Raw genomic sequence first — 279,936 nt, forward strand, 5'->3', positions numbered from 1 at the left:
AGGCGCCCCTATTTTAATCTTATCTTAAGATGAGGGGAACTTGGGGCGCCTGGGTGGCTCAGTTGTTAAGCATCATTAAGTGTTGTTAAGGTCGTTAAGCTCGTTAAGCGTCTGCCTTGGGCTCAGGTCATGATCCTGGAGTCCTGGGATAGAGCCCAGCGTCAGGCTCCCTGCTCTGCGGAAGCCTGTTTCTCCCTCTCCCACCCCCTCTGGCTTGTGTTCCCTCTCTCGCTGTCTCTCTCTGTCAAATAAATAAATAAAATCTTTTAAAAAAAAAGATGAGGGGAACTTGAGCTTACATAAATACTGATGGAAAGAAGCAGTGGAGAGGCAGGATGATGGTATGGAAAGAGTATGATGGACAGAGGGGGAGGGGGACCTAGAGTAGGAGAAGGATTGGCACAGACGGGGACTCCTCTCTCACTAGAGATGGAAAAAGGAAAGAAGGGGTTTAGATGTGGGAACAATGAGCCTTTGGGTTCTAGGTGACTCCTTACTCTCATATCTTATGATTCTATGAAATTAAATTGCCACAAGGTCAATGGCTTCATGTGTCACCTCTCCTTGGCCAAACTTTATTTATTTACTTTTTTAAGATTTTATTTTTAAGTAATCTCTACACCAAATGGAGGGCTTGAACTCACAACCCCAAGATCAAGAGATGCACACTCTACTGATGGAGTCAGCCAGGCCCTCCAACCTCTCCTTGGCCAAGCTTTAACTCAAAGAAATGAATCTTTCATGAGAGACTCTCAGGCCATTGGAGGCCTGCCAGTGGGGCAGTGGGGCCTTCCGCGGGTCTGGAACACCTATTGTCCTGTCCCTAAGATGGAACTAGAAGAGCAGGGCAAATATGTCCAATGTGACAACATAAGGTCTAGATTAAGGTCACAGTGCTAAGTGCATGCTGGAACCAGATTTAGAACTCTCTTCCACCTGACCCCAGAAGCCATCTGGTCCACCCATCTACATTCATTCATTCTCTGACCACCTGTGATGGCAAGTGGGAGAAATATTTTTTTTTATTCTTATGTTAATCCCCATACATTACATCATTAGTTTTAGATGAAGTGTTCCATGATTCATTGTTTGTGCACAACACCCAGTGCTCCATGCAGAATGTGCCCTCCTCAATACCCACCACCAGGCTAACCCATCCTCCCACCCCCCTCCCCTCTAGAACCCTCAGTTTGTTTTTCAGAGTCTATCGTCTCTCATGGTTTGTCTACCCCTCCGATTAAGTGGGAGAAATATTAAGACAACTTTTCCTGGGGCGCCTGGGTGGCTCAGTCGTTAAGCGTCTGCCTTCGGCTAAAGTCATGATCCCAGGGTCCTGGGATCGAGCCCCGCGTCGGGCTCCCTGCTCTGCGGGAAGCCTGCTTCTCCCTCTCCTGCTTCTCCCTCTCCCACTCCCCCTGCTTGTGTTCCCTCTCTCACTGTGTCTCTCTCTGTCAAATAAATAAATAAAAATCTTAAAAAAAAAAAAGACAACTTTTCCTAGCCCTTAGCATGGAGACTTGGGATGCCATGCTCCATCCCAGATCTGCTCAGCCCCAGCCCACCTCTGGGAAACACCTATTGGTGAGAGGAGTAATATCAGCAATTATAACAAGTTAGCAAAGGCCTCCTCAACTAAATTAGCATGCCAACTGCCTGGTACATTGTAGGAAGAGGCCAATAAATGTAAGTTACCACCATCTTCCTCCTCCTTCCTCCTACTCACCACCACCACTGCCATCATCATCAACATCACTATGTGTCCAGGAACCATGCTATGGACTTACTATTTATTTATTTATTTTTAAAGTATGTTTTTCCTAATTACAAAAGTAATAGATGGACAGTGTTAAAAAGTTCTAACAAGAGACGCATAACATAAGAAGTGCAAATATGCTGTGCTGAGAAGAGGGGAAGCACTGGGCTCAGATTGCCTGTGTTTACATTAGGGCTGATGCTAGCTGTGTGGTCCCGGACATGTTGCTTAGCTCTTCTGTGTCTCAGTTTCTTGATTTGTTAAGTGAGGGCAATAATAGTTCTTATATCATAGAGTTCTTAGGAAGTTTTTTTAAAATTTATTTTAGAGAGAGAGAATGTGTTTGAGTGGTGGTGGGAGGGGCAGAGGGAGAGAGAGAGAATCCTCAAGCAGATTCCCTGCTGAGCACGGAGCCCAACACCGGGCTTGATCCCACAATCCTGAGATCATGACCTGAGCCAGAATCAAGAGTTGGACGCTTAGCCGACTGAGCCACCCAGGTGCCCCAGGAAATTTAAATGAGACAATATATACATAAAGCACTGAGCACCATGCTCGGCACATAGTAAGCAGTCAATATAAGGTGGTTGTTATTGATACTACTATTGTTGCTGTTCTGTAAATAAAGTTTCCCATAATTCATATCTCAGAAGAAGCCAATATTGATAGCTCTTTACATATTTTTTCAGGTTTCGTTTCTATCTCTATCTCTCTATCTCTCTATGATATGGGGTCCAAAATATGTATACTATTTCACATCTTTGTTCCCATGACAAATATTCTAGATGATTCTCAAAACAGTCCTACAAAGTACATATTGATAACACCATTATAAATGGATATTTGATATACCCTCTCTGAAAGTGGCATCTTCACATCCCAAATGTTCAAAGGAAACGTCTGGAGCCTGGAATGTAAGGTATAGTTCAGCAACCTTTTTCTGCAAAGGGCCAGATAGAAATAGTCTGAATTTTGCAGACCATATGGTTTCTATTGCAACTACTTAACTCCACAGTTACAGTATGAAAGCAACTGTAGACCATATGTGAAGGAATAAGGGTGACTGTGTTCCTATAAAACTTTATTTGTGGAGACCAAAATTTGAATTTCATATAATTTTCACATGCCATGAAATATTTTTCTTCTTTTGATTTTTTCCAACCATTATTTTATTTTATTTTATTTTATTTTATGTTAAAGATTTATTTATATATTTATTTTAGAGAGACAGAGGACATGAGCTGGGGGGGTGGGGGCAGGCAGAGGGAGAGGGAGAGAATCTCAAGTAGACTCTGCACTGAGTGTGGAGCCCGACACAGGGCTGGATCTCACAACCCTGAAGTCATGACCTGAGTCAGACGCTTAACTGACTGTGCCACCCAGGTGGCCCCAAGCATTATTTTAAAATGTAAAAACCATTCTTAGATTGCAAGCTATACCATACAAAAATGCAAAGGGTTGAATATGGCCCTTGCGTGGGTCATAGGGAGCACGCTAGCTTGCCATCCTGGAGTGTGTTTGAAAATTAGACAGCCAGTGAAGTGTAGAAGTAATACCTTAATGTGCCCTTCCTACCTTCTCAGTAGGAAGGACCTTTTCCTCTGATCAAAATGCATTATCCCACCAAATCTGTAAAATCCTACTCAAGGTTTAGATCACACACTGCATCCTCTGTGAAACCTGCCCAAAATTCCTCTGAAGAAATAAATGCTTGTTTCCTCCCCAGATTCTCTTCACACTTCTTTTATAGTACTACGTACTTACTTTTCACCTACCAGAATCCCTACTAGGCCTCAAACCCCTTGCGAGTTCAATTGATTTGATGTGCATCCGGAACAAGTTCACTGCTTGGCACCTAAGAGGGGTTGAACTAAATTGCTGAGCTTCACTCTCTCCACTGGGCCAAGAAAGAGAAACCCATTAGAGCTAGTCTAGTGGGGAGGGATTAAGAGGGGTAACTTAGAATCAGGAACATCTTAAGGAACTGAATTCAGGAAGCCTCCACCAGAGCAGCAGCCATGGTTTGGAAAGCAGACAACCAAGGACTCTCTCTCTCTTCTCTCTCTCTCAGGCCATGTGGACTCTCATCTCTACCTCTCCAAGGAGGTTGATTTCATTACTTTTTTTTTTTTTTTTTTTTTTTACCTCAGGAGTTCTCTCAGTTCAAGGGCTAAGAGAGATCAACTCCTTCTGTTAAGTCCTAATTAAATTTCGGGGAGACACAATGTCATTGGCCAGGGGCGTTGGTTGCATAGTATAAACACAGGTGTTAGAGCTTCTCTGAGCAGGTAGCTGAGGGCTTCTTCTCCGTGAATGGAACGAATGTGTTGGGCAGGTACCTCAAATGCATACACTACCTGGGTGCCTGCCTAGCCCGTTCGGTAGAGCGCACGACTCTTGATCTCAGGGTCATGAGTTCAAGCCCCACGCTGGGCCTACTTAAAAAAAAAATTGCCTGTGATCCCCGCTGGCTTCCTTTATCTCAGGATGGCTGGTGTTGTGGTTACTCGTAAGCGTCTGTCTCTTTTCCTCTATCTAGACGGTGCACTCCTTTAGAAGGGAGACAGTCACACTCGTTTTGGTGGCGCCAGTCCAAGTGCAGTGTTTTGCACACAACAGGTAATAGCAAATGCTTATTGAATTGAACTGAAAATACCACCTTCTATTCGGTCTTTACTGCATCTTTCATCTTTATGAAAGGTACACATTCCATTGCTAAGCGAAAGACATGTGGCATAAAAGATAAATTTCCTTTTCCTGGCTTCAGTATTTTTTATTAAATTGTCTTTAGCTCAGATAATTGCATTATTTCCATTCCAGGTTTTCAGAGGTCAAACAACCTCAGGTCCAGATGTACTATGAATGCAACTATAATAGTTGCAGTGCAATTATCTCCTTCCAGCTCTGCAGGGCGGAACAACTCAAACTCTGGAGCCAGGCTAGTAAGAAATCCTTTTATATGTCCCCGTCTCAGAGTCAGCCCGAAGGGAACTCACGGCCACTTGGAGCAGAGCATTACGCAGCTGTGGCTGGTGGCCCAGGTAGCTGCTGCCCGGGCTGGCTTCTAAGCAGGCCCCGGAGCAGCTGAGTGCCTCAGATCATACCTGAGTCCCTCTGCCATGAACCAAGGCCAGTGAAGCCCAGCTTCCAGGGTCGGTCAGCGGAGGCAGTCCTTTCCTGTCTGTCTGTGTAACTGCTGGAGAGTTTCTCTCCAGCGTGATTACAGCCCCTCTGATCTGCCCCCTCGGGGAAGAAGTTGGCTCATTGTTTACCAAAACCCGTTGCTCCCACTGCTAGATCTGCTGCCTCTTTCTGTTCTGATGAGCTGCAAGCTTCATAGAGGAGCAGACCTCAGGGCAGGGGCACTATAGATAAAGCCCTCGGCAAATGCACCCTGTTCCATTTGCGCCTTCCTTGCCTGGGCTAACATTGATTCCTCAGGCCTTTCTCAGGCCCTTCTAAGCTCCCGTCCAACGGGACAAAGTGGCTCATCTGTCTCACAGACATGCCAGTTGTATTATGACACATACACTTTGTTCCTGACAGACACTCTACGACCTGCAGAGTTGGGGTGCTTACTAATGCCGATCCGGGCCCATCTTTCCCCCAGAGGACTGTGAGTGAGGGCACGCACATGGGTGCCGCATCTCCCCGCGACAAGCACACGACTTCCAGTTATCATCAGTTAACCCACTTAAAAGACAGTTATAAACAAGAATCAAACACAATATGAACTGAAGCAAATCTCTGACTATCCTTCATCATTTAATTAGGGTCCGCTAAAAGCATGCACAGGTCCTTTGCAACAGTTAGAGCGTTTTCAGAAAGTTGCCTGGGAAAAAAATAAGATGAAATCACTGTGCTTTAAAAATGGCGTGTTAAAAAATAAGTGGTGTGGGGGCACCTGGGTGGCTCAGTCGTTAAGCGTCTGCCTTCAGCTCGGGTCATGGTCCCAGGGTCCTGGGATCGAGCCCCGCATCGGGCTCCCTGCTCAGCGGGAAGCCTGCTTCCCCCTCTCCCACTGCCCCTGCTTGTGTTTCCTCTCTCTCTGTGTCTCTCTCTGTCAAATAAATAAAATCTTTAAAAAAAAAAAAAATAAGTGGTGTGTTAGGACCGTGGGGCATTGACTCTGGTGGCCACTTCCGGAATGGTTATCCTCGGAACCTCCCCACTTGGAGCCCATTCTTCTGATTTATTGTCATTTAGATTGAAGGAAGAAGCTGTATTCACTCATTCCCTAGGAGAGAGATCTCTGTTCCTCACTACGTGATGATCTGTTTCTACCTGCCGTCCGTCTCTCACTGGAGCTCAGTAATGTGAATCTCTTGTTAATATATATTTTCAAACTTAAGTTGTGCTCCCTGAAATATTTTTTGCCTGTAAAATGGAAGTTCTCGATTTTCTGCACGCCTCTTAAAGTTTAGGGGGAAGCATCGTCCCGCCTGTGGATTTCCTGCATGCTTTGCTCTTTCTCCCATACTGTACCTGTTGGCCACTTAATGTCTTCTTTGACCTGAAGCTCAGCTGAGAAGAGAAGATGAAATTTAGACTAATAGTTTTTAAGTTCTAAAACACAAGTCTGCTATACTGCTTTTCTGAGATGCTTGTACTCTACTCCGGATTACTTTGAGGGATCTTTTCAAGTAGTGTTTTTAAATAATAACATCATCTCTCTAAGATGTCCTGTATGGAAAATATTTTCTTTGAGTGTTTATGTTTACAGACTAACAGTTCACGTTGGGAAGCTAATAAAGGTAAAGTAAATGATGATGCAATTAGTACGTCCTTTCAATTACCTGCGGTTCAGAAAAATCAATGGCAAGATAGACAATATAAAAGAACAGTAAAGAGCAGGGGTTCTGGGTCAAACAGAACCGCATTCAGACACCTTATATTTATGAGCTCTGTGACCTTGGGCAAAGCACTTAATCTCACCAAGTCTGTGAAATTAGAACAAATATCACATCTAATGTTTGTTGATTACATTTCATGTGCTGGGCACTGCGCTAATCATGTCACATGCATTCATTACCTCATTTCATCCTCAAAATAATCCCATGAGGAAGACACTATTAATATCCTCATTTTGCAAATGAAGAAACTGAGACTCAGAAAGGTGGAGTAATTTGTCCAAAATCACGGAGTGATTGTAACTCACTGTAACTCAATACCATGCCTTTCTGGCTCTAGAGACCAAGTACATAAGCACACCGCATTATGTTGCCATAGCGGTAACTCTTCTTATAGGGTGAGTTGTGACAATTAAATGAGATACTACATGTAAAGAACATGCCCGACACAGAGCAGCGCTCTTATCATCACAACTTTTTACCTATTATCGGCTAAAATTTGTATAGTGCTTTACTCTTTATAAAGCCCGTTGTCACAGGAACTCATTACTTCATGATACCGTGTGAAGTATCATCCCTTTATGTCACGACCTTCTCCGGCACACATACGCATGCACGTACCCAAACACACATTTCATCAGCTCCCTTGGCTTTTAGTCTTTTCCTCATCAACTGGACACTTACCAGGATGATAGCATTTTAGGGTTGGAGAGGGTGCTAGATCTAATGGCTTCAGCTCATTTTATAAATGAGGAAACAAAGCTTGGCCAGAAGAGCCTGGTTCGCATCCCTGTGAGTGGTAGAATAGCACTGGAATCCGGGTCTACCCGACAATTCAGGACATTTTCTTCCATACGCCACACTTAGCATTCAGAATCTCGTACCATAAACTGAGAAACACTCAGGCAATAATCCTGTTCACTCATCTACTTGGATTTTCTTTTCTTCGCTCTTTGGACTTGGCAGGCGGAAGCCATCAGTACCAGAGGCAAGAGAGTCTGACCTGGTGCTCCCACCAACATGTTCTGACCCGGAGGCTGGGGATGTGCTGTCCTCTGCCAGGTGGGACTGTGGAGGGATTAGAGAATTGGGGCTGTTTGGGGGCCTGGCACAGGCTTTCTTCTTCATTAGCCCCTCCCGGAGATGCCATGTGAAGACACTAGCTTTATTGTTGCCCCTCTCTTTTCTCTCTCACTGAGCATTTCGCTTTTCACTCTAAGGATCCGAAGGGCGTCTCACTCCCTTCTGCTACTGCACAGCGCGCACCGCCAAGGGGTGGGGGGCATGGGCTCTGGAGAGGCAGGCTGCCTGGGGCCACATCTCAGTCAGCACTTCCTGCCTGAGTGAGCTTGGCACTTTACCAAACCTCTGTGTCTTAGCTTCTTCATCCAGAAAATGGGAGCAATAACAGTTTATACCTTACGGGGTTGATTAGCAGATGGAGGAGCTTCATAAATGTCACCTGCTGTCATCACCATCATTATCATCCACACCTTGTGGGGGGTTTTAGTGTGTGCTTTTATTATTTTTTTAGGAAGGGAAGTCTTCCTGGCCTCAGCCACCTTTCTCCATTGCCCAGCAATCTGCAAATCATGTGGTCATTAAAGGTTAAGTTGACCCTTCATGCAATTTTTGCCTAAAAGGCCTCATTGTGTATAGTGAGTCACCATCACTTAGAACTGGACGGTGAGTCAGTAGTCTATTAAGGGGAGGTCAGAGGTCCCTTGGCTCAAAGTGAGAGAGCCAAACCCAACCTTGGGTACAGAAAAAAACAATGTGTTTGTATGGCTGAGTGGGGTGCTATGGAGAACCCGAGCTAGGCGGGCCAGAGGACGTAAGGTGGTGGGGTAAATGCTGGGGCTTTGGAATCACACAGATCTGAGTCTGATTTGAGCTCCACCCCTACCTTGCTGTGGGTCCTCAGGGAAGTTATTTAACCTCTCTGTGCCTTATTTTTTAGCATCTGTAAATGGAGACGGTCTTAATAGAAATGACTTCATGGCATAAATGCTTGGGAATGTGCTAAAAATTAAGTAAGTACGCAATCAAGAGTTGTTAATATTCTCACGATCAGCATGAATGAGAGTCGGGACAGACAGTTATAGGGATCAGCCGTAATGGAGAAGCAAACTAAGGGGTAGAGGCAGCAGGGGCAAGGATGTGTCTGTGATGTGGTGACTTTTAGGTAGTGACAAGCCAGTTAGCTAGTATTAAGTGTAAAAGTCATAATTTATTCCTTACTGCACCCCTACGAAGGAGTGAGTGATGTGTGTTCACATAATTTGCATTTTGTAGAAGATTCTGAGAAACAGACTATAAGCCACCTTCCTGCAAGAATACAGATCTGGTTTAGCTCCAGTTAGGAGCTCAGCTTACCTTCAGCTCCTGCGGGTAGAGGGGCAACTTCCTGGCCTAGGCAGGGGAGACCTTGTGAGGTCTGTGACTCCACAACATGCTAAAAATATGAATGTCACATCATCATCCTGTCGTTCTTCTTGATCTCAATTGGCCCTCCTGATTCCATGCCATCTGCAAATTTGCACATCCTTTGTGCTCCTTTTCGCTCACATTTTATGCCTGCCTTTGCTATCTCATTTTCCCCCCGCATGTTTCAATCTCTGGGCTTCCATTTTTCTTCTTCCTTTTTAAATGCAGTGTGGTTTTTTTTTTCCCCCTCTCTCTCTCTCTTCCCTCCTTTACACCCCCACCTTCCTCCTCCCTCCACACCAATCAAATTCCTGCTTGCTTCATGCCATATTCATTGTCCTACCTCATTCCCCCTCATTCCTAGAAAACAGCTCACCCACCCTCCCCCCTGCGATTCACAGTGCCCACCCTCCATAAATTCCAGCCGCCTGGCAATCAGTAACTTTACATCACACTTCACAGCTCCCAGAGTTTACACTACTTGTTACTACTCTCTTTGCTACTGCTCTCTAGGGTTTCTGGAGAAAAAAAATCCACTTTAAAAATATCCTGGGTACAAGTTGAACCCACAGTTAAAGTTTACTCGCACATTTACACATTTCATGGTTTTATTTTAACTAGTAGCTCAGGTCTATGTTCAATTATGCAGGGAAGCAAGACTGGATCCTTCGGGAACCAGTTTTTCTCTACTATAGAGAAGAAAGGCACCTCACCATTCAACAGAAACCCCCGGGCTGGGTCCACCTACGCTCTTCTCTCCCCACTCCCCCAACCTCAAGCTGATGGGACCTTGCTGTTTCGTTTGTGGCCATTTATTTCACTCTCCCTGGAGCTCAGGCTGCCTCCCAGTGTGTGTCTGTGTGCACACGTGTGTGGCCACTGCTGTTTTTCCAAAGGGCTCACCTCTCTTCTGCCATTTTACCAGGACACGGGAGGCTCTCCCGCTCTCCCGCTCCCTCTCTCTTTCTCTCCCTGCCCCCAACTCAGCCTAGGCTTTTTCCTGTCTCTTAACTCCACCAGTGCAGCAACTAGCTGAGCTGCTTGCGTGAGAGAGAGAGAGAGGAGAGACAGAGAGAGAGAGAGAGAGGAGAGAGAGAGAGAGAGTGTGCTCGCGTGTGTGTGTGTGTGTGTGTGTGTCTGCGTGCGCAGCTAGGCCAAGCCTGCAAGCCTGCCTGTCACTGGAGAGTTTTAGTTTGCATTCAGAAGAAAGGAGGAGGGGAGACAAGGGGGGAGGAGGAAAAGGTGGAGGGGGAGGAGTGGGGGGGGGCACCGAGAAGGGAGGGAGAATGTCTTGTTTGTGGCTTGTCAGCAATTGCTTGAGACAAGCTTCCATGTGTGAAAGCTACTTGGCATGAATGCCTGGGCCGTACCAAGTGTCACCGCAGCAAGAGGGGGAGTCAGAAGAAAAACAGATCAGACCAGAGCAGACAATAGGCCCCTAAAGTGTTCCCCCTAAGTTGCTTTGATGTTGTCCTAGTGTCTTGATACCAGGAGGCCAGGGATTGCAGGAAAAGGGTCTTTTTTGTCTTCATTCACTTTCCCCCCTCAGTTTCTGAAATGATTCTCCAGAATTTCTCCTCATAAAAAAGGTAAGAGCCCTAACAATTCCTTCTTCTGTGGCAGGCTCGTTCGCCCGTGCCTGGAAGTGGGGGTCTCATTCCTGCGCTGCTCAGGAGGAGCGCTGGGGTCCTGCCGTTGGAGCTCTCGCCTTGCCCCTGCAAGTCTTGCAAGGCGCGCGGGGCTGGGGATGGCCCCTCTTTCTAGGGAACCCCAGTAACACGATCTGTGCCTCTGGGTTGGTGGGGGAGAAGGGGTGGATGGAGAGGGCTGGGAGGAGGGTCTGAGGGTGGAGGTGTGAGGGGAAAAAGAGAGAGAGAGAGGGAGAGAGGAAAAGAGAGGGAAGCCTGAAAGAGGGAGAGAAGGGCAGAGCCCTCGTTCAGAGCAGCCCAGCCTGGAGCCCAAGGAGGCCTTGCAAGCTTGGAGCGGTGGTTCTCAGGCTGAGCAAGGGCCGGCTGGGGCTCTGCTGAGTGCTTGCAGAGACTGCATCGAGCTCCGTGTGTGCGAGGGTGTGTGTGCGTGTGCGTGTGCGTGTGTGTGTGTGTGTGTGTGTGTGTGTGTGGACTTCCCCCACACTGCCCTGGCGCGCCTCGTGAAGGGGAGGAACCCCAGTCCTTATCACCCGAGCCCAGACTCCCGAGGCAGAGCAGCAAGGCAGGCGAGGTGGGAGAGCAAGAGAACTCTGCCGCAAGACAATCCAGAAACTTTTCCAGTCTCAGGGATTTCTCTGGTGGTAGATACTGTAAAGGAGCTGTGGGAGAGGGGTTGGGAGGGGGGTGCCTCAGTTTCCCTGTCTGTACAATCCAAAGAGCTGAGAGGGGATGCTGCATGTCTCTGCCTGGGATTTGGTGAAACAGAACAGATCGTCAGGTCTAAAAGGCATGGAGAAATCTTGAAGCTAGAAACACTGTGGAATCACCAAGTAGAAGTGTTATCATTATTCTTGGTCATCATCATCATCATCATCAAACCATCATTAAAGACACCCTGAGACAAAAAAAAAAAAAAACAACCCAAAACCGGGGAACACAGATCAAGTGTCTGAGCATTTCTAAGGAAACAAAAAGCCTTTTTCCACCTGTTGGCTTCTGTCCTTTTCTCTTGTGTCTTTTCGTTAGATTTATTGGCCGATTTGTACAGAGAATGGGGTGGGAGGGGTTGGGTTTTCCCCTTTCCTCCTCCCTTGTACATATTTTGTTTAAAAGAAGGTCAATGTAAGATGCTTGAGAGAGAAAATGTGCCTCCTGTTATAGTAGTTTATTCAAGACCTTGTGTTTCCTGGTGCTAGCAGGGCTTCTAGACACATCTGTAAACTCTACCTCGGAGGTTAAAGATTTTTATTGTGGCTTTTAGAGATTAAATGAGATTTATTTACAATTGCTGTTTATCAGAGAGTAAATATCTTACTGTGTGTGTGAGGGTAAGAATGTGAAGGCTGTTTACTCACTGGCGGTTTTGTGGATAAAACCTTTTGCTTTTTAAAGTGACATCTTGAGAGGTGGGAATAGAAGGCTAAAATCAGTGCTTAATACTCATCTTTAAATTTTTTTTAAAGAAAAAAAATGTCTGCTTATTTTCTTGAACTGTGGATTTCCTTTCTTCTCTTCTTACACGGCGATTGCTTCAAGGCTTTCAGTTGTAGCTCTCTTTGAATTCTCTGGGGGAATTTCGCTTTCTTACCTAATTCGAGGCTTTCTGTGACTCTGCTAGGTGTCCAAAAAAATCTGCAAAAGTCTAGGAGGCTGTGTCTCCTTCCATTCTACCTGCAAATGTTTATCATACTGACTCCCTGTGAAGCTAGAGATTGAAGCAAGGGGCCAGCCCTGGTGGAGAATATTTATGTTCTTCCCTTCGAGGCCTGGAGAACCTGACTTCTGGGTGTGAGAAAGGATGAAGGAAAGATACTAATTGGCCTGGATCTGGCAAGAATCACCCTCCACACACACACACATATAATGTTTTGTGGGAATAGAACTGAACTTCGTATTTTAAAACTTAATTTTTTCCCCTACTTTTAGGCAGATCTTACCATGGTTTGTCTTTGGCAAGATTTCAGGTTCCAGATATCTTCCTAAAATGTTAGAATTTCAGAACTGCAAGGGACAAGAAAGGTTATTCATCAAGTTCTAAATGAGGACACTGAAGCCCTGGAAAGATCAGCAGTGACCTGAGGGGCTCAGTGAAGCATCTGGACCACACCCTGGGGTTCGGAGTGCCCTGAGGGCTGTCACGCCAGCAACCTTACCTGGCCGCCACACTTGATCTTGTACAGCCCAGCACTTGGGCCTGCCAGAAGGACAGGCAGCTTTTGGAACCTGCTTGCTGTGCCGGACGATAGCAGTACATTCAGCCCTGCTCATGGCACGTGGAGCAAACAGGGCCACTGCGCGTCACAGCGTGAGTGCGCGTGAATTCATTCCTGTGTTCACTTGTTGATTCAAGTAATACTGCGGGGGCATTAACTAGGCACCAGGCACCGTGCTGGGCGCTGAGGACACAGGAAAAACTAAGGCAGACGCGCCCTTGCTCTCAGGGAGCGTGTAGTCTTGGTGGTGTAATCAACATTAACCACATGGTTAAATTGGCAATTATGATAACGATAACTTATACTGAACAGCATGCAGACACTATAATAGGTCAGAGCATAAAGTTGTACAAGTAATTGCCCTAAATTTGTAACTGGACATAAGCTAGCTGTCCTTTTCCCTTGCCTGAGTTCTCCCCCCAGCCAACTCCCATTCCAGTGGAGGCATTCCTATTCCTAGAGCGGCCCAGTGTTTCCAAAGACAGTAAAAAGCACCCCCCTTCTTCACACAATGCAACAGAAACACAAGTAGTATCTATTAACGCTTGTACTCTTAACTAACTCCCCACTCCTTGTGAGTTGGTCCCTGGAGCAGTCATCTCCGTGGTTCACATCAGCTCTAGCCTCTGCACACTGTGAAACTCTACTGGGCGTTGCAAAAGACATGTGGTTAGTGAGGCTCTTGTCTCATTTCACTTACTCCTTAGTTTCCCCAGTTGATATGAAACACTCAGCTGCAGGAAACTCCACCGTTATCACAGTCATCTTGAAATTCCAAAGACAATAGTGTAATGAAATGGCTTTTTCCAATTCCTCCTAACAAGGGCACATGTTTATAAAGGAAACAAAATTTTACAGCCTCTTCATCTTACCATAGTCCCATCTTGGTTGGGTTGTTAAAATCTTACCGGTTTGATCTCCCAAAGTAGGAGCATCCGCCATCCCCATTTTGGTCTTGGGTGGAAAGAACGTATGGTGGAAATGCCTGTCGTTTCCATGCAAGCAGACTGTGTTCACACTTGTATCACCATTTTCTACATTGTGTGTTTCTCTAGTACTCAGAGGAGGGTTGTCTTCAGTGGTGTCAATCTATCTTTTTTTTTTTAGACTAATTTAGTAGTTTAAAAGGAAGACAGACATGCCCACCCACACATAAATCATTGGTTGGGTGCCTATACTTTGGGAACCTACACAAGTCGTGTGATGAGCAAAATACGAGTCATTTCTATGCACCCAACGTTGTTACGCAGTGAAGTACCAGCTGGCCTACGTTGTAGCGACAGCCCTACCCAGAGCTTGCCATCGTCATCTGCATTTGGCACCTGTGGCCACTGCCTTCTCCTGTGAGCCGTATGACTTCATTTGCAAGTATTTGATCACTTCCGACACACTCTGCCCGCCCCGCAATGTGTTACTCACTGGGGCGCTGCCTCTGGGGGAGGTAATCTGAGTCGGCTCCAGCTTCCGAAGAGTAATCTAAAGAGAGGAGTGAGCCAAGTGGGGAGCTAAGATGTGGATAAAACAAGGATCTGGTTGAGGAAGAAATTTAACAGAACTGGGGAGCTAGACAGCGGTGATCAGGTCATCCCTAACTCTAGGGGAGTAAAAATGAAGATTGATCACATTTTAAAAGGTGCATGATGTGGGTTCTGCGTGTAAATAAGAGTGTGAGAGCCCCTAGTCCTGCCGAAGGTTAAAACCAACACAACATGTGGGACATTCTCCAGACTTCTTTATTACAAATACTGCTTTTGCCTGCAGCTCTAGTGAAGGGAATTTGTGTGTGTGTGTGTGTGTGTCCCAAGAGACATAAATATAAGATGTAAAATGGAAATCTTCTCCATTTCTTTTAAGCCTTGACATTTTAATGCACTTTAAAATATCTGCTCAGTCCTCTCTTATAATAGCCCTGTGAATTAAGTAATACCGTTATCCTTCTGTTATATTTGAGTAAGGTTATGTGACTCACCCAAGGACTCACAAGAAAATAAGGGGCAGGATGGCTTGCTGATTAAATCTCCCTGTTAGGCCAATCTCTTCAAGAGATGAGAAGCAAAGAAGTGAGGCAGTCACCATTGATATTCCAGCCAAATTTACTTCCTTTCTTTAAAGACTTCAGATTTAGAATGTTGATTTAAAAAGAAGAGTCCCCAATTCTAATTGAATCATTACGTGTTTTATACAAGTGCATTGGACCAGCTTCTGGTTTTGGTTTTGCCATTCTGTGACCTAGGACTCCCCATTCTGCTCCTCTGTACCCCTGTAAGAATGAGGGGCTGGGCTACCTCACTTCTGTTTCCTTCCTGTTATTCTGTCTTTCTCTAATTCTGTGAATAGAATGTTCCATGGATCTGGTCTTTTGATCCCCTTATACAAAGCCCAATTCGAGAACTGTGGTTCCCAAAGGGGAGATGTTGTGAGTTTTGTGGATATAATGGCATTCATTCCTATATATCCCAACTATGTTGACATTTTGAAGTGAAAAGCACAATAGGCAAAAGTGGGGTTTTAATTTATGGATTTGAAGAGAATTGGCCAGTCAGCATGCAGGCACATGTGCAAGGGGACTAAAGAACCATTTTCAAAAGAATAGGCTGTTTTGAATGCACATCTTCATGTATAATAAGTATGAATTCAAAATGGATGGGCCCTGGGTACATCTCTTAGCTTCACTGTTCTTACTGCTTTCTCATAGAAATTGTGCTATTCCTTTTTGTACTGTGGGCTTACATATTGTTTTGAGGGTGCAAGGGACCAGTTTAAGCAACTGTAGTGCTGATGATACATGCTATGTGTTAAACACTATGCTTTGGGGGATGACAGGGCTATGACGATCTTTATGATATGCAACTCCTGAAGGATATTGCCGAAGACTTGCTGATATGATGTGTGATATATATATATGTAATATACCTTCAGGATGTGAGTGATAAACTGCTTCTGAAACGTGGCCAGGAGTGAGACAGACAGGTTGGAGAGTGAATGATGTTTTTATTAAGCATGTTTTGTATGAGTAATTCCAAGCACTATTCACTTGAAACTGGTTAAATCTTTGAAAAGATACCATTTTAAAATTGCACGTGGTAGCTCTTAATGTAATTTTCAGAATCCAGAGTAAGATCTTCTACCATGTTTTACTAATATCATCTGGCTTATAGCAAGGGAGACAAATTGAAGGCTGCTTTGAGATTAGCAAACCACTGACTTTCTTTGAATTGGTCTTATTTCTGTCTGCAAAAAAAAAGTATGTAAGATATAATTACTTTATAACTGGAGGAGGGAATTTGGAAGACCATATATAATAATTTTTTGACTTATACTATTCCTTTATTCTTGGTTGCTTAAAATTCCTGTCATTGGATATCTTGCTTAACTTCATAAAATCCTAAGAAGTAACTACACAAGAGCAATATATTGACTTTATAGATGGGAAAACATGAACAGGTTTGTGAAATGATATACCAGCAAGTTTTTTTGAACATAAGAATATATTCTATAGAAATATGTGAAATGTGATTATTGGTGAGTGCCAAACTTACAGGAAAAGGAAATCATGTTCTATATATGCTATATATTGTTGCTAATCTAACTTTTAATGATCTAAGTAATTATCAAAAGTATTTTTATGTTGTGTGTTAACTATACTAGAATTAAAATAAAAAACTTTTAAAAAAAGTATTTTTATGTTATTCACTTAAAGATTCAAAATGCCTCTAATCAAAAGCTTTGGACAATTCACAGTGCTCACCATAGCACTGTGAATTGTGCAAGACTGTTGAATCACAGATCTGTACCTCTGAAACAAATAATGCAATATATGTTAAGAAAAAAAAAAAGAAGATAGCAGGAGGGGAAGAATGAAGGGGGGGAATCGGAGAGGGAGACAAACCAGGAGAGACAATGGACTCTGAAAAACAAACTGAGGGTTCTAGAGGGGATGGGGGTGGGAGAATGGGTTAGCCTGGTGATGGGTATTAAAGAGGGCACGTTCTGCATGGAGCACTGGGTGTTATGCGCAAACAATGAATCATGGAACACTTCATCTAAAACTAATGATGTAATGTATGGGGATTAACATAATAAAAAAATTCTCAGGAAAAAAAAAAGCTTTGAGAACTTTAGTAATTTCCATGAAAACCATAATCATTCTTTTCCTTGAAAAATAAATACACAAACTCAAAATTAACAGTAATGGCAGCTGAAAGAAGCCAAGCCATCATTTGCTCGGAGGAGAAACTTGGGAACCTTGAGGTCGCTTTATCTTGTCTAATACTAGATACACTGGACTTTCTGTTATCATTGGGGCTTGTGTAGTTAGTGTATGGTTGAGGAGAAAAATTTTGCTTAAGGTGTGTGAATAAGGAACTTTTTGAATGTGGGTCAAGGGCATACTTGCCTTTTCTAAAGATGCCTGGATTGGTAGTTTATTGTATAGAAGTCCATGATATACTGGGGTGTTAAAGTCAACCATAGTCTTTTTTTAAAGATTTTATTTTTATTTCTTTATTTGACACACACACACACACACACACACAGAGGGATCACAAGTAGGCAGAGCGGCAGGCAGAGGGAGAGGGAGAAGCAGGCTTCCCGCAGAGCAGGGAGCCCGATGCGGGGCTCGATCCCAGGACCCTGGGATCATGACCTGAGCTGAAGGCAGACGCTTAACCGACTGAGCCTCCCAGGCGCCCCTAAGTCAACCATAGTCTAAAGAATGCAGGGTTTTAGCATCTGTGCTAATGCCCGGGCTTCTACCTTTGCTTGGACATCCTTCTGTCTCATCTTTTCCAAGCCATCTCCTGCTGCTCCTTCAAGACTTATCCTGGGTATTTCTTCTGGGAAGCTTCTTAGACCCTATCTCTGTTCCTCCACCTCCTGGGCTGGGTGAATGCTTATGTGGCCCTTACCACACGGTGCTGCAATTGGCTGCCTCCTGCTCTGGGCTGTAGCTCCTTCAAGGTTTGGGACCGTCTTTAGTTTTTGTACCCCCACGGCCTAGCACAGGGTGAAACAGAGCAGGTGGTTAATAATTGCTGTCAAGTGAATAAACAGCTCACAATGAAATGTAGCTTATTAAGAAATTTAACTAAATACAAAAAGAATGACAGGTAAAAATCTCAAATTACACAACCTTATGTCCCACGTTAAAAAAGGAAATTTCTTCTGTTAAGATATTCACCCTTCTCCCCCTTGGCAAAGAGTAAATCCTACATACAAAGTATTTTGAATATCCCTGAGTCTTTCCTTCTCGTATGCTCGGATTTTCTCCCCTAAAACTTCTAAGTCCTCTTTCTCATTCTTGGGCCTTGTGGTTCCTGTATCTAAGAGTGTATTTTTTATGTCAGAGGATCATGGGTGATAAATGAGTGGTGAAGTTTGCGTTGATATTTAGGTAGTGGCTGAATAAGAGAAGTTTCTTCTACCTCAGAAACAGGGAAAATAAAGACATCTTTGAGAGAGTCTGGACTATCAGAGGGTAGGATGGTGAATGCCTGTCTTCAGGAGTCTGCAGCTGTGACCCACCTGAAACAAAGAAGGGGACAATACAATTGAATCTTCATTTTCTAAAAAAGGTTTTAAGTGCTGACCCCTCTAGAAAAGGCCTTCTGGTTGCAAAGAACTGACTCACTGTGGTTTCCTCCAGGAAAGCGGCATTCACTGTGAGGATGCTCACAGATGGAACCTGAAATTAGAACTGGAAGTCTTTCAGGTCCCGAGGTAGCTCTAGGAGCAACCTCTTCTGCTATATCAAACTTGTTCTCTCACTGTGTGTTGCTTTACTTGGGCTCCTTTGGCTACGTGCTGGTTTGGTCTTCTAGCTGGGCTCTGAGTAACCTCTCTCAATCTCAGAGCTTTTGCTTACACCTGGTGTTGCTTCTTTGACTTGCCAAGACTGCCATGTCCAGAACCCTACCCTCTCCACCCTCCTCCCTTTGTTTCCTCTTCATGTCTTCTTTCCTTACATCCTTTCATTTGTAATTTCCCCTGATAATTCCTTCATTCTCTCAGATTTTCCTAATTCAGATACCCAAGAAAGAATCCAATAACCCAACTCCTCTTTTCATTGCCATTCTTCTAGGTCCCTAACCAGCCTTGCCCAAGGGTCAGACATACACCTCGAGCCCAGGGGGTTGTGGGCGGTGGTGGAGGGGTTGTTACTTGGTATAAAACTGGGTTGCCTTTTAGTAGGAACTATGGAAGGGCATCTTCCCTTTCATGTAGGTGGCAACAAATGTATTTGACATATCTAATATAAGTCCATTATGGAAATATAAGAAATTAAGGATAACCAGATTATTAAAAATTAAAATGTTTCATGTTTGACACTTATATAACGGAGATATGAAGACTGTGGGAACAAATAGCAAATTTATAACCAGCAAAGAAATTAGGGGAGGGAAATGTGTTAGATTTAGTTCTTAGATGAGTGACATCATTTCATGCATTTATGAAAAAGCAGGAGTGTATGAATAGTGAAAGTGAGAGTATATTTTCTCAGGTCCCCGGAGGCTGGTTTAAAAAGCAAGCATAATCCCCAAACTGGGGACCAGGATGGGGATAAATAGGAATACTAAGCTTCTTAGGGAGTCTCTGCTTATTCTTCCCGCCTGTATTTTCTTTCTCTGCTTCCTATTCTGTTCTTGATCCCTGTTTAGCTTCTGGAACAGTCTGTCATGAACTAGTGATGTGACCTTGGGCTGGTTATTTATTCTCTCTGAAACTCAATTTACTCATCTGTAAAATAGGGATAATGATTATTATTTCAATAGCTTATTATAAGAATTAAATTAGATGGCATAATATATTTAAAGTGACTGGTACACATTACCTAGGACGTAAGAGGTGCTCAGTCAATTGTAGCAATTATTCTAGCACACAGGAAGGAAGGAAACATTGACTGAACAATGTGTGGGGTAAAATTTTGCTTGCTATATCATGTATTTCATGTAAGAATCCTGCAGGACTTGTATTATTATTTCCACTTTATGAACAAGGCTACAATGTTAGTACTTACTTGAGTATGTGCTAAGTGCAGAACACTGAGTTGAACCCTTTCAGGTGTTGTCTTATTTAAACCAAGCTATGTGCTACTTATGTTTTCATCTCATAGTTAAGGAAACTGAGGTCTAGAGAGTTTAACTTGCCCAAAGCCATACAACTAGTAAGTGACAATCAGAAGTTGTGTGTAAGCCTGTGGGAACTTAGGTCTGGCTCACTCCAAAGTTTTCCCAAGTCACGTAGTGGATGAATGAGAATGTGACTGTATCAAGATCCGGGTCTTGTGCTGGACAGTGCTTTTGTAGTTCACTACCACAGGTCCACGCTGACTGAACGACAGATAGCGGTAGGCACACGTGTGCTCATGCTGCATCTGAATCTGAATGCCATGACTAGACAGACAAGGGCAAATTTTGGAAAGGGTACAAAGAAAAAAATTTTAATAATTACAATACATAAAAAATAGGGGCTCTTAGACCTGATGAAATGATTTAACAAGACATGTTGAATGTCTACTCTGTGTCAGGCAATGAAAAATGAACTTGGCATTGTGGGAATGCAAGGCAAGTAAGGCTGAATTCCTACCTTTAAGGTTCTTTCCTTCTGGTGGAAAGAGATAGATGTTCACACAACTAATAAAGCTCAGAGCAATGGAGCAAAGAACTGGGGTAGTCAAGAGAGAGAACAGTTAATTTGCTGGCAAAGGGAATGGTGGTAGAAGGCACTGGGGAAAGCTTCATGCAGGAGACAACATTTGCAATGGTCTTTGAGGGGACAAACACAGAAGAACAAGAAGCCTTCTGTAGTTTCCTTCTTCTTCATACCAATGGTTTTATTAAGGGGGTTATGAAGTAGCTAGTTATTGTGGTAATAGATAGACAGTTAATAGTATTTTCAAAGATTGGGTTCTTTGACCAAATGTGGAGAAATATCTACCCTTATTAATCATAAGCATATATTTGCATTTTCCTGGCCTGCACTTACATGTGTCTGTATTGAAGGAGCCACAAAATGGAATCCTGTTTTCTATGCATTCTAGGTTGAGGATCTATAATTGCCCAGCAATCCAACAAGAACCTACAAGTCCTTCAAGTGGCCCAATGGTACACCAGCATCAGCTTTTGGTTGTACTGCGTGGTGTTAAGTAGTACTAAGGTACTGGCAAGTGGGTCATTTATCCATTTAAAATCTGGATTGGAGATTTTAGTCTGTGACTGGGGGTTCCCAGTTTTTCTTACATACAATACCAGGTCTTCTGAAAAAAAAATTGCTTTGTTTTGAGCAGTCCCAATTTAAAACATTCCGCCTTGTCTTCATAAGTATATTCATGATTGGTAATCTATGTGTTCGATTGTTATTTAAGTTGTGAATTAAACTGAGTTTCCATGAGAGGTTACTCATCCTGTTTCAGGAGGCCTGTAGACATCTGCTCACAGATTTTGTCCACTTGAATGATAACGCACAAACTCATCTTTGCGGTGTTAAGTAGAAATCTAGCCAAGATCCCTTGTTTTGGTTTGGTTCTTTGCTTACGTCCCCTTTTTTCCAAACTGTGTTGATGGACATTATGCTCAACCTCCCTTCAACGCCTGGCTCAAATGTCACTTTCCTCACAAAGTCTTTCTCAATTCCTAGAGCCTGAGGAATCTCTCCATCCCCATGGTGTCTGTCCGTGTTAACTAGTTCTTTTCTTGGCATGATCATAATAGCTATACATGTTCACTATCACAAATCCCTTAATAGGTGGTGAACAAGAAGGCGGGGCTTTAGGTTCAGTTCACCTGTGGATCCCTCTAAACACCCAACATGGCCCCTTTCCTACAAGTAGTTGGTGCTCAGAGATGTTCACTGAACTAAACTGAATTGAATTCTGGGTTTCATTGGACTGGCTTTGCATATGGTAACATTGATGTCTGAGCTCTGCTTCCTTTTTGGAAAAGAAAGGTTGCTTTAAAAACAAAAGGCTTTTAGCTGATTTAAGGATGAAAGAAACCATGTAATATAAACAGTAATTGTAATTATTATTAATAAACATATTAAAATATCATGAACTGATAGAATTACTTCCATGCTTGCTTTTGCTGGCAGGGTGGGCAGGCCCGCTAAACTAACTGGTCTTTTCCATCTGTAATATCTATGATTCTTTGAAATTTTATGTAGACAAGTGCAAGCTAATGTACACTGGAAGGAACAATTGAAACAGCTCATACTCACTGATGGGCTCTGAATTACTCTACTTGTAAGTGCTCAGGAAAAAGATCTCGGATTCATTGTGGATTGCTCAATGGAGACATCTGCTTGCTGTGCCGAGGCAGGCAGAAGAATGAATGAGATATAATAGGCTGTATTAACTTTGAGAATGGGATAAAGAATGATGCAGAAAATAATATAGTGCACATAATTTGGCATTGACTATTTCTGTAATTACAATAAAACATTTTAATGATATACATTGATGTTACGACTTCACCTTAAAATCAGAATTCGGCATTGGGTCCTTTCATTTCAAAGAAAACAAAGCAGAAATACAAAGGATCTAGAGAAAAACAACAGACTGTCTCTAAGACATGCAAGGGATATAATGAGAAACTGAAAAGACAAGGACATTTTAATTTGGATGGGGGGAATGACATTGTATAAATTTATTTAAAATTAATGAAAGTTTCAGAAAATTGCTAAAGCTAGCTTCAGATTATCCTTGGTAATGGAGGTCAGAGATAGGCAGGATAATTGAAATCCCTGATAATCTCCAACCCTCATTTCAGCTATTAGTGGCAGCATCCTGTCCTATGAAAAGTTTTAACAAATGAACAAACGCAAGACATTGCAGCTCAGGATTTGTGAACTAAATGACCCATGAGAAAGGCAGCCAGGGGTGTTGGGAAGCTCACAGAGTTTGGAATTAGTTGACCAGAGTTCTAGCCCCCATTCTCTGTCCAACCTTGAGTGATAAGCTTGACTTCTATGAGACCCAGTTCCTTCATCTGTAAGATGGAGATAGTAGTGATATTTATTTTATGGGTTTGTTGAGAGGACAAAATGAACTCATTGGAAGTGGTGGGTGAGCCGCGACGTTTGATACTGAGCACTGGTTTCCCATTTGGCTTGTTGGTCTCAAGGGCAGACATGGCTCCTGGCACCTGGGAGCTTATATCACACCTTCCCTTCTCTTGAACTTTCTACGTTTTATGTTCATGGCAGGAGATTTTAAAAGAGGCATGCTACACTTCATCTCCAGGATCATCCACAGACCGTCCATCCTACCCCCTTGCTCCCAGAAAGACTTAAGATAATTTTGACATGTTTTTATCAATGCATGATCATTTAAAGGTCATCTCCTGTAATTTTCACAACAGCCCTGTGAGGTGTAGATGGCAGTTGTCTTCATTTTCTAGAAGAGGACACTGAGGCACAGACAACTTGCTTAAGGACACATAGTAATGGCTGAATAGAGTCAGACCTGCATTTTCTTGCCTCTGGGTTGATTGACAAAGTCTAGAAAACTGAATTATGTGACTATACTGATCCCTTCCCTGGGGAGTGACTGGCCTTTTCTTAATTCTCTCGAAACTCTTACTCTACCCTTTGGCAAACAATTCAGGACTCACCTCCTCCATGGAGCCTGTCTTAAGCCCTCTCTTCCCCTGAAAGGAGTCATTTTGTCTGCCTTAGTACCCTGTATAGTAGCTTTTAACATACTTTATGTTAACAGTAGAAATCCTTATACCCTATGCAATTAATAGTTGGTGATTTAGTTGAACAAGTTAGCTAAAGCAGGAATCATACAAAACGATGGAATCATTCCTTAAGCTTTTATTTCAACTTAAAACATACCTCAAGTTTTTGATGTAAGGCCAAGGCCTTGCTTGTCTTTTGAGTTTCAAGCCTCCCATTAGAGCTCTGCGTCCTATTTCTCATATAAGCCACACCTCCGAGGTTTTGCAATCATTTTGTCTTTGTTTCTTTAAAATGGAGCAAGATCTTAAAGACATTCTGTGAGGCAATTGGATTTTTCCAGATTTTTTATGATGTTTTACAGGTGGCTCTCCTACACATATATCAATAGCATGTGTTTTTAGTAACTCACCTTAATGTGCCTTTCCCAAACACTCACCTTAGATCTTTGTAGACACAACTTCTCTCTTCTTTATTCACCTTCCTTACTTTAAGTAAGCTTAATTAAATTGTGTAATAACAATGATTATTGTTTTGGGGAACAAACAGTGAATTTGGGGAACAAACACTCTGACTTCCGGTGAGCAGACAACTCCACTGTGGGAATAGCAGAGTGCAGGCATCCTAGAGGAGCCTCCCACTGGCTATGATCACCCTGCATCATGGGCCTTATGTCTTTACATTTACAGGGAGAAGGGAGGCCACAGATTAATCAGTTAAGTGTCGGTCACTTAAGAGAGCTTCTGCTCGGTATGGCTTCTGTTCCATGTCTGGCCTAGAAGACGAATGCCTTGAAGGTCTAGCATTTATCTTTCTAGTTATAGTCCCAGAATCCAGCACAGTGATGGGTATATAGTGATCCCTCAATAAATGTCAACTAATTGGCCGACTAGCCATACCAACAGAAATAAAACTCAACTTTGCCACTGAACATCTGCTGCTGGGAGTACGAAGCAGCAATCAACTGTCCAGAAGTTAGTTTAGGGAGAGAGAGAGGAAGAGCTAGCAAGTGAATTTCTAATATTAATATAAGGTAAAATAATGTGTACCAAACTAATGATGTAGTGAATGGTGATTAACATAACAATAAAAAATAAAAAAATAATGCATACCATTAATATTTAAATGTAGGGCAGCTATAAAGAATTGGATTTTGTGTATACGTAATTAACCTGGGTAACTCAATAACACAAAATAACATTGAGACAAACATGCTTGATGACATTTTATAAAAGACAAGATATGTCCTTAGGAAAAATCCACACTTACACCACAGTATCTGACTACAAAAACCTCTCTGGTGATTAGGTGCAGGGCCAGCCAGGTCATGAAAAAATTTCCCTTACTGACATATCATTGGAGCATAGGGTTTATTAAATGATTCTTGGGACAAAGTAAAGCATCTTGAATTGAGCACCAGAAGAGGAAAGAAGGCAGATCCGAAGGATATTAAAGTTGACGAAGACATTCTGTGGTAGGTGATTGGTTTGGAAGATGGTGGTAGACTGCTGGTGATGGCAGGGTTGTTCTCTTTCCTAAGATAAAGTAAGCAAAACATTTAGCCTTGTGCTCAATAAATGTTGGAACCAAAATAGACTCAGTAAGCAAAGTTGGAAAATTATAGAAAGTTGGGGCGCCTGGGTGGCTCAGTCGTTAAGCGCCTGCCTTCGGCTCAGGTCATGATCCCGGGGTCCTGGGATCGAGCCCCGCATCGGGTTCCCTGCTCGGCGGGAAGCCTGCTTCTCCCTCTCCCGCTCCCCCTGCTTGTGTTCCCTCTCTCACTGTCTCTCTCTCTCTGTCAAATAAATAAATAAAATATTAAAAAAAAATTATAGAAAGTTCACATGACCACAGGAAATGGGATGATAAAGAATATATATCGGGGCGCCTGGGTGGCTCAGTTGGTTAAGCGACTGCCTTCGGCTCAGGTCATGATCCTGGAGTCCCGGGATCGAGTCCCGCATCAGGCTCTCTGCTCGGCAGGGAGTCTGCTTCTCCCTCTGACCCTCCCCCTCTCATGCTCTCTCTCTCTCAAATAAATAAATAAAATCTTTAAAAAAAAAAAAAAAGAATATATATCTTTATACAAATATGTAACTATTTGTATAAAGTATAGAGAGAGAATGTGTGTGTGTGTGTAGAATAGAAATAATGCTCCATAGGATGTAGAACCTTCTCATTAATTTTCCATTGTGAGAATCTGTAGACCAGTTCCAATTATTAATTCTTGAGGACCTCCCTGTTTCTTGAGAGGTTATGAAGCTGTTGTCTAGCAAAGGAAGAAGGGAATTAACATGACATTGAGCACTCCTTGTGTGCCAGTCATTATGCTAAGTATTTAATATATGTTATCATATTCCTTTGAATATAAGTTGCCATTGATTTTTGTAAGACCTGTATTACTTTATGTGCCACTATGAAAGAAAAAAATAACACTCCTAATTAAATTTTACCAACGGTAAAAGGCATCTTGATTTGCGAAATGTGAAAAAATACCCATCTTATCAATGCGATATGGTATCTCATTTAATCCTCCCAACAACCCTTGAAGTAAGTATTATTAATACTGCCAGATGAAGAAAGTGAAGCCAAATAGCTGGTAAGTGTCAGAGCTGGAATTTGACCCAAATTGGTGTCTCCAAATCCAGTCCCCATCTCATATTCTTGTGCCACTGATTAAAGTCAGTGCTTGCCCCAAAACCCAGATTTTTTAAAATATTTTTTCCAATATTTTATTTATTCATTTGAGAGAGAGAGAGCATGAGCAGGGGGAGAGGCAGGGGGAGGGAGAAGCAGACTCCCTGCTGAGCTGGCTTGATCCCAGGACCTGGAGATCACTACCTGAGCCACCCAGGTGCCCTGTGATTTTTTAAAATAAAAAATAAAAACATTATATTCTAAAAGCCTTTACCTTTGGACCTATCTCCCAAAGATGTTTCCTCAGGGGAAACTGTGAGCGACACTGGGGTCAATGATGGCCATGGATTTCTAAGGGTAGAAGGAAAATTTGAGTTCCTCCAGCCAGTCTTCCATCTGGTCCTTGAACCCTTGATGATAAAACTCCCCCAAAGAGCCACGCGGCCTCTGAGAATCACCAGCGGGAGGATCACTTGATCACTCGGGCAGTTGGGTGCACCTGTTGTGAGCACCTAGTCCAGAACCTAGTCCTGGTTCTGTCTGTGGAAATATAGAGTTGGTCTCACTGTCTTAACCCCTTGTGGCCTTTCCCATATCTGAAACAGCTATGAGGGTCCCTCTAAGTCTTCTTTTCTCCAAGTTGAACATTCTGAGTTCTTTATAGGACACGGTCTAGAAATTTTTCTCTCTGGCCACTATACTGAATGCACCTCTGTTTCTCTGCGTTCCTTTTCAGAGAGGCATTCAGAATTGATCATTTTGCTCCACAGGAATAGAGAACGATCACCTCCCTTGCTTTAGGTACTATACTTCTCTTGGTACTACCTGCAAGTACATCTGATTTTTCCAGCACTTCATCAGAGAAATGTAGCCTCTCCTCCCCACTGCGATTTCTCCTTCCTTAGTCTCCTCTCTTCCTCCTTTTTTTTTTTTTTTTAAACACATGCTGCTATGTAGGCAACCTGGACTCTTGTGATTTATATGTTGAACTTAAGTTGTCCTGCTTTGGTCACTTTTAAAGTTCATTTTGTTAGAATTGACATTTTGAGCATTTTTTTACTTTGGCTTTTTGTTTGTTTGCATTTGGTGGTCATGACTCCTAATTTTGTAACACCCATAAACGAAAACATTTAAAAATGTTTTCTATAGCTTTCACTAAATCACCATTTGACAAATTGAGCAGGACAGGGCCAAGGACAGAGCCCTTTGGGAAGTCATAGGAAATCATTTTAGTTGTTGAGGTACCAATCCATCACATTTTTCCATTGTGCCCCCCATATGTCTCTATCTTGTCTGGAAGAATATCAGGTGCTTCACATACACCATCCCACATAACCTGGATGGATAATACTGCTCCTCTTTTATAGCTGGGTAAACTGAGCCTCACTGGGGAGGTAACTTGCCTGGGATTGCCTGTTTGCTAGGAGTGGAACTGAGATTTGCACACAGGTTTTCCCATTCCATCCGCTCTGTGTGGCTGTACCCATTGTGAATTACTTTGCTGGGATCCAGAGATGCAAATATTACCTGATTTTCATGAGTTACAGGAGAGCACTTCTGACCTCAAAGAGACAAATATAATAGAAATGCATTCTCTCCCTCCTTCTGGAGAACCACAGGCAAGAGCATGGATACCTCACTCCCTCTCTAGGGATAGGACTTACACCCTCACCTTCCCATGGACCTCTCTTAGAAAAGATATAAAAGTAGTGTTTGAAAAAGATTTCCTGGACCTTCTGGGCAATTTGAGTAATTGGGTCCTGCAGGTGAGGAACTAGGTGCAAAGAAAACAGATTTTAAGATGCTGGTAAAAAACTGTTTACCTAAACTCTTGGTAATAAAGTCACACACACAGACACACACACACACGAAACCAGAGTTAGAAAGGCTTGCTTTCACTCCCTTCCTTAGGACATGCTACCAGGACTTCATATTTCAGAATAAATTACTACTGTGAAGTTTAAAAAGGAAAGAAAAACAACATAAATGATACAGGGAATTACCCCTGCTGCTCAAACCACAACTGGTATCCAGCTTGTTGGTAGGCGAGAAGGTGTGTTGGCATGGATGGGATCCACTAGGGGCAGCAGACCAGGGTGAGGTAAGCCATCTGAGGAAGTATCAACTGCCACGTTTCTTTTTCACTGAGAGACAGATCTTTGGTGTATCCCTTAATCTTCCAGGAGGAGTCTTGTTAACTAGTAAGAAGTAATGAAAACAGGTACCATTGTTTCATGAGAGCTTCACAATTCTCAGCCATAATTAATAACAGATGGTTTGCAATGAAACAATGTACTAACAATATGTATAGCTTAAAAAACAACAAGGATGGGGCACCTGAGTGGCTCAGTTGGTTAAGCATCTGCCTTCGGCTCAGCTCATGATCCCAGGGTCCTGGGATCGAGCCCCGCATTGGGCTCCCTGCTCAGCGGAGAGTCTGCTTCTCCCTTTCTCTCTCCCCCTGCTTGCACACAAGCGCTTTCTCTCTCAAATAAATAAATAAAATCTTAAAAAAAAAATAAAAAACAAGAACATCCAGTTATCACCTTTCATAAAGACAGTCAAAGTCAGTGCATGAGACGAAAGATAGTAGTGAGGAAAGATTGCCTTCTTGCTTCCCCAGCAAATATACCCATTTTCTACATAGAGGTCTTTTCTCCATGAAGTTCATTCAGTACCTCTCGTCCAAAGCAGAGTCACTTAAGTAAATGAACTCACAATTGATTGAGGTAAACCCCAACACACTAATTCAGTCTTTCTGGAATGCTAACACTGCAGTGAAGAATTAGGGAATTAAATGAAACTTTTATCTTTTTTTCTGCAAAGGAACTGCTCAACTCAAAATTAATTGCTAAGGGAAATGGTTCTACATTATTTCCTATAAACCTACCTTGGGGACTGAAGGACTGTGGGTAGTGGGGAGCCCCAGACATGGAATCTATGTCCTAGGGCACTGTTAACACAGTGCATAATTTTCAGCAACTCCCAAGTGACTTTTTCTGACATCCATTCCATGTAAAACAATGGAAGCCTATTTCCATGCTTATTTGTGTTTCCCGGGAGCCCTTAGATGCCATAGTGAAGACGAAAGGGCTAGACCCTTTTTCTTATTCCCTCTTACGATTATTCATAATTTTCTAAAATCATCTCACGGAGCAATGCTGCCTAAAGAGGAATTTTAGGTCTATTTGTCTATTTATTCATTTGTTCATTCATTCATTCAACAAATATTTATTAACCATGTCCTACATGCTATGTTCTCTGCTCGGGACTAACAAGCATAAAAAATGAGTAAGCTTCAGTCATCATCCTCAAGGAACTAATCATTTAGTAGAGGAGTAAGACACATATGCAGATAGCTGTATATAAGAACAGCATAATACATCCTTTAAAAAGGTTCAGAAAATCCTGTGGGAGGTTCACATCTAGTCAGAAAGAACAGGGAAATCATCATGGAGATGATATCATTCGACTCCAGGGATAGAGCAATATAGATCTCAACAGATGCAACTGGAGGAAACATCCGTTCAGACCCAGGAAACCACATAAATAAAAGCAAGGCATGTTCTGAGAAGAGCAAGTAGACCAGTTTGGCCAAAGCATAAGAGGGAAGTATAGAGAGAGGCGCAGTTCAGGATACATGCTGGAGGATCTCGAACACTGGGTTTGAGAACTGCAATTTCGTTTCGTGGGCAGTGGGGAATCATTGAAAGTTCTCGAGCAGAGAATGATGTAAGCAAATCTTTAGTTTGGGAAGATTTATTTGCTGTGGTATGTGGGGTGGGTTGCAGAAAGGACAGATGAGAGTCCGGAAGACCAGTGAGAGTGCTGCTAAGGTATTTCTGGAGCAAAGGGCTAAGGACTGGAATTGGGGTGATGGCAGTGGAAATGCAAAGAGAGGTTGAGCTTCAGAAACACTAGAGGCAGATTGGCAACAGATTGAACTGGGGTGGGGAGAGAGTCACACATGACAGAGAGCTGGAAAATGGTAACGCTCCTAAGAGAAACTGGGTGCGTGCGCTTGAGCACTTGCACTGATGTGTTTGGGCAAGGGGATGGCAGGATTAGGAGTAATCTTTTTAAAAGGCAAATCAGATCTCATTGTTCCCCTGCTGAAAAATATCCAAATGGCCTTCCACTGCATTTAGAATAAAATCCAGCCTCCTTACCATGGCCCAGTGTAAGCTCCACATGAGCTGGCTCCTGATCTGCTCTAACCTTATCTCTTAGCACTCTCCTCTGCTTCAGTTTTAGTCCTATTGACCACCCTGCTGTCCCTCAGATGCACCACGTTCATTTCTGCCTCAGGGCCTTTGCATTTACTGTACCCTCTGCCCACAACACTGGCCCTTTCTTGGTGGTCAGGTCTCAGCTTAAATGTCATTTCCTCAGAGAAGCCTTTCCTATCCAATCAATTACCATGCCCTTTGCCCACAGCCACTCTTTATTACATCATCCTGCTTTTTATTCTTCACAGCATTTACCATAATCTGAGATGATCTTATTTATTTGTTCCTTTTGTGTATGTCTGTTCCCCTCTACCAAAACCAAGCTCTAAGAGTGTGTCTTGCTCACAGCTGTGGTCTGACTGTTAGAACCATGCCCGGCACGTATGAGGTGTTTCATGAGTCGTTGTCAAGTGAATGAATAAATGAATGTGAATCCATTTTGTGGGGGAGTGTTGGCTTTTTATGCAGGTGTTACATTCAGGTAGAGATGGGCAGCAAGGACTTGGGTATGTGGGGTTAGAGTTCAAGAGAGGGCCATGTGTGACATTTGTCTTATAGGAGATGAAAAGTCAGGACAGGTCAGCTCCTGGGCCATTTTGAGCAAAGGCATCTCTTCACTGCTTCTGCCTCAATCACTGATCCCAAATCTACAGTCTCCAATTTAACCTACAGTGTTTGAGTGAGTGTCTTTTGTCCTCCAGAGATTGTCTACTTGGTAGACTTTAGCAAAAAATGCTACCTTGTCTGAAGTGGTTTTTGAAATTCCTGTCTCAGAATTGCTCAGAGTCTACAGCACCTTAATAATCTTGTAAAATATTAACAACTACCATTCACTGAGCACTTATGCCAGGCACTATACTGGGTATTTTCAGAAACTATCTCACTAAATCCCACTTCAAAACCTTGTAAAGCAGGTAAAAAATTCCGCAGTTTGTGTTGAGGAAACTGAGACCCAGAAACATTAAATCCCATGAGCAATGTTAGATCTGAGGTTCAAATGGAGTCTGAGTGACTCCAAAGCCTGCATGCTTAACTGCTGGTCAGTGTCCTCTGTGATGAGGTACGTGTGGAGGGAGAGGGTTCTGGGAGCATGGGAAGGGGGTGGGAATCTTTCTTTCTTGAATGTGACTGTGTCTTTTTGAAACCAGCCAGGAGCTGTAGAACAGAATCCTGGTTATACCACTCGATAGGTGGGTGAACTCATGGGGAACTTTCTCAGTAATAAAAGCTGCTGAGAATGCTCCTCATAGAATTGTTCTGTCAACTATAATCTATAAAATGCCTGGCACATAGTGGGACTTCATTTCGCACTCCTTTCTTTCTCTTATAAGAGACACAACTAACTCTTGATTCTTTCAGGGTTTGATTATCTAGTCGGCAGAAGATCGAGTCCCTTGCTTTTCCTCAACTTTCTTATTCTTATCCTGTTTATGTAATTTGTTTCCACGTCTGTGGTGAGGTTAGGCAAGAGGTATGATTGGAGGTTGTACTGTCTGAGAAAGGAACTGGAGGAAATGCAGTCTGAAGTGATCTTGGCAAGCATCCGGTCTCAATTTCCTCATCTGTAAAATGAGATAATATTACTTGACTTCTACATCCCAGGGTTCTTGTGAGGATCAAATTACAGCCTGAAAGAACTCTGGAGAGCATAAAACTGTATAGAATTGTAAGATACTGTTATCATTGCCATCATTACAAAATGAGACTCCATCCTTCTTTTTAGAAGGTCTAAAAAAATAATAGCGCTCTGTTTATAAATTGCCTAAATTAAACTCAAGCCTTTCCTTATTCTTCAATTGAAATAATTCCCAAACTACTCCCTTCATCTTTTATCTTTATACTTAAAGTTCTAGCTTCAAATGAAGTTGGTATCTGCCCTATCCAATACGGTAGCTAATATCCACCTGTAGTCATTCACATTTAAATTAATTAAAATGAAATGAAATTTAAAATTCAGTTCTTCAGGGGGTACCTGGGTGGCTCAGTTGGTTAAGTGTCTGCCTTCAGCTCAGGTCATGATCCCAGGTCTGCTTCTCTCTCTCTGCCCCTGCCCCTCCACCTACTCATGCTCTCTTGCATGCTCTCACTCTCTCAAATAAATAAATAAAATAAAATTCAGTTTTTCAATTACACTGGCCTCATTTCAAGTACTCAGCAGCTTCGTGTAGCTAATGGCCACCATATTGGACAGCGCAAATAAAGAACATTTCCATCTTTCCAGGAAGTTCTATTGCACAGCACCATTGCTGATTTTCCTGAGTTCCATTTTTCCATGCTTTCTCTTCACTCTATAGCCACGATAAAATCAAGCTAGTTGTTCTTCAGATGAGGATATTGAAACCTAATATACTTGCCAATACCTATATGCTAGAATATCAAGAATCATAAGAATGTTTGCCATCATCTGTTCCAACTTCCTAATTTTACACATTTTAAGCCCAAAGAGGTGAGATCACTTGCTTGAGCCCATACAACTCTTCAGTGGGTTTCCACTGCTCTTTTTACAGTGTAACTGTGGACACATGAGTAATAGAGGAGGCTGATATTCCTTTTGCAAGGCTGCTAATACCATCCATCTCAGAAGAAAATATGCCTGAGACAGAATTTACAAGTAGCTTGCTGTTGCCATTTGGCATCCTTCTCCTGCCTGGTCAAGTGCTGCTGGTGAGCCCCACTCTGGCATGGGGAGGGTGTGCTGAAAGCTGGAGAACACGCCCTTCCATGCCGCCTCCAAATTGCAAGTGTCCTAGAAAATGGCTGCTTTGAGAACCAGAGTATTCCATGATTCATAATTTGAATAAATTCCCCAGACCAGCTCAGATTCCCTGAGATTGGCTTCACTTCATCTTTGCACTTATTTAAATCACGAAATATTGATCTTTAAGCAAACTGCTAGGGAATTTAGAATGGGGGTTGTTATTCCCCAGGTTATATGCAATATGGATGTAAAATGCTAACTAGTGCTTGGTACATAGTAGGTGACCAATAGATGTTTAATTCCATCCCTCCAGCTCCCCCCATTTCCACCCCCATCCTCTCACCAGCCGTCAGCCCTTTCCTTGGTAACCAACACAACACTTGTAGTTCCCAAATTGCTAGAACCCAAAACTACTGTGTTTTTAATCTTCAGTTAGAGCCTACAATCAAGGACCCAATGTATTAACAGTTTGTAAAGGTCTGGGGAGGGAGCACATATTTTTAAAATTTATCATCAAGACAAAGGATCTTGGTTTCAAGATTTGATTGCAGAACAAATGGTTGATTTCAAGCATTTCTAGAGACAACAGGGTACATTTGAAGTAGGTAGTGTGCCAGAAATTTTGCACTGTGTGGTTGCTCTGTCCCTCCATATATGTATGTGGATTAAGCAATATTGTCAGTAAGTTTAGGAGAATTCTACGCTAGCCTGCTTTTCACAATCATAGATAGCTTATTTCCAAATATTCTAATTGAGTTGACATTTCACACATACTTGGTATATACCTCTGGAAATTTAGGAGGAAAAAAACAAAATGGAACCCATTCATTTATTTTCGAGTCAAGTAAAAGCAAAGAGAAAATACTTCATTTTAAAAAAACAGATATGCTCAACAATTAATGGTACAAAAATCAATATTTTCTTAAAGCATCAAACCTGGAGTGTATTCCCCACCCTCAGTGGGGAATAAAGCCTAACTGTTAGAGGAAAATATGGGTGGAAATAATGAGACCATAATAAGTGAAAGCAAGTAGTGTTCTTGCATAATGAAGCCTAAATCCATTCTTGTCCTAGGACCCCCACCCCCACCCCAATCTCAGGAACCAATCTCTCCTTCCTCCTAATGCAGAGATCCCTTTATCTATTTTGAGGGTCGCATTGCTAGTGACCCAGCAGGTCTGACTGCCTTTCTACTAAGCTACTGGCAATCTATTTCAAATTGTGTTACATTTCAGCTCCAAGAATTGCACTTTCAAATTGCTCTGCAACTCACTTGCACACACAAACACTAGCAAACCCCTTCTGTGCTCCTTGACAAAGCAAGCTGCATCCTCTTAAGAATGGGAGCCCTTGCATATCAAGGGTTATTTTTTATATGCTAACGATCCCACCTACCTCTGTGGCCAATGCCTTATCTTTTTAGATGTCCAAGCTACCCTCTCATCCCAAGAAAGTTCTAGTCACGTTGCTTTTCCCCAACTGGGCTTTGTCAGAACTGAAGTGTTTTAGGGCAAAACTGTAGTCGAACGATCTCATAAGAGATGTAATTCCACAGCCTTCAGAGGCTTTAAAACCTGACAGAGCAAATTCTTCGTAATAAATGCCCTGTTGACCCACACAACACAGAATCCTGGACTTTGTGGCATTGCAAAGTTTCAGAGTCGTGAGGATCCACAAGATGCCATTTGGTTCAACTCTAACAATGCTTAAATCCCTTGTCTCATTAAATTTCATACTTGGGCAATGCTGAACCAGAAAGATTGTTGGGGAGAAAAAAGCAATACCAAACAAGTTTTTTTTCTTTTCTTTTCTTTTTTTTTTTAAGATTTTATTTATTTATTTGACAGAGAGAGACACAGCGAGAGAGGGAGCACAAGCAGGGGGAGTGGGAGAGGGAGAAGCAGGCTTCCCGCGGAGCAGGGAGCCCAATGCAGGGCTCGATCCTAGGACCCTGGGATCATGACCTGAGCCAAAGGCAGACGCTTAACAACTGAGCCACCCAGGCGCCCCCCAAACAAGTTTCTTAGTCATTTCACGTGGATCCAAACAGAACAAATATTAATAGTTTGTGATTTCTTATACCCCTACCTGAGGGGGAGGTTTGTACTTCTTTTTCAAATGTAGGAAAGGATCAGATGAAAAAGGAGGGCAATGTCAGGCGAGTAGTTAGCAATCTTCTCTTACCTGATCCCCTCTTTCCCATAGATCTTCCTAAAAGACATGGTAAATGAAATTATTAGACTTGAGGACATCTTTGGAGAAAGGCCTCCTTCTGTCTAAGCCCAGAGCAGAGGGCAGTCCAAGAGAAAAGGCATTTCTTTATCTGTATTGTTGTGCACGCGCTTACATTTTCCCCATGGCTTTCTTTTTTTTATTCTTAGTCTTTCTTTCCTTCTTTCTTTCTTCCTTTCCTTTTTTTTTTTTAAGATTTTATTTATTCATTTGATAGAGAGAGAACACATAAGCAGGGGGAGCAGCAGAGGGAGAGGGAGAAGCAGGCTCCCCGCTGAGCAGGGACCCTGACGCGGGGCTCGATCCCAGGACCCTGGGATCATGACCTGGGCCGAAGGCAGACACTTAACCTGGGTGACCCCTCTTTATTTATTTTTAGGTAATCTCTACACCCTTCGTGGGGCTTGAACTCAAACCCCAAGATGAAAAGTTCCATGCTCTACCAACTGAGCCAGCCAGGCGCCCTACCTACCCCGTGGCTTTCTTCTCCAACTGTCCTGCCTCCCTCACCATTCTCATCATTCATTTATTTATTCAGCCATTCCCTGAGTACCCACCACTGTGTTAGGTGCTAAGGATCCCTCCCTAGAAATCATAAAATAAATGCCTTCCCTATAGTGATGAATAAACAGTCCGATAGAAAGTGGCAAAAATTATTAATAGGAGCCTGGAGGAGGTGACCACTGGGAAGCTGGGGGAAGCAAGGGAAGGAGAAAATTCTTAGATGGAGCTTTATAGGTCTAAAGGAGTCTTCTGGGCGAACAATTGGGGAAGAGAGGCAAGCTGAGGAAGGGCACCTGGTAGGAGGGAACAGAAAGTGCAAAGTCATGGAGTCTTTTGAGAACCAAGTCTTCTTAGTGAATAATTATTTTCTTGAAAAGGATTTTTTTGGAGAAAGTAGAAGGACATGAGCAAGTGTTTAGTGGAGGAAAGTTCTATCCCATGACAAGGAATTTGAACTTTATCCTATAAGATCATTCTGACAGTACTTTGGAATAGGGCAAGACTGGGGGCAGAGATATTAAGTAGTAGACTGTTGCAGGGAAGCAGGAAAGAGGTGGTGAGGGCTCCTGGCAGGGAGAATGAAGAGAAAGGGGCATATTTAAAACATATTGGAGATAGAGTCTACAAGATAGTGTGGGAGTGAGGAGTGGAAAGAGTCTAGGATGACTCTGGTTTCCAGTTTAGGCACTTGGGTATTAAAGGTGCCACTTTCTTTTTTTTTTTTTTAAGATTTTATTTATTTATTTGAGAGAGAGAGAATGAGAGAGAGCACATGAGAGGGGGGAGGGTCAGAGGGAGAAGCAGACTCCCTGCGAGCAGGGAGCCTGACGCAGGACTCGATCCAGGGACTCTGGGATCATGACCTGAGCCGAACGCAGTCGCTTAACCAACTGAGCCACCCAGGCGCCCTAAAGGTGCCACTTTCTGAACAAAAAGAAAAAATAGAAGTTAAAAAAGGAGGATCAGCCACAGGAGATTAGTTCTGTTTCTGTTGAATCTGAAGACTATGGGACATCCTGATAGCAATACCTAGTGGAGCTTGTGATGGGAAAAACCCGGCTAGAGCTCAGCTCATTTCAGCAAACGTTTATTGTGTGCTTTCTGTGTGCCAACTGTTGTGTTCCTCAGGATGCCTGGGCTAGAGATATTGGTCTGAGAGCCATCTGTTTGTTAAGTGGCAATTGAAGTTACAGACAATCACCTAGGAGGAGCACATTGAATAAAAATATAGGTCTTGGGCTGGAACTCTGGGGATCCCCGATCCTTAAGGAAAAGGAAGAGGAAAGCTGAGAAAAAGTAGTGAGTGAGAGAAGTAGAGATGTGGTATCACGGATGCCACGGTCAAGGAGAGAACCAGAAGAGCCACTGAGGGGTACGCTGGGCAAATCCCACAGAGTCAGGCCAGGTGTAGGCTGGCAAGTGCTTTCTGCACTTGACAATCTGAAGCCATTTGTGACCTAGGTGGAAGCGGTTTCTCCGAAGTGGGGCAGGTGGGAGATTGGCATCATCATCTTCTTTGGGGCAGGGGTTGTGTTTTCAAGTTCGTACATATTTATACTCTCCACCTTTTGCTCCTCTTCTTCATCCTAACCCTTGGCTCATCCCTGCTCCTTCCTTTAACATTATTGGCTGATTTCTGTCCTGAATTTATTTTCAACTACCCATAGACACCCCAACCTTGATCTTCCACCTTGAGCCAAACAAAACACATTCACTTTCATCTAAAAAGCCTGAATCTCCTCCCGTATTCCCTTTCCCAGTTTAATAATACCACCTTTGATCCAGTGCCTTAAGCTAGAAACCTTGGACTCATTGAATTCTTTCTCTCCATCACATTCTACATCCAAATGGTCATTCATGAGGGTCTATTGACTCCACCTCAAAAATGTCTCCAAATTCAGCATTTTCTTTCTCTACTTGGCACCGTGTATGTACTTCTTTTAGGACTTATTTCATTCCATCATAATTTTGTGTATGTGCATGTTCCTCCTTTAAAACCTGAGATCCTTGAGAATAAGGTTGTTCCCTTATTTAATCTTATGACCCCACCCCTAGTATAGTGCCTGGCACCTGGCTGATGCTCAACACATATGAGCATCACTGAATGAATGAATGAACAAGATCTTTCCATATGTGACATTTGCCTTCCTGTCTAGAAGCTTATGGAACCTTTTCTGTGCCTGTGGTTCTGACCTTTCTGCTCTCTGGTCTGCCCACCAACCTACCTCCTTCACTTTAGCTCTAGTTGGGTGACATGTGACCTTTGTCTGAGGAGGATCAGATGCATTAAACCAACCAGTTATGAATTTGCCCCTTTCCACTCCTCCAATAGAGGGAAACATTTCTCAGATAAAAATGATAGATAATCTAATCTTCACGGGTGGAGATGTGGGTAATTACCAGAGTAATTACTCTTTCATTGCAGGGCTACTAACTTCTCAAAACTATCCTCATGTCTGGCTCAGAATAGGAACCAGTAAGTGCCTGTTGAACAAAGGAATAAATGAATGAGCAAAAGCTTGAATGCAGAGGAGAAATGTGAATCAGACCTCCAACTTTAAATTTTGTTTTAAAGATTGATTGATTGATTTTTAGAGAGAGAGAATAATGGAGAAGGGCAGAGGAAGAGGGAGAGAGAGAATCTCAAGCAGACAGAGCAGGGAGCCCAACACAGGGCTTGCTCTCACAATCCTCAGATCATGACCTGAGCTGAAATCAAGAGTCAGACACTTAACCAACTGAGCCACCCAGGTGGCCCAGACCTCCAACTTTAAAGAACAGCTTTCATACCTCCAGGAAAGATTAGCTTTAAGGAAGACCCATTTTAAGTTTGAGCATTATGGTGAGGTTCTTGCTAGGGATATTCTAGCCCTTTGGCTCCCCAAATGGGCCATCATATTCTTTTTTATTATTTTATTTTATTTTTATTTTTTTAATTTTTTTTGAAGACTTTATTTATTATTTGTCAGAGAGAGGGCACAAGCAGGGGGAGCGCCAAGCAGAGGGAGAAGGAGAAGCAGGCTTCCCACTGAGCAAGGAGCCGGATGTGGAACTTGATCCCAGGACCCTGGGATCATGACCTGAGCTGAAGACAGATGCTTAACCGACTGAGCCACCCAGGCATCCCCATCATATTCTTTTTTTAACTGATACTTGACACGATGGTGGATAATAGTTTCAGGACAGGCATATTCCTTAAAGGGTCCTGGGTGGACATACACAGTCCTGAAGAAATTGGCCCCATCCTGGGCTTATCCTGGCCAGATGGGGTACAAGAACAGACAGGACGTGGCCTCCCTGACAACTGCCTCAGGTGACTTCCTGGTACTTATGTCCTTTGCAGGAGTCAGTCTTGGATTTCTCAGAGTCTCATATTCACTGGGCCACTTCTGATGCCTATAAATGGGAGGCCTTGTTTTCTGGCAACTTCATTGACTTTTTCCCCCTAAAGCAACAAATGTAAAACGTTTTTGTTTCTCTTTGGCCTCAGAGGAGGAAAGCTGGTATGTTTTCTCAGGCAAATATCCCAACGTGCTATCTTCAGAGGAGCATAGTTGTGTGGACTTGGGCACATCGTGTAACCTTTCTGGGCCACAGTTTTCTCATCTGTCACATGAAGGGGTTGGTTGGCTTACCCACATTCTTCCTTAGACCTGCTATGCTGTGATTTTGGGGGTTCAGAATATTTCCCTCACCACCCTCACCTATCTGTCTGGCATGGCTTAGTAGCCCAGGAAGCTGGGTTATTTCAGCTGTATTAAGGAAACAAAACTGATATATTGAAACTCTGTATTAACACAAAAGACAAAATGAGAATCAGGAGAATGGCACGATGATCCTTCTTATAAAAGGTTTCTTCATTTTGTGAAAAGATTTATTTATTCATTAATATATACATTCATTTTTCATCCTCTTAATCACTTGTTAGGGTTTTTTTTTTTTTTATTGTTGTTTTTCTTTTTTATGTAAGCTCCACACCCAACATGAGGCTCGAACTCACGACCCTGAGATCAATAGTCACATGCTCTATCCACTCCGCCAGCCAGGTGTCCCATTCACCTGTTAGTTTTTAAGGCCTGTGCTAAGAGGCAGGTTCCTGCTCTGTTTCAGGGTTCCTCAGAAGTGTGAGCTTGTCATATGTCACACGGAGTTCCCTGGGACCAAGGGCCTTTCCCTGAGTCCCTCATTTGTCAGGTCTGCCCATGCTCTTAGCCATGGTAAGGAACCAATTCTGTGACCCATAGCAAATGAGGAAAGAATCCTTACCTCCTCTAGGTATTCATCCATGTAAATCCATCTCCAGCAAAGTACGGGATGGAGGCCAGGAATACCACATGTGTGTGATCTGCTGCTTAGGTCCAAAGCTCTCAGGCCATCCTGCCCGGTGAGCAGCCAGAACCAAGCCCTTGCAGAGACAGACTGGTACTCGGTCTCAGGGAAGCTGCCTGTGCATCTCCCATCCACCACGCTGTACACACGGGGCCAACCCAGGGGCCCCTGGGTCGCAGACATTCCAAAGCATATCCCACCACCATTAGAGACAATTAGTGGGTGAGACTAGTAACTCACTGTTATATGACATCTGCAGGGTGCAATCAGTTGTCACGCTCATTCTCTGTTTTGGTCCTTACCACTCCGAGGTGAGCAGGATTGCTCTTATTATCCCCACTTTACGTAGGAAGAAAGTGAGGCTGCTGGTCCGAGACCTGACTTTCCTGATTCCAAATCCACTATTCCTTCTTTTTCCTTGTGTTTTCTGATCAGCCATCACTGACGTGCCCACCCTGCAGGCAAGGGGCCAACTTGACTCCATCCCTGGGCAGAGTATTTCAGGCAGGCAAGGGTGGTCCAGGATTTGTCGGTCTCCTAAGAGTTAGCTACAGACAGAGACCCTCTTTTCCATCAAATCCAGGCCTCCTGGTTGGGAGGACCTCAGTGATCTGGGCACTGGGGTAGGGTTTACCACCAGCCCCCCTGCCCCGGGTGACATTGAGTTCCCTGGCTCCTCCTCAACAGGCAAAAAAGCACCCTCTTCTCTGCATCCCACTCCCTTTTTCCAACACAGAGAGACCCCAGAGTGATGGGAATCAGACCCAGGGACTGCCGTGCCCACAGGATAACACTGTGGGAACCCTCTAGACAGAGGAGTCAAAGAACAGCCCAAACTGCTGCAGGTTACCTCCTGAGGACATGCCACAGAAAGAATGCTCCAAGGGCAAGAGACCTTGACATGTCCGAAGAGGCATATAAGCTTCCTAGGTTTTGCCCCCAAGCACCTGTAACGGAACCCAGTACTCTATTCATTGGCTTCACATACATTTGTTAAACATCTACTCTATGTTAGAGTAGATCCCTGTTCTGAGGACTAGAGATGAAACCATGCAGGACAACTCTGTCCTCCTAGAGTTTACATTCCAATGGGGTATAGGTCAGAGGCCAGGTTGAGACCAGACTTTTGCTGCAAAGGCTCCTAAGGGGCAGGTGACTGATGTGTTTCCATCCCAGCTTTTTCTAGCATCGATAGAAATCACTTCCAGGATAGGCTGCAGCTCAGGTGGCTCAGGAAATTCTTGACTTGAGCTGACCATAGGTGACCACTCCGTATTGCATTTTGATCCCATTAACCCCTCTCTAGGAAGAAAGGTCCACACGTTGAAGCTTTCACTGCTCTGAAATACTCAAGAACAGAGGTTTGAGCTTTGTTTATTGGTTTTTGTTTTCCCCAATAGAGCATTCCAGCAAAGAACATCTGTGTGTGTATGTGTACCCACATATTTGTGGAGTCTTTTATTAGACTCTGAAGATAAGAGAGAACCAGAGAATCCCTAGAATTTTTTTCTCAGAAGAAAGAAAAATAATAAAACCCAAGTGCTAGAGCCCAGAGATGATAGTGTAAGGATTTTCCACAAATAGGTGGAAGTTAGTTCCATTGTTGTGGAAAGAGTTAAAATATGTAATTCTGATAGGGACAAATATTTGTCACAATATAGGAATTCTAAGGCAGGTAGTCCAACGAATATAAGTTCGTCAGGATGTTTGTGTTAGGGGGGCATCTTATTTTCCCTAGGACGGAGCATGGATTAGACATGCAATAGGGGGCGCCTGACTGGCTCATTTGGCAGAACATGCAACTCTTGATCTCCGGGTCATGAGTTCAAGCCCCACCTTGGGCGTGGGGCCTACTTAAAAAAAAAAAAAAAAGAAAAGAAGATTCACTCTTTGTAGGGGTGCCTGGCTGGCTCAATCAGGAAAGCATGCGACTCTTGATCCCAGGGTTGTAAGTTCCAGCCCCACTTTGGGTGTGGAGATTACTTAAAAAATAAAATCTTAAAAAAAAAGAGAGACTTCTTAGTTGAGGGTTGCTGGCTAAGAACGAGTTTGAGAGGCTCACCCCATGGGACAGAACCAGAGATTCTTAGCCAGAAGGGACGTTGGAGATGTCAAATGGGAAGGGAGAATAAGGCAATTCAGTGTAAAATACATTAAGAGGGTAGGCTATGGAATGAGTCCTGGGTTCAATTCCTGACCTTGTCCTTTAATAGCAGTGAGGGTTTTGTTGTTTTGTCGTTTGTTTCTGTTTTTGAATATTATTTATTTAGGTCTCAGTTTCCTCATCTCTAAAATGGGGGCGTATAGCTTAAAGGTTAAGTCCGAAAATTCATGTATTCTGGCTCAGTACATCCAGTGAATGTCATTTTCCAGGAAGGAGAAGTGACTTGCTCAAGTCACACACCTAGTTAGAGACAAACTGGAAAATGACTAGGATCCCTAACTTCCTGTCATGTGGGAAAAACCCACTACCACCACACTAGGCCAGAAAAAGAGAAGCAGGACAGGTAAAATGTTGGCTTAGTTCAGAAGTGAGTATTATGGTGCTTGTGAAGAAAAAAAAAAAAAATCCCTGTTACTCATTGAGGGCAGCTGTGTGCCAGGTACTATCCTGCATTCCAGATGTGTTATCTTACTAATCTTCACAGAGACACGACATGGCATTATTATTATCCCTGTGCTGGTGATGCAGAACTGAAGCTTAGGTGGAATAAATAATCTACCCAAACCCAGATCTGTCTGACTGACCTCAAAACCGGGGACGTACTCTGAGCTGTGAAGACGGTGGTAAGAATTCTGAGGTCCGTGAAACATAAAGTCAAGGCGAGCGGGCTCTGCAAGGCTGCTCATGGATCCCCCTTTGCTGCTGTCACTGCTTTTGGTGGCCGCCCTTCGTGAGACTGTGATTGTCATTGGTGGAAGGACACAGTGGGTTTGAGTGGACGCTGTTTTTATATTGTTCATTCGACTGTGTAGGAGAATCTGGGTAGAACAAATGAAGATCCTACTGCCATCTGGGACCGGAATTCCAGGGGAACAAGTTAACTGTGCACCTCGATGGCAGGGGATGGCGTTTTATTTCCAGTGTGAAATGCCAAATAGTCCAGGAATGATAAAATCACCCTCGTTTTTCTCATGAACTCCTAGAAGTCATCTTTGTTGGTATAAATGAGATCATTTAGCCTAATTAGTTCCAAGCTTAATTAGCAGTAATTATCCCAACATGGGAGTAATATCCAAGCAGGAAGTGCCGAGTCCTCGATTAGATAGATCTCTAATTGGTGTTACAATATTGTAATTAAAGCGTGTTTGTACGCCTCTGCCGCAGCACGCGATTTGTTTCATGTCTGATTAAACAGGGAGACCCAGCAGCCTTTGAGGGGGCCGGGACTTTAGATCTAACTCAGAGAACATGTTAACCCTGTGACAAAAAATATGGGGGCGGGGGGCTGCCCTCATGGTCATGGTGACTGTAGGGCCCTGAGGCTTCCTGTCCAGAGGCTGTGTCCTAGACTACGAAGTGAGCTGATTCACTGTTGATCGGGTCATGAGTTCAAGCCCCACCTTGGGCTTGCCAGGCAGTGTGTGCGGGAGCCCAAGAGCATCTAGCTGAAGGCCGTTGTGTCAGTTTTGTACTTTTGAGGGCTGCCTCGTCTGCAACCAGAGGAGACTGTCCAAACAATAATAGCTATCATTTACTGAGCATTTACTATGTGCTAGATATGGCGCTAAATGCTTTAAATATCAAAACGTATTAAATCTTCAGTGAAAACCTCTGAGATAACCACTCTGATCCGTGCTTTACATACAAAAACCTGAAGGGGAGGGAGCTGCTTCAGCAAGCTGTAACTCCAAGGCCACCCCCTCAGGTCTCACCTCGAACCATCAATCACCCCTCCAGAAGGCCACCTCTGACCCCAGACCAGGTTCACTCCTCCACAGAGCTCCTCATAGTTTTTCCTCATTCACTGTGTTATAGTTTTATGCTCCATCTGCCCCTGCTCGGTGCCCAGTGCTCAAAACCGAGCAAAGAGCCAGGAGTGGATAGGTGTGTAACAAACAGGAGCTAAATACATTGTCAGAATAGTAAGTTGGGTGATTCGAACTCAGCTCTGTGTGCTACCGTAGTCTGTGTGTTTTCCACTTCATCACGCTTCTTTTTTTCGTGTTTAAAATTCCGAAGTTAAGTTTCTAGGTAGTACACATACAAAGAATATGTATTTTGGTGAGAGATTGGAGAATAGATTTTTTTTTTTTTTAAGATTTTATTTATTTGAGAGAGAGCGAGCACAAGTGAGGGGGGTGGCAGAGGGAGAGGGAGAAGCAAGCTCCCTGCTGAGCGGGGAGGTGGTCGTGGGGCTTGATCTCAGGACCCCAAGATTATGACCTGAGCTGAAGTCAGACACTTAACTGACTGAGCCACCCAGGTGCCCTGGGAATAGATTTTCTTTCCTCTCATTTCAAAATGCTGTATTACAGTTTTGCAATAGATCCCTTAACCATTCACCATATTTATTTAATGCTTCAACTTATGTTACAATGTAGAGACTTTGTCATACTCAAATAATTGATAATTGGATCTAGTAAGTGCAAGAGAATTTGAGTAAACCAGATAGAATTTATGTGCATTTATATATCATTAGATTCTGCAAATTTTTTAAAATGTGACTAGCATTCTCAGAATCTGTATTTCAGTGATTCCCAGCCATGGTTTTGGCACACCCCAAGAATGTCTAGTTATTTCAAAGAGTGACACAAAATTCTCAGAAATTATTTTTTAATTCCAGTATAATTAACATACAACGTTATGCTAGTTTCAGGAGTACAATATAGTGATTCAACAGTTCTGTACATTACTCAGTGCTCATCACGACAAATCCACTTCTTAATCCCCATCATCTCTTTCACCCATCCCCCACCCATATCGCCTCTGGTAACCATCAGTTTGTTCTCTGTAATTAAGTCTGTTTTTTTTATGTGTCTCTTTTTTCTTTGTTCATTTGTTTTGGTTCTTAAATTCCACATATGAGTAAATCATATGATAATTATCTTTCTCTGACTGACTTATTTCACTTAGCATAATACTCTCTAGTTCCATCCACGTCATTGCAAATGGCAAGATTTCATTCTTTTTTATGACTGGGTAATATTCCATTGTATATATACACTACATCCTCTTTATCCATTCATCTATCGATGGACACCTGGGTTGCTTCCATATCTTGGCTATTGTAAGTAATACTGCAATAAACATATATTTTTTGAATTAGTGTTTTCATATTCTTTGGGTGAATACCCAGGAGTGGAATTACTGGACCATATGGTAATGCTATTTTTTTTTTATTTCTGAAGAATCTCCATACTGTTTTCCACAGTGGCTGCACCAGTTTGCATTCCCACCAACAGTGCATGAGGGTTCCTTTTTCTCCACATCCTTGTCAGCACTTGTTATTTCTTGTGTGTGTTTTTTAATTTTAGCCATTCTGACAGGTATGAGGGGATACCTCATTGTGGTTTTGATTTGCATTTCTCAAAATTCTCAGGAATTAAAAAAAAATAACTTTGCTGCTGGGGTGCCTGGCTGGCTCAGTTGTGACAGTATGCAACTATTGATCTCAGGGTCATGAGCTCAAACCCCATGTTGTGGACATAAAGTTTACTAAAAATAAATAAAGAAAATAAATAGACCCTATTGTGCAACCTTTGAAAAAATGAACTCTGCCGGATGTTTAAAAGAAAATACGAAAAAAATAAAAATATGAAAATATGAAAAAAAAGAAAATATGACACCTGATGCATTGTGGTGGAATAAGAAGCAGGTTAGATCAGAATGGAGCCAACACCTTTAAAACTTTGGAAATCAACTGCTATTTAATCTTGGTCACTGCTGAAGCATATTTAGGGATTAAGAAGCTCAACAAGAATATTTGTTTATTTTTTAAACTTTTGGCTTCTTTTTTTTTAGAGAGAGAGTAGGAGCAGGGCATGGGGAGTGGGGGGAGGGGCAGAGGGAGAAGGAGAGAATCTCATACAGACTCCCCGCTGAGTGTGCAGCCCTCTGCAGGGCTCAATCCCAGAACCCTGAGATCACGACCTGTGCTGAAATCAAGAGTCGGTTGCTTAACGATCTGAGCCACCAAGACGCCCCAAGAATATCTGTTTATTCATTAAAAAAAATTTTAAACATATTTTTTTGCAAATGAGTAGATGATACACAAAGTATAAAATTCACCAAGTGTGTAAATCCCATCCCTCGGCAACTTCAGAGGCAACCAGTTAGTTCTGCATATACCTTTCTGGAGATACTCTATGCATATGCAAATATATACATTTTGAAAGGCATTATTTCTTGACCAAACACCATAGCACACACTGAATCATAACAGTGAATCAGCTCACTTCATAGTCTAGGCAAAGACAGGAAGTGAGAATGAGAAATTCAATACATAGAAACCCAAAGTGCAAAGCTCTATGAGTCTATTTTTTAACAAAACCATTACTAAACATTGTGGTGATACACTGAAATTTGAATGGTACTAACGGTACTGGAACTAATGGATGAGAAATGCTGCTTGCTTTCTGACAGTAATGACATCATCAAGCGTGAGTCCTGAATCTTCCTGGGTTTTTCTGTTCTGACTAACTCTTAGGATGATGTTTCCACAGGGCTGTTTATTTAGTACCAGCATAACGAGGCAGAGGTGATGGGTTCCAGTCACTGGTAGCAACTTAACCTACTGCTGGTCTCTGTCACGAAAGGAGTTGGGCGAGAAAGTGAGAATGAGTTCCTGCAAATCTAGTACCACCAAAAGAGAAAAGTCTCTTTATATAAAGGACATCATCATTACATTATTTTGTGTGGACAGGGCTTGGTGTATATCTTGGATGACGATTTTAGTACCAGAATAATCCACAAAGCTTCCTGCAGTATTGCACTAATATTTGGGAATTTTTTTTGGCTCTTGAATAACCAGAAATGATCTAACCATGATATTAAAATAATTGGATTTGCATTTATACAAGTAACAGATAAACCAGGTTAAAATTATTGCAGTATGAGTATCTTAACGATACCCAAGGAGTGCACTAGCCAAGGTCATCATCAGCTTACTATAGCTTGTATTTAGAATTTATTGAGCCATACACATGCTAGGCTTTGAGGAAACCTGATGCCCTGGGAACTGATGGTCTTAGGTTATTTATCATCTCATTTTGTTTATCAGAGTCTTGCCTAGAGTCCCCGTGGCTTTTCTTTTCACCAAGGGCTCACCTTGGATGGAGATCGATTCTGACGCTTCTTTTATGGCTGTGGAAGTCTCTCTTGACTCTGAGTAAACTACGTTCTCTTCTGAAACGTGCCTTTGGCAAACAAAAGGACCAATGTGGTGGAATGTTCTGGAAGCATCATCTAGGACCACAGTAAACTTTTGTCTTTATTTTAAATATTCTTCTCCATTATGCCTATAAATGCACTTGTATTTTGTGTACCAATTTTTGGCTTAGAAAATATATCCACTAGAGCTGGAACAAAGTGGCTCTAGTTTGGGGCCTGACCTTTTTTGTGTTCCTTAGTGGAAAGGTAAGTTTTTGCTTTGTTTCTCTGGACCTTGATCTTTTCATTTGAATGAGATGTTGGACCCGTCTCTATGGCACCTTTTGTCTTTGGGATTTGACCATTATGAGCTTTGGAATAGTGCTTCCAAAGTTTTTCGTGTGTGTGTGTGTGTGTGTGTGTGTGTGTGTTTAATGTTTTCATGATATCAAGCTCTGAGTGAATCTGGCTGTAAACAATATGACAAATTAAGACATTATATCTATAAGGACAAACTCCAAATATTTTGGGGGTATGAGTTGATTGTTTCCCTCTTACCCAGCTTAAATCTAGAAAACCTTCCTCCTCTGTGACACTTCAATGCATTTTGAGTTCTCGCTCTCAAAGTGTATCCCCTCCTGGTTCCTGGCCAGTTTTTCTCTGCCTTCACAATATTTCCAGGAGTCTGCCTTTCTCCTCCTGCTGGCTGGTCACTGTGTGACTTACTTCAGTTATTCCTCTTTTGCCATTAATAAACTTCGTAGTACTGCTGCTTGCTGTGCAGGGCACGGACCACGTGATATTCATCTTATTGGGCTTCCTCCTCTCTGCCATCAAGTGCTTTGTACATATTAGGCATTCAGAAACGGTTGTGGAGGGAACTGAATTTCTGACAATTCCTACCCAGTCACATCCTTCAGAACTTCCTCCAAAGAAACCTTTCTGGACTAATTCAATTCAGACTTTGCATTCCCCTGATTTGCATGCCATAACACTTTTCTGTACATGTGGCTTGTGTCATATTAACTTGAGCGGTCATTTGTTCTAGCTCTTCCTTGTGAGCTGTAAGTGAAGTATGAGAGAAAGGTCTTGGAGTTAGAAAAGCTGGGTTCTGTCTCTGCGAATTTTCTAGTTGCCTGACCAAGGACAGTCACTCAAGCCTCCCCAGGTCTCAGTGTTGTTGTTGTTGTTGTTGTTTAATCTAAAAGAGGGAGGGTGGGAAAGGGTGAGGATGGATCGAATGATTCTCACCTTAGAATCCTGATTTTTGGCATACTGGTTCCCTAACAAGATGATAAACTTCTCGGGCTGCCTGGGTCTCAGCATCCCTGGGTGGCTCAGTTGGTTAAGCGACTACCTTTGGCTCAGGACATGGTCCTGGAGTCCCAGGATCTAGTCCCGCATCGGGCTCCCTGCTCAGCAGGAAGTCTGCTTCTCTCTCTGGCCCTCCCCCCTCTCATGCTCTCTCTCTCTCATTTTCTCTCTCAAATAAATAAAATCTTTGGGGGAAAAAAGATGATAAACTTCTCAAGGGCAAAGAATTTCCTTTTTCTACAATTTGGAACAGCTACCAGTGCTTGACATGGGTGGTACTTAGTAAATTCTTCCTTAGAAAATAACTGTTATTCTACCCCTTGGGGCAAGAAAGTTAAACCCAAGAGTGCCCCTCTCGCATCACAGCCCGTGACCTGGAGCGGCTCTTGGATCCACTCTAGGAAATGCAATTCTGGACTCGGACCTCAGCAGCTAAGACCAGCACACCGTGTTAGTCTTGAAGTTGAGGGGTATACCTAACAGCCCTGCCTTTTTCAGTAAATGTGTTTGGGCTGCTTTCCTCAGCAAGATCATTTCCTTACAAGTAATGAGAGCTGTGTGTGATATGGTTGAAATCCTGTCCCTCGGCTGAGATGGAGAACGCACGTGATGCTGAGTGGGGCCCATTATCCCAACGGCACTCACAGGAATGCTAAGTCTGGCAAATATTAACTCGGGAACCACTGCGGCAGTGAGGAGACAGCTGTCTGCCCACCTTCCTGAACCTACCACTTTGGGAGGATTTTCTGATTTTCCTTTCCTTGGCTTGAGCATTGCATTTGTTTCTCCTTTCATTCATTCTTCTTTCTCCTCTCAAAAAAAAAAAAAAAAAAAAAGCTAAACTAAAACAAGAACATCATATTTCCTTCATTTGTCTCCAACTGGAAACACTGATGTTCTCACACATTTCGGAGCAGGAAGCTTTTCCTCCTTTGCCTAAGTGATGTACAGTATACTTACTCGTCTTCTCTGCCTCCAAGCCACAAGCCTGGGCATTGGAAGATCTCTGGAGTCTTCCAAAGGTCTCGGGGAACACACTCCCATGCAGGGAGCTATAGAATGGATGGGTTGTGAGAGCAGCTCAAAACCAGTGCTGTGTGCTGGAGACACTTTCCTTGGAGGAAGAGAAGCATATAATCTTTGTCCATATGGCAGAGAAGGGAGTGACATATTAGGTGGGAGAAAGCGAACACACATCTGAATGGATGTAAAGAAACGACTTATCGCTAGAAGGGAGGAGTTGTGGTTTAGGTTAAAACCACAAAGGAAGTGAAGGACGTTACCACCTTCCTCTTTGTGGGTAGAAGATTCTCCTCTGGCTCATCTCATGGGCTCTGTGAGACTGAGTCTTCCTACAGGAATATGTTTATTGCTCCTGCTCTTCTAGAAAAGCACCATGGCCAGTGGTTTGTGGTCTTAGAGAGTTTAGATGTGATTTTTGAAGCATACACATGCCATCAAGTACCCCCATTTCCAAACCTGTTGTCCCAAACATGCTTCCCTTATCTGAAATGGAAAAGCAAAGAATTAAAGATCTCTGGGAAATGAAGGGAAGAAAAGATACATATGTAGTTGTGTTCTCTTACTAGCAACCATTTATTGAGGACTAACCATGTGTTAGGTATTTTCCTTATATTATCTCTGAACTTCCAAAAGTTCTGAGAGATACGTTTTATTATTCTCATTTTTATAGGTGAAAAAACTGAGGCCAAGAAAAAAATCAACTCATGCTATGATCTTGAACCCTGAACTCTGGTATGTTTGATGGTAACACCTGTGCTCTACCCGGCCTCTTCTTAAAATCCGGTTTTAGTATTTCAGCCACTGATACCGAAAACTTGGACATAAGATTTGAAATCTGCCTCTGCCCTTTATTACCTCGATGACCCTGGGCAAATTATTTGATCCCTCCAGGCCTTGTCTGGTATGTCTTGACTGGTATGACAATTGCTTCATGTTGGGAAAAGTCCTCCTTATTGGTTTCTTAGAATTAACTGAAGCAACCAATATAAAGGTGTAGCATAGAAACTAGCATACAGTAAACTCCGCAGAGGATAGCCATACACTAATTGTCTATGGGTCAGGTTCTAGACCAAACTGTGAAACGGTTAAAGTGTGCTTGAGGGAACCTTCCATCTCTTTAAACTGCCCTAACTCCAGTCTCTCTCTAGCAAAAAGATGCATCCAGGTGCAAATGGCTACGTAACACTTGGAAGGGAGAAGCCATACTTCTTCCACACTAAAACAAAAGGAGCAAGCCTTGGTTGTAGAATTCTCACTCTGTCCTTCTAAAGCTTGAGGCAAGAGCTGTTTTGTGGTTTATTGTTTGGGGGAAGGTGGGGGTATTGGGGGGAAGAGCAGGAAGCCATCTGTGCCCCCCCCCTCCCAGTCCCACTGCACACAAGGACTCAAGGCTGCATTTTCATCTGCTTCTTTTTCTGGATATGTTCAGTGTAGGGGCAGTCGTGGATTCCAGGTCTCAGCTGCTTTTGATCAGAACTTTTTTTCCCCCTCCTGTGGTGATTTTGCATGAATTTTAGACCCCGGCGACTTTCAGTTGCCTGGGTCTGGTTTTCATTGCAGATTTTGTCAAGATTTTACATTTAGGTTGCATTTGAAAGGCTTTCCTTTTTTTCTTCTCTCACTATTCTGTGTGAACTTAAGGTTCTGAACTTCTCCCCCAGTTTATTTTATTTTAAATATAATATTAGTGTACTTTCTTTTTCTAAAGATTTTATGTTTAAATAATCTCTATACCCAATACGGAGCTCGAACTCACAACCCTTACATCAAGAGTCGTGTGCTCCCCGGACGGAGCCAGCCAGGTGCTCCAGTGTATTTTCTTAATTACAAAAGTAATAATGATTCACTGTAGAGAATTAGAACAAAAGAATAAAGAAAAATGTAATCACCCACAAACCCAGCATCCACAACTCTATTCACATTTTAATTCATTTCCTTCATTCTTTCTTCTATGTGTATACATGTTTCTATGTAAATTGTATGACATATGTTTTGCAAAATTAGGATATATCCATTTGTATCCTGGTTTTTTTCACATAACTTTATATCGTGAGCATTTTTTTGCATGTCATACATGTTTTTTTCAAAAGATTTATGGCTGCATAATATTTCACGGTATGAAAGTACTATGATGTATTTAACCATCCCCATTCTGCTCGATGCTGACATGCTTCTTTGTCTGAATTTCTGAGTTTCCATATTTCCTTTTTCCTTATAATCTGGGAATTATTTAGGCAATCAGGGAAAAGAGTATATACTTTTGCTTTATTTTAAAAGGTATTTGTACCTGATTATTGTAATACTGACCGATCTGTGTAAGGCCTTTTCAAAACCTGTTGATATAGAGTATCAAATTGATTTCCAGAAATGTCGCTCTAGGACAGGGCAAATCCGTCCCATGACCTGTGTTTGTACAGCTCATGAGCTAACAATGATTTTTACACATTTAAGTGGCTGGGAAAAATCAAAAGAAGAACAATATTTTATGACACGTTAAAATTATATGGAATTCACATTTATGTTTGCGCAAAGAACGCATTTTGGGGACACAGTCATGTTCTTTCAGCTATACATTGTCTGTGGCTGCTTTCCCCCTACAGTTGCAGAGCTGAATAGTTGCAACAGAGATTGCATGGCTCACAAACCCCAAAATATTTACTGTCTGCCCTTTACGGAAATAATTTGCGGAAACAGTTTGCCGACCCCTGCCTTCCTATGTAATCCTACAAATTGCAGATGGGATTTTCTTACTCTTTGTTAATCTGAACAAGTCAACAAATATTTACAAAGTGTTTACCATGAGCCAGGCCATCACAGAAAATACAATTGACTTACTGTTTCTTCAACTACTAGTTAGAATGAATGTTTTCATGAATTCAAGTGACTTTTTTCCCTATTAATTTTCTGTGCGTGTGTTAAATGGTAAATTTTGAAATGTTAAAAATAGCAATGTCAAATTTCAACTCAGGTATTTTTTTCATACTGCTTTGTATGAGCTCGTTCTATACTAAAAAGATTAATTTCTTTTCAGTCATATTTGTTAAAATCCTATTTGTTGGAAATACTTTGCTTCCGTTAGGTTGCTGGCCTTCTAGTTTATGATTTTTTTTTTTTTACATACAGAACTTTACATTTTTATGTAGTCAAATCTACCAAACTATTTATTTATTTTTCCTTTGATTTTATTCTAAGAACATCTTTCCCTGTCCCCAAGGTCAGATAAATATTCATCTATATTTTCTTTTAGTTTTTTTTTAACTGATTCATTTTTATATTTATCTCCTTAATCCCTCTGGAATTTATTATGCGATGTGAGATGAGGATCTTTTTTTTTTTTAAAGATTTTATTTATTTATTTGACAGAGAGAGAGACAGCGAGAGCAAGAACACAAGCAGGGGGAGTGGGAGAGGGAGAAGCAGGCTTCCCGCTGAGCAGGGAGCCCGATGTGGGACTCGATCCCAGGACCCCGGGATCATGACCTGAGCCGAAGGCAGACGCTTAACGACTGAGCCACCCCGGCGCCCCGTGAGATGAGGATCTTAAATTTTTTCCAAACAGTAGAACAATTATGCCAACGGTATTTCTTGAGTAATCCTCCCTATCCCTACTTAACTGTGATGTCACCTTTACTAAATTCTTATGTCTCCTGGGATTTGTTCCTGGCCCACATTCCAGTTCTCCCTGTGTGTGTGTGTGTCTGTGTGTGTTTCATTGATTTCTCATGGATGTCCACTTTGTTGTTCCTAATTAGGTCTGTACAGTACACAGATCCTAGTTGGATTTTGGCATTACATTTTCTTCTTCCTCCGGTGTATTACTCCTCTACGATGGTAAATTTCAGTAGCATCACCCCTTCTCATGGTCAATTTGTCAGGAACGCAGCATAAGCTTATCTCCTAAAAGTACACAAATGGTAAGGAACCTTGCTACCAAACAAGAGGTAAAGGCCAGAGCCAGCCCTCACACATATGTGACCCGTGAACCATAGCATTCAGTCATAACCACTTCAGGTGACAAAGGCTTTAGCTTTTATAACCTAGGAGGTTGGAGGTTTTCTGGCTGAATAGTATCAACTGGCATAAAAGGAGCAAATCTCTGGAAGGGGTTCCCAGAAGAGCTGTTACATGATGCACAGCCCCTAACCTTCTGTTAACGGCTCACCCCAACCCGACCTTGGTTCACAGTGGAGTTATTTCATTTACCAGGTGTGAAAATTGGATTTTACCACAGAGGAGGGGAGTTATTACCTATCGGGTCTGCTCTTTAGGGGAGCAGAGATTGGTGTGGGATTTATTAAGAGATGTGCTATGCATGGAACATACCATTAGAGAGGTGTTCCTTTAAAATGGATTTGCAATCTTTGTCATTTTAGGAGTGCTATTTTTTTTTCTCTTACTTTTTCTGTCTGACAGCCTTCTTCCCCTTGTAGATTGCACACATCCTACCTAGGATCTGAATATTTTATATGGCACCATTCTGCCAAGAGAGGGACCTCAGGGGTGTGACAAAGAGTGCAGCTTAGGGGGATGGTGGGGACTGCCTGCAGTTTGGATGCTGATATTAGTCCCACATTGATACTTAGAATGGGAGGTGGGATGATAAAATAATTTTCGTGTTGATTAACCGCAGTCTGGCCCAGGCCCTCCGTTTGATGGAGGTATTAGGGTCGCTCAGACTCTCTAATGAGGGAATTCTTGCAAATCAAGAGTTCAGATCTAATTACCTCTTGTTCGAAGCTATAGACAGCCTCAAAGTTAGTATCTGGTTAGCCACATCTGTTTCCTAAAAAAAGACACCGTGTTTACTATCACGGCGGAGGAGGTGGCTGAATTTATTATTGTTTATCGTTTCTAGCACACTTTGTTCTTGCTGAGTGCCTTAAACTTCTTTATGTATGTATATTGGTTGCTCTCCAGCACTCCCATGAGATGAGTGGGTGATAAGTTTTGTTATCACCTGCTTTTCCAAACAGGAAACGGGAGCTCCTGAGAAGAGAAGGGACTGGCCTAGGTTTACAGCTCAGGGCTCCTGTCACACCCTGTTAGGGGGCCCTCAACAAAACGGTGATAAAGGCGGGCCCTGCAGCCTTCCTCGGCCCTCTCCCAGTCCCGGTTAGGCCACCTGTGTCTCCTCCTGTATCCCACTAACCACAGTGTGCCCTCCCTCAAAATAAATATCAACCGTATTCTCAGCCTCTGTGCCGGCGCTTTACGTCTACACACACAGCCTTCCTCACAAAGGCGCCTCCCTCCCTCCCCTGCTTTTCTTGTGAAGGGCCTGCTGGTTTCCTCCTTGCCCAGCGCCAATCCCTGGAGTCATGTGTGACTCAGCCCCTCCGCCCACTTCAGTTGCCCAGTGAGCCAAGTAGATTCTGTCACCAAACGTCTTTGCGTTTGTCCCTCTCCTCCTCTCCCCTCTGCCACTGTGATGATTCAGGCCCTCATGACTCCCTACCTGGACCCCTGTAATAGCCCCTTCCTGGGTCCCCACACTTTCCACCCTAAGCTCTTCTGTCCCCTAAATCTTCCTTGAGCACCCAGGGCTCGACAAATACCATTCTCCCTCCGGGTCCATTCTCAGCAACTCCCCGTGGCCTTCCAATTGAAGGGCAGTTTCTTAGCCCGCACTCAAAGCCCACTTTCCTTTTTGGTCTTTCCTCCTACTCAGCCCCTAAACGATTTTCTGGAGCCTCAAGATCACTTGGGGCCTTTGGTAAACAGGCTCCAGTCCCAGAGGTTCTGACCTGGAGGGTCGGCTCGGGGCGACGAACCTGCGCGGTAACCACGCCGCCCTGCTTTCCGCCCCCCCCCCCCCGCCACCACCACCACGCCACCCCCCTGCAGCCAGGTGTGCGCCGGTCCGGCCCCCGCCCCCAGGTGCGCGGCTCACCCTCTCCCCGGTCCCGGTACCGACGCCCCGCGGTGCTCACCAAGCCACGCGCTTTCAGCCCCTGCTGGCCCTGCTCTTCCTGCAGCCTGAAACACTTCCCGCCCGCCCCATCTCCACCTGTTGAAATTTTTCTAATGCTTTAATGGCCCAGCTCAAATAGGAAGGCCTTCCTTCATGAAGACTTTCCTGATTGTTCCAAAGGGATGGGGTACAAATTCCTCCGCATTAAATGTAAGATCCTTTCTCAGTACAACTCAGTTTTACAATTCCAGTCCCATCTACTGCTTGGCTCCTCCACTATCCCTAAACTCTCACTTTAAATGCATCCTCAGAACAGGACCTTTAGGCGTACCTCTGCCAGGAATGCGGTGCCCCTCCCCCCTCCCTTCCCCCATCCTCTCTCTTTTTAAAAAACTTATCCTCCTAGACTCAGCTCATGTGTCACTTCCTCTGTGCCACATTCATCACGACCAACAGTCTTTCTAGACTCTCCCCTGCCCCCACCCCCACCAAGTCACTCCCTCCCCTGTGCTTCGCAGGCCCTTTATACCGAACAGAGCACTCAGCGCCCGTAGCTGACTTCGTGCTCTACCTATTTAACGCAATCCTGGGCAGTGAACTTGGCCAACGTTGTATTCCGAGGTGCATACTCAGTCAATCCGGAATGCGGGCTTGAAGGAGTCTCTTTCCTCGGAGCGGGCCCTTCCCCAGGACGCGCTTTGCTCCTTGCATTTCTCCCTGCCATTTCTCTTCTGTCTTTTCTGCACTTGTTTTATTCCTTCTACTAGATCGCAGGCACCCTTGAGAGGAGAAACCTTGGAGGATTTCGCTCTCTATCCCCAAGCCTGGTTCCTTACCCGTGGCAGGAGCTCAATAAATGTTTGTTTAATTGAATTGTAGGGTGTTGTGCTCAGCTAGCTGCTAAACAACCCCATTTAAGGGGTTAACAAATAACACTCGGAGAAGTTCTTCTCCTTTGGGGGCATTTGCATTTTAATGGGAATCTTAAAAACCCGAAGGAAATGTTCTCTAATGGTGGGTTTGCCTGCTTTGTAGGGAGGCTCTTTTTGGTGGTGCTGGATAGGGACTGGGATAAGTTTTTCCAGTCCTGGAATTCTTCAACTTTTTTGTGACATGGACCCGCCTTGGGCCGCCTGGTGAAACCCATGGATGGAATTATGACTTTAAACACATAGAATAAAATACATAGCGTTACAAAAAGAGTTATAATGAAATACGATCAAAATATCGAAAGCCTCAAATCTGTGGTATACTAATATACGTGCTTGTTTATTAGAACATTAATAAAAAGGTCTAGTGGCAGATTTAATAACTACCATAATTGCATCATCGGTGATGAATATAAGCGATATTTGGGATATCTGCCACAACCGTAAGGTGATATAAAAATATCTGTGATTCTGTCAGTGAAAAAGTCATGGATGGCTCATACCGCCCATGTTTGTATTTGAAGGCAATGATAAATCTGAGTTAGAAGTTAGTGAAAGTAAATGTATATTTTTTCCTCCATCCAAAATCCAGCCTTAGTCTCCAGATGAACCTGGGATTAAGAGACCCTGCTCAGCTGTCCCTCACCATATGGTGTGGGTGGTGGGTGGTCCTGAAGCCAGGATCAGGGTTTCCCACCCTGGGCTGCTTCTTCCATACGCTGCTGCCCCTATCCTGAGCTCCCAGATTCTTCCCCACCGCCACCACCTTTATTTCACAACCAAGGACAGTAGTCTAAATCTGTTTCATTTTCACTGGAGATGTGAAAGAAGAAACAAAAAAGGTTGTCAGGCCTTGGGGGAAGGAAGGGATCTTTAGTCCCTAGCCTGGGAGGATGCGCTCCCCAGAGTTCTAAGCCTGGGGTGGGGGCTGGAACAAGAGGGGTCGTTGCCTTCTGAGGTGGGAAAGCAGTTGCGGAGTGTATGGGAGAATCTCTGCTGGCTCCTTCTAAATTCAGAAGTCTATGTGGAGGCCAAAGAGCCTGATTCCAGGGGTGGCCCAGCCTAACATCCACCCTCCTTGGTTGTCAGTGACTAAGTGAAATATCATTGTTCTTGAAACACCGCACTCCCTAATGCTGATGTTATTTCTAATTTGGGTGAACGTGTTTATGCAGTTCTTTTTTTAGCATCAAAATACAGGGAATACATTCAGTCCATTCCCACTTATCCTTGCGTATTTTAGTCACTTAGAGGCAATTTTCCCCCACGTAGACTGACTCTGCTGGTTGCCGAGCCATGGGGCACATACTTCTGCGCTCAGTGGGTGCGAGCTTAGAGAATATAAGCACATTTTAATATTAGTGGGACTTGTTGCTACCAGGGCGAACACCATGTTAGCCAAGGCAGACCGCTGTCCCTACCCCTTGATGGTGGTGACACCAAAGATTTTGTCCTTGACATCGTCCTCTTCTCGTGTGCCTTTTTATTGGGTGAACCCATTCGTTTGTATTGCCCTCTCCCCTGGCAGGACATCTCCAGTGGTCACCTATGATCCTAAAACCATTCCTTGTTCCTTCACAAGCCAGCTTTACTTATCTTTAAAAAAAAAAAAAGCTTTATTGAGATATAACTTACATACTATAAGCTCACCTGTTTTAAGTGCAAGATTCAATGATTTTTTTGCAAATTTAGTGTTGTACAACCACCACCAAAATCCAGTTTTCAAACATTTGCTTTACTCCAAAAAGATACCCATTTGCTGTTTCTCCCCATTCCCGACCCCACTAATCTTTCTGTCTCTGTGGATTTATCTCTTCTGGACATTGCGTGTACATGAAATGATGCACTATGCAGCCTTGTGCATCTGGCCTCTTTCACTTCGCATAGTGATTTTGAGGTGCATCCATGTTACAGCGTGTATCAGTCCTTCATTCCTATTGCTCAGGAACACACCACATTTCATCTGTCCATTCATCGGTTTGATAGACATTTGGCTTATTTTCACTTGTTGGCCTTTAGGAATAACGCTGCGATGGAACGTTCACATACAAGTCTGGGTGGGCCTGTTTTTATTTCTCTTAGGTAGACACCCAGGAGTGGAATTGCTGGGTCACATGGCAAACTTATGCTTAACTTTTTAGGAAACTACTAAACTCTTCTCGAAGGTGGCTGTACCATTTTACGTTTCCACCAGCGACACTCGATGTCATCTGTCTTCTCTATCCCAGCCGTCCCTAGACGGCATGTGGTATGACTCCCTGGGGACCAGTGTCGTTTTTGAACCACTCTTGGTTCTGACCACAATGCCCCACCACTACTTCCACCCATTTTAGGCTAGAAACCAAACTGGAGCTTTTCTTCCTTCCTCTTATGTTCACATGCTTCAGACGTGAGCTACTATAGCTTTCCTCAAATGGCGCCTAGATGCGCCACCCCTTCAGTCTCCCTCATGTTACTCCGTCCAGGGCTGCCTCACCTCACCCCTGAATTTCTGCAGCCTTCCAGCTTCTCTCCTTGCCTGCTGTAGTTCTTTCTTCAAATCTTCCTTCCTGGAGCTGCAGATCGATTGTTCAAAGAGTCACATAAAAAGGGCATGCATGAATGTGGAACCAGGGGAGCTGTGCTCTCGTCCAGGGATCGCACTCACTGTCACATGACCTTGAATGACTTCTTGCAACTTATTTGAGTCCAGCCTCCTTCATTAAGTTATTTTACCTCTGTGAGCCACAGTGTCTTCATGTGCAAGGTAAGAATGATAACAGAACCTATCTCATAGGGTTGCTGTAAGTCAACCATACAATCCGTGTAAAGCCCGCAGCACAGAGCCAGGTGTATGGGGAACACTCGGGGCTGCCTAATATTATTATTTTAATGATTATTACGACCATTATTATTATTCATCATGATGGATGAGGGAGGTTATCTTCAAACCTATCACATGGTTATCATAAGGATCAGATGCGGCTGTGAATCTGAAAACGCCTTGAAGAATGCCGCAAATTGCCACAGCATTATTTTTACCCAGTTTTTCCCTTGCTCAAGGGGAGAGGCAGTGCTGAATAGCAGCAAGAGCACAGGCTTTGCTCTTTGGTTTTGTTTTTTTTAACCTCACAGTATATCATTCTTGCATGCTTTCTTTAAATTATATTCTGTGTAATGAATTCCTACCCTATTTATTCAATTGTATTTGCCACTGCATCCCAACACCTGCACTAAGAGAGGCTGTACTACGGAGGGCTAAGAGCTTTCACCTCAGAATGAGTTGGACTTTAATCTTAGCTCCCACTTAGCTACATGATTTTAGGACAGTGACTTATCTCTCAAAGTATCTAGCCCCTCAACTGTAAAATGGAAACCATAGTTCATACTTTGTGGGGTCATTGTGTGTACTAAATGAGATGATATGAATATAGTCCTTAGAATATTGCTTGGCACATGAATATACCAAATACTCAGTAAAGGGCAGTTGTCTTTGATGGCTTGTTTTCATCATTACTGTTATCATTTTCTGTCGACACATGCCGTTCTCCTTTCAGTCTCTTGCTTGGCTTCTTGCCTTTCCCTCCTGGGTCACTGTCCCCTCCTGGAACTGCTCAAATCCTATCCTTCAAGACCCAGTTCAACTTCGGATGCTGCAAATGATCACTCCGGACTCTACTCATTGCTTTTTTTTTTTCCTGGAAGTCCAGGGTTTGTTTCATGTCTGTCATACCTGTAATACAAGTTAGGAATTAATTGTTATTATATTTTTGTGTTTTCTCAATTGGACTGTAAGACTCGTGACAAGGACTATTTTTTTCACCTTTTTTTTTAAGAGTTATTTGTTTTAGGGGTGCCTGGGTGGCTCAGTCGTTAAGCATCTCCCTTCGGCTCAGGTCGTGATCCCAGGGTCCTGGGTTCGAGCCCCACATCAGGCTCCCTGCTCAGCGGGAAGTCTGCTTCTCCCTCTCCCATTCCCCCTGCTTCTGTTCCCTCTCTCACTATGTCTCTCTCTGTGAAATAAATAAATAAAATCTTTTTTAAAAATGCTTTAAAAAAAGAGTTATTTGTTTTAGAGAGAGGGGGAGAGAGCACGCGCGCATGTGCACACAAGTTGGGGGAGAGGCAGAGGGAAAGAAAGAGAGGGAGAGAGTCTCAAGCAGACTCCCCGCTGTACATGGAGCCTGGAGCCCCAGACATGGCGCTTATCTTAGGACCCTGAGATCATGACTTGAGCCTAAATCAAGAGTTGGATGCTTAACTGACTGAGCCACTCAGGCACCCCTATCTCTTCACCTTCAAATGAAATTCTCACTTTACTTAATTTGGCACTAAGACACATATTAAGTGCTTATTAATTTTTGATTGATAAACAATAACTAAGAAAGTAAACATGTAAAAGTCATTATGAAATCTTAAAACCAGGGGTTTCTTGATCACCTGCATAGTCTCCTTCATTGATATGATTCAACATTTATCCTGAGTGCAATTATTTATTCTGAAACACAGCACGGAGTAGAGAAAGGGGCAGTGGATGGAGAGTCCCCAAATCAAGATCAGCAGTGTTTGTTAAGTTAGTAAAACTTGTCTTTACTGACACAAATGACCTTGTTTTTGTATTTCTCATTACTTCTTGGCATCTCTCTCCAATCCAACCCTTCTTCCAATCCCAGAGGACCTACTGCCTTCAGAAAACCCTCTGAGCATCTCCTGGCTTCAGTTTCTGGGGAAGGATCTATGCTTCAGAATTAGCCTTTTCTTTTTTTCCCCCACAACATTCCCTCAGTACAGTTAACAGTTAAGGAGGATAGAGGTCTGGCCAGATAAATTATTAAAATAAAACAGGGCTGACTCTTTGTTGTGTTACCCTTCCCAAAGTCTTTTGGGGAAATGACATCTTAAATCCAAAGGTATGAATTTCTAATGGCAGGAATGTGTTAGGAGAGTGGAAGAGATACCAGTGAGTGAGATTTAAGTGTGGGAGTAAGTGAAGTATTGAGGAGGTAACCTTCTCCGTGCTCCTAAAATCTCCCCCTAAGGCCAATCCCATTGTGCATAATCCAGAGATGGGGAAATATATTAATAACGAACATTTATTGGGCACTTCCTATGTGCCAGGCACTATTCCTACATGTCTGCATGCAGTCACTCATTTATTCCTCACACTACCCTGTGAAGAGAATATTATCATTGCTCCATTTTAATGAAAGAAAAGACTAAACTCCAGAGAGGTTAAGTAATTTTCCTAAGATCACATAGCCATCTGATGGCAGAGCTGGGATTCAAAGCCAGACGACCTTATTGAGGGCCCCTCCACCGAGAAATGGCTCTGTTGAATCTTGAGTCTCCTCTTACAAGCATTCTAGGAAATTAGAAGAGCCAACTTCATGAGAAGAGCCTAGATGTCATCATCATCATGGTGGCAGGCAAGGTGTTGTGCCATTGTGTGCAGAACGTTGGGAAGACAAAGAGGCATCTGACCCCACTGCGGGTCTGAATCATCCTGACCCCTGTGATGCCTTCACGGGGCCTCAACTGCCTCTACTTTCATGAAGCAGTTTCTGCTCATCTCACCCACCCCCCCTGTATAATGTGTCTCCTCTGATTGCCATTTTACTTTTTGCCTCTGCTCTGCCACTTATTTATTACCTTCTATCTTGCGTGGTGGTTATTTATATACATTGTCACACTGCTGAGCCTTTGCACATTGCTGAGTCCTTTGCTGACTGACTCCTACGCATCTTTTGAGATTCGGCTCAGGTCTTGTTGCATTCCCTGACTCTCCTGTCTGGATTAGATGCCTCTCTTCTGTGTGCCCCAAATACCTGGTATTTATCCATTTCATGGCATTTATTATAATTGATTATAAGTGTTCACTTGTCAGTATTCTTAACTAGATTGATCCCAGGTCCCAGCACGAGGGGACTTGTCTTACACTTACTTGAAACTTTGGTACCTTGCATGATGCCTGACACTTATTGAACTCCCTCCCCCACCAATGCTTTTTTTTTTTTTTTTTAATGAATGAATCCTCCCTATAAGTCTGATTAGACTTTGAGGACAAAATTAAACACATTGGATACCTGATTCATTTTTTGTACCTCCCCCAAGATGCCTTGCACTTAGTAGATGCTCAATAAATATAGCAATTACTGAATGACTGCAAAACACAGAGAAGTGTACGATTTTGTTCTCAAGATATAGGGCAAGACTAGGAACTACCTTAGCAGGTAGAAGATATTAAATGTTTGCGTATCCAGGCTGTGTTCTAAAATGGGTGATCTAAACACCTTCTGTAATGAATGTGAAAGAAAAGAACATTTTTTTTTTCTTCTTTTTGAAGTTACTTGGCTAGTAAATTCAATCAAACCCAGGTCCAGGGTATTCTAAAGCTGATATTGTTCCTGTTAAACCACACTGTTGATCTTAAGGTCGAGGGGCCCTATAATATATTATAAACAGGTCTTTTAGGAAGATCTATCTGGAAGGAGCATGGAGAATTGGCTGACAAGGGGAGAGGCTGGAGGCAGGAAATGACTACTTGGAGGCTTTTACAACAGTCCCAGGTTGGGACTAGAAAGCAAGAAATTGATTTAAGGGGAAATTTGCGGACACTGGTGACTAAGAAGAGATAGACAGATGGAGATTTTGAGTCAGGATTATGCCAAAGTTTTTGAACCTAAGTTAAAGACAATGAATTCAGAGGTGAGACTTAATTTTGAAAGATGGTGAGTTTGTTGTGAAGTTTATTCTAGATGAGCAAGCTGAGTAGATAGAAATGCAGGATTTAAGTTCAAGAGACCTAGGATGTGTTGGTCATCTGCAAAGGGGCAATGGCTGAAGTTAGAAGAGTGAGAGAGACGTTGTAGGGAGACTTGAAGAGAGGAAAGATGAAGGAAATGAAGGCTTTAAGGAATATTCACAATTAGAAAACAAAAAGGAATTTAAATCAATGAAGAGGACAGACCTCTAGGTATCTATCTGAAGGAAATGAAATCACTATCTCAAGAGACACCTGCACCCCCTTGTTCATTGCAGCATTATTTACAGTAGCCAAGACATGGAAACAATCTAAGTGTCTGTCCATCACAGATGAATGGATTGAAAAAAATGTGGTATATATGTACAGAGGCATATTATTCGGCTGTAAAAGAGAAGGAAATCCCGCCATTTGCAATAACAGCACCCCAGTTGTTTCTGGTTCAGCCATAATGGGCTGTGGTGAAAATGGAAACCCAGGGAAGAGGATCAGCACTGATGTATCGATCATTTAGGGCTCAGGAAAAAGCAGGCTGAAAGTCACAAAGCTTGACTTTGAGAAGGCAACAATGAGGGCAGGAGACACAACCATACAGGTTTGAGTGTGAAAATAAAAGGGAAACACTGATGGTACCTTTTTAAGGAATCTGAGTGTCACATCACAGATCTGTCCAAGTGTTCACAGAGAGGGTGCCTCTAATTCCCAGACTGTGGACAGCAGATTTGTGGTGACACAGAACAAGACCCACACTCACATCAAAGTGCCAATGGCCCCAGGAGGAGCTGCTGTGAAGGAAGAAGGTGGGAATATTGATTTCTTCCTCACAAAAGAGACACTTAGCCCTAAATTTTCCCAGTAGGGATGAAGTTCTAAGACTCCTCATTGACTTAAATGGACTGGTGAAAGCTGGGATAGGGAGATTTGTTTCTTCTTCATGGGCAACCTAACGAAGACATTGTTTCCTGGCTATTTTCTCACAACATTGGGCAGGAGCACTGTGAAGGTCAAGACACCATTCCATCCTAACCCTTCATTTTCAGTCACGAATGACTCTCTTCGTGGTATTCCTTTGGGGTTGAAACTTGCCTGTTTTAGTTTGGACAATGAGGTAGATGAATTGGTAAGAAACAGTATAAACAGCAGGAAATTGTGGACACACCGAGGGCTTTGACCAAGGCAAGAACTCCATAGGGCCTCTTCCAGCCCTAGCACCAGCTGGCTGAGTGGGTTTAACCTTTCTGAGTCTTACTTTCATCATCCCGAGGGTAGAACTTCATGTTCTCTTCTACAATGATAAATAATAGTGGGAATGAACAACCTGCAGGAGTTAGAACAGTGCTGAAGAGTGTTGGACTTAAATTCTACTCCCTTAAAAATGGGCATAATCTCAGCAAGTCATTAAACTTCTGTGTCTTAGAATTCTCCTCCGTAAAATAGGAGGGGGTTCCTTCTAACCCTAAAATTCCGGGATAAGTTTATCAAGAGCTGAGGGAACAGAAATATTTTGAAAGCAGAATTTACAGGTAAAGAAGATTGGAGGCAAACTTAAATAAAAGATACTGTGATTAGTTGAAGAACTAAGAAGCCAAATTTGTGCCATCCATGTTTGCATCACAGTGAGTGCTTCTTATCAGTATGAGAAGCAAATTTCAAAAAGGAAAAAAATCAAACCCAAGTCTCTTTAGCGTCAAAACCCTTTATTTTTAACAATGTTACCATTTGGATTAAAAATGATTTCTCTTAGAACTTCTAGAGTAGCAGAAACAGTTTGAAGCATTTATTTATAGGTTGCTTTTAAAAATGATTTCATCATTATCCATTAGTATTTATGTATAGACAGCATGCTAGATCTCTATACAGCAAAATAGAATTCTTTCTCGAGTGAGATGGAAATGAATGGAAGTTAGAAAATTCAGAAGACAAAAATTGTAGCAAAATAAACTGTTTGATAGAATAAATATTTTAAAATGCAGCTCTATCCCATGTGCAAATGTAGCTAAATTAACATTACTATGGAGACTCTAACCTTTAGATTTCTTGACTTCTAGCACACGTTATTCTTAATATTATTGCTCCTTTACCCCAGTGTTGCACGTTTAGTATTCATTTACATTTTTCTTCTGGTTCAGTAAATAATTTTGAATTTTGACACATATAGTGGAGGGTGTAATGGCTAGTAAAATGGTTAAGACTTTTTTGTATGTGTATTGTTATAGAGAGCTTGTCTTTGAGCTTTGTAAGTAGAAGTGATCTGGTCTGGAACACTCCACTCAGGAGCTTATTTTACTAGTGGTTTTCTCTTATAGGTACACTCTGTAAATCCCTTCTTTCCACCTACATCTGCAATCCCAAATGTTTCTTGCATATTCCTGGGTTTAGCTGTCTTTCCCTACGTGCATACCTTACTTTTTCCTCCTACTTTCTTTTACAGAGTTCTCACCTATTGCCAAAACTTGACAAAAAAGCATTTTTTAAAATTTTTTAAATCTTTTTTTTTAAAGATTTTATTTATTTATTTGACAGAGAGAGAGAGCACAAGCAGGGGGAGTGGTGGACAGAGGAAGAGAGAGAAACAGACCAGTGACTGAGCAGGGATCCCTCCTGCCGGTGGGGGCTCCATCCCAGGACCCCGGGATCATGACCTGAGGCGAATGCAGATGCTTAACCGACTAAGTCACCCAGGCATCCCCAACAGAAAAGCATTTTAATTATTTCCCATTTGGAATCCTTCAATCGATCTTAGATTTATATTGTTTATATGTACTATCATGTTTTTTCTTTATTTATATCCTCAGTCATAATAGGAGACAAAGAGAAAACATCTTGCTATGAAAAAACAGCTTTTCATAGGATCCAGGCTGGGAAGACATGGTATAGAAACTTACATGGTCACTCAAGAATTTTAAATGGTTTGGGAAGCTTTATCATTCAGGGTTCTCCTGCACCATCCTTTACAACCAGCACCATTAGTTAAAAGATTGCCCCAAGGAAGGTTTCCTATTTTATAGACAGGGAAACTGACACAGAATTAAGTATCCTGGTTAAAGCTATGGGTGGTAGAAGCAAAAGCAGAAGAAAATTTATCTACTTCTCTTGGCCATGTTGCTTCTATCTTCAGGGAGAATACGCAGTCCATTATAACATAGGCAGTCTTCACTTAACTGATTCAGAAAGGCTGTGGGGCCAGGGCTAGTTGCAGAAACATCTAAGATCAAGACTCTACAAAGCAGAAATACAGAGATGTAACGACAGTGTGTTCTGGGGAGGACTGTGAGTAGACAGGTCTGTAATAACAGTTGGTCACGGCAGCAACAAGGGCCACAAAGATAAAACAGGAGTAGCCGGAACCTGAGCTTTATTCAGCAATGTGCGCTCACCAGGATGCCGTCATTTTCCCTTCTGAGAAAAAGTACAGTCTAATGGGTTACCTTCTCACTTCACTGGGGACGGTGCCGGGATGCCTGGGCTTCGAGCTATCCAAAGCACGGGCCTCCCGAAAAATCAGGGGAGCGATACTTAGATTAAAAAGCGGTCGTGAAGCCATTCGAGGATCTGGGCAGAAGGTCCTCTAGGGCACTAGGTAGCAATGCGTGAGCGGGGCTGGGCTGGGCCCGACGTGGAAGGAGAGACCCTGCAACAGCCACCGCGTCCGCAGGACCCTGGCGAGAATCGGCTTTGGGGAGGGTGGAGAAGAGTGCAACCCCGAGAGGGGCCTGCTCCCTCGGGAAGGGAGAAAGCCGGCAACCGCAAGCGCGGTGCACAGATTGACGGGTGAAGACGGGGGACCGGAGAGGGGATGGGGCAGGGTGGTGGCATCCTGGAGGCGTGAGGGGTTCGCCTTGAAGACTGAGGACTAGGCCGGGACCAGGGCAGCAGAGAAGAGTGAGGGAGAGACCCCTTCCTTTGGCAGCTTCCAATTCGTTTCTGTCAAAGATGGCCAAATTCCACGCTGCCCTGCCCCCCTCCGCGCTTTCTACTGGTCCCCTCGGGTTGCTCCCCAGTGCTGCTGCAGGCGGTGGGGAGGTCCGGGTGAGTGTGCGCGCCGGGAGGAAGGTGTGGAAAAGAGGAGACCCTCCCTGGCCGCGCCTCCCACCCCGCCGGCCCTTTGGGAGGTTCTTTTAGTTGAGAAAGAGGGCTCTGCCGCTTTAAGGTGGGGAGTAGGCGTCACCTCTGGCCGGGTGACGAACTGGGGCGGGGACCGTGTGGGCGTGCCCATGCAAAGCAGGAGGTGGTGCTGGCGGTGGGCGGCCCCATAGTAAAATATTCGAGGGAGGGGCGGGGTCGAGGAGGCGAGGCTACTTGGTGGGCGGGGAGATGGGGGCGGGGCGATGGGGGCTCTCCGGGAAGGCCGGGGAGGGGGAGGAGGAAGCGGCCGGGTTGGTACCATTGCGCGCGTTCAGGGAGGGGGACGAATGACATTCCCTTGGAGGGGGGCGGGCCCTTCCCCGCGGCGGGCCCCGCGCCGAGGTGGGGAGGGGCAGTCCCCATTCCCCCGCCGGGCGGGACGCCGGGGCCGGGGGAGGGGGCACCTCTCTGCTCGCGTCCAAGGCGGGGCCGGCGGTACCTTTCGTGGCGCGGTGCGGCTGGGGGAGGGCCGAGGGGAGGGGGAAGGGGCGGGACCGGGAGGGGGGAGCCGGAAAGGGGGAGGCGCCGGCGGACAATGGAGCCTATGTGTGCCTGCGGGAGTGGGACGGCGCCGCCGCCGCCGCTGCCGCCGCCGGGGGGAGACGCTGCGCCGCCGCTGCCGCTGGCCCCGGCCCCGGCCCCCCGGGGCTGAGAGCCGCCCCGGACCGAAGCCCCCTCCCCTACTCCGCTCCTCCTCTCCCCTCCCCCACTCCCGCCTCAGGGGTAAGTGGCACCTCGGGGGGGAGGGGGAGGGGAAGGGGAAGGACCAGAGCCGGGGGGGGGGGGGGGGCCGGGGGCCCGCGTGCGCGTGTTTTGAGCCGGTTGGGGGGCGGGGGTAGCCACGGCCGGGGGGGGCGGGGGGGGGGGGGGGGGAGGGGAGAAAGGGGCGGGGGTCGAGGTTGCGGATGTAGTGAGTTGAGTCTGGAGAAACCTGTGGGGGAGGAGGGGGGCGTCCTTTGCCCACCGCTCTGTGAGCGGTGGGAAGAGACCGCGGCATCTCTCGATTTTTTAGGGGTTGTGTCCCAGGCACTGCTTGGAGAAGCTAAATGAGGAGATGGGACGGTCCCAGGGTCCTGGGATGAAGGGGCTTTGGAGGGGCGAGATGGAGAGCTAAATGAGGGAATTCGGGTCGAGTTTGGTGGGGTCTGTAAGACCCTGGCGGTGGTAAAGGGGACTTTGCAGGCCAGTGACTTGTTGAAGGGTGAGGGGAAGTGAAAGCTAAGAAGCGTGTAGGAGTAGTAAAGGGCTCCAGTAGGTGAGGTGCTGATGTCTAGGTCACTGAGTCATTGTGGGGGTCGTGGACACACCAGGGATTTCCAAAGTGGAACCCTGGTCATTGACCTTTGAAAATTGCAGACTATTAAGATGTCACTGGTTAGTGTTGGGTGAGCCTGGTGAAATGGAGATATCCTAAGGAAAACAACAGCAGGGTTGGTTATGTTCAGAAGGAAGGGCCAGAGGCCTGTAATATTGTCGCTGGGGGCCTTACCTGAAGGCTCCCAAGCCTGAAGGAGGAGGCCTCAAATCTGTCCTCCAGGGGCCCTGGTCTCTGCTAGAGAGGAGGGACTTAGAGCCTAAGTTGCAGTCCAGTTGGGGACTGATAAAGTTAGTGGACAAGGCATCTCTTGCTGGAGAGCCTCTAGGATGGGATGAAATTGGTGCAAAGTTAGGCTTTGGTTAAGGCAAACATGGATAGATCCCTGGCGGTGACTTTAGTGGGAAAGTGATTTAGTGGCTGTGTAAAGAGATTCATTTGGGTCAGTGATATGTGGTGGGTTACTAGCATTTGAAATATACAGGAATTAAGTGTTCATTCTTAGACCAGAGATTTGGACTCTTGTGCACAGAGCACAAAATGATGAATTGGAAGTAGCAGGTAGGAAGGATGAATAGTAAAATAGTTGGGAGGGCAAAGGGATATGGGTGGGTCACAGTCATGTGTGGGTTAAGAACCTTTGACTCTTTGTGGAGATTCAGCAGTGTGATCGCCCTGTTAATTTTGTTTATTGTCTTGATACTAGTGATCTGGGAAATTTTAGCAAGGAATTAATGTTACTGTGAATAATGTTTTGGTCACAAGTACAAATTTAAGAAAGATATCCTTACTAACTATTGAAAAAAGACTCAAGCTATTGAAGATAGAGATGAGTTAATAAAAGGAGAAGTTAGTTAGACGATGTAAGGATGTTTTGAAGGATGAGGATTCCACTAACTGGTGGTCTGAATAAGAAGAGAAAATTTAAGGCAAAGTTGGGGCATGGGTAACATTTCATAGTTTTAGGACTGAGGATCTAATGGTATTGAACCATTATAATATTATTTTGTAATAACAGTGTTGCAAGTAAGGTGATAATAGTTCCACAAGATATGGTAGGTAGGTAAGGAGGTCATTGACTAAAAGATGAAGGAACAATTCCACACTGTTCTCTTCTTAGGAGGCAACTTGTATGTAATGTGGCTTTTGAGCTCAGGATCCCTGACCTGGATTTTTAGATGACTAGCATAGGTGAAAAAGTACTTATGTACATTGGAATTTATTCTGTGGAATATTTGCCCCATCGCCCCCAGGAGTGTCTGCTTTTGTAAATCAAAAGAAAATGCTCTCTGGCTTATAGGGGATAGAAAATACAGAGGTTTCACAAGTATTATAATCAACTAAATATTTGATCATAGTGACTTGGTATAGTGGTTAGAGTCCTTGAACTTGGAATCAGGAAACTGATTCTCCCATTGACTTATGGGACTTTGAACCAATCTTTCATATTTATTGTCCAGTTTCCCCGTTTATGAAGTCGTGGTACCACTGCCCTGACCACTCATAACCCATTGCAGCGCTTAACAAATGAATGCCTATCTGCAAAGTGCTTTGAACACTTCTGAGAATGAGAGATGATGTAGCCAAACTTTTTTCTCGCTTTTAAAAGATTACTCTCTCTCAGGAACAGAACAAATTCAGCCTTTGTAACAATTATGGCAGCATAGTTGATCAAGAAACAAAAAGGAGTACCTTATACATCTGTCTTGTTCGATCGTCTGAGTATTGGTTTTCTACTAATTTTGAAAGGTGATACCTTGTCCCCATTTAGTAGTGATGACAATTGTGGAATGTAAGAAAAGGTCCCCATGGAAGAGTAGGAAATTCACAGCACATGCTGTGAATGCTCACCTAGGCTGATGCCCACCCTAAATTTGAGTGACCTTGGACGTGTTACGTGGCTTCATGGTGGCTTAAATTTCTTCCAACTATGAAGTAATGTTGGTGGCATAACTTAACTTGTCTGTCTGCCTTGGTGACTATGATGTTAGAATCTATAGGAACTTTATTTGTTCGAGAACAACTTTATTTGTTCTTAACCTCCTATGTCCTACATACCCCTTTGGCCAACTAATGAAGCGTAGGACCTCTTTCAAGAATTGTGTTTTTGAAATGCATAAAATAGAACATATAGACTTAGAAGTGACAGGGAAACAGCAAAATGTTAAACAATTATGATACAGTAATTTATATGCTTCTTTCTAACATATTAAATAATAAAGTGTAGCTGCAGATCTCACCTTACTGTGATTTTGAAGTAGGGATGGGTGTAAATATTGTGTTGGGATATCTGCAACAAGTGTAATGCCACGGGAAAGTGTCCTGTGGTTCGTCTTGGTGACAGTCACGGGATTGCTAATACTACCTACCGCTGGTTGTTCCCTCCCTTCACAATTGACGGCAGTGCTAACTTTTGCTAGAGGTGAGTGAGTACGAATGAAGATGGAAGTTTTCCCCCGGAAGTTCGCAGCTGCCACTAAGTCTGTCCACAGACCCCATGTGAGCCAGTGGGTCCCACATCAAGAACTCCTGCTCTAGACCAACTGATTTTTGAAAGTTAAATTTTCTTATGGCCACTTGCATTTTAGGCTTTGCAATATTTTTTCAGCATCTCCATCATGCTGAACACAAGGGCATAAAGAAGATATGAAATAAAAGTCCATTTTGCAACCTGTTGGTGACTGTTCTTGGTTGTGGAGAAAGTTAAAAACAATGATTAGCTTGAGGCTTTTGTGTCTGGTGGTTTTGCTTTTCTAATAAACAACCCCAGCTTCAATGGGATGGATTTGGGCTGCACTGCTCCATCTTCTTGCATTTTGAGTTTTAGTGGTTTTGCCTTCCTTCCCCATTTTTGACCTAATTATTTTCTCACTGCTCCTTCTAAATACTGTTTTGGCCTCAGAGCATTGGGGAATGGGTGGTTTTCTTTGCAATCAGTGTGAATTGGGGTATGAACTTCTCTATCCTTCTCACCCCTGTAGGACTGAATGTGGGGCTAGCTGGTGTCACTCCACTTTGACCTAAAAATCCCCTTCTGTTTGGGAGGCAGAGATCATTCTTGGAAAGTTCTTCTGTGTCCCAATGTAGAAGAGAGAGCAGAGTGGACATCTCGAAAGGTAAAGACACTGATGATGAACATACGACTTCTGTGATTCAATCTGAGTATTTTGGATTTTTGTTCGTTTCTGTAGGGTCTCTTGTAAGTTAAAACTACATTTGTTTCCCAAGGCAAAGGTCATCAAGTTAAATGCAAGTCAAAAGTGTAAGCGTAGTTACCTTCTGTTTTTCTGTGAGCAGGGACTTCCCGCAATAGCTCACTCGTGGGAAAGGCAGGTGGTAGGAAGTTAAACAGGTATTTAGCATGTCTTCATTGGTTTGTGTAAATTCGAGGCAAGGGTAGCAAAACTTAAGCTCCAAGCTCATTATAATCCCTGGATCACCTAGCATTTCTTGAGTTTCTCCTGGGTGTTGGGTGCTGTGATGATGACCCTTTCCTCAGGGGGCTATCTGTCTACACATAACAGGGATACAGTTTTTTAAGTGTTATAATAGGATTGTGACCATAATGCTATAAGGGACCCAGAGGACTTTCCTAAGGACAGTTGGGAATCAAGGAGAATTTCACAAAGAAGGGACATTTGTGCTGAAATTTTACTTTGGGTGACCATTATTCTAAATGATAGAAATTCATTTTTGAAGGCTTAACTTTTATCAAGACTCTTTAGTTTGATATAAGTTACTTGCTTGCTTAAGATTCGTCACCTTAAAGGATAATAGAGGCATTCTGACCCTTCAAGTATGAAAACATACATTAGTATTTTGTATGGACCAAGGTTTTCTGTGCATGTGCATATGCATCGTATAGTTTTCTTTTCTCCGCATGTTGGGGAAAGATTGGTTCTTCCTACTGTGTACTTTTGCTGAGAGGAAGCTGTTAGGAATTGGCATGCCAGAAGTTAAGAATGAGCTTGGAATGGAATCTTGCGGCCTTTTAGTGCCACATTCTAAGTTTGATACTCTGCCTTTTATGGAGTAGTGGTCATAGCATAGAAATGAACTTTGTTAAACTTGACATCGTTGTAATAAACTTGACTTCTTAGAGCAGAAAAGTGGGAAAGGATCATTGGAGGAATTGAAATTGGAATTGTAGAGGTGATTCTAAGCTTGGTCAGATTATTTTGTGAATTTATTTACAACTTTGTGACAACCTTATAGAGTCTCCTTTGAAAGATTCCAAAATAATTTGGCCTTAGGACAATCTGGAACTTGCTTCTTCCTTGCAATTTCAAAACTATAAAATCTGGGCAAAGGGGGAGGCTCGGGGTTATAATTCTGTTTTACGAGGACTAATGTTAGAAATTGTCCTGCTTGACCAGTAGCTTGTTTTCTTGACTTATCTAGCCCCGTTCATTTTAGCGTTTTGCACACAGTAGGCACTCAGTCATGGAAATCATCTGGCCAGGTTGTTCAGCCCCACGATCTCCCAAAAGCATGTGAAAATACCCTTCCTTGCTGAGTGCTTGCCGTGTAGAGTGAGGGTTCAGAGTAGGGAGGACTGCAACCGAGTTCACTCCGTGAATTCAGCAGTGCGTCTGCAGTTTTGTCTCTTTCTCCTTCCCAGTCAGCTCCAGTTCTCTGTACGAATGAGGAATGGGCAGCAGCAAAAATGTGAGGGTTTTTTTTTTCCTACGAAATGCCCAGAAATTTAGAAAGTAGAAACATTGATTTTATTTGCCCTTAGTATTTCCCAGTCTCTGAAAATAAAATGTGCAGCTGGGGAGGAGGGAAAGTCACAGGGGCCTTGAGATGTCTACCGATTGGATAATATACTCTTTAAAAATTGGAAGTTGATTCCCTTTACATGGGAGATGACAACTGCCTCTTAATCGAGCATTCTAGAATACATAGGAAATCTGCTCTTAAGATATGCAGTAACAAGATATGTAGTTTGTTTTTTTTTTTTTTTTTAATCCATTTAGAAATTTTTCTTCTTTATCCTCATCCAGGTGAGGGCACCTTTGAGAACGGGGTTCCGGGACTCCTCCAACTCCTCACCTCCAGAATGAGCACTGCAGTATCGTGACCCTTGGGGTTTGGGTGAGTAGCCTGATGGATCGTAGTAGCACTAGAGAGCCTGGCTGGCTTAGAAAGATGATCCTGGGGAAAAGCTTCAACTTTTGTTCAAGAGATATTTTTTGAGCAAATACCACATGCCAGGTACTAGAGTAAGTGCTGGGAATACAGGGATGGACAGGTCACTCTTGGTCCCTGCCTGTCCTTTCTGGAGAAGAAATTCTGAAGCCAGGATTTCATGCCTTCAGCGAAAATATTCAAACTCAATATGGAGGGTTGAGGTGAGGGAGAGGCTTGTCGGGAATGATGCCTGTGTTTGTGGCATGAGCAGCTGGGTGCCATCTACTGCAGGGTGGAAGACAGCAGGACAAATACTTTGGGGAGGGGGGCCATCTGGAGATGAAGAATTCCTCTCCTGTCTTGTTGAGTTTGAGACATCAAGGGAGATATCAAGGTGGCATTTGTGGGTGCTGGTCCGCAGGGCAGAAGCTGAGCTGGGAATGGGAAACTGGGAGTTGTTGGCATGGAGAGAGCTTACCGAATGAGAAGAGAAGGGGCCCCAGGGTAGAGTCCCGAGGACCTCTGAGTTGTAGAGATTGAATAGAGAATGGGCCGGCACAGGGGGCAGACAGAGTGACCAGAGAGGTGGGAGGAAATTTAGGGAAGTGGGGCACCATGGAAAGCGAAAGAGGAGAGTTTCAAGAAGGAAGCAGTCAGCTGGCAGACTAAGAGATGGAGTAAGATGAGGTTAGAACAGTGGCCAGTGGTGACCTTAACCAAAATAGTGGTTTCTGTGATCCGGGTGGGGGTGGCAGGTGGAAGTTGGTTTAAACTGGTGAAAGGGTGAATGGCAAGTAAGGAAGTGAAGACTGTGTGTGTCTTGTCAACTCTGGAGAAACTTGGCTCTGAAAGGGAATAATAACATGCTAGAGCTGGGCTTTGTTTTCCTGTAATTTTTTTTTGTTTTTTTCTCAATGCTGGAAGAGACTACCCCATGTCCAAGTGGTGACTGGAAGTATGCAGGAGATGGCAGGGAAGGTCAAAGGGAGAGAGTGAGAGCTCTCAGAAAGCTGGACGGAATGGGACCTAGACCACCCGTGGTGGAACTGACCCTTGGGGAGAAGTGGGCTGTTTTGTCTGTTTCAATAACAGAGAAGAAGGAGGGGATAGGTACTCTGAAAACAGGATTGCAGATTTGATGGTGAGCATGTCACATCTGGCCTGGTGACTTCTCTTCTTGTTAAGTCCTGGGCAAGACCATGCACTGAGAGAGGGGAGGGCGGGAAGGAAGGGGACAGTTGGAGATGAACAAAATATGAAATGCCATTCGGCAGGATAAGCTAGTGAGCTGGCTAGAGAATGGTAGTCATCCTAGTAGTAGTTCACCCACATGCTGATGTGGTACTGCTAAGCACTTTATTCCGTGCATGGGCTCCCCTTGTCCACCGAGTCCCCGTCTTGGCAGGCACTGAGTGATGAAGAGCACAGCCGGGGTGCCTGGCCCCGCACCGGCTCTCCCACGTACTGGGGTATGGCTAACTCAGGGATGACCCACGTCACTGGGGCAAACAGCTACACATTTCAGAGGCTCAGTTTCCTCATCTCTCAAATAGAGAGAGTAGGAGTACCTGCCTCCTGGTGCTGTGGTCAGTGAGTTTAGTATGTAGGGACAGTGCTTAAAAGAGTGTCTGACACCTAGTTAGGACGAATTTTAAATAGCATCTAAGAAGAAGAGGGAGAAACATTGAATAAGTAGATCTTAAAGTTAGGAGATTACTTTTTAGTGGAGGAAAAAATCTCTGTGTGTATGTAATTAAGCATCTTCTGTGGAAGAGCTTTTCCAGTCCTTAAGGTAAACAGTTGAGTACCACCCTGCAAATGTAGACGCCAAAGAGCTTAATGTGAGTCTTTGGCAGATTTCTTTTGCTCGGCTAGGGCTAAGGCTAGGGTGACGTACTTCAACAACTCCCCTAGATCAGGGGTTGAAGACCCTGGATTTTGTTGCCCATCTCTCAGTGAGTCCACATGCTTGTTTCAGCCTTCTTTGCTGTCTCCACCCATAAAGTCATGGTAAGGAGGTGGCTTTGCGGAAGAGCAGGGTCAGGGATCACCGACGGCAAACCTGGGAGAAGCCCCTCCCACAGTTCATGTGTGCTGGGGCCACTCATCTGTACAATGCCTGTTGATCAAGCTTGAGCAACTCGCGAGAAGAGACTGTCTGTAGGAGTACTTTGAAATAAAAATGTCATGTGCTCACAGTATTATTAGAAATCATCGTTGCTACCGGCTCCTCAGAAATGCCTGGCAGGTTGAGGCGATTTGATAGTTGTAGTATGTTCAGAGTTCCTTTGGAAAAAGAGTGCAATGCAAATGCCAGGTGTTTCTGTTCTGGGAGAAGCTGGGTCAGTCACGGAGGGTCCAACCACATCTTAGTACATCATGCTGACGATTATAGACAAGCCAAAGAACTTTAAAACAAGATTCCTGTCTTCAAAGAACATAGTCTTCATAGGGAGATAAAACATACACATAGGACTATTCAGTATGACATGTGATTGAGTGCTAGAATGCGTGATGCAGACAGAAAGTACCAGAAGTTACAGAAGGGGACTATCTAGATGGTAACTGCTTTTCTGTTCCTGAGGTAAACGTTTTCTGATGGCTTTGTCCGTGCAAGATTCATTTGCTACTTCTATTTTACCAGTGATTCCTGATGTTTAGTGAGAGGTTACAAAATGGCTTATGATCACGTACGTCAAACTTGACAACCACGATCAATTTTATAGTTTAAACTGAAAAAAAAAAAAAAGCTGAAGGTGGTGGGGGATAAAAATACAACCTTAAATGTAATCAAAACCAAAGTGTGTTTTAGGATGTTTTCTCCTAAGGTCGACATAGAAACATTCCATAACATTTTATTCTAGTTCTTTTTCTTGACTTCTTCACTTAAAAAGAAAAAAATGAAATCGGGTGCACCGAGAACTTCCATAAATCCTTTCAGTGTCTCAGGTCAAATAGCTGGGACTGTTGCAAATTTCCAAATGAAGAAAGAGACATTTAGCACTTGACAGCGCTCCTACTCAGTGCCAAAACCTGGAATAAAACTCCCAGTCTTGGTCCAGTTCTGGAGTCTCTCAAGGGGTATGTGAGCTAGAACTAATCTGAGCTCCGTCTAACTTCCTTTGATCCTTCAGTCACAAATCCTACATCTTGTCTTCTCCTCCTTCGGTCCCATACTCCAGCGGCAAGATAGCAGAAGGTGGGGAGGGAGCTGAGGGGCCAGTGGTTACCAGAAAACCATGTTGGACCTGCCCTGGAAGGAGAAGGGACTGAAAGTGTATCTTGGTTTTCCCTGAACCAGTCTAGGCTTCCTTAAGGAAAGGGCTTTCTCATTTGTTCTCTGGCTAGGTTTGGGAATATTTTCTTGACCTTTATGCTTCAAATCAGCCTTGCAAATTGGCTCAGAAAATATCTTAGCTTTCAAAGATGTTCCTTTACCTTCAGCATTATGGATCATTCCCATGCTTACCCATGCCTAGGTCCCCGTCATTAAACAGTGAGAACGCAAGATGCATCCTTGGCATCATTTGATAGAAAGAGCGTGACGTCACGGGGCAGAACTGATTGTACTTGGTGTTGCCTCCATAGCTGATTGCAGAAGTACCTCCTCCAATGTCTCTCCACCCCGAGGCCCTGAGAATATGAACAGAGATTAATTTGTTGCGTGGTTGGAAACTGGGATGGGTTTGTCACACGGCAGTGCCATTGTTTGCCATCCGAGGTGAAAGACCAGATAGTTGCTTTGGGTTTGGGGTACCCTGTGGTTTCAAGGCATTGTTTTGAGAAAAGAAAAACCCAAGTGTTTGACGGGTTTGTATTTGGAAGCAGAGAAGTGGGAGGGAGAGTATAAAATGTTTTTCTCCTCTGCTCACAAACGCCCGGTACAGGGTAGCTGGTGGGAGGCTCGTGGGCTGGGCGGAAAGGCTTGTCCCCCTTGAGCTGCCTCAGCGCCAGCGCACGAACGCCGCCGCTCCTTTGACCGCGCCGGAAGCCGAGGAGTGACCTGGCTGCTGCCTCGTCGAGTCGGCTAGCGCTTTACCTCTGATCCTGTTGTAAGGGTGTTTTATGTCTTTTGGGGGGGCCTTTTCCCATAGTGTGCCCTGGAGATGCGAGATTTTCCTTTGGCAGCAGGAGGCACACCCCCGGAGAATGCTGGAGCTGCAAGGGGAAAGGACCCACTTCCACAGCGGAGAAAAACAAAGAGGAAAAGGGCGTACGGGGGGCCAGCGCTGAGGGACGCACCCAGCCAGCAGCGGGCCGCCACCGCCCTCAGCAGCTGTGTCTGCTGCCCGAGAGGAACTCGGTGAGCCCGTCCCTGTTTGTGACTGCAAGCTCAGGATTTCAATCAATGCATTCCAGTCACCCTAAAGTGAGGAGCTCTCCGTCAGGAAACACACAGAGGTAAGGGCCGGGGCCTGCCCCGCTGCCCCTCTGGGGGTGTCACAGGTGGGCCGCCAACACTCACTGAGGGAACGGTGTGTGGAAATGGAAGCGAATGAGACCCGAGTGGGCAGAAGAAGAGAGAACAGACAAGTGACTAGGGACGGAAGAGCCAACAGGCTGCAGTGCGGTCAGACTTTGCGTTAGAGCTTTCCAGCCTTACGCTTTTGCCCGTTATTCCCTGACCGCGCCTCTCTACCGCCCCTCCCCGCCCCCCCCCCCCCCCCCAGCCAAAGCGCAGAGGAAGGGCCCTCAGAGTCCGCCCGGTCCGGGGTACCAACCCTGGCACGTGAGGGCCAGGAGGCCTAGGGTCCTAGGACGTCCGCACCGGCCCCCCGCCGCTGTGAAGTTTCTTCCTGTGCCCCACAGTACTTAAGTTGATATTTTTTAAAGAGTGTTTTCCTCATGCCTTGGGGCACCGGTGAGTGTATGTGCCCTGGTATGTGATACTGCGTGCTGGAGTGATTCGTATCCGGGAGGGTTTCCCTAACCTGCTGCTCACCAGCGGGTTTCCTCTCCCGCTCGCTGGGTCCTGCTCCCTGCCCGTATTTTCCAGCAGGGAAGCTAGGCTCTCGCTACAGCTGTTCCTTGTTGTCAGCCAGGGGGTGGGTAGTATTTTGATCTTAACGATGCCTGTTTGTTTACTCTGAGCTAGTCTTGGTGTGAGAGTCACTTCCCTGTGTACATAGAAACCATTGTCCTTTATTGACAGAAGCCCTAGAGATGGGTCCCCATGTGACTCTAGGGTTCCCGAGACCTGGCAGGCCACTCTGCCTGAGCCTCCTCTCAGTTAGCGCCAAGATGAGAGCGGGGTCGGAGGGAGCGAGGCAGGAACTGAGGTGAAAGGTGGGGCGGGTGCTTAGTCCTCTGCGGCTCCTTGACCTACTCTAGAAACTGCTTCTCCCTGATTTGGGCCGACCAGCTGTATCCGGCATCTGATCTCCCTTTATTATTTGTCTCTTTTAGTAGCCCTAAGTCAAAGCAGGAGGTGATGGTCCGTCCCCCTACAGTGATGTCCCCATCTGGAAACCCCCAGCTGGATTCCAAATTCTCCAATCAGGGTAAACAGGGGGGCTCAGCCAGCCAATCCCAGCCATCCCCCTGTGACTCCAAGAGTGGGGGCCATACCCCTAAAGCACTCCCTGGCCCAGGTGGGAGCATGGGGCTGAAGAATGGGGCTGGAAATGGTGCCAAGGGCAAGGGGAAAAGGGAGCGAAGTATTTCCGCCGACTCCTTTGATCAGAGAGATCCTGGGACTCCAAACGATGACTCTGACATTAAAGGTATGTCTATAAGATCTTTGAGACTCAGAGGGAAGTAGGTGTTCCCAAGGGAAGGCCTCTGACGTTGGTGGGTGCCGGAGAGCCTAATAGCAGCCAAGTGGGGAGAGTAGGTATCAGATTCAGGAGTGTATGTCACAGCTTATTAAGATGGAGCTGTGTCCTCTCATTTTCCCACTGACCGAAGAACAGTTTGGAACCACCCTGTGGAGGAGTTCTCGCTCTTGAGGAGGCACGTGTGTCGGGGGTTATGGCAGGATGTTCCACGGCCCTCCCCGCGTTCTTAGGGATGTTTCTGGCCCCCCTGCGATTTACACTTCCGTATCCAGCTCCAGTTTGTCTCTGCCAGTGGCCCACACTGGAGCCGTCTTCCCGGCATCTCTCCTCTTCTCTGTCAGATTAACCCTCCGAGACTTGGGTTCTGTGCTCTCTGGCTTCCACTTTGCCAGAGTTGTAGGCACCAGAGGAAGCGCTGGTGCTGGGGGCGGGGGGGGGGGGGGGCGCAGCTGATTCCCGCGTGGCAGGACCGAGGGGCTACGTGTGCTAGAAACCGGGGAGGCAGCAAAACAGAGCCAGCCGGGGAGAATGTGGGGCCGGCAGCTGTGGCTTCTGTTGTTTTCCCTCCTAGTATCAAACCAAAAGTCTTAACTATAGGCCAGAGCGTGAAGTTGCATTCCAGGAGTGGAAGTGCGACCCCTCCCTCCCACCAATCCAAATTAGAAATGAAAACCTGGGTGGTTGCTCTCCCCGTCTCTCCTTCCTTCCTCAGGTATCTGTGGGAGGCCTGGCAGGAGGGCCAGCACTATGCTGGGTGCTGGGGGGCACGGTCAGCAAGGTGCAGTTGCTGTCCCCAGCAGTTTGAGTGCACCCGGACGGCAGCTCATTAAACAATTATGATGAAATGTGATAAATGCTGCAATCAGAGGATTTGGGGGCTCTGGGTTCAACTCACAGGGGCATCCAGTCCAAGAGATTCCAAAAAGGTTTCCAGGAAGGAGACACGTTTGCGCTAATGTCTGAAAGGTGCGCCGGGGAGAGTACAGAGGTGAGGGGGGAAGAGTGCTTTGTAATTCGTCATTTCGGGAGAAGCAGTTTGGAATTTTTATGAGGTGGAGAGGTCTCCTCTTAGCAAGGTACTCACTCCTTGAAATTCTCAAGGCGGGTTTGTGTTGTGCTGTAAGTGCTGGCAGGGAAGCTTTTTTTTTTCTGTGACACGAGTCTTTCCATTCTTTCAGAATGTAATTCTGCTGACCACATAAAGTCCCAGGATTCCCAGCACACGCCACACTCGATGACCCCGTCCAATGCTACGGCCCCCAGGTCTTCCACCCCCTCCCATGGCCAGACTACTGCCCCAGAGCCCACACCTGCTCAGAAGACTCCCGCCAAAGTGGTGTATGTGTTTTCTACTGAGATGGCCAATAAGTAAGTTAACGGCTGGGTCTCGCTCTTGGCATGGCTTGTGTGTTTGGACACCGAAGTTCTTATTCCCACTGAAGGTTAATCCTTGTTTTCCCCTCACTGGTGTTATTACCACTTAAAGTTAACAGTACAGCAAGGGGTAAAAGAAAATAAAATATGAAACCTCCCTACCCTCTCTCCCTAGAGGCAGCCACTGATGATGCTTCTTTGGCTCTCCTTCCGGAAAGTTTTTATGTTTATAATATACATGCAGATCTTTTTTAAACACAGAAGAGATTGATTACACAATATCCACTTTTCCGGGCACCTGGGTGGCTCAGTCGGTTAAGCCACTACCTTCGGCTCAGGTCATGATCCCAGAGTCCTGGGATCGAGTCCCACATCAGGCTTCCAGCTCAGCGGGGAGCCTGCTTCTCCCTCTGACCCTCTCCCCTCTCATGCTGTTTCTCTCTCTCTCTCAAATAAATAAATAAAATCTTTAAAATAAAAAAAAATTAAAAATAAATATATAAATAAAAAATATCCACTTTTCCGTAATCGAGCATTCTTTTTTAAATAACACAAATAATACGTGTCTGTCTCAGAATAATTAGAAAATATCACTAAAAAGAAAAATACATCTGGAATGCATAGAGATAACTACTGTGAATGTTTGGGTACCTGTGTTTCCGGTAGATGGATCAGCAGATTTTTTGGTGACTTAATTAATTTATAGAAAGTGTGAATTACCCTACATACCTACAGAGTGAATTTCCACAGCCTTAGATTATCATTAGGTGTTGTGAGATTTCATGTTCCCCTTTCATGGTTGGGGCTTTGACCTCGGATTCTATAAAACACCTACCACAGTGTATTGGTTTGAAGGAGAAAATCTTGGGGTTTTTTTTAATGTCTCTTTTGAGATTTGCTAATGGCTATCATTAGATTTCACAAGTCTGGTGGTAAATGATAGACACGAATAATGAAAACCTGTGTTTCTTGATTCTTCCTCAACATTTCTGGTGGCTCTCTACACAGAACCACCCTCCTTCCCCTCTCACAAGTTGAATCTGGGGTTAAAGTGCTTTGGAATTACAGGGAGTGGAACAGAAGCAAGTCCTAGTGGGTGCCTCTCTTTCATCTCTGCAGAGCTGCAGAAGCTGTGTTGAAGGGCCAGGTTGAAACTATCGTCTCTTTCCACATCCAGAACATCTCCAACAGCAAGACAGAGCGAAGCACAGCCCCTCTGGTAGGCCATTTTGGAAGTGGAGTGTGGTTTAAAGGCTCTCCGGTGGCTGTAAAGGTGGGAGATGGGGAATGTCATTGACGGGGAGACAGTCTTGATGGTACAAGCCGCATTCTGGGCATCTCACCTGCTTGTGGCATTGCGTGGGTTCAGGCAGATCGCACTGTACTGGCCTTTCCTTTAGCAGGCTGGAGTACTGACGGGTTACTAGGAGAGGAAGACCCAGAATAAGAAAGGACTTATATGGAGATCTTCAGTTTCTTTCATGCTGCCATCTCTGGGAAAATCTGAATTCGGACCCTGTGTACAGGGCCGGTTTTTAAGAACTAACAAACACACTTGAGTTGGTTGCAGAACAGAAAAGGCATAAGTGAAGCCACAGTACTGGAGTACGTGCTGATAATACCATAATTAGAGTCTCAGTGACTTTCAAAATGATTCTTACTTCAAAGTGAGAGGACCTTTGAATGCTTTTAATTGCTTGATATTTCCAAAATTATAATAAACGTTAGTCTGTCTCCTGTCTGGAACTTAAGTACCTGCCATAAACCACATTAGAAAAAGCATGCAGTGGTTGTTTGAATACATGGAACGTTCCACATGGAACCAAAAGCTGTTTCTGTGACTAGCATTGTCAAGGCATCCCACCGAATGCCATGGGGACACAAAGAGGTTCAAGACACAGTCCCTGCTTTCAGGAAGCATAAAATCTAGTACTCAGTGGGATCTTTGACATGGGAAAAGTTAAGTGACAATAAATGAGTCAAATGACAATTCAAGATAAAATAGACATTTTTGTCTGTGTCGTGTATCAGTGAAGTCCCTCTCCATTGACACAGCAGAGCTTGGCTTTTCTAGACTTAGAAAAAGCATTTCACATTCCTCATACATCTGTGCTATTCAAGAAGGGTAGGGGATGGATGTACATAACGTTTAAAATGTATGTATATTTTAATTTATACTTAAAAGTTTTATACACATGTGTCTATAACATTTAAAATTTAAATTGTCCTGGAATGCACAGGGAATAGTGCAGTGCAAGCCAATATTTGATCGACTTAACAGCAGATCTTAACTATAGTTTTCACCTCTACCTTCTCTGGGACTGAAATGAGTCAGAAAAGGAGCTAAGGAAGGAATTGGGAAAAATCAAAATCACCGATCGCTCCCAATCTAGAATCAAAAGGGTGGCACTAAACTGCTGCTTCTGTCCTGGTCACATGACACGAAGTCAGTGCCCATCCCGAACGAACACACAAAAGTTGGCCAACAAACCCAAACTTAAAATGGCACCGGAAGGAAAATTAAGGTGACCTCCCCACTGCATCGAGGGAGGGAGTCAGGGACCCGGACGACACCGAGCACGTGCAGAGTCATGCACGTTCAGCCAGCTTTCCCCACCCCAGTCTCTGTCTACAGACATCTGTGCCTGGGTACCTGCAAGGGAAACATTTATATACATACCCACAGAATGTGAACACTCGAAGATAGGCTTTGTGTTTATGCAACACAGACTGTTCGAGGCAGAGATACACATAATGCTTCGTGTACAAATTTGCACACAGGGAAACATTCCAGAGAGCAAGTGCGGAGGTAAGGAAGAGCCTTAGGGGTTTGGAAATACAGACGGGATTAAGTGAGCAAGTAGGAACAAAAGAAGATCAAAAAAGGGGCCGTGCAGCTCGCTGGAGGCTGGCGATAGACCCCTGCGATGGGGTTTTTTAGGCCGGGCTCTCGTGTTCTCCCTTAGGACCCTGCCTTCAGCACCATCAGCGGTGCCAGGGTTCAGCCCCAGCACACATATGTCCCTCTTCCAGACGCTAACAGCATCCGTGTCACCTACTGCAGGGGAGGGTGCTTTCACCCAGGACTTAGCGTAGCGTCGGTACTTAATAAATAATAATGAGGCTATTCTCCAACCTATAAAAAGGGCAGTCTGCTGCCTATTGGAAAGAACAGATCAAGAGACACCGTGAGCTAGATAGCCTCAGATTTCTCCCCAGACGCTTCCTGCCTGCGGATTCTCTTACTACAGTTAATGTACAAATTCTTATCAAATATGGAATCAGTGATCACACACTGAAAACAGAAACCAGAGCCGTCAGGCTCCCTGGAAACTCAAGGAGAGGAGTACTTTGGTAGTCACCATGCCAGAGGGCACGCTGAAACGGAGCGGTCCTCCTGCTTCCCCTGGCTGGTGGAGTACAGAGCTGTAAGTGACAAGTACTTTCTCTTTCAGTTGAAAACATCAGGCCTCTTGATTGACAGTGAGAAGCCTACGTACCCAGTTGTACTTTCGGGGAAAAGAAAAAGGTGTTAGGTACAGCCTCCCACATACCAAGAAACTAATCTCTCTTTGAATCAGAAACACACAGTAGACATGTGATATCAAACCTGTTCCTCGAAATAGATACTCAAATGTATTCGCTTTGGCAGAGTGGCTCTCCCCTGGCATGCTTATAAAGTTATTGAAACCTAATCTTCAGCAAGGGAAAGAGGATGCCATTTGATGGTAAAGTGGAAGGAAAAAATCTGAACGTCTCCGTGTCCAGAGTGGGGTTGGCCATGGGCAGTTTCCACGGCAAATGTCAGAGTAGATTTATGGGCCTGGGACAAATCCTTTATAACCTGTCTTGCTTTTTTTTAATTGCCTTTCTATACAATTTACCAATGATTTTTAAAATCTCGTTTGTCTTCAGAACACACAGATATCTGCCCTTCGGAATGATCCGAAACCCCTCCCACCACAGCCCCCGGCTCCAGCCAACCAGGACCAGAATGCTTCCCAGAATACCAGACTGCAGCCGACCCCACCCACTCCGGCACCAGCACCCAAGCCCGCTGCACCCCCGCGCGCCCTGGACCGGGATAGTCCCGGGGTGGAAAACAAACTGATTGCTTCCGTAGGCAGTCCTGCCAGCTCCGCTCCACTGCCCCCCGACGGTACCGGGCCGAACTCGACCCCCAATAACCGAGCAGTGACCCCTGTCTCCCAGGGCAGCAGTAGCTCTTCAGCAGATCCCAAAGCCCCTCCGCCTGCACCGGTGTCCAGCGGAGAGCCCCCCACACTGGGAGAGAACCCCGATGGACTGTCTCAAGAGCAGCTGGAGCACCGGGAGCGCTCCTTACAAACGCTCCGAGATATCCAACGTATGCTTTTCCCCGATGAGAAAGAATTCACAGGAGGACAAAGTGGGGGACCCCAGCAGAATACTGGGGTACTAGATGGACCTCAGAAAAAACCGGAAGGGCCGATACAGGCCATGATGGCTCAATCCCAAAGCCTAGGGAAGGGCCCCGGGCCCCGGACAGATGTGGGAGCTCCATTTGGCCCTCAAGGCCATAGAGATGTGCCCTTTTCTCCCGATGAAATGGTTCCACCTTCCATGAACTCCCAGCCTGGGCCCCTGGGACCCGAGCACCTGGACCATATGACCCCCGAGCAGATAGCATGGCTGAAACTGCAGCAGGAGTTCTACGAGGAGAAGAGGAGGAAGCAGGAGCAAGTGGTGGTGCAGCAGTGCTCCCTCCAGGACATGATGGTCCACCAGCATGGGCCGCGGGGCGTGGTCCGAGGGCCTCCCCCTCCGTACCAGATGGCCCCCAGTGAAGGCTGGGGGCCTGGTGGGGCAGAGCCCTTTGCCGACGGGATCAGCATGCCCCATTCTCTGCCCCCGAGGGCCATGGCTCCCCACCCCAACATGCCGGGGAGCCAGATGCGCCTCCCCGGATTTGCAGGAATGATTAGCTCGGAAATGGAGGGGCCGAATGTCCCCAACCCGGCATCTAGACCAGGTCTTTCTGGAGTCAGTTGGCCAGACGATGTGCCAAAAATCGCGGATGGCCGAAACTTCCCGCCTGGCCAGGGTGTCTTCAGTGGTCCTGGCCGAGGGGAACGCTTCCCAAACCCCCAGGGACTGTCCGAAGAGATGTTTCAACAGCAGCTGGCCGAGAAGCAGCTGGGTCTCCCCCCGGGGATGAGCCTGGAAGGCATCAGGCCCAGCATGGAGATGAATAGGATGATCCCAGGCTCCCAGCGACACATGGAGCCTGGGAATAATCCCATCTTCCCTCGAATACCCGTCGAGGGCCCTCTGAGTCCCTCCAGGGGTGACTTTCCGAAAGGAATGCCCCCGCAGATGGGCCCTGGCCGGGAACTTGAGTTTGGGATGGTTCCTAGTGGGATGAAGGGAGATGTCAGTCTAAACGTCAGCATGGGATCCAACCCTCAGATGATACCTCAGAAGATGAGAGAGGCTGGGGCGGGCCCTGAGGAGATGATGAAATTACGCCCAGGTGGCACAGACGTGCTGCCTGCTCAGCAGAAGATGGTGCCCCTGCCCTTTGGGGAGCACCCCCAGCAAGAGTACGGCATGGGCCCCAGGCCATTCCTCCCCATGTCTCAGGGTCCAGGCAGCAACAGCGGCTTGCGGAATCTCAGAGAACCAGTTGGGCCCGACCAAAGGACTAACAGCCGGCTCAGTCACATGCCACCACTACCTCTCAACCCTTCCAGTAACCCCACTAGCCTCAGCGCCGCTCCTCCAGTTCAGCGTGGCCTGGGGCGGAAGCCCTTGGATATGTCTGTGGCGGGCGGCCAGGTACATTCCCCAGGCATTAACCCTCTGAAATCTCCCACGATGCGCCAGGTCCAGTCGCCGATGCTGGGCTCGCCGTCGGGGAACCTCAAGTCCCCCCAGACTCCATCGCAGCTGGCAGGCGTGCTGGCGGGCCCAGCTGCTGCTTCCATTAAGTCCCCCCCTGTCTTGGGGTCTGCCGCTGCTTCGCCTGTTCACCTCAAGTCTCCATCACTTCCTGCCCCGTCACCCGGATGGACCTCCTCTCCAAAACCTCCCCTTCAGAGTCCCGGGATCCCTCCAAACCATAAAGCACCCCTCACCATGGCCTCCCCAGCCATGCTGGGCAGTGTAGAGTCAGGTCAGTATGCTCGCATCCTCACCATTGCACCTTGTAGCCGGAGATTGCAAAAGCCTCATTTATGTACTTTAAGGAAACTGGTGTCCTAACCTGATTATGCAACCGGAGGAGGTGGCCTTTGCCCAAACGGACGTATTCGCCGCCAGGTGCATGGTCAGTACTTCTACGGGGTTCCACGCAACTGTCCCATCCTCGCGGAGATACGCGGCTCTTGGTGCCAAATATGGTCGTCAGATAGGACGGTTCCAAGGAGGAGGGAAAACGGGAAGCATGTGTTATTTCATAGAGTAATTTACATCTGCACAGTGAACACATGTTGGTGAAATAAAATGCCTTGACAGTGGGCAAATGTGGCTTCTTTAAATACTAGACCCGCCCACTTGCAGGAGCTGCCCTCACGTCCACAGGCTCTGAGTATCATCCTAAGCAGAAAGGGGAGGCTGCTGAGAGACCCAAGTGGTTCTCATAAATACACGTGGACCACAGAGACCATTACCAAAACCTTCTCCTTGGTAGACTGCTGTTCTCACAGATCAGCTGCAATTTGTCAGTATTTTCTTCCTAGGAGAAGCTCTCGCTGATGATGGTGGTTTTGTGACTGGGACCAGAGGGGGTCAGTGGAAGATGAGCACTGAGATGTAAATACTAGGTCCGTGTTGTCTTGGCTTGAGAAAAACTAGACTCAGAATAAGATAGAAGGTGTATCCTGCCCAGCTAAAGCATCTCTCTCTCTCTCTCTCTCTCAGTTGGGTAGCAGTTCACAAAAGCAGTACAGTGGAACAGCCTCCTCGGAACTCTTTAGTTCCAACATCTTGGTCGTGGAAATCAATCCGGCGCGTGCGCAGGGTGATGCAGTTCGCACCTGGCATCCGGTCGCTGGTCTGACTAAATACCCGAGTCCAGTTCTGAATTGGGAAGGGCAAGGGAGAGATCCGCCTATTTCACATTCTTTTCAGGGAAATGGTTGTCCGTAAACCATGCTTTTCCCAAGCTTGAGGTTCTATTTCTAACACATTCTTGGTGTGTTTGTCTTCACCTCTGCTGATCCTCTGCGGTCGCCCCTCTGCACACACACGGAGCTTGACTAGAAGATTGATGGTCTGTGTCCTGGGCCTAATAACACTGTCCTGTTCATCTGTCTCATTCCTGGCCTTGCTCGTTCATAACCAGAGGCCCAATAGCCTTCGAGAGGAGTCTAATTCCCTGCCCATTTTTATTTTATTTTGCTTTCTTCTAGGTGGCCCCCCACCTCCTACAGCCAGCCAGTCTGCCTCTGTGAATATCCCTGGAAGTCTTCCCTCTAGTACACCTTACACCATGCCTCCAGAGCCGACCCTTTCCCAGAACCCGCTGTCTATTATGATGTCTCGAATGTCCAAGTTCGCAATGCCCAGTTCTACCCCTTTATACCACGACGCCATCAAGACTGTGGCCAGCTCCGATGACGACTCCCCTCCAGCTCGTTCTCCCAACTTGCCATCAATGAATAATATGCCAGGTAAGAAATCACGAAGCTAGGATACGGAGCCAGTGTTAGACAAAAGAGAGACTTCTCGCATGCTTTTCTGACGGCTGCAGACCTCAACGGATGGAAGTGGGACGAGTCGAGAAAGAGTACCATCGGTAGAATTAAAGAGTCCTGAGTAGAGGAAGAAAACCAAAGCAATTTTGTATTCGTTTGATTCAGCGTGTTTATTAGAGAGTAGGTTTCCTTAGAGTTCTTAACATTTTCCGTACAGAGGTTCTGATGCTTCTGTGTACCCGGATGGGTTCTTTTTTTCCTTTTGAGGGGCTGGGAGTGGGGTGGGGATCCTCCTGGAGCAATGCTGAAAGCCATTTCTTTTTAACATGCTGATCTGTAGTTCTCAAGTGTTTTTCTGGAAGGACAGCCTCCAACCACAAGCAGCCACAGGATTTCAGACAGGGAAAAGCCCCCATTTCCTAGCAAGCACCGTCCTCACCATACTCAGTGGTAATTCTATAGAGAAACCAAATACTTAAATGTCCCAGAGACTGGTAGAACCAGCAGGCTTTCCTTTTCTGTTAAAGTTATCATTTCTTTAACATTTCATATACCCTAGAGTTTGAAATGCTCTCTTTTGTAAGGCAGTATAAAAAAAGATAATGCCAAATGTCAGTTGGTGAAGGACTGTTTGGTTTCCTTATTATTTCTGATTCCTGGACTTGCAGGACTGATTAACCCTCTTTCTCCAAAGAGGACCATACCTAAGTCATTCAGACAAAATCGTTTCTTCTATATTAAATCATGTCTCCAACGAAGAAGGCTAAATTGGCTTGCATATTAATTTGTAATTTTTCACCCAGGAGACTTTTCTTCTTACTTGTTTTCTTCATACCCTTATGTCATACAGTTTAAGACTCAAAATATATCCTCTTGTAGAGCTGTTTGTTGGCTTGTATGCTCCAAAATGTATTTTAATCTTGTTGAGAGCAGGGATTTCGGGTTGTATGTTTTCCCAGCAGAGTCCCTTGCACATTCGATACACGAACATTTTGTTGTTGTTGTTGTTGTTGTTAATTGGATTTATTAGAGTTTTTCTAAGTTGCTCTCGGTTAAGGTGATTCCTTTGATATCTTTATTTTTCTAGGAATGGGCATTAATACACAGAATCCTCGAATTTCAGGTCCAAACCCCGTGGTTCCGATGCCAACCCTCAGCCCAATGGGAATGACCCAACCACTTTCTCACTCCAATCAGATGCCCTCTCCGAGTGCCATGGGACCCAACATACCTCCTCATGGGGTCCCAATGGGGCCCGGCTTGATGTCACACAATCCTATCATGGGGCACGGGTCCCAGGAGCCTCCGATGGTACCTCAAGGACGGATGGGTTTCCCCCAGGGCTTCCCTCCAGTACAGTCTCCTCCACAGCAGGTTCCATTCCCTCACAATGGCCCCAGTGGGGGGCAGGGCAACTTCCCAGGAGGTATGGGTTTCCCAGGAGAAGGCCCCCTCGGCCGCCCCAGCACCCTGCCTCAGAGTTCAGCAGATGCAGCACTTTGCAAGCCTGGAGGCCCCGGGGGTCCTGACTCCTTCGCTGTCCTGGGGAACAGCATGCCTTCGGTGTTTACAGACCCAGATCTGCAGGAGGTCATCCGACCTGGAGCCACCGGAATACCGGAGTTCGATCTGTCTCGCATTATTCCATCTGAGAAGCCTAGCCAGACACTGCAATATTTCCCTCGAGGCGAAGTCCCAGGCCGTAAACAGCCCCAGGGTCCTGGACCTGGGTTTTCGCACATGCAGGGGATGATGGGTGAACAAGCCCCCAGAATGGGACTAGCATTACCTGGCATGGGAGGCCCAGGGCCAGTGGGAACTCCGGACATCCCTCTTGGTACAGCCCCATCCATGCCGGGCCACAACCCAATGAGACCACCAGCCTTTCTCCAGCAAGGCATGATGGGACCTCACCATCGGATGATGTCACCAGCACAATCTACCATGCCCGGCCAGCCCACCCTGATGAGCAATCCAGCTGCTGCCGTGGGCATGATTCCTGGCAAGGATCGGGGGCCTGCTGGGCTCTACACCCACCCTGGGCCTGTGGGCTCTCCAGGCATGATGATGTCCATGCAGGGCATGATGGGACCCCAACAGAACATCATGATCCCCCCACAGATGAGGCCCCGGGGCATGGCCGCCGACGTGGGCATGGGTGGATTTAGCCAAGGACCTGGCAACCCAGGAAACATGATGTTTTAAGCTGCTAAGATTGGATGTGCCGATCCTTGTCAAGATGAGATTCCAGGTCCTGAGAGCTGCTTTGAGGGAGTTCCAGGAGTACTGTTGGTCATGCAATAGGAGAACAGAGACCCGAGGGCTGCTTTGGGGGTGGGGGGAACTCGAGAATGTATGGATTTACCTGAAAACAAATGATTCATTTAATCAACAGGTGTGTTTTTTTTAAGATTTATTTTTTAAAAATTATTTTTGTGGACTTGGGTATCCCATGATGGCACCTACTTTTGGGAATCTGTAGCTGTGCTTTGAGAATTGCCATCGGTCATGTGTTGCACCGTTCTCTGTATGTTTACGTCCTTTGGACTGGCTTCTCCCAGGATTCTTTTCTGGTTTTGATTTTTGCTTTGGGCTTTATTTTTTGTGTACTGTACTATATTGTAAAAGGGATTTTAGCAGAGACTTTAGTCTTTGGGACAAGAGGAGAACAGGAATGCTGGGCTGTTTACTTTAGGTGGAGAATCCATCTTCAGACCTTTGGACTATTTTCTTTCAACTCCAGTGTATAGAAAAAAAACCAAACTACGACCTCAGAGCAGAGTATTAATGAAAAGCACAAAAAAAGGAACTAAGTTCAGCGAGGGGTGGGGGGAGGGGGGAGATTTTTCTTTTTAAAAATAATGAAGCTTAGGACGTTTGTTTTTCAGTTCGAGTGCTCTCCGGCACTTGTCTGTCTCTCCCAGTCTGCAAACCCACCTTCACGTTTTTCTCTCGGTTTCCCTCCCCTCCCCCTCTGCATCCCCTTGGTTAAGTGTGTTTCCTCCCTCATCCCCGTGCCCTGCCACCGACAACCCCTGCTTTCCTCCTCTTTCCCTTTGGCAGCTGCAATACACGGTGTTATTTGGGGGAAGTAAATCTAAGGAAGCCTCGCCTTCCAGGTGGAGTGTCGTCCGGGCTCCGGCTCTGGCTCGGGGAGGGAAAGGCCACTGTGCTTGGGATGCTCGATGGTCTTCTTTTCCCTTTCTTCTCTTCCCGGACATGCCCTTCCCTGCCCACCTTGTTTTCTGTTCTCCTTTGATTAGGAATTCCCAAGTGAATTTTATCAATGTGGGAGTCGAACAGATGCTAAAAGCTACCCAGGATTTTGTTTTTGTTTTTGTTTTTGATTTTGTGGTTCCTTCCCTTCCCTCCCCCTCCCATGCGTAAAACGTTCTGTGTAACCTCCATTAAATTTGGTACAAAACCACTCACCAGAGCTGTGGTGTCAGAAAAATAAAATATATTGTTTCTTACAAAATCGAATTGCCTTTTTTGTTCACTTGGATTCCGGTTTGCTCGGTATTGGGCACGGTAGCTGCCACATGACCCAAGAAGCACAGCAGCTTTGTATCGCAGTTGGTTGATAAAGAAGTTTAGGGCAAGTCTACAGAAGTGCCTGCCCAGGTGAAGTGTCTTCCCTGCGGATGAGGAATAACCACTCAGAGATTTATCCTGCGTACCTGTCCTATCTCAGTCTTGGAAGCCTAGCTGTAGGCAGAAGAGCAACCCCGGTCGGTCCCCAGTGCTGAAATTTACCTCTAGGGGTAATTAATGGTCTTTACCAGGAATTTCTGTGAGAGCCAATGTAATGGTGTGAAGTAATTAAGGCTAAAGGTATATTTTCCGTCATCTGCATAAACTCGGAAATGTCCCTGGATCTTGCTAAGGTAAAACATTACTACTGTACCTGCAAATCGTGGTTTTCCACAGTCCGTGGGTTTCTGTCTCCCACCACCCTCCCTAAGCGCAGCAGCGTACCTCCTGCCAGGTACCTGTCTGCGGGACTAGCTGTTGGTGTTTCTGTGCATTTGGGTTCGTTCTGGTGTGGGTATCTCTTTGAGTCCTAGGCGTTTTTAGCTGGGTGAGTGGGCGTCTGCGTGCGTGTTTGCTCGTAGGTGAGAAGAGGGCTGAGCAGCAGGTGCAGAGTCCTGCAAACTTGTATAAACCGGGCCCTGCTGGTGTTCTACGGTAGGAGTTCTTCCTGTGACTTTCTCTCTTCTCTTCCACTGCTGGTGGCCCTGTCGTCTCAGTAACACGACAGCCCCAGGCAACAAAAGTGAGCCGACTGTTGCAGCGCCTCCCTGACCAGTCACCTCCATGCCCATGCTCGTGCTAATCTTTGAGGGGCCTAAGACGTAGGTGCTAATCATCGCCTTTGCCAATGAGAAAGCAGAGCTCAAGTTTAAGAATTCTGGCACAATCAGATCTATTCAGATGGGCCTGCGTGGTGAACATTTCATGGTAGGAGAGTAAAATGAGCGTTTGGTTTCATGAATTTAGCCATATTGCTCGGTTCTCTCGCTTTGAGGCGTATGGAAGAGAGCAGGCAAACAGCTCAGCACGGGGAACGACGAGATGAGAGCCCTAACCAAGGAAGGTTGCGACCCGGCATCTGTCCACGGGACTGGCTTCTTGGGGGGCCCCACTCCCTGCTCCACCTGATAGTGCTGCGCTCACCGATAGTGCGTGGTCCCCTTCCTACTGTCCCTCAGAGGGAGCCCAGGGTGGGCAGGAGCGGGGTGGCCCCTGCTGGGCGAAACTGGGCATGCGGCACTGCTCGCGCGGCCCCCTGCTGGAGAACGCGCGGCAGTGCAAATGAGCTCCCCACCGCAGAGTAGTTGTTTTGAAAAGACCCCTTCATAAATCTTCATTCATTTACATTGTCAGCAGATACCAACAACATTTCATCACGATGATATCTGATAAACTAAGTTCATTTGGGGTTTAAACAGAACAATTTCTAATTTACTAAGAATGCTGTGAAATAAAATCACACTTGAGAGACTGGATGCTATTGCTCTGAGAACTAATTTTTACAAATTAGCAAAAGGTTGATAAAGATGTTTCATGTTAACATAATCCTGTGAAAGCCCAGCCAGTCTCCCCCAAACTGGGGGGCTGAATGGAGGAAATGCAATAATGATGTGTTACTTCATTTCAGGGCTACGTGGTGGGGTGTGGATCACAGCATTATTTCTCAAGGACTAACAAAGAGTATGTGGTATTTTTCCTAAAACAACGTGGAATAAAATAAACATTTTGAAAGAATCTGTACTTCTAAATGAAAATAAATAATTGTAGGGGTCTTATGAGGGGTGAGGCATGAGAAAATAGAAATTCTAAAACAAATTTACAGATTTAAAGCTACTCTTTAAAAAAATTGATCCAAAATTTCTCTCAGCCTCCCTACTCTCGTGCTGTCAACAGGGCCAGCTTTCACTGTGTGCGACCTGTGCAACTGCCCTGGGCTGCGGCTTGGTCTGCTGAAATTCTCAATAATCTTTGGATAGGGGACCCCCCCATTTCCATTTTGCACTGGGCCCCCCAGATTATGTAGCTGGTCCCGGCTGTTGTAAACCAGAGAAATCACAGCACCTCCACAGCGGTGCTGCTGGGCTCTTGGCCTCAGTGCTTCTTCTTCCTCCTCCCCAGTGGCAGGGGGTGGTACCCCAGGCAGGGTGGTGGGGTTGTGTTCCGTTTAAACAGTCTACACTTTAGTCATTTCCTTTTCCTTTTCTGAGAACTTTCAAAGTGCTGAGAAGGGAAGCTGTAGTTAAGACAAGGGCTCATTTCCTCAGCAACCACCATCTAGAGAGCACCTACTGTGTGTCCAGAACCGTGCTGAGGCTGGAAACAGGTGCGTAAATTGATCATTAGAGTACAATACGGTCATTACTGTGGCGATGGTGCGGGGGGCAGCAGGCCAGAGAGGAAGGTACCATGACGCCTTAACGGGAAGGTGATTTTTCCCCTAGGTGGAAGGTGGTGGTGGGCATTTAAACAGAGGAAGTGGGCGCTGCAAAGGTCTGCCTCTTGAAACTGGATGGGTGCTATAAAGGAGGTGGAGGTGAGAAGCAAGCCGAGAGAGAGAGGTCACGGGGAGCCCAGTGTGGCCCACTGAGGAGCCTGAACTTCATCAACGTTTTAAGTAAGGGACTCAGGTGATCATCTTGGCCCCTCAGGAGGAGTGTGCTGTGGTGTGGGAGTTGGGCGGAGGTGGGGTGGGAGAACACGGCAAGGTCATTTGCAAAGACTTGCTTATTCTGCAAAATCCTTCAGCTCACAAACTCACCTCTTTTGCTTTAAAAAACATTAAATTGTATTTTCTGTGCTGTTTAAAGAACTTGAGCCTTACTGCCACTTTCTTTTCTCTAACCTAGACCAGTCATTGCTTTTCAAAGCCGCAAGCCCTTGTATTTAAGACAAGTCATGGCATCTTAATTTGGTGATAAGATTCTAATGACACATCTAAAGCAAATAGTTTGTAAAGCAACAAAAACCAGTCTGTGGCCATTTTATATTGGAGGGAGTTGAATAATAAACTAGGTTAAAAAGAAGATATGTTATGAGGATTGTAGAAATAAAAATTGTCTCTGTCTTTAACATGGCTCTTTATCTGGTTTACTATAATGGATGCAATCTGTTTTCTGCCTACAGGTGACCACACTCCAACTGTTGTTAACTTTCTGGCTCAGTGCTTAGTTGTGCTTGGCAACCAATACTGCTAGAGGAAGAAGGTGAGTATGTGATCACAGACAGAGAAGATAGAGAAGGTTCAGAAAGGATTTCCTCACAATATTTAAAGCAAGGAAAAATGCAGCTACTTCACCAAACACACAAGAACTCAGTCTTCCCTTGCAAAATAGCCCCTCAGAGCCCAAAGCAATGATGAAGGACCCTGGGATTCCAAAGAATAGGTTGAAAAAATCCGGCCCAAGCAAAGTGCAGGTCTCCGCTGTGGCAGGGAGACAGGGACAGGACTGGGATGACTCTCGGCTCTGGGAAGTTTGGTTCTTCATACCATACGGCGTGTGCATAGCTCTATGCTAGCCACCTTCTTCTTTTCTCCAGTGTCCGGAGCTAGAGTTGAGGGCAGAAGGAACTTACAAATCTCAGTGTTACTCAGTGTCTAATTAGTTAGTGTTCAGGATGGGTTGCCGTTTTCAAGATTCTTTTTTTTGCTGCAGTCCAAGTTCTTTCCGTTAAAGACTCCTGGGAGCCTGTGTTTATTTCTCATCTTTACCAAGCTTCCAGGAGCTTTCATTTTCCTCACTGCCCACACAGAAACCCTCTGTGAGCTTCTTTCCCTGGAGACTCCTGCCCATCCCCACATATCAATCCGATCCAAGCAGGCGCGTTCAGCTCTCAGTGGTGCTACAAGAGCTCTGGAGTGCAGGCTTCTGGCTGCTTGGTTCTCAGCATCAAATGCAGCCGAGCCGGGCCCAGCACCTTGCTAGAGACTGAGACATCACCACTGCATTCGATCCAAATGGCTCAGTGCTTAGTTGTGCTTGGCAACCAATACTGCTAGAGGAAGAAGGTGAGTATATGATCACAGACAGAGAAGATTAAGAGAAGGTTCAGAAAAGATTTCCTCACACATATTTAAAGCAAGGAAAAATGCAGCTACTTCACCAAACACACAAGAACTCAGTCTTCCCTTGTAAAATAGCCCCTCAGAGCCCAAAGCAATGATGAAGGACCCTGGGATTCCAAAGAACAGGTTGAAAAAATCCAGTTTGGTTACAGGGAATCACGGATTACTGGATTTATTTTGTTCCCCAACTGCAAAAATTCTCCCAGGCTCTTTATTCTAGCTGTCAGTAGTTGTGCTATTAAAAATTTTTACACACACACACAGATTTATTTATACAAGTGTATATGTACCTTTAATATACTAAGGTATGTAAATAATTAAATGCCAGTTTTGAAATGTCAACACGCCGCCATGAAGATTAGTTTGTTTTTTCCTTGTCAATGAAGCTGGAGAATCCCTAGAATTTTCTTCATTCCTGTTGTTCTTAGTGCCTGCAAGGCCTTTAAAATATAATCATTACTATTTAAAAGTGTAATAATACCAGTAAGGAAATAGATCATATCCATACAAAGTATCAGGCATCACTTGGCTCAGGAAAGAAATGATCTTTAGCATTGTGCAACAGAGTCCATGGTTTCAGCAAGGGCCTTTATAAGATGGTCTTACCACCACTTAATCAAGAAGCACTGAGCATCTACTTTATATCCTGCACTGTGCTGGGCACAGTGGAATATAAGGACGTTGTGGTAGTCGCCTACAAGGAACGTACATGCGTCTCATTGAGAAGATACCTGCTAGCAATGACTACAGAGTAGGACCATAGTCTATTCTCCACATCACCATATTCCCTGTTCATATTACATACTGAGATAATTACTGCATTAGCCAATAAAGACAGACTAGGGCCATATAGAATGAAGTTACTGGTCTTGTGGTGATACCTCCGACCCCCTTCCTGCATTATGAATCTCTCCCCTTGCTTTCGATCATTCCCATCATCAGACAAACAGGCCCTTGGCTTGGTCCTAGGCCCTCTGCTTACTCTTCTAATTCATCCAGTCACCATCTGTATGCTAATAGCTCTAGAATTTCTATCTCCCTCACTGCCTTTTATAGGAGTTCCAGACTTGTAGAGTCAACTGGCACCCTGACACTGCCTTGTGAGAGTCTTGCAGGCACCTAAAACTTAACAAGTCCTAAACTTCACTTCTGCATTTCCCCCACATCGAATCTCCATAAATGATATAGGTCCCACCACCTAGTTCTCAGGTCAGACACAGGACTCACTCTTAATTCTTTACTCTTCACATAAAACCATCAGCAAATCCTTTTATACCTATTTCCAAACATACCTTAAATCCATCTACTTCTTTCTATTCCAGTTCAAGTTACCATCTTTCACCTGGTCTATTACATTCATTTCTTTTTTTTCCTTTTAAGTTTTTATTTATTCAAGTCATCTCTACACCCAACATGGGGCTCAGACTCACAACCCCGAGATCAAGAGTTGCAGGCTCCTTCTGACTGAGCCAGCCAGGCGCCCCTACATTCATTTCTTAATTTTTCCTTCCACTCTTGCTGTTCTTCAGTCTACTCTCCACATAGTAGCCAGAGCAATCTTATAATGTTTAGCTCATATACATCGATTCCTTCCTTGAAGATCTTTAATGGCTTCCCAATGCAATTCGTATAAAATCTAAGATCTTTCACACGGCCTACCAGGCCCCGGGCACCTCTCTAGTTTCACTTCATGCCCTTCTACCCTTACTCACTATGCTCCAGCCAAACCATTCTAAGTCCAGTATCTCTGGTGTGCCAAGCTCTTCTTCATACTTCCAGACTCACACACACTGGTTCCTTAGACTAGCGTGCTCTTGACTCCAGCCCCTCCCAGTGGCTGACGCTTTCACCTCCTTAGGTCTCAGCTTATTTGTTACCTCCTCAAAAAGCCCTTTTCTGATTACCCATCAAAATACCCACCCATTCCCACCACATACACACAACATTTTGTATCACAACATCCCATTTTTGTCCCTTATAGCAATTGTTTAGTCTATCTCACCCACTCCATGAAGTCAAGAAATGAATTTTTCTTACCATGTATTCATCAGCATCTAGCACAGTGCTTACATTCTAAGAGGAATCTGTAAATACTTGTTAAATGAATGAGAGAAATGAAGGATGCATGTGAATTTGAGTGGCCAGGAAAGATGCCATGATGGTTGTGGTACATGAATTGGTCCCTATAATAAAGCTGGGAGTGGGGGACAACACAGAGGGACAACACAAATGAGGGAATGAAAGTGGGAATGAACAGGGGAAGACGATCAGACCAGTTGACATTGAAGGGAACAGCTACACCAAAATAGTCATTTGAGTAATAGAATGAAATTGAAAAGAGAGGGAAAGAAGAATGGCCCCAAAAAGCCAAGAAAGGAAATCTCATCTTGATATGGGAAGCAATAGAAACCACTCTTCGGTCTTGATCAGGGGAATTACATGATAAGACAATTACTGTATAAAATGGGTCTGGCAGGGGCATGCAGAATGGATTGAAGCATGGGGCAGCCCAAAAGCTGGGAAAGCTGACTGGTGGCGTGCACAAGTCCTCCAGGGTTGAGGAGGTGAGGTTGCTGGCAAAGAAGAGTGAAGGGTGGGGGCAAGAGAGCTGTGAGGGAGGAACCCCCAAGATTTCATCAGATACTGGGGGAAAGAGGAGGGGTCAAGATTCTTTTAGAAACTAAAAGAAATAGTGTTGGAAAGGACCAACCTCCTGCTCTGCAGTCATCCTGGCAGGTGGCCATCCAGTAACAGGAGGCCATGCTATTGAATGCCATCAGTTCTAATATTTAGAAAATTCTGCACACAATGAATCAGGCTTCTTCTAACTTTTGGTCCATCCCAATTTTGCCCTTACAAGTAAATACCGAATAAGGACAGTCCTTATTTCACATGCCAGCCTTTCAGATATTATGTCCCTCTTGATTTTCTTCTTCCCAGGCTAAATCCCCTGGTCCATCAATGAGTCCACCCATGAGGTCCAGTTTTGAGTTCCCTAACAGCTCCCATAGTTTTATCCTGCTTTATTACAGTTTACAACTTCCTCAAAAGTACACTGCTAAGAACTAAAGACAGTATTTGGTGCCCTCGTACTGTCTGGTCAACACAGAGCACGGTGAGACTGTTGTCTCCTTTTATCTAAACACAGTTCTTCTAATAGGCCGAAGTTTATTGCGCCCTCCCACCCCCCCGCCAACTACGGGGTTACTTTGGACTTTTAGGAAATGAAAACCCCAAGATCTTTTGCATGTAAAACAAGTTATTACTCCTAATTCTGTATATTTTTTGCTTATTTTTTATCTTGAATTCAGGATTGTGCAATTATTCCTCTTTAATTTCAATACTAATTTTGATCTATTATTCCAGAATCTTAAAGTCCTTAGAAATCTGTTCTAACATCCTCTGCGTTGGTTTTCTCTGATTTTTGTATCAAAAGCAAAGATGTGAAGATTTTCATCCAAGTGATGAAAGGGCCTGGAATAAAATCCTGAAGCTCACAAATAGAGCTACATTTTTTTAACCCATTTGTTTTTATTGATTGTGGTAAAAAAAAATACAAAACAAAATTTACCATTTTAACAATTTTAATTCTGCAGCATTAAGTACATCATTGTCGTGCAACCATCACCACCATCCATCTTCAGGACCCTTTTCATCTTGCAAAACTGAAACTCTATACCCAATAAACAATAACTCCCCATTTTCCCCTTCCTCCAGCCCTGGCAACCTCCATTCTATTCTCTGTCTCTATGAATTTGACTACTCTAAGTACCTCATATAGGTGGAAACATATGGTATTTGTCCTTTTATGACTGGCTTATTTCACTTAGCATGATGTCCTCAAGGTTCATCCATGTAGTAGCATGTGTCAGAGTTCCTTCCTTTTTCAGGCTGCATAATACTCCATTGCATGTATACAACACATTTTGTTTATCCATTCTTCAGTCTATGGACACTCAGGTTACTTCTACCTTTTGCTATGGTGACTCATGCTGCTATAAACATGCGTGTACAAATATCTATTTGAGTCCCTGCCTTCCCTTCCTTTCTCCTTAATTTTTTTCCTTAAACTTCTTTTAGTTTGTTTAACTTCTTTTCTCCTTTGACTTCTTTAACTACAGAGGTGGAATTGCTGGATCATATGGCAATTCTAAGCTTAAATTTTTAAGGAACTGCCAATACACTTTCCCACAGTGGCTGTAACATTTTACATTCCCACCAGGAATGTACAAGGTTCTACAGTTTCGACATCCCTGTCAATACTTGTTATTTTCTGGGTTTTTAATTTTAATTTTATTTTTTAAAAGATTTTATTTTTAAGTAATTGCTACACCCAGCATGGGGCTTGAAATTACAACCCAAGATCACGAATCATGTGCTCTACTGATTGAGCCAGCCAGGTGCCCCTGGGTTTTTTAAAATAATAGCCATCCTTATGGGTGTGAGTGGTATCTCATCATGGTTTTGATTTGCATTTCCCTGATGACTAGTGATGTTAAGCATCTTTTCATGTGCTTATGGGCCATTTGTATATCTTCTTTGGAGAAATGTCTATTTAAGTCCTTTGCCCATTTTTGAATTGCCCATTCTGTTTGTGTGTGTGCATGTGTTTGTGCACTGAATTGTAGGAGCTCTTTATATGTTCTGGATAGCAATCCTTCACCAGAAATATGATTTGTAAACATTTTCTCCCATTCCATGGGCTGCCTTTTTACTCTGTTGATAGTATCCTTTGATACACAAAAATTTTAAAATTTTGATGAAGTTTAACTTGTCTATTTTGTCTTTTCTTGCCTGTGCTTTTGGTGTTGTATCCAATAAATCATTCCCAAATCCAATGTCATAAAGCTTTTCTTTTTTTTTTCTTTAAATTCAATTGGCCAACATATAGTACATCATTAGTTTCAAATGTAGAGTTCAGTAGTTCATCAATTGCCTATAACACCCAGTGCTCATTACATCACATGCCCTCCTAATGCCCGTCACCTAATTACCCCATCCCCCCACCCACCTCCCCTCTAGAACCCTCAGTTTCTTTCCCATAGTTAAGAGTCTCATGCTTTGTCTCCCTCTCTGATTTCTTCCCATTCCATTTTTCCCTCCCTTGCTCTATGATCCTCTGTGCTGTTTCTTATATTCCTCATTTGAGTGAAACCATATAATTGTCTTTCTCTGATTGACTTATTTCATTCAGCACAATACCCTCCAGTTCCATCCACGTCAATGTAAATGGCAAGATGTCATCCTTTCTGATGGCTGAGTAATATTCCATTGTATATATGTATATGTATATATATGTGTGTGTGTGTGTGTGTATATATATATGTATATATACCACATCTTCTTTATCCATTCATCTGTTGATTGCCATTTCATCCCTTTCTATTCTTTGGCTATTGTGGACATTGCTGCTATAAACATTGGGATGCAGATGCCCCTTCGGATCATTACATTTGTATCTTTGGACTAAATACCTAGTAGTGCAATTGCTAGGTTTTAAGGTAGCTCTATTTTTAGCTTCTTAAGGAACCTCCATACTGCTTTCCAGAGTGGCTGTACCACCTTGCATTCCCACCAACAGTGTAGGAGGGCTCCCCTTTCTCTACATCCTCACCAACATTTGTTGTTTCCTGACTTGTTAATTTTAGCCATTCTGACTGGTGTGAGGAGGTATCTCATTGTGGTTTTGATTTGTATTTCCCTGATGCTGAGTGATATTGAGCATTTTTCAATGTGTCTGTTGGCCATTTGGATGTCTTCTTGGCAGAAATGTCTGTTTGTGTCTTCTGCCCATTTCTTGACTGGATTATTTGTTTTTTGGGTGTTGAATTTGGTAAGTTCTTTATAGATCTTGGATACTTGCCCTTTATCTGATATGTCATTTGCAAATATCTTCTCCCATTCCATGGGTTGCCTTTTACTCTTGTTGACTGTTTCCTTTGCTGTGCAAAAGATTTGTCTCTTGAAGTCCTAATAGTTCATTTATGCTTTAGTTTCCCTTGCCTTTGGAGATGTGTCTAGCAGGAAATTGGTGAGGCCAAGGTCGAACAGGTTGCTGCCTGTGTTCTCCTCTAGGATTTTGATGGATTCCTGTCTCACACTGAGGTCTTTCATCCATTTTGAGCTTATCTTTGTGTATGGTATAAGAAAATGGTCCAGTTTCATTCTTCTACTTGTGGCTGTCCAATTTTCCCAACACCATTTGTTAAAGAGACTGTCTTTTTTCCATTGGATATTCTTTCATGCTTCATCAAAGATTAGTTGACCATAGACTTGAGGGTCCATTTCTGGGTTCTCTGTTCTGTTCCATTGATCTCTGTGTCTGTTTTTGTGCCAGTACCATACTGTCTTGATGATTATAGCTTTGTGATAGAGCTTGAAGTCCAGCATTGTGATGCTACCAGCTTTGGTTTTCTTTTTCAACATTCCTCTGGCTATTTGGGGTCTTTTGTGGTTCCATACAAATTTTAGGATTATTTGTTCCAGCTCTGCAAAAAATGTCCATGGTATTTTGATAGGGAATGCACTGAATGTGTAGATTGCTCTGGGTAGCATAGACATTTTAACATTTATTCTTCCAATCCAGAGTATGGAATGTTTTTCCATTTCTTTGTGTCTTTCTCAATTTCTTTCATAAGTGTTCTGTAGTCTTTAGAGTATAGGTCCTTTCCTCTTTGGTTAGGTTTATTCCTAGGTATCTTATGGTTTTGGGTGCAGTTGAAAATGGGATCAATTCCTTGATTTCTCTTTCTTCTGTCTCATTGTTAGTGTACAGAAATGCAATTGATTTCTGTGTTGATTTTATATCCTGCCACATTGCTAAATTCCTGTATGAGTTCTAGCAATTTTGGGGTGCAGTCTTTGGGTTTTCCACATAAAGTATCATATCATCTGCAAAGAGTGAGAGTTTGACTTCTTCTTTGCCAATGTGGATGCCTTTTATTTCTTTTTGTTGTCTGATTGCTGGTGCTGGGACTTCTCTTACTATGTTGAACAATAGTGGTGAGAGTGGGCATCCCTGTCGTGTTCCTGACATTAGGGGGAAAGCTCTCAGTTTTTCCCAATTGAGAATGATATTCAGGGGCACCTGGATGGATCAGCCAGTTAAGTGACTGCCTTTGGCTCAGGTCATAATCCCAGGGTCCTGGGATCCTGCTCAGTGGGAGCCTGCTTCTCCCCCTCCTGCTCCCCCTGCTTGTGCTCACTCTCTCTCTGTCAAATAAATAAATAAAATCTTTTTTTAAAAAGGGAATGATATTCGCTGTGGGCTTCTCATATATGGCTTTTATGATATTGAGGTATATTCCCTCTATCCCTACACTGTGGAGAGTTTTAATCAAGAAAGGATGCTGTATTTTGTCAAATGTTTTTTCTGCATCAATTGAGAGGATCATATGGTTCTTGTCCTTTCTTTTGTTAATGTGTATCACGTTGATTGATTTGTGAATGTTGAACCACCTTGCAGCCCAGGAATAAATCCCATTTGGTCATGGTGACTAATCCTTTTAATGTACTGTTGGATCCTATTGGCTAGTATCTTGGTGAGAACTTTTGCATCCATGTTCATCAGGGATATTGGTCTGTAATTCAGCTTTTTTGGTGGGCTCTTTGTCTGGTGCAGGGATCAATATAATGCTGGCCTCATAGAACAAGTTTGGAAGTTTTCTTTCCATTTCTGTTTTTGGAGCAGCTTCAGAAGAATAGATATTAATTTTTCTTTAAATGTTTGGTAGAATTCCCCTGGAAAGCCTTCTGGCCCTGGGCTTTTGTTTGTTGGGAGATTTTTGATTACTGCTTCAATTTCCTTGCTAGTTATGGGTCTGTTCAGGTTTTCTATTTCTTCCTGTTTGTTTTGGTAGTTTACGTTTTTCCAGGAATGCCTCCATTTCTTCCAGATTGCCTAATTTGTTGGCATATACTTGCTCATAATATTCTGTTATAATTGTTTGTATTTCCTTGGTGTTGGTCATGATCTCTCCTCTTTCATTCACGATTTTATTAATTTGGATTCTTTCTCTTTTCTTTTTGATAAGTCTGGCCAGGGGTTTATCTATCTTATTAATTCTTTCAGTGAGCTAGCTCCTAATTTCATTGATGTGTTCTGCTGTTCTTTTGGTTGTTTTTTGTTTGTTTGTTTGTTTTTAAGATTTTATTTATTTGACAGAGAGAGACACAGTGAGAGAGGGAACACAAGCAGGGAGAGTGGGAGAGGGAGAAGCAGGCTTCCCGCAGAGCAGGGAGCCCGATGCGGGGCTCAATCCCAGGACCCTGAGATCATGACCTGTGCCAAAGGCAGACACCCAACGACTGAGCCACCCAGGTGCCCCTGTTCTTTTGGTTTCTATTTCATTGATTTCTGCTCTGATCTTTATTATTTCTCAACTCCTGCTTGGTTTAGGCTTGATTTGCTGTTTGTTCTCCAGCTCCTCTAGGTGTAAGGTTCAGTTGTGTATTTGAGACCTTTCTTGCTTCTTGAGAAAGGCTTGTACTGCTATATAGTTCCCTCTTAGTACTGCCTTTGCTGCATCTCAAAGGTTTTTAACAAGTGTGTTTTCATTTTCATTTGTTTCCATGAATTTTTAAAATTCTTCTTTAATTTCCTGGTTGACCCATTCATTCTTTAGCAGGATGCTCTTTAACCTCCAAGTATTTGAGTTCCTTCCAAATTTCCTCTTGTGATTGAGTTCAAGTTTCAAAGCACTGTGGTCTGAAAATATGCAGGGAATGATCCCAATCTTTTGGTACCAGTTGAGACCTGATTTGTGATGCAGTATGTGATCTATTCTGGAGAATGTTCCATGGGCACTCGAGAAAAATGTGTATTCTGTTGCTTTAGGATGGATTGCTCTGTATATATCTGTGTAGTCCATCTGGTCCATTGTGTCATTCAAAGCCCTTGTTTCCTTGTTGGTCTCCTGCTTAGATGATCTGTGCATTGCTGTGAGTGGGGTGTTAAAGTCCCCTACTATTATTGTATTATTATCAATGTGTTTCTTTAATTTTGTTATGAATTGGTTTATATAATTGGCTGCTTCCAAGTTATGAGGATAAATATTTAAAATTGTTAGATCTTCTTGTTGGATAGACCCTTTAAGTATGGTATAGTGTCCCTCTTCATCCCTTACTACAGTCTTTGGTTTAAAGTCTAATTTGACTGATATAAGGATTGCTACCCCAGCTTTCTTTTGATGTCCATTAGCATGATAAAATGTTCTCCACCCCCTCACTTTCAATCTGGAGGTGTCTTTGGGTCTAAAATGAGTTTCTTGTAGATAGCATATGGATGAGCCTTGCTTTTTTATCCAATCTGATACCCTGTGTCTTTCAATTGGAGCATTTAGCTCATTTATATACAGAGTAACTATTGAAAGATATGAATTTAGTGCCATTGTATTACCTCTAAAGTCACTGTTTCTGAATATTGTCTCTGTTCCTTTCTGGTCTTTGTTACTTCTGGGCTCTCTCTCAGCTTACAGGATCCCCCTTAATATTTCTTGCAGGGTTGGTTTAGTGATCACAAATTCTTTTAGTTTCTGTTTGTCCCGGAAGCTCTTTATCTCTCCTTCCATTATGAATGACATCCTTGCTGGATAAAGTATTCTTGGCTGCATGTTTCTCTCATTTAGTAGCCTGAATATATCATGCCAGTCCTTTTCCAGCCTGCCAGGTCTCTGTGGATAGATCTGCTGCCAGTTTAATGTTTCCACCCTTGTAGGTTAAGGACCCCTTGTCTCCAGTTGCTTTCAGGATTTTCTCATTAGAAAGATTTGCAAGCTTCAGTGTCATATGTCAGGGTGTTGATCTATTTTTATTGACTTTGAGGGGGGTTCTCTCTGCCTCCTGTACTTGAATGCCCATCCCCTTCCCCAGATTAGGGAAATTTTCAGCTATGATTCACTCAAATATACCTTCTGTCACTCTCTCTCTCTTTCCTCTTCCTCAGGGACTCCAATTATTCTAATATTGTTTTGCTTTATGGTATCACTGATTTCTCAAAGCCTCCCCTCATGACCCAGTAGTTGTTTTTCTCTCTTTTCCTCAGATTCCTTACTTTCCACCATTTTGTCTTCTATGTCACTGACTCTCTCTTCTGCCTCATTTACCCTAGCTGTTAGTCCATTTTAGCTTCCATCTCAGTTAAAGCATTTTTAATTTTGGCCTGGTTAGATTTTAGTTCTTTTATTTCTGCACTAAGATCCTCTAGTTCCTTTATGATTTTTCAACCCTGGCTAGTATCTTTATAATCATTAATTTGAATTCCAAGTCCGACATCTTACTTATATCCATATCAATTAAATCTATGGCAGAGAGTATTACCTCTGGTTCTTTCTTTTGTTGTGAATTTCTCCTTCTAGTCATTTTGTTCAGAGAAGAACAGATGAACAAGAGAACTTAATCAAAAATATCAACTGTGACCCCAGTGAAATATACACTAGACAAATCAGAAGAGATGAGAAACCAAGAAAGAAAAAAAAGGGAAAGGGAATATAATCTAACAGGTGGACAAAGCAGGGTGATACACTTGGCCCTGGGTGTATTTTGGTCTGTTTGTTAGAAGACACTAGATCCCAAAATTGTAAAGAAAGAAACACTTATTTTCTTTAAAGCTTTTATTTATTTTAGAGAGTGAGAAAGAGAGAAATTGAGCACAAGCAGGGGGAGGGGCAGACAGAGAGGGAGAAGCAGGCTCCCTGCATAGCAGGGAACCCAACACAGGGCTTGATCCCAGGACCCGAAGATCACAACCTGAGCCAAAAGCAGAGGCTTAACTGAGCCACCCAGGCGCCACAAGAAAGAAAAACATATACATATATACAAAATAAAACCAAATATAGTGGAAGGAAGTAAAAAATGAAGAATATATCTATAAAATATAAATGTAAAAATGAAAATTAAAAAAGGACTTAAAAAAGAGTTGATAAAATAAGAAAAAAGTTGAAGAAGAAAAAAAGAAAAAGAAAATTTTAAACTGAAAGACTAAGAATCATGAGAAAAAACCCTCAAATTCTATATACTATTTTCCCCTGGTGCTGGAGTTTTTCAGTTCTGTGTGATCCATAAACTTGGCATTAGCCTGATGTTCCTGCTGGTCTTCTGCGGGTGGGGCTGTTGCCCTGCTTCTCAGGTGTCTTTGCCTAGGTAGAGTTGCACCGCCCTTGCCAGGGGGCCAGGCTCAGTGTAAGCTGCTTCCCTAATTGCTCTATGTGGCTTTTGTTCCCTGAAGGCTTTCCACACCTCTTTGGAGGATGAAAATTAAAATGGTTGCACCCTGATCTCCAACCCCGGAGCTGAAAGATCATGACCCCCCCTCCTCAGTGTGCCCTCAGGGAAAAACAATCACTTTTGTGTGTGCCAAACTGTGGACTCCTGCAGTTCACACCCATGTGGATCCTCTCAGGGGAAGGAGGGGAGTCTCACTGTGGTTCTGCTGCTTGCTGGGCTCCTGCTTGTTGCCCAGTTATGCTGGGGTTCATGGTTATGGCAACCACCGAGCTGAGAGCCCACTCCTGGGCTCGCTGATTGTAGCCAGCTTCCCCACCCCAATGCTTGGGAACACTCAGGCACCCTGGTTCTTTCTGTGACCCCAGGGATCCTGAGACCACACTGTCCCACCTAGGATTCCACCCTGCTTTGCCACATGAGCACCTTTTAGGCAGGGAGGTCCCTGACTGGAGCAGACTTCTAAAAGTTCTGATTTTGTGCTCTGCTGCTCTATCACTTTCCAGTAGCTGGAAAGGAGTCTCCCTCCCCCCTCCGCAATTTGTCTTCCCATATATCTGCTCAGATTCACAGCTCCACACCTTCTACCTTGCAAAAAAATGGTTGCTTTTCTATTTGTAGAATTGCAGCAATTCTTTTCTTAGATCTCAGGTTGAATTCACAGGTGTTCAGAATGATTTGATAGATAACTAGCCGAATCGAGGGACCAGATGAAATGCGGGTCACCTATTCTTCTGCCATCTTCCCTCCTCTCCATGAAGCTTTTCTTCTATATTTTTTTCTAAGAGTTTTATAGTTAGAGCTAATCTTTAGATTGACATCAATTCAGTAATTTATTAATTTTTAAATGTACTTTCACAATCACTTATAAGTCTATTATCATCCAGCTCACATTTTACATCTACCTATTAAGTAACTGATTCTTTCATTTATTTTTTTGTCAGAATGTACAAAGCTAGGAACTATGTATATGGCAGCAAACTGGTGAGGCATGGTCGCATCCTGTCCTCACCACACTCATAGTCTACTAAAGAAGTCAGACATTGAACAAGTGATTACAAACACAGGTATGACACAACTAAAGACAAAGAAGTTGCCAACATGAAGACTGAGAAACATAAACTAACTGGAAAGACTTTTATCAAATTTCTTGGTAATATTTGATTCACTGGTCTATTAACCTAAACAGAAAAGAGACAGTTTCACTAACTATTGATTCCAAATGCTGATTACTACTTTCTTTCCTAAGTGCTCACAGACTTTTACTTATTTAAGAGTTCACTCTAGACGCTACTGGGGACAAAGTGCTCTTGGTCTTCAGATTTTGGAGTCTCTCATTTTATGGGTTTTGAAATACTAGGACCACATTTGCATTTGTATTTTGGCTCTCTGAGACTAAAAATCCAAAAGTATCTTAACTTCTTCTAGACTACTCTCTGAAGTAACATCTAGAACTTCTTTCTCTACCTCAGGGCATTATGCATCTGTACATGAAGATCTGACCTCATGAACAACAACCAGGTGCTATATGCTCATCTGTCTAAGGTTTTCATCCATCCCAACAATGTTGGGCCTTTTTTGGCTTGAAGATTGGTTCCCTTCTTAGGAAAGACTAGGGAAGAGAGAAGGATCTAGAGTTAAAATGGTTTCATTTTGTTGCTCCTCTCTTAAATCCTTTTCCCCAGATACTGGGCCTATTTTTTATTTCTTATTTTCTCAGAATGTAGCTTAGAGGCCCTTAGCTTCCTCTTTCTGCCACACCTCATCCAAGTCTCTGGTATCATGGGTAAAAATTGGGGAAGCTGGGAAGCCAGTGCTCGTTGGAGTTGAGGAAGTGCTAAGTATGAAGGGATGATATAGCATCTACATGCAGACAGTTGGACATAAGGGCAGGGGAGTGAGAGGTTTGGAATAGCTATAGAAATGTGAATTCCTCCACATGGAGACAAGTATGGATTATCTCTCCATGGAAGTGAGAGAAGAGAGAACTAAGTGGAGGGAGAAAAACTAAGTCATGAAGGACTGACACAGTCAGAAAGGGTAGAAGAAGTTCCAGCAAAAGAAACTGAAATTCATAGCATAGGAAGAAACCTTAGAAATGACCCTAGCCCACCTCTCTCATGTAACTGCTGGGGAACTGGTTGTCCAGATAAAGAATCAGTCACTGGGGTAGCTACAAAAGTATAGAGTTACATAAATCCTGAGGAGTTGGGAGAGTGGCTTTCAAGAAATAGGAGGGTGGTCCACAGGGCCAAATACTACTGAGAAATCAAGGAAGGTTGAGGACACTAAGAATGGCTCTCAAAATTGATCAACTGATGCTCTGGTCTCCTGGAGGGCATTTCCAGTAAAGAAATAGAAGGTAGATTGCCAGGGAAAAGGGTCTGGGTATGAAAAAAGACAAGGAGACACTGAATTATACTCACTTAGTAGGTTTGACAGTACTAGGCAAAAGAAAGACGATGACAGCTAAAAGGAAAACAAAGTTTAAGATAATGGAAATATTATTATTTTAACACAGGAAGAAAGGAACCAGTTGAATGGGACGGATTGAGGATACAAGAGAACTCATCCCATCCTTGGCAGGAAGATCACAAGAAGCAGGTAAAGAGGGCACCTGGGTGGCTCAGATGGTTAAGCGACTGCCTTCAGCTCAGGTCATGATCCCAGGGTCCTGGGATCGAGTCCCGCATCGGGCTCCCTGCTCTGCGGGGAGCCTGCTTCTCCCTCTCCCACTCCCCCTGCTTGTGTTCCCTCTCTCGCTGTCTCTCTCTCTGTCAAATAAATAAATAAATAAAATCTTTAAAAAAAAAAAAAAGAAGCAGGTAAAGAACCAGAGCACAGGTGGAAGTAAGCTTTGGAGAAAGGAAGATACCAAAAGGAAGGAGGTACCACATGTGCTGAAGGAGACAAAGCAAAGGGAAAGCAACATCCCAGAGGAGAGATGTGGGGATATGAGGGGAAAATCAAGTTGACCCCAAGGTCAAAGGTGGGAGTCTAAGTCCTGCCTCTGCCTCTTGCTGGTTCATTGACTTCGATCTCTCTGAGCCAGCTGCTTTGTATTTCAGTGTCACTGAGTTTTTGTGAGATGGATATCAGATAACATATGTGCATATGCCTAGTACAACCTGAGTTATCAGAACATTTTTGAGATTTACCCCAGGGCTTGCAATGCAGAGATCTGAAATGGCTGTTCTAGAGAATAAATTCGAAAGCTTCACAGATGTGCTGGCTGGGCAGTAAGAAGGTTCTAGCTGGAGCTGGAAACTGTTTCTTCTTTCAGAAAGGGAGACTCAGGGAGCCCTCTCACTGCCCTCCTGGGCACTGAAAGGTAGCACAGAAAAACCTTAGAGAAAGCTGCACCAGAGTGGAAACTGTAAGATGGGATGGTGGTAGCAACAGCAAGAAGGTGTTTTCAAGAGCTACTATTCCCTGGCACCTCCAAGCCCATCTGGCCCAATGTGGTGGACTTTTAAAGGGTTATAGTGAGGTCACCAGATTCTCAGGCACTTCCCTCTTCCTTCTTTAAAGTTCAGAATCATCAAATTAGAGGACCAAACCCCATCCCTGACCACATGAAAAGAAAAATGAGGCCTGCCTCTGAGTGTTCACAGGGAATGAGAGATGTTATGGAATCACAGAGCCATAGATTCTCAGGGTGGGGAAAGACTTTAAAAGCCATTTATTCCAGCCCCCTGGATGGTGTGTATGACCCTTTAAAATACTCTAGCTAAAGGCCAGCATCAGCTCAAAAATCCTTCCGCGACAGGAATCTTCTGAGGTAAGCCCAATTCATCCAATGGCCATCTCGGATTATTTCACAGATTTTCCTTATATTGACCTAAAGTCTATGTCCCTGTAGCCTACATACTGGTCTGAGTGTGGTCCTCGGGGCCCACATAAATAAAATATTTGATATGTCCTCAGCCCCTTTGATCCCTCCCCCTTGATGGTCCTTCTCCAGTTGGCATGTTTATTTCTGCTAGCAAGTCTGGCTCCCAGATCTGAGCATAGTTCTCTGAGCTGTTGCAGGATGGAACAGGACCATCACCTCCTTCATTCCAGGTATTATAGCACATTTAGAATTTTGAGGAACACATCATACTGTTGATTCACACCTAATAAATTGCTCACGATAACCCTTATCGTGTTGTAGGCAATTGATTTTGAGATCAAGAACTTTGCATTTATTCCCAGTAAGTTTCATCTCATAATATTTACCCAGGATTAAAAAAAAAAAGATATTAGCATGGACATATCGAATAGACCTATCATTTATTCACTCACTCATTCAGTCATTCAGTAAGCTATTCCTCCCAGTTTTATATCTTTTGTAAGTATATCCAGCCCGCACTCTCTGGTTATTCAGTTGTATTTTTCCTCAAACTATTGAAAAACATGTCCAAACGGGCAGAGGCCTACTCTACAGCACAAAACACTTCCCTGAAAAATGACTGACTACTGAATTAGTTACTTTATTAATTCAGCGAATACATTCAATAAATATGTATTGAGACCCCACTATGTGCCAAGTCATGATCTACGTGCTGGAGAAACGTCCAGCAGTGAACAAGCCAGACAAGGTTCCTGCTGATTACAGAGGGGGAGACATAGGATAAGAAAAATAAAAACAAAATATAATAATAGCTGACATTTATTGAGCATTTCCTATGTACCAGGCATTGTTCTAAACACTGTACATGTTTGCTCTTCACAAATTCTTGTGAGGTAAATACTATTATTCTCATTTTCTAGATCAAGTGGACTGAGACACAGAGGAGTTAAGTCACTTGCTCAAGATCACACAGATCCTATAGGATGGAGCATCAACCTAGGCAGTGTGGCTACAGAGCCTGTGTTAACCATCGGGCTTCTGTTGTATCTCTACAAAAGTAAATGCTAAATTAAACATACACATAAACACCAAGGAAATATCCCATATGAGAGAGAGTCACATTTAAGCTGAAGTCTGAATGACAAGCAGGAGCCAATGTCTCAAGATCTGAGGGGAGAACAAGAGGTGGGGGATGAGGTTGGAGGGGTGGTCAGGGGTCCTGTCATGTGGGGCCTTGTGGATTAGGTAATACTAAGGATTTGGGCTATAGGAATTCAACCAGTTATGAATACACCTAGTTGTTTCAGTATCCAACCTACACATACCCATCTTGTCCACAAATATACTGTGAATGATACCCTTTCCCTACTGCCTGATACAGGACTCCCTCTTAACACTCTGACCAGTTCCCTTTCAGCTGTCACCATCACTGCGGCACAGCAAGACGCACTGTGGATGCAAAATCAGGACTCAGAACCCAGTACAGCTCCTCCATGCTATGTGACCTTGGCCAAGTCACAGCCTCTCTGCTCTTTCAGTCTCTGGGGATTTTTCCCATCGCTCTGTAATGTTACCTCACTCCCAGAACAGAACCACTAAGGTACTGAGCTTATGGGGACACTTTGACTTAGAGAGCAATCACTCAACCTTTCCCCTTCCCGAGCTCTTCCATCCTCATCTCCACAAGGCCCAGGTAAGCTGTATCTAACTTCATGCATCTGGCTTCGGTTACTAACAGCCCCAGGGACTGCTCTCTCATCTCCCAGAAGCCCTGCTGGTTTGACCCCATCAAGTTCTACTTACCCAAGTGTTATACAACCCTCCCCTTAATTACACACTCAATCAGTTCCTTCCGAGCTCAGCAATTTGTGGTCTCTGGGCATCCCCCGGCTGCTTCTCTGGAGGTAGCTCCCAGGCTGGGCCTTGGCAAGCCTCTGAAACACCGACTGGGTTTCTAAGGCCACAGTGCCCAGAGTTGAAAGCCTCGCTGCTATTTCACACTCTATTTCCTTCCAAATTAATTCTCTGATGAATACTGTCCTTTGCAGTGATTCAATGCGGGCTATTTCCTTACATCTCTTCTTTACCTTTGAGACTTTAATCTCTCTCGAATCCAGATTTTCCTCTGTGGAAAGCCTGCCTCAGAGAAAAATGCCCTGCTTTCCTAACCGGTATAAACAGCCCCACCACCACTGGCCCCAACTTCATGGCACTCATCCTTTCCTAGCTTACCTAGGTCATCCCTTTGATGTCAAAGCACACACCTGCCTTCTCTAAAAATCTCAGCACCACAAGGAATGACTCAAACCTCTGGGCGAGCCATGAATTCTAGTTTCTTTAAGGCCCGAACATATGAAGGATGCAGATTCAAAGTTTGTACTTGAGCAGCTACCATGTTCCAAACCTTTCATATAGTTATTTTGCTTTCACTCTCTACCAGTTGCCCCCCCCCCCACTCACAGAGAGCATCATCATCCTCATCATACAGATGAAGAGAGGCTCTGCAATGTTAAGTGAGTTGTCCAAGGTCACAGGGCCCAGGAAAGTGTTAGGCTGGAATCCAAAGCCCTGCCTCTTTACTCCAAGGTAGATGCTTCTTTCAACCATCCCACAATGGTTGGCTTAAGCTCCCCTAAAATAGGCACCAGGATCTTATTACCAATGTCACACTATAGGACTGGGTGCCCATGCATCAGGAGAGCACTCAGAACACTGCCTGAGAAATACTTAGAAGAGGCGTTTTGAGCAATAACATGAGCAATGCCTTACATTTGTATAGCACTTTTCTCTTCATATTATTAAGTGCATGACATACCTAATCTATGAGAACCCTGGGATAGTTCTGTGAAGGAGACACTATATCAGATCCTCATTTCACAAATGAGGATATACAGGCTTGTTAATGGGAAGTTAACAGACTTACCCAAAGTCACACAGATAATACATACAGAGGTAGGACTTGAACTCACAGCCTGTGACTCCAAGACCAGTGCTCTCTCAAGTTCTGATATTAGTTTGGATCTTTGCTTCCAAAATGGAGATTTGGGCCATGCCACCCCCCTCATCCCAGCTCCAACCTTCAGGAAAGCTTACATTTCTTTCTTTCTTTTTTTTTTTTTTTTTAAGATTTTATTTATTTTGAAAGAGAGAGAGAAAGGGCGAACATGAGCAGGGAGAAGGGCAAGCAGACTCCCCACTGAGCTGGAGCCCGATGCGGGACTCGACCCCAGGATTCCAGGATCATGACCTAAGCCGAAGGCAGACACCCAACCAACTGAGCCATGCAGGTGCCCCAGAAGCTCACATTTCAAAAGCCAGGTAGAGAAAAAGGAGTCCTGGGAAGACCAGCTGTTTATTGAGGATAGTGCTTTTCAGCTCTCCTTCTACCCACCCTTAGACAGGGACCAGGTTTCTAGAGGCTGGCAGGATGGACTGGGAGGGTCAGGACTGTGAGGCCAGTCCCCTCGGCCACTAGAGGGCAGGGTCTGAACAGAGCACACAGCCCTCTTCCTAGAGAACTTCCCATCCAGGCAAAGGGACTCCCATTTTCTCTAGCAGCCTCAGGGTACACAGGGAACCACAGCTTTAGCCCCAAGGTTGAAGAATGATACTTCCCTGGCATATAGTAAACAAAATAATTGCTCTTAACTCCTCCTAGCCTCCTTCGCAGATAGATGGACAGCACCCTAGAGGATTCCAGCTGAGGAGAAGGAGTGTCGGGTACCACTTGCAAAGACCTGAGTTGCTTACAATAAATACAAACAGGTCAGCATGCCAGGTCCCGGTGCTCTGAGGACTGGGGGTGGGACAGTATGGGGACTCTCTCTTCCTCCTTCTCTGTAGGTGGGCCCTTCAGAGTTTTGAACACCTGGCTGTCGTTTGAACCATCTACATGATACTATTAAAGGGGACTCAGCACGTAACAGTGACTGGCCTTGTCTAAAGACAGTTATTTCATCCCAGTGCCTGCCACAGCCAAGAGCTCCGTGAGTAAGATAAGCCATGCGGCCCTCGGGAGGATCTGTCAGGTAAATTCCCGCTGAAGTCAATCTACCCAAACAAGTCCGGGTATGTGGGAGAAGAGTGACCACTCTACTCTATCTTGGGAGGCCCTAACTTTGGCCATCCGAGGAGAGACCCACTCTGTAAATCCTTTTAACCTTAACAGCACAGCGGTCATTTTAAGAACATTAAGAGAAAGGAGTCAAGGCCAAGGGCAGGTTAGGAGTTTATGAAGTGCTTTTCACATCCATCCTCAGGACAGATTGCCAGGTAGGCAAATATTAACATCCCTGTTTAGTAATTGGAAGAACATAAGTTCAGAGACGTTAAGTGACTTGCCCACAGCCACATAACTGGTGAGCAGGGAGCCAAGGTTCACGCTCCCCCTGGTGGGGGGTGAGAGAAGACGCGCTGTCTGCCCAGAGGAAAGCGGGAAAGTGCACTCCCAAAGTTCCCCACCAGGGGACGAAACCTGTCACAGCTCAGAATCTACAGGGCAAAAACAGCAAAAGGGCACAAAAGACTCTCTGAAGGCCAATACATTTACTCAATTAATTCTCACAACAACCCCCATTAGCAGTATTAACCACCTCATTTTACAGGAGAGGAAAAACAGGCTCAGAAAACCCCATCCGGGGGTTACAAAGAAACACAAAGTAGCGCCAGAATTGGAACCCAGGCTTCCCCCTGGTGGCGAGCGGGAAGAGTGCACAGAAGCTGCCTTGGTACCTGGCGAAGGGAGTTCAGAATCCATTCAATAAATCTTTTCTTTTCTTTTTAATTTTATTATGTTAGTCACCATACATTACATCATTAGTTTTTGATGTAGTGTTCCATGATTCATTGTTTGCGTGTAACACCCAGTGCTCCATGCAGAATGTGCCCTCTTTAATACCCATCACTGGGCTAACCCATCCCCCCACCCCCTTCCCCTCTAGAACCCTGTTTGTTTTCCAGAGTCCATCGTCTCTCATGGTTTGTCTCCCCCCCCCCCGATTTCCCCCCCCTTCATTCTTCCCCTCCTGCTTTTTTTTTTTTTAACATATAACGTATTATTTGTTTCAGAGGTACAGATCTGTGATTCAACAGTCTTGCACAGTTCACAGCACTCACCATAGCACATACCCGCCCCAGTGTCTATCACCCAGCCACCCCATCCCTCCCACCCCCCACCACTCCAGCAACCCTGTTTGTTTCCTGAGATTAAGAATTCCTCATATCAGTGAGGTCATATGATACATGTCTTTCTCTGATTGACTTATTTCGCTCAGCATAATACCCTCTAAATCTTTTCTCAAGCCCACTTGGTACCAAGTCTTGTACTTGGCACACACCTGGAACACAATAATAAACAAGACAGCCCTCTACTGAGAGACAAGCAGAAACATGAGAGGCGTCTAGATGAGCAGGGATTAGACGGGTAAAGGGAGTGTGTCAGGGGCCAGAGGATGGAACAATCTGTCCCAAAGTCCAGAAGCCAGAGCAGCGGGACTTCCTTTTCCTAAAACAGTTCAGTCTGGCTGGGGTGTGAGGGATGAGGTTGGAGAGGTAAGCAGAGGCTGGGCCTAAAAGGGTAACAAAAGGCAAGAAAGGATATGACTCATTAGGAAGCCACTAAGTAACCCAGGAAGATGATTATGGGCCCCAGGATGGTAGTGACAGAGGGGATTTATTCATTTATTCAACAAAGGTTTGGGTGCTAGTATGAGCTAGGCACTATTGATGCTGGGGGCACATCTTCACAAGAAGTCTGTCTTTTACGGAGCTTGCATTCTAGTCAAGAAAATAAATAAATACATAGATGTATAATATCAGCACTGATAAATACCATCAGAGGAAAAAAAAATAACAGGACAAGTTGTATTGGTTGATTAGGCGTGCCATAACAAAATACTACAGATCAGGTGGCTTAAACCACAGAAATGTATTTCCTCACAGCTCTGGAGGCTAGAAGTCTGAGATCATGGTGTCGACAGGGTTGGTTTCTTTCTGTCTTTTGCTTATGGAAAGTCTCCTTCTCCCTGTGTCTTCACATGGTCTTCCCTCTGGGTCGGTGTCCTAATTTCCCCTCTCATGAGGATTCTCATAGACACGGGATTGGGGCCCACCCACATTTCTTTTTACCTTAATTACCTCTTTAAAAGCCCTATCTCCATACACAGTCGTATTGAGGTACTGGTAGTTAGGACTTCAACATATCAATTTTGAGGACACATAATTCAGCCTGCAACACAAGGGGATAGAGTAAGGCTGGTGGTAGAGGGAAGACAAGGGTCTGAAATATTTTACGTAGGATAACATGGGAGGTCCTCTCTGAGATGGTACTGAGCTATGAATGAAGAGAGGAAGCTAATGTCTCGGAGAGCATTCCAAGGAGAAGGAATAGCTTGTGCACAGGTCCTGAGCTGAGGTGAGGACATGACACAGGGCTATGTGGCATACAAGAACAGCAAGATGGCTAGTGCAGCTGGAGGACAGTGAGAAGAGATAGGAGAGGATGTCATAAGGCCTTGATGACTGGCTCTTTCTTTGAGATGGGAAGGTAGGGGTGAATTTTGAGCAGAAAAGTGACATGATCTGACTGTATTTTAAAAGCACCTATACTGAGAAGTTGGGGAGAGAAGGGAAAGGCAGAAACAGGGAGACTTTGAACAAGAGAGAGATGATGCTGGGACTAAGTAGCAATGGAAGTCTTGAGGAAGCAAGGGTAATTCCCAAGTTCTTAGCCCAAGCAACTGCATGAAGGGCAGTCCCATTTACCTAGATGGGGAAGCCTGTGGGAGAAAGTAGGTTTGTAGAGGCAGGAGGACTAAAAATTTATCATGGACAATGGGAAGTTTAATATAAATTAAATTATCTTAAATATCCATTTAGAGATTTTGAGGAGACAGTTGAAATGAGACTAGAATTCAAGAGAAAAGTCCAGATTGAAGGTAAAAATTTGTGTAAAATAATTTTTTAAAAATTGTGTAAAAATATTTTAAGCTACAGAACTACTTGAAGGAAAGAATATCCGATGGAAAAAAGACAGTCTCTTCAACAAATGGTGTTGGGAAATCTAGACAGCAACATGCAGCAAAATAAAACTGGACCACCTTCTTACACCATACACAAAAATTAATTCAAAATGGATGAGACCTAAATGTGAGACAGGAAACCATCGAAATCCTAGAGAACACAGGCAGAAACCTCTTTGACCTCGGCCGTTGCAACTCTTGCTAGACACATCGCCGGAGGCAAGGGAAACAAAAGCAAAAATGAACTGTTGGAACTTCATCAAGATAAAAAGCTTCTACACAAATAAAATTTAAAAAAAATAAAAAGCTTCTACACAGTGAAGGAAGCAGTCAACAAAACTAAAAGGCAGCCTACGGAATGGGAGAAGATACTTGCAAGCAATATATCTGATAAAGGGTTAGTATCCAAAATCTATAAAGAACTTATCAAACTCAACACCCAAAAAACAAATAATCCAGTTAAGAAATGGGCAGACAACATGAATAGACACCTTTCCAAAGAAGACATCCAGATAGATAACAGACACATGAAAAGATGCTCAAAATCACTCATCAGGGAAATACAAATCAAAACCATGATGAGATACCACCTCAAAACTGTCAGAATGGCTAAAATTAGCAACACAGGAAACAACAGGTGTTGGCAAGGATGCAGAGAAAGGGGAACCCTCTTGCACTGTTGGTGGGAATGCAAACTGGTGCAGCCATTCTGGAGGAAAGTAAGGAGTTTCCTCAAAAAGTTAAAAATAGAACTACCCTACAACACAGCAATTGCCCTACTAGGAATTTACCTGAAGGATACAAAAATACAGATTCGAAGGGGTACATGCACCCCGATCTTTATAGCGGCATTATTAACAATAGCCAAACTATGGAGAGAGCCCAAATGTCCATCAACTGATGAATGGATAAAGATGATGCGGTATGTATATACAATAGAATATTACTCAGCTATCAAAAAAATGAAATCTTGCCATTTGCAATGATGTGGATGGAGCTAGAATGTATTATGCTAAGTGAAATAAGCCATTCAGAGAAAGACAAATACCATGTGATCTCACTCATATGTGGAATCCGAGAAAGCAAATAGATGAACATGGGGAAAAGAAAAAAGGTGAGAGTGAAACCAACTATAAGAGACTCTTAACAATAGAGAACAAACAGGGCTGATGGAGGGAGGTGGGTGGGGGATGGGCTAGATGGGTGATGGGCATTAAGGAGGGCACTTGTGATGAGCACTGGGTGTTGTATGTAAGTGATGAATCCCTGAATTCTACTTTAGAAACCAATATTGCACTGTGTGTTCACTAACTAAAATTTAAATAAAAATAAATAAAAAATAAAAAACAAAATAAATGAACAAATAAAAAGCAGAATCAGACCCATAAAAAAAATAAATTATGGAACTGCTTGAGATCACATAGCGGGTGAGTATAGGAGAAAAGGTAGAGAAAAGATCCAAGGACTAAGCCCTGAGATACTCCAACATTCAGAGATTAGGAAAAGGTAGATTCAGCAAAAATTAAGTTGAGAATTTGGAGGAAAACCAAGAGAGTATTTGTCATGGAAGCCAAATGAAGAAAATATTCCATGACTGCTGATGAGAAGCTGAGTAAGACTGGAAATTGGCTATTGGATTTAGCACTCAGAGGTCGCTGATGATGTTGACAAAAGCTGTTTCCATGGAGTGGTGGGGTGAATACTTAATCACAGTTGGTTCAAGAGAGAAAGGGAAGGGAAAAATCAGAGATGGCAAGTATAAACGACTCTTTTGATAAGTTTTGCTGTGAAGGGGAAAGATATAAAGTTCAAAAATGTGAGAAAAAACTTTAAGACAGGAGATTTTACAGCATTATTTGTATGCTAATGGGAATAATTAGGGTAGGAAGATGAAAGTAACAATGCAGAAAAAAGTTAATTGTAGGAGTCAGTGCAAAGCTGGAGGTTGGCCTTAGATAGGAGTAGGGATGGTTCATTCTTAGTAACAGGAAGGAAGGTCTTATGGGTTAAGAGATTTGGTGGTAGTTGGGGATGAGGGGATATGGAATTCTGATTGCTTTTACTTTCTTAGTGAAATAAGAAATATAGTAATTAGAGTGAGGATGGGGAGGGGACAATGGCAGTCAAAGATGGAAAGATATGGATAGATTGAAACAGTAAACAGGAGAGACTTTCTAGAACTTAACTGATTAGACACAGGAAAACGTGCGAGGAAAAAGACAAGGATGGGTTTCTGGTTTAGCAACTGAGCAGATGGTGGAGGTGTCTTTCATTCAGATATGGAAGGCTGAGGGAGGAGCAGGTCTGAGAGGAGAGAGGGGTTTGATTCTGACGTGGAAAATTTTGTGCCTCTGGGACATCCAAGTGGTCACGAGCGTCTGAAGCTCAGATGAAAAAACCTCAGCTAGAGAAGTAGGTCTGGGAGTCATCACCATAAAGATGGTTGGAAGTGGAGAGGTTTTTTGATTGCTATTTTCCCTAAGAGATTGGTGGTTTGAGATCAGAGCAAGTTTGAAAGAGCTTCTGGGGAAGAATGACAAAATTGATAAGGATAAGGAAATAGGGGGATCATCATGTACCTTAGGAGGCCCAGTTAAAGGTGGAGTTCTTATGTTGAGAGTGGTTCCAGCCTGCCACTGTGGAGCCCTCATCCCTGCTCCAGGAGCTACAGCCACCAGAAGCCAAGCGTCTGTCCTGCATCTTCCAGCTGGGTCCCCACAGCAGGACTCCATCTCACTGACCAGCAACGTCCCCTGACCTTTAAGCTTACTTTCTACTTACACACAACATCCTTTCCTCCTTGCTTACCTGGTTAACTCCTACTCAACTTTCCTACTCAGATCAGGACGGAACCTCCCTAGAAGGTTTTCTAAACTGCCTCCCCCTCCCACTGGCCCCTGCCAGCTGGGGCTGGGAGGGGTTTCTTCTCTGTACCCAGATAGCCCCTGATCCACCTTATCAGAGAATGAAACATACTGCATTGTCATCACTGACTTATCTGCCTCTCCCACTGGGCTAAAACAACTTGAGGGCAGAACCTTTTCACTTTCATAATGCCCACTACTTAGTAGGTACTCAGTATATGTTTGTGAAATGAAGACCGGAAAAAAGAACTCAAGTTCCAGACCAACACAATTCTGCAGGGTCATGATGTCCCCAGCCTGCATCACAGCAGAGGCTTCTGGACATGGAAATCAAGCCACAAAATAGGAAATACCCCTTTGGTCTCAACACCGCTCTTCCTTTCAAGACAAGACCTCGGTAAAACTACTGGAAGGAAATAAAACCCTTGTTAAAATACATTAACCCTTGTTCCTGCCATCCCCAAACATGACAGCCAGAGGCAGTGTGTAAAGGCATTTATTGAAAAACCAACACATCTTGTTTGTATAAATCAGTTACTCCCCATTTCCAAGTTCCATCACCTGGTCTTGAGAGCAGAGTGTGTGGTATTTTTCTGGGCTCAAGGTGTAAACTGAAATGGTGTTTAAGAACTTGTCCAGTGGACAGAGCCGGTCAGGGCAACCTTTTGGCACCTGCTCCTGTGGAAGAGACAAAACTCAGCATGGCCACTGAGGACCCCGGCCTGCTGTTTTCACCTGTGCCCAGAGGCCTGCGAGGCTTTGACCCAATGGTCTGTGCATGCACACATAGAACAGCCAAGAAGGCCCCACCACCAGGTCAGCTTCCAGGGTAGGAGAACTATGCCCTGCTTGTGACAGTCACTCAAGAACTGCTTGGTGAATTGACTGGGGAGACAGTCACATTGTACCCCTAAGCTGGGAGGGCGAAGTCTAATCACTGGGGGGTGCTCTAGCATCTGCCCTGGACAGCAACCTGCGAAAGCAGCCGAGGCGCCAACAGCGCTGACAACGCACACTGCCTCCCAAAGACACCATCCCAGAGACACTCAGGGGAAGAGGAGGGCGGTCCTGTTTCTAGAAGGAGTCTGCAGCAGACGTGCGATAAGGCCCAAATCCCAGCCTGCCACCATATTTCCAATTCTGCCTTATCCTGGGTATGGCTGTGAGTCATTCCATTGGATCCAGAGAACTGACTGTACCAAGGAGACTCCACTGAGCCTGAGGAGGGAGACGTGGTGCTAAACCACGTGGGTGGGGTTGGAGGGAGGGTGCCTAGCTACCACCCAATTGCACCTCACAGGTCTTACCTCCCCGCGGTAATAGAGCTGCACAAACCACTCCTTAGATTCCCGGTGCTGGTAGAGTTCCATGGTCAGATCAACAGCAAATGGGGGCCATTTGTGGTCAAAAATCCCCAGGGTGATTAAGAGAGGCATGAGGGTCACATCATGAGCTGCGTAGAGGTACAACTTTCTGCAAGGAGAAAACAGTCCACAGTCCTTTACCTCAGGACTCTGGAAGGCAGGACACCATCTGCCCCCTTTGAGTAAGAAACAACATTGCCTCAGAAACCAGGTGACATCTAGAAGTCAGGGAGCTTGGTATAAAACTCTGAAGGAGATGGTGGGGTGAGACCTTATTCAACAATTTATGTTGTTTCTTTCCCCACTGGGGTAGCTCTCCTGATCCCTTCCTGCCCACCTGCTTGCCCACCCACCCACTCACTCCTCCCCGAGTGACCTTTAAAGTAGAAATCAAGCATGTATGGCTTGGTCCTACCTCTCTTCTCTCCGTTGGATCTGCCTGCCTGTGGCAAATGTTCTTCCTACTCTCAGCTATGTGATGAGTTTAGTAGAGCACGCTCTCCTCCTTGCTGGGGAGGCTTGCAGTTTGGGGGAATTAAGTTCATTTCAAAGGAGTATTAAGAAGCCTGTTTGGCCTTCAACATATTCTCCAATGGCTTTCATCTGCAAGAAAGATGCCATTCTAATCGATAGCTACCTGTCCCCTGTAACTATCTCTTAGGAAAGATCAAGGATTTTATGTGTTGACTCCTAAACTAGAAGACCAGCACTGGATCCTATAGTATTCTACAGATACAAGGTCAAGGTGGGGGCAAGGTGGCAAGGGCCAGTTAGAAAGGTACTGTCACTGCAGGTGCTGAGAAGGATAGGGAAGGGCACTGGCACGATCTGCTATTATAAATCTGGCCCTAAGTTCCTGAATGTTCCTATTTTCACCTCACTGGCCCCTCCTGTTCTCAAGCTCTTCTCAAGTTTCTAGCTACCGTACAGTCTCTCTCTCTCTAAAGAAGGCAACCTAGGGGTGTCTGGGTGGCTCAGTTAGTTGGGCGTCTGCCTTCGGCTCAGGTCATGATCCTGGGGTCCTGGGATCGAGCCCTGTGTCAGGCTCCCTGCTCGGCGGGGGAGCCTGCTTCTCCCTCTGACTGCCACTCCCCCTGCTTGTGCTCTCTCACTCTCTCTCAAATAAATAAAATCTTTAAAAAAAAAAAAAAAAGGCAGCCTACAACAGTGCTTCTCTAATAGTAGGGTGCATACCAATCCCCTGAAGATCTTGTTAAAATGCAGATTCTGATTCAGTAAGTCAGAATCTAACAAGCTCCCAAGCAGTGGTGAAGTTGTTCATCTGCAGACCACGCTCTGCTCAGCAAGTGCCCAGGACATGTAACACTCCAAATCTGTGCCCCTAACTGGGGTTCCATGTGCTATGAAAGTGGTGATGGAGGTTCAGGAGGTACTTCCAACATTTAAAAATGCCAGGTGGGTATCACACCCTTCTCAACACTCAGTGAAGGTGTTCGAACTAAACAATCTATTAAGCCGTTGTATCGGTGCGACATCATAATTAGCTACTCTTTCACACATGTTCAGTTAGTAAAAAAAAAAAAAAGGTGGGAAAACAAATTTAGAGTTCTTTCTTGCTAACATAAAAATTTCAAACCACAGTAGGACGGGGGGCCACAGGAAGAACGGTAACAATGTTGTGAACATCTTTGGGACACATGACCTCTTAAGCTCCATTCAGTCCCTGTCAGCCTGGTTCTTGCCCCCCTTGAACCTGGGTTCCCTCCCCGCGGCCAGAGGCCCCTCCTGCCCTCAGCTGCACAAAGCGGAGTTGCTGTGGCAGGTACCTGGTCTTGCTGGGTGGAGTGGCAGGGTCCACAGCTTTCAGCAGGTTGTTCTCCAGGATATGAAGGAATGGGCCTACGGCCATCTGAAGGCTTTCCCTACGGCAAGTAAACAACATTGGAACAGCCAGCGGGCACTGGCACACAGGAAGGTGGGCTGGGTCTGCCCCCCAGGACCTCAGAAGCCCAAACAGACAGAGCTGAGAAGGAGACAAGTAATGTGTGAGGGACAGCGACTGGCAGGGAGGGGAGAAACGGCACCGCCTTCAGTTTGAGGGTTCTCTGTGCACAGACACTTCCAACAACAAAAGCACCAGGTATGGAACACATCTGCGATGGGACTGGAAACTGGGATAAGTCATGAAGAACTAGGCCTCCAGGAAGAAGCTGGGAAGGACAGGGTAGAGTGATTTCCAGGAATTCCAGAAGGCCCTCAGAAAAGCGATCAGAAGGAACAGCATCCTGAGCTCTGCTTCCCAGGTGCCAGTCCCCCTTCTCTCGAGTTTGGACTGTGAGGACATGTCTGATCTATTTGGTGCCACACAAAGCTCATCAGCAGGGCCCGCTCGCAGGGCTGGCACTGACCCTCGGGTTTGCCAGCTCAGGATCACAAGGTGGTTACTGCAACTCCAAGCCTGTCATCTCACGGTGCTAAACAAAGCAGGGAGCTGTGCCAGTGAGCCACCAAAAGGCTTGGTTTTGGTGCCTCTCACCTTTGATCAAAGAGGGGGAAAACACCTCTTCCAGAATTTCCAGAGCCCAATCATGGACAAAAGGGTCGTCATGACTGGCTTAGACCAATCTTTCTTTCACGGTGACTGGGCAAACAAATGACCACCATCACAAGTCAAAGAATGCTGAAGTGATGGATGAGGAGTAGGCAACCAATACCGTACGCAACACAGACTTTCCAGAAGAATGTACGTAGGCCAAGCCAAGTTGGATGGCACTGTGAGGCCATCTAATTTGTCCTTGAAGAAACATCAGTTTTATGAAACCAGGGCTAACCAAAATGGAAAGAAGAATCAGATCTTGTTTAAAATGCTTTACACTGGGAGAAAATGAACTATGGCCATTGTCCAAATCCAACCCACTTGCCTGTCTTGTAAATAAAGTGTTATTGGAATAGAGCTGTGCCCACTTATTTGCATATCATCTATGGCTGCTTTCATGCTACATTGGTAGAGGTGAGTAGCTGCAAAGGTAATGCATGTGCTGTGAAGCCTAAAATATCTACTAAATGTGTGTGTGTGTGTGTGTGTAGGGGAGGACAATGAGTGACAATTTAGGTCTGGGTGCGGCCACGTCAGGAACAGATGAGGGAAAGGGGCAAATCATAGTGAGTTGCAGCAAGCTGGGTGGCACAGCTGGAGCCTTCTGGATGCACTGACTCTGAGGAGGAGAAAAGCAGCCAGAGGTTCTTACTCTCATGCACCAGGCCCTGCAAATTCTTGAAATGTTAGCTGCTTTTTTCTCCCCAGGACTGATCCTCTTTTTCTTCCCTGGACTGATCCTCTACTTCCCATCCCCTCCTCTACCAAGTTACCTATTCTGAGTGCAAGTCAAATGTTATTAACCTATCGAAGAAAGGTGCTGTGTTTTTTTTTTAATTTGGTAAGACAGAAACTCTCCATTCTGGTAGGCAAGAAACAGACCTTCTAAAAACAAAGCCCTAAGTCCTAGAAACGTAAAAAACACAGGACTGACAGAAGATCTGGTCTGAGTCCTGGCTCTGCCACTTGCTAGCCAAGCCTAGGTGAGACAGCCCACATCACTCTGGTCCAGTTTCTTCATCTCTCAAGCCAGGACTCGGACGCGGTCAGGGATATCGACACCTCCCTCACAGTGAGAACAGGGAAATGACTTGTAAGTTGTAAACTGATGACCAAAGTGAGCAATCATTATTCTTCCATCAGTTCTCCCCACCCAAACCCTTTGAAACTTAAAGCAAAAGGCGAAAAAGTCAGTGATTAAGAGAAACCCTGTCGAGTGGTGGCTCCCGGTTCTGTATAACAGTGAACGGAAGCCCTAGGTCACCAGTCCCAGCTCCAGAAGTGTAAGGACTTAGGGCTGAATCCATTCAACAGGCCAGCAGAACATGGTGATTTTACCTCAGCACATGTGGAGACTCAGTTCGCAGGCGTGAGCAGGCCGGGGGGACCCTCCTTCCCGCATACTGAGAGGCCTGGCCAAGCGTGACCTGATGCCCGCGGCTGATGAGGCTGCTCACCTGTCTTCCCTCTGCATAACGTACAAGGCTGTGTCCACTGCTCTCTGCTCAATCATCCGTGCAAATCTCTTCAGCGTCGGGCAGCTCAGGAGGCTGTGCACCTGAAAGGACCACGGGGACAGTTTTACAAAGAAATGCTTCTTGTTCACTGAGCTTGGCAGCTGATCAGCTTCCACAGAGCCTTCAGGGGCCTGTCTTCTCCTGGGGAGGGCCTTAACAGCTCAAAAAGCTACATCCCCAAGGCCCTTCTGAAGCAATTCCTAGAGATCTGAAGGCCCAGGGGGGAAAAAAGCTGTTTTTCCTCCCTTTCTGATGGCTCCCCACCTACTTCAAAATGAAAAACAGTTGTATTTTCTAAAACCATAAAAAAACAAGTAAATAAAATACAGAGTAAGGAATTCATAAATTTATACATGAATTTCATTTTCCCCAAAATGGGTTTCTAAAAAGTATGCCATGTAAATACTTTATATAAGCCCTCATCTTATAACCTTCCACCTATTTTACCCATAAGCACAGGGCATTTCTGCCTTCAGGGCGCACTGTCATCCTGACAAGAGAGGGAAGGAGGATCCAGGCTACACTGCACCTTTGGGAGTCTGGCTTTTGAATCTAGAGAAGGCTTTCCCATTGTGTGGTCTTCAGTATTTATTAGATAAAAAAGATTCTATGGCTAAATAAGTTTGGGGGAAATAGATTTCAAGACCGACCAGCTTCCTTTACTTCTTAGAATCTTTAATATGCTGCTGCGCATACAGACTCTCCAAAAAGTGATATAATGGGGATTCTAAAACTTTTAGGCAACAACCGCCCCCCTACCCGTCACCCACCCCACCCCTGCCTGCCCACAATATACACACTCACATCACAGGTATTCTGGAGAACATGCCTCAAGAAATTCTGATCTAGAGTTAAGTATCCATGCGCCTAACCAAGTGAGGAGTCCTCCCTGATTGGGGCCTAGCCCTCAGTTCCCACAGCTATTCCCTGTAAGTCCTACCACAGCTGCCTCCACTGCTCCCCTCTACCCAGTTCTAACTCAGGAGCCAGCCAGTCCAGGTGCCTACCCCCGCCCCCCAGGGCTGGGGGAGGACAGTCATCCAACCTGCTCGGCAGCCATATTGTCAAAGAGGCTGAGGAAGTCTACTCCATCATTACTGGTGATGCCCATCCCTTCCTTCACCTTTTGCAAATCCTCTGAGATTCCTGGCTGCAAAGAGGCAGCCTGCCTCCGGCCTCTGCCAAAAAATAAAAAGTAATCCATATATTGTATAGTAATATACAGTTTACAAAGTGTATCTCATTCATCATTTGGGATCTCATTCATTCCTCAATAACAAGACATTGGGGTTAGTTGGTATTATTCCCATCTTACGCATGAGTCAACTGGGGCTCTATGAGTTCAAATGACTTGTGAAAGTAAGGTAGCAGGTACCAAGGCTAGAATAAAAGCCTGAATTTCCAGATTCCACTCTAGCATTTTCTTCTACTATACCAAAAGCAATACAACCATGGCCTAGGTCTGCTTAAAAACAACATTCTCTCTCTTCTGTGGAACACATACTATATAGTCTTCGTGCAGTCCAGAAATATCTGAACACTGAAAAGCACCATCAGCCCAAACCAATCTCTTGTACAGGGCAGCAAATTAGGAAGAGAAGGGAAATCTGTGTCTTCTGCTTGCCCATCTGGATTTGCAGTTCGACCACTGGCTTAATCATCTTTTACTTACTGTCAGTGTTTTCATCTGCCTCCTCTGAGAGCACGATGGTCGAGAGAACAATGGTTTGTAAAAGCAAACCCCACTCGGGCTGTACATACCATCTCTCCAGCCCAGCATGTGGCTACTGCTGAGCTCGCTGTACCTTCACTATGAGCCTACACTGTGAACAAGAGCTTCTTCACTTCCTGGACAGCAATGTCAGGCCTTCGTGTAAAGCAGTCCTTCCCACCCCTTATCCACCAACATGGTAAGCTTAGGCAGGCCCTGAGTTCAGGCAGAGTCTGCCAGCAAGAGTAAAAGGCTGTCTGTCCCCCACTGGTGAGCAAGAACCCAGGGAAGTTACCTGATTCTTTCCCGCAGGCTCCAGCAGTTTTGGTAGTTGGGGTACAAGACTTCTGAGCTTGCTTCATCAGCGTGGATGATGATGGGTCCTGGAAGGAAGGTGGGAGCACAGGCAGGAAGAGGCTTCAGCTTGTTCTTCCCAGCATCCCCACCCCCTTCTTCTCTTGTCTGCTTCAGGAGATAGATCATCAAGGTTACTCCTTAAGGACAGTACCTGCCTTCAACATGCCCTGGCCTTGCCAACAGAAGCTCTCCTATGGTCTGAGAAAGGGAGAAAGCAAGTAGCAGCCTGTTCTGTCTGGAACAATCCCTCCTATTGGGCCACAGATAGACTAGAGCAGGCACAGACCTGGATCAGACTGGCGCTTTCCTGACCCATTCCCAAAGATTCCTGCCTTAAGGTATTACCAGCACTTGGGCGTTCTAACAAAGAATGGGGTATCCCTGACTCTATCAGAACTAGGTGACTTCCTTGCTTTTCAAAGCCCAATCCTATAGACCAATACAGTGACTCAGCACATGACAATCTAAGAAAAGTGACCACAAGGCCACAAGTCCTGCCAGCCCCACAGCCTTGCCCAAAAGGAAAGGCAGGTTTTCAGATGAACTGCCAAGAACCACACATTAGGCTACAAACAATGTTTCTTATACAGTTGACCCTTGAACAACTGGGGGGTTATGGTCACTGATCCCCCCGCCCACAGTTGAAAATCCACATATAACTTTTGATTCCCCAAAAACCTAACTACTAACAGCCTACTGTTGACTGAAAGCCTTACTGATAACATAAATAGTTGATTAACCCATCTTTTGTATGTTATATGTATTATATACTATGTTCTTACAATCAAGTAAGCTAGAGAAAAGAAAATGTGATTAAGAAAATCATAAGGAAGAGGAAATACATTTACAGTTCCGTACTGTACTTACCAAAAAAAATCATGTGTAACTGGACCCATGCAGTTCAAACCCATGTTGCTCAAAGGTCAACTGTATACCTCCCAGTAGTTCGCTACTGCTCAGAGCTTACAAGCACCTTTATCCCCTCCCATCAAGGTGCTCTAACACCTTCCCATGCTCTGCTCTGTGCCAGACGTGGCAAGGGCCTGTGGTAGCTCCCCTTTCTACACAACTCAAGCCTAACCTCTGATGGCAAAAGAAAGAGCTTCTATCAGCAGCTCTCTGGAATTCACTGAGGTCAATATATGGGGTGATTAGGTGAATCTAAGCCCCAAAGAGCTATTGTTCTCAAACAAATTGTTGATAGTCAAAACTCCAGTAGCATATGGTAACTTTACCATAATATCAAAATTCAGACACACTTTGTTGATCAAATGACCAGAGGCCCTCTCCAAATATATGTGTCCTCTGAGCAACAGAGCATAAAGGTGAAGAGTATGGATTCTGGAACCAGAGTGCAAGAGTTTGAATCCCTGTTCCACCATTTACCAGCTTTGCATCCCTGGGAAAGTCATTTAGCCTCTCTGTGCCTTAGTTCTCTTATCTGTAAATTAGGGATAATATTACCTACATCATAGGGTTATCAAAAAGAATTAAACAAGTTAGTATACACAAAGCTATTAAAAAAAGGTTTGGTACATGGTCAAATTAGAGTCCCAGGATGTGACTTCCTGGTGATACCACTTCCCTCCCTGTTGGGAATGTGATGATACCACTTCCCTCCCTGTTGGGAATGTGGGGCAGTCCCAGTCTGAGACCTGCCAGTAGGTCAGGCTGCCTCCAAGAAACAGCTTTCCTAATCCAATCATACTTTTGGTGTTTCTGAAGAGAGGACATTTGCCTTTTAGAAACTCGGCAAGTGAAGAGCTTTCAGGAGGCCAGGCACTGTGGATTATTCCAAAGCTCAGGGGCTCCCAGGAAATAAGGGGCAGCCCACTCTGTTTGCTTTATGTTACTTAGACACATGCTGTTTGTGTTCAGCAGCCAACTTCAGCCGGAAGTAGCAGCTGTACCCAACCCAGCGTGGGGTAAGGCCAGCCTCCTCTGGCCTAGAGGTTTCTATTATTTTACATAGTTTATTTTTCTAAAGGCTGATGGAAATTTTATATCTATTTGAGATACCGCTAAAGAAGCTAAGCAAGAACCTTTGCCTTATGGCACCACTTTCGTATTCTAATATTGGTGAGGTCATGTTGATATGAAACTCAGACTGGCAATTAAATGTAAATTTGAATCAAGTACAAATGACAAAATGCAGTTCCACTTGATAGTCAAAGGGCCTCAACACATGAGATCCATGAGGGAAAATAATAAATGTGGTCCTTAATGGTAAAAGGCTGGGTACCATTAGCTGCGATCATTCACTGGTTGAACATGTCAAAACCCAAACTCACCAGACTTTCTCAGGGAGGAAAGGCTGCACGGAATACTGTTAATACCATCTGGGTCATGCTGTGGATTATCACCAAGACCAGAGCAATAGTAGGCTTGGGTCCCAGCTAAGTGTCCCTCCTGCTTCCTTCCTTTTCAGCAGTGTCCTACCTAAGCAAAAAGCCCCAATATTGTTCGCCAGACCTGGCTAGGGCCGCCTCATGAAGCCTGTGTAGAAGCTTAAGAGGAGAAGTCAGAAGCCAGACGCACATCAGAGTGGCTGACACATCGCTGCAGATGTGGAGGTCAAGCTGGCAAGGGCAGCAGAAGGCCAGACAAGGGAGCGCCCACCACAGTAGGTACAGCATGGAAGCCACATGTGCAGGAGAAGAGAAACCAAAGGAACAGGCACCAAGAAAGAGGGCAGGGAGGGCTTTGGAAGGAAGAAGAAAGCTCCTCTGGGATAGGGGCTGACTTCTAGACTCCAAACTCGAACCTTCTTTCTGATATTGGAAAAGTCCAGCCAGCAAACACCGGGTAGATTCCAGATTCCGATATATATTAGTGGAACGGACACTGGAAAAAAAAAAGGTAGAGACATTCATAGAAGGAAGATGCAATTATATATACTACCTTATCCTATAGAGCAGCTGGGAGGCTTTAAGATCACATAAGGGGAGCTACGGGGCTGGGAAGAATCCTTTATCTCTCTGTATGATGGCTGTCCCAAGGGACCCAAAAGCCAATGAATGTCACCTCCATTGGCCACACGTTCACAGGATCCTATTACACTAGGGTAACTGCCCCAAACTATGTTGGGTGAGAATGGGAACCGTCTGGGGGGGTGGTCAGGTTTCCTCATGCTTAAGACCTTAAACTGAGTGCAACATCCCTTTTTCGAGTGACTCACAAGACCTCCAGTGGATTGAAGGTTGGCGAAAGAAAGGGGATGTCCTCCACATAGTTCTTCCTCAGCCTCTCTCCCAGGGCAAACATCTGCTGCATGCCCACGTTGGTCAGCTGTCCAGCAAACATGCCCCCCTAATGTGGGGCAGAAAGATAGAGAAGAATGAAAATACCTCAGTCTGCCAAACTCAGCCCAGAGAAAACCATGGAAACTTTACAGTGGGCTTCCCAGAGGAGGGAAGCACTGCTCACCTTCAGTTTGGTCTCATGGTATTGAGAGTCGAAAGGAGAATGTGGTTTCGGGCCACCAGCTAGATTGGTGATGGTGTAATCAAACTGAGTTTGGGGTGGGACCTCTAATAGTTGGAGATTCCACTCTGCCTGCTGTGACCGCAAAAAACAACACATTGTTTAGAAGTTTCTTGAAACTTACAGCAGTAATATCCAGCAGCACCTTGAAGACATAGCTGGAATCACCCACAGCTTTCCCATGGGAAGGAAAGAAAGAAATTTTAACTCTAGTTCCAATTTAGGGAAGAAAAGACCGTAATTTATTATTCCAGGAGTCCTTAGCCCAAGTCCTGTTATTGCCCCACTAGTACTCACTGTTCAGATGTTGTCTGGCACTAAGCCCAGACAGCAGTAAAGGGGAGAAATGGCCAGAATGCCTAGCAGGCAAACAGTTGGTGAATGAATGAATGAGCGAACAAATGAATGAGTATAATATAATCTCAGTGAGCATATACTTGTAAGAATTTTTTAGGAATCGACCTGCAGGTTTCTACGCTTCCCCGCCCTTAAGGGCTCTACTTAATGTCCCTTGTAACTACCACCTATTTCCCCTCCTTTCATCCAATTTCTCAAACAAGTAGCTGCCCCCAAGAAACCTTCACTTCTTCAGCATCTTCCTTCTCTCCTTGCAGTCTGGCTCCTGCTGCATTGTACCGTAAAGGCTTCGAAATATCACACATAGCCACAGGTCTCAGAGCTCCAACTGCCCACGAAACTCTTACATTCACTGAGTCACATGTGATGACTTCAATTTTAAAAACAAAAGTCTTGGGCGCCTGGGTGGCTCAGATGGTTAAGCGTCTGCCTTCGGCTCAGGTCATGATCCCAGGGTCCTGGGATCGAGTCCCGCATCGGGCTCCCTGCTCCGCGGGGAGCCTGCTTCTCCCTCTGCCTCTCTCTCTCTCTCTGTCTCTCATGAATAAATAAATAAAATCTTTTAAAAAATACATAAATAAATAAAAACAAAAGTCTTTTCTTCTTCCCATACACCAGCTCCTCTTCCCAACATACTATGTGATTTGCAACGAGACCACAATTCTCCTGGGCCCCAAAACTTGAACCTCTGACTTTCCCCCACTGCTCCACCAGCCATGCACTAAACTCTTTGAACACTGGCTAGAAAAAGTCACTCCCAAAGGTCCTTCTTTTATCTCACTGTCAGAGTGTAAAACCTTATTACACAGATTATCTCCACCACCCCCATGAATCTTGCTAAGCCACTTTCATCCTATCAATAGCTTTTTCCTAATGTTTCAAGAAATAAGCACCACGTCTTCCAGGACTTCTATACCTTGGCCCAGCCCCTGTCCCCTGCTGTACCGTCACTGTGCCTCTCTCCTCCCTTCCCCAGACCTGACAATGCCCGTCGCTTCCTCTGCATCTTCTTTTAGCTTGCTTCCTTGCTTGGAGGGACTCCTGTCCCTAGTGCCCATCCAACTTCTCTTCAAGTCCAGTGACAGCTCAAGTCTTACTTTCCATCAGTGACTACTCCAGCTTTTAGTAGGTTGTCTTATCTGAATTCCTACAATACTTAAAGTCACAGTAATATTTAGTTCAATTCCCCACTACTTTTTTTTTTTTTTTAAAGATTTTATTTATTTGACAGAGAGAGATAGCGAGAGCAGGAACACAAGCAGGGGGAGTGGGAGAGGGAGAAGCAGGCTTCCTGCCGAGCAGGGAGCCCGACGTGGGACTCGATCCCAGGACCCTGGGACCATGACCCGAGCCAAAGGCAGACACCCAACGACTGAGCCACCCAGGCGCCCCTACTTTTTTTTGTTTTAAAACTAACATTTGTAAACTTACTATGTCATGTATCATTGTATTTATCTTTGCCTCTCCCAGAAATATCCCAGGAGAGCACAACTGGGAATCCCAGGTTCCTTTCACACAAAGGAAGCCCTCCGTTCTTTCAAAAGGCATTGTCTCATTCCCACCCACAGCCAGTCCCCCAAACCTGAGCCTCTTCCCCCGGGGGGTGGGGTGATACAGCAACTGATATCAGAAGATTGTGTGTTCAGAGCACAGACCTTCTTCCCACTGCCTTTTAATCATGGCTCCTTCTTTCAAAATTCTGATCCTATAACTTCCCTGCATAAACCCTTCAAGGGCTCACAACTACATGATGGACTCTGCCCCTCCCTCCCTCTCTCTCTTCATCATTTCTTCCCTGTCTTACACACTTAGTCTCTAGCCACACAACTCTGTCTCCTATAGCACCATCCTCACACTTCCTGGCCTTTCAACTTCATGTTTCTTCTACCTGAAATTTTCTTTTTCCTTTCATCTGGAAAGATTTCTGCTCATTCCACAAGATGGCTGTGACCATGGCCCCATGCTCTCACAGTAGCTTCAGTGCCTCTTTTGGTAGCCCATACCAAACTGTATTAGAAGAGCTTCTTTACTAGTCTGTCCTGCTCAGCAGTCCTGCTCTGAGAACAGAGACGGGGTTGTCTATTTACCCCTGCATTTTGAAGGCCCAGCAAAGGGCTTGGCACACAGTAGGTACAATTAACAGCTCTACCAATTTGCTAGACCTTGTGGAAGACACAAAGACGGAGATAATATGACCCTGCCTTTTCTGGGTTTTCAGGTCAGTAGAGACAGCGAGTTATGAATGAAAATGATAGCAGCACCAAAACAGAAACTATGTGCCACATGAAGCCAGATGAAGGCCACAGCAGTTCAAAGACAAGATGACCTTCTCTTCTGGCTGGGAATTCAGGAAAAGTTTCATGACAGGAATGGCCTTTGAGGTGAAGAGGATTTAGACAAGCAAAGACCTGGACTTGAGAGTAAGAGGTAGGTAAGGAGAGGGTGTTATTTGGAATTCCAAGAATAGGCAGAAGTTTGAGCAAAGCAGAGATGGCAAAGAATGCATATACGAAAGAAGTGGTTTGGTTTGCCTCAACCTGGGAGCAGTTTTCAAACTTTTTAATTAGCAAATACCAAATAGAATTTGACTTTAGATTTCCATATACAAAGGCAAAAACTGGAGTTCCTCCAGTTGAAGCAGGAGTGGGAATAGAGAGCCCCAGCCACTTGGCATCCCCCTAGGCTACAGGCTCCAAAGAATAGTTTGAAAACCAGCAGCACAGATCATAATTGGAATGGGAAGACTGATGCAGAAGCCAATTTCAAGATGTCTACAATAGAGCTGATGAGGGCCTAAGGCCTCATCTAGAGTGGTAGGAATAGAAGGGGTGGATGCAAGACATGTGAGCCAAACCTGGCAAGTGAGTAGATGAAAGTTTTATTTGGGGGCTATGTTGGTAGGTGAACAAGGAAGAATAAAGAAAAAAAATTACTTTGATTTTGAGGCCGGGTGCCTAAGGTGACAAGAGGTCCTCCATGACTAAAACTAAGACCAACACAGAAGACAGGTGACAAGCTGAGTTCAGTTCTGGACATTTTAAGTTTGAGGTACCTCCTTTGTGTTCCCACGGCTTCCTGGAATTGGAATCTCTTTTCTCCCTCCTTCAGCACATCTCTTTTACAGCCAACACTGAATCATCCAACCTTGTAAGTCCAGTGTTTAGCTCAGGCTCTGACACCAAGTCCACAGGGCCTATTCAGCCTCACTAAGAAATCTCCTGGGGCGCCTGGGTGGCTCAGTCGGTTAAGCATCTGACTCTTGACTTCGGCTCAGGTCATGGTCTCAGAATCTGAGCCCCGTGGTGGGCTCCTCACTCAGCAGGGAGTCTGCTTGAGATTCCTTCTCCCTCTCCTTCTGCCCCTCCCCCTGCTCGCACTCTCTCTCAAATAAATAAATAAATCTTTAAAAAAAAAAAGAGAGAGAGAGAAAGAGAGAAACCTCCTCTTGTTAAGGATATCCACCAACAGAGGATCTTTGGTGTTTCCCAGGAGATGACTCCTGGAAGTCTAGGTCATGTCAAATCTGCAGTACATGTTTTCAAAATTTTAACAGATGATACACCAGGTCCATACATGGTGTCCACCCCACATGCACACTTTCATTCTTATTCTTGCTCTTCAGCTTCCAAGCTAGCGGCAAAGACTAACTCTATAATTTTACTTACTTATTTATGCCCCGTTTTTAAGAACATCAGGTAGATGATAGCAATACCTAAAATATAGTAAAACAACCAATTCAAAATAGGCAAGAAAGACAGAAGCAAACAAATATAGGGACAAAAATTGGATACAGAAATAAAGTTTCTCAAAAATGTACACTATTAAGATCCATATACTTGTTAGGTGGGCCAAAGATTTGGCACTAAGCTTTCTGGCTTTTTTTTTTTTTAAAGATTTTATTTATTTATTTGACAGAGAGAGAGATAGCAAGAGCAGGAACACAAGCAGGGGGAATGGGAGAGGGAGAAGCAGGCTTCTTGCTGAGCAGGGAGCCCAACGTGGGCCTCGATCGCAGGACCCTGGGATCATGACCTGAGCCGAAGGCAGACGCTTAACGACTGAGCCACCCAGGCGCCCAAGCTTTCTGGCTTTTATATAAAGGAGAAACTCGATCAGCTAGACAAGCCTAAAGATAAAAGCAAGACAATAGTTCAGGAGAAGCACACCATTTCTAATGCTAACAGACAAATTCCTCCCAAGGGTCCTCATAAAGAGGATAGAGTAATATAATGAACATCTTCTTAGTAGTCACAGCAATGAGTTCTGTGGGATTGTTTCTCAAGTTTCCTCAAACACAGAATGATGGCAACTCACCAAAGCACATTTCTTGAAGATAATACTATACTGAGATTGATATGCTACATTCCAAAGGTAAAAGAAAAAAATCTACGTAGAAGTAAACAAAACCCTTCTGGGTGTAGAATTTAGAATAAAGCAATAGTTTTAAATCTTGGCTGCACACTGGCATCACAGAAAAAGTTTTTTAAAAGAAACTGATGCCTGAGCACCATCCTGAGCTCATCACATCTGGATCTCCTGGAGTGGGGCCTCAATTTTTTTAATATTATCTAGTCCAGATAATTCTAAAGCTTCACCAGAGAGGCTGTTGCTATGTCTGGATGCTCTGGGCCAATTAATTCAGAATCTCTAGGAGGAGACCCGGGCATTAGTATTTTTTAAAGCTCCCCAGTTGAATCTAATGTCCTGCCAAGAACAAGCAGTTAAGAACACTGCTCCAGAGGAATGAATGGACTCACTGGCATATCCTTCATGCACTGCTTCCTGAATACGGCTTCTCTTAGCTGAGCTTTGGGTAAGTATTAAGTAACAATGAGACTGACAGTATGCTTCCCACCTTGCCACATTATCAAATAAATGGGAACCCAAATTCTTTAATCAATAGTGGAGCTGAGATAAGTTGGATTTTGTTTTATAAAAACTGAGGAACCTGCCTGAGTTGGAGGCCATCTTGGTTAGAGGTGAGCTGAGGGAAATCTGAAAACATTTATCTTGTCAATGTGTATTTGGATCTAACCTAATAATCAGGAAAAATAGCCAATTAAGTTCCAGAGCTTTATTCCCAAGCACAGCTAAAGGAAGGTAAGTCAACAGCCATTCAGGCCAAAAGAAAACAACTCAATAAAACATCTAATTTTAGGGGCACCTGGGTGGCTCAGTCGGTTAAGCCTCTGCCTTTGGCCCAGGTCATGATCCCAGGGTCCTGGGATGGAGTCCTGTGTCATGTTCCCTGCTCAGCGGGGAGTCTGCTTCTCCCTCTCCCTCTGACCCTCCCCACGCTTGTGCTCCCACTCATTCTCTCTCTCAAATGAATAAATAAAAAAAAACTTAAAAAAAAAAAACATCTAGGAGGGGGAGCAAGATGGTGGACGAGTAGGAGACCTAAATTTCGTCCGGTCCCAGGAATTCAGCTAGATAGGGATCAAACCATTCTGAACACCTACAAACTCAACAGGAGATTGAAGAAAAGAATAGCAGCATTTCTATGAATGGAAAAGCGACCACTTTCTGGAGGTAGGACGTGCGGAGAAGTGAATCCGAGGAGATATTTGGGAAGATAGATGGTGGGGGAGGGGGCCTCCATCAGCCTCTACTGGCAAGTGATAGAGCAGCAGAGCACAAAATCGGAAATTTTAGAAGTCGTCCGCTGAGGGACGTTGCTCCAGTGGCTCAGTGGGGGGTGGAACCCTCACTGGGACAGTGTGGTCTCAGGACCCTCAGGGCTACAGAAAGATCGGGGGTGCCTGAGTGCGGCAGAGCTCCCAGGGATCGGACCGGGGAAACCGGCTGCAGAGACGGAGCCGAGGAGCAGGCTCTCAGCTTGGGGTTGCCATAAACCGTGATCCACAGCACAGTCAGGCCACTGCTCCTCCAGCAGGGACCCAACAAGTGGCAGATCCAGGGAGACTCCCCTTCCTACCCCGGGAGGAGCGGCATGGGAGCACACTGCAGGGATCTGCTGGGTTTGGAGACTCCACACGGGGTCGTGAGCCAGGAATAGAAACGCTCAGTCACAGGCCAGGTGAACACGGAGTGCGGCCGGACACCGGGGAGACGGGAGTGACTGACTGCTTTTCTCTGGGGGCACACTGAGGAGTCGGGCCCTGAGTTCTCGGCTTCTCCAGGCGGAGACTGGGAGGCCGCCATTTTCACTCTCGGCCTCCAAAGCTGTACAGAAAGCTCGCAGGGAACAAAAGCTCCCGAGAGCAAACCCGAGCAGATGACTTAGACCGGACCGGGCAAGGGTGGGGCAATTCCGCCTCCGGCAAAGACATTTAGGAACCACGGCAACAGGCCCCTCCCCCAGAAGATCAGCAAGAACAGCCAGCCAAGACCAAGTTTACCGATCAATGAGAACAGCAGAACACCAGCACTAGGAGAATACGGCACATAGAATTCATGGCATTTTCGCCATGATTCTTTAGTCTTTCAAAGTTAATTTTTTTAAATTTTCTTTTTTTCTTTTTCTTTTTTTTTTAATTTTTCTTTTTCCCTTTTTCAACCAACGTCTTATCAATTCTTTCTTTTAAATATTTTTTACATTTCATTTTTAGAGTCATATTCTATCCCTTCATTGTAGTTAACGTTGTTTTTTGTATATATATAAGTTTTTCTCTCTTTTTAAAATTTTGGGATACAGTTTCTTCTAACAGACCAAAATATACCATAAATCTCTAGTGTATGGCTTTGTTCTAGTCTCCTGCCTGATCACATTCTTTTTTTTTTTTTAATTTTTCTTCTTTCTTTTTCAACCAACTTTTTATCAATTCCTTTTATAAAATCTTTTATAATTTTCATCTTTACAGTCATATTCCATCCCTTCATCGTATTTACCCTTATTTTGTACATATATAAGTTTTTCTTTCTTTAAAATTTTGGGAGGCAGTTTCTTCTAACAGACCAAAATACACCCAAAATCTAGTGTGTGGCTCTGATCTATTCACCAGCCTGATCATATTCTTTTTTTTTTTCTTCTTCTTTTTCTTTCCCTTTCTTTTCCCCCATTTCTGGTCTCTTCTGATTTGTTCAGTGTATATTTTTCTGTTGTTACCCTGTTAGCATTTTGTTCTCTCATTCATCTATTCTCCTCTGGACAAAATGACAAGACAGAAAAACTCACCTCAAAAAAAAGAACAAGAGGCAGTACCAACTGCCAGGGACCTAATCAATACGGACCTAAGTAAGATGTTGGAACTAGAGTTCAGAAGGACAATTATAAAGATACTAACTGGGCTTGAAAAAAGCATGGAAGATACTAGAGAATCCCTTTCTGGAGAAATAAAAGAACTAAAATCTAACCAAGTCGAAATCAAAAAGGCTATTAATGAGGTGAAATGAAAAATGGAGGCTCTAACTGGTAGGATAAATGAGGCAGAAGAGAGAATCAGTGATATAGAAGACCAAATGATGGAAAATAAAGAAGCTGAGAAAAAGAGAGATAAACAACTACTGGATCATGAGGGCAGAATTCCAGAGATAAGTGATACCATAAGACGAAACAATATTAGAATAATTGGGATCCCAGAAGAAGAAGAAAGAGGGGGGCAGAAGGTATAGTGGAGCAAATTATAGCAGAGAACTTCCCTAATTTGGGGAAGGAAACAGGCATCAAAATCCAGGAGGCACAGAGAACACCTCTCAAATTCAATAAAAATAGGTCAACACCCCGACATCTAATAGTAAGACTTACGAGTCTCAGAGACAAAGAAAATCCTGAAAGCAGCTCGGGAAAGAGGTCGATAACCTACAACGGTAGAAACATTAGATTGGCAGCAGATCTATCCACAGAGACCTGGCAGGCCAGAAAGGACTGGCATGATATATTCAGAGCACTAAACGAGAAAAATAGGCAGCCAAGAATACCATATTCAGCTAGGCTGTCATTGAAAATAGAAGGAGAGAGAAAATGCTTCCAGGACAACAAAAACTAAAAGAATTTGCAAATACCAGACCAGCCCTACAAGAAATATTGAAAGGGGTCCTCTAAGCAAAGAGAGAGCCTAAAAGTAACATAGACCAGAAAGGAACACAGATGATATACAGTAACAGTCACCTTACAGGCAATACAATGGCACTAAATTCATATCTTTCAATAGTTACCCTGAATGTAAATGGGCTAAATGCCCCAATCAAAAGACACAGGCTATCAGATTGGGTAAAAAAAACAAGACCCATCAATATACTGTCTGCAAGAGACTCATTTTAGACCCAAAGACATCTCCAGATTGAAAATGAGGGGGTGGAAATCCATTTACCATGCAAATGGACATCAAAAGAAAGCTGGAGTGGCAATCCTTATATCAGACAAATTAGATTTTAAACAAAAGACTATAGTAAGAGATGAGGAAGGACACTACATCATACTTAAAGGGTCTATCCAACAAGTAGATCTAACAATTTTAAATACCTATGCCCCTAACATGGGAGCAGCCAATTATATAAGCCAATTAATAACAAAATCAAAGAAACATATCAACAGCAATACAATAATAGTAGGGGGCTTTAACACCCCCCTCACTGAAATGGACAGATGATCTAAGCAAAAGATCAACAAGGAAATAAAGGCTTTAAATGACACACAGGACCAAATGGACGTCACAGATCTATTCAGAACATTCCATCCCAAAGCAACAGAATACACATTCTTCTCTAGTGCCCATGGAACATTCTCCAGAATAGATCACATCCTAGGTCACAAATCAGGTCTCAACCAGTACCAAAAGATTGGGATCATTCCCTGCATATTTTCAGACCACAATGCTTTGAAACTAGAACTTAATCACAAGAGGAAAGTCAGAAAGAATTCAAATACATGGAGGTTAAAGAGCATCCTACTAAAGAATGAATGGGTCAGCCAGAAAATTAAAGAAGAATTTAAAAAATTCATGGAAACAAATGAAAATGAAAACACAACTGTTCAAAATTTTGGGGATGCAGCAAAGGTGGTACTAAGAGGAAAGTATACAGCAAATACAAGCCTTTCTCAAGAAACAAGAAAGGTCTCAAATACACAACCTAACCCTACATGTAAAGGAGCTGGCGAAGGAACAGAAAATAAAGCCTAAACCCAGCAGGAGAAGAGAAATCATAAAGATCAGAGCAGAAATCAATGAAATAGAAATCAAAAGAACAGTAGACCAGATCAACAAAACTAGGAGATGGTTCTTTGAAAGAATTACTAAGATTGATAAACCCCTGGCCAGACTTATCAAAAAGAAAAGAGAAATGACCCAAACAAATAAAATCATGAATGAAAGAGGAGAGATCACAACCAACACTGAAGAAATACAAACAATTATAAGAACATATTATGAGCAACCATATACCAGCAAATTAGACAATCTGGAAGAAAGGGATGCATTCCTAGAGACCTATAAACTACCAAAACTGAACCAGGAAGAAATAGAAAACCTGAACAGACCCATAACCAGTAAGGAAGTTGCAGCAGTATTCAAAAATCTCCCAACAAACAAGAGCCCAGGGCCAGATGGCTTCCCAGGGGAATTCTACCAAACATTTCAAGAAGAATTAATACCTATTCTTCTGAAACTGTTCCAAAAAATAGAAATGGAAGGAAAACTTCCAAACTCATTTTACGAGGCCAGCATTACCTTGATCCCAAAACCAGACAAAAACCCACATCAAAAAGTAGAATTACAGACCAATATCCCTGATGAACATGGATGCAAAAATTCTCACCAGAATACTAGCCAATAGGATCCAACAGTACATTAAAGGGATTATTCACCACGACCAAGTGGGATTTACTCCTGGGCTGCAAGTTTGGTTCAACATCTGTAAATCAATCAATGTGATACAATACATTAATAAAAGAAAGAACAAGAACCATATGATCCTCTCAATAGATGCAGAAGAAGCATTTGATAAAGTACAGCATCCTTTCTTGATTAAAACTCTTCAGAGTGCAGGGATAGAGGGTACATACCTCAATATCATAAAAGCCATCTATGAAAAACCCACAGTGAATATCATTCTCAATGGGGAAAAACTGAGAGCTTCCCCTCTAAGGTTAGGAACACGGCAGGGATGTCTACTATCACCACTGCTATTCAACATAGTACCAGAAGTCCTAGCCACAGCAATCAGACAACAAAAAGAAATAAAAGGCATCCAAATCGGCAAAGAAGAAGTCAAACTCTCACTCTTTGCAAATGATATGATACTTCATGTGGAAAACCCAAAAGACTCCACCCCAAAACTGCTAGAACTCATACAGGAATTCAGTGAAGTGGCAGGATATAAAATCAATCCACAGAAATCAGTGGCATTTCTATACACCATCACCAAGACAGAAGAAAGAGAAATTAAAGAGTCCATCCCATTTACAATTGCACCCAAAACCATAAGATACCTAGGAATAAATCTAACCAAAGAGGCAAAGAATCTGTACTCAGAAAACTATAGAATACTCATGAAAGAAATTGAGGAAGACATAAAGAAATGGGAAAACGTTCCATGCTCATGGATTGGAAGAACAAATATTGTGAAAATGTCTGCTACCTAGAGCAATCTACACATTTAATGCAATCCCCATCAAAATACGATCCACTTTTTTTAAAGAAATGGAACTAATAATCCTAAAATTTGTATGGAACCAGAAAAGACCCCAAATAGCCAGAGGAATGTTGAAAAAGAAAACCAAAGCTGGCGGCATCACAATTCTGGACTTCAAGCTCTATTACAAAGCTGTCATCATCAAGACAATATGGTACTGACACAAAAACAGACACATAGATCAATGGAACAGAATAGAGAGCCCAGAAATGGACCCTCAACTCTATGGTCAACTGATCTTCAACAAAACAGGAAAGAATGTCCAATGGAAAAAAATTCTCTTCAACAAATGGTGTTGGGAAAATTGGACAGCCACATGCAGAAGAATGAAACTGGACCATTTTCTTACACCACACACAAAAATAGACTCAAAATGGATGAAAGACCTAAATGTGAGACAGGAATCCATCAAAATCCTTGAGCAGAACACAGGCAGCAACCACTTTGACCTCCGCTGCAGCAACTTCTTCCTAGAAACATCGCCAAAGGCAAGGGAAGCAAGGGCAAAAATGAACTATTCGGACTTCATTAAGAGAAAAATCTTTTGCACAACAAAGGAAACAGTAAACAAAACCAAAAGACAACTGAAAGAATGGGAGAAGATATTTTCAAATGACATATCAGATAAAGGGCTAGTATCCAAAATCTATAAAGAACTTATCAAACTCAACACCCAAAGAACAAATAATCCAATCAAGAAATGGGCAGAAGACATGAACAGATATTTCTGCAAAGAAGACATCCAAATGGCCAACAGACACATGAAAGTGTTCAACATCACTCTGCATCAGGGAAATCCAAATCAAAACCTCAATGAGATACCACCTCACACGAGTCAGAATGGCTAAAATTAACAAGTCAGGAGACAACAGATGTTGGCGGGGATGCGGAGAAAGGGGAACCCTCCTACACTGTTGGTGGGAATGCAAGCTGGTGCAGCCAGTCTGGAAAACAGTATGGAGGTTCCTCAAAAAGTTGAAAATAGAGCTACCCTATGACCCAGCAATTGCATTACTGGATATTTACCCCAAAGATACAAACGTAGTGATCCGAAGGGGTATGTGCACCCCAATGTTTATAGCAGCAATGTCCACAATAGCCAAACTATGGAAAGAGCCAAGATGTTCATCAACAGATGAATGGATGAATGGATAAAGAAGATGTGGTGTGTGTGTATACACACACAGACACACACACACACAGAGGAATATTATGCAGCCATCAAAACCCCCAAAATCTTGCCATTTGCAACGACGTGGATGGAACTAGAGGGCATTATGCTAAGCGAAATAAGTCAGTCAGAGAAAGACAAGTATCATATGAGCTCACTGATATGAGGAATTTGAGAAACAAGTAGAGGATCATAGGCGAAGGGACGAAAAAATGAAAGAAGATGAAACCAAAGAGGTAGACAAACCATAAGAGACTCTTAATCTCAGGAAACAAACTGAGGGTTGCTGGAGTGGTGGGGGGTGGGAGGGATGGGGGGGCTAGGTGATGGACATTGCAGAGGGTATGTCCGGGGTGAGCGCTGTGAATTTTCTAAGACTGGTGAGTTACAGATCTGTACCTCTGAAACAAATAATACATTATATGTTAAAAAGAAGAAGATAATAGGAAGGGAAAAATGAAGGGGGGGATCGGAGGGGGAGACGAACCATGAGAGACGATGGACTCCGAGAAACAAACTGAGGGTTTTAGAGGGGAGGGGGGTGGGGGGATGGGTTAGCCCAGTGATAGGTATTAAGGAGGGCATGTATTGCATGGAGCACTGGGTGTTATACAAAAACAATGAATCATGGAACACTACATCAAAAACTAATGATGTAATGTATGGTGACTAACATAGTAAAATAAAATAAATTTAAAAAGAGAAAACTAAGAATTTAAAAGAACATCTAATTTTAGACAATGCTACTTTCTGAAGATTTGTGAGACAACTGAATGAAGTGACTTGTCATCGATAAACCAGTCACAAGTCTGGAGACATCTATCAAAGGCAATTTTAGTTTTAGAATTGTTGCCAGGTAGTCCCTTCTAACTACAGTTAATATCAGAACCAGGAAGATCAGAAAATCCCAATAACAACCTCTATCAAACTGGATCTTGAAAAGAAAACCTGAGCGAAAACATCCAGAAACAAGTTACAGGAAGCTGATGACACCTGCTCGCAGCCTAAATTGAAAGAGGCTTGGTTCCATCCCTGGCTTTTATTCACACAACTTTATAAGAGATAATCAAAGGTGTCTAATGCATTTGCCTGAAGTCTGAGAATGTGAGCAGGCAGGAGAAGTAAAGTGCCTTCCCTAATTGCGAAGCAAGGCCATGGACTCAGATGGTTCTTATTTTGTGGCTACACAGACAGAAGATGAGTGAAGATGGCATTCTATGGGAGCTACAAACTGCCCCTTCCAACATAATGGCAGAAGGTACCCATCACACATGTCCTGGCTCAGGAGAAAGTCCTATAAGAATCTAAATTAAGGGAGTATATATACTGTACATACTAGGTCCAAGCCTAGACATTTAGACTTTTATTCTCTTGCTACCACTGATAGCTTTGTCTTTTAACATGAGTCTTCCACCCCTATATGTTATTTTCCAGCTTTTCTGTAACAAGAATAAATGGAGAAGGGAGAGTGCACATGAGATGGGCTTTGTACAAAAATCATAAGGGAAATTTAGTGACCCAATACAAAAAGGCAGAGTAAGGGATTGAAAAAGCATCAAAAAGAAGGGAAGGAAGAGGGGTGGGGGAAGAAGGGAGGAAGAGAAAAAAAGAAACTCCAATACCAGGAAGTGGATACTAGATACTCCAATACTAGAAAGTGGTATAGCCATTCAGAAAGGCTAACTAGAAATCTGATAGTAGAATTAAGTGCCTGCCAAAATTTATTTATTTATGTGGGAAGTGCTTTACAAGTTTGAGTTCGTGTGTGAGCAGCTTTAAAAACTAGATTTTCCAGCATACAGTGTGAGGACACAACCCTAAGGGTTTCTGGAAAGCAACTATGATCATGAAGAGTATGCCAAATATCAGGTTTGGACATCTATTTAACTTGCTCCAACTAACCTGGAGGACCAATAATGCAAAAACACTCCACAGGTAAGTGTGACGGCTAAGGGGCCTGGGGATTTCAGGTTGCCTCTATCCTCACTGGGAAGCCAGTTCTTCAATTACAGGCCTGCCTGCTATCAAAGGTCAGAGACCTTCACTGCTTCTCCCCAAAAATCAAATTCAGTAAGGTTAATCACTTAAAAAAAAAAAAAAAACTAATTATTTGTGCTTTAGTCATAATTATCCTGACCGAACCAGGTAGATTTTAAGACATTATAGCCACAAGACTAGCCAATTAAAAATATTTTCCTACTTCAAATCCCTTCCACAAGAGTTTTAGAAACCCAAAATAGAAAGGGAGAGCCCCAAGATACAGCACTTATTACCAAAAAAAAAAAAAAAAAAAGCAGCCTTCAAGGGATCTCAGATGGTCTCCAGCAAAGCCTGGGAGAAAGCTGCTGTAAAAATCTGTTCCCAAAGATATTGAGCTCTGTTATCCACTGTGATCCCAGCTACCTTGACAACCTTCAAAAAAACAGTCACACAGAAATGCACTAAACTTTGGTTCTCAAGTTCACCCCAATAGCTGTTAAAATACAGAATCTCAGGCCTACCTCACTCCTGCTTGAATTAGAATCCTCATCTTAACAAGATCCCTAGGCGCTTTAAATAAGTACCGTAAGTAGCACAGTGCTACCAGCTGTGCTACACCATAGCCAGCAGGGGCACAAATGGACGTTCCCGGGCTGCCTTACACCTGGAGGGTACGAGGAAGAAAGAGGGCTAGGAGTACCAGGCCAGCAGCTCCTCTGCTCAAGAGCTGGGGGCGGAACTGGCTACAGCAGTTTTCCCTTGGTCTGGACCCAACAGGAATCCAGCTCAGTGAGAGTAAAACTCCAAAGGTGAGTGTTCAGGGCGCCCGGTCCAGCCCGGGTCGACCACGCGGTCCTCGCCCCACCAGCCCCTGCCCAGACCGACCTCTCACCTGCTCCTCCTGCGGGAGCGGCTTGAGAGGGCTCCGGGCCCCGTGTCGGAACACGACCTGCACCATTTTCAACTCCAGCCGACTCCGGTCGACGGGATGCTGGCCGTCCGCACTCCGCGGCTCTGCCTGGGCGGCCCGCCGCTGGTGGACGCAGTAAGCCAGCGAGGTCAGGAAGCCCACGGGCCCCCACATGCGCACGCTGAACACACCGCTGATCATGGTGGAAGCCGCTGGGCGGCCTTCGGGGGGTGAGGCTGCAGAAAGCGAATATAAACTTTCCGCCCGCGCCGGGGCTCAGCGGCCGCCCCCAAGTTCCCGGGAACCCGCCGGCACGCACATCCAACGACCGCGGCGACTCCCGGCCCTAAGGGAGACCCCAAGTGGGAGCGTAGGGGTTGAAGCGGACGTGGGAGCAGCGAAGACTCCCTGGGAGTTTTAAACTCGGGTCGGGGTTGGCCACTCCCGCTGCAGACCCGGCAGGGGGAAGCTCAGCTCCTAATCTTTCACCCTCTAGGGAATCTTCAACTTGGAATCCAAGTTTGGCCTCCAGGGCTCCGAAGGGACAGGAACCAGCCCTGAGTTCCTCGGCAGCAGACTCCACGAACACAGACGACTAGATTCCACTTTCCTGTCAGCAAGCTTCCACACACCTCTTCACCCATCCAAGGGCTTGTCCCAAGTAGATGCGCATAGGAGCATGGGAAAACGAGTCCCGCGGTGACGCCTGTTTGGAGGCTCTGAGTTCTGAGAACTACAACTCCCAAAAGGCTGCGCGCGGCGGGCCCCTTCGTTGGAAGTATTTCCTCGCCCGGGACAGTGGACCGCGCTCCTCAGCCCCAGCGGGCGCAAGTCGCCAGGACTGGGTGGCCAATGTATTAGGAGTGAATCCGCCAGTTTCCCTGGCCGATGGAGTAGGAAAAGTGAAGACTGGGGTAGAATTGGGTGGCAGAAGGGAGTAATATAAGCCTAAGGAGTGTAGATTTTCTTGAAGTCCTGGAAGGTCGCTGAAACTAAGAGCCCAGACACCAACTTACTGAGTGATGACTGTTTGCGAAGGGCGGCACTAGGCATTTTATATTTAATCTTCACTTACTATACCCCTTCTAAGTTTAAAGAGGCCTAAATTGTCGCAAACATGTAGAACTTTAAGCTCACTGATGTGTTTACTCATATCCATAGCGTTTCTTGTGGAAAAATCCAGGTCTTGCCTGCGGGTGTCCCAGGGACTAAACACCTTAATTTACAACACACAGCCGCCTGTTGGTCTGGTTTCTCTTGCATATAGGGTTACCTCAAGCCTGTGTTCCAGATCTTTGCAACAGGACACAATGGAACCAGCTGTGTCTATCTGAAGGCAAAAGTCAAGATGAGAGGAGGGACATTTGTGAGAAGAGTCTGAATATATGTCCTCTAAAGAGTTCTTAAATCCTTCTAAATTCTAGTCCTGGATCAAACTGGATCAAACGTGAAGACAACATAATTATGGAGTATGAGTCCTGACCTAGGTCTAAACTTGTTCACCAAGCTAGAATGTTATGAATACCCTACTGTGGGGGAAGGGTCATTGTGGAACACTGCACATTGTCACAGTTTTCCCACTAGCCTAGCCCACGGATGGACTCACTCTTCAGAGTCTTACTGTGCATCCTGATGTGATTACAAACCAAAAGCTGTTTTTCTATAGCCTAAATAAGGCATCAGGAGTGCCAGACAACACTGCTTCGGAAACCGTGTGATGAAATGTAATCCCGGTGGTTGGAGAGAGCTGTTCTCAACAGTTCAGTGGAAACATGGTACAACTTTCGTGCAGAAGGGCCCTGAGCCCTGGGAGTTTTAGCACATCAGTGCAGCTTCAAGGCAATGTAACATTGGCATCTGGGTGCCAATACCTTCACCAGTAATTGACAGGCCACCCTAGTCCACACCCTGCACTGTGGCAGCCTGAGCATCGATTTGTCAAGCATTATGAGCAGCACCTTTGACCTGTATGAGCAATAGCAGCAGCTTGTCTGGACAGGACACATAATGCGTGGTCGGGGTGACTGTGCTGGGGATGGCTCAGCAGCAGATCTCTGCAGGAAGCCAGAGCAGGTGAGGTTGGAAAATGACAGATTCCATGTGGTAGTTGAGAGTACTGTTTGTCAGCACATATAAGACAACTCTTGGGGAGTCCTATAAATATTTAATATGTGATGTATGGTGGTGCTCGTAGTGGTGGTAAACTGTAATTTAGAAGAAAGGCTAGAAATCCTGAAATCATGCTCCGGGGACAGCCCCAGGAGAGGAGGGAGGAGGTAGAGGAACAGAACTACTGTTGTTGTGCCCCCAGGTTTTGCCGTTAGGCAGGGATAACTTGGAACACCAGCCTTCTCCCACCAAATTGTGTGCAGAGGGTTGCATTTAATATGATGCCAAAACTTGGTTTTAATCATGAGATTAGATAAGAAACAACCACATTTACTGTTTTATCTGCAGTAGTGAGCACAGTGCTTGGCTTATAGTAAGTACTGCATAAATTCTTGCTGAATGAAATCATAGGATATATCACAGGAATTTTGTTGAGGACATTGTCCATTTCATCACTTTTTGCTCCCTATATAAATCTCCTCCCGAGAAATTTTTTTTAGAGCAATGTGATAGCATTAGAACAAGCATTGAAAAAATATGAAGATACTTTTCCTTTATTTTTGCCTTAGTTGACAGGAGCCTAATTTCAAAACTAACTACAGCAAATATGTAGGACCTAATGGCCAGTATAGCTGTGGTCTTTTCTTCCAGGGTATCACCCTGGATTGGAAGGAAGCAAAACTGGAGAATGGTCAGTTAGGAGGCTGTTGCAGCATTCCGGGTGTGAGTTAACAGGAGAGAGAGGGAGGAAGGAGTCAAGGATGACTCTTAAGTTCCCGGCTTGGGCAGCTTGCAGAGGATGCCATTTACCTGGAAGGAGTTTGAGTGGAAGTTACCAGGGTAATTTTGAATATATATGTGATGAGGTACCTGGGAGGCATCTAAGTAGAAATACAGTCTACACAATTGATTATGTGGGTCCGGAGCTCAGAATAAGTTGGACTAGGAATGTATACATGGGACTCTTCAGCAATAGTTATTAATTGAAACAATAGGCATGGATAAGATGAATGGGGAGAGAAAAAGAGGGTGCTAGGAAAGGACTCTAGGAGCCCACCACTTAAGGGAAGGGCAGAGGGAGAGAAGCCTGAGAAGGAGAGTGGGAGGGAGCAGCACAGAGATGGGAAGAAGAGTGAGATATCAAGGAAGCCAAGAGAAGGAAGTTTCCAAGAAGGGAATAGACAACAGTGTCAGATGGAACTGAGGGGTCAAATAACGTACGGACTGAGTGTCCATTGGATTTAACAACTAAGTAATTTTGGGTCATTTTAGTGAGAGCAGTTTCAGGGAAATAATGGGGTAGAAATTAAAGTGGGCAGCAAATGGGTGGTCAGTGCAGGCATCTTCAAGAAGCTTAGCTGAGAAGAGAAGGTGAACAAGTATAGTGGCTGGAGGTGTTTGGTTCATGAAATTAAGGGAGAATTATCTTGACCATGGGAGAAGTTTGTATAGTTGACCCTTGAACAACAGGGGTGTGCACTTATACATGGATTTTTTTTTTCAGTAAATATACTACTGTAAATGTGTTTTCCTTATTATTTTCTTTTTTTCTACCTTAACTTGATTGTAAGAATATGGTACATAATACACATAACATACAAAATATGTATTAATTGACTGCTTGTGTTATCAGTAATGCTCCTGGTCAAGGGTAGGCTATTAGAAGTTAAGTTTTTGGGGAGTCAAAAAAGTTATACGTGGATTTTCGACTGCGGATGCTGGGAGGGAGGGGCCGGTGCTCCTAACCCCATGTTGTCCACGGATCAACTGTACATAGGCTTAAATGTCGATAGAAAGAAGGCTCTAGATAAGGAAAGATTAAAAATGTAAGAGACAGGATAATAGATCGTGTGAAGTGCTTAGAAGTGTAGGAAAAGATGAAAAATGAACTCAGATGTCATAGTTAGCCTCAGAAGGAGAAAGTACATATTTTCCATGTTGACAGGAGGGAAAGTAGAAAGACTAGATATGAATGAAGTTACATATATAGTGTGGGAATTAGAGGGTTTTTTTTTTTTCCTTTAATGGTTTCTTTTTTTCTATAAAATCAGGATGTGTGTGGGAGGGGTGCTGGGCTTGATGCTTTTGAAGATTTGAGGACTATGGAAAAGTGAAATATTCACAGTATATACAAGAGTGGGTAATGAATAGGTAACTAAATACTTTTCTCCAACTGCATGGCACATCAGATTCACCTGGGGTGTTTGTTAGAGCGCAGGTTCCAGAGCACCAATGTGTCTCACTAGATTGGGGTGGGGCCAGGACTCTGCATTTTAAACAAGCATCCCAGGTGATTCTGATATAGGAGCTCTTCAGATCACACTTTGAGAACTACTGATGAAGAGTCTAGGAGGGCATTATTTTAGTATGGGGGGATTTCTTATAAAAATGGAGGAAAATTGCCAGTGGAGAGGAAACAAGACAAAAAGGAATCATTGATAGAGCAAAATCCCTCAGGAGGTGGGAGAAGCAGTGATAAAGAAAGGAGGAAGGATCAGCCTTGGACAGGAGAAATGTCACCAATTAAGATCCAATTAAGATCAGCCATAGGGGCACCTGGGTGGCTCAGTCGGTCAAGTGTCTCCTTTTGATTCAGGTCATGATCTCAAGGTCCTGGTATCAAGCCACCCCCCCAATCCCTGCTCATCAGGGAGTCTGCTTCTCCCTCTCCCTCTCCCCCTCCCCCTTGCTCATGTGCGTGCTCTCTCTCTCTCTCTCTCTCTAAAATATATAAATAAAATCTTTAAAAAGAAAAAAAGATCAACCATAGACAGAAGGGTTATGTCTTTCATTAAGGGTCACCTCTTCTATTAAGATAGGAAAGAAGGAGGTAAAGATACACATCGAGGCAGATGAGATTGATAGTTTCACCTCCAACAAATTATTTCCCCTAGTGGTCTCTCCAACAAGCTTGGAAAAGAGAAAAACCATCAGTAATAATAATAATAATAATGTCAATTATGTATTATATTAATTATAAGTATATAATATAATTATATAATTATAAGTATATAGTTATAATTGGATTGTGGGGTAGTTTGAACTAGAACCCCTGCCTCTGTAACATCTGGACCTACAATATGAGCCACAGAATATACTGCTAAACTTATATTGGGGAGGGGTTAGTAATTTGTGTGCTACAGAGCATGGATGATATCCCTCCAACATGTGAGACTAAAACATTAGTTTTCCTTCATGACTTCTCACCAGTAAGTCTCTTTCTTCCTATTATTACTTCACTGATTGACGGCTTCCTAACTTATTTTCTTGAATATCATTTAGAACTCTTCCTGGTTGCAAGTGGCAGAAAACTTGATTCAAGCTGGTTTAACAGGAAAAAAGAAAAAAAAAAAAGGAATCGATTAGCCCACATTATGGAAAACTTCAGAACTGCTTCAGGCTTAGCCGGGTAGAAGTGCAGATAACATTGGTTTCTAATTAAAAAATGAGCAGAAGACATGAATAGACATTTTCCAAAGAAGACATACAGATGGTTTCTGGTTTCTTTTGCGGCCTCCAGCTTCATCTCTCACTCCATTGCTTTTATTCTCAAACTGGTGATGGCTAGGCTGCCCCTGGGTGGCACGGTGGCCATGGTGGTTTCACTCCTCCCCACTCCGCTTAACTGGAAACAATGAGCTTCCCCCCCCCCCCCATGCGAACAGAAATCCTGGGCCTCAGAATCATTTGCCAAATTTGGAACACATGCTTAATTCCTGAACAAACCATTTCTGACCATCCCTGGAGTTGAAGGGGAAGTCAAACCCTCCCAAACCACGTGAGCCACGAGGGGTGCAAGCAGTTCTTCAAAGGAGCTTAGAGAACTGTTCTTAGTAGAAAAGGGAGAATGGGTGATGAGGGGACACAACAGATGGCTTTCATGCCTTTCTCCCATCTTCCCTCCTCTCATGAATCAACCCCCTGTGCACGGTGTCAGGGGCTCACAGTGAGGTTGCTCACCTTTCAGCAGAGAGAGGTGGGCTTAATACTCTCTGTAACTCTTACGACTCTAATGAGGTATGCCTACCTCTACATCTGTATTCCTTGTTTAAACATGTTTATTGGCTCCCCATTGCCCATGGAATGATTCACAGCATCAGTGGTCCACTACTCTAGTGTCCATGCTGTATTATCGTCCTGGAGTACTGGTATTTCTGTTGGTGTCATACAGTTATTTTGGAATTTAAAAAAATCTCAATCATTTGTGTCTTGAGACATACCAGAGATAAGCTTCATTAAAATTTTGAGTCAAAATATAGGTGAGCTTGTTTAGAAAGCTGTCTTCTATACTTCCACAAGCTTCAAGCAAAAGAAGAAAATCGCAACCACCAAAGCAAAGCTTCTAGTGCAGAAATAATTCTTGTCTATTACAAAGACTTTCCAACAAATGGAATATGAACAGAGCGCTATTGATAGATACAGCATCCCTCACACTGTCCCCATCCCTGGGATAGACGTGCTTGTCTATGTCTCCTTTTCCAAAGAAAGCTTGGATCTGGCTTCCCCTATTCTTTTTCTGGAGGCTCCTTCTCCTGTTTCTGCCTGTAATATTTTCATTGAACAAGAACAACTGGTAGAATGGAATCTTTTTTTTTTTTAAAGATTTTATTTATTTGAGAGAGAGAGAGCACAGAGAGAGAGTGAGAGGGAGAAGCTGGTAGAATGGAATCTTAAAACAAATTCATTTTTGACCCCCACTGTCTCTTTACATCTGCACCAAGGGGCGATCTCTTTCTTACCCCTAGAAAAGACAAAGGTTGTCCCTCAGAGGTAATAAAAGTACTCAGTCACTTTTTAAGTTACAATATAAAATGGCCATCAGGAATTAAAATGGCAGTCCCAGAGAAGAATTAGAACTTGAACCTTGAAATTTCTCCCCTCCTGCAGCTTGGGCTGACTGTAGGCTAGAAGTCTGATGATTGAAGGTGAGGAAGAGAAAAGTTCTCGGCTTCTTCTCTTTCTTCCTCTCAAGTTCCTTCTTCTCTTCTTCCCTTTTACTAACCTGTTTCTGACCCCTTCAGGGTCTGGAGTTTGGGAAGGGACATTAGTAAAGAGGGATTAGGGAGGGGAATTAGCATAATTCTTGGTTGATCAGTACTGTGGAAATGATCAAACTGGTGCTATCTGGGGACCTCAAGCTGGTTAAAGCTGGTTGCTCTCTTAGGGACTCCCATGGGTTCCCAAGAGACCTTCTCTTTCCCCGTGCTTCTGCAGCCCAAGGTATCAAGCAGCAGTTCACCTCCAGCTCGCTTCTGCTGAGGCCCCCACCCCTGCAGGAGGTCATTTTGAGCAGAGGCCAAGCAATACCACACTGACTCCCTTCCCCCTACCCCCCGGGACCTCCCCTGGTCCCCTGGAAGAAAGCACCGTTTGCCCAGGTGGACTCTGGGAATGCAGCTGCTTCCTCACACCTCAGCCCTCTAGATTTATGTTTCTCAAGTGCATGCCTAGCAGCAGTCCTGTGTGCCTCAAACTGCCAGAGACACTGCTTAAGCTCTGTAGGTGGTTCTCTCAAAGTCCTTCCCTTTGATTTGAGGTAAGGAGCAGATCTCCCTCTCTCTCCTTTTTCAGCCTTGGGGAGGAGGGTAGAATTCTTCACACCTGGTAGTTCTGTTCAAAGAAATCTTTTTTTTTTTCAAAAGGCTTCCTTTCTCCGATTCAGTGGCCCTCTATGCCATCAGTGTGGGTGACAATTTAAGAGTTACCTGCCTCTCGTCCCCCACTTTTTACACCTACTTTGAAGATGTTTGTAGTTTGGTCCAACACATAGCTTTGGAATGTGCCTCAGCAGAGGCTTTCATTTTCACATCTTGTTACATCCCTAAAGCTCACTTTCATCCCTCTACCTCAACAAAATCTTCACGATCACCACCAAGGTAGTCATTTTTTACTTCACTAAATTGTTAGGCGTGGATCTTCATGCCATTCACATGGCACTTATTTTCTACCTTGTATCGTAGTTACAGGCATATTTTGGAGATATTGCAAGTTCAGTTCCAGACCCCCTGCAGTAAAGCGAGTCAAATGAATTTTGGGGTTTCCTAGTGTGCACAAAAGTTATGATCACACTGTACTGTAGTATATTAAATGTGCAATAGTATTATATCTTTAAAAACGCACATACCTTAATTTAAAAATACTGCTAAAAATGTTAACCATCATCTGTGCTTTCGCGAGGTGTAAACTTTTTTCTGATGGAAGGTCTTGCCTCGTTGTTATGGCTGCTGACTGATCAGGGGTGTGGTTGCTAAAGGCGGGGTGGTTGTGGCAATTTCTTAAAATAAGACAACACTGAAGTCTGTCACATCGATTGACTCTTCCTTTCTCTGTAGCCTGTGATGCGGTTTAATAGCATTTTACCCATAGTAGGACTTCTTTCAGAATTGGAGTCAATGCTCTCAAACCCTGCTGCTGCTTTGTGAATGAAGTTTATGTAATATTCTAAATCCTCTGTTGTCATTTCAACAGTCTCCACAGCATCTTCACCAGGAGTAGACTCCATATCAAGAAACCACTTTTTTTTGCTCATCCTGAGAAACAGCTCTGCATTCCTTCAAGTTTGATCATGAGATTATAGCAATTCAGTAACATCGTCAGGCTCCACTTCTAATTCTCATTCTCTTGCTATTTCTACCACACCTTCAGTTACTTCCTCCACTGAAATCCCCTCAAGGTCATCCTTGAGGGTTGAAATCAACTTCTTCCTGTTAATGTTGACATTTTGATCTATTACCATGAACCATGAATGTTTCTTAATGGTATCTAAGATGATGACTATTTTCCAGAAGGTTTTCCATTGGTTTTGCCCAGTTCCATCAGAGGAATCACTATCTACGGCAGCTATAGCCTTATGAAATGTATTTCTTAAATAATAGGACTCGAAAGTTGAAATTACTCCTTGACCCATGGGCTGTAGAATGAATGTTGTGTTAGCAGGCATGAAAATGATGTGAATCTTGTTGTACATTTCCATTGAAGCTCTTGGGCACCAAGGTGCATTGTCAATGAGCAGTAATATTTTCAAAGGAATCTTTTTTTCTGAGCAGTAGGCTTAAAATATTCTGTAAACCATGTTGTAAACAGATATGCTGTCAGCCAGGCTTTATTTTTCGATTTTATAGAGCATGGGCAGAGTAGATTTACCATAGTTCTTAAGGGCCCTAGGATTTTCAGAATGGTAAATGAGCATTGGTTTCAACTGAAAGTCACCAGCTGTATTAGCCTCTAACAAGGGAGTCAGCTTGTCCTTTGAAGCTTTGAAGCCAGGCATTGACTTATCCTCTCTAGTTATCAAAGTAATGGCATCTTCTTCTAATATAAGGCTGTTCGTGTTTAGTGTGGTCACCTTCGTTAATTATTTTAGCTAGATCTTCTGGATAACTTGCTGCGGCTTCTACATAGCACTTGCTGCTTCATCTTGCACTTTTATGTTATGGAGATAGCTTCTTTCCTTAAACCTTATGAACCAATCTCTGCTAACTTCAAACTCTTCTTCTGCAGCTTCCTCACCTCTTTCAGACTTCATAGAATTGAAGAGAAGTAGGGCCTTACTCTGGATCAGGCTTTGGCTTTCAACATGCCCTCCTTACTAAGCTTAATCATGTCTAACTTTTGATTTAAAGTGAGAGACATGTGATTCTTCCTTTCACTTGAATATTGACAGGCCATTGTGGGGTTATTAATTGGCCTAATTTCAATATTGTTGTGTCTCAGGGAATAGTGAGGCCTGAGGAGAGGGAGAAAGATAGGGGAATGCTCAGCAGATGGAGCAGTCAAAACACATACAATATTTATAGATAAAGTTTGCCATCTTATATGGGTGTGGTTCATGATGCCCCAAAACAATTACAATAATATCATTAAAGATCACTGACCATGGATCACCATAACAAATATAATAGTAATGGAAAAGTTTGAAATACTGCAAAAATTACCAAAATGTGACACAGAGAAATGAAGCAAATGCTGTTGGAAAAATAACACCAACAGACTTGTTTGATGTAGGGTTGCCACAAACCTTCCATTTGTAAAAACAAAATGTCTGTGAGACACAATAAAATGAGGTGAGCCTGTATTTATATATGCTTATTTCCACCAAAAATTGGTAAGTTCCTTAAAGGGAGAGACCATGCATCTTTCATTTTTATATCACTAAAGTCTTACACATAATGTGTGGATATTATTTATCATATCCAACAAATAGATTGTTCAATATTGCTTGTATTATAAAGTCTTGGAAAGCAGGCAATATCTTCAATTCAGCCTATGTTTATTGAATATGTGCTGAGTTTCAAGCACTGTGCCCAGGAGAGGATACAGGCAAAGACAGGACATAGCCCTGTCTAGGAGGAGCTCACAGTTATCAGAGGAGGCTGGTATATTACAAAGAAATTGCATGAATCCCCAGTAAACTTGTAAAGGCTGTGCACAGGAGGGAGTGGTTAACTAGAAGGCTCGGGGAAGTCTTCATGAAGTTGGAACTATCTGAAAAATTTTTAAATCGAGCTATAATTTACATATTATAAAATTCACCCTTTTAAAGTATACAATTCAGTGATTTTTAGTATGTTCACAAAGTTGTGCAAACCATCACCACTAATTCCTGAATGTATTCATTACCCCCAAAGGAAATCGCAAACTCATTAGCAGTCACTCTCCATTCCTCCCTTCCCCTAGCCTCTTGCAACCACTGATCTACTTTCTCTATGGATTAACCAATTATAGACATTTCATTTAAATGGGATCATATAATATATAGCTTTTTGTGTCTGGCTTATTTCACCTAGCATAGTGTCCTCAAGGATAATTCACATTGTAGCACATATCAGAATTCCCTTCCTTTTTAAGACTGAATAATATTCCATTGTGTGTAAATACCGCTTCACCCATCAATAGGTTATTTCCATTTTTTGGCTGTTGTTAATAATACTGCTACAAACATGGGTGCACAAATATCTGTTCAAGTCCCTGCTTTCAGTTCTTTTGGGTGGACGTGCAGAAGTGGAATTGCTGGATCATATGGTAGTTCTATGTTCAACTTTTTTGAAGAACTACTGTAATATTTTCTACAGCAGCTACACCATTTTACATTCCCACCAGTAACGCACAAGTGATCCAATTCCTCCACATCCTTGACAACCCTTATTTTCTGTTTTGTTTTCATTTTTGTTTATTTATAATAACCATCTTAATGAATGTGAAGTGGTATTTCATTGTGGTTTTGGTTTGCATTTCCCCAATGACTAGTGATGTTGAGCATCTTTTCATGTGCTTATTGGCCATTTGCATATATTCTTTGGAGAAGAATATATACAAGTCAAAAAGTTCATTTTTGAATTCTTTTATTTGGGGTTTTTTTTGTTGTTCAGTTGTAGGAGTTCTTTATATATTCTGGATATCAGTGCCTTATTAGATATATGATATGAAAATATTTTCTCGCATTCTGTGGGTTTTTTCACTCTGTTGATAATGTCTTTTGATACACAAAAGTCTTGAATTTTGATGAAGCCCAATTTATTTTTTTTTCTTTTGTTGCCTGCACTTTTGGTGTTATATATAGGAATCACTTTTGAAATGCCACTGTGTTTGGAAGAACAGTGCATTGTAATTAGTCATAAGAACCTGTGTGCATAAATGTGTTGGTCATTTTCCAGCCTTAGCCAGTTGTAGAAGAGAAAGAGGGAGCTACCTGAAGGAGAGGCCGGGGTAGAATGTTACAATGAGTGAAGGGATTTTTGCCAATATTAGAGCAACAGCTGTCTGACAGGAACAAGAGGAAGAGTTGCTAGCAGGGGAGACAGATGTATTGAGAAGAATAAGCACTAACATTACGTAGTCCACAATTTGAACCAACCTTAGATGAAATGGCCTTACTGAAGTGCGGAAAGCAAATGTCATGAAAAAACTGTGCCGTGCTTCTAAATAATATCTCTCATAGTCTTCTCCTTGGCTACGTTCTGTGAATTAGGGAAGGCTGCCATATGTGAAAGCATTATCAAAGTGCTATATCGGATTGTATTGTTGTTAATGTTTGTTTAATAACTAAGCATATGAAATGGGAGCATAAGAACGTAGACGAAGGAGGGAAGTAGTAGATATGGAAATGCACTACCTCGATCTCCCTTCCAGGAAAGCCTGACTGCCCAGCTGCAAGGAGGGTCATCCAAAGGAGCCTCCAGCTGTTAGGTCCTTCTCATTCTGCCTCAGCTACAGAGGCCACTCTACCCCTGAGGTCGTGCCCATCTGCGTGCAGCCAACATTTGATGACTGAGGAAGGTCAGGCCATTTTGACCCAATGTGGGACCCTCATGTGGACAATGCTGGCTGTAAAGCTCTCTAGTGGGTTGGCAAAAGTCTCCTCAGGTCTGTACTGCAGTTTAACCTCTTTTAGTCCTCCTTCCGCTCCCTCCCTTGCCCAAGTGTTGATCCCTGATAATCATCTTATACCTGAACTGCAACTCAACATCTGCTCCTGAAGAACCCAACCTATGACGAGTGACCTTAGTGATTATCTAATCTGGACTCTTTTTTAAATAATGGAAGTTATTTTTTTTCCAAATTCAAAATTATCTGCACTTCTTATAGAATGAGGTAAACATTTAAGTAGAAAGGGAAAAAAAAAACATTCATAATGTTGTCCACTGTCTTTGGAAACCACTTCTCACAGTGTTAAGTAACTATTCTAATATTTGGGTGTATCATAATTTACTTACGCCTTGAACGGTTATTATTGTTTCTTCTTTTTTTTTTTTTTAGTTTTTCATCAGCATAAATAATACTACAATGAATGTCTTTGTGCATAAAGTTTTTGTGTGTTCTGAATTGTTTTCTTAGGACAGATTCCCAAAATTACTGAGTTAAAGAGTATGCCATTTTAAAGGCTCTTGTTGGATAGTTTTCCAAAGGGTTGAACCAGCTTTTATTATTATCAATGGAGTACAATAGGGCAAGGGGATGCCCATTTCAGTGCATTTTCTTTATCATTTCACAGATGAGATAATTACTGGTTAAATAGTCACTTGTAACAGTGCAGAGTCTCCTGAATCTTAGATTAGATTAGTTCTCTTTTGCCCAAATATCTATAAAACCCCAAAGTGCAAAGTAGCTCTTCTCATCAGCCTACCAGTGTTCTTTACTCTCATGCATGGAATGCTAACCCTCAGAGGATGCTTTTGTGGGGAAAGAGGTATAGGTGTGTTGGTAAATGTGCAGAGCTTCCTCCCTGGGGAGCGATTAGAGACAAATCACAGAGAGTGTGACCTTGAAAAGAACTAGCCAGACAGAGACTGCAACAGTGGACAGGCACCCCTGGACTAGGTGGGTCCCTTTGTTTCCATCACAGCGCTGTGTGCATGTGGTAGCAATAGACCCAAAACAGAGAAAACTTGGGACGCCCACACAGTGGTGTTACATCACTTTACAAAATGGTGATATTCTATAACACTGTTCCATAGCCTTCTCTTTTTTACTTAATATATCATAAATTCTGCATGTCATTAAATACGTCTATAATGATTTAAATAGTTTGCATTAGGCTAAATAAAATATATAGGTTCTGAAATAGGTAGTAATATTTTCATTTTGAAGTTCATGAAGGAACTGATGTGTGGAAAATTTTACAAACTTACACAGGCCCCACAACTAGTAAGTGGAGGAACTCCCATTGAACTGGAGTCACATCTGACTCCAAAACCCCCGATTTTCACTATATCATGTTAATCCTCTAGGCACAAAAAATTAAGCCCAACACCAACCCTGTTCTTTTGATTATTGGCAGAAGCTCTGCGGAGTGGGGTGTCTCTATAAGAAAGCAGAGTGGTAGAAATGCAGCCCCATCCACCCCAACCACCATCCTCCTGAAATTTTTCTGTCCCTTTGCAGTTAACAAGCTCTAGAACAATTTAAATTCAGTTCAGTCACTTAACTCTTAGGCACTGGGAACACAAAGATAAACAGGGATGCCAGTTTAAACAGCCGTGTCTGCCTCAACATATTTCAAAAGCAAGGGCAGAGGGGATACACCTTCGGGCCTGGCACCCCATGTGCCTGCCACACAGTCACACCCCAACTAGAGAGCACACTACTTGTTCCTCCCACGTGTATGTACTGCTTCTGCCAGAGACATGGGGCCTGACTAGAGTGGCACACATTTGCTCAATGTTAGATTCCTCTTGATACCAAAAGAAGCCTTTCTCTCTGGTTTTAGTGATGAAGATGCCAATTGCAATTTTTTCCCCATCATCTGCTAATGCTGAGTCCCCAATAAAGGTGGGACAGAAATTTGCCTCTCAGAGAGGGTGCCTCTGACTCCCCACTAGAGGGCACTTGATGCTGGTTCTGGGCGAAGTGCCATTCCTGGGGGAATTGGAACTCCTTCTTCTGTGATCACTGGCTGTCAGATTCACAGAAAGCTCCTGGTGCTTGGTTCGTTTGTTCTAGAGAATGGTTGGAAACTGAAGAGTGTTTCCTTGGCCAGCTAGGAAAGGAGGAGAGAGTGGTGGGGGCATTCCCTGCCCGCCTGGCTCTCCTTAACGCCCCCTCCCCTGCCTTCCCACCAGGACCTGTCCTTCAGGGCAGCAGGCTTTCCAGAGAGTGGAGGCAGAAGGGCGTCACCTGCCTTCAAGAGCAATAACTGTGCACAGTGCCATTCGGAGCCCGCAATGTTTGGAGGAGTAGATTAACCATGGAGGGGTTGTGAGAACTCCCAGTTCAGAACGCAAAAGAAGAAAGAACAGAACATTGAGATGCAAAGATTTATGAGGGAGAAAGATTCACTAAGAAAAGGAAATTGGAAACCAAGGAAGCAGAATATTCAAAAGACAGCCACGCACCACGCATAACAATGAAGTTTCCATGACTCCCTTTGGCTCAGGTCGGTTTCCTTAATAATTTATATAGCAACCCTCCTTCATCTGCCAACAGGTGAGTGTGGGGGCTTTGCAAATATTTCCTCATTGCTCCTTTTTTTCTGTCTCTAAGAGGAAGGTCAGGGTGTCCAGAAGGCTTTCCTTTGGGTATCCAGATGGAGAAGCAGGCTCTGCGTGCCTGCCGTTTGCATAAGGTAATGGAATGAGACAGTGGCAGCTCTGGGACCAGCAGGCAGACTTCCTCATCAGTGCCATATGGACAGTGCCGAGGTCCCTGAGGCGCCTCAAGAGGATGGGACGGGGCTGAGGAATGCAGGCAAATGTCAGTAGATGAGTGGACTTTGAAATGGAGGCAGGCACTCAGACTGCACTGGATTCCTTTGCAAAATGGTGCCACCGAGACCTCATCTCTGGTTGGGTCTTGTTCAGTTGATTTATGATGCACAGAGCGCTCCAGGCATGCTGTCTGTACTACCATCCCCCTAGTCCAGATTCATTCCTCTCCATACCTGGGTTTGCAGCTAGTTTTCCCTGTCTTCACCCTCTCCTTGCAGTTGGGACTGTGCACACTGCTGCCAGAAACATCTTCCCCAAACACCATTTCTACCGTGTCCCTCCTCAGATAGAAAACCTTCTAAGGTGGAACTCATAAGCAAGTCATATCAGTCCTGTAGATGTGCTTTGTTTGACTATGTGATGTTTTAAAAGGTATTTTGAATTTGTTTGCAACATTGAACAGGGAAGATTTTAGATTTAAAAAAATCCAAATTTCTAGCTTTGGGGGGAAATTAGAATATTTGTCGATGCTCGGCCTGCATTTCCACAGTGCAGTTGACTGAAGCAGAATAGTATCACTGCCGTCAGACAGGGCATGTGTTCGCCAGTTCACCTCTGTCCCCTCCTCTCCCCTGTCTACACATCTCCGCAGCTTTACTGCTGAGGGTGACCTGCGTGGGTCCTGTAGACTGAATTTATGATTCTTGTTCTATGACAAATCCTGACTCAGAACAGAGGGTTACCAAAGGGGTTCCAGTTTCAGGGTCCTCATGCCCAGTGATGATAATTCCATGTCTGGCTTTAAAAGAAAACACACACACGCACACTACAAGTGGCACTAAGGATAGAAAGGAGGGGTCAGTTATAAAGAGGGATTAATGAACGGTACTGTAAAAGCAATACAGTTTAGTAATTTGATTATGGGGAGTGAGGGAGAAAAAGAAGACAAGGATGTCTCCAAGATTTCTGGCTCAATAACTATATAGATTGTGGTGACATTTACTGAGAAGGGAGCCCTGGAGGAGGAGCAGGTTTTGGGTTACCACCAGAGAAAGAGATGTAGAAAACAATAGGATCCCTGACTCCAAGAGATTGCAGAGCTACCAGCTCTGAGGTGGTTGATGAAGCCATGAGAGTGAGTGAAGACATTGCCCAGGGAGGGAGTGGAGTCTGAGAAGAGAATAGGGCTTAGGTCAGAATATTAGGGAGCACCAGGCAGAGGAAGAGTCAGCAGGAAACTGAGAAGAGAGTCTTCTTCTCATGGTGGCATGGCAACTATCAGGAGAAGCTGGGGTCTCAGACGCCCAGAGAGAAGAGAGCTTCTGGAAGGTAGTGGTTAGAGAGGCCACATAGTATGAGGTGTAAAAGAAAGAATCTATCTGATTGGGAGTTTAGGAAGAGGTCATTTTTTTTATTTTCAGAGAGCAATAGTTGAAGGAGTGGAGGCAGGATCTTTATTGCTGTGAGTTGACACATAAATGGGAGAAGAGTGGAAATTAGTTGCCAACTATTCTTTTGAGAAGATAGGAAGAAGGAAAGAAGATAAAAAGTAGTTCAGAGGAATTGCAGAATTATAGAGGGTGTTCTCCTTTTCTTCAGGTGGAAGAGGTGTGAGCATTTTGACATGTTGCAGACAGTAGTGGGGAAAGACGACTCTTAAGGGATGGGGAGTAAGCGTGGAGCTGAGCCAGGACAGTGCAGGTGGGATGCAGAGCACATGGCCAGCTTTGAGATCAGAGAAGGGGACCATTCACCTGTAGGGAAAAAAGGAAAAGAAGGTCACGGGTAAAGAGGTGGGAAATTGGAATTCAGTTTCAAGTGCTTCAAATGTCTTTGAAGTTGGAGGAGGGGCAGGTGGCTGGAGGAGAGGATTGGGGTATGGAATCTGTCGTGTGGAGAGTGCTCTTCTCTGGGGGCTCTGAGCCCCAGATGTAGTGGCTGCTCCTTATATCTGCTCTGCCTGTATTCTTTAGAGTGTCCTTTACTTCTTTAAAAAATTATATTACCCATTTTAAGTGTGCAATTCAATAATTCTTAGTGCATTTACAGAGCTATACAGCCAGAATACAATGCAATTTTATCAACATTTCCATCCCCCCATAAAATCCCTCATACCCATTTTCAGCCAGTCCCCATTCTCTCCCCCAGCCCCAAGCAACCACTAATCTACTTTCAGTCTCTTTGGATTTGTCAGTTCTAGAAATTTCATAGGAATGGAATCATACAATATGTGGCTCTTGCTTCTTTCACTTAGCATAATGTTTTCAAAGCTCATCCGTGTCGAGCATGTTTCAGTACTTCATTCCTTTTTATGGCTGAATAATGGCCTACTCTATGTATCTATCCCGTGTAATTACTTATTCACAATTCATTTGAGCTGTTTCAAGATTTTGGCTGTTATGAATAATGCTACTCTGAGTATTCATGTTCATGTCTGTATACACGTATATTTTCTTTTCTCTTGCGTAAATACCTAGGAGTGGAATCATTGGGTTATATGGTAAGGTTTTTTCACTATTTAAGAAACTGCCACACGGTTTTTCAAGATAGCTGAACCATTTTACATTCCTACCAGCAATGTATGAGGGTTCCAGTTTCTCCACATCCTTGCCAACACTTGATATTATCTGTCTTTATTATATAAACATTCTAGTGATATGAAGTGGTATCTCATTGTGGTTTCAATTTACATTTTCCTAATGACTAGTGATGTTGGGCATCTTTCCAGGTGCTTATTAGCCATTCATATATCTTCTTTGGTGAAATACCTATTCAAATCCTTTGCCCATTAAAAAAAATGAGTTGTGTTTCTTCTTCTTATTGAGTTGTAAGAGGGCTTCTTTACTTAGGCAAGTCCTTGTTATTCCAACCCCCTGTTATAGTTAATATTTCCTCATATTAAACTTCCCCTGTTCAAATTACTATGTGATATCTCTCTTTATTGCATTTTTATTTATACACATGGCTACTAGCATCTATTTTCTGAAAGCTGGTAGGAAATACTCAGAAAAGAAATAAGAAAAAGAGAAAGCTTTGGAGCTAGACAGATGTGTATTTGCATCCCAGTTTTGCCACTTACTTCAATGTGACCTCAGACAAGACATGTAAACTTTATGAACTTGCATGTTATCATCTATAAAATGGGAAAATAATGCCCCCCTCCTGGGATTTTCTTAAAGATTAGAGATACACAAATAGCTTATCACAGAGACTGACACTTAGCAAGAACTCAATAATTGATGGCTAACCACAACAGCAGCAAGTGGTCAAGAGCTGAAAATAAATCTTAGGGCATTCTGCAACTGAGAGTATTATTCAGCCAAACCACATTTGATGAAAAGGTCCTTCTTGTTATTTTGTGAAAAATATCCTTAACCGGCACCTGAGTGCTCCTATTGTTGAAGAGATGTCAAAGAGAGAGAGGTCAAGTGATGGCTCAGAAAGGTTCTCATGCCATGGCTGCACTGTGTGAGCTCATCAGGAATATGGAGTGTGGTTCTCAGCTTCACAGGGCCCATTTTATCAGTACCTTTGGAGTATCCAAGCTTTCAAAGGCTGACTCATGCCAACTCAACTCACATAGTTATTTGAATCTTTAGGCTAACTAGAGTGACTCACTCTTCCAGGGATTGATCCATTACTCAGTCACTAACTGTTATGAAGGTTAGAAAACAGTTACTTGGGCGCCTGGGTGGCTCAGTTGGTTAAGCGACTGCCTTCAGCTCAGGTCATGATCCTGGAGTCCTGGGATCGAGTCCCACATCAGGCTCCCTGCTCAGCTGGGGGTCTGCTTCTCCCTCTGACTCTCCCCCTCTCATGCTCTCTTTCTCTCAAATAAATAAATAAATCTTTAAAAATAAATAAATAAATAAATAAATAAAATAAAGAAAGAAAGAAAACAGTTACTTATTTTCATGTTCAACCGACTATATACAGAGACACAGTCTTAAGCTAAAACGATCAAGTTTCCATTGAGAAAGCATAAATGACAACACATCACAAGCACCACTGTACTGCTTATGGTGATAATTACTTAGTTTGCAGGTAGATTTGGACATTACCATATATTCATGTTTTATGTATAAGATGTTTTGCTGCATTGAATAATGTTAGAACCAGAATCAGGAATACATGCAATGAAGGAGTCATAAAGGGGTAATAAACTGCCAAGTAAAGAATGGATCCTAAGGCTGATGGAGCTGGACGCTGCCATCTGGGGACTTGAAGCAGTGTCTGCACTCCTGAGTGGGGGAGCTGAAGTGTGCTTGAGAGTACCTTCCTCTCGTTCTGAGAGGGTCTTCTTAGTGATCAAGTGGTCGAGGAGAGGGAAGTATCCACTCATTGTCCTCGGGGAAGCCTGCTTCACACACGTTAAGTATGCTACTTAGATCTGTTTTCCGGAGTGTAATCTATTACCCACAGTATTAGGACAGTTTCTTCTACACTTGCATTCGAGCTATGCATTCTGAAAATTGTGCATGTGTGAAAGGCACGGGTGGGGTTTGCTCGAGCACCTGCACTCTAAGGCCAAGAGACCAGGTTTCAGCAAGTGTGACACATAGGCCTGATTGCTTCTTTGCTGCACACCAGACAACAAGTTGGAGAAGGTCAGGACTTGGTGGGTGGTATGCCATTGGTTTTACTTAGTACCAAACAGGCCATTTTTGGTCACAAACAGGGGCCATGATATACCTTGTATGAGGATGGAAGACACAGAGACAAGGAAATGAGGTGGGCTTCGCACTGAAGAAGGGAAGAATTCTGGGTCTGCTGGAGAGGGGGCCCAGGTTCCGAACATGGAGATGTAATGATATCTGTTAGCTACTCTGTTGTATGTCCCTTGTCCCAAGGGCATTTATTACACATTCAGACCAGTGTTAGCCATATTTAGAGGGTTAAAGAATATGATTATGTCACACTTAAGGTACAGTATGTGGAGTGAGCTGCTACTCCTGGAGAATCAAGTTACAAGATGACAAGAGGTGAAAGCAGGGTCTTAACCCCTTGACAGTCTAGAGCAAGGACTTTGGTTGAGATGACATGTGACAAACAGGATTTATGGAACAAGTAAGCTTTTGTCACTGACCACTGGAGGTGCTTGAGAAGGTGAGACTGATAAAAGGCTGGACTTCTGCAGCCATAGAGGACAGGGGCTCAAGCTAATGTTATTTGGGGATTAAAGGTCAGAGAATTTGAGCACTTCTGGGTTATATAAATATTAACATTTCAATACCGTGGGGCTAACAAAATCACTGACTCTATCACAAGCAGAAGCATAATCCAAGGATAATATTAGTGATCTGGCATTTCCAAACCATTATTAATAATAAGCAATACAAGAATGACATTTCATTTATTTTCCCCTTTCTTCTCTTGCCACACTTGGAAATCTGGGTAGGGTCAAACAGTCCTTGCTCATGGTTCAAACAGGACCCTGTGCTCTCTGGAGCTCCTCCTAAATGCCCATCTTGCTTCATGGCTCCCACAATTGACTAGCTCTGATGCTGTGCCCTGATTCAGTTTCTATTTTTGACTTCTGCTTTGCTTTACATTATTCATCACCCTGTGATTATTAAGGATTGGCAGTCTGTTCTGACTTTTAGTGGTCTCTGACTGTTCTCCTTACCTCCTCCTTTCCTCCTTCTCTTCCCTGTTCTAGAAAAGGATTTAAGGTGCCGGTAGAGATATAGTTGATCAAGATAATAAATTAATTTAAAATATTAAATTAAAAGTAGATGAATAAAAGAAAGGAAAAACAAGGGTGGTAATAAGGGGGATACAAGTGTATATCCCTAAAAGCCCCAACTCTTGGGTACTAGGGGACCCTCAGTTGGTCCAAGCTTGCCAGAGATCATTCAGAAAGAGGAGAGTAAATCAAATTCCCAAGTCACAGGGGTCATGAGATACAAACAAGCCATACGAACCTATTCCTGTTACTAAAACCAGAAAGAAAAAGTTTCTGAAAGAATGTCCTAAAGAAGATCCTGTGTGATGTAATCACAAAGGCCCTCACCAACAGCAACAATTCTTTTTTTTTTAAGATTTTATTTATTTGACACAGAGAGAGAGAGAGTGAGAGAGAGAGAGCAAAGCAGAGGGAGCGTCAGGCAGAGGAAGAGGGAGAGGCAGGCTTCCCGCTGAGCAAGGGGCCTGATGCAGGGCTGGATCCCAGGACCCTGGGATCATGACCTGAGCTGAAGGCAGACGCTTAACCCACTGAGCCATCCAGGTGCCCCAACAGCAACAATTCTTAAGGTAGGTGCTGGGGTGGAACTCATTAGGGGTGACCACACCAAAGCTCAGTTCAATAAAAACAGTTCTTCAGGCAGCCAGTTCAATAAGGTCTGCTGGTCTAGCTTTTAATAGATGTTGGATGGTGGTGAGTATGAGACTCTTTTCCCTCAGGAGTCATGGACCTACTCTCCTGTGTTTCCCAGCAAGCTCAGAACTCTGTCCCATAATGGTTCATTGCATTGTGTGTAGGATGGCTTTTGACTTTGTTCCTTGAGTCCTGCCAGCCCAGCCTTCCACTGCTTCTGGTCTGGCTTCTAGGCTCAACCTAAGTTGCTCTCCCCTCTCTTGCCTATCAATTCTTAAAATTCTGGCATATTCATCTATTCTTACTGAAAGTGACCCGTCCTTCCATACCATCTGTGCAGCCTTGGGTGGGTTCCTCATTCTTTCCAAGACTTACTTTCCCTAACTATAAGATGGGCTATATCTATGACATGGTTTTGATGTGAAGAGTCAATGAAAGAGATAAAGCCTCTAGAGCACAGTGCCTGGCAAATAGCAGGCAAAGGAAAAATCTTTATTCTCCTCTCCTTCATTATAATACAGCATCTTAAAAAAATTATAGACTTGTTAAGTCTAGTGCATTACTTATTTCATGTAAAATTGTTTTCTTCTAAAGAGACTGTGTTTCAATTATTTAAGCCTTTCCTTGCCCCAAATTACAGATCATAGTGCTTTGAGCATAGTAGGAACTCAATACATATGGATTGAATGATTCCAACTGGAATGATTTGAAAGGGAGGAGCGGAGCAGGATAAAGGACAAACCCTACACTCCATCTGAGGGTCCATATGGTGGTCAGTTAAAGCTGTGGCAGGACATTGTTCCCAAGGTACCTTCATATCATTTTCTAAAGCTATTTTCCCTGTCAGTGTGATTGAGAGACAGAGCAAGACAGAGAGAGAAAGAGAAAGCAGAGATAGAGACAGAGATGGAGAAAGAAGTGTGGGTGAGGGTAAAAGGCAGGAGGAAACTGCAATAGTCTTTTTTTTTCTCCTCATTCAACTTCACTAAATAAGCCAAATATTTTAATAGCCCTATTTTCTCAATTCTCTTGCAATTTAATTTGAGGGCTTTGGTAATGCACAATTGTTAGCACATTAAGGATTTTTTTTTTTTCTTAAATAAAGAAAAGCTTTGTGTTTGAATGGAAGTCACATACAGAAGGAATCTTTTTTTTTTTTTATTCTCTATTGCAGAACAATTCTCACACTTGAGTCAAACACTCTTCCCATCCCTTTCTCCACCAACCTCCCCCAGTGCCATGTAAGGAGATTTGAAAATAACTCATGGTATTTCAGGGAAAATCAGCAGACTATTTAACTTATCCTAGATGGGTCTTAATTAAGAATTATCCTCCCCTCAGTTTATAGCACAAAGCAAGTGTAGGAGGGTCCAGGGTGGAGGAGCTGAGCGGGCCTGCCCATTTAAGGAGCTCAAGCATATCAGAGCATGTCAGAACTTTGAGGGCAGCTGGTCGTGGTTTCTGAGTGTGGGCTTAAGGAGCCTCAAGGAAGAGGACCAGGACCAGTTGGAGCTGGTTCTTATTTTAATATCTGCAACAGTGAAAACCAGTGATAATTTTTAATGTCCCAAACTGAAACACTTTACCTGGAGAAAAAGGACAAGCAGGTGTACCAAGTCAAACCAAGGATACTGTATAGGGTGAGGGGAGGGATGGTTTTGAGCATAACATTGCATAATGATGTAGAGTATGATATCGCTGATAGTAAAACTTCAAGGGTGTCTCCGTCTTTGCCAGGTTCTGACCATTTTGGACACCTGCATATTGATTTCAAAAGTCAGGTAAGGTCCATACAATCCAGATATCGCTCTGTAACCAGAACTAAAAAAGTCTTTTTACTTCAGGACTTTATGAAAATGGAAGAATTAAGAATGACTAAGCTCACATTCTGGAATTAGAATTTCCTACATTTTACCATATGGATAATGCACACATAAATGTATACACAAACTGCAAAGGATATAAAGTAGACTTGCTATGATACTGGTAAAAATCCTCAGGTCTGGCTGAGAGAATGACCTGTGTTCTTGTCCAATTCATAATTCTCTTATTCTAGTTACGTAGATTCTCTTCTATGTGCCATTTTTTCTAAATAAGAGGCCATACTGAGATGTGTCTTTCTTCTCTTGCCTTTATTATACGCTGGTTCACTTCATGCACAGTTTTTATCCATGTATTGCCAAGAAAATTGTTGACTTCCCCCTATGAGCAAAAAGAATCAATCAGACAAGAGTTGCTGCCAGCACATTGGCCTGCCTACCCAAATCTATTGTGTATACTCTGCCTTTCTGACTTCAGTGTAGATGAACCCTCTGTCTTGTCTCCAAGCCCAGCTCCTCCACTTGGACCTTCAATCCCATACCCTTTTACCTATTCTAACACAGTGCTCCAGAAGTTCTCCCTGTCCCTGTCTCCCTACCCTCTATTGACAGAATGCCCATGTGCTGTTACTCTCCCATCTAAAAAATAAATCTTTCCTTGAACCCACTTCCTTCCGCAGCTACATCCCTTTTCTCTGTTCCCCTTTACAACAAAACTAATTGAAAGAGTTGCTGCCTCCAATTTCTTTCTCCCATTATCTCGTAAACCCACTTCAAGCAGGCGTTCATCTCCTTTAGATCACTGAAACTACTTTCCTCGGGATCTTCTATGGACACACAATGACTTCTATGGAGCTATAGCCAGTAGTCATTTCTCTTTTCTTATGATCAGCCACTGCCCCTCCCCTATCACCTCTCCAATCTTACCTTCGACTTTGCTCCTTCTCTCTCCACTCCACACAGTCCTTACTATGTTCCTCAAATCTTACAGCACATTCTCTCCACAGGCCTTGGTACAGGCTGTTTTCTCAGCCTGGGATGCTCTTCCTCCAGCTATATACATGCCTATCTCCCAGATTTTTCTTAAAGCTCTGCTCAAGTGTCACGTTTTTCAAGGAGGCTTACCTGGACCATCCTACTTAAAATTGTAGTCCCCACCCACCTTGCTGTCATTCCTGGTTCTCCTTTGTCTTAGTTAACTATTACTACATAACAAATTACCCCAAACTTAGCATCTTAAAGCAATAACAGATATGTCCTATCTCTCATAGTTTCTGTGGGTCAGGAATTGGGAGTGCTGGGTGGGTCCCGGCTTGGGCTGTTCCATGAGGTTGCAGTCACACGTCACCCCAGGCTGCAGCAGTCATCTGAAGGTTTCACTGGGGCTGGTTTCTAAGATGGCTTATTCACCTGGCTGTGGGCAGGAGAACTCAGTTTCTCCCCACATGGATGTCTCCCAGGGTACTTGAGTATGCCTTATGACATGGCAGCTGGCTTCCCCCAGAACAAGCAATCCAAGGGATAGCCAGCCAAAGCTAAAACATCAATTTTAACCTAGCCTTGAAAGTCACACACCATCCCTTCTGCAGTACCCTGTTGGTCACATAGGCCAGACCTATTTAGTGTGGGAGGAAACACAGGGAGGTGGGATCACTGGGCACCATCTTGAAGGCTGACCACAACACCTTCACTCTATTTCTTTCCATAGTATTTACCACCTTCTGATAAACATATCATTTACTTATATCATATGTTTACTTTTGGTCTCCCCACACTGGATGTAAGCTCCCTGAGGGTGGTGGATCTCTTTCCTTGAGTATTATATCTCTAGTGTCTATACTGTGTCTGACCTATAGTAAACACTCAGATATTTGTCAAATGAGCAATTGAATGTAAAGCTCTGTAAAATTCTGTCTGCCTACATGATTATTATTCTGGAACAGCTTCTCTCTCTTAAATTGCAAGGAGCTGCAGCTTCAATGGACTCTACACTTCTTTGAGCATTCGGTGACCCATCTTTGTTTTCTGACCCAATCTATTTAGTGCCTTTGCTGGAGTGGATAACTTCCTGATTGAGATCTGACCTAAAAACAAACTCTCTCCCTTTGGAACCCACCCCTCCCATGACCACTGCTACCATACACACTCACACAGTAAGTAAATGTTTGTCTTTGACCATTTCATGCCCAGTAAGTATATACGTAAAAGTAATAAGGTTTCACTTGCAATATCTTCTCAGTCAGGCCTAGGTAGCTAAGGAAGGCATGATATAAGTAGAAAGAGCAAGTCAAAGGAAGGAGCTCTGGGGTTAGGGAAGCTGCAAGAGGACCAAGGGCACATGGTGGTTCTGTTCTGTGGTCTAAGAGAGGACTTATTAGCATCTGGGTGGTGATCCTGCCACCACCAGAGTTCAGGAATTACTGAGAGGAGAAGCAGCATCTGTTTCCTCCCTGCCGGATCTTGGCAGGGCTGGCAGGCAGCTGAGGTAGTAGGGGACATGTTGGTGACTGAGGAGGTAGGAATCCCAGCTGAGGACAGTAGTGAAAGAGCAGGTGGCAGGACGAGCTGGTGAGGAGAGAGCCCTGGCTTCTCCTCTGTCCACAGCTGTTTCCTCCACCTGTCCTCTTGGGCCCATCCTGACATTCTCTAACATGCTCCTGCTTCAACCATTTCCCTATACACATTCCTTGTTTCTTTCTTTTCAAACTTTTCCCCCTCAGTCTGCAAACCTGATTAGCTCTCCCCTTTCCTAAGAACTTCTCCGCTCTCCCCAGACCACTTTTTCTCAGGTCTTAGCCACCTCCCAGGTAAAATGAATACACACAGGAAACCACGTTCCTTTATCACTTGGTCCCATTTCCAACCATCATTTGTCTTTCCTTAGAAAACTTATTAAATTAGCTGTTCAGATGCCTGGCCTTCCTCATCAATTTATTCAGTTATTAATTTATTCATTTAAGCAATTTATTGAGGACCCAGCATATATAACATACTGGGAATAGAACAATGGAGTATGGTTTAACCTTCAAGGAGCTCTCTGTCTAACAGGGGACAGAGATAGGTAAACAAATTAATATAATGTGTTAAGTACAACAATATAATGTCAGGAGGTAACAAAGGAGAGAGAGTCATTGGTTAGAGAGAAGAGAGGCAGGAATCAGAGATGGTTTCCCAGAGATGTGGAGTCTGAACTAGATTTTGAAAGACAACAGATAAATCTAGGGCTGGGGAGTTGAGGGAAACAGAGAGAATCTTGGAAGCTGAATAAGAGATACTAGCCAGCTTACATGCACAGAGAGATGATGTAAAATGAGGAAAACATACATGAGTTGGCAGGGTGAAGATCATTGGAGGACTTTGCAGACGCAGTTGGAGTGAAGAGCATTCCAACGGCCCAACTCTGGAAGAAATATTAACATAATATTCACCAGCCTCTTAGGATTGGTATGACGATTAAATGAGTTAATACAAATAGAGTGTCAATGCCTGGCACACACTTGATTAGTAGGTGGTGGAGCCAGAATGTATATTCTCATCCTTGGATGCCAATCACATGCTCATTCAGTTGCATCAGGAAGGCCTAGAAAAAGGTTTCCACTTTCAGAGAGCTCCTGGGTAATGGGGAGAGAAAAGAGAGATTGCGCAGGACCACCCAAGACCACTCAGAGGACTCCTTGCCCATTTGGAAGAAGGAGGCTCTGAGCTGTCTCTCCCCAACAGGGCCAAACCTCCCTCACCAATTGTCCCCATATGGCTTCCTAATATGACTTCTTCAAAGAGGAGGATGCCTTCTAGTGTGAGGCTGAGGGATGACCTTATCTCCTGATAGCCCCAAGAAGTCCTTGCTCCCCTCCCCACTGCATATTGATTTTTGGGAGTTTGCTATCAGGGGAGAGGACTAAGGTTGCTGAGGATGGCTGAGCTGTGGCCACTGCAGTTTCGTTGATTACCCTGCAATGAGGAGGGAGTGTTCTCCAGCAAGAGAGCTGTGGGAAGCTCCCTGACGCCAGCCCAGGAGGAGACTGAAGGGAGCAGCAGATCCTGTTCAATCCATGACCTGGGAACAGTCCCAGATAAAGGCAAAAGTAGCATATTTATGCTAAAATTTTTAAAATGCCAATCATAAAGAAGGAAGAAAAATCACCCATAATCATACCACCCAGAGATAACCACTGCTAACATGTCGAGTAAGTCCTTCCAGACTTCTCTCCTCACTGGCTTTTTCCACTTAATAAGCAAACTTTATTTCATATTAATAAATATACTTCCAAATACATCACTTTATTTTTTTAATGAAGATATAAATGTTTTTATTTTTTTTAACTTTTTAAAAGTTTTAATTCCAGTTAGTTAGCATACAGTGTTATATTAGTTTTAGGTGTACAATATAGTGATTCAACAATTCCATACATCACCCTCCAAATATAGCACTTTAAATGATCATATAGTATTCCTGTGAATCAACTAAAGCGGTATTTGAATGGAACAAGAAGGCATGGTTTATGCGATCCTGTATTCCCCTCATCCATCTCCCACCAGGGAGCCCCTCCAGAGACCAAATTCCCACAACCTCAGTATATCTCAAACAGGGTTTTTTCCTCCAAACCATTCCCTCCTTCCAAATTCCATTCTTCTAGCCACCCCCACTCAAAACCCAAGAGTCACTTTTTCTCCCTTCCCTTTACATCTGCTTGTCACCACATCTTGTAAATTCTTTGTAATACTTTTTCACCCACCGCAACCCCTTTTCATTTCTATTTTCAGTACATGAGGCCAGAACATTAATTTATGCCTAATTACAAAATTCTCCAACGTACTGCAATTGCTCCTTAACATATGTCCCTGCCTTCTCTCTCTCTCTCATTTATTTCTCTAATTCATTCTGCAGAATGCTGTCAGACTTTAAATATTACTCAAAAACCTCCAATCACTTCAAATTTCCTTAAAAAAATCTTGCATTTGTATAGTGCATCTCATATCATTTCTATTTCTGTAAATCAAGTATACCTGGTAACATATAGGAACATATTATCCTCTATAATCTAGAAATATCTGTCAACCTCAATACCTAGCCCAATACTTGACAAATGGTAGCCACTCAATAGTGATGAATGGATGAATAAATGCATGAATGAAGTGCATTCTATTTCCCACTGACCTTCATCATGAAGTTGGAGTTCTGTCTCCTCTGGGTTAACATTTAAAAGTTAATTAATGGACAGACTTGAAGATCTTGATGAGGAAAAATTAATATGGTGGATACGCATGAGGCATTGCACTGAGGAGGGTGGTGGTAGGAACTTTCCATCAGTTTTTTTTTTTTTTTTAAGTATTCTAGAATAACACTTGACAGCATATCCAAAATCTGGCATCTTTAATGCTCTTCAATTTCCCTAGCTTGCTTCCTTAGATGACCGGAATGTCTGTCAAAAGCAACTTGGAGGAAAAGTTAAAATATTTGGTTTGGAATCTAATGAGTGTCAGCAGTGCAGAGAGAGGAAAAGAAACCTCCCATTTGGTGAGGGTCACACACAGGTGACCAGAAAACTGATGATTCCTATCAGTACAGCATGGTGCTGGACTTTGGGATGAGAGTACCTGGAACACACTACCATCCCTCTCTGAGCCTGATTCCTTGTCTATAAAATAGAAATAATACTTATCATGAATAGGTATATAGAGGAGTAAGGGCAGTTGGGATGTGTTTGTGCTTAGCCCATAGTAAAACAGTGAAATAAATAACTATTGTATTAGTCAGGGTTCTCCAGAGGAACAGAATCAATAGGATTTATGAGAATTATTATTAGGAACCGGCTCACATGGCCATGTAGGCTGGCAAGTCCAAAATCTGCAGAATTGATGTCTCAGTTCAAGTCCCAAAGCCAGCAGACTGTTGTAGAACCAGGAAGAGCCAATGTCCCAGTTTAAAGGCCATCAGGCAGGGGAATTCTCCCCTACTCAGGGGAGGGTCAGCCTTTTTCCTTTTTAAAAATTTTTTATTTAAATTCAATTTAGTTAACATATAGTGTGTTATTAGTTTCAGGCATAGAATTTGGTGATTCATAAGTTGCATATAACACTCAGTGCTCATCACATCAAGTGCCCTCCTTAATGCCCATCACCCAGTTACCCCATCCCCCACCCACTGCCCCTCCAGCAGCCCTCAGTTTGTTTCCTAGAGTTAAGAGTCTCATGTTTTGCCTCCCTCTCTCTTTTTATCTTATTTTATTTTGCCTTTCCTTCCCCTATGTACATCTGTTTTGTTTCTTAAATTCTACATAGGAGTGAAATCATATATTTGTCTTTCTCTGACTTACATGCTTAACATAATACACTCTAGTTCCAACCACGTCATTGCAAATGGCAAGATTTCATTCTTTTTGATGACTAATATTCCACTGTGTGTGTGTGTGTGTGTGTGTGTGTGTATATATATATATATATATGTATGTATACCACATCTTCTTTATCCATTCATCTGGTGATGGACACTTGGGCTCTTTCCATATTTTGGTTATTGTGGACATTGCTGCTATAAACATTGGGGTGCATGTGCCCCTTCAAATCACTATGTTTGTATCCTTTGGATAAAAAACAAGTAGTACAATTGCTGGGTCATAAGGTAGTTCTATTTTTAACTTTTTGAGGAACCTCCATACTGTTTTCCTGAGTGGCTGCACCATTTCGCATTCCCACCAACAGCGTAAGAGGACTCCCCTTTCTCCGCATCCTCACCGATGTCTGTTGTTTCCTGAGTTGTTTATTTTAGCCATTAGGGTCAGCCTTTTTTCTATTCAAAAGTTCAACTGACTGGATGAAGTCCATTTACATGATGGAGAGCAATCTGTTTTACTCAGTCTACCAATGTGAATGTTAATTTCATCTAAAAACACCCTCACAAAAGCACCCAGAATAATTTTTGACCAATTATCTGGGTACACAGTGGCCCAGTCAAGTTGAAACATAAAATTAACCATCATAAATTTTATCAGTAAATTGTGGGCACAGAGTGCTATAAGAGTAGATCACAAGATATCGATCAGTCAGGGTGGTAGGTGTAGGGTAGGCCTCGGAAGAAAGAATTGATGAAGGCTCCCTGAAAGTTATGGAGTCTAACAGATTGTGCATCATCCGAGGGAAGATGTCCATTCAATGTAGAGATCTGGGGCTCAGGGGGAACTGCCAGGAGATAATCAAATGAGGGGAGAGAATGGATGAGATTAGTCAGAAGAAGTGTATAAGTGAAAAGAGGGGAATGGAGCCATGAAGAATACAGCATTTTACAGGCAGCCAACAGAGAAAACTATCTAAAAGAAAACTACTGAACTGGAATGTTCCTCCAAATCTAAGACTTGAGACAAATAAATGCCTTCTTCTTGATCTGTTCTGTCAATTCAAAGATCTAAAAATGAGTTTGCAGACAGTTGGTGCTGCTCCACTGGAAGCATAAGCACACATGGGGCAAGGCCTCTGCAATATTTGGCTCTGGCTGTAACGATACCTTACTTACCTGTTGTAGGCTCCCCAGCTCTGGCTCAGATTTCTAGGAACCACCATTAGGTGCCCAAGGCAGGGGACAACCTAGTAGATAACCACTTATATGGAATGATTTGGGAAGGTCTTTCACCCCAATCCCACCTTGCTCTTACCTGCAGCAATTCTTCAGTCACAAACTTCTTGAAGCAAAGGAACCTTTTCCTATCCAACAGTAAAGGGTAAAGAGAGCTGGCTCTGCTTCTAACTGGCTATATGATCGAAAACCAGCCACTTCCTTCTCCAGAACTCAGATTCCTTCTTTGTAGAATGAGGAGATTGAACTTGATGAGCTTTAAAGACCTATCTTTCTTTAATCTTCCATGAATCAGACTGTAAAGAATTGAATTGTCTCAGTTAATGAATTTGTATTTTTCCATTTGGGTTAGGAAATCCCACCAAGAGAGGCAACATGTTATAAAATATTAATATTTCTGATTGCTGAGTGTAGGATTTTGTCAAAGAGTCCTGTAGGATTTTGGGGGGTGAAGGGAGGAGAAAGAGAAAGAAATACCCTGAGTAGGGAACACTGTTCATGAGAATAAGCCTTTTGGGTGATTAGGGTTTGGGGTGGAGATAATGGGATAAAATCTATCCCAGCTAGTGGGGGCTCCTAGAATCCTAGAAATCTCAAGAGGCAAGTGTGTCCCCTGCACAACTGGTGGTCATTCTACACCTTTGTGTTTATTTCTCTTTATCTTTTCTGTCTCTCTACCAAACCACATGCCTACTCACCCCACCCCACAGGGCCGGTGATTTGCCATCATGAGCCAGCAGAGTAAGAGTCTCCCATTCTCAATGCCCCTTTGATGAGGAAGACCTTGCCTCCAGGAAACAGAAGTCATCTTTATTCTTGTCCAGTGTACTTCCTTCAGCCACCTCTGTCAGTCATCCCCACCATCCCCCTGAGCTCCTGTCCTGAGATCATTTCCCCAGGACACTTGCGCTTCTCATCACAGCCTGAGCAGTGGGTGTCGCTGGTCTCCAGCTTTTCCTGCTCTTGGGTATCTGCTTCATTCTCCTTCCCTCTGGGTGTGGTGTCCTCCTGCCTCTCTGTGCCATCCAATGATGTTAAGAAAACCAGGAAGCGGAAACAGATTAAGGGACGGAAACTGATAATGTTCTAGTGTGGGAGTTTTAAAAGCACTGGTCCAGGAAATAGAGGACAGGTGCCCCCTGACTCTGCCACCAGCTAGCCACGTGACCCAGGCCAAGTCTCTACCTCAGTCGGTTTCCTTTTCTGGGTTGTAAAGTGAAAGTGTTGGGTGAAGTCAGTAGTTTGCAAACTTTTCACCACAATGGACCTCTTTTATTGTTTCTCTCTGCATGCGTTTCATGTTTTGAAAGATTAATCTTCCTCCAAAAATCCTCTGCATTTTAAAGAAATTATTTTGCCATCTGTAATTAAGCAGAGACTTTAATCATCAAGAGAGAGTTTCATAACCCTGAATTGACAAAAGCCTAACTAGAAGCAAATATAAATAGACCAGACTTTTTTAGAGGTTTTATCATATTATTCCTGGTAAGTGCATGATTTCCACTGGACTTTTTGAAATATTAAAAATAGCTCTGGCTCTACCGTTGTCCCTTTAGTATATTCCTGAGTATGTACAGTCTCTGAGCTGGAACAACTTGGCTAGGTGATCTCTAAAGTCCCTTCTCCAAAAGTGGTTTAAATTTATGACATCCTTATGCTGTTAGCGGGCTAAAATGGGCTGGAGGCTAGAGGTCCAACCAAAAAAGGCATGTGGGGGCTAGCTGTGCTTCTATGTGTAGTACAATCAACCTTCATCCATTTTGTTACAATGATTCAAAATTGCTGATATTTTCGCATGGGTTGAATGGAAGTTATCTTCGCTAAGTTTATGAACAGGTTTGCAAACCACAATGGCATTTGCCAAGTCTCCCAGTATCTTGTCAGGGTAATATTAGGGCAGGCACAGAGTTTTCAGGCACTTAATTTCCCCAACCCCACTTACATACCCCACAAAAATGATATCCTCATAATGAAAAATTTTGACTATCTTAAACATCTTAAGTTCCCTGGAATTATATAGCATTACATAAAACCACGTATTAATTGAGCAAATAGTTCTCGAGGCAAGAACCGTGCTAGGCATAGCTGGGAGGGCTACAGAAGTATATAAGATGTAGCTTAATTGCATTTCTACAAAAACATTTTTTAGCAGGAAAACCTTTTCAAATAGCGTGCATTATAGAGGCTTTGTTCCCATTCTCACTCCTGGGGAGACACAGAGAGAGATGAGTAGAAAAGAGAGAATGAAAGAGAAAACTGGGAGAACTAGAAGCTGCTGCCAAAGAAGCAGATCCAACTGATGAGTTAGGACACCTGGCTTCTGCTTCTTGAGGTGGGGTCGGCTTTGACCACAGCTGTAGGGCATCATTAGTTAGTAGAGGTATAAACAGAAATGCTAAATGCAGACCAGAAATTCTTCAGTAAGTCTATTCAACAACTACTTATTGCCTATCTACCATATGTCAAGCACCATGTGGAGATAAAATGCCAAATAAGTCCAGTCTTTGTCTTCAAGAATCCTGAAGCCAAAGGAGAAGTCACATAGGGAAATAGACATGCCTGGATGAAGTGTGCCACAGGGGTACCAAGCAGCACGGAGAAGAGAATGGTTTTTACTGTCATGGGTTATTGAGGCCACTTTACAAAGGAAGTGACCTTGAGGCCGGCCTTGAAGTAAGTTTCAGTCTAAGGGCCAATGACTAAGGGCATTTCAGGCACAGAGAGCCACATGGACAAAGCTGTGAACATTCATAGACATAGGTGGCCGGACCTGAAGGGAGGGTAAATGAGGGTGAAAAATTAAAGATTGGATAGGATTAGTCCAGACTAGTGTTCCCCAGATGAGGAAGAATCTAGTATTGTTGTAGGCATCACTTTACTTAAAATATTTCAGGGTATTTCCTCCAGGACTCCAGTAGGGCATGACTCTCAGTTGACTATCCAAGACTATGAGTAGACAGACATTCAGCAATCATGAAAACTATAATTTATTTAGCTGTTTGTTTGTTTTTGTTTTTAGGTTTTTTTTAATGCTAGTTTTGTCATTGTATTTTATTTTAATTTTTAAATGTTAATTCCAGTATAGTCAACATACAGTTGTACATATTAGTTTCAGGTGTACAATATAGTAATTCAACAGTTCCATATATTACTCAGTGCTCATCACAAGTGCCATTCCTTAATCCCCATCACCTATTTCCCCATTCCTTTACCCCCCCCCTTCCCTCTGGTAACCATCAGTTTGTTCTCTATAGTTAAGGGTCTGTTTCTTGGTTTGTCTCTCTCTCTCTTTTCCCTTTGCTCATCTGTTTTGTTTCTTAAATTCCACATATGAGTGAAATCATATGGTATTTGTCTTTCTCTGACTGACTTATTTTGCTTAGCATAATATTCTCTAGCTTCATCCATGTCATGACAAATGGCAAAATTTCATTATTTTTTATGGCTGAATATTTTTCCATTGTATATATATACACCACCTCTTTTTTATCCATTCATCTATCAATGGACACTTGGGCTGCTTCCATAATTTGGGAATTGGCTATTGTAAACCATGCTGCCATAAACATAGGGGTGTGTGTATCCCTTTGAATTAGTGTTTTTGTATTCTTTGGTTAAATACACAGTAGTGTGATTACTGGATCGTAGGGTGGTTCTATTTTTAACTTTTTTGAGGAAACTCCATACTGTTTTCCACAGAGGCCGTACCAGTTTGCATTTCCGCCAACAGTGCACGAGGGTTCCTTTTTCTCTACATCCTTGCCAACACTTGTTGCTTCTTGTTTTTTTTATTTTAGCCATTCTGACAAGTGTGAGGTAATATCTCATTGTAGTTTTGATTTGCATTTCCCTGATGATGGGTGATGTTGAGCTTTTCATGTGTCTGTTGGCCATCTGTATGTCTTCTTTGGAAAAATGTCTGTTCATGTCTTCTGCCCATTTTTTAATTGGCTTATTGGTTTTTGGGTGTTGAGTTGAATCCGTTCTTTATATATTTTGGATACTAACCCTTTATTGGATATACCATTTGCAAATATCTTCTCTCATTCAGTAGGTTACCTTTTAGTTTTTTGGTTGTTTACTTTGCTGTGCACAGAAGCTTGCAATTTTGATGTAATCCCAACAGTTTATTTTTGCTTTTATTTCCCTTGCCTCAGGAGACATATCTAGAAAAATGTTGCTACAGCCGATGTCAGAGACATTATTGCCTGTGCTCTCTCCTAGGATTTTTATGGTTTCACATCTCACATTTAGGTCTTTAAACTATTTTGAGTTTATTTTTGCGTAAGTGTAAGAAAGTGGTCCAGTTTCATTCTTTTGCATGTAGCTGACCGCTTTTCCCAATACCATTTGCTGAAGAGACTGTCTTTTTCCCATTGGATATTCTTTTCTGCTTTGTTGAAAATTAATTGACCATATAATTATGAGTTTATTTCTGGGTTTTCTATTCTGTTCTATTGGTCTATGTGCCTATTTTTGTGCTAGTACCATACTGTTTTGATTACTACAGCTTCATAATAGAACTTGAAGTCTAGAACTGTGATACCTACATCTTTCCTTTTCTCTTTCAAAATTACATTGGTTATTCAGGTTATTCTGTGGTTCCATATAAATTTCAGGATTATTTGTTCTAGTTCTGTGAAAAATACTGTTGGTGTTTTGATAGGGATGCATTAAATCTGTAGATTGCTTTGTGTAGTACAGACATTTTAACAATATTTGTTCTTCCAATCCATGAGCATGGAATGTCTTTCCATTTCTTTGTGTTGTCCTCAATTTCTTTCATCAATGTTTTATACTTTTCAGAATATAGATCTTTCACCTCTTTGGTTGTAGGTTGATTGCTAGGTATCTTATTATTTTTGGTACAATTGTAAATGGAATTGTTTTCTTCATTTCTCTTTCTGCTGCTTCATTATTAGTGTATAGAAACCCAACAGATTTCTGCACATTGATTTTGTATCCTGCAAGAAAACCATATTTTAGATCTTGACAAGTAACAGGTAAGAATTTCTATTTAGAAGCATTTTTTCTTTGCCTTTTAAAAAATAATCTTAGAATTCTTATTAATCATCCATTTTTATGTAATACGGGACATAAAAGTATTTTTGAATATTGAACATGCTTCAAAACTGTCACAGGAAATGTCACATTATAGAAACAATTTATGCCATCAAAAACATTATTTACTTATGTGTTAATAAATAACTATATGTTGCTCTCTTAAAACTTATCATTGGGCTTGTTAAGAATATGGGAAGAACAAGATTACTGTTTACAATAAAATATATGAATAACTCAATAAAATGTTAATATCTTATGGATAACTATTAAATTAAATTAAAAGGTATATTTTGAGCTATGTATGAGTTAAAAAAAGAGGGGACCAAATCGTGGTATGTGTTGTATGAGCATGTGTGTGTGTGTGTTTGTATGTCTGTGTAAGAAAGGGAGGAAATGGGACAAAGACACATTGCAAAGAGACATTGCAAAGTAAGTTTCTTGAGGCTATTTTGCGAAAGCAAATGCCAATTAAAAAACTATAGCAAGAAAGATACAAAGAGGGAAGACTTCATGAGTTCTATAAATTAGGAAAGGAGAGAAAATGTTAGTTTAAGAAAAGCAATGCAAGAAAACATACATAAAGCATGCACAATAGTGTGCGTCTGCAATACATATGGTATACAAAATATGCATTGCTGAATTTGTATGCTGTGCAATAAATATTTATTAAGCATTTGCTGTATACCAGGCACATACATGGTATTTCTTCCTTTCTTGGCATTTTTACTATATCTCTCTGCACTTGACAGAAGAAAAGTGGTAGAATTTTCTACAATGATTTTAACTTTTTCCCACTGTGTTGTAATTGCCAGGGCTATTTTTTATATTTTTAAATATATCAAATCAGAGCCAGGGTGTAAATATGAGTGAGTTTTCCCCAGACCTCCAGTGGCTATTTTGTGAATGAGTGGCAACATCTTTTTGGTCTCAATCCAGTGCACTCTTTCAGAGTTTAATTCTGAAGCAGACCACTTTATTTATTTATTCACTTACTCATTTATTTTCTATCGGCCCTCAGGTGTAGTGAATTGACTTGGTAACACTTCTCAGTTCATGGCTCCTCATCACTGTCGATTTATTCAAGAACCTTTTAAATTGTTCATTGTTTTTTTCCTGTCCCACAGGTCCCTGTCCCACACTGTTTTCCCTTTTATCCCCTCTCCCTGTCCCACACTGCTTCTGTGGTTTTTTTTTAATTTAATTTAATTTTATTATGTTATGTTAGTCACCATATAATACATCATTAGTTTTTGATGTAGTGATCCACAATTCATTGTTTTCATATAACAGCCAGTGATCCATGCAGTACATGCTTCTGTGTTTTTAATGTGTGTCCTTTCAACTCACTGTCCATACATTTATTACATAGAGTGGTCTTGTTGGAGGACTGGCCAGAATAGTGACACACACTGAGCTGAAGTTATTTTGACCTTGTTTTGCTGGCAAATCAGGAAGTGAGCAAAGCAGCAATGCAGAAGGCATCCACTAGAGGAAGGAAATGTGGGTTCTCAGTGGCTCCCCAATGTCTGCCTTGTTCTCATCACAGAGACTCCTCTGTGAAGTCTGGTGGTCTCAGCATCCCCGAAAGAGTAAGGAATTCTCCAGCTCACAGGAGGTCAGAACTGTGGGCTCACTGCCTTTAGTCCCTTTTTGGCCTGGACAGTCACTATCAAGCTTAGCGATAACATTGTTTTAGACACTCTCAGCCATCTGTAGATTCCACCATTGCCTGTAAGGGAGCTGGGGTAGGGCTGGTCAAGGCAGGGGAGAGGGGGTGCAGTTTCACCTTGAAGTGAAAAGTTTCTGTTTGGTAATTGGAATACTCCTCTTTCCCGATGTCTTTCTAGATTTTTATCACGCCATCCCCCTTTGAAGGAGAGGGAATGAGCTTTTGTGGATTAATAGTTAATGAACCTCAAAGTTTGGCAGAAGGCATGTGATCACCCATGATCTGTATGACACAAACCTTTGGCCTCCTGGCCTTCCTGGGTGTCTGTGACAGGTGTCCGCTGAGATCCTTTGCAGAGAAGTTCTACAGGACCATTGCAACGTTGGCACTTCTGTGTGTGTGGTACTCCTCTTCTGCATGTAACAGACAGCTTGAACACCTCCTGAGTAAGACACAGAAGCAGAATGGGGCTGTGGGCTGGGAAAGCATCATGTTTAAGCTCTGACTTTGTGTTGAGTCACCTTTCAGTCTGAGTTTTCAGCTCTGTCAGCAACCCAGGAGTCACTGGGCACAGCCACTTTGATTCTTGGAAACTGAGCTGTGGGTGTGGCTGCTGTCGGAGCTGGTGTTAGAGTGTGACTGGATGGGGTGCAGTCTCAGCTGTGCTTGTGGTGACAAGGAGATTGCCATGCCTGCCCCCTTCCTATCCTGACTGGGTCCTATTCACTGAGCTTGCCAACAAAATATCCCACCTTGTGGCCTTCTGAAGGGGGCAAGGGAAGGGGGAGAGGCCCCGGGAGGAGATGCTGTGAGGGTTTGCATCAGCCTCGTCATGTGTGGTGCAACACCTACTGCAGGCTCGGGCTTCGCACTCACGAAGCCACACAGCCCACACTCAGACTCCATAGGCCCCCATGAGGATAAGCACATGGGGGACTTGGACTGGTAGGAACTCCTTGGAATTCGCTCTACAATTTCCTGTTGTTGTTCGGAGTCATGTGACCTTGGGAGGGGTCCAGCTCAGCCCTCTAGGGGTACCTTAGACTGGCCTACAGAGGCGACTACCATCATGAGAACCTGGTGGCCGTCTACAGCCTGCTACATGCAAGATCCTCTCTGGGCCACAGCCTCACGTCAGACCACAGTGAACCCCTTCCTGTCCTGAAACAAAAGAACAGTTAGGGGTGATCATTTTTTCATTTTATGCACATGAGAGCACTTTTCATAAGTGATGTGGCCTAAAGATGCCTTTATTTTTAAGTCAATTTTGGGGAATTCCACATACCAAATCCACTGACCTAAATGAACATTACCAGATCCCACTTCCTCTACAGGCTGTGGGACCTTGGGCAAGTTATCGAAGCCTCAGTTTCCTCATTTGTAAAAGGTAAATAAAAATAGTCAATCCACCTCAGAGGGTTGTTGTGAGGGTTAAGTAAGATCTTCCAAGTAACACCCCTATCACAGGACCTGACACATCTACTGCTCAATAAATGTTAACTCCCACTATGATATTTACTTAGAGCTCTTCCACACTTTACAAGAGATAACACACTTGCCATGTGACTTCACTGTCAGAGAGGTTATTACCATTACCCGCCATCTTGTGAACGCACTGTGCAGAGAGATGTTGGGATCAACAGGGCCACAAGGAAAATCAATCAACCAGAACTCAGCAAGCCACTGGCACCCAGGTGTGTTGGCTCCCACCAGCCGTTGAAACCCTGTAACTGAGTAGCGGTAGTGGATGGAACACTTCTAAAAGTGGGGTAGAGTGATGTCGAGTGACTGAAAAAAAAACAAGGAACCCATCAATGGCAAGCGATTACAAAATACTGTTTAACTTACTGTGAGAATATCTGCAAATGGGAGAGGATGAAACATGGGCAGACCACCAAAACAACCTAAACCAGTCTATTCAGAAGGGCAGAGGGAGGCTATGGAGGAGAGCAGCTTGTTTCGGGAAGGTCTCCTGCTGAGGACTCACTCCCTGCTCTCTAGGGCCTCCTCCTGGGACACCGAGGGGCTCCCAGAGCCACCCTGACAGACACCTGGCTGTGCTTCAAGTGTGGACCCTTGTAAGCACATCTTCTCTGAAGCTCAGCAACCTTCTCCAGGAGATCGGCCCCTCTTGCATGGGCCCATTTCTACCGCCTCTCCGGAGAGGTGTCCGCCGCACAGCTTCTTAGGTTGGCAGGCCAGCAGGATTTGGGGCTGCCTCTGGGGTGTCCTGCCACCACACATCCTGGCTCCTGTGCCATTTATGTAGCACTAAGTTGGAGAAGAATGAGGGAGTTGGGGGTAGAGGAAGCAAAAGTAGCTCCCATTTCCATGGCATTTGCAGTTTGTAAAGATTTCCTAACTCTGCAGGTATGTGACCCTCCCAACAACACTCAGAGGAGGGGAGGGGGCGTCCTTCTCACTTAGCAGAAGAAGACACTGAGCTCAAGTGAAATGACTTGCTCCGTGGAAGGTCTGGATTCACAGCGCTGTTGTGCCACTCATTTTGTGGAACCGCAGGCAAGTCATTTGGCTTCTTTGGTGTCAGCTTCCTTCTCTTTAAAATGTGGGGGCTGGATTAGCTGACCTTAAACAGTCTTTTCACTCTGACATTCTCCAACTCACCTAATTCAGTATATAGGCTCTTCTCAGCTTGCAAATCATTTTCAGTGAACATTTATTCCACAAAAGCATCCATTCTAGGCAAGGACTCCCATCTCTGAAGGAAGCATATGAAGTCCCCTCTTCTCCTTGCTGCTGGGGACACTTAGGCACCCACTTACAAACACTGGCAGCTCCTGAGACTCCCCTTTTAGCCATTTATGCTAGCAGAGGGCACGAGGAACTCAGAACTTCTGTCACTGTGGTGGCCTATGCAGAGGACAGGATCTCCAGGCCTCCTTGGCAGAGACAGCATTCCATTTTAGAACGCAGAATGGCTTCTTCTGCTGGAAGATTTTAAAGGCTGCTTGAGGTCTGTAATGCTAAGGTACTATAGTTAGTCACCTTGTGAGTTTAATAGGCTCCTGTGGAATAGCCTGGAAGCCTCCCTCTCCTGTTCATAGGTTTCTCTGAAATAAGCCTATTAAGTTTCAACACGTGTGGTTCAGGAACACAACCTATCCATAGGCCGTGGACTGACTGGTACTTAACCATCATTCTTAACCTTTCAGGACTGTGTCTCCTATAGTCTCTGGTCCAGAGCCCTGCATATAGACACCATCAGTAAATTATCTCAGGTGACTCCTGTATCTCTTAAATACCATTTTGTTCATTGCTAAGTGCCTGTGTTCCCCCAAAGCCTTCATAGACTAAGCAGTGTGTCAACATCAGATGATAAATCCAGAGTGGGAGAAAAGGGACTTAAGCCACGTGGTGGGTAATGTCCTAGCGTTATGATATTGACGCCATGCCTCTCCCCAAATCGCCAGCCTGGCTCCACTGTTAGACATAACACTGGGCTGGGAGGGGTGCAGGAGATTCTTGGCCAACTCAGCATTTCTTATCTAGTACTGACCTCACCTACCATAGAACAGGGCTAGGAAGTGTGTGGGTCTTGAAAGTTCAGAGTGTCCTGGGCTCAGCATGGCTGTTCTTAGTTTTAAAAATTTCTATAGAGCTATCCACCCGCCAGAATTAATAAGCTCTGCTCGCCAATACAAGAAATTCAACTATATATTTTGGTAACTCTGTTTTTGCTTTCTTAGAATGTACAGCATAATAGGAGAAACAGCCATTTATAAATAACCCTGACATGAGGCAGACAGATAAGTGCTAGACCAGATACACTGGATATACAAACCCAGTGCCTTGAGAGACTATTTCAGAGGATCTTAAAAGGGTTTTTGAGGGGCACGAGATTAGAACCAGACCTTAAAGAATAACAGATCTTCAGCAGAGGTTCTGAGATAAGGTAAGGGATGCTGGAGAGGGAAAGGAGAGCAGATGGAAGGTGCAGCGTGCGCCAGCCAGGGGCAGGGAAGAGTGTGGGGAGCCGCAGGTGCATGTGGGTGTGGTGAGGAGAAAGCTGGAAAGGGAGCCTGTAGCATCACTGTGGAGGACTTGCAAAGCCAGGCTTAGGAGCTAAAGGAGGCGGTGGCATGTTGTGCCAGGTTTGTGTTTCAGAGACCACTGCATCAGAATGGAGGATGGACTCATACAGGGGGATGGAAGGTGAGTACCAGTAGGAAGCTGAGTGAGGGCCTAGGCAGAATGACCGGGCATCTAAACTTAGGTGGGGCAGAGATGACGGAAGGGAAGGAGAGGATGCAAGAGACATTGTGAAGTGCTTATCAAAAGTTTTTATAGTCCTGGGGCGCCTGGGTGGCTCAGTCGTTAAGCATCTGCCTTCAGCTCAGGTCAGGATCGCCGGGTCCTGGGATCGAGCCCCGCATCAGTCTCCCTGCTCCGCAGGGCGCCTACTTCTCCCTCTCCTACTCTCCCTGCTTATGTTTCCTCTCTCGCTGTGTCTCTCTCTGTCAAATAAATAAATAAAATCTTTAAAAAAAAAAGTTTTTATAGTCCAGACACATGCCTCTTTAGGGCTGATTTTATGAGAGGCCCCTATTCTTCTGGGGTCTCCTTCATGAGATATTCCTCTGCTCAGAAAATTACGGTGGTTCCCCTATTGTCCATTGGATCAAATCCAGGCTTCCCATTCTGACCTTCAAAGTTGTCCAGTAACTGGATCCTTCATGATTTCCTCTCCACTTCATCTGCAAATGCTAACATTGTAAACACTGTAGTTCTGTTTGGGTCAAGACAGTCTGCTCATAGTCTCTGGCCCTGCTTGAATCCCTGACTCTCAAGGACTCTCTCCTCTCAGCTGAGGCCACCTGACACCCCACATCTACACCCCTATATATATATATATATACAGGTTAAAAAGCTAAGTTCGGCCCAGCCTCCTTGGTATAATATTGCCATGAGGTAGGATTGAGTTCCAAGTCCTGGCTGTATTCAGTGTGTCCCTTTCTGCTGGGGCTCTCTGGGCCTCACACTGTTCTTCCCTGAGTATGATAGAAGGGATTCTTATAGCTTGTCCAGGACCACAGGAGGGAGAGACAGAGGAGGAGCAAAGTGGGTGAGGCTCAGACACACATTTCTCCCTGTTCCACAATTCATTCAGGACTGCTCAGTTTGAGGAGTTCTATATGTGAGCTGATAGGGCATTGTATTTGAAGAATTTCACACTACAGAGGGCTGTAAACACATTGACCTAGACTTGGCCAGCCTCTCCTTGGTGTAAAAATGGAGTACAGGATCAAAAAGACTTGCTCCTTCTATTTGCTTCCTGGTCAGGTGCCTACAGGGGCACAGGCAGGGGCTTAAGTGTGAGGGAGTTGGAACCAGGGCCTTGGAATTTATACTCAGTCTGTTTCTGGGTACAGCAGTTGTTCAGTACAACTTATTTTGAGAGACTCTATAATCCTTGAGTCAGAAGGTGGTGACTTTGTGAATCTATATTGGGCAGGAGGTAGTAAAGCTATGGGGGATAGCCATGATGGGGTGTGGCATGTGGTGGTATTAGAGGTGGGGGGTGGAATGGAAGGCTTGGACAGCCTTCCTTCAGGGGGCCTGGGGTAGGAAAACAGACTGCACCACTGCCATCAGGTGCCCACTCTCCCCTAGCAAAGGCCCTATGAGGTACTCCTTTTCAGAAGTCAAACTCGACTTTCCCAAAACACCTGCTCCTGACAGTGTCTGTTTCAAGGCTTATTTTTAGCCAGTTTTAACTGCACCCAACCCTGTTCCACCCTCTGCAAAGTTCTAAAGAAGCGATGGATTAACAATGGGACCAGGCATCAGGCCCCAGAGTTTGTCTTATCAAGGGGAAACACCTAGAACTTCCATAATCCCTCCTCTCCCACATCGCCACAAGGAAAGGGTGCCTTTTCCTTGCTTGGCCAAAAGGAAGTGTGGCTACTTATATAGAGGGGTGGTGGTAGCTTGCAGATTTCCCTGTCCATGCTGACTGCCAGTGGCAGAGCTGCCCCAACTTGACTGCACCTAGAAGGCAAGCCCTGCTTTACCTCACTTCCCCTCATTGTGCTCTGCTCTCTTCCTAGCTGTAGGCACACACCATGTTCATTCATTCAGTGGGAGCTGGGCACGGGCCAACCAGGCAGACTTCCAAAGTGCCAATCCATAAGGGTTGCATTACCAGGCTGTAAAACATCACTGAGTATAATGAAATGAAAGAAAATATGTTTACCAGAACATCTTGCAAGGAGAGCACTAAATTTATTTCATTCATTTACCAAATAAATGTTTAGTTGTTCCTATCCCATTCATTCGATCAATAGATATTTATTTAGCACCTTAAATTGAGTACCAGACACTGGTCTAAGCACTGAGATACAGTAATGAGCATAACAAGTTTTCACCATGGTAGAATTTATATCCTAAAAGGGAGACAGACATACACAAGGATCTTAGGTCAAGTTCCTCACAAGCAGACACTGAAATGATTTGGGCTTAGTGATCTGTTAATGAATAAAACAGCTCCCCCCCAAACACCTTGTAATATAAAACAACTCTCAAGCTTCTAAATTTGCACTAGCTAGAAGCAAGCTGTGAATGCAATATAGTCCCAAGCTATATATATATAATGAAATGAAAGAAAATTTCAACTCAGCAATGCTCACTTCAGATAAGGCTATGGAGGAAAGTGGACATGGACCAGTCTTCCAAAGCTGTAGTCAGACACCAGAGAGAACAATGGACAAGGAAATTCCTCCAGAGATCAGGATTAAGGTCTAGTCAAGGAATTCACACTCACACAGGAGCAAACAGTCTTTACTGTGTCTACCCAGCAAGATACTATCATTGCTGTGGACAAGTGACTGCCCTGTAGCTCCCATTCTTCCCTCTTCTGAAATGGAATTTTATTTTGGCTTTCGTGTTCCTGCCTCCACATTGTATTTTGAGTGGTGGTTAGAGGAGAGAAGATACTTGTTTTTGAGATATAGGTCTCTGTACCACAAGGAGATACATTTAGACTTGCTAGAGATTACTGTATATCACCCTGAGATCCTGGTCTTTGAGCTGGATATAGTGACTGGGTGGGATTTTGGGTGTGTGTGTGTGCACGCATGCTAAGTGTGTAAGTATGGAAAGAAAGATGTGCACTAATATTTGATGACCAGTCTACCTCCTTGGTAGGCTGGTAACATTAGACCTAGATGACTAGCTGTCCATCCAATATTCATATAGTATGGGATTGATGTTGGGGTAGACTACATTTCCCAGAATCCCTTACATCCATAAAACTAGCTATCACCAATGGACTATGAGTAGAAATTATGTGTATCACTTCCAGGCTGGGACTTTGAAGAAGGTAATGAGAAATATCCACATTTTCTTCTCCTGTCTGCCATCTGAATGTTGAGAACTCTGAGTTTCTAAGGAATAGTGGAGCCACAAGATGGCTCCTAAAGACCACATAAAGGAATGTTGAACCCCACCCATATGAAACATGTACACTGGACATTACATGATCAAGAAATAAATATAAATCATGTTAAACCACAATTTGGAGGGTTATACAAACTAGATTACCATAATGCTAGAAACAGCTTCATGTAAGGTTTCATGACACTGAATCAGGCATTCATTAAGCCCTTAACTGATGTTCCTGACATCATGGTAGGCAGAGACAAAAATGCATATCTAGATAAATACCTATTTCAGTGAGAACCAAATTGTTGCCCCCTCCACAATAAAAGGATTTAACGTAGTCAGCCTTCCAGGCAAGTGCTAGGTTGGTACCTCTGGGCCATGGTACCATACTGAGGGTCCAAGTGTAGTCACTGCTTCTGGGAAGTTGGATACTCAGCAGTGATGGTGGCTAGGTCAGCCTCCATGAAGGAAAATGCATGTCATAGCCTATCTATAATTGTAACCCTGCCACATTGATGATGTTCATAGCCTCATTGATTAAATATGGGCGTGACTGGGAAAGAGGCTGACTGACATTCATAGGGCAAGATATCTTGTATACTGTTTGAGAGCCTTCTGCATTGTGGACACCTTTGGGAAAACATTCTCATGGAACAAATATATTTTCACATCCTGGACCCATTATGATTAATCCATTCATATGCCTCCTTCCCAAAAATGCTTTGTCACAAATCCCTCACTTACCCCTTCCAAGTCCCTGACTATTTTCCCAAACCATTAGTCATTGTCCATGAACTGGCTTAGATCTAGATCTCAGGCCATTTCTCATTTCAGACAAAGTACCACTTAAAGCTCTGCACAATGGAAGGATTTCTCTCCTCTACAGTCCTTCAGAGCCACCCATTAAATAGAACTATAACACTACAGGAGTCCACTTACTGCTCATGCCAGCATATTGTGCAGATTCCTCTGTAAACCATGTTCTTTTAGGCTAGGACCAAAGGTGGGAGATGCTGCAGTTGAAATGTGCTCCCTGAGTTCATAGGAGATGATGGGATCCTGAAGTAGGAGAGGCAATGTAGCAGCACTGAGCCATCAGAGGCAGGATGGGCATGGTTACCATAAAGGGCATCAAGGCCAGAGTATAATTAGCAAGTTTGACCCACAGAAATCCTTGTAAATGTTAAGCTAATAATGCATCCCTAGGAGCAACATGGAGGAGCAACTCAATACATTCCTTCTTGACCTGTGTAACCAAAGGAACTCTAGGTCTGAAAAATGTAAGCCTGACTTGAATCACCAACAGTAGAAAATCTAGATCAGGATCAACTCAAAGACCCAGAGCCCACTGAATGAAAGAAAGGCTGAAAACCCTTGAGAAAGTACCCAGAGATATTGCCACCAGTATGTACTACAAATCTTTCTAGCCTTCACCAAGTGGGCCTTCTATAGCCATTTCCCAGGTAACTGTGTGCTATGGAGAAAAGAAATACCCAGACATTTTCAGAGATTATTGAATACTGGCTCTGAGCTAAACCCTGAGGACTCAGAATACCACTCTAACACATAAGCCAGGGTGGAGTCTTTTGGGGAGTGTGTCAAGTCATAGGTTATCAGGGTTGGTGGCTTTAACTCAGGCTTCCTGCCTGACCAAGATGGTAAGAAAGAAACACATGGAATTTGGGGCTTTGTCCATATCACAGTAGTCCCAGTAGATCACAAACACATCCCAACCCACGCCCCCATATTCCTGAGTATATACTGGGAATAAAGATAAAAACTAAAAAATCTTCATGTTTCCTCCTGACCTGTACAGTGAAGGCTATCATGGTAGGAAGAAAGTGGAATCCTTGGAGCTACCCTAGTGAAATGGCAAACCAAAGCACCCAGGTTATGGTGGAATCACAGAGATTAAAACTAACAAAGCCTTGAAAGAAGCAAGGAGGTCAATCCTCATTATACTCCCATTTACTTTACTTGTTTGTGTAGAAGACAGAACTTGAAGTATGATAGTGGACTCTCATGAAGCAAATCAGGTGGAGGCTACATTTTGTTCCAAACATAATCTTTTTAGCATAGTAAGTTAATACATGCCCTGGCACTTAGTATGCAACTGTTCATCTGGAAAATGATTTTATTTCTACAACAATAAGAAAACATCACAATCAAGTAACTTTCATGTGGAAAAGACAGTTTTCTCCATCTTGCTACAGAATTACATCAGTTCTCCAGAGTCATGTCACTTTTTTACTCTAAAAGGCATGCATTTCTCAATATGGTGGCGAAGAGAAATGTCTTTGAGCCCTCTTCAGGGACAAAGTTAAGGGGTGAATGAGTGGGGTTCTATGTGATAAATATACTCCAACATTCCTATCTCCCTAAATTTTTTGATTCCTCCCTCTACATTTAACCAAAGAATTTCTGTTGTTGCTGATGAGAAATCTACCGTTGTTCTTTTGTAGTTAATCTATCTCTTCCATAAATTCTGGGATTTTTCATTATTTTTATGTTTTATAGTTTATCTATAATGTGGAGTTTGGAAATTTATCATAGTTAACACTTGAGCTTTATAAAGCTGGACACATTTCTTCCTTCAGTTCTACAAATATCTACCATTCTGTCTTCAATTATTGTGTCTTTATCATTTTCTTCAGTCTCTCCTGAAACTCTTTTATTAGACCATATTGGTCCACCTCCCTGTCTTTTAATTTCCTTTTTAGATCTTCTATTTTTTAATTCACTGTGCTGAAATTCTAAGAAATTTCATCAGTTCTATTTCCCAATTCAGTAATTCTCTCTTCATTTCTGTCCAATCTTTAATTTGGATGATTTTTTTAATTTTAATGCTCTATTTTTTATTTTTAAGATATACACTTGATTTTTTTTCATATTTACATGTTCCTGCTTTGTAAATCCTCTTTTTCTTTTGTGGATGCTACTCCATCCTTTATTCCTTTGAGGATTTTAAACATGCATTTTTTTTAAAGATTTTATTTATTTATTTGACAGAGAGAGAGAGACAGCGAGAGCAGGAACACAAGCAGGGGGAGTGGGAGAGGGAGAAACAGGCTTCCCGCAGAGCAGGGAGCCCGATGTGGGGCTCGATCCCAGGACCCTGGGATCATGACCTGAGCCGAAGGCAGATGCTTAATGACTGAGCCACCCAAGCAACCCTAAACATGCATTTTTGAAGTCTTTTTCAAATTACTCTATTATTTCTCTTTTCTCAGATGTGTTTCTTTTGATTTATTGGATATGATGACTGTATCATGTTCCTGCCTTTCCTCAAATGCTTTATTAAGAATTGTGAGCTTGTCTTCCATAACATTTTTAACAGCTTTATTGCAATATAACTTATCTACCATACAATTCACCTATTTAAAGTGTATAATTCAATTGCTTTTAGAATATTTAAGGTTGTATGTCCATCACCACAATTAATTTTTCATTACCCATTCCATGACATTTTGTCCCATATGCACTCCTGAACTATGGAGCAATTTTGCAATTTCGATGCACAGCACCAAAGCAGATCTTTTGTTTGAGGCTTGGCTCAAGACTCGGGCTCTGAGAAAACAGAGTCATACTAAGTCCTGCACTCATCATAGAGGTTTACGCCTGGGTGTTATGCAGGTGACTCTTCTTCCTTAGCCACTGGTATACCTCGTTTTTGCATGCAGTTCCAGGAGGGATGGTAGAGTTATTCTAATTTCCTTTTTAAGGTATCAGCTTGCTCAGGAATTCTGATTCAGACCCATTGCCAGTAATGGAGCTACCAATAAGAACACTGGCCTTTATCCTTGCTTGGGCATCAAAACTCTGGTTTTGATGATGTTTATGTATTTCCTCCTTCATGGATCATGAGGTTCCAGGCTTTGCCTGTGACTGCAGGTTCTTTCCATATATTTTCTTCTCCTCTCTTAGGGTGACAACTTTATTTTTGGTCCATGAAGACTTCTCTTTCTAGTGCTTTATGTATGGATGGATTTTTAAATGTTCTATTTATCATATGTGATGTGGAATGAAAGTGTGAGGTTCAGCCTATGCTCAATCCACCCCATTGCCATAGAACTGGTAAATGCTTTTCCAAACAACCTTCTGGCAGCCTTCTCAGATGCTCAGGGTGTTTATCCTGTCCTCAGCTCCCCAGGATGCTCCCAGTGGTGCATCCCATGCTTTGTGCTACCATCTCTATGGAATAGGCTTTCTGGAAGCAGAAAGGTTTTTGCAGTTTTGATGCAAGACCCCCTATGGAACTCAAGGACTAATCTTGTCTTTCCAATATACTTGCAGGCCAGAACTATTCCTGTCCTTTAACCCACTCATTAGCATAAGAAAGTGTGCAGGGACAGATAAAGGGCTGGTATCCAAGATCTATAAAAAAACTTCTCAAACTCAACACCCAGAAAACAAATAATCAAGTCAAAAAATGGACAGAAGATATGAAAAGACACTTCTCTGAAGAAGACATACAAATGGCTAACAGACACATGAAAAAATGTTCATCATCATTAGCCATCAGGGAAATTCAAATCAAAACCACATTGAGATACCACCTTACACCAGTTAGAATGGCAAAAATGGACAGGGAAAGAAACAACAAATGTTGGAGAGGTTGTGGAGAAAGGGGAACCCTCTTACACTGTTGGTGGGAATGCAAGTTGGTACAGCCACTTTGGAAAACAGTGTGGAGGTTCCTCAAAAATTTAAAAATAGAGCTACCCTATGACCCAGCAATTGCACTCCTGGGTATTTACCCCAAAGACACAGATGTAGTGAAAAGAAGGGCCATATGCACCCCAATGTTCATAGCAGCAATGTCCACAATAGCCAAACTGTGGAAAGAGCTGAGATGCCCTTCAACAGATGAATGGATAAAGAGGATGTAGTCCATATATACAATGGAATATTACTCAGCCATCAGAAAGGATGAATACCCAACTTTTACATCAACATGTATGTGACTGGAGGAGATTACGCTAAGTGAAATAAGTCAAGCAGAGAAAGTCAATTATCATATGGTTCACTTATTTGTGGAACATAAGGAATAGCATGGAGGACATTAAGAGAAGGAAGGGAAAAATGAAGTGGGGGGGAATCAGAGGGAGAGATGAACCATGAGAGACTATGGACTCTGAGAAGCAAACAGGGTTTTAGAGGGGAGGGGGGAGGGGGGATTTGTTAGCCCGGTGATGGGTATTAAGGAGGGCACGTACTGCATGGAGCACTGGGTGTTATACGAAAACAATGGATCATGGATCACTACATCAAAAACTAATGATGTATTGTATGGTGACTAACATAACATAATAAAATTAAAAAAAAAAAAGAAAGTGTGCAGGGGAGATGGGTGGGATCTCATGGCGGGCTGCTATCTACCTGCATCTACAAATCTCCCTCTCTGATCTGTGAAGATGGAAGGAACAGAAACTCATTAAAGTCATACCTGTAGTGGAACAGAGCACCAGACTAGAGAGGAGACACATGATTTTAACTGATTCTACCACTAACTAGCTCTGAGGCTGGTGGAAATCACTTTGTTGTTTTAACTTCTATGGGAATAATTGTAACAGCAGTTTATTATGGCAAATTGCTTTCTTTTTTCATTCATGGAGCATGTATTTCAGAGACAGCCTGGCCCATTCTAGTCCCAACTCTGCCGCTAACTCTAACTCACCTGATGACTTAGGGCAGCTCACACAAGATGGAAACTCCATGAGTACAGATTTCAACTAAAAGAAAACTTAGAAGTTGCTACCAGAGCTATCTGAAGATAGGCTGGGTTGTCTTGGGAAATGGCATAATAATAGTTAATATTTATATTTAGTAATCATTTGATACTAGGTATTATTTGCTTTACTTTTCATAGCAAGCCTATGAGTTAGATACTATCACACCATTTCATAGATGAGAAACAAGAACTCAAAAAGTTGCATAAGCAGAAAACTGGGCTCTGACCCCAGATCTGTGAAACCAGGCTGACTACTCCTAAACACTCTGCTGTTTTGCCAGTGGAAGTGCTCAGAAGAAACTGGATGACTGCTGTCAGGCAGGGGAGAGATCACAGCTGCAATTAGGAGGCTAAGCTGGGTGACTGCTCAACACTGAGAACTCTTCATTCTCCAGGGCTCCGTTTCCTGGAAAGTAGGGCTTGAATTTAATTGCTAGAAGCTCCTTTCTGTTTTAAAAATCCTGTGATGCGGGCGCCTGGGTGCCTCAGTTGGTTAAGCATCTGCCTTCAGCTCAGGTCATGATCCCAGGGTCCTGGGATGGAATCCCGCATCGGGCTCCCTGCTCTGTGGGGAGCCTGCTTCTCCATCTCCTCCCCACTCGTGCTCTCTCTCTCACTATCTCTGTCTCTCTCTCTCAAATAAATAAAATCTAAAAAAAAAAAATTTTTTTTTAAATCCTGTGATGCATGTGCCAGAGACAGAGGGTGACAGAAAGAAATGTCATATATACTCTGTTATGTCCCAGGGTTTAGTTGGGAATACAAGTCATTTGTGCATGAACCCAGTTGCCCATGACCCAGTGCTCTGCTGGGTGGGCAGGAAAAGTCAGCAGGGTAGACAAAAAGTGTTGGAAGGAATGAGCAGGGGGCTTAGAATTGCAGGGTCTAAGTGGGTGCCAGGAAAAGGAAACAGAAAGGGTGCATGTTTGAAAAGCCAGACGTGTTTCTCTTTGAAAGCTTAGCTGCCACTGGAGCAGCTCCATCCATGCCCTGACAGCAACCAGCCCTGGCAGTCAGAGGGTGCCTTTCACTCTGTCTAACCAGCCAAAGTGCCCTGGCCATCCGGAACTCAACACCTTCTCTCCTGGTCTCCCGCCTGAGCCTGACAGAGGAGGCTGAGAGAAAGGCCACCATCACTTTGGCTACCTCCCACTCCCAGAAAGCCCTTTGGGTTAAGGGCTGCTATAAATATTAAGATAGGGGCCCTGCCCTGCCAGGTGTGTGTGTGTGTGTGTGTGTGTGTGTGAGAGAGAGAGAGAGAGAGAGAGAGAGAACAACTTTTTATTTTCCTCAAATCTTGAGACTACTTTAGGGATGGAGAGGAAGAAAAACAAGTTAGTGGCAGTGATGTCCTTGATTAACTGGGGAGGGGAAAATAATTTCTTTCTATACTTTAAATTCCTTTCCTACTAAAAAGTTGAACAAAACTAGGAGGTTGTTATGGTTTGTTGGTAGGGGTGGATGGGAGAGTGGACTTGTCCTGGAAAGAGGGACATAGGGGCATGATAGAAGCAACCAACTTGGATATTTCCTAGGCAGAATCTCTAAAGCCACTGCTTGGGAAGGGGGTACTCTTTGGATAAACCATTGTATAATCACATAGTATCTGTTGGAGCATGGTCACACTTTCACACCAAATGGAATTTCCAAGAGTGCTATCTTACCATAGGCACAAGCAGTACAAGGAAAGGAGGGAAATGCCCTTTTGGAAACTAGTTTGTAGATAAAGCAAGGCAATGAAAGACAATATGGAATCCAGGGAAATTAAAGAGAACAACTTTGGTTCAACGTGGCAGATGTTTTCTGGCATCTTCTGCCTGCCCAACACTGTCTAAATGCTGTGAGGCACAGGGTCTTGGAAGTAAGATCTATCCAGGCAGATAAGACTAACATACAAGGAACTATGGGAATCTCTATAAATGCTGAACAGAAATGTCAGGATTTTTTGACCTACACTACTATAGTATACTTGTTCTAGAAGTGAAGTATTGCTACTAACCTTAATGTTCCAGGCTTGATCTAAATGCTATATAGTTTTGCCTAAAGTGAGAACAGCTAGAGTTTAAGTAAGAATCATTGGTTCCATCTGGATTTCCCAAGAAGCGGAGTCTGAGGCAGAGACTGATGTGCTAACACTTTATTAAGGTGTGCAGTTCCAGGAACAAGAGTGGGAAACAAGCGGAGAGAGTCAGGAGGGCTCGTGGATCCAATAGGAAGATGTATTACCGAGCTGGGCACTGCTAAGTGGGACCGGTTGTTCAGTCTAAGGTACTATACCTGGGAGAAGCGCTAAGAACCAGGTCTCGGAACTACCAGGGTGGTGGGGGTAGGGGTGGAGGAAGGGCTTCTGTCCCCTTGTGGTCAGAGGTTTGCCCTTTATTGCACAGATTACTCAGTAGTTCTGGGTTGTTCATTTGTTGGGATAGGTGCTGAGCAGAGTTCTACCACTGTCAGTAAGGGGAGCCTGGAAGGGGAGGAAGATCCACACCCGCAGGCAGCTGGAACAAGAGGCAGGTGAGGCCAAGAGGATCTGAAGTGATGCATAAAAGGGGTCTAAAATACCCATTACCCCCCTACTGCATAACAATCACTGTCTTCCCACAAATTTCCTCTCTGGGTCCCCAGGTCCTGGCACTGAGTGAGGTACAGAGCAGGCCCAGGTTATATTTGTGTTAACTAAATGAATGGAATGAATTTTGTTGAAATAAATTAATAAATGGTTGCACAGACCTGAAACCTCCTCATTATCTCTGGCTTCCTTCTCCTACTACCATCCCCCCCCCCCATACCTAGTCCCCACAGTTGAGGCTCTATGTTTTCTCATTTCATCCCTGGTTCAAAAGGGAGCCTCATGGATGACCACAGCCTCCCAGCCTCCAGGGTCTTCCCTCTGCAGCCCCTTGACAAGCTTCTGCCTCTAGTCAACCTCAGGTACCGCGCTGATCACCCCACTCCCCAGATGCCCAAAGAAATGCAGTAGCTCCTTAGTGCCTACCAAGTGAAAGTTATACTCTCAAGCAGTCTCCACAGGTGCACTTGCCACATCTTCTCCTCCCGGTTCCTTGTGGTTCCTGGAACATACCATCTTACTCATCTTTCACAGCCAATTTCAAATGGCATTTATTTTTTTTAAAGATTTTATTTATTTATTTATTTGACAGAGAGAGAAAGAACACAAGCAGGGGGAGTGGGAGAGGGAGAAGCAGGCTTCCCGCTGAGCAGGAACCCTGACGCGAGGCTCGATCCCAGGACCCCGGGGGATCATGACCTGAGCCGAAGGCAGACGCTTAACGACTGAGTCACCCAGGCGCCCCTCAAATGGCATTTAACTCTAGGAAGCTTTTCCTGCTGTTTCCCTCTCCCTGGGTCCTCGCCTTGCCCTGAGGGCCCGCACTGCCACTTTCCTCTCACCATACTCAGCTTCTCCCTTGGAATATGGCATTGTTCTCCTCTCCTGCCGGGTCTGAGCACCTGGGGGCTCTCCTACTGGTATGTTCCCAAGCTGCCCAAACAGCGCCTGCCCACAGCCCTGACCTGACATAGAGCAAGAGCTCCCCACACTCACTGCACTGAGGGGGTGCAAGAGCTCACAGGTGCGGGTCGTGCCCCCTCACTCACTCCAATGCTTGGCCTCATCCAGAGGCACAGCTGGCCGACCATCCACTGTCTCAGAGTCTGCAGCCCCGACCCTGGGGTGGGTGCCTCCTGCTAACCTTATTCCATTTAAGGGTGGCACTCAGAGCCCAAATAAAGACAGATTTTCCCAGGCATGAGTACTGCGGAAATGAAGAGAGGCAGCTCCCAGCAGTCACCCCAAGGGAACACCAAATTTAGCCTGACGGTTGAAGATAAATATATTTTAAATTTTTTAATTACAAAAATAACATGATAACATTAAAATAGTTTAGAAATGAGAATTAAAGCATTCCCACAGATCCACCATACTGGCACAACCACTTTCGTTTTGGTTTGTTTCTTTCAAATCTTTGTTCTTTGAAGTACCCACTTTATACATTGGAATCAGGGTGTGGGTACAGTTTTGTATCTTGCCTTTTTCCATAAAGCTATATGAGAAGCACTTAAGAGAAGCCTGCTGTAGACAAAGAGAAGAGTGTTTGAATCTCACTTCTACCACCTACTAGCTGTGCAGGTTACTGAATCTGTTTCCTTATCTCTAAGGGGGGCGTCCAATGACCTCATAGGATTGTTACAAGGATGAAATGATAATTCATGAAATCTCTTAGCACAGGGCCTAGAAAATAACACTTAACAATTCCAAATTCGTTTCATAATTATTACCAAAATATGTGGGTTTTTTTTTTTTTAATTTGACTTTTCTCCAGCTAATGACACCCTACACAGGTTTTGACGTTGGTTTCCAAATGTACAATTTTGGCTTAAATATTTGTAAGCTTAAACCTCTCCAAGTAATCCCAGGAAGGCGTGCAACAACTTTCCACCCTGCTCTGCATGTCCGCTGCCCTTGTTTGAAAGGTAGCTGCTGTCTGAGGGAATTTAGCTAGGCCAGCCTGCAGAGCCCAGGGCAAGAGCTCTCCTGAATGGGTTCATGCCTGGCTCTCAGTTTCTCTCAGAGGAAACCCTTGTCAGCAAGTAAATGCACCCCATCCCATAGTGCCTTGAGTCAGAGTAATGGAAAATCAGCTAGGTTAAAGGGACAGAGGGGACTTAAGCCTCGTTTCCTGGCCATGACTTCCCAGGGCTGCGTTAGCCTTCCGTGTGGTTGAAGAAGGTGCCAACTTGGGGTGATTTCAGAGCAGTATCAGATCCCCTGCCAAAAATCATCTTCCCACCCACCACCATGCTTGATGAGGTGCCTGGAAGTCTCACTATTGGTCATTCCTTTAGATTTATGACTTTGAAGGCATCTTGTATATGTTACCATCAATAAATGTCTTTAGCAGCACCTCACATTAATTCTGAAAATGGGTACCCACCTTGTACTCTGTCCAAGACTCTGTCCTGATGCATTGCCTAATAACCCAGCCACTAGCATGAAGCTGTGCTTTGCCCATGTCAACCTCCTCCTCTGAGTCTGGAGGCCCAGCTCCAAAAAAACCCAGATCAGGAGCTGTTTCCCTGCTGCCAGCTGAGAGATGTTCCCAGTGATGCCTGCGTGCCTGGCGTCTTGCACAACTTCTGTGGCCTGGCTTCCCTGCCACTGTACTCTCCCTCCTTCCTCACTGCCCCCCTCTCTGTGCACTTGATGTCTCACTGTTTTTACTCCTCTGATGCCAACGCTCCTCTGGACCACACCCCACTGGCTCTTTCCCAGCCCCCTTGGATGCAATCTCTGCCCACCAGCCTGGACTCTAGGGAATGGGCCCGATTTAGAAGGCCCCAAGCATGTTACAAGAATCAATCCTGGTGGAAATAATAGTTGCAACATCAAAAAAGGCTTTATAGAATGTTGACATATGATATTTAGTTGTTTTAATTAAAACCTCCCTTCTCTTCTTTGAGTAAAGAGAGTTTTCTGTCCCTTGAGGCTTTTACTGAAAAAGTACGTGGTGCCAAGTGGTGTTGTTTTAGGTGCTATTTAGGTGCTGCTTGAATTCTGTGTCTTTCAAGAATGTTGGACCAGACTGAAATCAGGGTCACTTGTATTCTGGGGTTTCCTGGAAGGAACTTGGGTTCCTCTAGTCATCAGTGGCTGGCTTCTTCTCAGCTGTCAGATCTCAGCCTCAGTGTTACCTCCTTTCTGCCCATCCTCTCTGAAGAACATCCCTCCTCCACCTTTGTTAGCATCTGATCTATCTTTGTTTGCACTTATCACAATTTGTAATTATTTTGTTTATTTACTTGTGTTAGGGTGTCTTCCCTTCTAGACTGTAAGTTCCAAAAGATGGAATCATATGTTTTATAAAATTGCATTCCTGAGACCTGACATAGTGCCCAGTACAAAGTGGGTGCTCAATAGATGTTTGTTGAGTGAAATTTTTCTCTTTTCCAATGGAAAGAACAATAAAAACTAGAGATCATACTCATTTCTGATGACCAACAAGTAACCAACAAGAGGAAAAACTATTGATCCTATTCTATTTATATATCTATCATTTGTAAATTCTGTTTATTGTTCAATCCATGGACCCACTGCAGGGGCTCCTAGGAACTATGGAGGATTGGGAAGCACGAAGCTTATTTTCGGCACCCCCTCCAACCTCGCTGTTTTCTTCATCTGCACATCATGAAAGCAATCCTTTAAGACACCTGCGAGGTGCCCAGAGCCCTTGTTCTGTTTTGCTCTCTGCTGGGAAAATTTGCTATTAGGAAGAAATCTGAAATTCATTCATACTATGATTCTTCATAAGAGTATTATTAACATTTAAGCACTGAGATATTTTAACCACACATGAAGCACTAGCGGTAGAAATTCTGATCTTATCTGGTACTGGAGGGAGGAAATTAGGAAAGGGGCCTGCAGGGGTCTACAACCCAGAATGTGCTTACCGTATTACCACCCAGCTAACCCTCCTCCGTGATGAACCTTTAAAGGGCAGAGGAACAGAAAATGAGAGCAGATACATGAGGTTGAAATCTTACTCACTATAAAATAAGTCCCTTAGCTCTTGCTGTATTGGTGTAATATAAACTGTTAAATGTTAATAGCTATGTTTATAAAACCATGAGATGCACTGCTTCTTTTCTAGGGGAAAAAAAGTGGATCTCAGATGCTTTTTCCACTTGGACTACCCAGGCACCTCTGGACTGAGCACCTTGCCCTTGAACAGATGCCAGGTACACCCCTGAGTCTCAACTCTGCTGTCGTAAGATGTGTTCTATGATCTGCTTGCAAGCCTCTTTAAAAGAGCTTTCTTGCGGGCGCCTGGGTGGCTCAGTCGTTAAGCGTCTGCCTTCGGCTCAGGTCATGATCCCAGGGTCCTGGGATTGAATCCCACTTCGGGCTCCCTGCTCGGCGGGAAGCCTGCTTCTCCCTCTCCCACTCCCCCTGCTTGTGTTCCTGTTCTCGCTGTCTCTCTCTGTCATATAAAATAAATAAAATCTTAAAAAAAAAAAAAAAGAGCTTTCTTGCCCTGGTGAACAACACTGATTGGTAGTTAAGATAATACTTCTGTAGTGTTCCCCAGCCTTTGTTTCTTTCTCTAGGAAATAGCACCCATGTGTTGCTCAAGGGCTAGGTGGTGCCTTGACCCTTTGTTTGGAGCAAGAATCATTTCTCCTCTTCCAAAAAGATGTGATCCCGATCAGAGAGGCCAATGAGAAGCTTTCACAGTCACAGACATTTCCTGGGTCTCAGTTTCCATGTTTGTAAAATAGGAACACCAAGACCCATTTCACAGAGTCATCCTTGAGGTCTTCACTTGTCTAAAACCTCAGCCTCTTAGGGCCCAGGTCAGGTGTCCCCTTCCAGTGGTTTTGTCATATGTTTCACTTCCTGGAGCCTGTGGTTCTTAGAATTGATAATTAATGAATTCCCATTTAATTCTATTCCAGTTGTTTGCTCTGTAGTAATTGGAGTTAATTTGACCTGAGTTAAACTGACCACCTTAGGTAGATGTGAGCTCCATAAGGGGAAGTTCTGGAATCATCTCTTGACATCCCAGGTTTCCAAATACTATGTATTCAACACAATAATGAAAATAATAAACATAATAATGACAACAATATCAACGATTACCATTCAGTGACATACTGTTATTTCCCAGGCACTCCGATGAACTCTTCACAGTCTCTCATTTAACAACCCAACGATGTAAATATTCTGAAGCTCAACTTACAGATGAGAAAACCAGGGTTCAGAGATTAAGTAGCTTGCTGGAGTCCAGCTGTAAATCAGCAACTGGGATTTTTAACCCTTGCATGCCTGACTCCAAAGCTGTTTGCATTACTGACTGATGGGTGGAGTCTGAGTGCTTCCCTCCCCCACCAAGTCTGCCATCCTTCCGTGGTCATGGCATGAAAGGACACAAAAGAGAGATAGATGCAGGGCCAAATTTTATTAAGACAAACTACGCATATTATTTCCTATTTCATTCCTGAAAGTCCCATCATCAAGGACTGATCTCATAGGATTTGTAATCCAAGAACACTCATTTCACAAAACAAACCCGTTTCAGAGATGGAGGGAGAGTCTTTTTGTTATTGTTATTTTGGAGAGAGAGAGTCTTAATGCTGCTGCCAGAAAAAGTGTCTTCTCTAGGGACCTCGGATGACCAGTCATTCTTCCCTAAATGGCGTCCCAGTCAGTCCCCTCCACCTCTCTATCTTCATCCTTCTCTCCACGCACCGATAGCAGCCAAACATCAGCAGAGGGGCCTGGAGATGGAAGAGGGGGGCGGGCAGAGGCTGAACTTCCTTCTGAGCCTTCACCCTCCTCTGCCCCGACCTCTCATCTGCGTAGGCCAATGCCACTGGAAACAGTGAGGCTCAGCCCCTCTGCCAGCATCTGGAGGTGAGGACAGGAAGACACAAGTTCCTCTAAGGCTTCCTTTCCTTATTTCAGACTCCCTTCCCCTTCACCCACCCTGTCAGTGCGCGCACACACACACACACACACACGCATGCATACATTTTGAAAAGTAATCATCTCCCTATTTGTCTCAGTATCCAGTTCTGAGCATCCTTTACCTTCATCCAAAATGGCAACCACCCATTACAGATGGACTGAACAGAGAAACCAGGCCAGTCCCTGGGAAGGCAGGGCTTTTCCACAGTCCTCAGTCACCACTGCTTTCCAGCTGTCTCGTTAGGAGCACCAGGGAGACATAGGAATCTCTGTGCTCTTAAATGAGGCCCCTGACAAGAGAGCTGGAGGTTCCCTTACTGCTTCCATGCCCATGCTAAGCCCTCCAGGGAGAGAGAGCTCTGGGGGTTCCATAGCTGTCATCACACCTCCTCTTGGCACTCTAAGTTGGCAGTCAGAAAGGGAAATAAATAGGAGGGGAAAACAGTTTTCCAGTATTTTCTCTTTTTTTTTTATTTTTATCTTCACAGCAGAATTATTTTTTCCCAAAGGGAATCTGAGAAGCACAATGCCCTCTTTGTTTTAATAAGACCTAGGGAAATTCCAATGGCCTTCGTGGCTGGTGATCTGGTCAGGATCTGAGAGAGGATGACGGCTTCTTGGGCACTCTGGTCGATAAGGTCTTTAGGGGAGCACTGGGTGAACAGCCAAGGGAGGAAGGGATGGGATGGTTTCTATCATCGGGTTGAGCTGTAAAAGAGCCGCAGGATGACAGGTGGTGGCAGGGATTCCAGTGGAGCCTGTGTATACAGTCACTCCCTGGGGGAGCTTGCACCCCCATGGGCTAGTTGTCACCCTGGCAGAAGTAAAGGTTGCAGCATCACTAAGGTGGGACATTTGCCAGAGGTACATACCAAAGCACTTGTAAAGTTGAGGCTGCTGGTCAAGTTCCAAGGACCTCTTTTTAAGTAAGACTGGGTAGAGGGAGGGCAGCCAAGGGCAGCCCAAGGCCGCCTCACTCCAAGGTTTGACCCAGGGGAGACAACAGATTCAAGAGCACATCTAATGTAAGGTCCTTGATTGATGTTCTTTATTGGCTGGGAACTTTGGGCTCTTCCTTGCAAGAAGGGTGATCAGGTCAAGGAAGCCACAGGAACTTGGAGAACCCATCTGGTATGTGGCTGGTATGTAGAGAGCCATTCTATCCTTCTGGCTATCCATTCCAGGCTAGATTTACCACTGTTTCCTTTTCTTCCTCTACCCTGTTGACTGAGGAATCTGAAAGCCTTCTGTGTACACTGTAGAGGATGGGAAGGGACGGCAGCCTGGATGGGTAGCCATGTGCTGCCTGCACTCCCAGAGCCCTGGTCCTACCTTCTGGAATAAATGAGCAATGCCATTGAGACCTGAAGCCCAAAAGGAGCAGAGCAGGTATGAAAATGAGAGATGGGGTCGGCAGGGACACATCTTCCCTCTCTGAGCTTCCTCGGTTCCCACCTGGTCCTGGTTCCCCCCCCACTAGAGGGTCACACTGATAGGTCATCTGACCTGGCCTTGCTGCTGGCCTTGCTGAGGCGGCGCTTGTCGCCCTGATAGCCTTGGGGCAGGCGGTGACCTGGGGAGGCTCCATTGGGTACCTCAGGCTTCTGGGCATAACGGATGTGAATGAAACCCTCCCCAGGAATTGGCTCCTGGCCTTGTACTTGCTCAGTGGCCAGGTTGTCGGTGTTCTGCTGGGAAGCCATCTTGTTACTGAAGGGATTGAAGAATTTCCCCCCAGGGCCATTCTCCAGGCACTGATTGAAGTCAGGAGGTGGTGTGCAGTTCTGGACTATGCCGGCCGAGGGGCCAGGAAGCTGACACTCAGCCATGTCCTGCCTAGACTTGACAAAGCGCTGTCTGATCTTCTTCCAGCCCAGGTGGTAGAGCTCAGCCAGGCTGAGGAAGAGGGACAGTGCAGCCACAGCCAGCATAAAGACGATGAAGACATTCTTCTCTGTGGGCCGGGATACGTAACAGTTGACGGGGTGGGGGCAGGGACTCCTGCGGCAGACATGCAGGGTGTCCAGGAAGATCCCGTAGAGGAAGTACTGGCCCACAATGAAGGCCACCTCCATGGTCGTGCGGATCAGGATGCTGCAGACATAGGTGTTGAGCAGAGTGCCCTGGAGGACAATCCTTCCATTCACTTCTTCCCAGCAGGACAGCTCTGCCTTCTCGGCCACTGCGTACTCATAAGAGCCAGTGCCCCGGACCCCTTTGGCCCTCTCAGCCTCCCGCATCTTCCGCTTCTCCTGCATGCGCACCGTGTGCATGGCATGGCCCATGTACACCAGTGATGGTGTGGACACGAAGATGATCTGCAGCACCCAGTAGCGGATGTGAGAGATGGGAAAGGCTTGGTCATAGCAGACGTTCCCGCAGCCAGGCTGCATGGTATCACATTGGAAATCTGCCTGCTCATCCCCCCAGGATGACTCGGCAGCCGTGCCCAGCACCAGCATGCGGAATATGAAGAGGACGGTGAGCCAGACCTTGCCGATCACTGTAGAGTGCTTGTGTACTTCCTCCAGGAACTCTCCCAGGAAGCTCCAGTCACCCATCCTGGCTCAGCAAGAGATGGCCACCAGGACTTCTGCAAATGGGGCAGAGAGAAAGAGAGTAAAGGAGAGGGATGCTTCTGCAAAGTCTGGAGGCTCTGGGATTCCACTGATCCATTCTTTAAGAAAGTGCAACTCATGAGCCAAATTCACCTAAAAAGTTCTCTTTTTTCCAGGCCAGCAAAAGTAAAAGGAAATAGAAGATTAAAATTGGTCATGTTAGCAAGATTAGAGTGTGATTCCCACACTTGAATGGATCTAGAAATCAACTGAGGAGCGTGTTACAAGTGGGTTCTGTGCTGTTACCTGCAGAGAGTCTACTTCGAGAGGTCTGGGGCTGCCCCTGGGCCCGGGACCTGCTCTGAGCAGCCTGGGTTATTCTGAGGCAGGCAGTGCAAAGACCATGCCTGGAGAAACACTGGTGAAGCAGGAGGACACAGCACTGCTCCCTGCTCTCGTGGGTCTGGCCGTGTGCCTCACTGAGTCGGCAACCTTGTCTGTAAAATGGGGATGGAAAACAGCTGCATCAGAGTTTTGAGGGTTAAATGAGGTGAGGTACGTGATATGTTGGGAATCGTAACTCAAATGGTCCATATGTTTGAATGGCCATCAGGTGAAAAAGAATTACTTTGGCTCCAGAAGGCGGAACTGGGCAAAGAGGAAGGAGTGAGGGTGGGGGTGGCGAGTCTGGCCTCTCAGAACCCATCCTCTAACCTTCAGAACTGTCCCCAGCTGTATCAGGAGATGGCGAACAAAAAGGTATGGGGCTACACCAGCTCTGGGTGCTGTGGATGAGGCTCAGGTTCCCGCAGCTGGGAGGCACCTGGCAATGCCAATCTCCCACACCTCAGTGCAGTGCAGCCATTCCAGGGGTACGGCTCTTGGTCCTCCTGCAGAAGGTCCCCATGCACATCCCTGCTCATCCAGAATAAATGCCCCAAACCATTATGTCCCACACAGAACCTTCTCTCAGCAGGCCCTTTCCTGCTTCTTCAACCTCATTTCCTGTCTTCCCCATTCATTCCTTTTGTTCTGCCATGTCACATCCTGGAAGATTCCCAGACGCCCTCTTCCCAGCCACCTCCTACATGCCCCCTCGCCCTTAGCTAAATCCTTATTAATCCTCAAAACTTAACCCAGTTATGGCTACCTCCAGCCCTCCCTGCTCCTTCAAGCTGAGCCTCATCAGCTCCTGTGGTGGCCCTAGGGACACTCGGTTCCCTCCTAGCACTTGCCTTCTTGTTTGCTGCCCTCTGCCTGTCTGTGTTCTTCTAGTAGGGACTCCTTGAGAACAGAGATTGCCTTTTCCTCTGTATCATCATTACCTGGCCCAGAGCCTGGCCTGGAATGCGTGCTTAGTAAATCTTAGTCGAGTGAATGAAGGGTGGCAAACTCTGGTATGGGAAATCAGTTCCCTATTCCTTGCCTGCTTTTCACCCATTAGCAGGGTGAAAAGACCAGATTTCACTTTCTCAGTCTCCACTGCAGTTAGATCTGGTCAGCCAGGTATGGTGAGAGTCTAATGTAGAGGGAGTGCTCTAGAAACAGTTTTTCCAGCCCCCAGTAAATGGAAGGAGCCTCACTGGAGGTCCCCCCACCCCCACCATCCCCACTACTTCCTGCCAGTGGACAGGGGCTATTTGAGCCAAGATGTGTGAAGCTGTCCAGAGAGTCTCAGAAATGCCAGCCAATGGCCTGAAGCCTCTGAATCAGCTCTTGCATCTTCTACCTCCAGAATTCTTATTTGATGAGCAATAAATGTCCTTATGGCTTAAGCCTCTAACCAATCCTAATCAACAGAATGACAAAAAATAAAAATAAAAAAAGAAAGAGAGAGAGCTGAACATAAATATTCCCTTCTTGTAATCATAAAACCTCAAATCTAATGAGATCTTGGCGATTGTCAAGTTCAAACCTTGACCTTCACATCTTTGCTGCCAATATGCCCCTGGTTCCTATCTGAACATTCTTTATGCAAATGAGGAAGGACAGGGTGGAGTGCCATATTTCATGGTGCAAGCTTCCTTGACTCCTGAGTTGATACCTTGACAGAGACCAGCCTCCTGCCCTGTCTTCTCCGGGGCCCCCATTCCCCAACCCTGAGAGTCCACACATGAGTGGAAAGGGCCTTATCTCTGTCCCCTTCCATATCAAAGACTCATCCAGGTCTTGAGGCCTTTCCTCTGGTTTGTGATCAGACACATGCCCTTTCCCTTAGGTAGTGAAGGGTCCCCTTCCCTTAACCTCCAAATGTGGAAAATTGTGGAGCGTTGGCTCAAAAGGAAAATGGCTGATTAGATAAGAGTTCGAATGGTCTGTCATCTCTTCTAGGCACGTGCATAGTGTTCAGCACCTTCAGGGTCATCCACACACGTGCAGGGACCAGGATGTGCTGAGTGTCTGAGAGAGGGGAGGGGGAGAAGGGGAGGGAGAGGAGAAGCAAAAAGAGGGAAAAGACAAGCGGGAGTTGAGAATGAAAAAAAGAGAGGCCATGTAGTTGTTAAGAGAATACAGTTTGGGGGTAGCTAAGTGGAGTTCAAGTCTCTATTAATATCGCTGAGCTTGGAGAAGCTACTGGATCTGTATCTCAATTTCCCTATCTGCAAAATGAGGATACTGTTATTTAGCTCATCCAGTGTTATGAGGTGATGCATAAAAAGCACTTAGCACAATGCTCAGCATATAAGAACTAAAGAATAAAAGGCAGCCTTTACTAGCAAGGAAAGTGGTGGGGGAGGACAGGAACGGAGAAAGAGGGAGAGAGAGAAAGTAGAGAGAAGTGCATTACAAAGAAGAGAGAAACACATGGAAGAGCAGAAGAGGAGAAAGTGAAAGGGAAACAGAAATAGAAATAAAAAAGAAACAAAAAGAAAAAAGGGAAACAAATGTCATATTCTTCCAAAATTTGGGGCAAGTTTTCCAAACTGTCCTCAATCCCTGAAGACTTTTCCCTTGATCTTCTGACTCTGCCACTCATTCCTTGCAAGTCCCCCAGGAGGTCTAAAAATAGGGTCAGGCAAAGAATGTGACGCTTTGGTCTGGTCTGCCAAGACGGCTGACCCCTTCACTTGTGGTGCAAGGAATCCCACCTGGAAGAAGGAAAGCACGGGTACAAAAAAGGAACATCGTGGAAGAGGAGAAAGACAGTGACGTCAGATAGGCTGCTTCATGGGGGGGGGAACAAGAGCGACTAGCAGATGGGGTGGGGGTGGGGCAGACCCTGAGCACCCTGGTGGCAGCAAATAGGGCACAGGACAAGTCTCATTTGTGACTTCCTGGATGACCCAGGCGAGGTCAGAGAAACTTAAAATTGCTACCATGTACCAGCTGCTCAGTTTATAATGTGAAAGTCAGTTTCCCAGCTACACTGGGTCCCTTCGGGTCCCCCACAACCTCAGCCAAAGAAATATGTAGATTAGATACCCATTGAGTTTACTGGGTGTAGAGCATATAAAATGCTTTGTAGATTATTATCCGTTTCTTGGCAGGAAGTGTGTTAGGAGGGGCAAAGGAAGCTGCCCGTGCCATGAATAAATTCTATGAAATACAATGGTAATATTCTACCTCACTGCTTTAGCTGTGATCTTCACTGGCTTCCCACTGCTTATAAAATTGAGACTCTTTAACTTCTACTTGAGATCCTCCACAGCACAGCTTCATCCTATCTTCTTCCCCGTTCCTCTCACATACGCCATACTTAGGCTACATGACTCCCCATACACGTATACATAGCCCACACCTTCTCACCTCTTTGTCTTAGCTCCTCATACCTCTTCTACCTACAAAGTCCTTCTTCCCTTTCATTCATCCATTTAATATGAGTGGTTACCAGGTATCATGCAAGGCACTGACGACACAGCAGTTAAAAAGACAAACAGGGATGCTTGGGTGGCTCAGTCAGTTAAGTGTCTGCCTTCGGCTCAGGTCATGATCCCAGGGCCACTGGGCTCCTTGCTCAGCAGGGAGTCGGCTTCTCCCTCTGCCTGCTTGCTGCTCCCCCTGTTTGTGCTTTCTCTCTCCTCTCTCTCTCTCTGACAAATAAATAAATTAAATCTTAAAAAAAAAAAAAAGACAGAGTCCCTGACTTCACTGAACTTAACTGCCTTTATATCCCTTAACAAAGGGGAGATATCAAATACATGGCAATAAAGCATGATGTGTGTTAACATTAAGGAAGTGCTATGGGAATACACAGCAGGAGGTTGACTCTGGCTTAGGGGATCAGGCCTCATTAGGTCAGGGCCCTCTAAGGAGCCCTGAGTAATTGAATTCTACAGCCTTTTGCAACTGATACAAGTTCTGAAATCCCCACGGCAAAAGAGATGGTCCCTAGAACCCGGATGAGGACATCCCCACTCTGTAGTTTCTTCACTCCAAAACCTTCAGCATCTTCTTTCAACGTGTCATATCCTGGGACAAAACATTTGGAAGAGTCATCAAGGAACTTGTTTGGTAATAGTGACATGGTGCTTGGATAAGAGGGAAAGGGCCAAAAGAAGGCTTTGTGTATAGTGAGCATGGATCATTTTATTCCCTTGTTTTGTGTATTATATGACTACAAATAAAATTCAGGTACCTACATTTCCAATCCAATGTTAGCATTGTTGCCTCCCTACACAGCCAAAGTTTTCCAAGAAAACCAACTTAGAGCAACCTAGGTTAACATAAACTCATAGCTAGTACCTCCTCCTCTGACCCCACAGATCTAGGTAGAAGGGGAGAAGTCTTTTCTCAAATTGATCTCAGCCCATTTTGAAGTCTCCTGAGCAATAAAGACTCCAAATTACTGTTCAGCATGTAGGATACATTCACACTTATATGTTGCCTTACACTGCTTTTCCAAAATTTTCTTTCTATCAGCCAACCCACAGGTACTTATTTTGAGTCCCTGCTATGTGCCTACCACTATTCTGGGTACTGAAAATAATATCTAAGGGGCACCAGACCTGGCACATATTATGCATTCAATGATATTTGTTGAATTAATAAAACCAGGCATGATTCCTGCCCTCAAGGATTTAACAGCTTTTCCTTCAAATGAGTAATAGACTTCTCAAAGTCAAAAGCCCTGTCTTCTACTTTGTCTTCTTATTGCATTAGGTTCTCACATTAGGTACATAATAAATGTTTCCTTAATGATGGAAAAAAAAATGTTTGATCTAGAAGTAAGATTACAAAGTGATCCTAGGGAGGCTTAAATCTTCCTTCTTAGGTCCAACAATAAAAGAGAAAACCTTACAGGGGCACCTGGGTGCCTCAGTCAGTGTGGCATCCGACTACTGATTGCAGCTCAGGTCATGATCTCAGGGTTGTGAGATGGAGCTTGTGTCAGGGTCTATGCTAGGTGTGGAGCCTGCTTAAGCTTCTCTCCCTCTCCCTCTGCCCTACCTCTCTTTCTCTCTCGCCCCCTCTCTAGAAAAAAAATAATAGATAAAACCTTATACAGTTCAAGATGTGCTTCTCCTCCCTTCTCTTGCTGACCCCAAGAGGGTGGGACCATATTTGTTTCGTTCATGACTGACTACCTTCAGGACATATAGACACTCAATTTTTATTGTTGAATGGAGGAATCCTCATAACCAGTTTGTGGGGTGATGGTTATTGCCTCCGTTTTACAGAGAAGGAGACATCTACAGAAGGTAAGAGATTTACTCAAAGAAATGAAGACAAATGGAGTTAGAACCTAGACCACTCCATAGTTTCTGATCAAGTTTGGGGCACTCCAGAAAGTTTCCCTCCATCTTCCTTCTAAGATTGGAGCCCATCAGTTCTTGCGTCTCTCCACTTTGGAACTTCAAAAGCTCCTTTGCACCATGGGGCAGGGAGTTATTTGAGACATGACGGCCATCTAGTGATAAAGCCTGGGGTCAGCTTTTAAGCAATCAAGGAAATAATTATGATGCTCCCACTGGGTGGGGTGCTGAGGGGATTATGGGAAAGTACACATCAGTTCACCTTCACAAACACTTACTGAGTGTCTGCTTATGCAATAGAAGTTAGGGATCCAAAGATCAGTAAGACTCCATGTTAAAGGAACTCACTGTCCAGTGAGGGGTACAAACACAACTAAACGTGCAAATATACTGGGCTTCCCCGAAGAGACAACCCTTGAGTAGGAGTTAGGGGGGGAGGTGAAGCTTGCAGAGGCGAGGAGCAGGGTAAGAGGGGAGGTACGGGAGAGATGGGGGCATTCCAGACAAAGGCAACCACATGAACAAATCCACCAAGTGAAAACCAGCATGGTTTTAGAGGACAATGAGCCGAACAGGGAGGTAGTCTGCAGAATAGGCAGAGGCAGGTTATGGAGGGCTTTGGAGGCCATGCCTCGGAGTTTAGAGTAGTTCTCAACCCCTACAACAGACCACGTTCAGTACATGACTTGTTCCTATGGGCAGACCCTAACGGGACACAGTCCTCAAATGGGGTGGGGACATAAAGCACTGCACAGTCAATAGTCACTCTGCTTGTGGCAGTCCCTTAGTAGTGGCTGCAGCACAAACTAGGTAGGCCGCCGGTGACAGGTGCCACCCTGCAGACTGCTAAAATAGCACCCTGTCTCTCCTGCTCAAGAAAGCACATTGCAAGGGAGCAAGAAGCTACCATAGGGATACATTGAAAATTCTTTTCCTTCTATTGATTCTAATTCTGTCCTCCGGAGCCACACATAACAGCCTTTCTAATTTCTGTGTCCCCCACCCCCGCCCTAAGTCAGCAGCTGGGCCTCGGACTGAACTGTAAAACCATTGGGGTTTCAAATACATAATGAGAACAATTGGCTCTACTGGCTGTGTATTATCTCTCCAACCTTACCCCGAGCTCCGTGAAGACAAGGCCCATATCTGTTCATCATTGGGTCCTCCTCCTAAGGCCCCCTGCCCCCTCTTCCCTCTTAGTGCTTAAGATCGTGCCTTGCACCCAGTAGGTTGATTCGTGCACTTTTAAAAGTCAACAGCAGTAAATGAATTACAGCATTCAGTTCACTCAAAACACCTAATGCCAGTAGAGGGGCTCCCTGGGAAGTGGCCTTGGGGCACCTGCACAATGACTGTGGTGACCAGAACACCAGGGAAACAGAAGCCGCTGAGCCTTCCTTCTGCCGGTGACAGAGCCCTCGGCTCAGCCGAGCAGGACTGGATGGATCTAGAGCAGAGATGCGATCGCTCACCGTGGACTATTTCTTCTCCTCCCCACAGATCACTGGGGCACTCGCTCAAGTTTGTCAAAATTAGATTATAAGACCACTCCACAGAGTCTGAGTCTAATTCCGGACAAGGACACATGTTCTGTACATTATCTAACAGATCTCTGCTTCTCGGTAAACGTTGTTATTCACAGTAATAATAACAGCCCTCTGGGCCCACGCTGCAATTCGGCTCATCACACAGCGGAATGTGGCACACAAGCAGGGTGACTTGCTTCCCAATTAAGAGAATTCTGTTGTAAAAGGACCCAAAGGGCCTCACTTAAAGGATCCTTGACACAGTACCACATCAGCGCAGCTCAGTTCAGAAAGTGCTTATTGAGCTCCTGGGCTATGCCAGACATCAGAGGTGGCTTTATAAAGTAAAGCACCAGGTATAACATCATCTCAGAACTCTTTTGTACCTTATTCATTAATACACGTCTTTCTGATTTCCCCTCCCCCCAATAGTTTCTCACTAAAATGGAGAGAGACAGGGAGGATTGCATAAGAAAGTGGTCTTGATCTTCAGCTACTTCAGCAATCTTTGATATCCTTGGAGATTCTCAGCTCCATTTTCTAGTTTACCTAAAGCCACACAACAAGAAACTCTGAATCTAGGTGATAATGATAATAATAAAATTAAGTTATTGAGACCTTTCTATGTGCCAGACATTCTGCAAGTTTCTTGATATATTTTTTCTCATTTAATTGTCCCAACAACTTGAGCAAGGAGGGATCATCCCCGTCCCCTTTATACGGGGCTCAGGGAGGTTGACTGAGCAACGTACACTCGAAGGGGACTTGCTGGTAAGTAGTGGAGTTGACACCAAACCCAGCTCTGGTCTTCTCTGACAGCAATACGCCTGCCTTAACAACTGTGCTGGATCCCATCTAAAGTGGCTGGCCACTTTGACGTCAGGTGAGTGCTGCAGGGATGTTTTCAAAGTGACTGTTAGAACTGGGAGTTGATTTGTAAGTGCTTGGGGGTAATTCTCACATTTAGAATTTCCACTCTTCTCCTGACTGAGGTTTGGGGTAGCCTCTTCAACCTCAGGGGAAACAACCAGGCAGCTAATACAGCTACAGCTGTTGAGCTAGGCCGTGTGGGCAACTTTCTCAGAAGTCCGGGGCGGGGCTTCCACCCCTGAACCTTAATCACTGAAGAGAGGAGAGGAAAACAGAGATGAGAGAGAAGCAGGAGACAGATGGAGGAGATGAAGTGTCACTTGAGTTTTTCCTTTGACTCCAGCCAATGGCAGATAATTAACCTCTCTTTTAATTTTATTATTTTATTCTAGCAAGGACAGAGTGGTCTGCTCAGAAACACTCTGCTGGGAGACGGTTGTTTCAAAGCCAAGGAGGTGGAAGGGAGGAAAGTGGAGAAGGAGAATTATGCTGGGATAAGTAATTTTCTTATTAAATTGTTGGAAGAAGAAATATTTATAAGAAGTGGGTGGGAGGTGGTGGCAAATGGAGATATTTGATTACAATGAAATATTGGGAGGTCTTTATTAATTACTCCCAAAAGGTTGACTAAAACCCATGCAGTTATTAATGAAAATTATATTTATGAGGCACTTAGGTTTCTTTATTATTTCCACCATTTGTCATAGATTCATAGTATGGCAGAGCTGAAAGGAATCTAGACACCAATCAAAATCAATCCCTTATTTTTATACAAGCTGAAGACCAGGGTCAAGAGAAGTTAAGTAATAGTGATAGCAGATAACCACTAAGTTGAGTGTTTTCCATGTGTGAAGCATTTTACAACTATACTTTTAACCTTTATATTAATTCTGCTAGGAAAGTAGTTATTATCTCATTTTACAGCTGAGAAAACTGAGGCTCAGAGGTAGCAAATGCTGCATAAGGGACTTGCAGCTGGTCTGCCTGACTCCAAAGCCTACCTTCCCACTGTGTTTCTTTCTTTTTTTTAAATTTTATTTTATTTATTTATTTGCGAGAGAGAGAATGAGAGACAGAGAGCACAAGAGGGAGGAGGGTCAGAGGGAGAAGCAGACTCCCCGCTGAGCAGGGAGCCCGATGCGGCACTCGATCCCAGGACTCCAGGATCATGACCTGAGCCGAAGGCAGCCGCTTAACTGACTGAGCCACCCAGGCGCCCCCCCGCTGTGTTTCTAAAAGGGAAAGAAAATCAAAGAGACCCTAGCCCTGATAACTGGTAACAAACCTGTGACTGGAACTCTGTCCAGTCTCTGAACTCCCCGAGCAGGGCTTTTCCCACTCTCCCGTAAGAGACCCAGGGTTTTTCCTTTGAGCCCCTGGCTTCTTGGCTGGCCATCTCTTGCCTATGCTGTTCCTAGAATTAATGATCCCATCGAAGCCCTCAGCCCACAGTGGTCAGGATTCCCAGACTCTTCAGCATCTGCCACCATTTGGCCAGAATTCACATATAGAAAGTTATTTCCTTTTTTAGCCACTAAGTGCTCTTGGCTGCAGCCGTGTCTAGTGCTGGGTTTTCGGCTGGCCAAACAACAAGCTCTGGTGTTCCATTGATGTCAAATCATAACAAGAACAACTGAAACAAAAATAGGAGGTGGGCCTCGTGTTTCCTAAAGAGTAGTGGGATTCGAACCCTGCCTTCACTCTCCAGTTGTGTGTCCTTAGGCAAGTCACTCAGCCTGTCCGTTTCCTCCTCATCTGAAAAAAGGGAATGTTTACTCATGGGGATTCAACAGTCTGCGGACGTGTGGAAGCGCCTCAAACGGTATCTGGCACATAGTAGACACACAATCAGGTTAGTTCCTTGTTTTCTTTTCTGACATTTCCAGTAAAGACTCCTCTCAAGCATGATCCAACTAGCCAACCTGATACAGAATTTGGCAGTGCAGCAGGCTGGTTAGAGTAACCCAACAAGGATGCTCACGGGCCACCGGGTGGGGAAGGTGAGGAAAACAAGGGCGATGGGAAGGATATCAATTTCTCTGTCCATTCGTTATTTCACTAGACCCTTGGGGGCAAGCATGGAGAAGAAAGGAGGTACAGGGTCCCACTGAGATCAGGCCCCTCTCATTCTTGTAAGTGGTTCACCCTAGTTCCAGACTTTTCTTTAAGTCAAACCTTTGGGCCTGGAGATGGGCTCCGTATGAATCCACATTATAAAATGTGTGCTTCATGTAATTCCTGCCTTCTGAAAAGCTGCAGCACTTTTGAATCTGATCACCAACCAATCCAAAGGCACATCCACAGGTTAGGTTTGAAGCTGGCTCAGTTCTACTTGGAAAAGAAATCGGTGACCTGTGGAGAAGGGCCATCCCGATCCCTAACCACATCCGCCCTCTCCTGAAGTTCCGAATCATGAAGATCCCCGGACGGATTAAGATCCTGGAAATTATCTGTGAACAAGAGCCTTGAAAGAGAGGCTCTTTCGAGTCCCAGCTGTTTCTCCGTGACTCTAAATGAGACATTCCCCTCCCTGAGCCTCAGTTTGCTTGCGTGTAAAAGAAAGCAGTTGAGCTGGATGTTTGCTAAGTTAGAACATCTGGGGAGTTTGTGACTTGACTTGACCAATTGCGATAGTATGGCAAGTTAGTGGCAAAGCCAAAAAGCAAAGCTAGATTTTCTGACCCCCAGCTTAGAGGTCAGCAAAAGTAGTCCCAGAAAAAAAAAAAAAATCTGTGGTCATAAAAACCAAGCAGTACTTTCTCAGAATTACATGTCATGGTGAGACTTCACTGTGGGAAGGCTTTTACATCAAACGAGATGTAGTTCATAGAAATGGGCTGAGGACCAGGTAACCTGGATTCCACCCTATTGTTCTATTGTTCATTGAGCACTTAATATATAATAGCCATTTTAAATACAGTTTCCCCCACCATCCAAAAAAGTAGAGTATTCCTATGAAACCATTTGTAAGCCAAAATGGTGTAAAGCAAAGAAGCAATGACCATTTCATAAAAGTGAAAATCCTCTTTCAGATTTCCATCAGTGAAAACAGGTACTATAATGTAGGTCTTTTGTAAAAGTCCTGAGGGGCACCTGGGTGGCTCAGTCGGTTAAGCGTCAGCTCAGGTCATGATCCCAGTGTCCCAGGATTGAGCCCCATGTCAGGGGAGCCCTATGTCCTGATTGAGCCCCATGTCGGGCTCCCTGCTCGGCGGGGAGCCTGCTTTTCCCTCTGCCTCTGCCCCTCCCCCCACTGTGCACACACTCTCTCTCAAATAAATAAGTAAAATCTTAAAAAAAAAAAAGTGGCATAAAGCACATGTTGGATAGTGGGGAAATACGTACATTATTTTATTTAATCTTCACAAAACCTTACAAGGAAGGCATTTATTACCCTCTTGGCAGATGAAGAAACTGAGGCTCAGAGACATTAAAGAATTTGCCCCAGGTCACACAGCTGAAATCCTAACCCAGATGTTGACTCCAGATGCCCAGGCTCTTCCTTCGGCCCAATCCCTGAATTAAACTCTAAGATCCCTCTATGCTATTTCAATACCTCTGATTCTGAGAGCTCCTGACTCCCTTATGAAAGTGAGTGGATCGTTGAAGGCTGATTTTTTTTTTGCCCATGATTTGCTACTATCCAGAAACAACTGAATCACAAAGTGGCATCAAGCTGTCATTCTCCAAGAATCCGTAGCTTCTGACTATAGAAAGGGAATCGGTTTCTTTTCTAGGAGATTTGAAGCTTTCCTGGAAAAATGGGCGTCTCTCCCCTTTGGTCAGCTTAATCCTCGAGCCCAAGGTGGGGCCAGCTGGCCCAGAGCCTGCTAGAGTCCCCGGTGGGTGAGGTCTTCCCTGAGGCAGGGGGCAGAGCCTGGGCCTTGGGTCTCGCTGGCCTGAGGACTGCAGGTCTCCCGACTGATCCAGGCAGACAGTCTCCCTATGCTGCCTTCACTGGCTACACTGGGATCAGCCAGTCCCCAGGAAGCCAGGCTGCACTGTGGTAGCCCTGCTGGCTGCCAGAGCCCAGAACCCTCCACTGCATGCACCCCCAACAGCCAGCAGAGACGATGAGGGGCAGGTGGGCAAGTGAGTGTTCCTGCCAGAAAACCAGATCGTGGAGATACTTAAATGGAAGAAGCAGGGAGGCCTGGGGAGAAATGGAGGCTCAGAAAACACAGCTGAGGACGGAAGTCAGAAGGGGCCTAGGTATGAGTGAGCAGAGCAGGATGTTCTCCCAACCAAACTGAACTGACTCACTGTGTCATCCCTCATGGGTCACTTTCCTTTGCTAAGTGTTGTTTTCCCCACTAGTGGAAGAACCGGACAGGCAATCTAACAGACCTCTTCCAGTCCTAATGGCCTCGGATTTTTGGTCGGGATAAGGGGAGGGGACAGGAGTGAGGCAGCTAGGGGACAAGAACAACAACCGGTTTCAAGAGCCCAGCAAGAACATCCATGGGGTTCTAAGGCAGTGGCAAAGCAGGGCAACATGACGGTGTTACGGCTGTGGCTTGATGAACTTCATGTGTCTGGGTGCAGGGATGGCCAGAGGGTACCAGTTTGGAAGCCAGGGAACACAGCTCTGGGTTTCCTCTGCCATGAGCACTGTGGTCAGGGGACTGCTCCTTGGCAGCTGCTGAGTGAGGTAAAGACGTGGTGGGACGGCCAGGGGAGCAGGCTCCAAAGAGCTCCGCTGCCCTGGGGAAACTGCCGGAAGGTGGAACGTTCAGAGCTGTCCCTAGAGAGCAGTGAATCAGGTTCTTGGGCTGAGCTAGGGCTCTGGAGGCTTTGGGTGGAAAAGATGAGGGCCCGCTGATATGAAAGTCAGGCTGGGGTGCCTATAAGTACCAGCTCGTGTCCCCAGTTGTGAGCCATGCCACCTGGCAAATGAGGATGCTACACCTCCACATACTGGCTTTTGTCTTCTCTCCAGTTTTGCTATATATCTCTTGGGTCTCCTGACTCCCCGTCCAGTGCTCCTCACTCTGCCCTTTCTTTTCTGCAGCCAGTCAGACCCAATGTGCCAGAGCCTTGTGAGACGCTGAGGAGGAAAAACCAGGAATCCCTCCATTATGACAGCATACTGGGAGGGGGAATCTAGTTAAAAGTGAGCAACGGCATAGTACAGATGTAAAATCCTTGTGATGAGCTTCCCTTTTTCATGATTCTCAGGTATATTTGAGCCTAAGGAATCATAACCTTGTACAATGTTACTGCTGAATGGAACTGGAGGGATTCTTCTACTTCAAACCCCTCATTTTCTTTCTTTCTTTTTTAAAGTAGACTCCACCCTGGAGCAGACATGGCCCTGAGATCAAGACCTGAGCCAAGATCAAGAGTGGCACGCTTAACCAACTGAGCCACCCAGGTACCCCACAAACCCCTCATTTTCTAGATGAGGAAACTGAGGCCCAGAACAGGGAAGTGTCTGGCCCAAGGACACACAGCCACTCAGGGCACAAGAACCCAGATGTCTCAACCCCCAAGTCTGGGTTCTTTCGCCACATGCTCAGAAGAGAGGTCAAGGAGCTGACAGAAACCTTTGTGCCCTGCAGCCATCTACCTCACCCTGTACCCAGGAGGAAAGGGGACCTTCAGTGGACACCTCTCCCCACTTCCACTCTGGGTCTTCACTAGCCTCTTTCCTCTGACAGCGACAGCGAGTGGCAGGCCAGACTGCTCGCAGCGCACAGCGGGGACATGATACTCTGCAGGAAACTTAAGCAGGGAATATTTTTAAACCACCCAACATGCCGTAGGGGGGAAAAATCAAAGCACTCCCCTGGATGCTGCGGAAAGCAGTTCAAAAAAGATTCCAAGCCTAGAGGAAGCACCATAAAACAGTGATGGTTTTTGTTTGTAAAGGACCAATTTCATCTTAACCAAAGTTCTTGGAAATGAATCGCTGAGCTGCTTGGAAGATGCCCCTGGAGGGCAGCCACTCTGCCAGAGGTAGACCAACTCCAAGGGCCCTCCACTCACATTTCTACAACTCCTTACAAATCAAGTGAGTAATTTATCTGCTGCTTCACAACGATCCTCCTCCATATATCCCAACCTCACCATCGCAGGGACTAGTGATGGGGTAGGGAATAAGCCCCCAGGTACAGAGAAGGAGCTTTGTTGTTGTCCAGCCTGGAACTCAAGGCTCTCTCTTCTGGCTCCTTCCCATCAACTGGTAGTTTCATCTCTTAAAAGCCAGGCTATCCTTACCTTCTCCCGGGTCCTCCTCTCTGGAATTTCACGGGCTTCCCAGTCCTGGGTTCCTGGCTGCCTCCTCCGCTGCCCAGTCTTCCCCGTTCTCACTCAGCCTGTCAGTTGCTCTCCCACCCCCTTTTGACTCCGTGTCTGTCGCCCTCCCTCCTCCCACTTCTTCCTATTCTTTAGCTCTCCACCCCCTTCCCCCCAGGTCCCTCCCTCCCGGCTCTCCCTCTGCTCTTAGAATCTTTCCTCACTTCAAAAGTTTTCTTCCCTCTAGCCCCCTGCAGTCTCTCCTCACCGGGAGAGAGGAGACGGAGCCTTCCTCCTTCCCTGCTGCCCTCCACTGTCATTGTCGCTGCAGTCCTGGCGCCCTCCCTCTCCTTCGGGCGGGTGACACACAGCCTCCCTAGTCTCTGCAGAGCCTCCCTGGGATCCTCTGGCCAGGGCTGTCCTGGGGCATCAGGGGAAAACTGGCATTACCCAAGAGGTCTCTCTTGTCCATCCTTTTCCTACTGTCAGAGAAAAAGAGTGCTCCTTCATGGACAGGTCTTTTGGGGACTTCCACTATGTCCCCAACAGTGAGCCGAGCATCAGCTAGCCTAGGAAACAGTCTCACAACTCACAAGCACCAGCACCCAGAATAGACACCAGGGGTGACTGGAAAGCTCCAAAGGACAGGGAGAGGGCACTGCCACTGACCAGGATCATACTCCTCTCTCCCCCTTCTCTAAAGAAAAGAGAACACCTTCTATGTGTCCAACAGCGGGCTAGAATATGTATTCATATTCCATTTTTATTTCACCTAATTATTCCAGTTTCCAGTTCTACACAGTAGACATTCCTACATTTGAGGAAGTTCAATCATGGTGACCCAGTTGGTAAATGGTAAGAGTCAGGATCAGAATGTTAGTCAAAGTCAAAATTCACCTCTGTGCTCCCCTCACAAAAGCATACAGATCTCCCAGCTGGAATCCAGTGGATGGAAGTAAGCTTATCTCTTGTCAGATCATATATCATAGGCGAGCAAATTCAGAAACTGGGAGGCATCTCTCCCCTCAAACTCCCCTCATTCCCAACTCCTCAACTTAAGCACTTAGCCGTGGACCCAGCCGGAGTGTGACAAATATCAACAACAGAGGTTGCTGAGAGTGGCCTGAACCCAGACAAACCAATGACCAAGAGCCCACATGTTGTGACAGCAAGAAGAAAACCCCGGAGATCGTCGGGAACAGCCACGGAAACTGAGGCTCAGGGAGTCGAGGTCACTTGTCAGTGTCACACCCAGTAAAGTCGGTGGCAGAGTCAGGACCGGAACCCAGATCCATTCCTTTGCTCCACATTATCACCGTCACACATAGCACTGCTCACACACATTTCAACGTTTTGCAAAAGCTGTTTGTTTCTTTAGTGGTGGTATTTTTCATGGGTGAATAAGCTTAGGGTCGGCAAGAGGGCAGAGAATGTGGGGCCAAACTTCCTGTGTCCAGGGAGGCAGCAGCCCTATCGAAAACAAATTCTGGATTCTGGATTCCTTAGTCAGAGTTTCACTCTTTTTTTTCCTATGTAGTATCAGAGCAGATTCCAGGGCCAGCCTGTCTGGGTTTGAATCAGGGCTCTACCACTCACTAGCCATGTACCAGTGAGCAAGTTAACTTGACCTCTGTGCATCTCAATTTTACAAATTGGGGGTAATAAGAACTACCTCCTAAGGTTGTCATGAGGACTAATGAGTATGTGGAGAGCACTTAGGACAATGTTTGGTGCGTGCTTACTGCCGTGGATATGACTGCACAATCAACACAATACCTTTGCAGTCTCCTCCTGCCTGTACTTAACCATGGCTGGGCCAAACCCCGAGGATAGAATTTACCATGTGAAACCATAGATTGCTCTGGGGACACCAGTTTCTTCTCCACAACAGAGATTATCCCTACATCCCGGCCACTCTTTCATACCTGGGCGCTCCTGGAAACACCTTATTATCTCCACCCAGGAGACGGGCCAGTTAAAGAACACATAAGTCTCAGTTGAAAGATAACCTGAGAGTGGGGAAGGGTTAGTGAAGTGTTAATTCCTAGATCACTGGCTGCCAAAGGGGAGTCTAGCTGGCATTACGGCTGGGGATAAAGGGAGAATGCCATTTTCCTCTGAATGCCCAGAAGGGAAGAACTGCCAAGATGTCGGCGCACCCATGATCTGGGACAGAGCACAGGGCGCAGAAGGTAAATGCTCCCACACTGCTTGGCAGGCAGAGAAATAGGCAGTGAAGAAACTGGATGGGCTGCTAGAGGTGACCCAGGAAGTCCAAGTCAGTGTTGAGAGAAGACTGAGGTCTTGAACTCAGATCATCCCAACACCATGAAGTGGAGCAGCTCTCCACCATGCGCTCACGATGGTACCTCGGACAGAGTGCATTTTGACGGCCCAAAGCTACGCTGCTTTGGTAAGGCCTTCAGAAGTCTGGTTTATTTCTCACCTGGGTCTCTTTCAGGCTCAGGTAAGGACTCTGACAAAATTAAGGAAAACGTCATTCAGGCTATGGATCCCAGATGATCATTTAAAGGGGCTGAATCTGGCTGTCACCACATATCTAAGAAGGATGCCATGAGCAGATACACAACGCCCCAGAAAAGGTGTCGGGCCAGGACCAGGGCTGCGAACTGAGGGTCTGCCGTGTCCTCCCCTTCATCCTCATATTCAGCTTAAGACAGGGTCTTACAAAGAGATGTCACACATTACAAACTATGAAGAAACTCAGAGAGGATTTAGAGAGGAAGCCAAAGAATTGGTCAACAATACCTGTAAGGGAGAGGCTGTAGAAGTGGGATGGCAAAATAGACTTCATTCAACATTTACTACATGCCAGGCTTTGTGTGAGGCATTCTTCACTTTCTTCTACTGGGAGATGAAAAGACAGAAAGATGACCTTCTAAACATCATATGAACCATCCATCAGGGTTGCCTGGACAAAGATTCACTCCTGTGGACCCAGCCTATGCTAAGTAGGAGAGAAGGGTCATTTTTTGTCCACAAGAAGCGGGCATTCTAGTCAGCTATGTAGACAAAACAATTAGCATAAATGGCAGTACTCAATGCATGATGTATTTGTCCTCAATGCATGATGATATAAAAAAGTTAGGTGAGGGGGCGCCTGGGTGGCTCAGTCGTTAAGCGTCTGCCTTCGGCTCAGGTCATGATCCCAGGGTCCTGGGATCGAGCCCCGCATCAGGCTCTCTGCTCAGCAGGAAGCCTGCTTCTCCCTCTCCCCCTCCCCCTGCTTGTGTTCCTTCTCTTGCTGTTTCTCTCTCTGTCAAATAAATAAATAAAATCTTAAAAAAAAGTGAGAAAAAAATCTTTTGGAAAACACGTTTATACAGCATGATCTCTTTGTTGTGTTTCAGTGAAGGAGAAAGGGCAAGGCACATTCATTAAAGGCCTTCGATGTACCGAGCATTTTCACCTCCCAGCACTACAAGGTAGAGACAGCATTACTATTTCTGTTTTACAGAAAAGAAAATTCAGACTCAGAGAAGTTTAGTAAGTTGTGCAAGATTACTCAGTTAATAAGTGTGGAAAAGGTCAGGCACTTTCTCACCATGGCTGTGGAGGAATTCTCATGGAACCCATTGGCCTGGTCAGAGAGGAGGGCACAGGGCCTTCCAGGTGGGAGCAAATAGGCCTGCAGATGCCACAAGAAGAATGGGCTCCAACCCTAGCAAGAGAGGCTGTGTTTGACCATGACGATGAAGGTGGCACAGCCCCCATCTGAGATTTCCAGGCGGAGGCAAAATCACCTTTTGTACAAGTCTTTTAAAGGTGGCATTTTGAAAACTACTTCTTTTTTTGCTTCTCCTTAGAGGCAAGAGGGCAAATGAAGAGACCTTTCAATGTCCTCTCTACCCAATGAATCTCTGACTCCCCTAGTTTCCTTCCCAAGATGCTATGGTCCAGATGTTTAAAGAGCCTCCTCCCTTAGAACCTACAACCATAACACATGCAAATAAGTTCTGTCAGCATCTAATTATGAGAGTGATGAGTCCCCCATGCCTCACTGGAGGTCATAAAGAGGTAACTGGAGCCATGGTTAGTGGGCTGAGGTCACACTTTTCTGCCAGTAGAGATGCAGACACCACAAGAAGAAGCTGTCCCCTTTAAGACTTTTGCTTTCCAGATAGTGGCTAAAACAGGCAAGAACGCCCTGTTCCAAGAAGCAGAAAGCAAAAGAAACACAGACTTCCTTGCCCATGATGCTTTAGTCTATGATTCTATTCTCAATGCACCTCAAGTTTTAATCCCAAAGAAAAGCTCAAAGTCATATCCATACCTTTTCTTGGGCTTAAGGCAGATGGGATCTTTCGGGATCCCAAACTTAGGAACTCTTTTGTAGTGGGCTTGGCCAGTGGCCTCCACCGACATGAGAAGAAGAGGAGGAGGGGAAGAGGAGGAGGTATCCAGTATCAGCCAAGCCTGATTCTCTCCCACTAAATTCAGAGCATGAAGGCAACAGCTGGATGCAGCCTCCCCTGGAGTTCTGGAGTCCCCGGTCCAGGGATTTCATTTTATGACAGAAAGGAGACCTTTCTCTGGGAGATCTTGGGGTGGCATTTGCCCTCTATATCTGAAAGGAAGTCCTTGAAAGCAAGAAGACTGTAAATTTTGTGTTATTTTTGTTATTATGTCATTATAAGCAACATCTAGAGTTTGCAATGAGTACCTGGAGCTCACCTATTTTTCCTCTAACAAATTATTCATCCTTGGTCTACCCCCACCTATCCACCTCACAAGGACCAAAAAGGGCTTGCTTCTTCTTTATTTTGAAAGGTGTTTTCAGTCAAGTCCAAGGTATATGCTAGGTGGTCTATTGGCAAAAATCATAAAATACAAGGTCAGGAAACTTTCTGCCAAATATGCCATTAACTCGGGTGCCCTCAGACAAATCACATCAAAATAGAGGCATTTTCTTGCATGTGAAATAGAGACGCAATATCCCATGCCTAACTTGATAATTTAGACAATAATGTTCAAAACCTAATTCAACAACAAAGTTTACATCTCCTCCTAAATTAGTGTCCAGCTTCAACTTTAGCTGCTAGGGTCAAATTATTACAGAAGATTAGAGTCATTTAGGAGATGAAGATTATTCCATTTCTTCAAAGTTTCCTCTCACATTCAGTCAGCTAAGTTCTCAAGGTAGAATGGACAAAATTTGGGGCAAATAACTTTGTGGTTAAGAATATTATATCACGGGCGCCTGGGTGGCTCAGATGGTTAAGTATCTGCCTTCGGCTCAGGTCATGATCCCAGGGTCCTGGGATCGAGTCCCGCATCGGGCTCCCTACTCCTTGGGAGCCTGTTTCTCCCTCTGCTTCTCTCTCTCTCTCTCTGTCTCTCATGAATAAATAAATAAAATCTTTAAAAAAAAAAAGAATATTATATCACATATATATGTCATAATTGTGGTTCAGATCTTGGCTCCACCACTCAGCAGCTATGTGACCCCCTTTTGCCATGTGGGGACCCATTTGGAACCCTGGAGTTGGTAAGGAGATTAAATGAAGGCATTTGAGATTCATCAGACACAGGAAGATGCCTCGTTGGAGCTTCCCTTATCTGACTAAAAGCAGCAACTTCTGGGAAATGAGGCTGCCATAAATCCCCTCTCTTGGGGGAGTTGCATGACCATGAAGAAGACAGAAAGACCACTGCACCTGCATAAACAAACATTATCACAAACTTTCTTATCTCCAATTTGTTCTAAAAACTCATTTGTCTTTCCTAAAGAAACCAATTTGTTCTTCCCATGGAAACGTTTTCTCCACCCCCCCTCCCTTTTCACTATTAAGTTTAACCTTCAACCTTTTAGTGAGCTAGCTACTTTTGTTAGTTTCCCTATGCATATGAATAAACCTCTTTTCCCCTGTTATCTATTTTCTGTCAGTTTAATTTGCAAGCCTCCAATAACCGAACATAAATGGTAGAGGAAATTTTTTTTCTCCCTGGCAGCCTCATCTGACTCACTTTTTAAAATGAGAATAACATAGTAATTAAGAAACTTATAGATTGGTTATGAAGGTTGAATGAGATATATATCATGTTTGACATGTAATGAGTGCTAAATATTCTCTCTCTACATATAATACATATATATATACATATACATATACATAGATTATAGATATAGATCAATACATATATACAGCATACAATGAATCATGAATCTGTTCTGAAGATTAAAATTAAATTATAGAAGGGAGTCTACTTTGAAAGAAATAAAAGATAAAAGATTAACAATGGAAACATGGTGTTATCATTATTATAGCTCTAACTATTATACCCATCTTCATTACCTCCTTTGAGCAAGGCCACCAGATCTGGCCACATAGATTGTACACTACAGACATCCAAAGGTGCCATTCAAATATAACCTTCTCTTTGTACCTGAGAACACACTACAACTGCTTTTCCAGGTGACACTATACTTCCCCCACAGCATCCCCCACCAGAGTCTGAGGAATAGCACCTACCCTGTAGAGTCATTCATTCGCTAATCATTAATTCAGTGAAGGTACACTGAAGACATACTATGTGCAAGGACAGGGCATACAAAGATGAAGGAGACACAGGTTTCCTCCCCTCCCCCGACACTTCCCATGGCTGGAGAGAGAGCCCTGGGCACCAATAAGTAGAATGCAAAGTAATGAGTGCAAAAGTGGGCATATGTACAAAATGGGACAAGTGAGTTACATTAGCTCCCCTTATTTGTGGTTTAGCTTTCTGTGGTTTCAGTGGTCCATTGTGGGTCCGGAAGCAGATGATGCTCCTCTGACCTATCATCAGAAGCAGCCCAACACTAGATCACAGTGCCTACATCATTCACCCCACTTCACTGCATCATGCAGGCATTTTATCATCTCACACCACCACAGAAAGGTGAGTACAGTACAGTAAGATATTCTGAGAGGGAGAGAGACCACATTCACATATTTTTGTTTCAGTATATTGTCATAATTGTTCTATTTTATTATTAGTTATTGTTGTTAATCTCTTACTTGCCTAATTTATAAATTAAACTTTATCATAGTTATGCATGTATAGGAAAAAACATAGTATATATAGGGTTTGGTACAATCCACAGTTTCAGGCATCCAGCACTGGGGGTCTTGGTGTATATCCCCTGCAGATAAGGGGCACAACTATACCAGCTTTCCTTCATACTGGTGGTAGTGGTGGGGTAGAGAGCAGAGTGGTTAACAACAGCAAAAAGTGAGAAAGTCTACTTCCCTTCAAAAACAAAAGTTCCCACAAACACCATAATAAAAAAGAATTAACATGTCTCTGTAATGGGGTCCAGACTGCTAGAGAAAGCCAGTGGGGAATCTCCTTTATTGGCAAAAAAGGGACTGGCCACTCTGTTGAATGTTCATCAAACCTCTCTGGCAGGAGGAAAGTTCAAAAATAGCTCTCCTAACCCTGGACTCAACCCAACCCTAGCTTTGGAGTATGTGGAGGGGAAAGAGGAGAAGGGACAGGGATCTATCAGTTAACCCCACATCCAGTGAATTTCAAATGTAGATTCTTACTTAACATGAAGCCTAAATTCTCTTTGGTCCGGATGATGGACCAAAATCTGTCAACTTTGGACAGATGGCTTCTCATTGCAGATGCATGTCCTCTTTCAAAGAGGTCGTATCTCAGTCAGAAGACTGAAGATGGACTCTCAACCCTGTCCCTTACTTGTTGTGTGATCTTGGGCAAACTACTGAGCCTCAACATCCTTGTCTGTAAAAATGGTTATAACATTGTCTTTACAAGTTTGTTCTTTGGACACTATACACCTTCATTATTACATACTATGGAATGGAGGTAAGATCTCAAGAGAGAAGGAGAGGCCCAGAGGTCCCTTCTGTTCCCAGTTAGAGCTTGCATCCCCAGAGCTGCCTGTCTACCAGCCTCTAAGGAGCCTCTGTAACTTGCTACAGAAAGGAGATCTTGCCCTGGAGCATTGTGCTACCAAGCTGGTGAGCTCAGCCCTTCCGTGGCTCCAGCATCTTAACTTGTAAAGAAGGAATTCTGAGGCTATCAGAAAGGAAGTCAAATTGTTTTCGGAAAACAATAGCCAAGTAACTACAAGTCATTAGCTTCCTCCCTGGGGCCTGAAATCAAGCGTGTCTGGGTAGCTGAAAGGACTGGTAGCACTGTTTACTTAAAGATCTCTGGACAGGACCCATAAATTAATTCCTGTGCATGACTTTCTGGAATGAGAGGAGGTGAGTCATGGAAATGGGAGAATGTCTGAGAGTGGAGAAATGATTTCTGTTTCTTCAGAGCACAGCTAAATCCCTAATGCTAGCCTGCCTCTCCCGGTCCTCTGGGTGAGCATTTCATTTGGATACACATATGTGCCCAGTGGACATCTGCCTTTCAAGATGACCCTTAATAAGTTTCTTCCAAGAGCAGAAAACAAACAAACAAAAACAACTCTGTTCCTTGCCTTTCCCCTGAAGGCCTCTGGGAAGCTAGATGCTTCTCAGGCAGGGTGCTCTAGAAATTTCTGTGGACAGGCATTCCTTCGGTGACAGGAGCAGACCAAAGTTAGGATCCAGAATCATGACTTCTTAGAGGGTTGTCTCTGCCACACAGATATCAAGGACTCACAAATGACAGAACACTGGAGCTTGACAAGAACTTAAAGAGCGACTATGCCAAATGAGGACACTGAGGCTCACAGTGGGGAGGCAGCTTGTCCAAGGTCAGAGGCAGAAGCCAGATCTCTCAAAGAATTGAGGAAACCTGGGGACTTCCCTTAGGGCATAACAGGCCAATTAACTGATAACAGATCCTCTGACCTCTGCTGGGTCTCTTAGCTGAAAGTCCCTGGAGCTTAACCTATTAGGAACTAGAGAAAAACATGATTGCTTGACCTCTTTAGGTCCTGAAACAACTTGTCTCCAAGAGCTAGCTAGGGATAACTCTAGATCCTGAAGGTTTTTGAGAGGAGATGTAAAACTTTTGCTCTTGAGCTGTTTTTCAACATTTCTGGCCAAATCATGAACTTGCTGATTTGGACTTTAGCCAAAGAATCTTCTATCACATGCATGGACCCCTAGAAGATTTATGGTACAAGAGCCTAGGAACCCCTGCATTCATACACAAAGCTTTAGGGAACAGGGACCATAGTCTTGATCTGATTCTCTACCCAGAAAAGGTTAAAGATCACTGCTCTAGGTTTAAAAGGTCAAGAAAGGTCATTTTTTACCAACCTCCAAATTGAAATGGCTGACAAATCTAACAGAGGCCAATATGACCTATCCATGACCTAGAAGCCTCTTATCAAACAGGTTAAAATCTGTCCCACAGACATGAGGTGAGCTTCTCAGTTCAGTCTTCACCTGTCAGATATGAAAAGGCCCTCTGAGATCAGCTTGTCCATTCCTTCGTTTTACAACTTTTGTAAACTCACAGAGCTACCCAAGGCCAGAACCCAGCTTTAATCACACTAAGGCCAGCATTCTTTCTGCTGCCTCATAATATTTCCAAATATTTATTAATACTTGGGAAGGGGGAGGGGGAGAGAGAGAGCACACAATTGTGGAAATTATGGAAATTAGGAATTGTGGAAACTGAGATATGCCACAATATGCCATCCACAGGGCCGAGACCTAGGAAAACCAGTGGTATAATTCAGTCTGAGTCTGGAGGTCTGAGAACCAGAGAAGCTGGTAGTGTAAGTTCCAGAATCCAAAAGCCCATGAACCGGGAGCTCCAATGTCCAAAGGCAGGAGAAGATGGATGTCCCAGCTCAAAAAGACAGAGAGAATTTGCCCTTCCTCTAACTTTTTTTTCTTTTGGGCCTTCAACAGATTAGATGATGCCTGCCCAGATTGGTAAGGATGGATCTCTTCACTCAGTCTACTGAATCAAATGCTAATCTCCTCTGAAAACACCCTCATAAACACAACCAGAAATCATGTTTTACCAATTATCTGGGCATCCTTAGCCCAGTCAAGTTGACACATAAAATTGACAACCACAGTAAGAAAAAGAGTGCTGGGGAAGACATAAATCACTAGCGTAACTAGGGATCCCTGGGCGACTCTGGTCAATTTGATCAATGAGAAGTAAAAAATTAGTTAGTGGTGCCAATTTCCAAGAACGCTTCGGTCTTGAAAACCCTTTGACCGGGTGCCGGGCAAACAAATGCAGCATAAATAAAGGATTTGTCCATAAGTTTGCAATCTTTCACAGACTAATACCAGTTTTTGAAATACTTGGGGACTCAAGAGGAAAAGGTCAAATAAGTCTCCAAACTGAAAAGGGCTGTGTCTTAAAAGCTCCAATGTAAATTGGTGATGTGGAATTTGGAGTATATTTTCCCATAGAAATAATGTTGTAAAGGGTAGGTAGCTTCTCAGGCTAGCCCCTCAAAGTTTATTTAAGGCATAATGTTGCTTAACTACAGCACTGAGAGTCCTAGAGGCTCTAACAACCTAGTTAAGATGGTCTCGGGGTGGGAAATAATGACGCAAGTTCTGACTGGGGACTCCAGGAATACATCCCCCTCTCTGGAGTTTCTGAAAGAAGAGTCTCTACCCCACACCTACACTGAGGCTGGCCTCTCCCTACTTCCCTCTCTTCATATGGAAGGGAAATAACATTTACTGATGTTCTAACTTTCTTAATGCAAGGACTGACCCCTTCAGCAATATCCCCTTCATAAATGAATCTCTGGGCCCAGCCACAAATAGAAAGCTTTATTTTTTCCAACATTTATAGTGTTTTCCAAGTATCAAAAGTAAAAGTATATTATTGTAAAGTTCTTGGTGGCACAGAAAAAAATGTAAACAGAATTTAAAATCCCCTATAATCACTGTTAATATATTGATATCTATTTTTTATCCACCACATTCTTATCGTTATAATTTTTTTTTTTTACAAAACTGAAATTGTGTTATGAACATTGTTTTGTAATCTGCTTTTCTTTCACTTAACAATATGTCAGGGACATTTTCTATGTCAATAGCTATACATCTTCTTCATCTTTTTAATGATTATCAGGAGTATTGTGACTGGGAACGACACCCAAAGGCAATACAATCTGTTAATCTGTTCATGCCTTTCTCTCTAGAACATTACCACTACACTAGAATTTGCAAAGAGTAGCATCTGCATGGTACCCCCTAGACTGATATGTCTCCTACCCCCCTTGCTAAGTCCTTGGGTTACATAGTTTCCTACTCTTTGGACTTACCAAAGTTCATTTCATTCCCTATTATGGGGCATTTCAATTTTTTGCTACTATAAATATCACTTGTTGGAGGTAAGTAGTGCCCTTTTTAATTTCTAAAACAAAGTAATTTGGTGCTGCTGACACATTCACTCTCTGCCCCAAGTGGGTTACTCTGTGTGATTCTGAGCCCTCATTTCAAAGCCTTGCAAACAGCTCGTGGGAAAAAGCAGCACTTTTGAACAAAACAATTCAAAAGAAAACAAAAAATACTAGGCTCCCCCATCAACCAACCCCTTCCCCACCACATGTAACACACAAAAGGAAGTGTGCTGGTTGAGCGGTGAATAAGTGGAGATAAGAGTGACCTTGACAGACCCTGAGAAAACCCTGCAAAAATCTTGAGAGAAGATTTCCATGGGTAAATACGGGTAGAAGTTTAAATCCTGGACAGCTAAAAACTAAACGTTGTAAAAACCCTTGCCTCTCCCATGGAGCTTGCTGCCCCCAGGACAAGTATCTCCTCTGCCTCTTGCCTCCAGCCCTGCCCAGGTTTCAGTGAGCTCTGACGTGTCCCTGGGATTGAGGAGCAGCTCTGCCCATGGAGGAGAGGACATGTTCGAGACACAAAGGCTGATGGAACCATGAGAGCCCAGGGAGAAAGGGGCTGATCAGGGCCTCAGGAGACCTGACTGACACTTACTGACACTTAGAGTCAAGTGACCTTGAGAAGTCACTCATGCTCTCTGGCCCTCAGTTTCTATGTTGGTAAGAAGAAGAGATTGGGCTCCATTATAGTGACTATTCCTTCCAGTTCAGTGTCTCTATGATTCTAAGCAATTGGTTCTCTCCATACCAAGCCAAAGCTTGGAAGAAGCTGAAGTTTGTCTTGGGTGTGCAACTATAAGTGCTCTTGTAGCTGATCTCTGGGGAGCACAAAGATGTCCTTAGACCCTTTTTATCCCAGATGGTGGCACTGTATTGAAAACTCAAGAGTACTCCAGATAAGAACAGAAATGAGCAAACGCTTGGAGGTGTGTTGCAATCAGGACAGTTTTAGCTGTCAATAACAGAAAGCCCAGATGCAGCCAATCACACTGACACTACACTCTGGGAAAGTAGAGGGTGTGTTAATGCCAATGGATGGCCTACTCATAACTTATCCATGCATTTATTCATTTAAAAAACCCACTGAGTTTGGTACTGTGTTGGGAACCAGATGTACAAGTGACTCAAACATGGCATCTACATTAAAAGACACCAAAACCTAAGGTATCCAAGTGTCAGGGGGGATCCCAGACCCCTCTGAGAGCCAAATGAGTTGTGTTACCAGCCAAGCATTCCATGGGCATGGAGAACTAGTTGGAAGAAAAATGCTGTCTTGGTTTAGATCACCGTGTCTAGGAGGATATCCTGATATCTGGATTGAGGGGGTTGGGCAATACATGCTGGAAGTTGATGGAAAAGACTGTGGAAAGGATCAAGGTGGGGCTCTGATCTCAGAGGAACATTGAATTTGGAAATTAGGAACCTTGCCTGTTGGCATCTATTCACCCTACACACAAAGGTACAGAGAAAGTCACATTCCTGTTCTGGCTTATTGGCCGTGGATGTGCAAGTGGCCTCATTGTGATGGTTGAAATGTAGGTAGACCTGAATAGGAGGGAAACTTGACAGGTGACTTCAAACAGATAACGATAATAACAACAGCAACAACACCAACACTTATAGTGCCAGACAGTGATCTAAGTCCTTAATACATGGTGGCTCATTGAATCTTCATGATAACTCTGTAGGGTGAGTACTAGTGCCCCCATTCTACTTAGGAGGGATACAAGAGCAGAGACTTTGTCCAAGGTTCCACACTGGTTAGTCGTACAGCTGGGATTTGAATCCAGGTAGTCTGGTTTCAATGTCTGTGCACTCAACCTCAAAATCAATTACACGACAATGTGAGAAGTGCCACAACAGAGCTAAGATCAGAATGCTGTAGGAACCAAGAATGGGGCAAGTCATAAAGGTGCCAGGGGAGCTCCACAGAGGAGATGACATTGTGGTACATCTCAAAGAGTGAGTAGAAGTTCTCCAGACAGAGAAATGAGGAGAAGTACATCCCAGGCAGTATGAGACAGCATAAGCAAAGGCATGAAGTGAGAAAGAGAGATGGCATTTTTAAAGACCAGTAAATAATTCTACATAGCTGGGCCAAAAGGTATGTGGGAGCCTGGCTTGCAAAGAAGCCAGAGTTTGAGGCCAGATTTTTAGGAGCTTTGCAAACCACATTAATTTGTTTGCCGGGAGCCAAGGAAAGGGATGAGTCAGGACTGTCCTCCAATTTTCAGGCATTCACAGGACAATTTCTCAGTTGCCCTATCCTGGATCACACCCAATATAAAATCACTTCTGCTTTGGGCACCTGTTCCATGCTTTTAGCCTCCCCACCCCCAGCAATTACACATAGAGCTCAGGGCTGGGAACTTTAGTCTTACTGCCAGTCCAGGGCTGGACGGATGCATAGTTGCTCGAAGGCAGAGCAGGGCAGGACACTGCAGTAGCTTTCCACCAATGGAATCTTGGGCTCCTCTCTCACCCGAGGATCCCCAAATCCAAGAAAATCCAGATGGATGCCAGCAAATAACTTATTTTCCTTAGAATCTCTAGGAAGAGCCCTAAGAATAAGCAGCTTAGTCAGAAGGCTCCCTTGAACTTTGTAAGTGAGAGGATGAATAGACATTGGAACTTGACTACCCCCAACAACACAATTTCCAATTCACCAGTCGATTGTCATTCTCTCCAGGACACTTCTTGCAGCCTTACCAAACATCATGTGTCTTACAAGTCACTGTGTCTCTACATCCAAAAGTTTCCCCGACTTATAAGTAGAATAGGCTAGGCCTACTTATAGGTCTCAGGCCACCTGCTTCTCGGTGTCTCTGCTGACCATTAAGAAGGAGGCTCCCAGAGGTCTTATGGTCTCCAGGGCAGAGTGAGGCACTCACAGCAACAATCCAACAGCAGCCCCAAAGCCTTCAGAACAAGGTATGTCACAAAGAACTCTAAGCTCAACTCAAATGCAAGCTCTGTCACTTGAGGCCATGTGAATGGGTGAGAGTCCCTTAACCTCTTCAAACCTTAAAGTCCTCATCATAAAACAGGTATTCCTTTTGTAAAAAGATGGTTCTGCCCATGACAAATCCATCACAATATTGTAATGAACTAATGCATTCCAAACTGCAAAGTGCCATGCAACCAAGGTTATTATCAATCAGATTCTTGCTCTCCATACCATGGGGAACTATGAGTGGGAACTATTCGGGCTTGTCAGTAGCATGTCAACAACCAGGAACAACTTAGCACAGAGCTGTGCCCGGGATTCTAGGGCAGAGCAGGCAAAGTGCAGGAAGTATGTCTGGTCAGCTTCTGCACAAGCCTGGGTGGGGATCAGCAGGGGAGGTGGGAAGTTTTTCCCACCGCTATTGTGCCTTTATGCCTTCATGCACCATTCTCCTCCTGACCCCATCTCCACCCTCAGGCCCACGTAGTGGAGTGGTGCTCAAAGACTCTGGAGTCCAGCCGCTGTTGGCACAGACCCTCCCCAGGGGTGGGGGGGGAAGCCTTATAAGATGTTTACTTGTGTTTTACTTTTGATAAAGTAATGAGGCAGACAAGTCGAAAACAGATTTAGATCTTTCCAGTTTGATCAGTTTAGACCACAAAGAGGGTCTTGCCCTGACTGCAAAGAAGTCCACAGGTAAGACAGAAGGAAGTCAGGCATACTGAGCCTGAAGGAAAGAGGGATATGAACAGAGCATCTTGGTATTGGCACTAAGATTGGCACTAAGAGGAAGATCTGGCTTATTCTAGGCAGCTCAAAAGGGTGGAGCTAAGATCCGTGGTGGGAACAAGGAGGAGGAGGATGGCTAACATGAACTTAATCTTATTGGAAATATAAGTGCTTCACAAGTATCATGACATTGAATCTTCACAACAATACCATGAAATGGTTACTATTATTACCTTCTATTTTATAGGTGAGGAAATCAAGGCATAGAGGCTAAACAACTTGCCCAAGCCACACAGCAAGTAAATGACTGAGCCAGGCTCTAAAACCAAACATTCTGGCTCCAGAGTCTCATAAAAGCTTTCTGCCTAATATGAGAAAGTACTTTCAGAGTTCACCAATTAAAAACATAGAGAGCTGTTTTATGGAAGTATTTAAGCCAAGGCTAAGGGGCCATTTTCATGGGATGCAGGCTCAGTAAAGGTTTTTTGGCAGAAAGTATCAGAAACCAAAGCTTACTACTTTAGGCTTGGGGAGGAGGGAGAGGAGGGCTGGGAGGGGGGGGTGGGGAGGAAAATGAAAGGAGCAGGAGAAGAAAGATGAAGAGGAAGAAGAAAATGAGGGGGAAGAAGAAACATTTGTTGGAATAATGTTAGGAGTGGAATGCAGAATAAAAGAAACTTCTGAAGATCCAGATTTGAGGACCAGAAGAAGGATTGCCTAGGATCCAGGGAACAGGAACTGATTAACCATTTCTTCGGGGCACAATTACCCAAATGAATTAGCTCTATTGGATTTATTTTTGCCATTCTGCTCAGGATTCAAATTCCAGGAAAGAACATTCCTACGACCTAGCCTTGGAAAGATTAATGATTTTAAAAAATCACTAATATTTTTAGTGTGTTTATTTTCTACCAGGCACTGTTGTAAGCACTATATTTACACATATTTTCTTCTCACAATAACCCTATGGGGCGGATACTGTTATAATTAAGAAACTGAGCCACAGAGAGTTTGAGTTACCAGTCCAAGTGAGCACAGATGGTCTAGTAGCAGAGCTGGGATCTAAGCCGAGGCAAAATGGTGCCACCATGTTATGCTTCCTCTAATATCGACAGGGAAAGGGCAGGTTCCTCAAAGCAGAATTTTTTATGTTGATGAAGGAGGGGAATGGATATGAAGAGATAAAGCCCACAGATGCTCCCTTATGGCTTGGTCCTGTTAGAGGGAAAAGAGAGGACTCCTGAGGTGACTTCCTGCCAAGAATTCCACATTCAAGTCTCCATGCTTCCCTCTGAGCATTGCAAGGGGAAGATGAAAGCAAGCAAGGAGAGAAAAGATAATTAAATAACAGATGTAGAACAAGTTGTTAGATATCTGTAACATAAAGACTGGATGAAATGCAGATATAAGGGAATTAATAATTTCCGAACAGGAAACAACTAAATGACAAAATTGTGAGAGAGTAAGAGCCACGTCTATAAAGGCTAACTTGAAAGACAACAAAGAAAAGATTCCAAATACGGAAAAACTTTGAGAAACTGAGATCAACTGGAGAAAAACAAAGGCCAATTTCTCACAAATAGTAAAGATGTGATGTGAAGCTCTAAGGATTCCAAGAGGCTGGACTCCATCGTGGTTCAGAGTGAGAATGTAGAGTCAGGCTACCAGGGTTAAACCCTGCCTCCAGACCTGCAACTTGGGAAAGTTGCATGATCCCTCTGAGTCCCAGTGTTCTTACCTGTAAAATTTTCATAATGCCTATGTCAGAGGATGGTTGCAAGGAGAAAACAAAGTGTGAGAATGTGTTAAGCATAGTACCTGGCACAGAGCAGGTGCTTAACCAAATATTAGCTACTTGGCCACTCTTTGTTAGTTCCGAAAGACCCAACACAGTCTTGGAACAGGCACACAGGGGCCCCTAGAACCAGCCCCTCTTGGGAGATCACAAGCGGCAAGCCTAGAACAACAGAGATCTGGACCGGGCATGGGAGGCCATGGAAAGCAGTGTTGTGAACAGATGAAGACAGGCATGGAGGGGTCCTCAACAGAGAGACGCTCAGGGTAAGGAGAGGAAAAACATCCTGGTCTGAGAGTCCAGATGATGGAGGGCCAAAAATGAGGCTCTGGAACAACATTCCACCTGAAATATAATTGTAAGAACTCTCTGTATAATTCTCAGAAAACTCCTGTGAGGTCTCCCAGGAGTCAGGGAACAGAGCCCCGGGCTGACAATCAAGAGCCAATCTGTTGATACCAGCTAGGATCTGTGGCCATGGGTAAGTCATTTATACTTCCAGGGTCTCAAGATCCTTGTCTGAAAAAGTGAGGGTAATGATATCCACCCCAAATCACTATAAGGCAGATTAAATGAGGTGATGCCTATAAATCTCCTGGCACATGGTAGGTGCTAAATAATAATAGCTTTCCTCCCTCCCACCAACTCTTATAAAACAGGAACTCCAGTGGGGCCAGAAGAATAAGGTAAGTGGCTGCTTTTTGAAATTAATTTTCAGAACCTCCTTGTGTTCTAGTGAATCCATCTCTTTGCTAGTCTCACAGTCCAGAATGACCTCTCCATTCCATTCCATCCTACCTTGTCTAGCAAAAATCTTTTATCCTTCAAGGCCAAGTTCAAAGATCACTACCTCAAGAAATTGTTTCTGGAAATTCCCTCAACATGTGACTTGTTCTCCAATTTTGCACTTACTTCCCTCTGCCTTGTGCTGTAATCAGCTCTTGAAGACAGAGAATGTCTTACACACTTTGGTGTTATTCATAGTCTAGGCTACATCACACAGTTTTCTTGTTTGGGGGGTTTTTTTTAGCTCTTTACTTTCATGGGGTCTGGGGAACATCCTGCCCCCCTGAGTTCATGTCTGTCTGGAACAACACTTAGTCCCTCCACTTTGGCCTTACCAATACGCCCCAAGTATGGAGGAGGGGCTTATCTAGTTGGGATATTTGGGAACAAGGGCTGGGCATGCAAGGCCGACTTAATCATTCAGTACACTGGCTAGGGTCCAAATACTTGTAGGGATCCACAAAAAAATGTTTTAATTTCTTTTAAAATCAGAAGAAAAAAAAACTTTTAGTTTAGGTCCAAGAATATGTTGTGGTTTTTTTTCAATATTTATTTATTTATTTTATTGAGAATGAGAGAGCACACAGTAGGAGGGAGAGAGGGAGAGAATCCCAAGCAGAACCCCTGCTGAGCATGGAGTCTGACAGAAGGCTCAATGCCACCACCCTGAGATCATGACCTGAGCTGAAATCAAGAGCCGGATACCCAACCGACTGAGCCACCCAGGATTCCCCAAGAAAATGTGTTAAAATGTAATGCTAATATACTCATCTTTATGCCAATGCATTTTTTTTTTTTTTTTAGTATTTTTTACGGAGGCAGGGGCCCCTGAAGGCAAAAGTGCCTATGACCCACAAAAGCCATGATGCAGCTCTATGGGCATTGGTGACCCTTCCCCCCTCTTCCTCATGGGGAGCTGCCTGCCCTCAGTAAGCTAGCAATTAGCCTGTTCCTCCATGCTCACCATTTGATAGGGGTATAGCCATGTCCAGCATAGCTGGGTGACTGGGAAGAAAAGCCCACTGTTGTTATATACCCTAAGCTAAGCCTTGACACTTAGGCTCATCAGTAATAAAGGCGATATATTGACGTCCTTCCACCTGGCCGCTGTGCCATTCTCAACCATTTTTCCTGACTTGGACAGAGGAGGGGGATGTCATTTATTTGGACACCTGCAATCATTGTATTAATCCTTTAAATGACCTTGTCAAAGTATGATCTTTATTCAACAGATGAAGAGTTTTCAGAATTGAGTCACAGTTAACAAATGGGTTTGGAACCCAGACTTTTGGACTCCAAGTTAAAGTTCCTGTCTGCCACTACATTAAGTAATTGAGTGTTGAATCAAAATGGCCAGAAGATATTTACCAGGCACCACAGAGCTTGGTTGAGATTTTCCCAAAATTTTTAACTTGGCAATTAACAGCTCCAGCCGGAACCTTTGACATTTGCCATTCCTTTCATAAACACTTTATAAAGTTCCAAATCCATTTTCCTGCCATGAAGACACTTCATCAGTTGGAATATATTTTGACACTCTCTTCTGCTATCTTTGTAGGAACAGATTGGGGGGGTGGGGAGGAAGTCCTTTATTTACTAGAGTACTTGGAATAAAAATATAATGTTTGATTTTCATGGAGACAGGCAGAAATATGAATAATAATGTACTTTTTGAAATTAAATTTCCATTCCAGGAGGCCAACACTCAAGATTAGCCCTTTCTACTGTCTCTGGTCCATAAATTTCCCTACTAAGACCTGGAAGGGAAAGAGGCTTTGGGGATGAAACTGACAAATGGCTGTTCTTGTGCTGTTATTCCAGGAAGACTCTGTTTCCTCTCAAACGAAAACCCAATAGATCATTGGTCACGTTTAGAATCCTCAAATATTTGCCAATAGAAATGTTTTGGGAGAAAAGAATCTCCCACTTTCTTTGCCAGTTGGAATTCCAAGATTGTTGGGCAAGATGAAGTAAAAGATTTGCCAGAGGAGAGTCCTTGATTTCCACGTTGGATTTACATGCATTTCTGCCTCACCTTGTTCCTATCCACCAACCCCAACTAATTGTTAAGCTTGACTCACCCAAGTGCCTGCAGCTCCTTAACAGCAAAGATTCAGACAAGGTTTTGGGCAAGCCAGGTTCTGTTTCCTAAGCTAGGCTTATGTTCACAAAATATTCAAGAATATGGTTTTGCTAATACAGGTGAACCATCTGGCCAGCCTAGGTCAGCTCTCTTTGCTGTGAGTGCTCTAGGCTTTGCATTCTCCTCTCTCACTCATGTTTCACACACATAATTAACTCTTCTTTGTCCTTTCTTCCTGTTAGACTGTGAGCTCCATGAAGGCAGGGACCATTCCTATCTTGTTCACAGCTTTGAGCACAGTGTGGCTGTAGAGAACAGGTTAAGAACTTGGGTTCAAGGGGAAGATAGACTTGGATTTGAATCCGACTGAGCTACTTAATTCATGGTAAGACTTATAGAAAATGACTCCCTATTACTCAGTTTTTTCATCTGTAAAATGGGGGAGATAATAGTTCCTACCTCATAGAGCTCTTGCGGAGATTAAATTAGCTCACACATGTAAAGCATTCAATTAGTTTGGCCCCTGGTACTTTATAAGCACTTATCTAGTAAATATTCACTACTAAATGAGTATTTTGAGTAGAATTTTTAAAAATGAGACTGAGCTCAGGCAAGAAGAATGCAGAGGGCACTCTTCTCCAGCCCCCTGGGATATTGCCTGATTGGCTTCTAGGGGGGTCCTCCCCAAGGAGGCCAATGGGCAGATCATAAACAGTCCTGGAGGGAATAGTTCTTGCCATGCTCGCCTTCTGTCTCCCCCTGCCTCCACTCCCAGAGCAGTGAGAACTAAGACCCTTTGTTCAGTGAGACTATTTGTTCCCAAGAAGAACTTGGTCCAGAGCAAGGGAGACAAGCTCCACTGTGAAGGAAATGTGCCCAGGTCTCTCACCTGCCCCGGATGGACGTCGTCTGCCTCTGCGTCTGCAAGGCTATCAGCTCAGAGCCTGCCCCAGCTTCCTGGCTATTGTCCAGCCCTTGTGGTGTTCCTGATAGGCCGGCTGTGGGAACCGCTGCCCTCGGGGGCCTGGAGCAGGAGTGCAACTGGGAGAGGGCTCTCTTTCAAATAAGGACTGAGGGGTGTGTGTGTATGTGTGCGCATGTGTGCTGTGGGGGCAGACTGAGATAAGGGACCCATGTAACGGCGCCCCATATTAACATATTGAAACCCCCAATACAAATGTGATAAATGGAAGTTTTGTAGAACTAAAGAAAATGTATAGTCTATGCAAAGAAATGTGTTAAAGCCCTCAATTGTCCTCAAAAGGCTAACCTGTCCCAACTCCAAACATAAGACGGCCATCAGTCCTTTGAAATGTTCAAGAACTTAATTACACACAAAAGTATCCAAAACACTGCATTTAAAACATGCGTTAAAGGTTTCTTAGGAGATTTGGGGTATTCTTTCATTGTTCAGTTACTACATCAGATATTTTGTTAGTTTTTCCCTTTAATGATTTTTATCTTTATACCAATATCTGAGTTAGTGTCTTTTAGATACTCTTCTTTTCGCCATGAAAAGGGCTTTTTTCTTCTGATTATATAAGTAATACATACTCAATGTAAAAAAAAATTCACAATACATAAACCATAAGGAAAAAAGTAAACAATCACCTGAAATGCCACTACTTTGAAATAATAATTATTAACATTCAATGATTACATCTATGTAATCTATATATCGATAATTTTATATAGATATATAGACACATATGTGACTGTTCATAAAAGCTGTAGATTTTTTAAAATTATGAAGACCTGTTTTTTCTTAAGTGCAGTGTTCTCTGTATTCCTGACACAAAGATCCAGGGAAAAGGGTGGTGTCTGATACGTACCTCAGATTTATCTACCTATATATAACTAGATACATGTAGCATAAAGTATCTGTAAGTAGGCAGAGATTTGTATGGCTAGCTATATACAACTGCCTAAATAGAGATTAGTTTATATGATTTGTGTATTTTTATTTGGCATCCTAATATGAATTCCTACATTGTCAACCATTCATCCTGTATGTGTAATAAAGAATACGATGCATTTGTCCTTTTAAAAGTTTCATACGTAATTTGTGATTGGTTACTTTAAAGATTAACCTGGTCTGTGTCATAAGGTACGCGGGAACATGGCTTATATCCAAACCTGAGATCAGGAGATCTTGTGATCAGGCTCGAAACCTCGGAGAGTGTTTGAAATTCAAAATCCTAAGAGTGACCACAGCTCAAAGTAAAGCAGAACACAGCCACAAAGTGTCAACTCTGAAAGGAAACTCTGGGATCACCGGCTGCAAATCACTCACTTTAGGATTGATGAAACGGGGACCCACTGACATGGACAGCGTATCTAATGTGGCTGAACTTACACTGCTTTCCTGAATCATCATCCCACCTCTTTCCATCAGATTTTGTTTCCCTACATGTGGCAAAGCTGTTTTCTCTTTTCCCAAAGCATGCTTGCCCAGGAAGTACCTGCAATCTGTTTAATTCAGACATTTTCAGAGATTGAGTCGGAGGTGGAAATAGGGGAAGCAGGGTCCCTGAGAACTCAGATCCCATTGTATCTGGAAAGGGCAGACAAGGGCAGAGGAAATAATAATATTATAACAATATATAACAATTATAACAATAGCAAGTACATGTAGCACTTACTATGTTTCAAACACTGTCCTCCTACTTTGAATATTAATTTATGCAAACGATATGTATATATCCTCAGATCCATACAACGACCCAGTGAAGTAGCTGCTATTATCCCCTCCTTACAGAGGGGGAAACTGAGGCTCATAGAAGTTAGGATACTTCCCAGGATTATATAACTAGTGAGTGGCAGAGCCAGGATTACGAACTCAGCAGTCCAGCTCTGGAGTCCAGCCTCTTGAGCACAACCCCGCACAGCCCCTCGCAGAGACAGGAGCATAGATGTCCTGCAGCCGTGTTGCTCAAATGGTGTTAATCAAGTCTTTGCCTTTGTCGCCCCACATGCCTAGTGAGAGTACAGGCGATTCTGAGGGCAGTCCTGGCCTCTCTCGGTTTGCCCTGCCTGGGTCTAAGCCTCCTGCCCAGAGCTTCCATAACTTGTTTGTTGACCCTTTCTTCATTCTTTGCTCCTTGTTTGTTTTTTCATAACGTTTCATGAGAAGATCTTAAATGTATGCAAAAGTAATCAGAATAATAAAATAAATCCCCATGTACCCAGATGCTACCAACAAATGTTTTAAAAATATATATTATTTATTTAATTTTTCACTCTTTTAAAATGTTTTTTTTTTTTTTTACTGAGTCACCCAGGTGCTCCCCAAATAGCTATACTTTTTTTTTAATTAATTTTATTTTATTATGTTAGGTTAGTCACCATACACTACATCCTTAGTTTTTTTTTTTTTTAAAGATTTTTTATTTATTTATCTGAGAGAGAGAATGGGAGACAGAGAGCATGAGAGGGGGAGGATCAGAGGGAGAAGCAGACTCCCCGCCGAGCAGGGGAAGCCCGATGTGGGACTCGATCCCGGGACTCCAGGATCATGACCTGAGCCGAAGGCAGTCGCTTAACCAACTGAGCCACCCAGGTGCCCCACATCCTTAGTTTTTGATGTAATGTTCATATGTTGTATAACATGCCTATATATTAACACCATCATGCATTTTATAATTTATGGGTAATTAAATGTACCTACATTGGAGGGCATGGTCATATGGCACTTAAAAAAGTGTGGCTACCAGCACACTATTCTCTCGTGATGGCCACACTGTCACCCAGATGAGATCCAGCCCTACCCACTACTGCCCAAGCTGTCCCCAGCCTCCTCAGGGGGATCTGCACCCCATTAATGTCCACCCCTGGAGAACAACAGTCCCAGCCAGGCCCACCACTTATTTGAGGTAACTGATCTCTGTTCTGAGGGGCTGCTGGCCTCTCACAGAGGAGACAGAGTGAAACAAATTCAGTCCCTCTGAATAATCACAAGTCAGAGGAACAAATAAACACAGACAGACCAGCTGCCGCAGCACAGGGAAGCCAAGAGTAATTGAACTTGTACACATTTTATAAGCCACTTGGAGAATATTTTTAAATTGGGATATTTCTGCCCCAGAGTCCCCCCGGGGACTTTGCTCATGGACATGCCTGACGCCTGAGAATGGCAACTTTCCACGAAGACTTATGTGTTGGGGTTACAAAGGCCACATATTCTGTACATTTCCCCAGTGATCGAGGCTGACAAAAAACAAAACGGCTGCAACAAGACCCAGGGGGCGGCCCAGTTATACGGGCCCAAGGCTCTGGGCGGCCATTCTTGCCATATTGGGGTATGAGATTTCTCTCTGAACCCAGAGAGGGATGAACATACACCCTCAAGTTATGAAGATCCATGACCCCATAATCACAGGTGTTTTTCTTATCCGCACATATACTCATCTGATGCATATTTATATCTCCACTCCTAAGAAACTACCAGACTCAATGCAAACATGACAGATGGAAAAAACAGCCTTTTCGGACTTAAAGGATTTAGAAGCTGCTGTGGCATGTGCCACAATTTTAAAATGTATAATTTAAAAGGACCGTTTTCTTTATTATCACCAGAAGATGCCTAGTAATGACACCTGAGAAACAGGGTCCAACAGCACATTTCTTGAGCAACTACAGGGTCAGGGAGGGTTTACCAACCCTTGATAAGACACAGTGCAGCCTTCAAGGAGTCCATAGTCTAATGGGATAAATCGGCAGATGAACCTGTCGTTTTAATACAGAGAGAGAAAAAATACCTAGAAGGAGCTAGTATAATGTCTGTGAGCACCAAACACAGTGTGCATGGAGCAGGATTTGGGCATTAGGGAAGGCTTTGCAGAGGAAGTAAGGGCTGACAAGAGGGGAGGCTAGAGAGGGTAGCGGAGACCAAGTTGAGAAGGAACCAATGCAGTGATGGGGTCAAGGGGTGGTGTGGGTGCTGCTCCCAAAACTAAAACAGTACTGCATGCTTGCCCCGCAAGCTCAGCTTCGCCATGTATTTCCTAGGCTCACTTATTCCAATCAGACTCCTACCTGAAGACTCTCCAACACAGAAATGCTGGGTACATATATGCCTCATAGTGAGTTTTCTTCAGTATGTGAGGAGAGCCACAGAATTTTCAGCAGAGGACAGACTTGTCTTAACCAGTAAATCTTTCCCCAACAAAACAGTGGTGGCACTTCTTGGAAATCTGGATCATCAAGGCTGCCACATGGCTCCCAGGTGCCTTAATGTGAATTAGAAGTTCCCTCTCTTCAAGATGCTTTATCCTAATTGTCAGAGAAACATTGCAATATATTGTTTTCATTGAAACAGACATTTTACTGCCACCTGCCAGAAAATTATCATAATATACAGATCTAGAATGTCTAAAATGTAAACGGAGCCCCCTTAGATGTGTCATCCTGTGCAGTATTCAACCTGCACAACCATACATGGCAATCTTACTTCAGAGAAGGGCCGATCCATCTGCTTTGTTAACAATGAGACTGCTGGAGACAGGCAGACATCCAGTGTGGCAATGGTGAGGAGGAGGGAGGAAGGGTCCTTGCCAGCTGGTCCGTAAAAAACATAGCACAGACACTGCCCTTTGCCTTCTCTGACATCACCAGGCACCGAGGGTAGGCCTGATGGTGGGGCCTAGGAGCAATCCTTCCCTCCAGCATTTTACCACTTATCCACCCACCTCCACCCCCACCCAGGCTGTCCAAAACCTTTCAGGGACATCCTCATCTCCCTCCGTCTTTGCTCAAATGTCACCTTCTCAAGGAGGCAGATTTGACCACCTTGTTTAAAATTGTAAACCCCAGCAACACGCCCCACACAAATTCTCTAGATTTACACACCTTGACATATCATATATTTAATTTATTTATTATGTTTATTACCCATCTTTTCAGATAGAATGTAAACTAATAGGGTAAGAGTTTGATCCATCTCAAATCATTTCTGCATCTGCAGTCCTATGAACAGTGACTGGCACATACTCGGCACTCAAATATCAGCTAAATGAATTCATTGTCTTCCTTTTGGTCACCACCCTGCCCATTTCTGAGGCCCAATCTCTAAGCTTTGTGGATTCTGGAAGCTCTTGTCCTTCTGACTCACAGTGTGATTTTTCCAAGACCTCGAGCACCACCCTGTGCCCCCATCAGAGTTTCCTTCCTTGGAGCAAGGTGCTAGACCCTATTAAAATGTCTCAGGGAGGAGATAGTATGTTAAATTAAAGTTCAATACCAGTACCTTTGGTTGGCTATATTGATGAGATTCCTTCCCATTATTATATGACTTAAAAATAGCAATTTATCAGGTAGGCATTACATTCCCCATTTTATAGATGAGAAAAGTGAAGCTCAGAAACATTAAGGAGCATGCCACAGGTAGAAAGTATTAGAGCCAGGATTCAAATCTGGAACTGTCAGTGCACAAAATCTGAAGTCAGCTGGACATGCACCCCTTCTCAACCATGGCGCCGCCAACTGAATAGTTGATATGGTTGGTTCACACCAGAAATTCACAGTCAACATTAACCAAGTGGGCCCTATTTTTCTCTCTCCATTACACACAATTCCAGTGATAAATCATTTTCATCAAGGCAGATGGTTTCCTATCTGGGGAATTGAAAGCAGGGAAACCAAAACAGAATCTGTCAGTGTTTAACTTGAACTTGAGGGAAAGATGGGATGGAATAAATTTCAGCCACTCAGATATTCCTTTGAGTAGGTTTGCTTTTCTCTCTTCAGTGAAGTGACAGAGAGCTGCACGGTGAGCTGTACCCTGATTCCTTAGTGCTTAGCCATTTGTTCAGTGTTTTAAAAAAGAAAAAAAAATTAGAGACAGGTGGGTCCAGAGGAGAAGGCACTAGCCTTAGAGAAATGGTCCTAAATGGGCATTGTGGAGAAGCTGTACCAGGAAGTGCACCAGGCACCCGAGCCAAATTCATTCATTGACTGAATAATGACAGAGTCCCTACTACATCCCAGGTTAACCAGAGCACACACATACAAGAAAAGCTTTGTTAAAAACCAAGTCCCACCCAAACTGAACTCTAGAATCAGGACCAAAATAATTGTCAGGTCCACAGAGTTCAGATCCAACATCCGCAGAATTATGAAAACATTAAAAGGATTAATTTCATCCTTGCTGGGGGAAGAAAACTGTGTGTGGTCTACTCTATGGTAAATGGAGAACATAATTATGTACAGGTGCAAACACCTCACAGTGAGAGCCTGATGGGGATGCGCAAACCTTCCTCAGTAAGGAGTTGGTGACAACTCTTAGCCCACAGTCCTTTGGTACTGTGTCTCAGTGGATCCAGATTTCTTGTCTCCTTTCCTTACCCAGATTCTGCTGATCCTTTCCCGTGGGCCAAATTATGCTTTCCCCAGCACGACCTGCGGATAGGTCACTTCCTCTTGTTGTGACCTCATCCCTGCTTTCAGGAGAATCTCAGCATCTTTACCTGGTTTGGTTTGAACATACACTAAGTACAGAGAATGTAACCTCACTGTTAATAAGCTTTGGATCTCTTCCAATACATGTGACAAACCATTTGCCAGCCTCCCTTCATCATCTTCGTGTCTCTCCCTCAGCTGCCTACCTTCTGCTCCCAGTCCTGCGTGGCCAGAGGGCTTGAAGTCCTCTTGCAACAAAGAGTAACTGACAGGTTGGTCAGAGCTGGAAATGGGTCCTACCTGTAAGGTCGCAGTGGGGAGAGGGCTTGAAGTCCTCTTGCAAGAAAGAGTAACTGACAGGTTGGTCAGAGCTGGAAATGGGTCCCATAACTGGAACATAAAATCCATGTGATTACCATTCCCCTTTGACTGACATGTGGGGTTTTATTTCTGTTATCATTTCATGTCCCAAGTCTTATGACGTGAACAGGCTGTGCACTGAGCTCTGTGGCTGCAAAGATGAATAAGGTGCACCTCACCTTTGGGGGATCTCATAGTTTGGCTGGAAGACACAGTAACCAGATGATAACAATCCAAGGTGAGGAAGACTCTAGTAGAGCCCAGGAGAGATGGCTTATTGCCTGGGGCAGTAGAAGGAACCATTTGAGCCGAGGATAAGGAAGAAGAAACTTTGCAGTGGCCCTAACAACACCTAAGACCTGACAATTGGGCGCTGCTCTAACCAGGAGAGATTGGTTGAATCCTCCTTCAGTGATTCTTAGCTGTTTAGTGGGTGAAGTCCAGAATGCAGACGTGTAAATAAAGGAGTTTCTCAGACAGGGGATGTCTCCGTGAGATGGAGAGCTGGCTGGACAAGCATCAGGACAACTTGGTCCCCAACACACACTTGGAAGGCTGACAAAAATGGCTCTGGGCCCCTAAGTGATTTTCAGACCAGGACTGGGAGCAGCTGTGACTGTGCATGGCCAGTCTCCACCCAAATCTGGTGTCACAAAATGACGCAGGTCTACATGCCGGCATTCTTCTTAAGACAAAGGAGTTAAGTTAATGGGAGTAACTCTTCATTTCCTCTACATTTCTGGAGATTACTGGGAAACTGGAATCTGTCTGGGAAATAGGAGCTCTGCCCGAGGTATATTTCTTCTTTGAGAAAGCTAATCAACCTATATGAGATTAGTATTCATATTAGCATGTTGGAGTAATGTTCTTTCTGACCTCCTTCATGGTATTTAGTGAGAATGCCTGGACGTGAGCATTAGGTAAAGTTTGCATGAAGGGTTTATAATGAGAAACTAAGAAAACTGATGCTGATCAGTAGTTTATGTTCATCCTCTATCTATGATGTTGAGTGATGGAAAAAGAAGCAGCACTTGGGTTCAGATCCCAGCCCCACTACTACCCACCTACCTATGTGAACAGGTTACCTCTTATCTTTGACCCTCAGCTCATCCATATGATAGCAATAAAATTATTCACTTAGCAATTGTTTTCATTGTTCATTCATGTATTCATGCCACAAACATTTATTGAACACCTACGATGTGCTTTGCAACAAAAGGCAGTATACCTTTTGGGTTAAAAGCATGAACTCTGGAGCCAGAATATCTGGGTCTAGGATTCACCACTTACTAGCTGTGTGACTTTAGGCAAGTCATTTAACTTTTCCATACCTCAGTGTGCTCATCCATAAAATGGAGATAACAATAGTACCTACCTCATGAGGCTTCTATAAATAATAGATTTTTTAACATATGTAAAGTGCTTATAAAGGGGCCTAGAGCACAGTACTTTATAATACTAGCTATTTTTCTAGGTACTGCATTCCTAATTGGAACTTACATTCCAATAGGAGGGAAGGGCAAAAGTCATGAATGAGTAAACTATTTAATATGTAAAAAGATGATAAGTGCCAGGGGGGAAAGAGAGCAGAAAAAGCAAGATGGAGTGTGCAGGGGGGTGGATTGCAATCTTTGATGTGGTGGTTAGTGTAAGTCTCATTGAGAAGGGGACATTTGAGCAAAGAATTGAGGAAGGAAAGGAGTGAGTCAACCCTATATCTTGGGTTTCCCCAAGTATTATAGCAAAGAGATCAGCTAGCAAATGGTTTGTCACATGTATTGGAAGAGATCCAAAGCTTGAGAAATAGTGAGTGCAGAGGAGGAAAAAAACTCTCCTGAATCCTCTTATATTCAGTTTCTGGGGCACAGCAGATTAAACTGAGAAAAGACAGGTTAACAAAAGAAGAGGCAAACACGTTTATTTGATATTAATATTTTAATTTTGTTTTAATGTATACACGGGGGTCTCACAAAAAAGGAATAAAAACCCAAAGAAGTGGTTAGGCCTGAGAGCTTAAATTGATTTTAATAATGTTACATTTATGTATGGTTTCTGAGAACATACAAAAAATAAGAGCATTACACTTGGCATTAGAAATTGTGAGATAATCTAGTGCCGTTATTTGCTAACTGTGAGAACTTGAGCCAGTCATTGAGAATTGTTATCCTCAAAGTGGGATAATATCTTCCTCACAGGATAGTCATTAAATAAAAATAATAAATTAAATTTTTTAAAAATACCATTTTAACAAAGATCACTCCACTCTACTTTTGTGGAGAAGTGCCAAGACAAAGAAAAAGGATTTGGGCTTCCAGGGGCAGTAAATGGTGCGAAGGTAGATATATAGAGGGAATCTAATGGAATATAAGGGTTATTTCAGTAAGGTTTACTATGCAGATTCAACCTGGTCTCACCTCCAATATGAGAGTCGTCTTCTCTTCCTGATATGGGGTTGGGGAGACAACTTCACAAGGGGAATTTATGCTCTGCTTTTAGGTAGATAGAAAGAGGATAGAGAGTTCATCCTGCAACTGCTGTTTCTCAATTGTCTTCTGCTCAGAATAATCCACATGCTAAAAAGTATGTCATATTTTGGGGCGGACATATTCTGATTTCCTTCATCAGGAAGACAGTGTGACTAGAACCAAGCAGGGGAGGACAAGAAGGGTAGGAGATGAAGTCAGAAAGGTAACAAGACCAGATGGTGTCAGGACACCTCATAGGCCATTATGAGGACTTTGGTTTTGCACTGAGAGAAATAGAGAGCCATTACAGGATTTTGAGCAGAGTGACATGGTCTGACTTATACTGTCTAAAAAGATCTATTTGGAGGTGCCTGGGTGGCTCAGTCAGTTAAGGGTCCAACTTTTGATTTCCACTCAGGTCATGATCTCAGGGTCATGAGATTGAGCCCCAGGTCTCTCTCTCTCTCCCTCTCCTTCTGCCCCTCCCCCCCACTTGCACACACTCTCTCTCTTTATCTCTCTCTAAAAACAAATAAATAAAATATAAAAAATAAAATAAAAAGATCTATTTGGCTACCATGTGATATAACAGACTATAGAGGGCAAGAGTGGAAGAAAGACCAGTTAGGAAGCTATTGCAATAATCCAGGCAAGAGATAATAAAGGTGATAGCAATGGAGTGATGAGAAGTGGTCAGATTCCAGACATATTTCAAAGGTGAAACAAACAGAATTTGCTGAAGGACTGGACATAAAGGGAAGTGGGGGGATGACTCTACAGAAAGATACAGTTGCGATCAATTGAGATGAGGAAGACTAACAGTAGAGTAGGTTTGATTGGAAGGACATGAATTTGAGATGTTTATTAGATGTAGATATGTCAAGTAGGTAGTTTGGTATAAAGTTCAGGAGAGAGTGAGGTCACCAAGGAGGTGAGGATGAATAGAAAAGAAGACCAAGGACCAAGCCATGGTCACACCAATATTAAGAGGTCAGGAAGAAGAAGAATTCTCAAGAGAGAGTGAAAAGGAAGAAAATCCAGAGAGTGTGATGTCCTGGAAGGCAGGTGGACAAAGTCAAATGTAGCCTACAGGTCATCCTAAGTAAGATGATGAGGATGGAGAACTAACCATGGGATTTAGCAATGTGGTTGATTAACATACGAGACTTGCTCAGAGTAGTGCACAGTAAATATTAGTTCTTATTATTACCCCCATCAGTAGGCTTTATCAAGCACCCAACTATATCAGTATCTCTGCTCCCATCCGTCGGCCACTCAGGGTAAGAAGCTGAGTTTGCATAAGTAGAGCTAGATCCGGCAAGCACTGGAACCAAGGGATGGGGTATTGGAATCCCTGAGGGAAAGTAGGGGAAACTGAGCCCAAAGGACCAGAAGGAGGAATCTGAATAAGTCAAGCTAAGAACTGGGGGTGAGGGGGTCAAATCAAGGATAAATTGGGTATGAGCAAGCTGGCCCTGGCTAATCTCAATAAATTCCTCGTTTGGCCTCTGCGGCCTTTATGAGCTGATGAGTTCCCACAGGGTCAGGTAGTTTTGTTTGTGGGCTTGTTTATTAAAGTATAATCAACATACAATGTTATACTAACTAGTCTCAGATGTACAATATGTTGATTCCACAATTCTATACATTACTCAATGCTCACCACAATAAGTATCATCACCATCTGTCACCATACAACATTATTACAATATATTGACTATATTCCCTGGGTGTACATGTCACCTCCTTGACCTCTTTATTTTATAACTGAAAGTTTGTACATCTTCATCCTTTTTATCTATTTTGCCCATCTCCCACCTACCTCTCCTTTGGCAACCACCAGTTTGTTCTCTATATTTAAGAGTCTCTTTGTTTGTTTGCTTGTTCATTTATTTTGTTTTTTAGATTTCATATATAATTATATACGTATATAAGTAAAATCATGTGGTCTACCCCTGTTTGACTTATTTCAGTTAGCATCATTATAGGATCAGGTGTTTTAAAGGGCCAGAGGCAGGCAGATAGTATAAACACAGACCTTTCTAGTCCTCCCTCTCTTAAGACGAAAAACAAAATTAAATGTAGAGAGTCCCATTATATGGCTCATTACACATAACTTATATGTCATTGGCCAAGTCATGTCCCTGAAAATAACGATTACTAACCCAAAGCACACCAGACCATGAAGCTCTTCTTGGTCTTGTTCCTCATACTGAGTACTTGAGTCTTAAAGGACTGATAGCCTCAGGAATATATGTCAATAGTCAGTCTGTGTGGTAGGATATTGGGGTTGGAAGTTGCTCCCCACCCCGTGAATCCTGCTCCCAAAATTCTCTCATCCCTTGGCTATTATCTGCTTAGGATTTTCCAGAAGGCTTGGTCTCCTCATTGTTAAAGCAGGGATAACCAAGGATTGAATGATACCACATTTGCACTTACAGGGCTTAGTACAGAGCCTGGCACATAAAGCACCAGGAAATGTTTGTTGGTATTGTGGGTGCTGTCAACTCATTGTTAGGAGGCAGACATGCCTGGAAAGAGGAATGCTTTAACCTTGCCTCCTGGGGTGAAGGCAGGCTTTTGAGAAGCTGCACAGTCAGGGTATGAACACACAGGAAGCAATAGGCAAAAAGGTGTCAGGAGACTGGGAGCTTCAAAAACGCACTGTCAATAAGTCTACACCAGCATTGCTGTTCTGACTAAAGCAGTACTATATCTACAATTACCAGGATGTGGTCTTAGTCTCTGACTTCTGTTGGCATTTTAACCTGTTGAGTTATACACCAGGCCATCAGGTAGCACATCTGTTCTTCCTCTCCAGACCACCTCCAGCCACTACTTTCCACCTCCCACAACCCGCTGCAAACCTCACTTAATAATTTAGACTTCAGCAAAACCCAACTACTTGTGGTTCTCCAAGAACACCTTGTGGTTATTGTCTCAACATCTTTGCTGTGCTATTCCCCTCCCTGCCTCTGCGTCTGGTTGGGTCCCACTCATCCTTCAAAACTCAGCTTATGTGTCATCTTCCCCCAAAAAACCTTCTTAATAATTCTTTCCAAGCTGAGCACTGAACCATTCTCTGCTTGACCACAATGCTGTGCTTACTAATTTTATAGCACTTAGCACTTTTAATAACATGGCCTGTTTGCATGCTGTCTTCCACTAGGTTTTAAACTCTTCCAGCAAAATATCTTACCCGTCACTCTCCAGCCCCCACTTAGTGGCTGCTACATAGTAAGTGCTCACTAAATGTGGTAGTATACACATTTATAGCACAAAGACAAAAAAAAATCATGCACTGAAGAACAAAGAATGGAAAATAAATAGCCAAGAGATTTTCATGTATGTTTGGAGATAATAAAAACAAGAAAGACCAAAGTTTTTCTTGTTATTTGGAAGATTTCACCAAAAAAGGTAGTTGTTAATAGCCATTTGGAAGAAAATAAGAGACAAAGAGCATTTCAGCAGTGGGGGTAGAGTGGAGTGGTGGTTGTGGGAGAGGAAAGGAAAAGAGTCAACAGGGCTTGAGAGAGAGAAAGAAGTCCAGCCTAACTCATGCAGGGTTATCTTAACAACTTCTGTGTCTATTACTCTCCCACTGGATCACATGTGAAAGAAAGTGCACACAACATAATGGTTGGAAGTCAGCTAGACCTACATTTGAGTGTTGCTTCTTGTGGGTTGTATAATCCTGGACAAGTTGCTTGATTTTGCTGGGCCTCAGTTTCCTCCTCCACAAAATTGGGATGAGAATACCCACTGCACAGGGAAGTACTGGTGTGAAAATGAAATGAAATAATATTTGAAAGTGCTTAGTTAGCACAGAATCTGATCTTATTGGTCAGATTTTGTTGCAACAACAAAGAAGCCCCAAATCTCAGTGGTTTACAAGCACAAATACTTCTTTCTTGAGATTTGGACTCCACTGGTTTCCCACTTGGCTGCCCATTCAGTGGCTCATGATGGAGGAACAGCGACTCTCTAAGGCCAGCTGTTCTCATAGAAGAGAACAGGCTCCAAGGGGGACAGAGCTGAGCTATGCCAGCACAATTAAATCTTTTTTTTTTAAGATTATTTATTTATTTATTTATTTAAGAGAGAGAGCACATGAGACGGGGGAGGGTCAGAGGGAGAAGCAGACTCCCTGCTAAGCAGGGAGCCTGATGCGGGACTCGATCCCGGGGCTCCAGGATCATGACCTGAGCAGAAGGCAGTTGCTTAACCAACTGAGTCACCCAGGCGCCCCAACACAATTAAATCTTTAGCTCTGACATGTTTGCTTATGTTCCACCTGCCAAAGTAAATCCCATGGCCCAGCCCAAAGCCAGTGGGTGGGGTGTCACCTGCAGAGAAGCATGGCAAACACAGGGGAGCATAGATAATTGTCAATAAGTGAAGCATTCTACCACACATGGCCCTCCACTGGCCACTGCCCCTGAGTCAGTAAGTAGACTCACAGGTACCTGGGAGATGCAAGTGGTCTTAAAAGGATGGGAATGTAATACCCAAGGAGACAAAAGAAAAGGGATGGCTTTCAAACCTATTTCCACTCCTACCCCACTGCTATGCCATCCCTTTCCCCACTCACCTCTCCATTATTCCAAATTCCTAGCTCAGGTAAAGGATGAAAAAAGAACTGACTATTTAAAGGGGTTCATGATAATATGTCACCTGTTAAGAGCACTCATTTCTTACTTCTCTTCCCCTCATTCACTTCTTACCAGGCAAGTGGGCTCCTTGATAGTCTTTGAATCCCCTAAGCATGTTGCCACCTCAGGGCCTTTGCACTTCCTATTCCATCTTTCTAGAATATTCTTCCTAAGTGTCTGCATGACCTGCTCTGTTACTTCTTCAGGTCTCTGCTCAAATGCCATCTTGTTGGAGAGGCCTTCTGTATTAGTCTACTTGGGCTCCTTCAAAGAAATACCAGAGAGATGGGATGGCTTAAGCAACAGAAATGTATTTTCTCACAGTTCTGGAGGCTGGAGGCCAAGATCACAGTGCCAGCATCCTCGGACTCTGGGGAAAGTTCTTTTCCTAGTTAGCAAATGGCTGCCTTCTCCCTGTGAGCTCACCTGAAAAAGAGAGGAAGAGCACAAGCTCTCTGGGGTCTCTTCTTATAAAGGCCCTAATCCTATCAGACCAGGTCCCTGCCCTCATGGCAAATTTAACTACCAAAGGTCCCATTTCCAAATACCCACACAATGGGTATGGGCCCAACATATGAATTTGCAGGGACACAAACATTTAGCTCACAACACCTTCCCTGATCAACCTCAGTAAAATAATAAACCTCTGCCTAACAATCCCCCCACACACACCATGGCCCTTACTCTGATTTACTTTTTTCTCCATGGCATTTATCACAATCTGACTTACTATACATTTACTTATTTTTTATGTTATTTATTATCTATCTCCCTCTTTTAGAATATAAGCTCTATGAGAGCAGGGATTGTTCACTGCTATATCTTTAGCACCTAGAATTGTGAGTGATTCATAACAGGTAGTCATTACATATTTGTTGAATTAATTCATTGGGCAAATATATGCTATAGACTTTATATAATTTAGTCTAATTTTAATCTTCATGGGAAATATATATATATATATATATATATATATGGCATTTTTGAGCCCCATTTAATGGATGGGAATATTTACAGAGAGTTAAAATAACTTGCCCAAGGTTACCCAGCTCAGGGCTGCCAACACTACCACACTCCACGAGGAGACAGCCCTCAGGCCCTCAGGCTGCAGCTGAAACACAGAGTTGCTTCTTCTGCTTCCCAGGATCAAGGTGGCAGCATGGAGAGGGTCTCCTATACCAGGTGGGCAGCTCCCCATAGAACGACATCCAATGAAGGGCCTGGGGTTCCCTGGTGGGGGCTGTTACACTGTGAGGCCTGTGGGCACGTAAGACAGTATCATGGTGGTATTCAGTAAACCCATATCAAATTTATAATTGAATGGTGATGACCTCCTCTTTCTATAGTTCTCTGTTGGTAGCTACTTACAAGGGAAAGGCACTGGGGAAAAGGAGCAGGAAGAGGGAGAGGGAAACACAATTTCTTGCCACCGGTGACAATGGATGATGAAGCAACTGTGTGTCAGCCTTAAAAAACACAGTCACTGGCTGGGGGGTACTTGGGTCTCCCTCTGCATCCAGAGTGAGCATGCTCAGTGAGGGTCAAAGACAAGTGCAGCCTCTTCAAGGCCCTTACCGGTGGACAGCATTCTTGGGCCTGAGCAGAAGGGAGGCTCTGTGAGCAGGAGAGGGAGGGAAGCTCTGAGGAGATGATCCCGGCTGTGGCATGCTATTACAGATGCTGCGCACAGAAGTGATGAGGAAGCATTAACAAGCGTTGTCAGTGTGCTCTGAGCTCACCCTCTCCCTGCTGGTCACTGTCACACAGAGTGAACAGGGCCCCCTTCTTCCTTCCTCCCAACACCAACCTCCCCACCCCCCAAGTGGAGCTACTCTGTTCTCTACCCATCCCTTTCCCTGGGGAGCAGAGTGGCCAGGGAATGAGGCTCTGTTGGCCCACCTGGCCCACGCACAGAGACCAGTGGAAGGGCCAGATGTACGTGCCAGACCAGTTTGTCTCTCTGCTGATTCTTCACCTTCACTGAACTTGCAGGGCCAAGGGAGCCTGCAGAAGCAGTGATCACCCAGAACCAGCCCCTCTCCCCAGTGGCTACCTCCCAAGGGCCTCAGAATGGCCATGCCCCTCTCTTCCTCTGTCAACTGTTCTTTGACCCTCTAGAACACTATTTTCTGAGCTACAAATGACAACTCATTAGTGAGTCATGAAATCAGTTGAATGGGCCGCTATCACCATTTTTAATAAAATAAATTAAAAGAGAAGAAAATATCAGTGTGCATTGCACAAAGGGTGAATATTGTTTTGCAAAACTTTTGTTTCGGTTAAGTACTACGTGTGTGTGTGTGTGTGTGTGTGTCTTGAGTATTCTGGGTTGAGTATTAAGTGTATTTTTTACTGGGCTTATGACAGAGTCTGCCCACAAAAGAACAATACCTATTACAGGCTGTAGCAGAGGATCTTCCAAAGCCAGGTATGATCCTACCCATTCAATAAGGGCAAGCTGGGGGCTCCTGAATTGTGGGCTATGAACTCTGTGGGGGGCTGCTTGCCATCTCTGCTTAGGGGTATCAGTGGATCTGCAGAGGAATTTGATTTGCACGTGAGCCTTAGCAGAGGGTTCAACAGTCTCAGAGGAGGATACTGGATGCTGAGTGCAAGGGCAACACTAAGGGGCTAGAGGCAGAAAAAGCAGGGGGTCTGGTGCCCCCAAAGAGGAAGGTATAAGTCAGGCTGTCAGCATCTAATGAGTGTTAATACAAAGCACTTTGTTAGGCACCATGGGGCATCCAAGGAATAAGAAGTGCTTTGGCCTTAATGAATCCACAGGACAGCAGGGTTGAAAGCCAGGCAGATCTGAACAGTAACGGGCAACATGTACAAAATTGTATGTTAATTAAGAGTAGACCCAGCAACTGAGATGCCCTTTAGCAAGTGGATAAATAAACTGTGGCACAACCAGACAACGGAATATTACTCAGCACTAAAAAAAAAAAAAAAAAAAAAAAAGTGCTACCAAGGCATAAAACAACATGGAGGAAACTTAAATGCATATTACTATATGAAGGAAGTCAACTGAAAAGGCTACATATTGTATGATTCCAACTATATGGCATTCTGGAAAAGGCAAACGATAGAGATGGTTAATAAAAAAAGATCTGTGGTTGGTAGGGGGAGACAACGGTGAATAGGTGGGGCACAGAGGACTTTTAGGGCAGTGAAAATAATCTGTATGACATTATAATGATAGATATATATCATTATCCATTTGTTCAAACCCATAGAAACTGCAACACCAAGAGTGACCCTAATGTAAACTAAGGACTTCGGGTGACAATGATGTGTCAATGTAGTTTCATCATTTATTAAAAAAATGGGGGCACCTGGGTGGCTCAGTCATTAAGTGTCTGCCTTCGGCTCAGGTCATGATCCCAGGGTCCTGGGATTGAGCCCCACATCAGGCTCCCTGCTCAGCGGGAAGCCTGCTTCTCCCTCTCCCACTCCCCCTGCTTGTGTTCCCTCTCTCGCTGTCTCTCTTTCTCTGTCAAATAAATAAATAAAATCTTTAAAAAAAAATGTATTGCTCCAGTGGTGCATGTTGATAATGGGGGAAGCTATGCATGTGTGGGGGCAGGAGGTATATGGAAATTCGCTGTACCTCCACTCAATTCTGCTGTGAACTGAACACTGCTCTAAAAAATAAAGTCTATTTTTTAAAAATAAAAAGAAGGAGACCTCCTGAGTATAAATTGTAGGGGTAACAAGTGCCAGAAACAGAGTGTGCAGGCAGGAGGAGGTTGAACAAGACACTGAGAGATGCAGAATTTGAATGGAAAGGCACTGGAGATCCAGGGAAAATGGAGTTAAGCCTGGGTGCTACTAGTCAGTGTAATGGGTTCTTGAGACTATACTGACATTACCATAGCTGGAGCAGAGACTCTGAGTAGAGGCTGGCTTCATAGGGTGAGGCAAGATTATGGAAGGTCAAGGAAATGGATTTGATATTATAAATAAGATAGACATCTAACATAACCCAAATGTCAACTGCAGGCACACTGGCCACTTGAGATCCAAATAAGATTGGCTTGAATCTCAGTTCTACATCCTGTGGAAAATTCAATGCTCTCCCCAACACGTCTACACTTTCACTACACTACATTTTTGTGGTCTCCTCTGGTTCTGGAATTAGTTCAGTTTATCAACACTCACCTTCCAGTGCATGTGGCCCCTCTTCTCACCCAGAAGTGAAAATCCGTTGATTTTCCTTTCCCTTGATTGACTCGCCATCCCCCGCCCCAAATCTTACAAGGCCTTTGCTGACATTTTGAGGAAAATGAAGAAAGGATTTACCTTGCAGCAATGCAAACAAATTAAAATTTAATAGTAAAAAGTCCCTGTTCTTAAAAGGTCCCTCTGCAATTTTCCCTGAAACCCAGTTTTCTTCTGTCTAAATTGCGGAGCCGCTCCTCATATAGCCCTTCTCCTTCTTTCCCCTCCCCTACACCCAGTCCCTGCTCCTGTCTCAGGTACAGCAGTTTGGGGATACCTGGGTCTTCTCGTTTCTTGCCAGCCTCAGGATCCTGCCTTCCACCCCCAAGTCTATCCAGGGATTTTCTTAAATAAAGAGTTTCCTTCCTAACAGGAATTCTGATCCCAGCTATTAAGATTTTTGTGAATTTTCATTCCGTTTCATAAGAAATGTTACAAGGAGGTATAAATGCCTAGGACGTGGGGAAACTGAATGCAGAGGATGAGTAAGAGGCAAAAAAGAGGGTGTGAAGATGATTTGGGGTTTAAAACATTGTCAAAGGAAGGAAAAGAAATGGAGGTTAAGGAAACCCACCCAAGTCACATTTACATTCTGGTGTTTGCAGAGTTGGTTCTGCAAGCTTCCACACTGAGGCTGACAAAAGGAAGATTTGGGAGAAGGGAGCCATGTTGAATGACACATGGATGTTGGACTTCCAGCCAAAAGGTGACACAAGACATCTGCATTCTGCTTGTAATTTGCAGTATGATCTCATTTAAATCACTTCCTACTCTGGGTCTCAGTTTCCTCATCTGTACAGTAAGAAAGTCAGACTAGAGATCCTTTCCTATAAATTCCATAATCAGACCTTAAATTATGTTTGTAGTTTGCTTGGTTTTATTGCTTTTGCAGGCTTCTTATTAAGAGCAGAAAAAGTCATAGGAGAGAGGTCAATAATTGTAAAGGGGGGAGAATGGGGACTTCTGAAAACATGTAGCACTGAAGAGGCTTGGACTGTTGGCACATTAGCTAAAATGTTGTGTGGTTATTCTAGTAGAGCTGTACTCTAATAGAAGATGATGATCCTTAGCAGATGGACACTGCATGTGCTGAGGCTCAGCTACTCACACCTACAGAAAGCTGGGAAAGTTGGCCCACACAGTCACAAATAGGCCTATCATTCCAGTGTCAGTTACCTCAACTTCACACATCTAGAAGGGAAAAACCCACCCACCAAATTGTTAGTCTTGAAAATCCTAACCTCTAAAGGGTTTCTCAAAGTGTGTGCAGTTAGTCCTGAAAGTGCTCAAAAAACAAAGAGAAATTTTAGTCAAATGTGCTCAGGAAGCACGATCTACCTTTAGTTCTTTCTCAGCTAAACAAAACGTGGAAATGTTCTCACCCTTAGAATCCATAAGAATTAGCTGCAGTGTTCAGAAGAAACGTAGTCACCCAGATGAAGTGCACATCGCGTTTAGAGCACACATCCTACCTGTCTTAGTCAGTTTGGGCTGCTATAACAAAACACTATAACCTGGGTGCTTAGTCAACAACAGAAATTTATCTCCCACGGTTCTGGAAGCTGGAAGTCAGAGATCATGGTGCTAGGGTGCTCGGGTTCTGGTGAGAGCCCTCCTAGAGGCTGCAGACAGCTGATTTGTCCTCATATCCTCAAGTGGCAGAAAGAGAGCTAACTAGCTCTCCAGCCTGCTTAGATGGACAGTAATCGCATTTATGGGGGCTCCAGTCTCATGACCTAATTATCTTCCAGATGCCTCACCTCCAAACTGTCACATTGGGATTAAGGTTTCAACATATGGATGTTGAAGGGACATGCTCAGTCCATTGCACCAACTCCTTTCCCTCCTTCCTAACAGAATTCTGATTTCGATCAGATAACCCTCTTCCTCACAGCTATTGGCTTCATTCATTAAGCTAATCAGAGTAAACCCATTCCCCTTCCAGTGATAATTATGGTCAGAGGGACATAGGAAGCCTGTGGGGAACATATTTGGCTCTGTAATTTCTGAGGCTCAGTGCAAAATGAAAATGCAGGGCCCCTTTTTGAAAAAGCAAGAAAAAAATGTCATTAAAGACACTAAAATATAAAGCTTTTTTTTCTTTTCTGTTTTGGTCTTTAATCTTACCATGGTTTCACTTTTTTAAAAAAGTTTTTTCTGTTTCCTGTCATTCTCAGGAAAGCAAATTAAAATTTTAAATTATTAGCATGAATTTTATCATTGTCATTACATTGTACAATAACAGTATTAACTGTAAGTATAAGAGCATTTAATTTATAAGCAGAATCATCAAAATCACACAATTCATAGAATGTAGCTCCCAAATGTACTTTGTTCTACCAGAACAGTGGAAAGGCTGTACAGAACTCACTTGTTCTATTTTACTTCTTGATGTGTGTACATTCTATCAGCACTCCATTGAAGCCAATGGCTTCCATGACATGCTTACCTTGTCCTCACTTTGAGCCTTGCTGAACTCCCATACATTCTGTATTCATGGGACATTGCAAAGACGATAGGGGAATAAAGTGGCAAGGAAGGACAGAGACATAAAATTCCTGTTTGTGTGCATGATCCATTGTCTCATCAGACTTCACTTATAAAACACAAGTTCAAAGATAAAATTACCAAAAATTCTAAGACACTGACCATCTTAAACAAGCATTAAACCAAGACAAGGCCCTTCTGAAGATAGGACCCTATGTGACTGCACACGGGTCATGCCCAGGAAGCCAGTCCTGGAGACTCTTAGAAAGGGGGTCTTCCTTCATTTACAGGGTCTTTCCCTTTGCTGGACAGCAGTGCTGCTGTGTTTGGAAGATATGACAGCCAACTTCTAAGCATGAGGGGAACTAACCTGAGGTCAAAGCTGAAGAAAGGGAAGAAAGGCAGGGAGGATGTCTTTGAATGTTACTGAGACTGAATTAACCAGTTCCTGTAACCACTTTGAGTTGAGTTTCTCTTATTTGCAACTGAAAGCATCCTAACTTGACCCCAACCCAGGAATCTACATTTTTAACTAGCTCCCTAGATGATTCTGATGCAGGTGGTCTAGAAATCATAATTTGAGAAACTCGGCTCTAAAATGATGGCAAACAACCCAGCTGTACAGGGAAAACAATATTTCCATAAGATGGATGACCTCGATTGACTCAGGTGGATGCATAGTGCTTACTGGATTTGACCATCAATCTGGCCTTCGTACAAAACTCAACATATCCTCTACACTTAAGAATTTCTCTTTTTTAAAGTTATTTATGATGGCTTAACATCCTAGGAACTAAATAGCTGGAAATCTTGGTTATAGATATATTTTTTTCATTCTATCCCTCCAGGGTGATGTGGGAGGATTTCCTGCTTCCACAGTACATCATGGAGAAAGTGCACAGTAGAAAAGTTATTTTAGAATCTCAAGACTCTCCAGGGGCTCACCCTATCACTCAGTCCCCATTTATTGATCTAAATAACCTCAAAGAACTGTGGATATTGCAGCTGTTCTTGCTAAGTAGGATCACAGAGCCTAACTTCCCCTCCTGAGCAAACAAGGGCCAAGGATTCTGACCTGTGCTGTCCTTGTAGTTTGAGCTGGCAAGGGAGGGAGGCAGCTGCAGTGGGGAGTATTGAGTAAATGGGGAATAGAGATCAGCATTTGGAGGCAAAAGAGGGCCAACACCCAGAGATAGTCCAATAAAGTGTCCAGTCCATAGTGGTCCAGAAAGAAAGATAAGGCAAAGGGACTGCAACCTGAATCAATACCAGAGAGAGAGTGTGTGAATGGGAGCTTGAAATGGACACAGACAGTCTCCCTTTTAGGGGAGCCTGTGGTTTCCCATGTGTTCGAGGAAAAAGTCTTCTTGTGCGATGCCTTTCCTCTCAATACTTCATTTCTGACACTTCTGATCACCATATGTGGCGGAGGAGGGGTTTCCCATACCAAGCAATTCTGTGACATCATTTAGGTGTCCTACAATTTAACCCAACTCTGACACTATCCACCTGGACATGGCATCAGATTCCACAGCTTGAAGGCTCAGTCCTATACGACTGCCCCCCACCACCACCACCACCACCATACCATACCAATCACAATCCACCTGTGCTTCTGGCTCATACGTGTGCTTCTAGCTGACCAGCTGTAAATCAGGGGTTCCCACAACCCCCTTCTTGGGTTTGATTAATTTGCTAGAGCAGCTCACAAAACTCAGGAAAACGTTCTACTTACTCCATCACTGGTTTATTATAAGATGATATAACTCGGGAACAGCCAGATGGAAGAGATGTGTTAACGTAATTAAACAAGGAGGCCATTAGAGGGAGGTGGCTCTAATGTCTTGGTAGCCTACATAAGCAAAGTAAGTAAATGGGAACCTAAGCCTGAGTCAATTCCTATTAATACCTCAAGATTAAGAACAACCAATCACAAACAGCCAACTAGGCTTTCCCAGATAATGCAGCCTTAAGCTATAACTAATCAAAGAATTTCCTTGCTTTGCTTCCAAGTCTTCTCTATAAAAAGCTTGCTCTGAGTTGCCTGGGAGGCTCAGTTGGTTAAGCGGCTGCCTTCGGCTCAGGTCATGAACCCAGGGTTCTGGGATCGAGCCCCACATTGGGCTCCCTGCTCAGCAGGGAGCCTGCTTCTCCCTCTGCCTGCCGCTTCCCCCTTCTTGTGCGAGTGCTATCTCTCTCTCTGACAAATAAATAAATAAAATCTTAAAAAAAAAAAAAAAAGCTTGCCCTTAACTCCTGATGGAGAAGTGCTCCTGACCACTTCTGGTTTGGCATTGCCTGATTCAAACTGATGTTTGCTCAAATACACTCTGAAAAATTTCAGTATGACTCAGTTTATCTTTTAACAGATGCTTAGGGCAAGGTATGTGAGAAGAGGCATGGGGCTTCCATGCACTCTCCAGGTACTCTAACCACCCCACACCTCCATATGTTCACCAAACCCAGAAGCTCTCTGAACCCTGTCCTTTTGAGTTTTTATAGAGACTTCATTTCATAGAGGTTACATAGACATACTTGATCAAAACATTGGCCATTGGTGATTGATTCAAACTCCAGCCCTTCTCCCCTGCCCTCTGGTAGGTGAGTGGAGCTGAAAGTTTCAACCACTTGGTTGATTCCCCAGGCTCCATCCTTAGGAGTTTCCTAGAAGTCACTTCATTAACATAAACTCAGGTGTGGTTGAAGGGGGTTTGTTATGAATTTTTTTTAATTTTTTAAATTTTATTATGTTATGTTAATCACCATACATTACATCATTAATTTTTGATGTAGTGTTCCATGATCCATTGTTTGTGTATAACACCCAGTGCTCCATTCAGTATGTGCCCTCTTTAATACCCATCACCAGGCTAACCCATCCTCCCATCCCCTCCCCTCTAGAACCCTCAGTTTGTTTTTCAGAGTCCATAGTCTCTCGTGGTTCGTCTCCCCCTCCGATTTCCCCCCTTTCATTTTTCCCTTCCTACTATCTTCTTCTTTTTTTTAACATATAATGTATTATTTGTTTCAGAGGTACAGGTCTGTGATTCAATAGTCTTACACAATTCACAGCTCTCACCATAGCACATGACACCTTTATCAAGGTTATCACTTAGGAAATCCCAAGGGTTTTAGAAACTCTGTGCCAGACATGGCAGAGACCAAATAAACATTTCTTATTATAAGCCATAATATTACACCACAGAAAACAAAGAACTGTTGATGGCATTAAGCCGATTTGTTGCAGAGAAACGGATACCATAACTTTAGTAAATGCATTTGTCTCCCAGAAAATTGGTAACAGCAAGTAAAGATTCAAATCTTCTGTGTGGTATGTATGAGAGATGACAATCTTGCTGGAAGGAGGCAGAGGGCAGAGAGAGAAGATCACTTTAAAGCTCCAAATGACCCTCAGTAGTGCACTATATTATCCTACCACATCATGGAGGAGAACCAGCTCCATCTTCCGGGGGACTGCCATGTTTTACTGCTTTTTGCACCTCCACCAGTTGAATCGAGTTGAGTTAAGCCACCTCTCAAATGACTTGTTTTGACTTAGAACGCAGTAAATAAGACCAGGGCCATCCCTATGTAGAGGCAAGGTCAACAGGCACCTCCATAAACATGGCATGGGAAAATAGGGGAACAAATTTCATCCTGTTCAAATGTCTTATTTTAGGCCATTATCCTTTTGCAATGAAAATAAGGAAGAAGATACTATTGTCCCTCCTCTGATCCCTCTTTTCATATCTCTCTTGAAATTCTTCCTTCCCTAAGGCCTGCAATCCCACCAGTGGAGACTTGTTCCTTTGAATTTAAGTATTGCCCTCTCTTGGCCAAAGTTTTAAAATGTAAATACCTCTGGGAGAAGTAACACATTATATCCCTATTACTTTTGTATAAATGCATTTAACCCAGGCTTTCCTCTTAATAGAAAGGCCTGAGCTCCTCTAGGGGCTGAGAAATATGAAAGAGGAACACAGAATGAGGCCCAGAGAAGAACAGAATGTATGGGGCAGGCCAGAATGGTGTTCAAGTCCACATTTGGCCTCTGTCCCAATCTTACTGAGGTCTGGCCCTGAATAAAACCAATAATAATCGCAGTCACTTTTATTGTTCATTTTGTGAGACTCATTCCTCCTTGGTAAAACTCCTTTACTTGAGGCTATTATCCCTTTGTAATTAAAACAATATATTGTAATCTCCACTTGGGACTCCTTTGAAACAGTGTGGATAATACGCAATGGTACTCTGAAAGCTTTTATTTAGTTCCTCTTGAGTCAAAGCAGAAGCTTCCAGTAAAGATTTATCATGTTAGGTCCAGAGAGTTATCTCAAACAACTCACATGCAAGATATGGGAGCCCTGGGGGAGATTCAAAGCTCCGTTTCTGGTGTGAAGGAGGTGCAAATATAAGACCATCTCAGAAGCTGTCAAGGAGCCAAATGACATATCATCTGTAGATTTCCTGGAGGAAGAGCCTGGCTATTGACACAAGGAGGGCAGAGAAGGAGGACTTCTCCCTTTTGGGCAAAGTAATCTTTCCCTTTTTGTCTTCTGCTAGGAAAAAGTAATTTCTTTATAGGTACATCTTGTAAAAAAAAATTTTGAACTTAAAGAATCCACTGTTTGGACTTTTTAAGGGGCACCAATGGGGGTGGGGGCTCAGTATCCTTATCTATAAAGTGGGTTCTTGATGCCCACCTCAGAGGGTAGTTCTGAAATTAGATGAGATTCTGTATGAAGCACTTGGCCAGAGCCACACACAAGAAAGCGATCCATGGATATCAGTTTTTTTTCCAATTCCCATCAGCTGACTGTAGCCCCAGAATGTATTTAGGGGCATGACCATGCCAAAACTCCTATTACATTTCTGACTTCTCCTAGTCTGCCCTCAACTCGATTTCTGATAAGGAGCTGGCTCTTATAGGTGGGAGGGAAAGATTTTGATTTCCTAACTGTCCTATAACCATATTTTCCAAAACCAAAAATTAGAATGCATGATGTCACCATATGGATGATAGGCAGTTTTTTTTCCTCCTTCAGATATGTTAACTTATTTATGTGAAAAGCCTTCTGAAAGCAAAATGATTAAGCCACATTCGGTTATGTATTTAAAGAATTATCTTTTTGAAGAATGAAATTACTTTTTTAAAAAAAGCATATTCAGAAGAAAAAACAGAGTCCTTGGTTGACATTGGGACTCTATAAGACAGCACAGTCATCACAGACACACCTTCTTCATTCCCTAATCACTAAGGATTGTGAGGCTTGGATGCCAGCAATGCTATGTCCCCAGCGCCTGCCATGGGCTAACCTTTCTTTGCCAAGCAGCCAGGGACATTTTGGTCCTTGGCCATGTGTGCTGCCATTTCCTCAGACCCACAGATCTTGTGACATACCCTTTGAGTGTTACTGAGCTGACATGCCTGGAAAGTGGTCAGTGTTCAAGTGATGGGAATGAAGAGAAAAATCCTCCAAAAATAGAAACATAAACAGATGCAATGTTGAGAAATAAGTCAAATTGCTGCATCATTATTTTGCTTTTGGTGGTTTAATGCTTAGCTCATTTTTATGTCACGTATTACATTTCAAGGCAAAAAGAAATTCCCATTCTCCTCTCCCCTACCTTTCCTACAATCTCAGAGATAAACTGCTTAAGGGCAAGGACTGTGTCTTCCAATAGACAGTTCAAATAGAAGATACTCATTCCGTGAAAGACATAATTATGTCACTCGTAAATTTGACATGAAAGTCCAGGCTGGGTGACCTGTGTAGTCATCACCCCTTGGTTAGCACTGTCCTTCAGAGAGCTAATCCCCAAATCCACAGAGAATTCTCTACAGTTGCTTTCTCTTCCTCAGATGGAATGGCACCAGCTTCACTAAACAAAGAAGCACAGCAGTGTCCATCTTGGCTGGATCAATTCTCAAATTCTCCCCATTCACTGGACCAGCCTTATCTATAGCCAGGCCAGCCCATGAAAAACTTAGGAGTTTAGCAAAATGTGTCTCAAACTCTTTTTTTTTCTTTATATCTTCTTCTCACCATCACTGGCTGTCCCCCTCTCCCACTTCCACCAGTACCCAAGATCCTACCTCTCTTTACTAGAATAAACTCTTCGATAAAAATTGTATCAGATATATATATATCAGTTAGTCTGAAGGGGTAGGTCAGCTCCTGCCTCTACCGACTATACTCCAGCCCCTCCATTCTTAGCCCTGCCCCATTTCTCAGACCCATCCCAAGGTTAGTGGGTTGGTTACAAGCACAGGCTTTGGAGTCTAGCTGTGTGACCTTGAACAAGTCACATAGCCTCTCAGCAAAATGGGTACAATAAATACCTATGTCTTGGGGTTACTGTCAGGAGTGAAATAATACAAAGGGCATGGTACATGCTCAATAAATGATGACTGTACTTCTTACTCTTGATTTAAGCAATCTTTTTTTTTTAAGATTTTATTTATTTATTTGAGAGAGAGAGAATGAGAGACAGAGAGCACGAGAGGGAAGAGGGCAGAGGGGGAAGCAGACCCCCCGCTGAGCAGGGAGACCGATGTGGGACTCGATTCAGGGACTCCAGGATCATGACCTGAGCCGAAGGCAGTCGCTTAACCAACTGAGCCACCCAGGCGCCCTGATTTAAGCAATCTTAACCATCTTCCTGTCACCTCCCCAGTTCTTGACTCCCACTTCAATTTAGTCCTTCACTTTGACCATTCTCTCCCTGAATCTGCAGCTCTTTGCGATCAGGATCTTAATTTGTCTATGTCTGGCACCTGATATATGTCCCCGTGTCTAGCAAAAAGTAGAAGCTGAGTGAAGGGTGGGACTGATATCCTGACTTAGATGAGGCATGGCAAGACTGACTCCTGGGATCCTATGTCATGCCCTGAGTTGCAGCTCCTCTTCAGCTGGGCTTCTGATCCTTCCTAGTTCCCCACTTCTCCAGAGAGGACTAAACATTTCCTCCACCAAGGACAGTGGAGTCCTATCCCTGAATCCCATTTCAGTCTGGGGCCAAGACCCAGGAATAATTCCAGGCATCAATTGTCTGTCCCAGTTCTACACGGTCTACCTGCTAAGGAGTAGCCTAACGTTCAGTCCTTTTAATCTCTACCAGCATCTCTCCCACCGATATGGACAGTGGTCATTTTCTTAGTCTGACATGAAATGTGAATGCAAGTGTATTTTAAAAGCATTGTTGGGCGCCTGGGTGGCTCAGTCGTTAAGCGTCTGCCTTCGGCTCAAGTCATGATCCCAGGGTCCTGGGATCGAGTCCCACATCGGGCTCCCTGCTCAGCGGGAAGCCTGCTTCTCCCTCTCCCACTCCCCCTGCTTGTGTTCCTGCTCTCGCTATGTCTCTCTCTGTCAAATTAAAAAAAAAAAAAAAAAAAGCATTGCTTTGTTTATTGACTTACACTGTGCCATCCAAGTAAAAATAGTGCTTGCTATGCAAAAACAGCTTTAAGACAAGAATCCCAACATCTCCACCAACCTGATTTCTGTCCCTAAGTGCCACAAATCTGGAAATTCTGGAGTCATCACTAACCCTACTCCTTATTCACTGATAAGCCAGTTGTGGTAAACATGGGCTAGGGCAGCTCCCCAAGCACGGTCATGCCCTAAGGCTGGTTTAGAGCTAGGTGTAGGTACTCTCAGAGGGCCTAATTTGCTGAAAGCAGACAGACTGGGTTGGGTGGAGGCGGCTCCATCCATCCTCGGGAAACCACCCTGACCTTAGGTCTTGCTTCCCTGTGACTTACCATTGGGCCCCAGTCACTCTCATCTTCCTCGTCCAGTGAGTAAAGGCATGCGTGAAAACAACTGCAAAGGACCTCCAGCCTGCGTGTTGCTGGATTCCCATCCACGGAGCCCTTTTCACACGGTGGACTTTTTTCCAGCTAGAAAGGGGCTTCTGGAAGCCACAAAAGCCTCTCTCAGGTAGGTGGAGAAGGCCTACTGCAGTGTGGGATCTGAGACCTCCTTACCTGCTAGGTAGCCCTCCCTGCCTGAAGCTCCCTTCCTGAGTTGTCCTGGGTCACCTGCCTCAGACCTCACGGCTCTGCACACATGTTGTAAGCATTCCATCTACCTGAATAATAACACAAAAATAACCTCAGGACAGGAGCAATGGTAACAAAGTCATTGACTGCAAAATCTTTCCTATAATTTCATACTAACATGCTATCAACACCGATGGCAAGGATGATGGCATCCATAATCAAAAAGGCCGAGTCTGCCCTGGGAAGATGGCTCATTATCTCCACTAATTACTTCTGTGCTTTTGTTTAAGCCATTTCCCAGCCTGGAAGGCCTTGCCCCCACTGCCTCCCGTCAGTTAAAGTCTTACTCATCCTCTAGGACCCAACTTATATGCCACTTTCTCCAAGAAGCCTTTCCTAATCCTCTAGTTAGAATTCTTCCCTCTCAATGTCCCTATGACATTTATTATATAATATTTCATATTATCATATTAAAATGTTCTATGATATTTATTATACAATATTCCTATGTCATTATATTAAATGTTTATTATATGATATTTATTATACAACATTCCTTTGTCATATTAAAATGTTGTCATAAAGATATATGGAAGGTGCCTAACACACTGCCTAACCTATAATATGGCCTTAGCAAAGAGATGCTATCATTAAGATTAGGATTTATACTCTACATCTGGCCCAAAAGTCAAGTTTTAAAAGTGCAGAGTTTGAGGAAAAAAACAACTTCTTAGGCAGAATAAATCACAAAACCTAGCTGTTCTGGGAACAAGTCTGGAAGAAAATAGAGATACGGGGGCATACCTCTCCTCTGCTGGGACACACATTTCCTTTTGTCAAAAAGACATCAAATCTCAGAATTAAATGTGTCCTACCAGCCAACCTCTCCCCAACCATCACATAAAATACATAAAATCCCCTCTCCCTCATTCTAGTTCTGCTCAAACTCACTTCCACCTGAATACTTTGAAGTAACGACCTCTAGCAATTAGCTCTCATTTATTGGGCTCCTATGTGTGGCAGGCCATAGGCTAGGTGCTATAGTAGCTCAGTTAATCCTCCTGGGAATAGAAAAAGTATAATAAACTTACCCAAAAGCACAGCTAATAAGTGGAATATTTGAGATTTGAACCACGGCCTAACTCCTAAGCCTGGTCTTACTACTGTGCTTTCCTACTTCCTTAATTGTTGGAAAGCTTCCCTAAGTTTTATATTTTAGGTAGAAGCCAAAAGTTCTACCCACAGCTGTGAGTTTGAGACCACCAAAACACACCTAGTCACCTTCCACTTTGCCAGCCGGCAAATAATTAAAAACAGGTGACCTGACTCCAAACCCTTTCTTCTCCAGGGTAGGCATCCTTCAGCTGTTTGCTTGCCTACAAAACGGCTCCAGGGCCCCTTCATGGCTGGGTCCCTGCCTCTGACATGTTTCAGTGTGTCCCTGTTTTTCTTTAAGGGCAGCAGTCAGAACGAAGAACACTCGGCAGGTGTGGCCCAAGGCACAGTGAGGCAGGCAGAGCTCACGCACACTGGGCCCCTGTTTCAGGGTAAGTCTCCCTCTGCTGTGTTCGAGTTACGCCAGGTCACCTCTAGTCTCTACACATACAGTTGGCTTTTTAGGACTAAGTGTATGACTTCCCATTTATCCCTATTAAATCCCACCTTGTTATACCCAGGACATTGCTTTAGTCTGCTGAGAGCATTCTAAATCCTGATCTTGTCATCCAACGTAGTTGCTAACTCTCTCAGCAAATTTGATCACTATGTTCTGTGAACCCTTCCAAGTCATTAATAACAATGTTGACTGAGACCCCGCAGCAAATGACTAGAGACCTCCCTGAAAGTTGACAGAGATTCATTAGTCATTAGTCTTTGTGTGTGATGGTTCAACCAATTACAAATCCACTTAACTGTACCAGGCTCACAGGTCTATATCCTGCTGAAACCCACCAGCCTGGTAACCCTGTCAACAAAGGAAATGAGCTTAGTCTGGCATAACTGGTTCTGAGTGAGCTCCTGTTGTTTTATGAAGATTAGTCTAGCAGGATGGATCCTGAACCCACACTGCTTCTCCTGATGGTGTCTGTACATAAGCTGGGAGTTGCAATGATATGATAAATCACCTGTAATCACTCCCAGAACTCTAAGAGGCCAGAGCTCCCAATTACCTACCCTAACACAAAACAAAAAATACTTAAATGCAAAAGACCAGCCTGAAGGTAAATTGCAAAATTTATCTTTGGTTCTCTGACACATTGTTCTGATCCCTTTCCTATGTTGTGGTGTCTTCTTTTCCCTATCCCAAATGAATCCTGTGACCTCGTGAGACCCTGTGACCTTGTGAGACCCTCTGACGTCCTAAGTCTCCCCACTTAGTACCTTATCTCATTCCTGCCCTCCCTAAAATGCCCCAAGCCCAAAATGAACTTTTCCTGAACCACACTTCCCTCCATCCTATTTTCTTAATGTACTGATCTCAGATAGATATAAAGGAAAAAGCAACTGAGTTGAAAAATTTCACATTGAAGTATGAATGATTAATTGTCCTGTAAGAATGTTGGTATTTTTGAAACAGGAACATAGTTAACCCCAAATAATCTCTAGTTCTTGAATGAGAAGCCATGTGATAAAATTTGAGTAAAGAATTACAAAGAGAATTGACAATCTCTTTTGCTGGGGAGCTCTCCTACTAGTCAAGGGTCTTGAATGCAAATAACAGAAATTCACTCTGATTACCTTAACCAGAAAAGGAATTTAGAAAAAGTTTAGGTATTATCCTCAGAACTGATGAGGAGGCTCAGAAGTGAGACAGAATCTAAGAAAGGCTAGGCAGCCAAGAACTCATTCAGATCACTCAACAAAAACAGGCTGTCAAGAAGGCTGTGGCAGGCTCCACTGCTGATGGACTCTTGCTTCTACTGGACATTCAATACTAAGTCCCTAGGCACCTCTGCCTCTGCTGTCTAGAAGAGTTTCAACTGTCCCCAAAATTCAAATATCAGGGTCAAAGCATCCATTGGCCAAGCCTGGGCCACATCGCCACTGCCCAGTGCCAGGGAGCAGGGAAGGCTACCTTCCTCTCCTTGGCTTTCTTAATGGGAGAATTGTCCTTCTCACCCTCCCCACCTTATTTTAGGATTCATCCTAGAGCATGAGGAATGTCCAGTAAAATTCCTAGATCTCCTTAAGTTTTACCTTGTACTTTTACTGAGAGTCTGCCCCTGGGTCTGCCCCTTGTACAGCCATTTGTGGATGTTGGAAGGAACTTGCTACCTGCAAGAGTCACTGGAGTGGTACTGTAGCAGTGTAATTCTCATCTGTCACTGCTCCCAAGCACAGCAGCCAGAATCTTGACAAACTACATTTTTAAGAACTTTTTATTAGAAAACAATGCACATATAAAGAAGTGTACAGTTCACAAATGTATAACACTATGAAATTTCACAATGTGAACATACTTGTTCAAGAAATATTGCCAGTACTCTGGGTGCTCCCCATTTTGTGTCAGTCACTTCCTCCCCAAGGTAACCACTATCCTGACATCTAGCATGATAGATTTGTTTTCCCTGTTTTTAAACTTTAAAATATGGAATCCTATAGTATTTTATTTTTTATGACTTTCTTCTTTCAACATTTTGTTTGTGAATTTTATTCATATTGTTGGGTAGGGTTGTAATTGACCAACCACTTCAGAAGATTACTGTCGCACTAGTTGATTGTCCCTAGGGGCCCTGGGAGTTACAGATATCATATACTGAGATCTGCTCAGAAAGCAAAATCTCTAGACATTTGTTACATTCCCAAGAAATTTGGACCCAAGCATGATTAGTTGTAGTATACTCGAGGAATACCACCTTTCCTGTCATAATGTGCTAAAACCAGGTTATTCTGAGTAATAACGGTAGTGATAAAGATATGAAGAATACCTCAGATTCACAAATGTGTTTCATATGAGTTTAACATACTCTACAAAGTGTCCTCTTAGCCTGAAAATGCTTGCACCAGAAAGAAAATTCAACTTAACAAGTAAAGGACTTGGTTTATTTGAGAGTATTTGGAGTGCATGAGGTACTGGGCTTGTTCTGTGACCAACAAGGGCTGCCCGTGCACTTGGATATGTCCAAGTGAGCCATCCTTCTGCCCACTGCAATGGTCTCCAAACACATGGGTGATTTGGGGTAGACTGGGCTTGAGAAATCATGACAGCAAGGGAAGCGTTACTGATGCAGCTAGAGATGACAAAACAGGTTTACAAAGAGACTGCTGATGGAGACAAGGAGATGCATTAATAGAGGGGCCGGCCATAGGGAGGACAAGGAATGCCAGTTGATCAGACCTAAAACATTTATGCTCTCCCAAAAATGTGCTCCAGAAAAGCAATCCTGTGGAGAAACAGGTTGAAGATTAAATTGCACCTCCTTGGGGGCACCCACAGTCATTTGATAGTGCACTTGTTGGGTAGAGGGATCTAGAGGTGAGAAGCCAGGGGGAGGGAAGGAATGGCTAGCGGGGCTTTGTGGGGAGAAGAATTCCTGACTCTCAGCTGTTTGTTCTGTAAATGGAAGAAGAAAGTACTTTGCATTCCATAGGTCTCTGAATAAAGCCTTCACTTTGAAAGCCTCTCTGTTCCTGATTAACTCATACCAATGGGACAAAGAGAGGTTGTTGCAAGTCTGTGAGTCCCCAGTTTTAGTGAGGAAGGCAGTTAGATGACAAGTCTGAAGCCTGGCTGCGGGCAAAGGAAGAAACCTGAGGGGGCCATAACTTGGCCCCATGGGCTAGCCTTTCCCCAGCTCTAATGTCTGATTCTCTCTGCTTCCTATCCCCAGCCCAGCCCCACACTCAGAATCTTGTTTACAACTGGATGGGGATGGGGACAGGGTCAATAATGTAAAGAGGAAAAAGCAGAAAGAAAAAAAGCAGAGAGATAAAAGAATCTGAGCCAGAAGTACAAGTTGAGAGACTGCCAGGATTAGGAAGAAAAAGGAGTGTGGGAAGGGAGGAAGGAGGTATGTCTTAGAGTCGTATGTTCACACTTCCCTCCAAAACCATGAACTTCCCCCAGCGTGAATGACAGGCAAAGGGAAGCCATGAAGAAACATTGTCAGAGGGGTAAGCAGTAGCTCCTGTGGGCTGAGAGATGAACTTCTGATTTTACACTCCACTGCAGCATTCATTCACATTTGTCTGTTGAAGTCCTTTTGAAAAGAAACTTGGTGTGGAAAGCTGAGTACCCTTCAAATCAGGTCAAGAGTCTCAACAATTATGTGTATCTACATGTATCAGACACTGTTTTAGAAGTTGCAGAAGATACGAAAATTGTACAGAAGAATGTCTCTGTCCTCTTACCTACCAGGGAATATAGGACAGATTGTGTTCAGGGCCACAGGAGGGATAGATACCAAGTAAGATACTGAAGACCAGCAAAGGGAGAGAATTCACCCTAGTAAAGCGAGCAAGGCTTCAACCAAAAGGAAAGTATACTTAAGAAGAGCATTGAAAAATAGAGGGTGGAATACCAAGACCCACAAGTGGAAAAGCATTGTGTGTGTTTGAAATGTGTAGCCAAAGCTTAGAGGGCTACAGGGAAATGGGCTAGAAGGAAGAAAAGCCATACTATAAAGGCATTTGAATGCCAGAGTTTGGGCTTTATTTGATAAGCAATGATGTGGGGAAAAAAGGCAGAAGAAAAAGTATTAAATTTCCTTACTACCTACAGCTCACTGACAAGTCCTTGAAAACAGGCAGAGTGACATTCCTCTAGGGACTCAACTGCCTAGATGTTGACACTTTGCTAAGGGCAAAAGGCAATCCTAGCCCAACCCTCCCTCCCCCAGGATCCTCTAAGTCTACTTTAACATATAAAAATTCCTTTAGAAATTTCCTTTCTCTCTAAACCCCCAAGATACATGTTGGCAATCACCCCCAAGCATATGGCCCACCGATATACATCTGAAGGGTCTCATGACTAAGGTTTTATTAGACGGTAATAAACGACCTTTTCCCAACAATAGCTAGCCCCCTCAAGGTCCTGGAAACCTTGCTTCCAAATTCCTTAGAGACTTACATGCTATCCCTAACCCCCTCCCAACTTGAAAGTATATAAAGGGCCACTCCTCATGACCCCCAGTGCAGTTCTTTCTGCCCACAGATCCTGTCCCCGTGCTTTAATAAAATCACCTTTTTGCACCAAAGATGTCTCAAGAATTATTTCTTGGCCCCTGGCTTCGAACTGTAACATTCTTTCCTACATCAAGCAACAGGGAGCCATTGAATGCTTTTCTACAAGAGAGTTTCCATGATCAAGTTGCATTCTAAGAAGAGTAATCTGGCAGCAGTGTGATTGTGATTTTCAAGGGGCTGGAGACAAGGAGTCCAGTTAGAAGGCTACTGGTATAGTCTAGAGGGGAAATAGCCTGATCTAGGCTTGGGGTGATAGAAATGGAAGGACAGGATGGATAGAGATGCATATATTTTTTAATGTTTCATTGATAAAATTTACAGAACTTAGCTATTGGTTAGGTAGAGTTGGCACAAGAAAGGGAATAGTGACTCCATGGTTTGTGTCCCAAGCTGATAGAAGAGTAATGGTGCCATTAATAGAAACAGAAAAATCAGACAGAAGCTCAGGAGTATGTGTGTTGGGGGCGGGGCACAGAAGGCAAGGAGAGGGCTTAGTTTGGGGATGTATTGAAATGTTAGTAGCATTTCTAAATAAATTGTCTAGGAGGAGGTTGAAAGGTGGAAAGTAATTGAGTTGCAGCTGAATACATAGACATAATTACCATCTTCACAGCAATAGGAGAAGCTGAAATCACCAAAACTTGAAATGCTAACACACAGCTGAGAGCTCACCGCACACCATGCACTCCTGGCCTCCCAACTCGACTGCGTCTCAAGTTCTGACAGGGCAAGCTTTTTGGGGGGGGAGGGGCGCAGTGAATGGTGGGGAAATGGACACAGCAGGTTGTGAAAGAAAAACAAACAAACAAAAAAAAAAAACCAAACCAAGAGAACAGGACACAGGAATGGCAGGACCATGGGAAGCAGATATAAAGCCCAAACAAGTTTCTAAGTCTGGGAGGTCCTGAAGAGGAGCCCAGGACAGGCTAACTGACATAGGAAGCTCTGGAGGAGGTGGGAAGGGACAGAAT

The 279,936-nt window shown here is 44.0% G+C and overlaps 3 protein-coding genes and 1 long non-coding RNA gene across 10 annotated transcripts; 2 read left to right on the forward strand and 2 right to left on the reverse strand.

The window, feature by feature from the left end:
• The first annotated feature begins 10,336 nt into the window (after positions 1–10,336).
• Positions 10,337–92,266, forward strand: BCL9 (BCL9 transcription coactivator). 6 transcript variants are annotated; one of them, XM_034989843.1, is made up of 10 exons: positions 10,337–10,619; positions 71,845–71,979; positions 73,870–73,960; positions 78,091–78,397; positions 79,403–79,719; positions 80,952–81,141; positions 82,267–82,366; positions 85,063–87,301; positions 88,539–88,799; positions 89,911–92,266. In XM_034989843.1, exons 4-10 carry the CDS (start codon positions 78,345–78,347, stop codon positions 91,026–91,028), a joined length of 4,278 nt encoding a protein of 1,425 aa, XP_034845734.1. In that variant the 5' UTR covers positions 10,337–10,619; positions 71,845–71,979; positions 73,870–73,960; positions 78,091–78,344; the 3' UTR covers positions 91,029–92,266. The 6 variants fall into 6 exon arrangements, with proteins under 6 accessions (XP_034845734.1, XP_034845735.1, XP_034845733.1 ...); XM_034989844.1 differs by lacking the exon at positions 10,337–10,619 and adding an exon at positions 67,779–67,799; XM_034989842.1 differs by lacking the exon at positions 10,337–10,619 and adding an exon at positions 68,189–68,271.
• Positions 92,267–94,522: 2,256 nt separating this feature from the next.
• LOC118000384 lies at positions 94,523–112,927 on the forward strand. Its single transcript, XR_004676445.1, has 4 exons — positions 94,523–94,680; positions 95,481–95,560; positions 110,162–110,244; positions 112,882–112,927. It is a non-coding gene; the product is annotated as an uncharacterized LOC118000384 (long non-coding RNA).
• Positions 112,928–121,838: 8,911 nt separating this feature from the next.
• On the reverse strand, positions 121,839–148,031 carry ACP6 (acid phosphatase 6, lysophosphatidic). Its single transcript, XM_034989847.1, has 10 exons — positions 147,341–148,031; positions 132,291–132,422; positions 132,043–132,173; positions 131,629–131,708; positions 128,803–128,890; positions 127,842–127,974; positions 126,737–126,837; positions 124,510–124,605; positions 122,666–122,831; positions 121,839–122,036 (listed from the first exon to the last, which is right to left on the reverse strand). The coding sequence occupies exons 1-10, from the start codon at positions 147,557–147,559 to the stop codon at positions 121,893–121,895; spliced, it is 1,290 nt and encodes a 429-aa protein (XP_034845738.1). The 5' UTR covers positions 147,560–148,031; the 3' UTR covers positions 121,839–121,892.
• Positions 148,032–206,144: 58,113 nt separating this feature from the next.
• On the reverse strand, positions 206,145–223,656 carry GJA5 (gap junction protein alpha 5). 2 transcript variants are annotated; one of them, XM_034989848.1, is made up of 2 exons: positions 223,535–223,656; positions 206,145–209,261 (listed from the first exon to the last, which is right to left on the reverse strand). In XM_034989848.1, the coding sequence occupies exon 2, from the start codon at positions 209,227–209,229 to the stop codon at positions 208,153–208,155; it is 1,077 nt and encodes a 358-aa protein (XP_034845739.1). In that variant the 5' UTR covers positions 209,230–209,261; positions 223,535–223,656; the 3' UTR covers positions 206,145–208,152. The 2 variants fall into 2 exon arrangements, with proteins under 2 accessions (XP_034845739.1, XP_034845740.1); XM_034989849.1 differs by lacking the exon at positions 223,535–223,656 and adding an exon at positions 209,533–209,886.
• Between the last annotated feature and the right edge of the window lie 56,280 nt (positions 223,657–279,936).

Source organism: Mirounga leonina, unplaced genomic scaffold (genome assembly GCF_011800145.1).
Source record: "Mirounga leonina isolate KUSES-001 unplaced genomic scaffold, KU_Mleo_1.0 Mir_493, whole genome shotgun sequence".
NCBI classification, from domain to species: Eukaryota; Metazoa; Chordata; class Mammalia; order Carnivora; family Phocidae; genus Mirounga; species Mirounga leonina.

What these genes read in the sequence shown, in the direction of transcription:
- ACP6 (XM_034989847.1), bottom strand. Translation starts at nt 147,559, where the DNA reads ATGATCAGCGGTGTGTTCAGCGTGCGCATGTGGGGGCCCGTGGGCTTC. An exon ending in CGCTCCCGCAGGAGGAGCAG is followed by an intron (nt 132,423 to 147,340) that starts GTGAGAGGTCGG and finishes TTGCGGTCACAG; the next exon opens with CAGGCAGAGTGGAATCTCCA. An exon ending in ACCATGAGACCAAACTGAAG is followed by an intron (nt 132,174 to 132,290) that starts GTGAGCAGTGCT and finishes GCCCCACATTAG; the next exon opens with GGGGGCATGTTTGCTGGACA.
- GJA5 (XM_034989848.1), bottom strand. Translation starts at nt 209,229, where the DNA reads ATGGGTGACTGGAGCTTCCTGGGAGAGTTCCTGGAGGAAGTACACAAG.
- BCL9 (XM_034989843.1), top strand. Translation starts at nt 78,345, where the DNA reads ATGCATTCCAGTCACCCTAAAGTGAGGAGCTCTCCGTCAGGAAACACA. An exon ending in CGATGACTCTGACATTAAAG is followed by an intron (nt 79,720 to 80,951) that starts GTATGTCTATAA and finishes CCATTCTTTCAG; the next exon opens with AATGTAATTCTGCTGACCAC. An exon ending in AGCGAAGCACAGCCCCTCTG is followed by an intron (nt 82,367 to 85,062) that starts GTAGGCCATTTT and finishes GTTTGTCTTCAG; the next exon opens with AACACACAGATATCTGCCCT.